The sequence below is a fragment of the Argiope bruennichi genome, chromosome 5 (genome assembly GCF_947563725.1).
Source record: "Argiope bruennichi chromosome 5, qqArgBrue1.1, whole genome shotgun sequence".
Taxonomy (NCBI): Eukaryota; Metazoa; Arthropoda; class Arachnida; order Araneae; family Araneidae; genus Argiope; species Argiope bruennichi.
Genome location: NC_079155.1, coordinates 21,240,819 through 21,529,176, shown reverse-complemented (window position 1 = coordinate 21,529,176; position 288,358 = coordinate 21,240,819). Strand labels below are relative to the sequence as shown.

At 30.9% G+C, this 288,358-nt stretch overlaps 6 protein-coding genes across 9 annotated transcripts; 4 read left to right on the top strand and 2 right to left on the bottom strand.

Moving 5' to 3' along the window:
• Positions 1-30,314: 30,314 nt before the first annotated feature.
• On the bottom strand, positions 30,315-57,412 carry LOC129969659 (uncharacterized). The gene is made up of 5 exons (XM_056084313.1): positions 57,300-57,412; positions 45,977-46,112; positions 42,412-42,563; positions 38,511-38,631; positions 30,315-30,598 (listed from the first exon to the last, which is right to left on the bottom strand). The coding sequence occupies exons 1-5, from the start codon at positions 57,346-57,348 to the stop codon at positions 30,376-30,378; spliced, it is 681 nt and encodes a 226-aa protein (XP_055940288.1). The 5' UTR covers positions 57,349-57,412; the 3' UTR covers positions 30,315-30,375.
• A 17,878-nt stretch (positions 57,413-75,290) lies between these two features.
• LOC129968202 (uncharacterized) lies at positions 75,291-76,598 on the top strand. Its single transcript, XM_056082055.1, has one exon. The coding sequence runs from the start codon at positions 75,291-75,293 to the stop codon at positions 76,596-76,598; it is 1,308 nt and encodes a 435-aa protein (XP_055938030.1).
• Positions 76,599-127,993: 51,395 nt separating this feature from the next.
• LOC129968120 (solute carrier family 52, riboflavin transporter, member 3-A-like) lies at positions 127,994-223,375 on the bottom strand. Of its 2 annotated transcripts, none has more exons than XM_056081939.1 (7): positions 223,282-223,375; positions 194,204-194,374; positions 179,910-180,151; positions 167,179-167,464; positions 137,545-137,727; positions 133,533-133,763; positions 127,994-128,774 (listed from the first exon to the last, which is right to left on the bottom strand). In XM_056081939.1, exons 1-7 carry the CDS (start codon positions 223,336-223,338, stop codon positions 128,571-128,573), a joined length of 1,374 nt encoding a protein of 457 aa, XP_055937914.1. In that variant the 5' UTR covers positions 223,339-223,375; the 3' UTR covers positions 127,994-128,570. The 2 variants fall into 2 exon arrangements, with proteins under 2 accessions (XP_055937914.1, XP_055937915.1); XM_056081940.1 differs by lacking the exon at positions 223,282-223,375 and adding an exon at positions 197,326-197,465 and having other exon boundaries at positions 127,996-128,774.
• Positions 203,154-219,958, top strand: LOC129968121 (small nuclear ribonucleoprotein F-like). The gene is made up of 5 exons (XM_056081941.1): positions 203,154-203,297; positions 206,320-206,379; positions 210,666-210,803; positions 215,942-216,126; positions 219,849-219,958. The coding sequence occupies exons 1-4, from the start codon at positions 203,292-203,294 to the stop codon at positions 216,104-216,106; spliced, it is 369 nt and encodes a 122-aa protein (XP_055937916.1). The 5' UTR covers positions 203,154-203,291; the 3' UTR covers positions 216,107-216,126; positions 219,849-219,958.
• A 6,691-nt stretch (positions 223,376-230,066) lies between the features above and the next one.
• Positions 230,067-248,073, top strand: LOC129969438 (uncharacterized). 3 transcript variants are annotated; one of them, XR_008784515.1, is made up of 5 exons: positions 230,067-230,451; positions 235,299-235,416; positions 236,845-236,976; positions 238,863-239,087; positions 247,887-248,073. XR_008784515.1 is itself a non-coding variant. In XM_056084006.1 (4 exons), exons 1-3 carry the CDS (start codon positions 230,437-230,439, stop codon positions 239,031-239,033), a joined length of 318 nt encoding a protein of 105 aa, XP_055939981.1. In that variant the 5' UTR covers positions 230,067-230,436; the 3' UTR covers positions 239,034-239,087; positions 247,887-248,072. The 3 variants fall into 3 exon arrangements, 2 of the variants coding, with proteins under 2 accessions (XP_055939981.1, XP_055939983.1); XM_056084006.1 differs by lacking the exon at positions 235,299-235,416 and having other exon boundaries at positions 247,887-248,072; XM_056084008.1 differs by lacking the exons at positions 235,299-235,416; positions 247,887-248,073 and adding an exon at positions 242,904-243,017.
• A 30,489-nt stretch (positions 248,074-278,562) lies between these two features.
• LOC129968201 (uncharacterized) lies at positions 278,563-284,269 on the top strand. Its single transcript, XM_056082054.1, has 18 exons — positions 278,563-278,699; positions 278,781-278,855; positions 278,951-279,037; positions 279,122-279,205; positions 279,289-279,372; positions 279,454-279,513; positions 279,617-280,324; positions 280,432-280,737; positions 280,838-281,187; positions 281,289-281,660; positions 281,739-281,819; positions 281,900-282,158; positions 282,262-282,588; positions 282,676-282,972; positions 283,052-283,296; positions 283,380-283,467; positions 283,594-283,885; positions 283,980-284,269. The coding sequence occupies exons 1-18, from the start codon at positions 278,679-278,681 to the stop codon at positions 284,267-284,269; spliced, it is 4,026 nt and encodes a 1,341-aa protein (XP_055938029.1). The 5' UTR covers positions 278,563-278,678.
• The last annotated feature ends 4,089 nt before the right edge of the window (positions 284,270-288,358 follow it).

The following is a 288,358-nucleotide window of genomic DNA, read 5'->3' as shown; positions in this document are numbered from 1 at the left end:
TTACGTAGTTTGAATTTCAAATGATCTCATATTTCAAAATATATTGTCCCTAGATCACGTAGTTTGAATTTCGATGTATCCTCGCATTTCAAGCAAATGTTAACTGTAAATACCAAAATTTGAATTTCAATATTGTCTCACATTTCTAACATATGTAGTTCCTACATCACGTGGTGTGAATTTCGGTATTTCCCCACATTTCTAACATATGTCGTCCCTAGATCCTATTATTTGATTCTTTGACTTTCGATATTGTCTCACAATGCTAGAAAATGATAATTACAATACTAAAGTTTAAATTTAAATGTGGCTTCACATTTCTAACATATGTTGTCCCTCAATCACATAGCGTAAATTTCGATATGGCCCTACATTTCAAAAAAAATCACATAGTTCGAATCTTTCTAAATCACATAGTTCGAATTTCCTTATGATAACACATTTCAAACAAATATTGTTCCTAGATCATATAGGACATTTGAATTTCCATATGACCTCACATTGCTAGCATATGTTAACCATGTATACCAAAATTTCAATTTCATTATAGCCTCACATTTCTAATATATGCTGTCTCTAGACCCCATAATGTAAATTTCGTTATGGCCTCACATTTCTAAGAAACTTTTTGATACAGCCTCACATTGCTAGGAAATGTTAATCATACATGCCGAAACTTAAATTTCAATGCGGATTCGCGTGTCTAACATATGTTTTCCCTGTATTACAAGATGCAAATTTCGATATGACACTACATTTCAAACAAATATAATCCACAAATCACATAGTCTTAATTTCGATCTGGCTTCACTTGGCATATGTTAACCATATATACCAAAATTTGAATTTTATTACGGCCTCACATTTCTATTATATGTTTTTCCAAAATCACACCATGTAAATTTTGATATTGATCCACATTTCTAATAAATATTGTCCCTAAATTACATCGCTTTAATTTTGATAAGACTTCGCATTACTAGTAAATATTGTCTCTAAATAATCATGGTTTGAATTTCCTTATAGTCTGATGTTTATGAACTATATATATGCATTCGTTTGTCAATACCGTCCTTTCGCTCTCAAGCCTTAAACTGACCGCCGTCCGCAGCCTAGTCTTTCACAATTTAGAAATATAGAGTAAAACTCGCAAACAATTCCCATCAGAAACTAGCCTGAGTGGTCTTCCCAAAACTTTCTCGATTGCTATCCCAAACAATCCTTGGCGAGTTATTTGGCGATTAATCCTTGGCAAGCGGTTAATTGTATCCGGAAATCGAATTTGTGCTCTAGACGCCGATTGATTTTCCTAACCGATTGAAGCAAAAGTTTGAGACAAAGATACACAAAATCTTACACTAAATTTAATATATTTCACTTATTGCGTTTTTCATTTATCACATTCATATTTTTCTCAAAGTACAGACCGACAGATGGTAAACCCTTCATTAGATTTCGCTCAAAATTTGAAAGGCATCTACATTATAAATGTTAAATATGTGTACCGAATTTTATTTTTGTAGCTCTTTTTGTTTTGAAGTAATCGTGTTAACTTATATTCGAACAAACGGACAGACAGACTTCGTTTGCTTCCCATTTCTTTTTTTTCAAAATTTGAAAGAAATTTACAAATTTGATGCAAGGACCGTATATCGAATTTCAACCATCTTGCTCAAAGCGTGCTTGATTTTTATTTGTCAGAGACATATAGACAGACGGATGGACATTTTCCAAAAATGTATTTTTTAATTCTGGGAGGATTTAAACGTGGAGATTTATCAAATTCGAATCCCCGAGTTCGAATTTTTGATTTATTTCTAACAACTTGTTAAAACAATAGCAAAAAAAATAAAAATAATATGAAATCTACGATCGCAAATTTTAAATTAATTTTCAAGTTACAAAGTTTTTGAGTTCGACCGATTTTGAGATGAAATGATGTCATAGTTCTACGTCAACCTTTTAAAACCTGCTGTCAAAGAAGCATGCGTAATAATAATACAATACTGGTAAAAGCAGGTAAAAAAATATATGCTATTAACAGATGATGATGAAAATAGCCATTTATGCTTTATTTATTGCCTACATTTTTTCGAGCTTCAAAACCCCCTAACCAAAACAATATCATGTTCTCACATGATAATAAACCAAAGGAAGTATTATTCGCTTCATTCGAATATGAATATGGAGTGAATCGCGTTTTTTGTGCAACAACGTAGCAGAGTTATGGGAATCTGATAATTCAAGCGTTTCGGATTTTTTTAAAAGATCCATTAGGTTAAGAACTGGCCCAGTTCCTCAATTTTGATATCAAGATCACATACCATATGTCATTTATCAACTTGTTGTCTTTCTTAATTATCTGATTCACACACGCGCGGATAAGCAGACTGATAGACAGCCAACCGTTTGAAAAGTTTTGCCCAAAATGTGATACATATCTATAATCATCTATAATTCTGCTGATAAAATTAAATAAATCCCGAATTCTCTACTCTTTACGCGTTATATTTTTGAATTATCCTTTTAGAACTGGAGCTGAAAGACAGACAGAGAGATATTTTGCTCAACATTTGATAAGAAATTCAATTTAGATTAAAAAAAACTATATAAAACATTTCACCTTCCTGAGCCCGTTGGATTTCTGAGTATCAATCCATAAGTTTGAAACATACAGATTGAAAAATATGTAGGTATTTGACAAATAAAATTGCAAGCGTTTAATAAATATGTATGCATTTCCAACGCAGAAGTTTCATTTCAAAAATGTCTGAAAATTCCGGAATTCGTAAAAATCCCAATGAAGGTGATGTTGTTTTATATAAATTGAGATCAAAATGAAGGTGTTGGTATTGCTTAGCGTAGTAAATGTTCTGTCCGAATGAAAGTGATGCGTTCTAAACGCAAACCAGCTGAAAATGTCTCCCAAAAATTTTCTAGCGTACTTTCCAATTAAAGTCTTATAACCCCCCCCCAAGTATAAAATTATGGACCCTGTATAAAGCAGCAAAGACCTTACATGACAATGATGAATTATAGCTACGAATCTAACATTCTTACTGAAATTATAGTGCTGATATGTATTTTCAACGCCTTTTTGAAAGCCGAGTGAAATCAAAATTGCATGCAGAACTAAAATTGTAGTTACAAGATAATATAACGAATTTTATGGGTTCGCGTCATTCTGTTTTTGAATTATTGCATTTGCATCCAAGCAAATTACATACTGAAAGATAGTCAACTGAAGATAATTTTAGATCATTTGACAGCCGACTCGATGAATATTTACCAAAAAATGGATTTGCTTCATCTAAATGGTCTTTGATCACCAAAAATAATAAAATTCAAAGCATCTTAACTTGGTCAATTTTAATTTCAAAATATAATAAAATGTTTATGTATGACACTGAAAGAGAAAGAGCCTCACCCTCATTTCCACTCATAGAAAAATAGGTTAACGTAAGCTCTAATGTGCCTAGAGATTTTAGATTCACCCGTGTTGTAAACTTTGTATAATATTTCCTTTTATTTTGCAATTTTATTACTAATTACTGATATACAACACCTTGTAAGGATTCACGTTTGCTTTTTGTAATAATATTTGATTGGTTTTAAATTGGCATGTTTTGTAAATCAGATCTACATCAAAATTTGCCGTGTATTTTTGAAACACCGTGTACCACATATATAAAACCAAAAATTAGATTAACCATTCTTGAGCTTCATTAATTTTATTATAAGCAACCAAAAATATTCGCAGAAAAAAATTAAAATATCTCACATAAGTCAAAATAATTATATGAGAGAGTGTGACCGCAGGTCCTGAGTTCGAGATCCCATACCACTGAATATTCACAATATCAACTGATATGTCATATCTCGAATCTATTGTTGCAAGGTATTCTTCTACTTTCATGGTGAGGCAATTTAGTTACTGATTGCCGCAAAATATTATAAATATTGGGCTCCAATATGTAAAGTTTGATGTAATTCAAACGTGGATGGTAACATTACTGAAATAAACATGAGTAAGATCATTAAATTATAATTTATGTACAAATTCCAACAAGTCTCAAGATGAATTGAGATGTTAATTACAATAAACTAGGCCATAGTTTCCTATTCTATCTGCATTTGAATTTTTTGTTTCTCTAATTAATACTCAAAGACCACCCCCGCTTCTCTCTTAAGACCTCATTTAGGAGGAAATGCGTAATCTTTTGTGATTTATGGTTAAATATGTTTTTGAATGCATCCTAATTCCACAGATACTAATTATCTGTTTCCCATAGTTCGGATTTTGCTTTCATAGATCAGACATTTTGTGACACATTTATATATAATGAAGATGCGAATTTAGTTAAAAATAGAAATAATGGCTGCTAGAATATTATTTTGAATAAAATTCTTCTAAAACATGATTAAATCTTATTCTGAAGGGATCTCGTATATCAAATTGTAGAATTTTTTTTTAAAATCAGCAGTTAAAAATAGCGATTAATTTTAATGTCAAAAAACACTTGAATGCGCTTTACACAATGACAACCACCATATCAGACTTTGTATTTATATGAGTACAAACAACACAAATATATTTGTAACATTCCTTTATTGTAAATCTCTCTCCGTCTTTATATGGAACCGTTTATACAATGCATATTGAAATAGCAAAAAAAAAACATTATAACTTTAAACGAGCAATTCTTGTATATATACATATATATTTATTTATTTCATGTATCTCGGAAACGGCTCTAACGATTTGGATTGAATTTTAAATTTAGATAAGGCTCTGCTTTTTTGAGTTTCTCTATATAGATGTCTTTAAAAAATGGGGTTTTACACAAAACTAAACGTTTTTTATAAATAACTATTAGAATAAGTATATTCAAATTCCGCTTCGAAGTGTGGACAATGCAATATAGTGGTCAGAATAGCATGGATGAGGCGCTTTCTTGCTTTTTTTTACTTATGTATTTATATTTAATTTTTTTTCTTTTTAAGCTTATCCATATACGATACTTTCTTGGAAAAAACGCGATTTCACACACAAAAAGAACATTTTTATAGCTAATAATGGAGGTTTTATCTATCTGCTCTCATGCTAACAATGCCATACAACGCCAACTCGGACCTGATTTCACCATGGTAAAATTAAATGCGAGTTCAAAAATACAAGTAATGATAGATAAACTGTAAATGAATTCTGTAATACAGCGGATTGTTTCGAATAACATGTTAAACTGAGTGCATTCATGATTTTTTTTTTATTTAAATGATCGGTTCATATGAGGATTGGATCATCATTCGTAAGAGTGAAAAATATTTATATGCAATCCGTATATGATTCGTGTCTAAATATTTTCTCTGAAAAGACACGATTTTATAATAAAAAATAATAAGTGCCAAGTGAATCTCAATTTTCCGGAAAGTAAAACTAAATTAGAAATTCAAATTAAATCAAATTTCAAGGGTGGGAGTATTTATTCTGCACTTCCGTGAAATCACGCAGAATAAAATTTAGAACTAATAATCAGTTAAATGTGAGTTGTATCACATTGAATTCACGTTATGAGAATTTTAGAAATAAGAAAGAAAAACGGACATGTTTTGCATATGAAATGATTTTTTTTCAGATGTAAAGTCAGAAGTAAACAATATATATTTCCACATCGTCCATTCCCATGCAAAGTCTGTTTAAAAATCCCAGCCACCTCTGGTAAGCAGATGATTCAACCAGATATTATTTGTTCTATATATCCAATAAATACTCTTATATATTAAATCATAAATTCTTTCAACAAAATTTTCTAAACAGTAAATTATGATATTTATAAAGCCATTATATTAATAACCTTACACCTTTTTTGTTTATTGCGTACATGAACCTTTTATAGCAATTCGAGTTGATTGACATCATAGTGATTTTAAATATCTAAATGTATGGGTATCTATGTATGGGTAAATGGTATCTAAATGTGTATTTCAAACTGTTAGTCTACCGGAAATTTGCTTGTTTATAGATTATGAAAAAAAAAACTTTGAATTGATTTTCAAGAAACAAATATTAAAGCATTGTATCTTCTTAAGAAAGCTTCATGAATTTTATGTTTTTCAATGAAATTAAAGTAAAAAGTCAGGAACAACACTCCAATCATAAACACAAAAGTATTGAAAAAGATTATATGAAATAAATATAATTTATTAAAAAAATAGCAATGAGACGTTAGTAAATGAAAAAATTGCTCTTCAGCCAGTGGGGTTATGTCCCTGAAATTTCTCACATACTCTGCAATAAAGGTCTTATACCCCTTTCTCCGTATAAAATTGGGGACCTTGTTTAAGACCGATAATACTTGGCATGGCATTTGTGAAAAATAGATCTTTGGCGTAAATCTAGCACTTTTAATGAATCAATCGTGAGAATGTATATTTTGGACAGCTATTTACCGATCAATTTACACCAAAATTTGACACAAAACTACGATTATAGCACAATATAACAACGAATTTCATTAATTTAAATCATTGCATTTAAATGCATGTGAAAGTAAAAATACAGATAATCGGACGGTGAGAGGTCTGACACATTTGGCTGAAAAGTTTATAAGTAACGACATTTCAAACGCTAAACCTGTGCATCCAATTTTATTTACCCAGTTCATTTCTACTCGAAAAAGCAGACAGAAAGACTTCCTGTTAAAAGATTTCCTTTCAAATTTTATAGAAATCTAAAAATTTGGTAGTTATTCCATGAACCAAATTTCATCTGACTAGTTATCGAAATCGTTTCTGAGTTCTCTTGGTCACAGATAGCCATAATACCAAAAATTGTTTTTCGAACTCAGTTAGGTAAATATCGAATTCGAATTTTTTATGATTACAATATTTTCTCTACATTTTGTAAACAACATTCAAAATATTCTCCAATATGATTAACTCAATAAGGCAGTCAAACAAGTATATTTAAATACAAAGAAGCTGTAGCTAAAAACGGACCTTCAATCGAATGCATTTTTATCTTTATTTCTTTATTTCATTAGTTAGAAAAATGTAACCAAATTTTATTTAGTTAGTTTCCTACGTTTTGTATTCATAGTATTAATTTTTATTCAAGCAGCCGGACAGACAGACTTTCTCAGAATAGATTTTGCACAAACTTCGATAGATATATTCAGATTTGATTTATAAACTGTATACCAAATTTCATTTGTCTCGCTCAAAGTGTTTATAATTTATCCTTGTCGTAGACAGACAGAAGTTTTCCACAAATACGTTTTTCAAACTCAGGGAGATCTAAAATATGGAGTTCGAGATTTTTGACGATTTCTACTTTATCTTTATTTCCTAAACGAGAAAATAAAACTTGCAATTGAAATTTTCTCTTTTCTTAGCAAAGAAAAATAGAAACATTTTCTGGTAATAAATAATACTATAAGAAAACGAAATTCTAATAAAAATGATAAAAATTGTTTTTATAAGCTTTGAAAAAATTGCAGTGAGCGCTTTCAGAAAATAAATCTGCCATAGTCATATCTAAGCAAAAAAGAGAAGATGCAACACAGTAAAAATTTTTCCTTAAATATAATGGTTTTTGCTTTCTTAAAAAGAGTTTATGGAATCTCTTACTCTTGAAATAAAAACACTTTCATCTTATTGTTTTAATAACTTACATATGTAGACACTTATATTTACTCAGAAATGGATTATAATATAAAAAGCTTTTAGAAAGCTGAAAAAAATAATTTTTTTCTCAAAGCCTTACGTTTTCATTTTTTAAACCAACTTCCTTGACTATGGTGGGAAAACTAAATCAAGAAAGAAAAAACTTTGAAAAACATTTGTATTTTATGTAAAAAAAAGGATATGACATCTTACAAAAGATTTTATAATTAATTAAATAAATATTGATAAGTAAAATAATAAAAAATATTAATTAAAACTTATTCCCTCTTTAAAAAATTAATTCATTTTAATAATATTTATAAGAAAGATACTTTCATGTTTTAAACTTATATATTTATGTCATTGATCTTGTTTAAAAATGTTTCTTCGTATAAAGAAACTAACTTACAATGTTTGTCTATTAAATATTTGCGGCACTTATTAGCTTACATAAATTTCAACAAAAGAATGCTGGAACTGTTTGCATTTCGACCTGACTTAATGAAACGTAAGACTCTTTTATAAGATATTTTATGAAATTGTATAAAGACTTTAAATAATTATAAAAAATTTTATACGAAGAATTCTCGAGTGAGTGAGGGTGGATTAAAAAGGAGGTAAAAACATAAAATTTGTAATTATAAAAAAGAACAAAATAAATAACAGTGTAAAAATAATAAGTTTATTTCATGAAGAAGAAAATTTATAAAAATATAAAATATGAAGCAAGCTACGTTAAAAAGCTTTGAGTTCCATTATTTTTCAAATTAACAACTATTTTGACGGTCGCCTCGAAAAAAATTTGCAAGTTAAAGGTCTCTTTGTTGATTGGCCATAAACTGTGTATTTTACTTTTTTTGCATAAAATTGATGAAGAGAGTCACAAATGCAAATTTTTCTTATTTTCAAGCTTTGCAGCATGCAAATTTTGAGTTTGACGTCGAAGATGAAGCTTTAGCGGTAGTGAATTTGATTTGGCTTTCAACTTAAAGTAAGACAAAGCGGAAAAGAATGATCGACATTCAGTAAGCGTTGTTTCGATGTGTGGGATGTCTCAACGAAGTCATTTAACCAAATCTGAAGCTTGGTGAGTTGTTGGCCGGTTAAATGGGGGGGGGGGCAAACTCAAGTCGAAGTAGAATAAGCCATTGGAGTTTCACAAAATGTGATTTCCTGGATCTTGAACCGTTTTTGGAGACTGGAAATGTAGGCCGAAGATTAGGGCAAGGGCGTAGAAGTGCAACAAGGACCAATGAAGACGGTTATTTAACGCTAACGGCTGGAAGATACCGAAATATGAATGCCACTTCTTCAACAACACCTTTTCTCGGCTACTGGCACCACAGTTTCGACACAAACTGTCCGAAACCGCCTTCACGCTTTAGATCTGTATGCTCGCCGACCAATGGTGTATGTCACGTTAACAGCAAGGCACTGTCATGCCCGCAGGGAGGGGGCGACAGAGCATGTGAACTGGAGGAGAAATGAATGGTGCAATTTTCTTTTCTCTGACGAGTCCCGTTTTTCTGTTCATCCTGATAATTGGCGTATTTACATCTGGAGGGAACCTGGCACTAGAAACAATTCTGCGTTTGTGCACGAAAGGGTAAGATTTGGCTGTGGGGGAACGATGATCTATGCTAGCATCTCCATTGATGGGCGTACCGATTTCCATATCATTCGAAATGGAGCTCTGACAGGTCGCCGATATAGGAATGAGATCCTGAGACCTATTGTAGCCCCTTACGCTGCAGCAAATGGAGAAGACTTCATGTTAATGGACGACAATTGCAGGCCACATCGTCCTAACTTGGTAAGTGATTTTCTTTTGGAGGAAGGAATCATACGAATGGATTGGCCAGCGTGTTCTCCGGACATGAACCCAATCGAGAATGTTTGGGACATTCTAGGCAGACGAATTGCTGGACGCCTACCAACCTCACAAACTAAGAATTGGAAAGATATCTTCTGGAGTAATTGGGATAGAATACCGCTGCCCCTCATTAATGGCCTCATTGACTCGATGTTTCAAAGAAATTCAACGCTGCTGGCTGTCCGGGGAAACCATATCCCCTACTAAAATCAATTTTATTTTAAGGAAACATCTTTTGTATTTGCTTTTGTTATATGTACAATTTTTTTTCCCTTTTGTGCCCAAATGCTCAATAAAACGCATTTTGTTTCTGCTAAACGAATGTCATTTATATCTCATATAGGCTACTAGGTCTATCGATAATGTATCAATCATTCAAACAATTCTCCAGTGCAAGATCAACCCATAACCTCAATATCCTTTAATTGTTTTGAGCAGTATATATGTACATATACACTCAAATTTGCTAATAATTAATGATTTAATATTTTACTTTAATACTTTTAATTAACAGCTAAAGGATGCACACAGCATGTAGGAGAAGCATAACAATTAATGAAAAAATAACGAAGGCTGGCTGCCAAACATCGTAAAGCCTCAACGCCTTCTCCAATTCTCTCCTTTCGGGTTAGCGATCGAGTGGGAAAATATAGGCTTCATGACGTCACTCTATGCATTGCCATGGTGTGGGTGGAACTTAAATCATATATATATATATATAAATTCTAGTGTTTTTTCTTTATTTTCTGCATTACTAATTATATTACATGTAAAGATAAATGTTTAATATCATGTCATTCATTTATATTAATAAAACATAAGATAGAACTTGCAGTTACCCGAAGTACTAAAAAGAGAATAGACAATCAAGCAGGCCATTTAAATTATTGTTATGTTACCAATGAAGTAGGAATATAAACTACAAACATTTAGAGTTCAGTATCTGATGCAGAAAAAGAAGAATATTACTATAAAATGCAGATTTCCTTACAACGAACAATAAAATTACAATGTTCACCTTTTCTATTGGCATTTCACTAAATTTCATATTCTATTGGTATTACTTTCTTTTATGATAACACTCTCTCATACAGGCTTAAGATTAGTGAAATTAATCTTACAGTATGAAATTTTCACCTCATGATTTCGCAGTGCCTAGAGAATTGAAAAAAAAAATATCTATGGATAGACAGTTTTTCCAACCGTAAATTGTTGTCGGAAACTGATTTAGAAATTGTCATAGGAACGCTACTTTCCGCTGGGATTTGCAATTATGGCAAATTCATTCAGCAATTAAAGCAAAATGTTGGTGACTTTTCTTTAAGCAACAAAAACATCTTTACAGCAAATGATCTTTTTTTTTTCTTACTAATTAAAAAAAAAACACGTTTCCATAATTTCTAAATCGTAAACTTAAACACTTAACTGTTTTATTTTCTTTACTATCTAATAAGGTGACACCTTCTATTTTGGGAATGTTTTCTTATTTTGATTCGATTGGAAATCCATTGAATACTTGACTTATTTATCTATGTATTCGAAGTAATGTTAGTATTGAATTATAATCGTTATGAATGGTTTATTTTTTGCTTATAACTATCAAAATTCGATAAATCGATGCACGTATGGTATTCGGGCAAAACAATTAAGTGGTTGAGGAGGCATAAAACTCTTAAACCTCTGAAAAATTGTCGGAAAAATTGACTGTTTTGATGCCTTATATCTTTAAAACAATGCACATTAGAAACACGCATTTTCCCCTTTTACCCTTTAATCTTAATGTAAATATATTTTTAATTTTAACATCAGTATCTGTTTATTTGAAAAAGTAATAAATATGGGTGAAACATTTAAAGAAAAAGCGAATTAGTCACCTTGCAAGCAGGATTAAAAATAAAATATGTGTCCTAACACAATATTTTGGGTATCTGATTAATCTAAATAGTCAGTTTAAGAAACTGAACCATAAATTATTTATATTTAAATTTAATTTCCGTTTTATACAACAGCCTAAATCAAAGTATTAAAATGAATTAAAGTTTCAACTTTTCAAACCTCCAGAAATTTGTTTTCCAAGGAAAACATGAACAAGAAATTGAGATTGTAGAACATAGCATAATATGTTCAGTAAAAATTTCGTGTGAAAATATTTAGTAGTTTTTGAAATACCGTGAGCACAATACGAAAAAAAAACACATTTTGAGGGGGGGAAAGCATTAAAGACGTTTTTTACTGTAAATTAAAATATTTTAAATTCTAACTATTTTAAAGGCTCCCAGTTTAAATATAAGGATATAGTACATTTTTCTTAAAACTTTCTCACACATACAGTCAGAAAAATTTTAGTAATTGAAAGAAAATAAAAGATACATTCAGAGTGCGGAAAAAAAAGGTTACTGTCTTAAAGCATTTTTTCCTAGATTATGCTATTATTAAAATATTTTTTAGCATAAAATATTTAAGATATTAACTAATTAAACAGTTAAATTCCTCCTGGTTCATATGTTGGTCCTTCCTTTTTAGAATTTTATTTCTCAGATAGTAACTTTGCTCTTCTCCTGTTTCTCCTTTTTTGGACCGTATTTTTTTTTTGCTCTTCTCTGTCACTGCTTAATTCACCTTAAGTTCCAATATTTAGATTGGACAGCTGCAACATTTTTCTTCCTAATTTTCATAATTATGGGAATTCTTTTTAACCCTGATTGTTTTAAATTGTATGTCCCCTTAAAATGGAAATTTAGATTAATTTCGGAAGTGAACTGGATTTTTATAAAATCTAACATCATGAATTCGTTTGCTGTGCTTTACAAAAAACAATTTGACCTAATAAAATTTGATAGTTGAACTTCAAATTCTCGATATTCATTCCTTGACTAAGTTTCACTACAAGCAATTTCTTTTCATCAAAATAAATTCTAATTTGAAATTTCCTCATTTGTTTGCGATAAAAAAATTTAAAAATTATTCTGGTGGTAGATAATTTTATATGGGAACTAAACTCCACTAAAAGGGGGGGGAAATTCTCCAGTACTTAAGATTTTGGTAAAAAAATGCAGTATGCACTTTAAGAAAATAAACATCGAGCAGTCACATCTAAGCAAAAAGAATAAAGCTGAAAGAAAATTTTTAAAAAAAACCTCTTTCTTTAAGATAATGCTTTTGCTTCCTTTTTAAAAAGATATTTTGAACTCTTATACTCAAAACATGGCCTTTTTCATAACATTGTTTTTAATATCTAACGTTTGCATGTAGGTGTATTTACTCAGACACGGATTAAGGTGTTAAGTTAATTTTTTATAGACGTTTGGAAGATTAATTTTCCACTTGAAGCTTCAGATTTTCATTTTTAACTCCTTTTCTCTATTTATTATAGAAAAGCTAAATTATTAAAAACACTATTTAAAAAATTTTTATTTTCTAAGTGAAAATTAATGCAGCATTATACTGATGAATTTTTTAAATTTAAAGAATTATATGAAAGATACTACATGTTTCAAACTAATTATATACAAATATCAATTTTGTAGTTTAAACACATATTTTTCTCCTTCTACTGTGATATTTTACAACGTAATAAACTAAATTCCAATGTTTGCCTATTAAATATATGCCGCTCGTATTAATATAGATTAAATTTAACATGAGAAGGCTAGAATGGTTTGCATTTCCCTGTCAATGATTCCTCTGGAACATGAATCAAAAGGTTTAGGAACGTGAAAGAGGATTAAAGAGGTGAAAGCAAAAATTCAAAATTTTAAAATAATAAAATATAAATAGTCGTATGAAAATAATATATCAATTTTAATGAAAAGAATTGCATGTAAAGTAATAAAATAAATTAACAGCCGTGTTATAATGGCATGAATCTTGTTATTTTACGCACTATTAGCCATCTGAGGAAGATCTACAAAGTAAACAATTAGCGCTTCTTCTACAAGATCGTTGATTAAATTAAAATAATTAAATTCAAATTTTTATCTATTTTTTTTGTAGTAGAGAAGAATTTACTTTTAATTTAATTTCTTCTGCTATGACTAATAGAATCTGAGAACTTTGTAACAATTTAGAATTTGCACTTAATTAAGAATACATTTATTGACTCAAACTGGTGGATGTCCCCAAATTAACGCAAGATTTGAATTTCTCACTCTTCTTGCAGTAAAGTGTAGGCAACTCTATTAAAAAAACTATTTGACAGCTAATAGTTTAGGGTTAGTAAAAAGGGGGCGTTATGCAATAGAGCAATATGTTAACGCAAGATTTGAATTAAATAAAAAGTACAGTTATTTTTCTTTAAATTGTTATATTTTATTGAATTGAGTGAAGTATACAAAATATAATTGCGTATGGAATAACACAAACATAGGTCAAATAGCCTCCGCGGTTTTGCTGACATATTCACACTCTTTTGTTGAAATTTTCCATGACCATTTTGCATAAATGTGGATAAATTTCTTTGATCCAGCATTGAATTTCCACTTTTAATGCACGCGTGCTTGTGGGCTTGTTGGCATAGACCTTTGACTTCAAATAACCCCATAAACATAAATCCAATTGTGTTAAATCACATTATCTGGAGAGAGGGGCCGATTCTCAAATTTTCGAACTGTAACCGCCAAACTTTCATTATTCTTGAAATATTGCCTCATTGAAAGGAGACAGTCGGCTCTCCATGGCCGAATGGTCATAGCACTTATCTCATAATCAAGAGATCGTAAGTTCGAATCCCGCTAGAGACAATGCGATTCACACTCTGTGAAAATATTTAATTCCTCAATTTGATGTTTTCCTTTATTTCATGTTCCAGAAGATTCTGGACCTTTCTTTAGTTTACCAGACAAGTGCTCTGGACTTTCTTTATTGTCTCCAGAAAAGTATTCTGGAACATTCCTTGCTATTATAAAAACAGAAGATCTGTCAGTCACTGTGTTCTCAGTTCAGAGTTGAGTTAATAAAATCGTTTAGCTCTATTTCTTGTGGATGTCATTAAGTTCCACGCTAAAGAACCTACGTAACAATAATGTTCAACAATCAAAACACGTTGTTCTATCGTGTAATGCACCATTTTCACTAGTCCTAAGCAACCAGCTGTAAAATGAATTTTTTTAAATAGGGTTGCCAATACTTTATTGCATAAATGTTTATAAATTCAAAACTAGCGTTAATTTTGGAACGCCCTTTACTTGAAGAACATCAGCGGCAAAAAGAAATCAAACTTAATTGAAGTCTTCTACCATAGTAAACAATTTCTTTTGAAATTGTCAGACTCATGCATTAAATTACAGGATTTTTAAAATGTAAATCACCATTTAAGTTAAAGTAGAGGTTAATTTAAATGACGAAAAAATCCCTTGGACACGCTTTATAGATTGACAGCTACGCTTTTAATTAATCTATGAATGCAAAATAATATTTAATTCAATCAGCACTGAAAGCCTCAATGAAAATTGCGATGGATTCTTGAAATGCCTGGGTATCATTGCTGAATTGTATCACCTTTTAGTTGAATACAATTAATTGAATATCCGTGACTCACGCTTTGTTCGTTAGAGACGTTCACCCAAATGTATTTGGAGCTCAAGAAAGTTTTCCATCGAAGGATATACATTCATTTATTTGCTCAGTAACTCGAGACTCTCTTTTATATACCAATCACTTATGATCACAGGTTGTCATTACGGTTTTTAAAGGGATTTTGGAATTTTCTAAAGTTCTGATGAGGTGCCTGAACTCGAATGATCTTAGAAAAGAGAGGACACATGTTTCGGGATCGCAGCCTCCTTTTTTGTTTTTATTTGGAAAAAAATAGCATGCCCATAATAAAAAGTGATCTCTAATTCGGAGTTTAGAAAAAATTACTGTTCAAATGGTTTATTTGCTCTATCACTTCTAATCTAAAAAGCGTAGTTTTCTACGTCACAGAAAAAAAATTGTACATTCCCAATTTTGTAAGTCACTGACTCTCCGACCCGCTCGAAGTTACACGGACAAAGAAAACAGAATGACCGGACTGCAGGAGCAGTAACACTGGCGGGAACTATGGTTGAGTCCTAAGAGCCATCACTGGCCTCGGTACAACCTTTCCCGAAGGAAGTACATTCCGTCATCGATGGGAGGAGCCAGATCCCCCACGTTTTTGTGTACCCTCCGAGGTTGCGAGATCCAGCCACCATACCGGAAGCATCTCATTCTCATTTCGAGGTGCCGCCCGCGGGTCTTCCCAATTTTGTAAACATTATAAATTTCCTTTTGAACTTCTTCTTTTTCAGTTTTGTAAAAACAGTTGTCGTTTATATAGTTGCTTTATACTGAACTCACAATATCCTCTAACTGTTTTGAGCAATGCATAATAACTCACCGCATTTGGTGACCAGCTAGTCATCAGTAATTTTTAATTTCATAAGTATTTTTTGCGCTTAATTTCGCTGTTTCTCTCAGCAAAGCATGTTTACTTACAATAAATATGAAGGTGTGCTATTATAATTGATTTACACCTATTTTATATATCGAGTAAAAGATTGATATATTATATTATTGAATTATAGTAGCATGATTTGTAGCACCTTTAAAAATATAACAGTTCAGGCAATTTTTCTGCTAACTACATGTTGTCTTTCATGATATTGTAATTTAACTTTGTTATGACTCGAATAAACACTGAAAATAATAAACAAAATAAGTCTTTTGTCATTATCAGCAATGGAGAGATCACGCTTTCAAATGTTTGATGAAACAATAAAAATAATTTAAAATTCTTTACAACAATAAAATTTGATTATGAAAAATATGCGGGAAATATATTTTTAAAAACTGTAAAAATTTACAATTATTGTTTTTGATAACATTGGTATTATTTAAAACGCAATTTTTTTATCTGTGAATGATAAAGAAATATTTCCTCGAAAAAAATCAAAGAATAATGCAAAATTCTAATCAAATGTTTTATTAAATAATTTTTCATTATAATTTCAAAAAAAATGGATTCATGTTGTTCATTTATATCCTACAAAATGAATTTCTAGCAAATTCTATAGCTATAGATTAAATGACCTCCCCTGTACAATAAAATAAAATAGACACACACATGCAACTTATCTCTTTTTACTACTATTATTATTAAAGTAGAATAATTTAAAAGCTTATATGAGTGGAATAAAAAAAACATTTCACAACTTTTTTTTTAATTTTTAAAGAACAATTTTTAAATGTTTCATAAAAATTTAGACTAGTTTAGTTTAGTTATATTAACGTCCCGTTTTAAAGCAACACTAGGACTATTTTGGGACGGACCTCGTAATTTTGAGCCGCTGTCAGAAGATGAGGACGACATCTGAGCTGGCACCCTCCTCACCAAATTTAAACACCACACCAGAGGGAGGACGTTTTGCCCCGACGGATAAAAAATTTAGGCATCGAAAGAAAGAATTCGGAAGAAAATATTCTGTTTAAATTAGAATTTTATTTCTTATAAAGTAATTAAGAATTTTAAAGTTTACTTAAGATTCTTTTTCCATATGATATCCATTGAAGATTTATTTGTTTATCATGTCACCACACTTAATAAAATTATGAAATATCAAGAAACTATATAAAAGAAGCAAATTTGATACTAAAATGTTTAAAATAAGTTATTTATAATAAAGATGTTAAACAACGAAAGTAAAACAGAGGAGAATGAAATATTGCTGGAGAACTGTCGCAATATTTTATACAGTACACTTCCGAGAATCCGGCGTAATGCGGCGAAAAAACATGCTGGACAACAAGAAAGCTGGATAGCTTGGTGTTCTAGGAACTCATTTCTTGGCCCACTAATACCAGAAGACAAAGTTTATAAGAAGTATTTCTCTGTTATAATACGTATTTTCCCACTTCTTATTGAGTACCAAGCCCTCCATTTATCTCAAGTCACGTAGAATGTGAAAGCGGCCCGGTGAATCATACAAGCAGTTGCCGGTAACGTGACGTGTTAAAATAGAAAGCGCTGTACTGGTAGTTCATATATGTGTATATACTGCACTGCACATTTCAAAAATTTATTAGAGAAAAAATAAGTTAAAGGATATAAACTGTTCACATTTTAACATAAATTCTGTAATCTTCATTGTACTACACTTAAAAAAATACTAAGCATACCCCAATAACAATTTGCCAATGCTGTATTGTACAGTTATAATCAAGAGCAGTGGCAACGATTGAAGACCGTTACACACTGACGAAACAATGAACAACGAGCAGACCGCAGCTCTTCTCCTGTCACAACTTGTATTTTGCAGATGACAAGAAAGAGGATCGTAGCAGACGACCGCTTCTAATGCCTTGGCAATGTTGCCAATGCAACGCCTAGCCTTCTTCATTTAATTACGATAAAGGAAACCTAGGCCGGATAATACAGAAGGCGGATTGTCACAAACAGTATACTCGGGAGTGTACTGTATTTACGGAACTGTTATACGAAAACAGTTGCTTGATTCTCCCAACGCCGATTTATCCTTATTTAATTAGGATTACGCCAATATTTTAATTATGAAAAAAGGTAGAATTACGTTGTTTTAAGTCTTACATGTATTGCTAAACATTAGAAAATCTAAATTTGCAGACAATTTTCCGGGCCTATTAGTATTATTAAAATATTGTTGACTGAATAATTAATATTTTGAATGAAAAAGTCCTTGTCTTTTGCAACAAAAGATAACCGAAATCCGTAACATCGAATTTTACTATTTTAGGTGAATAAACGACTATCTTTATGAAACAAAAGCAACTTTTCCACAATTCATCCTTGCGAAAGCTCTTAAAATGTTCGAAATGGTCAAAAATGTTAAAACTCAAAACTTTATGCTTCACTTCATTTTATTTAATATTTTGTAATTCTATAATTTCTAGTCTGAATAATATTTTTGTAGTTATATTACGTCATGTCAATATCAGCTTAATCCACTTTGTCCCATCTAATGTTGTCAGAGGCGTTCCAATTTTAGATCCAGAGAATGCACTGAAGTGAAATAAAAAGTTTAATATTTTCATTTTAATCTGCCTTGATACGCAAAAAAATTAATAGAGAAACAATATAAATTATTTTAAATGCAAAAAAAAAAAAAATTGTTAACTAAACTAAAAAATGACGCTAATATATAATACGTTTGAAACATGAAAATACTCTTCTTATAATCTTTTTAATTATAAATTTTGTCTGTAACTCGCGGCACTTTCTTCTTGATGTTGAAACCAAATGCTTTACAAAATAATATAGTTTTTAATGATTTAGTGTTTCTTCAATAGTAAAAAAAAGAGAGACTTAAAAATGCAAAAAAAAAAAAAAAAAAATGCTTCGAAAGAAAAAAAAAAAAAAAAATTATTCTGTCAAATTCCTGTAAAAACTTTGCGTTTATATAATAATCCATCTCTCAATAAATACAGCAGCGTGCATATGTTAACTAAATAAAAAAAATGATATAAAATTGCTTTTTTTTTTTTCGAAAACAAGAGTTAAAAAAAAACTCTTTAACCCTTTAAATGGCCATTTTTTTTTCTTGTCATATTATGTTAAAATATTTTTAGGCTTGAAATTAGAATAAGAAAAGGGATTCATTTAGCTTATTAGACAAATTTAATTTGATAAATTAATTAATTTGGTTAATTAATAATTAAGTAACAAATCAAGACACACCATTTTGTCCGAGATAAAGAACTGAAGCATCTAAGTTTCTGACTTACTAAAAAAAATTGTCAGAACTTATGCCAACCTACATAATTTCATACAAAGATTGATAAATTTGGTGGGAAGCATACTTCCCATGGCCCTATAAAGGGTTAAGAAAGAAAATATAAGCATTATTTTTAGGAAATATTTTTATTATGTTTGAATATCTACTTTTTGTTCAAATATGACAGTTGAAGATTTATTTTCTGAAAGGATTTGCCGCAGACTTCGAGGCTTAAAAAAACTAAAAAAAAATTCTTTGTAGAATTTGTGTTACATATATAATAATTTTTCAACAGAAAAAAAAAATTATTTTTCACCACAAAGCAATGCCGAAATTTTAATTTCATTGTTATATTTTTTAAAAAAATATTCCTTGTATTGCAACTTTGTAAAGAAAAAAATGTATAGCAAAATTGTAATTCAATTATCAAATTAAAAGAGATAAAATTATTTTTTGACTTGCGCTGCAAAATAATTCGATAAGGCAAACTTTATAAAAACCAATTTATTAAGCAGTTAGAAGTTAATTTATGGTTCAGAAATTAAAAAATAAAATTATTCAATAGATGACAAGAAAATTGTTATGATATAGCAAATATTATTATTTATTTTTTATTTATTTATTCATTTTGCTTCAAAAGGAGGTCGTTTAATTTTATACTTTAACTTTTGAGATATTTAACCAAACGTATCCCAGCGTTTCTCTGTAGATCCTTTCTATAAGTTAATATCCAGCCAGAAGAGTTAAAATTAAATCCCTGATTCTACCATCATGGAATTAAAACTGCTTTCAATTAAATCGAATTTTTTAAAAATCTGAAACATAAAAAACCAAGGCGTATGCAAGCAATTTGTATATCTAATTTGCACCATTTGTTTCATTAAAATAAAAAATACTTTATATCAATATGTAATTTGCTTATTATCCCTATACATAAAAAAGATTGAATTTCCTAAAATTCAAAAATATTATTTTTCACATTTTATATGAATTAACAGAGGTGCGTAAAAATTTTAAAGATTCAAATTCCATGAACATTTTTTTATAAAAATAGTTTCTTTAAAAAGAAAATTTCCAAGAAATCCGATTAAAATCTGCAAATATTTATAAAAGAGGTTTTTCTAAAGAAGTTTTTCCGGATTTTATTTGAAATCACAAAATTGAAAAGATAATCTTCTAAGGAAGTAAGTCTCTTGGAATTTACTTCAGAATTAAAAGAGACTTAAAGATTTTTTTAAAGTAAATTTCACTTAATTCCAGCTAAAACAGCATAAATTTACAATAAAAGAAATATTAAATCTTTTCTAAGTTTTCTGCTAAATTAGCCATTTTGATCAAAAATGAAAATAGATTATACATGACGGAACATTTTAAGACGCGTAGACATATTTTTGTCTGTATAGTTCAAGTTTCGCTCGTAAGTTAAATATAAAAGGCATATGCATTTTTAATGAATATTAATGCAGGGTATATTAAAATATTTTCTCATTTTTTAATAAATACTTCATTATTATATGCTTTCAAGAAAAATTAAATTTCAAGAAAAATCAAATTTCAAATGGTAATATAATGATTTATTTTCAAAAAAAGTGTTGAAAATTATGTTTGAAAATAAGTTGACATTTTATCTCAAACATTAAAGTCAAAATGTCAAAGCTGAATATATTTACCTATTACCTTTAAGAAAAAAAACATATTCTCTTTTCAACTTTGCACTTTTTTGAAATTTACTCCTGCTTTAATCAAACGAATATTGCACTATATATTAAATTCACTTACTGAGTCCTTTTATTCGTATTAAAACAACCTTCCCGCAGCCTCTAATCCAATGATGTATCTGGCTGCAAATTTAGAGGATTTCTTTGAATATCTTCTGAATATCCTTGTATAAAATGATAAGCCTGATTCACGTATCGAATTATTGAATTCGTAATTATAAATCTGCAATTAAGTGAAAGTATTAAATAATTTAAAATGCAAAAATTACTTAAGAACACTTATACAACTCAAACGCCCTTATATTATTACAGGAATTAAAATAACTATAAATGTCCCAAATAAGATTGGTCATCTAATTAGGAAGTTCGATAAATTCATAAGTCAATGAGTTAAACTAATAAAATTGCTATTATACTGTTACAAACCTGTGATGCTGCTTCCCAGCATAGTTGGTTCCGTATGAGGTCCCAGAGCTTGGAGACAAACTTGGCGACCCTTTGGCGACTTGGCGACGAATTTGGCGACTTTGGCGCCAAAATAGATTATACCCGAAACATCGAGAATTTTCCCGAGGAACCGAGTTACGCCTCGAACGCTCCTGATTGGTTGAGAGGTCTCTAGCCCCGCCTCCTGAGACCTATAAAAGGAGCTGCAGCTGCCGGGGAATGGTGAATTGGGTAGTCGTGGACCAGTGGAGTCGTCGTAGTCGGAACCGACGGTGAAGAACTGGCCTTCCAGAGATAAGCGGAGCAGCGACGGAGTGAAGCTAGTGCTGAATTAAGCTGTGTGCTACTGTCTGCAGTAGAGTTTGTTGTATGCTGCACGTCTCGGCTGAAGATAATCGTCTTCTGTGCTGTATATAGTTGTCGTCTTTGTGCTGTCCTGTGTGTCTTAGTGTAAATAAACGTCGTTGTTTTATTTTCTACTGCCTCCTGGTGATTGAGCGTTCTTCACACCATATAACCCCCACTATCCAAAAGAAACCCGGAAATTTCGTAACAATACAAATCTTTTTCTATTTTTCATAATATTTCGAATTGGTCTACATACAGATACAGATCAGCTTTAAGCAAAAAATAGCTATGGAAAAGTTTCAATATATAAAATAAAAAGATAAATATACTATACAGAAAATGACATTTCGTGAAATTACACATCCGGGCTAAAAAATTAATGTCGAGCAATTAATTATTTTGATGAACTAAATTTCACCGATTGTAAACATAACAACAAATATGGCTTATAAAAAAATATGTAGTCATCTGACGTAATTAGAAGAATATTATTTACTGAGCAAAGATACAAATTATTTATTTTGTTACCTTGCAAATTAAGAATGATAACGATATTTTAAGCTCAGAATGTGGAACAGGAAATGAAGAATATTGCTTCAAAATTCAAGTCTCATTATAACAGGAAATGATCCGACAATGGCAGAAAAATATTTTACCTGCATTACTCTTTTCTTAGATAATGCTCTTCACGATGATAAAACATTCCCTTGATACTATGAAAAGCTATTTTAAAACATTCCCTTGTCCTCCGAATCTTTGAAATCTACTCAGCAACTTCGCAATGCTTAGTTAACTAAAACCAGTGGGTGTAGTCACCCCAAAGCTTTCTCGCATATTTTCTAATAAATTTTTCATGCCAGAGAACGCCTTGCAGGGCATTAACCTCCAATAGTTAGGAAGTATTTAACTTTTGGCGTGAATTTAACAGTTTTACTAAATCTATCATGCCATCTTTGGCAAGCAATTTGGCGATTAATCCCTGGTATATGGTTAATAGCATCCAAAAATCGAATTTGTGTTTTAGACACATTTTTCTCAACCAATTGAAATAAAAATTTTACACAAAACTTCTCTTGTTATCACAAAACTTCACGCCAAATTTGATAAATTTGGCGTGATTTTGAATTATCGCGTTTATTTATTTTTGAAAATACAGACCGATAGACAGTCAACCCTTAGTTACATTTAGCTCAATGTTGGCAGGAGTCTGCGCCATAGATGTTAAATCAGTGTACCAAACCTTAATCTATCTAGCTCTCTTCGTTTTGTATTTTTCGTGATAAGTAATATTCAAACAGCCAGACCGACGGACTTCCTCTGAACAGATTTTACTCAAAATTTGATAGGAATATGTAAATTTGCTTTCAAGACTGTATACCAAATTTCAGCAGTCTAGCTTAAAGCGTTTATGAGTTACCTTTGTCAGAGGAAACAGTCATACGGACATTCATCAAAAATGAGTTTTTCGACCTGAGGAAGGTCAAAATTTCGAGTACGAATTTTTTGACGATTACTAGATTTTCTCTATGCTATGTATACAAGAAAATAGAAACAAACACTCTTCTAACTGGATATTGGCCTAATGAAGTAATTCGGAAATATCTTTAGAGAAACACTAGTGTAAGTTTGATTAAATATCTCAAAAGTTAAGGTAAAAAACAAACGACTTCTTTTTATAGCAAAGAAAATCATTACTGTACCAGAACAACTTTATTGTCATTTATTGAACCTATTTTTATTTATTTTTTGTCATTTATTTATCCTATTTTTTTATAATTTCTAAATCATAAATTAATTTATATTGTATGAGAAATAGGTTTTATAAAGTTTGCCATGATAAATTATTTTACTGCGCCAGTCAAAAAAATTTATCCATTTTAATTTGATCGGTAAACTGCAATTTTATTATGCATTTATTTTCTTTTATAGGGCAGCTGAAAGTCAAGCCTAATGAAGGAAATTTTATTCCATTACTAGAAGCATTACAAGATATAAAAACAATTCAGAATAAATTGTGGCAATCTATGTGGGGAAAACTATCAATAATATTTCAAACACAGCCATCTATCAAAAGCGTCAAAGTATAGTCGCACCATACAGTCAAACTCGGACACCATAGGAAAAAAATTTGTTCGACCAAAATATTTTAATGAAAATGAATTGGAAAAGCGCTAAAAGTGTTTTCTTGCAATGAATTTGTTGTATAGCTAAAAACAGAACCAAATAGCGACAATTCATAAATTATTATTAACAATTTAGATATAAAAGTAAAATTTGTGAAAAAGAACACGTAAGCCAAACTCGGACATCTCACAATTCATTGACCAATAATTGCAATTCTGAGTGAAAATTACTGCCAATTTTATGGTTAACATTCTAGTTATTCAACGAGATTTCCCAATAGTGTTATTTTCCTTTATTGTGAAAATAAACATTGATTTAATCAAAATGTCAAGGCAAAGAGGCCAAACGAGTCTTGAACTCAGATAATTGGTTATTAAGCATGCTGAAGATGGAAAGTCTGTACCAAAAGTATCTGAGTTTGTCGACAGAAGTCATACAACGATTCGTGACACCACAAAATGCTCTAAAGAACCAATAATCATATGGAAAATAAGCCTCAAACAGCCCAAAATAAGACGTTCCCTGAAGCAGATCTGCAATATTTAATATGAAAAAGGAAAGCAAATCCATTCCTTAATACATCAAAGCTAGCTATTATTGTTAAAAAGGAATTAGGAAAAAAAAGTCAGCCTATCACCAATAACAAATGTATTTCATAAGGCAGATCTCGGTGGAGGAAAATCCAGACTAAAGTCTTTCATAAAAAGGCGAAATCAGATCTCAGACTTAAATTCGCAAGGAGCGAGAAAACATGAACTTTCCTTATAGGAAAAGTATGTTATTTACTTATGAGAGCAAATTCGACATTTTTTGGATCCAATGGCAAGCCTGATGTCTCTAGAAAATCGAATAAGGAACTGTGCACAAAAATTTGAAAGCGACTATAAAATATGACGACTGATCAGTAATGGTTTGGAGGGGGGAGGGGTTTTTTTCAACAATTGGCCCAAGAAATTTGCATTTTATTGATAGGAGAAAGGATAAGAGACTTCGACATTTTCAAGAAAACATTTGCCACCATGTGTGCTGAAACCTTCTCTTCGCAACTATTCCCGATTTTATTAGGATAACGATCCGAAACTAAAGCTTATTGGGTGCGTTCCTGGCTCTTTTATAATTTTTTTCACAGCATGGACATTCCACCTCAAAGCCCCGATATAAATCCCATCTAAAAATCATGGGAATACCTGAAGAAGTCCGATAACAGCCTATTCCAGTAAAGATAAATTGAAAAGACCATTGTTGCAGGAATGGGAAATTATTACTTCTATTTATTGTGAAAAATACATGCAATGGTTACAAAACACAAGGACTTCTATACAAAATATTTATTCATTGGAAATATTAACTAGTTTTCAAAATCTTCTTATCCCTCCGAAATGGGGCTGTGTATTATTTTCTGTTTTTTTTGACATAATTTCTAGTTACAAGGAATTAATTTATAATTTTTATTATTTGTTTTCATAATTGTAATAAATATGCTATTGAAAATTCATTTAACTATGTTTCTTATCATTTCTGATTTAAAAATTCTGATTGTATTAGTATATTTTCTTTGGTGTCCAAGTTTCACTTAGAGTGACTGTGTAACTCTAACTGGAAAGAAAAATGTCATTATCACGAGAACTCTGAATAGGCCACACCTATTTGCCCCCAAAACATCTTTTTCTTGCTGATCATGCACCATTTTGTTTTAACAGTTAAACTTATTTTGTGCGAGTGCCAAGATATTAGTACACAACAACAAGTTCATTACGGTGCAATTGTTTTTAACTTAAATGGCAGTTTAAATGATAATCTTTATTCAAATATTTTTGTCTTTTTAAAGGATACACACATATTACATGAAATTTAATTGCATTTCATTTTTATAATACCTTAATTTTAATGTATAAACCATGTCTAACAAATGTTTGGCGCAGAATGGCCAAATTTGATCCATGTGTCATAAAACCAAACCAAATTATACATTCATTTTTCTTTATATGATTAAAACACGAAATTTCTTTTCGAAAAAATATAACAATTAATATTTCTGCATTGATTTGTGATGAAAAAGGAATTTTCTTCTATTAACAAACAATATATGTAACACAAATTTTAAACAGAAATTATTTTTTAAAATTTCTTTTAAGTCTCAAAGTCTGTGGTAACCACTTTCAGAAAATAAATCTTCAACTATCATATTTAAACAAAAAGTAGATGTTGAAACATAATAAAAAACACCTCCTAAAAATAATGCATGTACTTTCTTAAAAAGGTTTTAAAAAACCGCTTTAGTTTTCGAAAGAAAAACAATCTCATCTCATTATTTTTATTCAGCTAACATATGCATGCCGCTGTGTTTACCGAGAGATGGATTATGATATAAAAGCCAAGTTTCCACAGGAATTTGAAAGAATTATTTTTCTTTGAAGCATTTTTTTTTAATTTTTAAGTTCTTTTTTCTTCACTACTGAAGAAACTCTAAATCATTAAAAACGATATTTTATAAAACATTTATTTTCAACATCAAGAAAGAAGTATCTCGAGCTACAGAAAATTTTATAATTAAAATGATTGTAAGAAGAATATGGTGATTGTTTCGAACTTATTACATATTAATCTTACCTTTTTTAGTGTAGATAACATTTTATCTTTTCACATTTAAAATAATTTATATTGTTTGTCAAGTAATTTTTTTCTTGCGTTTCAGCGCATTTTAATAGAAGAATGTTAGAACTTTTTATTTCCACTTCATTTCAATCTCTGGATCTAGAATCGGAACTCTTATAATAAAACTGAGTGGTACAAAGTAGATTAAGCTGATATTGATGTGAAATTATATAATTACAAAATATTAATTCAACTAGAAATTACAAAATTACAAAAATATTAAATAAAATGAACTGAAACATAAAGTTTTGAATTCTAATAATTTAAACTATTCCTAACATTTCAATGGCTTTCCCAAGGAAGAACTGTGGAAAAGTTAACTTTGTGTCATGAAGAAAGTCATTGATTCACCTAAAATAATGAAATTCAGTGTTTTCGAATTCGGTTATCTTTTGTTGCAAATGTCTGCAACTTCTTTAATTTAAAATATTATAGTGTCAATATTTTTTTACTATAAATAATAATAGAACCGGAATATTTTCTGAAAATTAATATTTTCCGATGTTTAGCATTACATATACAAACTCAAGCAACATAAAAGTAATTCTATACTTCATATAACGAATATTTTCAAATGGAAGTATATGATTTCTTATAAGAATTTAGAATTTAGATAGTCTACAACTCTTAGCTTAGACATCTTCTCTTGCTCTCTTTCATTCTCTCTCTCTCTCACTCTCACTCTCTCTTTCTCTGTCTCTCTCTCTCTGTGTGATGTGCGTGCGTTGCTTCTCTGCAGGATAAACCGTTAGATCATGGACAACGAAATTTTGCGCAAGTATAAATTGTATTATAAGTAAGTATATGCACCTCAGAACAATTTCCCACGTATTTCAATAAAGTGTTTATATTGCTTAGTAATTAAATCTAAACTTTTGCGTTAACAGATGATAATCTATGGTGTTCTCATACGAAAATAACTTCGATATCATCTTAAAATTCAATATATATATATATATATATATATATATATATATATATATATATATATATATATATATATATATATATATATATATATATATATATATATATATATATATATATATATATGTCACTTTCTTTCACCGGCATCCTGGCATAGGGGTAGCGCACATTCCCCGTGATATGGACATCCCGGGTTCGAGTCCAGGTTCGGGCTTGGTTGTTCTTCTTTTGGGTTCTGTCTGTGAAATGCGTGAATGTGATCCCTTGTAAAAAGGGATTGTAACTAAGTTGTACTGTTGGCGCTAATGAAAAAAAAGAAACTCTCTCCAGGCTTAAATCGCTGACAGATAACTGTCAGCAGGCTTGTTAAGTGCCATAAATCACAACAGCATAACTTTTTTGGAAGCACTGTCAATAAATTCTTTTGAGATATCATTAGTAAATAGACCCGGTACTCTCAAAGATTATGTTCAGTGAAATTTATTTATTTATTTCGGTCTGTTTTAATTTAGCTAGCTGTCTAACTACATAAATTGTGCTGCACCACTTTAATATTGCTACGTCTTCATTAGGGTGAACCCGAAAAGTGAGTCTACATTGAAACGTCCTACAAGCTCAATTACGGATAATGATACTTTATTCTGCACGAAAATGCACAAACACAACACAAGCCTTAACATACACAAAAAAAAAATTTTAATTTAAAAAACAACACACGCAGTAAACAACAGCACTGAAATCACAGTTTAATAGTAGTCAAAATAATAAATAGCCACAACAGTACCAAGCGCTCAGACAGAATTCGATGGAGATCAACATTCCAAATAGGGACATCGCCCAATTATTCACTTTAGGTCTGTCTTTTGGGATGTTCGTAACAGGTAAAAGACGTTTCAAAAGGACTATCTTCCTTAGCTCCTAATTGGGATGCTGTCACAATTGCAGTAATTTTAAGAGTTATGGATTCTTTTCCAGAGACCGTAAAGGGTCACCAAGTTTATAGTCAATGTTAGTGGCTTATTAACTTGGTAATCTATTTGTAAACTTTAAAGCGTACATAAAACTCTTTTCCTTACAATAAAATTAATTGTGCACGGACGCAATATTTTGGATTCTTAACAATATATATATATATATATATATATATATAAACAAAATCAGTATTGTTGTTGTTTCTAATGGCACTTGTCCAAGACAAGCCCCCTGACTTTTAAGAAGTCATTTGTGGATTAAGCCAAGGGAACGCCTCTTGTTTTTCAGTAGCGCCATCTAGGGCCAAGAGAACGACTTAGCTACACACACGTCACAACTCTTTATACGGGGCGGACTTCACTTATGCATTTCATTCACTCAACCACAGATCGTCATTTAGACCTGAATCAGAGAACGATCACCCCTGATCCAATACCCCCAGTGGTATTACTCCCGACATGGAGGACTTGTGAACACGACAGATTTATACGCGCGTCAATCACCGCATACACGGAGAGTCTTCGGCTGGCGGGGTTCGAACTCGCAACCCAAGGGACTCGTACCCAACAAGCAGGTAGCAAAAAGCATTGGTGCCAGGTTATAGTAAAGACGATTGAGTATGTATACGTTATTGTTGTTTTACGAAATAAGATATTAGGCTTAGAACTACCAAATGAGGCATAATTTTGGAGTGTGGAAATATGCATTGCAATTTTTGTATAAAATCTTATTTAATTTAAAACTAAGCATGATGACTGCATTTATTCCTAGATACCATTCGAAAATATGACGGCTGAAAATAAATTTTTAAATTATTTTGAAATTAATAAAAATACCTTTTCAATATTAGCAATTTAATTGTTGTGCTAAGTTATCCTGGATTTCGATAATTTTCTAAAAATATTTCGTGCATTATTTTTTACAGTCGATGTCACCGTTGAATTGAAATTCAGACTTTTTTCATTGTTTCTCTAAATAATATTTGAATTTATTCCACTGTTGAAATCTAAGAAGAATTCTGTATAATATCTCTGTGAAATACATAATAAAAAATTTAGTTATGAATTTATAAGAAAGGTAGATTATTCGGACAGTTATATTTTAATAAAACTCTGATGTCATGGGATTTGACTCCATTATGATGGTTCATATACGCAATGAATGGAACATTTGTAAGACATAAGAACAACACAACTCTAAAGGCTTCCATAGCTGAATTTTTTTTAAAAAAATTCTCCGTAGACTCTTGAGCATCAAGTTATACATAAGAAATAAAATTAAACCTACGCACATTCAGTATTCAAGGAGAACCAGCTGGTCACCAAAGGTGGCTAGTATATAATAATACATCCTCAAAGACATTGCAAACAATCGAAAGAAATCATTTGAATTCAATTTTTTATCACATTTACATTTTAATGTCACTCTGATGTAAAGAGATTCGTCTCCATTACAATATATAATATATACTACTTAAATATATATATATATTTATATGAGTTGAGTATGCTTCAATATAAGATGGCTTTTAATAAAAATTTTCAAATTTTTGTTGTTCTTACGATTAAAATGAATCCAATATCAAATAATGGAGAAAATTTAATGCACTAATTTTTAATCAATGCCGTTCTTTCCTGTATACATATTAATGCTTAAACATATAGACATAAAATTAGAGAAACGAATAACACAATGAACAAAGGTGTGAAAAGGTGTGAGATTTCTAAAATAGTATGTATGAATTTTCTGTCCATCAAAATTAAAAGCTGTCGAAAACATAGTCACCCAAAATATCTTATTGAAAATTTTAATAACCATTAATCCATATGGACTAATTAATCGCCATAGGCAACTATTGGCAAATAAAAAATAGATCAGTTATATGAATTTCTTATAAGCGTTTTATTAAATGTTCAAATTTGCAAATAAGTGACCATATTCATAGCAACCACAACAAGCAGAAGGCTATCAACGTCGTAGACGCTGCCAGAGACGCTGACGTCGCTGCCATCGAATGGCCTCTGTAAGTCATCGGTCCACAGTCAGAAGCTGAAAAGAAGGCTTCAATCATCTTTAAGATTTCGGCGTCGATGTCAAATTGTTCCCGGCAAGAACCGGTAGTCGCCAATTTTGAGCACAGGTTTATTTCCCTATGGAGTTTCCTAAAGGGGAAAAAATGAATATGTTAAACAGATATATAAACCAAACTTTGATTGAAGTAATGGGTGAAATAATTGAAAAAGGAAAAAAAGTTACAGATTGAGAAAAAAAAGTTTTTTTTTTTTTAATAATCATCAAATTACTCCAAAATTTATTCCAATTTTTAAATTACTCAAAAAATTATTCCAATTTTTAAATTACTCCAAAAATTATTCCAATTTTTAAATTACTCCAAAATTAATTCCAATTTTTAAATTACTCCAAAAATTATTCCAATTTTTAAATTACTCCAAAATTTATTCCAATTTTTAAATTACTCCAAAAATTATTCCAATTTTTAAATTACTTCAAAAATTATTCCAATTTTTAAATTACTCCAAAATTTATTCCAATTTTTAAATTACTCCAAAAATTATTCCAATTTTTAAATTACTCCAAAAATTATTTCAATTTTTAAATTACTCCAAAAATTATTTCAATTTTTAAATTACTCCAAAATTTATTTCAATTTTTAAATTACTCCAAAAATTATTCCAATTTTTAAATTACTCCAAAATTTATTTCAATTTTTAAATTACTCCAAAATTTATTCCAATTTTTAAATTACTCCAAAATTTATTCCAATTTTTAAATTACTCCAAAAATTATTCCAATTTTTAAATTACTCCAAAAATTATTCCAGTTTTTGAACTACTCCAAAATTTATTCCAATTTTTAAATTACTCCAAAAATTATTCCAATTTTTAAATTACTCCAAAATTTATTCCAATTTTTAAATTACTCCAAGATCACTCAAGCACTTGTCCCATTGGCTTATCGAATTTCGAAAAGTGGTGGATATCTTGCTCATACAAGCTATTTTTCTAAGAATGAATATTTTTAATAATGTTTATGACTTTCCTGTCCTAGTGGCCAAAAGGAGAGGTCTCCACAAAACTATCTCGTATACTATCTAATAAAAAATTGATCCCGAATTACCCTCAAAACTTTTCAGAACAATGCAGAAAGTTTTCGCAAAACATTTTGGTGTAGGAGTGAGGCGGAGAATGCTTTTTATGGCATTGGTGTACACTAATTACGAAATATTAATCTTTGGCGGGAAAAAAAGCCTTTTTAATGAATCTATAATGTCATTCTTGGCGAATTTTGTTGTAATTAATATCTCGCATGGGATTAATGGCATCCTAAAATCGAATTTGCGTTCTACATGTATTTTGCCCAACCGATGAAAACCAAAGTGTTACGAACATCATTTAAAGCCACAAAATCACAAACCAAATTTTATTTATTTAAACCATTGCACATTTTTACTGATCGCATTTACATGCTTATGAAAGTACATACCGACAGACTTTCTACCCATTGTTGGTTTTGTTTCAAAATTTGCTAGATATCTACAATATACATGTTAAATATATGCACCAAATTTTATCCCTCCAGCTCTTTTCGATTTGTAGCTATCGTGTTTACTAGTATTCGAAAAGCTGAATATAGAGACTTTCTCTGAATATATATTGCTCAAAATTTAAAAGAAATGTACAAATTTGGTATGAATGTCATATACCAAATTTCATCTCTCTAATTCAAAGCGCTTTAAATTTATTATTTTCATGGACAAACATATTTTCAAAATGTGCTTTGCGAACTTGGGAAGATCTATAATTTGGAGATTCGGCCTGGTGATCGGTCAATGATACCGTCCAGCAGATGGACACAGATATCGGCGGTGATTGCATGTGAATAGGACTCCATTTCATAACAGGAGTTGTCTTTCTTATCTCCTCTTTCTCTACATACCGTTTGGTCACAATAACACAAAAAAATTGGTCAATTTATACCTCTCGTGTCGTTTTATTTAGCCTATACCAAAAATGGCTATTTTTTATTTCCTTTCTCTTTGCAATTAGTAAATTTTAAATGAACTAATTTAAAGATCAATCTTGATATCAATTTTCCTCAACATGCTGGAATCATGCATTTAAAATAAAATGTAATTTAATTTAAAGGCCAATGGTAATTAAGTGCTTAGGATATTAAACTATCAAGTATTATCCTGCATGATCTTATTTTGAGTAGTATTATTCTGCATGATTTCTATTCCTATTTGAAAGAACTTTCAACAACTTAAAAGCAATCTATTTTTGTTATCGGAATCTACTTAGAGCTCTCTCATTCTACATAATCTTATTTGGGTTTAAATTATTCAGCGGAAATTTATTTGGGACAATGTAATTCTGCACAATCTTATTTGAAGAATTATTACTATGACTTCAAGGAAACAAATTGCTCTCGGCAAGGTGAAAGGCAAAAATAGATTCTTTTACACCTTACTATATGGCAATATAAATTGTTGATGTTAGAAACAGCCAAAATGAAGGCTTGAAATCACTTTTCAACTTCTAATTTTTAACAATTACAGTTATCGAAAAACTTAAAATACGAAAGATGTTCGTCTTTATAAGGCTCTGATATGGCAAATCTTCTATCTTCGATATTAAGAAAGTTACAGCGAAATACAATACAATACATATAACTCTCTTTCGTGCCTCAACTATTTCTATCCCTTTTGAGTTAGATGGGCCATTTACGAACTCGACCGAGACTTTTATATTTCTACTAACATATTCCAAGCCAGTTAAAATCCAAACAAAATTACTTAATAATTAATAATTTAATACTTTTAATCATAATAATAATAAAATCAATTTATATAATTATATAATATATATATATATATATATATATGAACTTTTGAACGATGGGTTGTTCTAAACATCATGATCAGTTAAGAACTGAAGAAGTGTTGTCATGAGAACCATTGCAATAAGTTGTCTGTCTATAGGTATCTACCTAAAAGAATGTATACAAATGTCGTCAATATACAATGAATTATTCAAAATAAAATTGTCCTCACTATTATCCCACACTGCGCTACTGGCTATAAGTTAGTAATCTTTGATCATGATCGGTTAAGACAGCGATTCTCAACCTGTGGGGCGCGCTCCCCTAGGGGGGAGCGAGAATATCCAAGGGATAATATTATTTTAAAAAATTGATTAACTGACTGAAAGTAAAGCACACATACGCATAGAAAACAAAATACACTTCAACATATTTAATAACTTATTAAAGTTAAACAACTTATTAAATCAAAACTTACTTAATCAAAGCATACTAAATTAAAAACAAATTTAATAATTATTATTAACTTCCTTGGTGTCAGTTTTGCAGAGCAAAGTGTTTTGAAGGAAGGATTAATATTAGAAAAAGCCACTCTCAGTTCTGTTTCTATATTTTGTCTTCAAAGAAGCCACAGAAGAAAATCCAGTTTCACAAAAGTAGGGTGTTTAATGGTAATAGAATGCGAAATGCACTTGTTTTTAGTGCAGAAAAATCATCCTTACTCCTGCCCAAAATTCAAATAGTGATTTATTACTAAATTGTCTTTTAGTTTCGCCACTTGTCTTGAAGTCTATGAATTTTTCTTCCTCATCAATTGAGAGTCCTTCGGGAGTCTTATGAAATGGATCCCTAACCCACTCGTAACTTGCAACCAGTTTATCGTCAACATGAAAATACTTTTTAAAATTCTTTGCCATCATGGAAAAATGATTTTAAATGGATACAAAAACAAATTTTACATGTTCTTCTTCAGCCTTGTAAGTTTGAGTACAATCATCCACATTTGCAAACATTGTTACGTTTTTTGCTTTAAATTTCTGCTCCACAATTCCAATTTTCTCAACCGTAGTTAACATAATATTCAGACCAGGACTCATTTCTTTCGAAGCCAAAGCTTCTATTTGGATCATGCAATGTGTACACTGATGCGATTTTTGTTTTACAAGTTCTTGTATACCTCGGAATCTTCCGGACATTGAAAGAGCACTATCCGTGCATATTCCGACGCAATTTTTCCATTCTATGTTTGCCTCTTTCAGAAAATCATTTAAAATAGCAAATAATGCGAGCGCTGTTGTTTTGAGTTCTATTATTTTGCAGAAAAGTAGTTCTTCTACTACTAACATATTATCACAAATTCGAACATAGGAAATTAAATGAGCATCTTTATTACTATCTGTTGCTTCGTCAAGCTGTATTGAAAACAATTTGTCACACAACTTCGAGAAAAGCTGACACTGTACATCTTCAGCTATATCGCCAATTCGACGAGCAACAGTATCCTTTGAAAGAGGTATGTACTGCAATTGTTTTGAAAAATTATCTTCAAACATAGTTTCTACAATCTCAAATGCTGCTGGCAAAATAATTCACCAATGGTGTGAGGTTTTTTACATCTGGCCTTTTTATATGAACTTTGAAAGATGCAATTAAAGCTTTTTTATTCACAGACAAAGTTTCTTTAAAAAATGATTTTTGCTTTTCATATGATTTTAATTTTAATTCGAAGAATTCTCTGGGTTTGTTTACGTACTCACAATGAAGCGTTTCCAAATGTCGTTTAAGTTTATTAGGTTTCATGCTGTCTACGACCAACATTTTTCAGCAAATGATACACAGGGGCCTTTCTTCTTCATATTTTTCAGTAAACTCAAAATTTAAGTATTCTTGAGAATGTTTTCTCGATTTTATTTTCAGAACCACGCTCGTTTGTGTACTTGTTGCTGTTTGACTATCGTCTAATGCTTGCTTACTTCCGCTTAAAAATTTATCCATGAGTCTGCATAAATCTGTTGCCATGAATATTTAATATGGCGAATTGCAATTAACACGAAAACATATATAACATACACATTCACGATATATTCAATAAAAGAATCGACTCGAATGAGACTGGCTGGAATTGAAACTTGCGTTATCGAACATTTTCCTTCCTATGAGAAAACATTTAATCCGATCATGCTCGAGAAGGCATCGGTCGTGTGGATTCCTTTCCACAAACATTGCTTAATTTTTTCGTTTTTGTTTAGTCATGCTTCTGTTTTATTTCTTTTATTATTTTATTCGAAAAAGTGTATTCCCAGTTTCTAAATTTAGCTCACTCCGTCTAGGTTAACTTTCTTTAAGAATTTTTCTACTTTCATATTCTTTTAACGTTATCTCCCTGTTTGGCTTTCATTTCAAATATAATATTTAAATTTTCCCCTTTTTCATTCGCTTTATCTGTTTACCGTCCTTTTGTTCAAAATGCAAGATGTGGTTTCTCGCCAACGTTGGCTCGCTTTTATTCTTGTTTTGGCAGTTAGTTAAAAATAATTTAAAAAAAGGATCCACAATACTCAATATACATTATTGTTGTATACATTTTATTGTAAGGGGGGGGGGAGGCGCGTTGAAAATTATGATTGAAAACTGGGCCGTGAATACTGAAAGGTTGAGAAACGCTGGGTTAAGAACTGAAGAAATTTTCCCGAGGTCTTGTCATGAGAGCCATAGCAATAAGTTGTCTGTCTATTGGTATCTACCTAAAACAATGTATACAAATGTCGTCATTATACAATGAAAAATTCAAAATAAAATTGTCCTCATTATTATCCCACACTGTACTACTGGCTATAAGTTAGTAATCTTTGATCATGATCGGTTAAGAACTGAAGAAATTTTCCCGAGGTCTTATCATGAGAACCATTGCAGTAAGTTGTCTGTCTATAGGTATCTGCCTAAAAGAATGTATACAAATGTCGTCATTACACAATGAATAATTCAAAATAAAATTGTCCTCATTATTATCCCACACTGCGCTACTGGCTATAAGTAGTAATCTTTGATCATGATCGGTTAAGAACTGAAGAAATTTTCCCGAGGTCTTATCATGAGAACCATTGCAATAAGTTGTCTGTCTATAGGTATCTGCCTAAAAGAATGTATACAAATGTCGTCATTACACAATGAATAATTCAAAATAAAATTGTCCTCATTATTATCCCACACTGCGCTACTGGCTATAAGTTAGTAATCTTTGATCATGATCGGTTAAGAACTGAAGAAATTTTCCCGAGGTCTTATCATGAGAACCATTGCAATAAGTTGTCTGTCTATAGGTATCTGCCTAAAAGAATGTATACAAATGTCGTCATTACACAATGAATAATTCAAAATAAAATTGTCCTCATTATTATCCCACACTGCGCTACTGGCTATAAGTTAGTAATCTTTGATCATGATCGGTTAAGAACTGAAGAAATTTTCCCGAGGTCTTATCATGAGAACCATTGCAATAAGTTGTCTGTCTATAGGTATCTGCCTAAAAGAATGTATACAAATGTCGTCATTACACAATGAATAATTCAAAATAAAATTGTCCTCATTATTATCCCACACTGCGCTACTGGCTATAAGTTAGTAATCTTTGATCATGATCGGTTAAGAACTGAAGAAATTTTCCCGAGGTCTTATCATGAGAACCATTGCAATAAGTTGTCTGTCTATAGGTATCTGCCTAAAAGAATGTATACAAATGTCGTCATTACACAATGAATAATTCAAAATAAAATTGTCCTCATTATTATCCCACACTGCGCTACTGGCTATAAGTTAGTAATCTTTGATCATGATCGGTTAAGAACTGAAGAAATTTTCCCGAGGTCTTATCATGAGAACCATTGCAATAAGTTGTCTGTCTATAGGTATCTGCCTAAAAGAATGTATACAAATGTCGTCATTACACAATGAATAATTCAAAATAAAATTGTCCTCATTATTATCCCACACTGCGCTACTGGCTATAAGTTAGTAATCTTTGATCATGATCGGTTAAGAACTGAAGAAATTTTCCCGAGGTCTTATCATGAGAACCATTGCAATAAGTTGTCTGTCTATAGGTATCTGCCTAAAAGAATGTATACAAATGTCGTCATTACACAATGAATAATTCAAAATAAAATTGTCCTCATTATTATCCAACGCTGCGCTACTGGCTATATGTTAGTAATCTTTGATCATGATCGGTTAAGAACTGAAGAAATTTTCCCGAGGTCTTATCATGAGAACCATTGCAATTTGTCTGTCTATAGGTATCTGCCTAAAAGAATGTATACAAATGTCGTCATTACACAATGAATAATTCAAAATAAAATTGTCCTCATTATTATCCCACACTGCGCTACTGGCTATAAGTTAGTAATCTTTGATCATGATCGGTTAAGAACTGAAGAAATTTTCCCGAGGTCTTATCATGAGAACCATTGCAATAAGTTGTCTGTCTATAGGTATCTGCCTAAAAGAATGTATACAAATGTCGTCATTACACAATGAATAATTCAAAATAAAATTGTCCTCATTATTATCCCACACTGCGCTACTGGCTATAAGTTAGTAATCTTTGATCATGATCGGTTAAGAACTGAAGAAATTTTCCCGAGGTCTTATCATGAGAACCATTGCAATAAGTTGTCTGTCTATAGGTATCTGCCTAAAAGAATGTATACAAATGTCGTCATTACACAATGAATAATTCAAAATAAAATTGTCCTCATTATTATCCCACACTGCGCTACTGGCTATAAGTAGTAATCTTTGATCATGATCGGTTAAGAACTGAAGAAATTTTCCCGAGGTCTTATCATGAGAACCATTGCAATAAGTTGTCTGTCTATAGGTATCTGCCTAAAAGAATGTATACAAATGTCGTCATTACACAATGAATAATTCAAAATAAAATTGTCCTCATTATTATCCCACACTGCGCTACTGGCTATAAGTTAGTAATCTTTGATCATGATCGGTTAAGAACTGAAGAAATTTTCCCGAGGTCTTATCATGAGAACCATTGCAATAAGTTGTCTGTCTATAGGTATCTGCCTAAAAGAATGTATACAAATGTCGTCATTACACAATGAATAATTCAAAATAAAATTGTCCTCATTATTATCCCACACTATACGCTACTGACCATAAGTTAATAATCTTTCTCAGAAGGTCATTCAACAAGAATGGGGAAAAGGGTCTACTAACTCGCATTCAACCGCATTGATCTCTGTGTGAAGAAGATCTCGAACATGCTTAAGATCCATATGATCCTCGATGCAAAGCACGAAATCTTCCAGGCTCCAACAAGAAGTGGACTGCAAAAGCACTGAAATATAAAAGAGTCCACATGAGAGATCATAAAATGTATTCATATATATTTGCATTCTACAGGATAGAAGTGTCATGGATTTTTTTTTAGTGGTGCATTGGACCTTTCAGAAAAAATAGTTTATAATAAAACTGAAAATAACTTATCGGATGCATAGAAAATATAACCTCGATAAAACAAGGTAAATAAAAGCAGCATCTGCGTAAAAGATGTGTAAAACAAGAAGCATAAAAAAGTATTTCTTTGTAATTTTTTTACGAATAAAACTTCGCTTGTATATTTTACTTCACCCGCCGTGCTCTAAATTTCATTTTCTTCGTGCGAATCTGCTTTTACAAATCTTTCGCCCAACTGATTTCAATTTTATATGCTTACTTGACTTAAATATTGGTTTGAAAGCCAATGGCAATGCAGATTTCCTCAACCGGAAGCGTAGAAAGGATCTAGCTAAAACTCGGAAATTTTACCAAAGAGCATTTTTAATTTCGGTACAGAAGTTCTTGGAATAAAGTTTAAGAATAAAATGTTAAATATTTTGGTTAATTTTTAAAAATGTTTCAAACAAAGGATTTTAGCTGAGATTTTCTAAAATTAAGATGGTTTGAGGAAATTATTTTGTTTAACTATTGCTGTCTTTCGCTACCAACCGACTATCTGGATATATATATGTAGTGTAAAATTTCAGTTGTATTTTTTTATGCTTAATTTCATTTTCGTAATTTTCTCAATAATTTTTTTAAGAATCAGATAGTGGCAGATATTAAAGCGTTTTATTTTAATAACTTCATACTTACCCTGTTTATTGTATAAATGAACTTTCCTTGTGAAATAGAATCCTATGACGTCATATTATCATGAAGTTTAAATATCTGAGTAAACTATTTCAAATTGCACTTTGTCTTTAGCAGTAGTGAAATTTCGCTTTCTCCTTGCTCGCGTAAATTGTGCAGATAATGAGCATAATTTTTTTCTTAGTTTTCAACATGAGAAAAATTATGCGAAAAAATATTTGGTGAAATAATGAAAACGATATGAATTTCATCGCAATTTTAATTTGATTTTAAAGAACAATGAATATATTTATCAAAATTCAATAAAATTAAAATTACATTTAATTTTAACTAAAATTAGAATTAGATTAAAATCAAAATTAGATTCGCTTTCTGTAACTAATGAGAAGGCCAGAAATTCCAGAAAACGAATTCCATAAAAGAAATTCCAGAAAACATTTCTGCCTTTGAATGGTATGCAAATAAATTGTTCTGGCAGCCAATAAGATTCAAGAGTAGAATAACATAGATTACACCACACCATAATAAAATCTATGTTTGTAAACTACAAAAAAAAAATATTATTAAAAACTGCCAACATTCAGAAAAAATTTTCACGACAGAAATTAATATTAAAAATACTTATTTTAAATTTTAGAATAATGTAAAAGTCAATACTCTATTTAATATTTTACAATGATATTTTTAAATGTTGTCGTGAAAATAACCAAAGTCTTGATTAATTTTAATAAAAAAAAATAATTCCGTTGTGCAAAATATCACCCTTCAAAGTCTCATATGTGGTAGGTTTAAATAAAAACGGTTTCTTATATAATGGCTTCTTCTGCAAAGTACTAATACAGACACATTGACTAGCAGAAACTAAAATACTTTAGATAGTTATAGGCAGATTTATTTTCTTGCATAAATTATTCCATTATATATTGCTAAGTGTCAGTATTTATGATCAAGTGTTTTGACATGTCAAGAGCCTTACCATGACATTAGTTATAGCTGTCGTATATTCGAATTTCGAAAGGTCGAACCTTGCTTTTCGTTTACTATTTTTAATCAAATAGACTATTTATAATATATAGTATTTAATTTTTAACTATACGCCTTTAGTGATGAGTTGTTTGCAGAATATAGAATACGTAATATTCCATAAATTAAAATTCATAAAAACAAAAAATTTAAACTTATTTAAAAAATTTGTAAGCAACTTACTTTTAATTCCACAGCAAAATATTTTAAATCTTGAATTTTAAAAATCATGCAACCATGTTGTTTTGGAAATACTTTGCACAGACATGTTCATTAATGCTTAAATTTTTATTCAATTCCTCTAAAATGAGAAATTTGGTTTTGGAAGGGCAATGATTAAACTTCAACTATCCAAATCGAAGCACGTTTGTAAAAGAATATAAAGGAAGAAAGAAAAAGAATCATTCAGCTTTGAAAATTTTGGTACATTATAAAATATAATACATAATTTATGCAATATATCAGTCGATTATTCAACAAAACTTCAGTAAAGAAATCGACATGCCTTAATAAAAAGCAAAACGACAACATTTGAGTGTAATAGTATGAAAATGTTTAAAAATGTGTGAGTTTTTTTAAATTTTTCCATTGTTTACATCTGGAGTTAAACTTTAATCGCAATCGTCACAATATTCAAAAAGGAGTTCAAAGGTATATTTTAAACATAAAAGTAAAAGAACAGAAAGGCAAAATCCTATTTTAAACTCGTTTAATATAATAGATAATAGTGCCGCATTGAAAAGAAGCAGTCAACTCTCCATGGCCGAATGGTCCTAGCACTGGTCTCATAATCAAGAGATCGTAAGTTCGAATCCCGCTAGAGACAAGGCGATTCACGATCTGTATAAATGCTTAATTCCTTCATTTTACGTTTTCCTTCATTTCATTCTCCAGCAGATTCTGGACATTTCTTTAATTTACCAGACAAATGTTCTGGACTTTTCTTACTGTCTCCAAAAAAGTATTCTGGAACTTTCCCTGCTATTATAAAAGCAGAAGATCTGTCAGTTACTGTGTTCTCAGTTCTGAGTTGAGTTAATAAATTGATTCAGCTCTACTTCTTGTGTGTGTCAATGAGTTCCACACTAGAGTACCTACGTGACAAGAGAAAGCTACAAGAACAGAAAGACAAAGACATATTTTAAATGGAAACCTACAATAAGAACAGAACCCAAAGACAAGGGTACATTTTAAACACATACCTATATTCCATAGGGAGAAATAAGCCGAATCTTCATAACTTGATCGCAATAAAGGGGGGAAAGTGGATAAACAATGAAAACGATTTCGATTTCATTCACAATAATAATAATATTGATGCAAACTATTCTTAAAAATATCTGTAAATATTAATTATATCAAGAGTAGAAAACTTTGACAATCATTATTTTAATATTATTAAAAAGACAATTTTTTGAATTTCAAAATGATTAAAAAATCAATTTTCTGTAGAAGAACATTTTTGGAACTTATTACAATAAAAAATTCATTTTTGACTTAATCTTTAATTAATTAAGATTCAATACAATTTCAAATTTAAATCACTCTAAATTATACATTGCCACTCCCCAATGTATAATTCGCCAAGTTTGATAGTGCTAGGTGAAACGGTTTGACACGTTAATCGTAAATATACACCTACATTATTCCTTATTATTAGAATAGATTATGGAAAGAAAATTAATTAATTCATAAAAGGACTCCAATAAAAATAAAATGAGTATTTCAACGCTGTGTTTTATTCATATTATTTTAAAATTCTGCTTATTTTCAAGAAGATTTATCTTTATTGATTGTTGCTAGAGAAAATTAATTTCGCATATTCTGCTTATATTGCTTTACTAATTGGAATAAAACAGGAGTTGCGATTTTGTCTCTACATCCCTTAGTGTTGAACAGAATTTGAAATGATATTGTAAAAGCATATATTATATAATTTATTTAATAATAATACTTGACTCACTTTTGATAGAATCATGGTCCTTTCCACGACAAACATATCTGTAGGCACCACGTAAAGCTTTTAGCCATGAATCAAACCTGTATCTACCATCAGACCTCGAGCAATCCCCGTCTATGATGTCCTCTGTACAATTCAAAGAGTCTTCAATAGCCCTTGAGAGAGAGAAAGAATTACGAACAAAATGAATTTGAAATAATTTATTTTCTTTAGGCAAATTAAGTTTCTTTATAACACTACATACACACATCATTGAGAGAACTGGGAATATTTGTATATTAAAATAACTGATTTTTTTAATTTTTATCTAATAAAAAAGGAACTTTTTCCATGATTATAGAATTAGATAATTTGCATAGGTTTGAAAAGCCGTTTAAAAATATGTTTTTTGTCTTTCTCGTAACATGAGGTTTTTTTTTTTTTTTTCAAATTTCAGTAAGCTAAGAAAGCATTCAATTAATTATAATCAGATGAAATTTTATACAAGAATATTACCAAACATTATACATCCTTTAAATATACTTTTTTTCTGTGCAATATTATTAATAAATAGAAAATCACTAGAAAAGAAAGTGCAAAAGAATACTCGCAAAAAATAACAAAAAAAAAATAACAAAAACTGAATAAAAAGATTTTTATATTAAAGTTTAAAATTCTGGCTTCGAGATGCATTGAGTTACCATTATGATTCCTGTATGCCATATTTTCTAGCTATAAATATGATATATTTGCCAGGACACCTCAGATAAACACACATACACTTTCTTTTATAAGTACCTATATATATGTCGTGCTTATAAAGATAGAACTTAGTAAGAAATTTTTCATTTATTTCTGGATTAGCTAGGCTTTCGAAAATCTTGAAGTTCTTTCCATGAAAATACAATATTTTTATTCAATAAAAATTAATAAACAAAATTGTGATCTCAAACGAGTGGCGACATCTGTTGTTGAATTTGATATAAAATTGGTTTATTCCTTTAATTTCTAATAACAAATTGTAATTCAAAGTTTCTAAATAGATAATGGTTCAAATAAAATATTTCGACTTTTAATCACACATATAAAATTGTATTGCTAAAATCTGTTTTATCTTAATTTATTTCTTGTTTAGATTCCATCTCCAAAAGAATTTCAGCACTCCAAAAAAAAATAATCTCTTAATGCTCTATGCTTTAATGCTAATTTTGGGCTATATAAACATCGAAAGATAATGCACAAGAACAGAAATTAAATTTTCAAAGCAATATCAAGCCTTGAAGATCAAGAAAAAGTGCTTCTAATTCCCATTCTTATGGCACTTGACGCTTTCCGCTGACCAAGCATTGTGCCGGATGTCGACCGCCATCGCATCCGGGATAAAAGATTTGTTGTAAATGAAAAGGGAATTCTTTCAGAAAGTTTCATTATTGCAAGAAAGGCTGATAATTACAAACAACGTTCTTTGATTGTTTTTTTTCCTCCGATCGAAATTTTACTTCACTTGCATATTTTAAAACTAATCCTTACACAAAGAAGGACTTTCAAATTTGTTTCTAAATGACAGATTTGTTTCTAAATTTTATATTTTATATTATATAGATATTTTATAGATGCTAAATTCATGTTCCAAATATTATACATCTAGCTCTCTTCGTTTGTAGATATTGAGCTTAATCGTACTTGACATGATAATTACAAATTAAGATAAATACATCTGATAGATAGGTGTTTTATGTATGGATTTCGTTCAACATTTTAAAGGAACCTTAGAATTTGTTGCAAAGACTATAAACCACATTTCATTTGCTAGCTCAAAACGTTTTCGAGTTATAGTATTAACAGACAAATGAATTTACATAATTCCAAAAATGTGTTTCTTGGATTCTATTATTTCTGAAACGAGGGGCTGCATCAAAATCTGAGCTTCGAATTTTATAACAATTTTGCAATGACTTATCTCTGCCTACTTAGTATAAGAGAAACTAAAAAGAAAAATGTATAACTGATAGTTAGTTTACTGTACTTATTTTGCACATTTTATAAATAATAAAAGCGCATTTACGTAATTACATAATTTATTCTCTAAGGTGTGTTTTAAATAGCAAGCAATAAAAGGGTCTTTAGCCTTTAACTGGTAGCATCAAATCCTAAAAATTAAACTTCTAATAAATACGCCTGACCGAAAAAAATATCACTGCGAATATAAATGTAAACGAAGAAAGGAAAATTCGCAAACTGTTTACATTCAAATTTTAATAAAATACATGAAGACGCATAGAATATAAGATAGATACATCATTTATTAGTAGCACAATATGCGATATGGAAGAGAAGAGACCGATTTTTCTATTATATTGATTAGGCCTACGAATGAAATAAATAGGTTTAAACAAAATGCTTAATCGAGAGCAAATATAAGCTTAACCGTCACCAGATGGGTAATTAAGATTAAATAAGAAAATTGATATTAATAGATTAAATAAATAATAAAAAGATTAAATGAGAAAACTGATCTTCATATCTTCCAAAATAGCTATCTTAACCCTTTCTAGGGCCATGGGAAGTATACTTCCCACCAAATTTATCAATCTTTGTACGAAATTATGTAGGTTGGCATAAGTTCTGACAAATATTTTTAGAAAGACAGAAACTTAGAGGCTTCAGTTCTTTATCTCGCACAAAATGATGTGTCTTTATTTGTTACTTAATTATTAATTACCCAAATTAATTAATGAATCAAATTAAATTTATCTAATAAGCTAAACGAATCCCTTTGCTTATTCTCATTTCAAGTCAAAAAATATTTTAGCATAATATGACTAGAAAAAAAATGGCCCTTTAAAGGTTAACAAAAGTATTCTTTATATTATTTTAAGGCTCAAAAATTATCTTTTTAATAATATGAATTTTATTTTCGCACAATTTTCCACATAATTTTAATAATATTTTTATTTCAGTTTGACACAATATTTTTTTAAATATTATTTTGGAATTAAGATTCATCGATAGCGTGATTCAGTTATGAGTTTCTGCCAATTATTTATTCCATAATAGGATTTGAAGTTCCACTTTTATTGCGTAATATATGTAGAAGCGGTTGTGACAGTCTCCACGAGATGGCGCAGGCGACGTCAAAGTGAGAATGCTAACTCTTGTGAATATTGAATGAGACTAGAGAGCGGGTGCTGGATTGTTCGGGTTGAATGGTTGTAAATTGTGGTAACAGGATGAAGTGTCCACACTGTAATATGTACCAAAACTGTAAATATGTACAATAGAACCTATATTTAACCCTATTCACCATTTGGTAGTGAGTTCTTTCAGAGGATGAACACATTCGCTCCCACATATATATATATTTTAATATGTAGGAATCTCATTCAATTGAATTCAAATTTTTCAGTCGTATATAAATACTTTAACAGTCTAAAAAAGTTAATAATCTGAGGGAACAAGCTGGTCGTCAAAGGCGACTATTTTATTAAAAAAAATAGTCGAACTATATCAAGTTCAAATCTTTTAAAATCTATATAGTCTCTCTGTTAATTCAGGTAATAATTATCACTGGAACGAATTTACTACTCACAAACAAAGTTCGTGCACTGCTTCCTTTGATACATTTTTCGTAACCATTTCTTTGAGGTTCAGCATGTACTGGAGATCGTAAGATACAGCTACGAAACAGGAATCTGCGAATCCCGCTTGGCAGTCATTGCAAAAGCCTAAAAAAAGAGTAAAAGGGTCCATTTTTCAATTATATTAGATAATATTTCGTAAGTTTATATTTTTAGACATCGTGAGTTTATACATTTTATTACTTTTATCCGGTACCGTGGTAACTTATGAGGAAAAATATTATCATATACTTGCATATATTTTTTTCAACTAGAAAAACAATAGTTTCTACAGCCAAAAAAAAAAAATTCTTCCCAAAACATTCTCACATACTTTATAATAAATGTGTTATCCTCCAACCCCCCTAAAAAACATTGTTGACCTTGGGTAAGGCAGAGAACGCTTTGCATGATACTGAAGTTAAATAGTTACATAATATTAATATTTGGCATCAATTTAACGTTTTTACTGAATCTATCGAAATGAACTCTGACGAGTGTTTGGGCAATCAATCCCTGGCATTAGGTTAATAGTAACTGAAAATCGAATTTCTGTTTTCAACGCGTTTTTGCAAAAGGATTGAAACCAAGATTTGATACGAAATTACGATTGCAGTCACAAAATTGTATACCAAATTTGATATATTTAGATCATTCAATCGACAAATATTTTATAAAAACCGTAGATCAAATTTCGAACACATTGATAGAAGAGTTATGGAATTATAGAGTTTACAGAAGATAGACAGACAGACATGATGCGAAAAATAAGTTTTTCCAGCTCAAAGAGATCTAAAGCGTGGAGATGCGTCAAAATTATGGGTTCAAATATTTTGACAATCACAATAACTTCGCTTACTAGAAAGTAAAAATGCAAATAGACTATATATATAAATGTAAGCACATAATTTTTCTGAAAGAAGAAGGCAAGCTTCGAAGACAGTGAAGCAGACTTTTCATTTTTAAATTCATTTTAATCCATCCCGGGAAGGCATAATATATTTACAAGAAGGCGCGGACAAGGCACGTCCGCTCTTTGTGCGGCACAAAAGCAGAAGAGGGGAAGAAACGAGAAATAAATTATCCCTCGTCTTATATAACATGAGATATTGATAGGGAAAATATTTTATTACAGTGCTAATATATTATTAAGATTCTTATAGGGATTTCTGACGCATGCCAATCACAAGTAAGGGAAATACATCAGGGATCTTTTAAAAAGAATGTGTTTACTGGACATTTTTCTATTCCGTCAAGCGGAGCGTATGAAACTGCAAATGTAAGCATTTTTACAAAACTTCTCTTGAATTAATTAAGTAAAGAAAGTGGAAATGGATCAGGAAATAAGAGAATGAAATTACTATAAAGCTTTCGAAATTAATGTGGATTAAATTAAGAGTTTAAAATATCATTATACATACATATATATATATATATATATATATATATATATATATATATATATATATATATATATATATATATATATATATATATATATATATATATATATATATATATATATATATATATATATATATATATATATATATATATATATATATATATATATATATATATATATATATATATATATATATTGAACAAATGTATCATCGTTTTTTTTATTTTATCCAGTATGAGTATCCTTATATTTGTTATTCAAAATTCAAAGTTAGCATTTTCTACAAAAATGCAATGACAATGAATAAAGAAATGAGTAATAAAGCCTTTTTTATAATGATATTGAGAAAACTGTATTATCAGTTTATAGATAAGACAATGATATGTTATCTATTTTTGCTGAAACTCATGACAAAAAAAAAATTACAAAGTGCAAACAGGATGCTGGTTTGGGATATAGTCAGAATATCTATGAAATTTTATCGACAGCAAATGAAGAAACGAATGAAAAAAAATATGTTGTCTATGATTTAGGAAAAACACATCAGTTTGCACTTTCAGCCAAGCAAAACCTCAACCCAGCTTCTAAACGAAGAAAGGTTTAATTAGGTCGGTGTTGTCTTGGATTGGAGGTCAGTATTGTCACAAAATTAGTTTTGTATCGAAATATGATCTGAAATATTTTCAAACAAAATGGTCAATTGAGATTCTACCAAATGAATCTTTGAGGAAAGTAGAGACTTGTTTTTTTATAATTTTTTTGAATGATCTAATTCTATACTTAACTTTTCAATAATACTAAATTAATAGCAGAAACTTATAAATTCCTTTAAACAAATTATTTATCCAACATTTGCCTTTCGTATATCAAGTTAATTTTATCTGATCTTTTAATGTACAAATGTTTTATTAATCATAAAAGGTTGTGATATTTACAGTTTTAAACAAATGCTTATTGATTCTTTGATTGCTTAAAAAAAGTTTATAAATTCTAAAATAATTTTGCAATCAATTGTGTTCGTTTACATACAAATTTTCTTTTTATTTCAAAATCAAATTAAACAGAATGCCCTAAAAATAATGATTATATTTTGAGGAAATCGGTATCTTTAAGTCTTATAATAATAAGTTTATTAAAATGATTCTAAAAATGAAAGAAATTTTAATTTTATATGTAGATTCAAGAACTGTAACTGGGAATGAAAGATAATAAGAAACAGTGATTACACCATGCATCACTGAAGGTACATTGAGCTGGGAACCATGTGTTTCAAGGCACACTACAGGAGGTAAGAAACACATTTTTCCGATATCGTTTTCTAACGTTTGTTTCATTTAGTTGTAGCATTGTTCAAAAACTTGTATACGCTAACAGTAAAACTTGTACAAAATAATACTTTCCTACGGGTTATTATTTATTATCTACAATGGCACCTGTTGTTTGCGAAGTAATTCCAAACGTATTGTTACGAATCTGTAATGCTGCTTCCCAGCATAGTTGGTTCCACCATCGGAAAGAATGTTTTACAGTCATCTATACTGGACGGAGTCCGTGTGTCGCGTCGGAGGTCCCGAAGCGAAGGAGGTACCCGACAAATTTGGCAACCATTTGGTGACTTGGCGACGAATTTGGCGACTTTGGCGCCAAAATAGATTATACTTGAAACATCGAGAAATTTCCCGATCCGTCCAGTAGGAACCGAGATACGTCTTGAACGTTCCTGATTGGTTGGGAGGCTTCTAGCCCCTCCTCCTGGGACCTATAAAAGGAGCTGCAGCTGCCGGGGAGTGACGGTGAATTGAGTCGTGAACCGGTGGTGAATTAAAGAGTAGTCGAAAGCGACTGTGAAGAAGTGGTCTTTCATGGATAAGCGGAGCTGCGACGGAGTCAAGCTAGTGCTGAACTCAGATGTGCTACTGTCTGCAGTAGAGAGTCTTGTTATATGCTTCTGTGTATGCTATTGTTGCTGCACGTCTCGGCTGAAGATAATCGTCTTCTGTGCTGTATATAGTTGTCGTCTTGGTGCTGTCCTGTGTGTCTTCGTGTAAATAAACGTCGTTGTTTTATTTTCTACTGCCGCCTGGTGATGGAGCGTTCTTCACACCATATAACTTTCACTATCCAAACGAACCACGGGAAATTTCGTAACAGTATATACTTCTTGGAATTATAACCTATAATGGTTACGAGTACGATTAAAGTTTCATTTTTGGACTTTCTCTTGAGAAACAAAATAGTATTCTCAATTACCCTTGTTAATTTCCATCGTGGTGCAATAGGCATTAACAGTAATAAAAAAACTTATTTTTCATGCATTTGGAATAACTCACTATATAATAGGAAGTGATATTAAACTTAGAAAAACTGTTGAGTGCCTTCCTGTTAATAATATTCGTTATTTTATGTCAGATTATCAAAAATATTTTTTAAATTTTTACTTTGAACGAATTAATAACTTGATCTGCTTATTCATTAGTTTTCATGATTTAAATTTGCTCCTTAATAATAATTTGATGCTGTTTGATGTCAAGTATGGAAATAAACAAGAAAACATGCATCAAGTAAAAAAGAAAAATGTGATTTTGAAGAAGAAATATGAAAATAATGATTTTGATTTTTTTCAATAAGGTGTAGAGGCTGTGGAGATAAAGAAAACAATTTTTTAGAATCATCAAATTTTGATTTTAAAAAAATCTGGATATTTCATTGAAATTACAAATGAGGTCACAATTACATTGAAAGTATCAAAATGAGGACACGTTATTCGTAAATCTGGTGCACCATGGAGTTGATAGGAACTACTGAAATGGATGCATTTGGAGAGCACCGATTTGACTTAACCAGAATTTCATTTGATGGTTAATGATAGTTAGCGATTCCCGAGAATCAAATAAAAACTATGCAACTAGAATTATTGGTAAAGTAGATTTTTTCAATCAGTGTAAATGTCAGAGAAAAATGAGAATAGAACGAGAAGCTTGAAATGAGAGCTGCACTTTTTACTTCTAAATTACACTTCACAGTCTTTGTTCTTTTTAAAGTGCATTTCTTAGTATTCTGGTACCTCACTGTTTTTGTTTTTATAACGATTAATTTTTCGACTTTTCCCAACATAACTGATTATAGAATGATTAGAAATTAATCTATATTGAAGGTATTAAATAGTTATATTAAAATTAATTTGCGATATTCTATGAAATAGAATATAGTTTTATTGAAAATTAATATTTTGACATTATTTGAAACGAAAGGTTAAGTCAGCCATCCGACTCTCCGACCCGCCATGAAGGCACACGGATTTAAACCATAAAAACTGAATGACCGGACCGCCGCAACAGAAACATTGGTGGGAACTGTGGTTGAGTTCTTAGGGCCATCACCGGCCACGATACAATCTTTCCATAAGGAAATACGTCCCGTCATCGATGGGAGGAGTTAGATCCCCCACCTATTAGTGAACCCTCCAGGGTGGCGAGATCCAACCACCATGCCGGAAGCATCTCATCCTCGTACCGAGATGCCCCCTCGGGGGGGGGAGAAATGAAAGGTTAAATAAATCTGATTGAAGCCGTAGTTTATTATCATTTCAAATATACAGGGTGGTTATAATTAAACCCCCTATAAACAGCATCCTACAAAGCAAACGGGTGGACGGATTGCAACGAAATTTGGTATATAGGCTATGCACGAGATGTGCTCACGGAATTAAAAAAAATTAGTTCCAAAATGTCCACCAGAGGGCGCCTTTTCAGGAAAAACATTCATTTTAACACACTAAACAACCAAAACAGATTACAGAAACAATATTAACATTTATTAAATTTATTAATTAGTTTCTGATCACCTTGTCATCGAGCCCTATTATGTAAAAGTAAGGAAAAAAATAACAATTTGAGAAAAACAGTTCAGTTTGCAGAAACAAGAACAGATTGGGACGAAATTGCACAAGAGGAGCAATTGTTAATAATGTCCAAGGTGATGTAAGGAAAGGTGCTCCATGTGACCACCGTCATTCAACTGCAAAATTTCAAATCGATGGACAGTGTGTTCAAGAGCAGATCATAACTGATCAGTTGTGATGCTTCGCACATGAAGCGTTAGGGAATTCTTTAAGTTATTCAATGTCGCAACAAGATACCGTCGTCATTACAGCCGCAAACATCGACATAAAACATGACAACGATTGCAAACGTTTCTTATTTTAACGTGTCTTACATAACTCTTCCTCTTCTTCGCAAGCATGCAAATCTCAACATTTTTTTCCTTGAATTGACAGCTTTTCCCAGTTTTACATTTTATTACACATAATTCTTGTTCTGGATTACTATTATTGTTTCTGTATTCCGCTTTGGTCGTTTATTGTGTTAAAAATAATATTTTTCCGGAAAAGACTCCCTCTGGTGGAAATTTTGGAACTAATTTTTTTTTTTTCCGTCGGTGCATCTCGTACCTATATACCGAATTTCGCATCAATCCGTTTATCCGTTTGAGTTGTAGGATGGTGTTCATAGGAGAGGTTTAATTATAACCACACTGTATTTTCAAATCAATTCATGACTGTTCAATCAAACAGCTGTTCCCAATAGCATACTATCTGGGAGTAATAGGAAATATATCTGGGTAATTATGAACAGTGCTGTAACTAAAATTGATTAACTAATATATTAATTTGAAAAACGGTATAGCTTAATTAACCTATAAAAGTGATTATGTAATATCCTATTTTCAATCTCTCATTCAATCTTTTTAAATAGAACAAATTCACAAGAAATAAATTTCGTTCCCAATGACTTTAACTGGTTTTGATAGATGTTTCCAGAATCAAAAATTTTCTCGAAATACAAAAAATGCAAAAAGGACATAGCTAATTTAGTAAAATTCGATTTGGTTGTCTGATCAAGAGATAGCATCTGAAATGATTCAGAATATGCTAAAGATAGATTTGAAATCCACAGAAATGAGGAAGTAACGTATGTTGAAAGGCTTCCGAAAAAAATTTCGAAATAAGATTTAAAAATATCTTTTTTTCTCTCTCTTTCTTGTATTTTATAAATCTATTTCTTATCGAAATTGAATTGAGGAAAAATAATTATTTTTTTTATCTACCAAAATAGCTAGTTCGTTTTGAAAAAATAAATAAGTTTATTAGTTATTTTTACTAATTTAACCTGAAAAAATAAATAAGTTTATTATTTACTTTTACTAGTTTATTCTGAAAAAATGGAATAAAGAATAAATAAATGGAAATAAAGAATAATAAATGGAAAAAATAAATGAGATTTGTAAATAAAAAGCATATTTTAGTTCATTTTTAATATATCTTGAAATTCGTAAACATAAAGAGAATTGATTTGGTTTTTAAAAAATTTCACTTTCAGAAAAATAATTCTTGTTTTTGGAACACTCTTAAAAGTAAATTTATCAACTTATAAAAATTCATTGACTTTGCTCTCATAATATAGGACGGCAAATATGGCTTCTTAGTGATGCCAATATTGTCAAAGAAAAAGTCTCACAGAGAGTAATTCAGATAGATGGTTGGATGCCATCTTCGAATCGAAGAAATGATTAGGTAAGCACCATATGAGAAGCATATCCAATGGGTAGATATGAGTGCTTCCCCTGGATGTATCGTTTAGATACATAATATACGTAATATGATAGGGATATGCACCATGTAGTAACCAAATTCGTAAAGCAAAAGCATTTTCAAAAAAAAAGTACATCGCTACAAATCACCATAACATTCATTCATTTTATTTAGAAATGAAATCGAACTGGGTAGATTCATTTCTATTTTCTAGAATATATCACATTAATTTAAATACGCATTTAAAAGAATATATGATCAAGTGGCAATTTATTTTTAAAAAACATTATTGATATGAAAAACGAAATCAATGAGAAGGGTTTGTTAGTATTTTCTTTGAGGTCTGACCCACTTAGTATATTCTCTCGTTTTTATATAGGACTACACTAACATAATCAGAAATTTTTTTAAAAAAAAGTATATAAAGATAAATATTAAAAATAAACATATAAGTACAGAAAAAGAGGTCATAAAGAGGTAAATTTTGTAATATAGCAATGAGTCAGAAACTCAAAAATTATCACTAGAGAGGTTTCTTCAGAAACAAATTTTTAAGCTACGGTGGCCTGGTGGTAAGGTCTCGGAGTGAGCCGTATTGCTTGAGGTTCAAGACCCGATTCCACCGTCGTGTAAGGGTGTCTGTTGCAGGTTAAATCCGTCAGGGCGAACTGTTCTTCTTCTGTCTTCTATCTGTGAGGTGTGTGAATGTGAGCCCTGTAAAAAGGGGTTGTGCAAGCGAATGTGACGCATGAAGTAGCTAAGTCGTACTCTTGGCCCTAGTTGGCGCAACTAAAAAAACAAGTGACGCTCAGTCGGCTTAAATCGCTGACAGATAACTGTCAGCGGGCTTGTAAAGTACCATAAGTCACAACACAACAACAATTATATTCGAACAGACAGGCAGACAGACCTCCTCAGAGAGGAATTTGCACAAAATTAGAATAAAATTTACAAATTTGTTACAAAGACCATTTACCAAATTTAATCCGTCTAGCTCAAATCGGTTTGAGTTATCTTTTTCACAGACATACAGACAAATGGACCTTTTTCAAAAGTGTCTTTTTCTAATTCAGAGAGGTCTAAAGCGCAGAGATTCGCCAAAATTCTCGAGTTATAATACGATTGCAATACTTGCTCTGTAGTGCGTGTAAGAGAAAGTAAAAGAAGAAAGAAGATATCAACAACATAAGCATTTGAGGGTATAGCGTACAAAACTATTCTAAATACAAATGATTCAAAATACCTCAAATCACTGTTGTTTTATATTAATTAATTAATTTTTGCAACACTTACACAATGAAAGCACTAATTTAATTAAATAAATGAAATATAAATTGTCATATTGGCTTTGAATTTAGCTATACATGAGTTTCTCTTTAGCAATATTATTTTAAACGAAAAGCAAAGGAAGGATATTTTTTAAAATCAATGAGGAAATACTTTCATCGGCTTGTTGTGGAAAATGTAGATTATTATAATCCGTGCAGTGGAAGCAACAGGATGTATGTTTTCGGGAACATTTCTTTTGATAATCACACTCTAAACAAACACAAACACAAAGACAAAGACAAGACATCCACGCGCGCAGCTTAACAGAACAGCGTCATCTCATTCTAATTACAATCGCAATGCACTATGGGATTGCCTAATCAGGTATCGCCATCTAGTATCCGAAAGAGAAGATAAGAGTAATGCAACTGCTACAGACTTTATTGTATGTCGTCTTTACAATGTTTATATTTAATGTCCAATAAAAAAAGTTAATTTTTCTTCATTTTATTCTCCAGTATTTGATATTTGATATAGATATTTAGTTTTTGATTCAACATGACTTATGAAATTTCATTTATGTCGTTTATTGGATTTATACAAAGAGAAAATATTGTAATAGTTAAAAAATCCAACTCGAGATTTTAATTTGATTTTGATCTTCAAATTTCAGGCTTCCCTGCGACTGACTGAAAAACATATTTTTTGGATTATATTTTCCTGCCTAAATGTGCACACGATAATTCAAAAACTGTTTGATCTAGATAGATGAAATTTGATTTATGGTTTTTACACGAAATTTGTATATTTTTATCAAACTTCAATGAAATAAATTCAGAAGAAGTCAGTCTAAGCGGCTTTTCGCTTGTAAGTTAACACGATAACCATGGCAATGAACAGAGCTATTAGTATGAATTTTAGTCCAGAGGTGTGATTAGATTAAGATGTAGATCTCTAACAAAGTTTGAACACAATCAATAGTCTGTGTGTTTTCTGTAGGCGGTTCAAGGTCACATTTTCTACCTCGTTACTATTTGCCTGCCTGGCAAAACTGAAGCAGTTAACTGTATCACTCATTTTTTTATACAGCTGTTAAGGTTTTCCGTAGGTAAGGTATTCCAGAAATGTACCGGTGTGGAAAAAAAAACAAGCTTTGTCGAAACCACGGCAAAGGAGAAGGAGAAAGAGTGAAGAGTAGGAAAACGAATGTTCTTGAAAAACCTACAGAAATTACACAGACTATATCAATGTGTTGAACGTCTGTCTGTCTCTACTTTCGCTTGTACGTAAACAATATAATTATTTAAATAACTGAAATCTGAAACGTGAGTTAGCAGTGAATTCTTATGAATTCAGTCACAAGAATTTTTGTGAATTCAGTCACAAGAATTACTGCAATTGTAATTTTTGTGACTACAATGTAATTACTATATGTCGAAGTTTGGTGTCGTTCGGTTGGAAAAAAGGTGTATACATTCGATTTTCTGCTAATAGGCTTTTGAGCAATTCGTGTGTACCATTGGGCAACCAACTTGTTCTTCCAAATTATTTACTTTTTATACTGTTAAATGATTAATATGGAGCCCTTTTTTTTTACAAAAATTTCAGCTTGATGTGTATATGACAGAAATTATGAATTTAATTTAATCAGTTTATTACCGTTACTATTATCAGTTATTATTAAATCATTGTATGAGCAAATTAAAAATGTATATACCACAAAATAAAAGCGGAAATGAATATCCAATTTCGAAATCAATGCCAAAGAAAGCGATTCTTTTATCTTCATTTTAACATTAGCAAATGTTTTATGGATGAATTTATATTTCATTATAGAAGTCAAAACTTTATTAGATTGAGCCTTAATTTTGAATTAAATTTAAAATTATTAAAAGTAAAGGAACAAATTGTACAGAAATTAAACTGTTCGATAAAAATGGTGACTTTTAGAGTTTTAAGATAATGCAAACATCATTTATACGAAATAATACTTTTGCAAGAAGATATCATCAATTTTCATGGATAAGCCATTACGATTCCTTATCTGGCGACAGTTAAGCCTATTTTCGTGCTAGATTAAGCTTTCTGTTCGAAACTTATTTCTTAATTTCTTTTACATCTTTCTTCCTTTTACTAAATGTTCGAACCTTCTCCAAAGTTTTTTGAATAAAAATCTGAAGTTCTAATTTTCTGAAAGAATGAATTAAATACAATTGTAAAAATATTCAGTGAAGTTATTTAAATCTTTTGTATAACGATTTGTTTATATTTGTCTGTTGCCATTCGACAATAAGTAATAAAAGCGATTTCTGTGACACAAACGTTAACTTTTTATATAGAGAGAGCTTCTTCGCTCATAGCAAGCAGCGAGTAATACAAAAATACATTTAATAGTGAGTATGCGAGTTTGTTAGAAACTTCTAACACGTGTGGATTTAAAGGCTTACAAGCTATCGCCGAAAAAGCATATTTAATTTGAAATTTAATACAAATATACAATTATAGGGGTGTAACTATATTCCATATGATGACGATGAAATATGTTTTTAATTCATCGTCTTCCTATACAAACGATATGAAGGAAAGTGATTTCTTCTTGAAGGATTTCTTCAAAAAATTGTTATAGATTTACAAATTCAGTGTAAAAACCCCATGAAAATTTCACTCAGCTCATTTTGTGTTTGAAATTTTATATTCGCAGACATATAGATATAGATAATTCCAAAAACGCAAAATCAGGAAGTTTTCAAAAACGGAAATCCATGGATACGGGGAAAACATCTGGAGTTCTAATTGTTGACAATACTATCCTTTTGTTTATAACGTACAAAAAGACGAAAATGCAACGAGAACATTAAAATATTTGTTAAAGATTGATGTTTTTGAATAAAATCCTAAATAAGGAAGATGGGTCAAGATTTTTAAGATTACAAACAACATGATATCCGCTTTCAAAAATACCTTAAGGTAAGTAACAAACATATATCACTTCTTAATGAATACAAATTTGTTGTTGTTTTTGTCGTCTTACCGGTTTGTAGAAGAGGCAACAGAAGTAGGAGGATTCCGAGCGGGAACATGGCAGCTCCAGGATGTGACCGTCAAATGCGGAGCCAATAAGCCCATGGCTGCAGGAAGAACTTTCCACCGGAAGAACCGTGCTGTTATCGCGTAGAACGACTTCCTCCCTGGCAAAAACTTACTTTCGAACTTCTTGGAAAGTGGAAATTGCGTTGAAGATTTTAGAATCAACATGTCAACTGATTCTATGATCTTGTTTATTTTGAAATAGCATTCTGATGGGAATCAAAATCAGACAATGGCAAGCAAACAAGTAGTCGTGTTTTAAAAATGCATATATGTTTTTGATAAGGAGAGAAATTGTTTTTTAAAAAATAATCAGTTAATTGAAAAAATTTAGATAATGAGATAGTGAAATAAAATAGTTGACTTCGTATATATATGTGTATATATTACATATAATTCGTATTTCATTTTATAACTTTTTACTTTCTCTTTCTTTTTTTCATTTTAGTTTCTCATACGCAGTATAGATAAAGTATAGTAATAGTTAAAAAAAAATCAAAAATCAAACTCGGCATTTTGACCAATTTTTACGTTTTAGAACTCCCTGAGTTTAAAAAAACTCATTTCTGGAAAATGTCCGTCTGTGACATTTTGATGAAGGATGCATTTTATGGCAATGACAAAGATAACTCAAAAAAGTTTTGAGCTTGAGATTTTAAATTTATTATGCAGTCTTTACACCAAATTTAAGGATTTCTATCAAATTTTTAGTAAATTCTGTTCAAAGGAAGTCTGTCTATCTGGCTGTTCAAATATAAGCTAACAAGATAATCACAAAACGAAGAGATCTAGATAAATATAAATCGGTAACAGATTTAACATCTACAGTGTAGGCACTTGTCAAATTTTGGGCCAAAAACTACGGGTAACTGTCTGTCGGTCTGTAAATACAGGAGCATGTAAATGCGATAACGCAATGACTTAAATGTGTCAAATTTTGTGTGGATTTTTCGTGATTACAGGTGCAGTTTTGTGCCTGATTTTTGTTTCAATTGATTGATAAAAACGTGCCTAAAATACAAATTCGAATCTTGGATACTATTAAGGAGGAATTTATCGCAATATCTCGCAAAGGATGGAACGAAAATTTCAGTAAAAATGCTTCATTCGCACCAAATAATATTTCGTAATTATTGTACGAAAATGCCATGTAAGGCGCTCTCTGGCATGATAAGTTTATTAGAGAGTATGCGAGAAAGATTTAGGGAGGCCATTTCTCTCTGGTTTTTATTTCAATTTAAAATGCAATATAATATACACACTATACATAAATCTAACTACTGTCCGAATTTTTATTGTTAAATATATAAGTAAACATGCTGATAATATAAAATAAATTTACCTCTCTCACTGATATTCTATTTTTCCTTTTGTCTACAGAAATGTCTAATCGTAAATCATCTTTGGTCATTCATTTATAAGTAGGTTATCAATTAAATCAAGTAAATTGTAAATAATATATTCTCTGTTTTCAACTATAAAATGAAATTTTTTTTACAAATTTTAACATTTTAAAAAATTTTTGAATGTTTTGAATTTTGTAAATAATTTTTTTATTACGAAATGAAATTATTATTAAATTATTACGAAAGAAATTATTTTTATGAAATAAATTTTTAACATTTTAAGAAATTATTTTTATGAAATAAATTTTTAACATTTTAAGAAATTATTTTTATGAAATAAATTTTTAACATTTTAAAAATTTATTTAATGAAATTTGTAAATTTTTAACATTTAAAAAAATGGAAAACGTCCATTTATCTTTTCTGCATCATTGATATACATCTGCTCTCATTACGAAAACACAGAAATTATGATAAAAGCTAACAAGCTGCATTTCCCTGAAATTTCAACCATTTTGAGCCATCTCTTCATCACTTAAGGAACACAAAACATTAATAAGCTCCTGAATTTCTACTTTAGAAATAATAGTTCTCAAATTATTCAATTATAAATTTGGTCAAATAGTAAGTACTCACCGTTGTGTTTCAAATAATAAACTAATTTTTACCTGATTCTTAAAATAACTGCACTAAAAAAAATAGAATATTTGCTATGCGATGGAATATTATTATGCCCTTAAATCAAAGATAACTACCAGTAGAAGTCTCCCTAAAATTTTTTCGCATATTCTCTAATGAAAGCGCTCTGCCACTGATAAACTCCGTATAAAATTATTAACGTTATGCAAAGCCATTAATACCATTATTTTTCTTTTAAAGGCCTCGCACTTGAGTGCTTCGTATTACAGTAAAAACCCCGCTATTTCGTAATACAGTAAAAAAAAAACACCGGTAGTTGTAAATTTAAATAAAATCTACAAATTAGGTGTTGTCTCAAAGTGTATTTATATTATTGCTTTCACGCATAGGAAGACATAATTCCAAAAAATGTGCTTTTCGGACTCAGAAAGGTCTGAAACTTGGAAATACATCAAATTCTCGAGTTCAAATTTTTTCGATGATTACAATTCTTATTCTTTATAAACGTCTTATACAAGAAAGCAAAAAAGTAGTTTGTCTTTTTATGTATAGAAAATCCCCATAAAATATAAAGGCATAAATAATATTATACTATTATTTATGTATATTATATTTTACATTAAATAATTATTATACAAATAATATGTCATATGAAATACATTAAAATTCCATGATATGTATTATTATTATTTATATCATGATACCAATTATGTATTATTATTACTTATTTTATGACACAACTCACTTTAAATACGTATTCAGATGTATGCTGATACAAAATAGTACCTCCTCGTGCTTACGAATTTTTATGTGATAATAAATAAAGTACACAGTAATTTTTCTTCTTTATTAACTATAATTTTTCACATTGGAAAGATACATTTACATAAATAATGGATCAATAATATTCATAATTAAAGAATTTAATCAATAATTAATCTTTAATTGGTTATAATTTTACATATTAAAACGTTATGATTACATAAATAATGGTTCAATAATCTTCGAAATTAAAGCCATTCAAAAACTAATTATTTTTACTAGCGAGGAAAAACAAAATGTAAACTAATTGGATATTGACTTCATAGAAAAGCCGTTCAATGTGTAAATTTTCTGTGTGTTGTGACTTATGACACTTTACAAGTCCGCTGACATTTATCTGTGAGCGATTTAAGCCGAGTGAGCGTCTCTTGTTTTTTCAATAGCTCCAACTAGGGCCAAGAGAACAACTTAGCTACTACATGCTTCATATTCGGTTGCACAACCCCTTTTTTACAGCGGGGCATATTCACACACCTCACAGATAGACCACAGAAGAAGACAACCACCCCCGAACCGGGACGCTCAGATCACGGGGAAGACATGCTACCCCTATGCCAGCACGCCAGCTGCGTGTAAATGTTCCAACATGTTGATAAAATAATTTTTGTTGATATAATAGTTTAATAATGTCGTTAATTACACGTAGCAAATTATTTTTTTCCAGATCGAAAGCTGATTAAGTTCTTTTATACAGAATTAACATAAATAATTGGCCGGTTGTTAAAGAATCATATTTTTAACAATATTACACATAATATAACGGATAAAGGATTATTTTGCATAAAAATAAAGACAGACATTCCATTATATATATATTCAATTAACAAAGGTTCAACGTGTAAGCGTTTCGTAACAAGATAAACATGTAATCTATAGTCAATTTCTTTCTACATATTTTAAAGTTTTACACTACTGAGAGTGCTTTATGCAGCATTGATGCATTATTTAAATGCAGAGGTCAGTTCTGACAAAGAGACTTTATAAACAAAGTCTTTAGCACAACCTCATATAAGGAAATCATGATAAGATGCCGGGATCTTGGCGGCTATGCGACGAACGTTAGTGTTACCTGCACGTCGAGTCCATCATTGTAAAAGCTACTCTATGAAGTAGACTATGAACATCAAAATTCCAATGGAATGCGGCCCCATCTTATTGAAATATAAAATTCGCATTATTATCCCAAAGTTGTGGAAAAAGCATATTTCCAAAATATCCAGATAACCGCCATCTTTAGAGTTATGCTAAAAACAAAATACGGCATTTTTTCTTTGTTTTCAAATATCGCTATTTAAATTATTTGCAATAGCTTTGTAAATATAAGTTTTTAAAATCTGGTCATTTATTTGCGCAAACCTTATATGAACCGTGTCTAAAGTAATGTTCTTGAAAGAAATTATCTAGGCACATGCTGCAAATTATATTTTAAATTTATATTTGTATCTCTTCTTCATAAAATTATCATAGCATATTCATACATTTTTTCATCTTTATATAACTTTAAAGTTTTCAGTTTTCATCTTCTTTTTAATTCAGTTTTGTCCATTGAATCTTAAAAGGTGCCTCGCTTCTTTTTCCAGGGATTTACTTTCCTCGTCATAATTACATATAATTCAGAATCACACTGAAATCGAACTATTTTACCTGTACAAATATCATACACATTTTCAGAATAATGCGCAAATTACAGGACGTCACCAGATGACGCCGATAGTACGTCACAATGACGAGAATATAAGATAGAGTATATAAGGAATGTTGGCCAAGGGGTAAGATGGATCACAAGCGTTCTGTAAACTGCTCAGTGCCACAACCGAATAGTTATAGTACAGAGAATGCCTGAGGACGATTTTTATGTGGTAGAATTATCAAATATCTAGAATGTGGGCGTACTCAAATGAAAGTATCCGAGGAACTTGGAATCACCCAAAGTGTGATTTCTAAGCTTTGGCAACTGCTTCAAGATGATAGAAATGTCAGTTGTCGTTACAGTACAGGTCTTTCCCAAGTTACAACGCCGAATGACAACCAGTATTTGGCAATAAGTGCCAAAAAAAGCGAATGGAGCACATCAGACCTGTCTCTTCAACTATCTTCAGCCACGTCCATGACAACTTCAAGGTAAACCTTCTACAGACTTTTTTGGATTTATTGCTCTAAATGCTCGCAAACCTGTTATATGTGTCCACTCGGCTTCCACCAACTGTTAACCTGGAGCAGAGAGCATTCAATGTCAAATTCATCATCACAGCAAGATTGTGTGATATTTTCCGACGAATCCAGGTATAGCCTGCAGTCTGATTCACGTCAAACTTTCATATGGGGAACATCAGGTACCGTTACCACCAAGAAAACATCATTGAACGGCAACACTACAGTGATTCAAAAGTACTCTTTTGGGGTTGAATTATACTGCGTTTCAGATCTCCATGTTCAAACCGGAACCATGATAGGCCACAGTTATCTAGACATCATTCTGGAACAACATGTACGTTTGTTTCGGGGCGCCATGGGCGCAAAATTCGTGTTTATCGATGACAATGCCTGTCCTCACCGTGCAAACATCATAAACGAATGCCTTCAATCTGAGGATATCACCCGTATGGACTGGCCAGCATTCTTACCAGACTTGAATCCAGTAGAGCATGTGTGGGACATGCTTAGCCGACGAGTTGCAGCCGATCAACCACCTCTTACATGTCTACCGGAACTTCGGAAAGCATTGTCTTCTGAGTGGAGTAATCTTCCCATGATGAGCTCGGTAATTTGATACTCAGCATGCCTAGATCATAGGCGTTACGGACTGTATTTCATAGCCTGAGAGACATACAATGTATTAACCATCATGCCAATCATGTAAAGTTAAGTTTTTGTAAGGGAGATATTTTTTGAAATTGTACCAGGGAGCAAAAAATCGTAGTTTTTTGGAATGGTATCACACATACACCATATTTTTTGTTCTTTATCTTTTATTTAATAAATGATCTTTATGAATATGTCACGTTTGTTTTGTTTCTGAGCCTTTATTTAGCAGAGCTGGCATCGACCTTAATTTATGTGCGTGAGTATAATATGATTGAAATAAAAATCATTCTAATATTTTTACTAATCTAAATTTCTAACAACATGCCATGTAGAAACTAACTGCCATTCTTTTTACAAAAAGTTTAAAAACTTTGATCACTTTGTAACGTTTACCCTTGTATTTCAACTGCACGAGAGTAACCTCTAGTGCATTTTTTTTCAGAGCATATAATCATCCACAGCAATACGTTATGCTCATCAAAGTTTTTAAATAAATATTTATTATCATGAATTACTATGAATTGAAAGTATTTAAAATAATAATAAAAATAAAAAATTTCATGCATCACTATTTATATTATGCATAATAATTTTGCAAATATAAATTTTAAAATCTTGTTATTCATTTATACTAACCCTATATGAATGGAGTCTAAAGTAATCTTTTTGAATATAAGTATACCAACGAGTGTTGCAATTCTACAATTTAGATCAGTGGTTCTCAACCACTGTGCCGCGGCACTTTTGTCTGCCGCCAAATTCTTAAAGTGTGCCACCAAATTTCAGAAATGTATATAGTAAAAATTATAATTATTTTTTTATTACGAGTAAAGTTTGTTTAAATTAAAGAAAAGTACACTGTAAAAGAAAACTGTTGTTATCTACGATAACTGTGATTTTTCATAAAGTGAAATATTTGCCCCACGTGAAGAAATTTCAAGTGTTTCCAGTATCCTCAGCTCCACTCCTCATTTTGGATTAACATTAAATACGATTATCCCATGATAGGCAAAAAAGATTTAAAAATATTATTACAGTTTTCTTCATTTTATTTGTGTGAATTCGGAATTTTAGTATTAACCAACATAAAAACGAAAAAAAAAAAGATTGAGACTGTTAAATGTAGAAGACGATATGAGAGTAGCATTGCCATTTTTACGACCAAATATAAATGAAATTATCAAAAAACATCAAGCTTAAATTTCTCATTAAAAGTATCCTTATTATTACCTTGTAATTAATCCCAAAATAAATGTACGTTGTTTTTGTAGTACATATTATATAATTTTATTTTATTTACTATTTTACACATAGTATAATATTTTTATAACTATTTTACACAGTGTATTATAGATAAATAAACAAATTCCAAACTTATCTTTTTCTTTGTGTGCCTACAAATTTTGAAATCGTTAAAAGTGCGCCACGACAAAATGAAAGTTGAGAATCACTAACTTAGATTATATCCTAATATTTGCATTTCTTCACAATAAAATTATTATAGTAGATTCACATACCTTCTTGCATTTTTCTATTTTTATAATTATAATGTTTTGAATTTTCATCTCCTTTTTAATCCAGTCTCTTCCACTAAATCATATAAAAGATTTTTCGGTTCTTTTTCCAGGAATTTAATGAGAATGAAATGCAAACGATTTTAGCATTTAACTATTGAAATTAGTCTTCATTAATACTCTTGGAAAATATTTAATAGAAAAGCACTGCAAATTATTTTTATTGTAATAGCAAAAATACGTATTAAATTGCAACAATGATGTTAATATACACAAAGTTTCAATTATAAAAATACCTTTATTATCACCATTTTTATTATAAAATCTGTTTGAAAGTCCCGGTATTTCATTTTTGCGCAAAAAAAAAAAAAAAAAAATGATGTAATTTTTTTTTTTTTCATGATTTACTTTCTCTGCGATCGTCGTGGGAGGTGGGTGTAGCAATAAAAACAAAATAATTCGAGGAAAAATTATTTTTTCGAGTTCCTACAATAAATTAACTTTATGTACCATAATTCATTTCTGAGTAAATACAAGTGCATGCATATGTTAGCTATTAAAAACTGAAAGGTGAAAGTGTTTTTCTCTCAAGATTCAGAGTTTTCAAAAAGCTTTTTTATGAAACCAAATGTTTATTTTCGTGTAAGAGTTTTTATTGTTTCATCTCCCTTTTTGGTTAGATATGACTGCTGCAGATTTATTTTCAAAAAGCGCTCGCCGCAATTTTTTGAGGATTAAAAAACTAAAACAATTTTTATCCATTTTTTTAAAGAAACTGCTTTTCTTATAGAATTGTTTATCATCAGAAAAAATGCTGTTTCCCATCGCAAAGCAAAATAGAAATTGCAATTATACCTTATTTTTTAAAAAAAGAAATTGCCTGTATGGCAACTGTGTCAAGAAAAAGAAGGTAGAAAAATGTAATTCAACTATCACGTTCTAATGGGTAAAGTTATTTTTTGACTTGGGCAACAAAAAAATTTCATATTGAATGAGTCTATGTACCTCATTTTTTTACTCAATTTTACCTGACTTTTCACTTTATTCTTATGTTTTAAAAAATTTTGGAACCATTAGGGAGATTCAATAAATAAAGGTGAAGCTCATCCTGATACAGTTAAAAGTTTTTGTTGCTCAAAAAAAGAAGTCGGCTAGATTTTATTATTTTTTTTACAATAATTTTTGCAATATTTAACCAAGTAAACAATATTTAATCAAGTAAACTCAGCGTTCTACTTAGATTTCTCTCAAAATTATTTCCAAACCAAGCCGATATGTTAATGTCAGCCTGTTTCAATGCCTTTTCAAAGTTTTTTTTTCTGCATACTATGCACTACAAAATCACAAGATGAAAGATCCGGACTGGAAGGAAGTGACTAAGGATTGCCCTCTTCATAATCTTAAGGTGGACTTACATTCAGCCTGATATAAGATTCCAATAAGTCACATATGCGCGGAAGGAAGATAACGCATGGGCTGAGAGATCAGACAATAGCAAACAATTGTCTTGACGGAACAATTACTTGCTACTGTATAGTTTCTGCGTATACTTGGTCTTATTGGATAGATTGTAACTGATTGAATGTAAACCCTATTTTATATAAAGGAACATTATCACGGGGGAGAATATTGCTAACATAAAGTTGCTGGGCCATTGAAGCTTCATAACTTGTTGCTTTGTACGTCCTGAAAGACCCCTCAGATATGGTGATGAAAAACTTTAGGCATGGTGATTGGTTCTCGCTTCCCTGATGTGTATAAAAGTATGTAAGGTTGGCTATTCCATAGCAGTGACAGGCATGCTTCCTATGGGAGAGGTTGTGCCGTGACCACTGATGGCCCTTAGGATTCAACCTTAGATCCCGCTTATGCTGTTGCGGTATTCCGTCCCCGATGTATATGAGAGATGCTTATTAAATAAGAAATCATGTTCATCATACCTCCTGTTGGTATGATGAGGAAGTTTGGTGTTCCCTTCATCTGAAGGCGTCTTGCAATGTCCCGACTAGATTGATCAAATAACGAAGCAGAATTTCCAGACAATTCTTTATTTTACAGCCCTATATATACAAAGAACAACTTGTTCTAATATTGGTTAAATAAATAGTTATTTACACCTGTAGTAGGAGCTACAACAGTCAAAGTCTAAGGTTTTTCTTGAACCTCAGTTCTTCATCACGTCAACACGACCGCTCCAGGGGTAGTTTTTCAGACTCCGAACTTGTGGGCGTAGTCCAACAGTTCCTGCAATTCGTTTCTTCTCTCCTCTTCAAAAAAATCTCCGCATTTTATCTCTGCCTCTTAATTTACATTGGTCATTTGAGCTCTCTTTCGGCCAATCGGGGTTCAGCAATATGCTCACTCAGGGGCGCCAGTCGGTCGTGGGAAGGTCCTTTCACAAAGAGAAACATCTAGCATCCAGATGTTTGGACACCCCTTACTCTTTGAAGGTACTATCGATACCTCTTGGACGAGGAATTCCACATGTGGTCTTTCATTGTAATCGCTAATGAACATATGCGAGACCACCCAGGTGAAAAGATCCACTATCTGGCTGTGTCATCGGTGTTACTTACTTAACCCCTCGAGACCACCCAGGTGTAACTGTCTTATCAGTGCTGGAAAACGGGGAAATGTTATAGTCTCAAACTTAGGAGATATGTATTAAAATAGACCTTGTGATGTTGAAAAATAGGACATTAATGATGCTATACTAAACTTGTAATATTTAAATATCAGAAAGCAAGAAAGATTACTAACAAATTATGAAAAATATGTAGTATTAAAGACGCTTACCATACGAAAAAAGAAGAATGGAGAATTAAAAATAGAAAATATTAAACGCAACTGAGCAGCATTGTTCAATAATGTTGTGAAATCGATTTTGAAAACTGATAATCAATTCCAAATGAGGAATATAGATAATATGATAGATGCATAAATGAATCTCATTAAAAACATTTTTACTTTCTCGTACAAGTAGTATAAAATATTATAATCGTCAAAAAAATTCGAATTTGAGATTTGACTTCTACATTTTAGACCTCACTGAGTTGGAAAAACACATTTTTGGAAAAGTTTTGATCTAGATGTATGAAATTTGGTTTACATTCTTTATGATAAATTTGTAGATTTCCATCAAATTTTTAGTACAATATGTTCATAGGAATTCCGTCTGTCCAGTGTTCGAATATAAGTTAACACGATAGCTACTAAATGAAGAGAGCTAGATAGTTAAAATTCTGTACACAGATTTAAAATCTATGCTTGCCAAATTTTTAGCCAAATCCAATAAAGGGTTGATTTTTTTGTCTGTCTGTATTTTCAGAAACATGTAAGTGTGATCATTCAAAAGCTCAAATCAAATTTGGTTTGTTATTTTATGATTACAAATGTAGTTTTGTTTCAAATTTTTTTTAAATCAACTGAGAAAAAGTTCGATTTTTGGATACTATTAACGTATGCCAGGGATTAATTGTCAAAAAACTCGTCAATTATCTCACGATAGATTCAGTAAAAATGATAAATTCGCACCCAAAAAGTTAACATTTGTTATCTATTGAACATCATTGACATGCCAGACGTTGTCTGCCATGACAAGTTCACTAGAGAACATATGAGAAAATTTTAGGGAGACCATTTCGGTGGTTTATGAATATGCTTTTAAGTATATTGATAAACAAAGTATTTCTTTTTTTTTCTCTCTATTTTATAATCTCTGAGATCTGTTGCTTCTTAAATCTATTAGTAGCACCATTAGTATGAAATCAAAATTTCATTTAAATTATAATTATTTGACAATCACATTCTAAGCATATTAAAATGATATATTAATTGCTTGAATATACAAGAATACAAAATTTTAAACTTCTAGCATATTAGGATTAGAGTCGAAAATCAATTTCAAAATTCATTATTGACAAGCATGAAACGAATCAACTTCAGTAAAAATGATAATAAATAAAAATGATATTCAATGCATTTCTAGCAACCAGAACTTGGGAACTATTTTATACTACTAACATCAGAATTTAATCTCTTAGAGGAGCTATAATGAACTCAAACAATCCCAATTTGTTCGTTCAATTCAGAAAGTCAATATCTCTACTCATGATTAAGATATGCGCAGACGCATAAATTTTCCAAACGATTCATTTATATAAAGTCTTCAAAATTTAATTTCGACCACATATTAAATGAAAATCCCATCTGTCTATATCGATTTTACCAACAATTACAATCTCTATAAGTAGACCCCCTTGAGTAAATATGTCTCAAGTTGCTTTGATGAAACATTAAAGATTCAGAAGTTTATAGAAAACGTGATTAATATTGAAGTAGAAAATTTATTATAAATTGGGAAAGAATATAGTCACAAAAAAGGAATAATACATATGTAATCAAAAATTGATTCACGGTATTTATTTTTTAAATGATATTGATTTTTCGAAATGTAATAAAATGAGTATCGTAGCAAAATTAATAGCAATTTGTAAATAAAATATTTGTAGCAAAATTAAATATTAATTTTAAAAATTTGAGATTCAAAGTCTGATTCTTATTAAATAAATTTATTTTTTTAATAAAACGAACACTGTAATAAACATTCTATTTAAAATATTAAAAACAAATATGCAAGTACTAAAATGATCAAAAAATGTATTTTGAGTTAAAAACTTTAAACACTAAATATTCAATATCTAAAAAATTCATTAGAAATTCAAAAGTTGTATACATTTATAACTAAGACATTAAAAATCATACTGAGAGTTTAAAATTATAAACACATAATCTTATAAAATTTTAAAAGCATACTAAAAGTATAATAGTCTTCATTAAATTTGTTAAGAATGTACTGAAGCTTATTAAATGAGAAATTCTCCTATAATTGGTCTTTATAAATACATTTTCAAATAAGCGGTTGACTCTAAAAGTTCAGACTGGTGTTGCTAAAATATCGACTGGTGTCGAATAAAATATGCTAAAGCAAGCAGTCATTATGACTGATGATTTTGGATATTGGTGTGCATGTATGGCCTAATGACGTATATTAACTAATGACCGAAATTATAATTTCTATCTAATTTTGAATTAAATCCATTTACAAGAAGTCTGGTTAGATTACTATTCGATTCCAAGTCGTCCAAATAACTCCAAAATACAAAGAGCTAGGTAAGTCATATATCTGACCTCCGACCCGCCACCTAGGCACACGGAAAAACTACTGGATGACTGGGCCGCCGCAACAGCAACACTGGTGGAAATTGTGGTTGACACCTAAGGGCCATCACCGGCCATGGTACAACCTTTCCCGAAGAAAGTACGTCCCATCACCGATGGCAGGAGCCAGATCTCCCCACCTATTTGTGTACCCTCCAGGGTGGCGAGATCGAACTACCATGCCGGAAGCATCTCATCCTCATTTCGAGGTGCCCCCCGGGGGTCCAAAGAACTAGGTAAATAAAATTTCGTACATAAGTTTAGTTTCTGAAATACTGATACTTATGAAATTTCGAAACTAATCTGCGAAGGGTTGTTAGCCTGTACAACTGCATGAAAATGCAATAATTCAGAAACTTAATGACTTAAATGAATAAAATTCGGTACATGATAAAGATTTTGGAGATGTGTCTGCAAAATTACTTCCGTATCAAATTTTGGTTTTATTCGGTCAATAAAAAGGAATTCAAAACATTAGCACATAGATTCAGTAAAAATGTTGAATCCATATCAAAGATATATATTGCAAATCTATTATTTATACATAGATCTATGATCCATTTGTGGTCTTACCGAAAGTCCATAGTTTTATACGTTGGGAGGGATAAAACCATAAATGTAGAGTATGAGAGAAAGCATCAGGAAGACCACTCCTACTGGTTGCTTTTAGGTATACGAAGTACACAAAAAAAAATATTATCGCCAAAAAAAATTAAGATTTTGACGAATTTACAGACGTCCCAGAATCCGAGGGTTTTAGTTTTGGCGTTATGACTCTCTGTTGGGCCGTGAACTCTATAATCTAATAGTACTTTGAGTAACGCGTTCGAAATTTGATAAATGGTCCACATACATACACACACATTTGGAAATTTCTGTCTATCTGTAATTTAAATGAAATACATTTAGAGGAAGTCTTCTGTCTGGCACTCCGTATATATGTTAACCCTTTCCATGGCCGTGGGAAGTATGCTTCAAACCAAATTTATCAATCTTTGTATGAAATTATGTAGGTTGGCATAAGTCCTGACAAATTTTTTTAGTAAATCAGAAACTTAGATGCTTCAGCTCTTTATCTCACACAAAATGACGTGTCTTGATTTGTTACTTAATTATTAATGAACCAAATTAATTAATGAATCAGATTAAACTTATCTAATAAGCTAAATGAATCCTTTTTCTTATTCTGCTTTCAAGCCTAAAAATATTTTAACATTATATGACTAGAAAAAAAAGTCCCTTTAAAGGGTTAATACGATAATATAAAATGAAGACTGTTAGATGAAAAGAATTCGATACACCGATTTCTCAATAGATTAGCATCATGTTTGAAATCAAATATGTCAAAATATTAACCGTCTGTCGGTCCGTGCTTTCACAAGAATGTAACTCAAAAATGCAATGTAAAAATGTTAATATTAGAAATTTGGTAAATGCTAATGTTTGAAATTTGGTATGGAATTTTGTGACCAAAATTGTAATTTTGTTTCAGACTTTGATTTGGTTTTTTCAGAAAAAAAGATGTCCAAAATTAACATTCGGTTTTCGGGCAGTTGTGCACTAACCGCATCCCAGCTATTGATCGTTAAAGAGCGTACATTAGTTGACTTTTTCGTAGTTATTGTTCGCCGATGGTATGCGGTTAATAACATATAAACACATGTATTAAAGAGTATATGAGACATTTTCTGGATCCTACTCTTTCTAGTTTCACATAAACTCACCGCTTTAAAATCATTCGATTTTACGAAATACAAATACTTCGTCTATCTGCATATTTTACAATTATTAATAAAATTTTGGCGCGATGGTTTGATGAGTCCGTCATTGCCACTTTTCATAGAAATGAACTTTAATTGGTTGTTTTTTTTTGTCCTGATTCTCTTTGTTTACATAGTGAAAAGATAAAAAATATAAATATCAGTTTTAAAAACAAAAAATGCAAACCATAAAAAATCAAATAGTACAGTTTTAGGATTGCTTTGAAACCTTTTGAAATTTGCGTATGATAAAATTAATCTGCTATTTTCTATTCCTTCATTCAGTTGTTTTGATAAAAAAAAACCCCACAAATTTTCAGTTTATTAAAAATAATAAATTGTACCATGAGTTGTTTGTAATTCATTTGGGGGTTATTATTAATTTATAAAAAATAGACTATATAAAAATCTGCTTTGAACTCTTTGGAATCGTCTGCAAATAAACGTAAATTCTTTTATTCAGTTTCTTTTATAAAAAAATTTAAATTTTCAATTTATTAAGAGATTAAATTCCGTCATGGATTGTATGTAATTCATTTTAGGGTTATGACTAATTTATAAACTCCAAAATTTCGTAAATTAGCAAAACACTTAATCTATCCTGATTCAAAAATTCCATCCTACATTATAAAATAGGATAATAAATTAAAAACTTTATTATCTATTACCAATTGCAGAAACATTTCCAGTATCAACAATAAATATTTCCCGAGAATTATTTCATCTTATCAATGGATTCTAATTTTCCTTGTTCTCATTTCTTGAGCTAATTTCACTTGTTGGTAGTTAATTGTTCCAAAACTTTAAACAAGTTATAAAAGTTGGGCAGTTAGTTTCTGCCCCTAACTTGCTTGAAATAAAGGAGCTGCCCTTTCTTCAGAGTGCAATGAATAATAGAGTTGATAAAAGCTGGATCTTTGTTTAGCTATCGGAATTCGATGGAGAAACGCAGAATGCAAGTTAATCAAAATGAGGTCTAAAGTTTGAATAAGAAGTTCAAAGTTAGGGTAAATATTTAAGAACGTATAATAATGAACAAGGTTTAAATTTTGCATAAACCACAGAATGAATTATTGAGAATTTTCTGAAATTGAATTGAAAAAAATAAGTGTCTATAACTAAAATAATTCATCTTGAGTGTGTATTACTATTTGCATGTTTAAAGATGTGATATGAATATGTATCAAAATGGCTGCTTTGAATTATTAAATTATATTAAATTTAAATTTACAATATTTTTATTAAGGATTCATTGGAGGATAAGGGATAGTAATAGGGAGCAAGGCAGAATAATAAGTAGGATATAAGGTACTATATCATACTTATAAAGATAATAAAAAGGAGTTATTTATTTGATAATTTATTGTTTATATTAAGTTAAAATCACTCATTTTCGCCTATTGTACGCGTACACACACATATATTTAGATCTTACAGTTGGCATTTTATTGTTTCACTTGTACCGGATGTTTCAAAAATGACCGGTATATTTCAAAAATCAATAAAAACTAAATGGGCAGCAATAAAAATACACCGTTTGTTGCAATATGCTTGGGAGAACAGTAAATTTTCAGGCAGACAAACTTGCGAAATTAGTTACAATTTTCAACAACAGATGGCGCTGCAGTCTGGAAAAAATCTAAACTACAATATTTTCCAAATATCCACCATGCGCAGCAATAACATGACGTAGTCTCAGAATAAAATGAGCAGAAACCCGTGTAAACGTCTCAGACGGGATGGCTTCACATGCAGAACAGACGTATTGCTTCAGTTGTTCAAATGTTTCCGGATTGTGACGGATCACCTTTTCTTTCAAGTGTCCCCACAGAAAGAAGTCCCAGGGGTTCATGTCTAGCGATTTCTAAATTTTTTTAACAGATCCTTTATTGTATCGCTTTTCGGCTCTTTGGTTACATTAAACTTTTGTTGAAAACTTCGTCTTGTTCCAACAACACTGTGTTCTACGCGGTGGAATTCCAACACCAGAAAAATCCTTTGTTCTAAGGAATAAACCATTTTTTCACAACAAACTTGCAATCTGTGAACAGCACACGCTTAAAGTAGAAAGACAACTTACAGAATGGCGAACTCAGGCTGCGTTTTCTTCTATATCTTTCAAATCACTTGCAGTGCCATCTGTTGTTGTAAATTGTAACTAATTTCGCAAGTTTGTCTGCCTGCAAATTTATTGTTGTCCCAAGCATATTGTAACAAACGGTATATGTCTATCGCTGCCCGTTGTCACGTTGATGCTCTACTTGATTATTATCTTTGTTTTTTAATATTTTGTAAGTTCCGAATGGCAACTGTAATAAAAATGGAATAATGTTATGGTATTTTGAGAATGGCTTTTGAGTAGAGTTTCTTACTTTGATGAAATTAATAAGCATGATTTACGCCATAAATATATATTTCTGAGTGAAAATTTGGGAAGTTAAACAAAGAGAGTATATATTTGAACTATAAAAAACGTTTGTGTTAATGTGGAAGAAGAGAAGTTTCATCCATTTTAAGAGTACACAAAACATCGAGTTTTAATATACTTCTGGTTCGTTAAGTACAAAGTACGAAAACGGAACATCTGGCGTCCGCGGCAGGACTCATCTGCTCATTACTGAGTGAGTTTTATTTCGTTTATTTGTTTATATTATTTTGAGCTGAGCATTTATGGTCTTTGCATTTGAATATTTATGAGCTGAAATGGAAACCGCAAAGAAAAATAGAACTCAGCAGAGGAGATTGTTTACTAAAGCATGTAATGAGTTCGATGCTGAAGAAACAAATTTAGAAACTTCTGATAAAATAATCAAATTAAAAATTATCTACGAGAAAGTGATGTTAATGATAAATTCTGAAGACAATGTTAAAGCGTTTCTTTTTTCTGAAAACTTTGAAGATGATGTTATAAATAAAGAGATAGATGAATCTGAAAGCTATATAGACCGTTGGCGGTTGTTACAGTTGAAACTGCAACAACTTTCAATTGCAGGAATGGAAGAAGTTTCGTCCAATTGTGGTGTTTCTCAGCAGAATACATTATTACGTTACCCTAAAATTCAGTTACCTACGTTTAATGGAGATATAAGAAGCTGGGTAAGTTTTTGGGGTCAATTTGAGGAAGTCGATAAAGACCAAAATTTAGATTTACATGATAAATTTGCATACATATCCCAATGTATGGAAAAAGGAAGTGTCGCTGAAGAATTAATTAAAAGTTTTCCACCAGGAGGAAACAGTTATAAGAAAGCTATAGAACAATTGAAATTACGCTTCGGCCGAGAAGAATTACTTATACAAGTGTATGTCAGAGATCTTTTATCATTGGTTCTTCAAAAGCAGAATATGCCGAAAAAATCTCTGAGAAATCTTTATGATTTATTGGAAACAAAGCTCCGTGCGCTTGAGATATTAGGAGTAACAAGGGATAAATATGCGGCGATGCTTTTCCCACTTGTTGAGTCTGCTTTACCTGAAGAAACACTTCTAGCCTGGGAAAGGTATAGATCTACAAATCGTAAATCACATGATGAGGAAAATCAAAATAGTAAAACTACTACAAAAACTGATCTAGATTCAATTCTTGAGTTTCTTCAAGATGAAGTACAAGCAGAGGAACGTATAATTTTAGCCTCACAAAACTGGATTTGATACCAAGCCTAATTTTATATCATTCAAGGAGAAAAAGGCTGCAAATAATAAACACAAATATGGGGACACTCGTCAAATAGCTAGTGCGGCTGATCTTTTAACTTCGTCGAAAGAACAAAGACAGTGTATATTTTGCCACAATTTACATAATTCCACTGACTGTTTGAAGGTACGGAAAATGCCGATGAAGGACAGAGAGAATCTTGTTGAGAAATCAGGTTATTATTTCCTGTGCTTAAAACCGGGTCACCAAGTTCGTAAATGTTATTCAAAAGTAACTTGTTTAGGCTGTGGAAAAAGACATCACATTATACTCTGTCACAACGTAAACCAACGAACATCTTTCTCTACTAGAAAAGAAACTGCAGAAGTAGATAGTCTTCCGAATGGTGATCAAGCGCTTGCAAATGTATCCAGAAGTCCTAGTTTTATGCTACTAACCTTAACAGTTTTCGACACTGCTTCGCAGCCCTCTTACGTTTTAAAAAATACTGTTAGAGAGATGAAATATAAAAGGGAAAGCTGGGAATATCTTCAACATTCTCTGTTTGGTGGAGGAAATACAGGAGTGTGCAAGCACGATGTGTTTACATTGTATTTGACAAGTTGTGATGAATCTTATAACTGTCATTTCAAAGTACTGAGTCAACCTGTTATCTGTGAAAGTGTCCCACCGACAATTCCTGCGATTCATTTAAAGGAACTTAATGACTATGGTATTCATGTGAACGATGATTATGACGGTCCTATCGAAATATTAATAGGAGCTGATGTAGCTGAAAAACTCATTACCGGTGGTTGCAAATCTTTATCTTGTGGCTTAACAGCAATGGAAACACGTTTAGGATGGACCATTATGGGACGAATACCCCAGATTTCTTCAAAAGAAAATGGAATCTCAGTTGCTAATTCTATGCTTTCTACTACTAGAACAATAACAGAATTGTGGACTCTTGACTCCCTTGGAATTACTGACCCATCGGATAGGAAAACTAAAGAAGACTTGCATGAATCCGCCAGAGAGCATTTTCTTAAAACAGTTCAGGTTGACAAAGACAATCGTTTTGTGGTACATTTACCATGGGTGGAAGATCATCCTCCACTGCCTGACAATTTTAATTTGGCTTTAAAGAGACTGGGCAATACTGTACGAAAGTTAAAAGAAGAAAATCTGTATGACGATTATAATCAAATATTTGAAGAATGGGCAAGAGAGGGTATAATTGAGGAAATTCCTAAGCACGAGATTCATTTGCTGGCTCATTATTTACCCCATAGACATGTCGTGAAAGAAAATAGCGCGACGAGAATCAGACCTGTGTTCGATGCTTCAGCGAAAGTGAAAGCCTTCCCCAGCTTAAATGATTGTCTGGAGAAAGGAATAAATCTTGTAGAATTGATTCCTACTCTATTAACGCGATTTCGGATGAACAAGTTTGGAGTCACAGCAGACATCCGTAAAGCTTTTTTTACAAATTCGCCTTAAAGAAAATGATAAAAGATTTTTTAAGATTTCTTTGGTATAACGAAAAAAATGAGCTGAAATACTTTAGACACTGCCGTGTCGTCTTCGGAATTTGTAGTAGTCCGTTCTTGCTTAATTCCGTAATCCAGTACTATCTAGAAATGATTTTGGAGGAAGCACAAATGGGTAACTCAAAATATCCTGCTGGTGTTGTAGAGAAGCTGAAAAATAGTTTCTATGTGGACAATTGTCTAACTAGTTTACAAACTTAGACTGAGTTACATGAGTTCATTCAAGTGGCTAAAGATGTTATGCTAGAAAGGAAGTTCGACCTAAGAGGGTGGGAGCATAATTATTCCCACTCCTCAACAGAAGAGGTTTCCTGTGTGACAAATAAAATTGTCCCAGTATTAGGCCTGCAATCGTCTTTAAACTCGGATACATTTTCTGTAAATTTAAAAGAAGATCGTGAAGATAATGGACCTGTTACTAAAAGGAAAATACTATCAGAAGTTCATAAAATTTTTGACCCTATTGGGTATACTTGTCCAGTTACCTTATACCCGAAATTGTTGTTACAAAAACTGTGGCAAATGAAAACAAATTGGGATTCTGAATTGCCAACAGAAATCTCTAAGAAGTTCAAAAGGTGGAGAAATCAGTTGAGTCTACTTGGGAAAATTGCTATCCCTAGATGTTTAATAAAAGATCCTGATAATGCTGGCAGTTTAAGTATACACGTGTTTTGTGACGCAAGCAAAGCAGCTTATGCTACCTGCATATATTTAAGAAGTGAAAGTAAGAACTTGACTTCAGAGTGAATTGGATTTTAGCCTTGAAGTACGCTGTGTATTCACTTGTGTGCATAAAAGCAGGCTGTGATTTTCACTTGATTTTGTTTGAAGTCATTCTCGTGTTAGCTTCCGTCATGAACGGTAGCGTTTGCGAAGAAGGTGGAAAGCTCAGATGCGCGGAGACGAATGAAGAAATGATCATTGATGGCGATCATAGTGATCTGCCTCAAACTAAAGAGAAATACACTTGCATCCATTGCAAGGAAAGATTGATGATCCGCGATTCGGTAAAAGTCTTAAGACTTGAAATTGAAGGTATCAACCAAGCCACAAGGCATGCCAAGAGGGAGCAGATTGATTATGCTCACCCGCATCTTGCAGCCATGGACTCTAGAAGAAAGCAAGCGATTCAGGAGATGGAGACCCTTCTGGGTAAGATGAACCTTGTTAGTTCTTGTCAGGACTCGAAATGTGAACACTCTAAGGAACCCTCCCTGAACCTGAGTAATGATAATTTCGTCTCTCCAACAAAGAGGAAACTTGCCAGAAATAAACCGGAACCCCCTAAAAATGTAATTAACATAAGCAATAAATTTCAAGTCCTCAATAATATTCCAGTTGAAAATGAAACTCCCAACACTGCAGAATATAAAATACCACCAATAATGTTGAAATATGCAGATAACTTTAATGAAATTTTATCCCAAATTGCCAAAACCTGCGGCAAAACTGTCAACAAACTGAATAAAGGGTTCATAAAAATATTCCCAGAATCGGCTGATCAACACAAAGCCATTCAAAATTTCTGCAGGCAGCAGGGTTATGATTATTATATCATAACCCCCCAAAACAAAAGACCATTAAAAGCAGTCATCAAAGGCCTCCCCCATGAATACGACACAAAAATAATAGCTCAAAACCTAGTTGATAGTCGTTTCCCAGTGACTAGGGTTGTTCAACTTACCCAGCTAAGAACTAAGAGACCTCTTCCATTTTATATGGTTGAACTTAATAAAACTGAAAAAGCCGAAGAAATCTTTAAAATAGAACATCTGGATTACCTTAGTATCACAGTAGAGCCCTACATAGGTCGCAACCTAGTCTCGCAATGTTATCGTTGCAACTTTTTTCACCACGAAGCGAATAACTTCAACATAAAACCCAGATGTCTGAAGTGTGGCGAAAGCCACGAAACTAATGCTTGCGCGATAAAGGAAAAAATTGAAACGCCAACTTGCATCAATTGCGGCAAACAAGGGCACATAGCATCTTACCGCGGCTGCGAGGCCTTTCCAAAAATTCAGTCTGCGAGAAAAAATAGGGACAACTATTTTCACAAAAACCAAGCTCTGATCAGGCCAAATGTCAGTTTTGCAGGTCTTTTTAAAAACACAAGCCATCATGAGATAGCGCCTAAATTACACTCTTACCACACAAGCCCACCAGAGCTGGCGCCACAAACCTATGGTCACAAACAAGCCAACAACACCGTTTTAGAAGGAAAGGATTTCGCTGACATTATAGAAGCAATGAAAGAACTGAAAAAGCTAACGACCGAGTACCCTTTACTCTTTTCACAGCTTAAAAAACTAAAAACCGCAAACACTGTTATGGAAAAACTGGATATACTCATGAAGGCATTCGATAACCCAAGTCAACCTGTCATTAACTAGTTTTCTCCTGCAATAGCCTTCGCATAGTCTATTGGAACGCAAATGGCATTAACAATAAAATAATTGACCTTCGTAATTTTGTAAATAAGTATAACCCCGATGTAATCCTACTGCAAGAAACCCACCTTAGACCACAAAGAAAAATTTTCCTGGCAAACTATTTCTCATATTACAGTTACAGAGCTAACCAGGCTGGCGGCGGTACTGTTTTAATTAAAAATGGTTTACCTCACAGTGAGGTCTCCTCCCCTTTACTACAACATGTAGAAGCTAGCGTGGTAAAATTAAATTTTAAAAATCAAGATCCAATAACCTTAATCTCTATTTATATCCCCCCTAGTGCAGATAATTCCAATTTTATTTTCGACATCGAAAACCTGATGCAAACAGGACCTAATCAAATAATTTGCGGAGACTTTAACACTCACCACGTTAGCTGGGATTGTAAGCGTAACTGCCCAAAAGGTAATTCCCTAAAATCATTCGCCCTTCAGGCCGGATTAGACATTATAGCACCGTCCACCCCCCACTAGATTTGGGCCTCAGTCAGCCAATACAATAGACCTCACCTTAATTAAAGACTTCCTGTACCCATATGAAATTCACTCCTTACCTGAACTTAGCTCTGACCATAATCCCATCTTATTAAATTTTTTCTTTAAATATTCCCTGCCCAATAATCTTAATAAATTTAAAACAAACTGGAATAATTTTAAATTAACCCTCAGTCAATCAGAAACCCCAAACATTGATGAATTTACAAACCCAGATAAACTTGACCATTTTGTAAACATCTTCGAATCGCAAATTATTAATGCAAAAAATCTAGCCTCCACCCCCATTATAAATAGTCAAAATTTTATTGACCCTAAAATTAGAGACCTAATCAGGAACAAGAACTTTGCCAGGAAAAATTTTCAAAAAACCAGAGACCCAGTCTTCAAGAGACTAATGAACCAAATTAATAAGGAAATTGAAAAACTTAACAATAAAATCCAAAGCAATGAATTTATACACAAATTAATTAGTGTTAACACAGAAGACGGGTCAATCTGGAAACTTGTCAAAACTTTTAAAAGTAAAAAACAAAAAATTCCGGCCCTTAAAGGCCCTGCTAGTATTGCAATAACTGATAAAGAAAAAGCAAACTGCCTGACGGCTAGCCTTGAGAAACAATTTCAACATAATGAATTGAGCAATTTCACCACAGAACATAATGTAAATAATACAGTCAAAGGCTTTCTCGACTCATTGCCACAAAAATTTATTGATATTCCCCCTCCCTCAACTGATGAATTAAAGGATCATATTAAAAAACTTAATATCAAAAAAGCCACTGGCCTTGACAGTATTAACAACAAAATGTTAAAAACACTTCCGGACAATTACCTAAAATTTTTAATTAATATAATTCATAGCATTCTCAAATTAGGATATTTTCCCATGTCATGGAAAACAGCTGCAGTTATCCCCATATTAAAACCAGGAAAAGACCCAACTGATCCCTGCAGTTATAGACCCATATCCCTACTCTCCTCTGTCAGCAAAATTGCTGAACAGATAATTCTCAATAGATTAAATAATTACCTAGAAGAACATAATATACTAACACCTAAACAATTTGGATTTCGCCGTAACCTATCTACAACCCACCAATTAATTAGAGCAGTAGAATTCATTGAGGAAGGTTTTGAAAATAAACAAAAAACTGCAGCGGTTTTCCTTGACATTCAGAAAGCTTTTGACAGAGTTTGGCAAGATGGTCTTATATACAAGCTAATTAATTACAACATACCCCCACACCTTATCAAAATTATAATTTCTTACCTCAGTTACAGATCCTTTAAAATCAAGATAAACAATGAATTTTCGGAAGTAAAACCTATTCTTGCAGGTGTACCTCAAGGATCTAAACTAGGGCCAATTTTATTTTCCTTGTTTATTAATGATATCCCCAAGCCATTTAACACTATGTTGTGCATGTACGCTGATGACACTGCAATACTAGCTAGAAACAAAAATCAAAATTTCATTACCATAGCTTTAAACCGACATATTAAATCTCTTGAGGACTGGTTCGTCGAATGGAAAATTGAAATAAATGCTAGTAAAACTGAAGCTATAATTTTTAATAAAAATAACTGTAAAGAGAATTTCTCCCCAGTTAAAATTAAAAATCAAACTATCCTGTGGTCTAAGGAATGCAAATATTTAGGCGTTATTCTAGATAGTAAATTAACTTGGAAACCCCACTTTATTTACACAGCTAAAAAGTTTCGAGACCTAACTCGTAAATTTTATCCCTTAATTTCTCGAAACTCCAAAATGAGTAGACAAAATAAAATGCTTATTTACTCTGCCTACTTGCGTCCAGTATTAACTTATGCCTGCCCTGTGTGGGGATATGCTGCCAAGACTAATCTTAGACTTATTGAACGCCAGCAAAATAACTTAATTAGAAATTTCTGCAATATGAAATACTACATGCCCAATACAAATATGTACTTATGCCTTGACTATCCCCCTCTTAAAAAATTCATTAAAAAACTAGCCACTAACTTCTTTAAAAACATGGATAAGAATGAAAAGGAAGCAATAGCTAAAATCCTTAAATATAAACCATCTACAAACTCTAGAAGACCCCGTAATATACTACTTTAATTTATCTCAGCCCCTTAGTTTTTCTTCCTAACTTTTATTTTTTCAAACTCAAATTAAACAGTATCTCAATAGCCAATTCTAGCTCACAAGCAGTAAAAACTTACTAAGCCCAACGGCAGCGTACCCCCCCCCCACCCTCACCCTAATATCAGACAATCACAATGAGTCCTGACACTCGACATCTCCAAATTTCGTCGAAGACGGCCACGGCAAAGTATAGACAGCAAAGCACTGTGAAGTCTCTCCTTACCGGGGATAAGCCCCTGCCGGGGCTAGGCGCCCCGTCAACCCAACTATCAAGAACTTGACTTCATGTCAGTTGGTTCAAGCATGGAGTAAGGTAGCTCCGCTGAAGGCTATTACAATTCCTAGGCTAGAGCTGTTAGCTTGCTCTGTTGGTACCAGACTGGTGCAAAGAGTTATTGAAGATTTAACCCATCGAGCGCCGGCTGTCTAGCTTAAGAATTTTCTTAAAACGGCGGCAGTCAAAATAATGGATGAACACAATTTACTAGAAAAGAAATTGGCAAAACGTTCGTAAACCGGCCTGGTATGTTTTTACTTTCCCCCGACCATTAACAGCAGGGTGTAAACTTTCCCACGTCTCGACTATCACGTCCCCCTAAACACCGGGGATTTTGAATAGTACTGACCGATTAATCAAGTAATAAATCTGTCAACGCAGGGCAATTGCCATGCGGTTTTTCAACTGAGAATTTGGTTTTCGCTCTGAAGACTAAGACCTTCTCTTTTAATCTGCAATATTTGCAAAAAATAGAATTTGTTCAAAAATAAATTCCGCATAAATTCAAAAATAAATAAAAAATTCCGCAATATGATTTTATAATTTTTTTTAAGTAATAGAAAAATTTGTTTAATAAATGATTTAGAGTTATTATCATTTATCAAATTACATTACGAATATAATATATTCTTTTTACTGACATTCAGAGAATTTTACTTAAGTTTCATCTAATTTTTAGTTTTAAGCATTTTACTCGTATATTTGATATACGAAAAGAAAATAGCATTGCATATTATATATATATAATATTGTTTTCTGATTAAAACAGATTGTAAAAAATTTATTTTTAATGATTTAATAATACGTAATAGTAAAAATACTACGTTCATTTCGGAAAATATAATCTGTTATTAAAAATTTTTAAATAAAAATTTGCATGATTTTTTTTTTTTTTGTTTTAGATTTTTGTTTCCTATTCCATTTTTTTAAGTTCTGAAAATAATAAAACAATCTTTGGTCAATATATAGTAGGTGAATATTTTATTGATAATATGTTTATGAAAATATTATTAACTTGAATATTTTTGACATATTATCTTATTTTGAAATAATTAAAGCAATAAGGTGAGATAATAAGTTTTTAAAGATAATTTTAATGCTGAAATATGAAAACTTATTAATGCATCCATTTACTCACAAGGTTTATATCTGATAAAAATTATCATTTCATTCATATTTTTAGTAGGTGAATATTTTAAATGGCAATTTCTTATATCATTCCTAATCTTGTCACAAATCTTGATAAAAAGGACTCAAAGTCAGCGCAAAAATAATTTCCTAAATCCATGCATTTCTCTGCCGACAAATATTGGAAAGAAACCTTTCCTTCATTTAACTCCATCAATGAACTCAAAATTTAAATTGTACCCATTTTATTAAGTTACAACATTATGATTTTTTGTGAAAATTCGTAAATTATGAAATCTCGCAGATAAAAATGAGACTTAGCTGCATATATCGAATAATTAAGAATTACCCCTTTCAGACCGGTACTTCCATGCTCTTCATGTCTGAACAATTCAAACGAATTTCATTGGCAACATTTATAATATATTTCACTTCATGTGAATTTCAAAAAACGGATGCACAATAAAATAAAAGAAAAACAATCTAGAGTAGGTAATCATAACTTCAGCGAAGTTTAAAAACCCGTGAGTGAAAAATAAGGTTTTTATTTCATTTCAACAATAAAAGTACTTGCTATAAATTTTGGCACATTAATTAAAATAAAACAAATTATAGATATTAATGAATCTGTAATAGTTTTGCTAGTTTGTGGAGGAAGGACAGAGTTCTTCATTTAAAGGATCTTATCCTCCGGTCACAAAAATTGGATGGAAGAAAAGTGGCTTAACAATGACATTACATATTAAGAAAATTGCGCTGAACTAGTATATATAAGTTATTTTATATATATAAGAAAAATAGAGAGAAGCGTGAATTTTAACGTCATAGAATTAATTAGCAAAGACTGGGTCGGAGAATCATGTTGGTGTGGTAAAGCAACAAGTTATTGGTGGTCTAGTCACAGATGACTCATTGGGGTCACATGATGTTAAAATCTTCTTATCATCTGTAACTATTTTTTATCAAAGCAAAAGGTAAGATTCACACATAGCTTTTAAAAAATTCAAAAGCTAATATTTTCGTAAATTATTAATTTTTAAAGCATGACAAAAAATTTTAATTAAAATTTTCCCTGGGTAATTCAAAGAAAAAAAAATTAATTATTTTGAAATTTGTATATCAATTTATCGAATTTATGTATATTTTACATCAGTATATTTCATTATGAAAGGAAAGAAATTATGGAAGTGAAATTAAATTGTCTTTATTGTTGCTTCTATTGTTGATATCAAGATATGATTCAACTTATTCTTTAATGTTGAATATGTTTCAGTGGTATGCTTTTGTTAAAAAAATTGTTATACTTTAGATAAAGTTCAAGTGCAAAATCAAGCATTGGTGAAAAAATTTTAGCTCATTTTTAAAAATTGCTATTAGGACCGGCCTTAGGAGGTGCATTAGAAATAAATTTCCTAAAGGAAGCAATTTTTCTATTGGAAACAATCTTTACTAGTGTCTGATCAATAGCCGAATTTCAACCAAAATATAAACCAATTTAGTAATAAAATCCATTTGCATTATATTAGTGAACAGAGAAATCGATTTTTTTTATTTTACTTGTTAGTTATTAATTATTATTAAATATATTAAGAAGTACGTCTTTAAATGTTCTATGAAAAAAACTTTAATAAATATGAAAATCAAATATGATAGAGCACACAATTTTTTGAACCAAAATTTGAACTTGAATAAAGAGAAAAACTTTAAAACTTTTTTCATAGATTATTGCCATAATACCGACGTTAATTTTATAAAAAGAACAGTGCTTTCAAGAGTGATGAATAAATCTTTTGAATCCAAGACTCATAAATTTCAAGAATGGTAAAGATTAAAAGAAATACTCGTAACATCCTTCAAGAATTCTTTCGTGTCTTGCTGAATGCCTAGCAAGGGAAAATATCCTCCCTTTCAATGCAAAATTAGTACTTCTATTGTACAATTTGCCTGGCGCATGTTTTATATAACCCATTTTGAGACACAAATGTTTCTTCAATAGGCTATTGTCGCCAGATATAACGCTTCTCTTTGTAACGTAACTCGGGCAACTGTTAGCACTAAACCTACCGACATTTTACTGCTTGATTTGATTGTAAAACTATTAACAATACGGACAAGCCGAAAAACTACTTTCACATAGAGAAACGCACTTTCTTACGGAATACTAACAATTGAACAGAACCGAAATCCATAGAAATAATAATAATAAAAAAAATATTCTTGAGATAATCTGTGAGAAGTTTCTCTTAAAACACATTGCACAGTAAAACGATAAATGAACCATGGTGGTAATAAAACAGAATATTATGCATTTACACCTCATCGGTCCAACTCTTCGACATTGTTCCAAGCAAATAGGAATGGTTCCATTATGTCTTCATTGAGAGTAGACAGTAGATAGTAAAAATGTTGCTGACTGTTATCAATTGACAGGTTGCATATTCTCTACAAAATGTCATCCAAGAAATCTGAAAAATCGAAGCAGCATTAAAAAAAATCCTTTTAGATGAGGGGAAGGGGCTCTCTAAATAAATCCTTTATCACTTTTTATTGCCTCTGCTTTCTTACTGGCCACATGTTCAAATTCTAATTTCTCATTGGTATTTTCTTCATAACAGCTTGACTTATATAGGCATTCACCAGGATTCTTATTCTTAGATTTTAAATCCAAAGGCTCTTAAGTTTTGCTGGCTATAGTTTTCTGTTTGAAAGGTCTAGCAACTCGAGGGAAGTGCACTGCGCAGGGAACTTGAGTAGACCTTATTAATATTTATTTAATTAAATAAATGTTGATTGCTTTAATGAAAGATTTTATCATCCAGTTTCTTTAATATGTTATTGAAATTTGCAATTGAATTCCTGCAGTCAAAGTAATTAATATTATATTTATGAGAAAATTGATGAGCTTAATATGGATTCAAATTCTGACTATTCTGACTGTGATGACTTAATGTTATCGTCTGAAGATGAATACTCTGAAAGTGAATCTGACGATGATACTTTAAATGCGGCTCGCTGTTGGTGTCCTATTGACTTACAAGCACTTTCACCTGCTCCCCCAAATTTTCAATTTACTTCGACTCCTGGTATCAGTTCAGCGGCAAAAAATTTCCTTGGAGACTCAGATGATCCGATGATGTTTTTCAGCATATTTTTTGATAATGCAGTGATGAGTTTCATTATGGAAGAAACAAATAGATACGCCGAAGACTTTTTCAACAAAACCGATTTGACGCCATCATCGAGAGCATTAAATTGGAAAAATACGGATATAAAAGAGTTACATCTATTTTTTGGTTTACTTTTACTTCAAGGAATAATGCCAAAATCTGTGGAAGCAACGTAGTGGAGCATAAGACCCATTTTAAGCACTCATTTCTTTGGACAAATCATGAGTGAGAAAAGATTCAGTTTGCTAATGAAATTTCTTCATTTTGAGAATTCAGATGAATTCAATAAAAATACGCATCCAAATGCAAAGTTAAGAAAAATTTTTGATATCCATAACATGCTGGTTGAGAGATTTAAATCTGCTTATACACCCAATCAATCTGTAACAATAGACGAGTCTTTGCTTGCTTTCAAGGGTTTACTTGCATGGAAGCAATACATTCCAACTAAAAGAGCTAGATTCGGAATTAAATTTTTCCAACTCTGTGAATCAGAAAGCGGTTACATTTGGAATTCTATTATCTATACCGGTAAAGGAACCCTTTTCATGGAAGAATACGAACAATTTGGATTATCTACAAAATGTGTACTGACTTTAATCCATGAACTTAAAAATAAAGGATATCAGCTAACAACAGACAATTTTTATATTTCTCCGGAAGTGGCCGAAATTCTTCTTCAATATAAAACTGATTTAATAGGAACTGTTAGAGGAAACAGAAAAGGGTTACCGGTGGAATTTAAGAACACAAAATTGAAAAAGCATGAATTGAGAGCATTTCAAAAGGGAAAAATTATGGTACTACAGTGGAAAGACAAGAAGGTTCTAACAATGCTAAGTACCATTCATAATGCTGCATTAGTTAGTGTTGAATCAAAAAAATCCACTGCAACCAAACAAAAGCCTAAGGTGATAGTCGATTATAATAGATCTATGGGAGGAGTTGATAAGTCGGATCAGTGCTTAGCATACTATTCTTCACCCAGAAGCCGACAAAGGAAATATTACAAAAAAATATTTCGACATCTACTTGACCAGGCTGTGTGGAATGCTTTTCTGCTTTATAAAAAAAATGGAGGAAGTGTAAATCATCTGGAATTTAGAATGCGATTGATAGAGAGATTATGTGAGGAAGGAAGAGGATTACCATCGTCTAAAGTCCCAAAGAGTATTGAAAATGTGGGAAGATTGACGGGCAGACATTTTCCGTCTTTAGTTGCTCCAACAGAAAACAAAAAATACTCCGCTAGGAGATGTGTCGTGTGTTGCTCAAAAACAAATGCAAATGGTAAAAGAGTGAGAAGAGAAACACGTTTTGAATGTGTAATCTGCAAGGTGGGTTTATGCGCTGCTCCATGTTTTGAGATATATCACACTCAATCTGTTTTTTAAATTTCCTTACATGTAATTGCAGTGGATGAAATATTGTAAAACTCATGATCACATTTATCTTTCAAATATTGAATTACGCCTTTTTATAAATTTCATCTAAAAATTTTGCTGTATTTTAAGTTCGTATTTTTTTTCAGTATTTATAGCTTCATGTTAATATTCTCACTTTTAAGAATTCGGTAATGATACGTGGAATTTGGCAGTTATTTTCTAATTTTGTCACTTTTCAAAGAAAGTATACAAACTATTTCTGATGAAAAACTTTTAATAATCGCTTAATTATTTTTTTAAAAATATTTCTAGTAAAAAATAAACAGATTTTATGCAGTACTGTTTGTGTTATATTTATTAATCTTAGAAATTTTATTATATTTAAAATTTCTTCTAGAAGACATTTTAAAATATTTATATTCTACAGATTATCAGCAGCTTTGTTGCAGATATATATAAAAAAATGTGTCATCTGTTAGGTAGTAACTTTTATTTATAATTGCATTTATTTACTTTCATTTTTAAGTTTGCATGTAAATCAGTATTCATTATTAAGTTCTGAATCCACAGCCTTGGGATACGTTCAAACAGCTAGAAATCGTATCAGCCTTTAAATGCATTTGTTTAATTTCATTAAATAGCTAATACTGTTTTAATGCAAAGCAATAATTATAATCACACAGATACAATTTATTCTTTCCATTTTTCAAAGCAATATCTATTAAATTCACTAATCATCGAATTTTGTTGAATATAAATAAATATTTCTATAATAGTTCCCCATTTATTAAATATATTTTCTTTCTTTCATATAATAAACTTTTTTTAATAGTCCTTATTATTTCTATGTTATTTTTTTTTTCATTTATACTTTTCGCAGCCCGTCACAAGACACAAAACTTCTTCCCATTTCAATGTGGTTTTTTTATAGAGATTTTAAATATATATTCATAATATAATTATATATTTTAAAAATATAATTTCTAATTGTTTTTTTTAAAAATATTTATAAAAGAAACGTTTTTTCCCTTCCCGAGCCCCTCTCCTGAAAAAAAGACAAATATGATTTGCAAAAAGCAGTAAACAGCGCTTGTATTAAAATAGTGAAATAAAAAATAATATTAAGCAGTAAAAAGAATAATAGTAACAACATTTATTAAGATACTTTAAATAAAAACGTTTATAAAAATAATTAAAAACACTTTTACTATAGTTCACTCTAAACTATAAAAAATAAATATATAATTAGATCCAAAAGTTTTCAAATGTGCCTTTCATTACGTATTAAATACTTCGCCAAAATCTATATACAAAGCCTAAGCAATAATTAAAATTACATTTATAAATATTTGTCTCGATTAATAAGTGGAATGAAAATAAATTTTAAAAAAATTATATAAGGATTTTTTTTATATTTTAATGCGTTTTAAAAAATGTATTATTAAAAGTTCAAACGTATTTTTTTAATATTTCATCAACCACTGAAAATTCAAATCTGTTTTTGCGAGCTAATCACAGTCATTAACTGTTATACATGATTATGACATGTAAATATGAGGGATTCCCTATTTTTAATAAGTATGATAGTTTTCACCTGTATATTAAATTTGCTGTGAAATAATGAAATATTCATATCAGAAATGAAGTATACAGCTCATATCACCCATGGATCCTGCAATCGCGAATTCTTACGAAAAGCGTTATTTCCCCTTCTCTGGAGTTAGTTCCCCTAATTGGAGGGACCACCCAAATTCTAACTGTCAGCGAAAACCACAAAATGACCTTAACAAGCAGATGACCCACCTCGTTTATTGCCTTTAAGGGGGAAAGCATTGACGACTTTCTACGTTGGAGCCGGGATTCAAACAGTTTGCGGGAAGCAACTTCCTACGTTCCAGCCGGGATTCGATCGACACGTGGGAGCGACTTCCTACGTTCCAGCCGGGATTCGAACGACACGTTGAAGCGACTTTCTACGTTCAGCCGGTTGAAGAGTTAAAATTAGGAAATATTCCAGTTTTCTTTTGGACTGACTCCAGTACCGCCTTATGTTGGATAAAAGGTAGCGAAAACTAGACACCATTTGTATATAACAGGATACGAGAAATTAGATTGGCGAGTAAACCCGAAAATTGGCATTATGTACCTGGATCGATCAATCCGGCGGATCTACCATCCAGAGGTTGTTCCGTTCGACAGCTCTCGGAGACAGAGTGGTGGCATTGTCCTCCTTGGCTCTATTACCCATCTGATAAATGGCCTAGATCTGAATTCTCCGTAAATGAAGAAGAAGTGTTAAAGGAAAAGAGAAAGGAAATAGTATCATCTATGGTGAGCCTTCAAAAACCTGACAATTCCTTTATTTACAAGTTTTCGAACTATCACAAGACTGTAAGAATCGTTGCCTGGATACTTCGATTTATTAATAACAGTCGTATTTCTAGGGATGATCGAAAATATGGAATCCTTGATTCCGAGGAAATTTCTGTAGCTGAATATGCAGTTATCAGAATAATACAGAAGGAAAGCTTCGTTAATGAAGAAGATGAAAAGTTGAAAACTCTGAGAGCTTTCAAAGATGGAAACGACATCATCCGGTTGAAAACAAAGATTTTATATCTTCCAGATAGCGAGGACTTTAAGACGCCTGCAATTTTACCATCAAAAAATGAGCTTGCAAAGCGTATAGTGATATACTATCACGTAAAAAACGCTCATGCCGGTACTCAAATGTTGCTTAACATTTTGAGAAAGCGATTTTGGATTCTACATGGTAGAAAGACAATGAGATCCATCTTATCAAAATGTGTTGTCTGTAAGAGACATTCTGCAAAGAAGCTTGATATTCTTACTGCATCTCTTCCGGAGGACCGAATCCGAGAAGATGCTGCGTTTGAGATCTGTGGCATTGACCTGGCTGGGCCACTATTTCTCAGAGATAATAAGAAGTCTTGGGCCTGTCTCTTCACCTGCTCTGTCTATAGGGCTGTACACATCGAATTAGTGACTTCTTTATCTACGCAATCATTTTTACTGGCTTTGGGCAGATTCATAGCCTGTAGGGGACGATGCAGCATTATCTATTGTGACAATGGCTCTAATTTTGTGGGTGCTTCTAATCTGCTGAGTAATCTGGATTGGAGCCTTATTGTAAGTGACACTGCTCTTCCTCCTATTAAGTGGAAGTTTAACCCACCGACTGCCTCTTGGTGGGGTGGATGGTGGGAGCGACTGATCGGTATTCTTAAAAGATTATTAAGAAGAGTCTTAGGTCGATCTTCTTTAACATATGAACAGATGACGACGGTGTTATGTGATAGCGAAGCCATAATCAATTCACGACCGATGACGTATGTCACGGATAATGATGCAGAGTTGCTTCCATTGACTCCGTCAATGTTCCTGCAGGATATCAAAGGGAGTGGTGTTCCTGATTGTGATAAAGCTGACCACCAGAGTCTTAATCAACGTGTCAAGTATCGGCAAAATTTACAGAAAGCCTTAAGAAACAGATTTCGGTCGGAATATTTGGGAGCTCTGCTTCAAAGACCAGAACGTAAAACAGCTTCTGCCGTAGCAGTGGGTGATGTTGTATTAATTGGAAATGACAATACGAAAAGCATCAGTTGGCCACTTGGCAAAATAATAGAGGTAATGCCAGGGAAAGATGTTATTTATTACAAAACTTGTAAAACTGAAAACTTCAATAGGGAATTGCTTCGACCAGTACAACGCCTATACCCTTTGGAAGTGTCAGCAACAGAGTCAGTTCTAATTCGAGAGAAATTGCCAAGTGTACAATTAAGTGAGCAACCAATAGTTAGTCATTCAGTGGACTGCAATATTGAACCTTCGGAGGAGGAAAGGAAAACGAGAAGTGGTCGTATCATTAAAATGCCTCATAAACTGGACTTGTGAACTCTTTATATAATTTTGTTGTTGTAATTGTTATTATAATTTGTTGTAAGTTAAATTTTAAGATAAAAATTAACTTAGGTGGGAGGATGTCACGTTGATGCTATACTTGATTATTATCTTTGTTTTTTAATATTTTGTAAGTTCCGAATGGCAACTGTAATAAAAATGGAATAAAGTTATGGTATTTTGAGAATGGCTTTTGAGTAGAATCTCTTACTTTGATGAAATTAATAAGCATGATTTACGCCATAAATATATATTTCTGAGTGAAAATTTGGGAAGTTAAACAAAGAGAGTATATATTTGAACTATAAAAAACGTTTGTGTTAATGTGGAAGAAGAGAAGTTTCATCCATTTTAAGAGTACACAAAACATCGAGTTTTAATATACTTCTGGTTCGTAAAGTACAAATTACGAAAACGGAACACCCGTTTATTTTTTATTGATTTTTAAAATATACCGGTCATTTTTTAAACACCCGGTATCTTCTTACTTTTCAATCAATATTAGATTTTTTTTGTTTGTCTATTTATCAACATGATAATGTTTATAAGCTGGTTGCTATCTGGAAATTTCAGCATATTTAATGCAAAAAAATCATTCAGTTTTCTATGGAAAAACTTTGAAACTAGAGCTATCAACTTGAGGGCATCTTTACTCCATGGGTAATATATGTTCATTAAGAACCGGGTTTCAAAATTTTACAGAGATTTTTAGTTATAAAGTAGCCAATATAATATAGCTTAAAAAAACTAATTTTGAACCGCTTTAAAATTCCGTGTATTATTTTCCCAAATTTTTAATAAATTGCAAATATATTTTTAAGCGAATTTTATAGCACCTCTCATTATTTTATTTACAGCATTTATACACATGTGCATCTTTTCAACATTAAAAATTTTTTTGTGTTAGTTCAGCTTTGCAATATCATTAAAAACAGGTTTTAAAAATAAAACCAGGAGAATGATTTCATCGAAACTTTCTCGTATACTTGCTAATAAGTGTACTTGGACGTTATTAACCGACTGCCAGTAGCGAACAATTATTATCAAAGAAACTATTAGGCGAAAACTATTATTAAACTTTGGCGATTCATCACTTTTGCAATTAATACATAAGCAACAGAAAATAGAAAGTGAAACGATTGAAACCAAAATTGGCACATAATTGCAGTTATAGCCATATACACATTAAAATTCATATATTTCTTTAATTATATATGAAGTTCGATTTTGAGTTATAGCATTCACTACTACTGGAATCAAACCCCCCAGGGGGCACCTCGAAAAGAGGATGAGATGCTTCCGGTATGGTAGTTGGATCTCGCCATTCTGGAGGGTACACAAAAAGGTGGGGGATCTGGTTCCTCCCATCGATGACGGGACGTATTTCCTTCGGGAAAGGTTGTATAGTGGCCGGTGATGGTCCTTAGGACTCAACCACAGTTCCCGCCAGTATTGCTGTTGAGGCGGTGCGGTCATTCAGTTTTCTTTATCCGTGTGCCTTCGGGCGAGGCCGTGCGCGAAAAAGATAAACAGAAGTAGCTATGCAGGAGGCCGAAAGGTTGAATTCGTGACGTCACAGTCGAAAGCCTCTGCTTAGCTCTGTTGCTGATGTAGGAAATGCTATTCCTATGCAGAAACTAACTATTTCGTCTTTCTTTTTTTACGGATCCAAACTAACCTCGGAATGAATAGCCGATAAAAACTAAGAATTCATAAAACTTCTTTAATTAAACATTTATTTTCTTGCAGATTAAGAAGACCTTTGAAATGAATAGGGGATTTATATCTTTAAATCCATAAGTTCCCTTTCAAATCAAATCGCATTTACAGAAACACAACATAAGTACAAAGTTTTTGGCAGTTACTTATTACTGAATAAATTTTTAACATCGACGATCAATTAAAATAAATATTTGAAAAAATAGTACAAGTAAAATAAAAAACTTTTAAAAAGGCTTTGACACAAATTTCAATTGCAAGAAATGAATTTTGATAGTAGATTACCCATTGTTTAGAGAAAAAGTACCAGAAACCAAATAACATTTTTCTTTCATATTCATAAAATAGCATATGCAAAAAACTGATATTTCATTAAAAAATCAGTTTTAAAAAGATTAGTTCAAAGCAGGAAATTCTGAGGATGGATAATCCAGTGTTTTGAGAAAAAATATACAAAAACGATAAATTATTTAATTTTATTTACATAAATTTCTAATTAAATTGTTAGAAACAGCTTTCCACATCACCCTGGAGGTACTGTTTCTAGATGCACTACCCCTTTCCAGAAATATTAAGCGAAGGCGGGTTCCCCGGTAGGTCTATTTCCTTCATTTGCTAAAGGATTAATATCCTAAAGTTTATCCTACTACGAAAAAGTTGACAGTTTTCTTTTCAAATTTTTAGCTCTAAGCTGGTCATTCTTAAGTTTAGTGTAGTTGTTTAAAAATATATTAGCTGAGATAGAAATATAATGTTTTACAATTAGAACAAAATTACTGTTACATTTACATGAAATTTCAGGAATGGAACTTAACAATTCCATTTTTTCAAAAATCAAATGTTCCAATAGCTGCTTATGATTACTGACTTTTAAAAATTTCTCTTCAAATTCTTTACGAATTAATTTATTGAAAATTTGGAAACTTTCCACAAAAATTTCTAAAGCATATTCAGTAGGCCATTTTAAGCCTCCTCGATCTAGAAGTGAAACATATTTTAAAGCAGAGGGGATTTCATATTCCAAATCTTTTTTTGTAATGAATTTTGATATGCAAAGTTCACAATTCAATTTCTGACTAACATGTTTGGCAACATACCCTGAAACATAAATGAATGCAGGCATTTCCTCTGGTGAAATTTCTACATCAGTGGTTGTGTCGAAAACTTCATAGAATTCAACATCAATTTCAAAATTTACTGAAGTTTCTGGAGTGGTCTCAAAAATTTCCAAAGATTTTATATGAAATTCCCCTTTTTTTTCTGAATGAAAATTTATCCAATCTACAATTTTTAGTTTCTTTTCTGATTCAAATATTTGAAGACATGAAACATTATAATTTCCCTCAGACATTTGTCTATACTGCCCAAATCTTGCCTCCAGACTATCTGTTTGGAATTTACCTAATAGTATATATTCTGGGGTATGCTCTTTGAAAATATGATTAACAATATCTATCAAAGATTTTGTGGTAAACTGAAGAGCAAATTGTGTCTCCTTAGACAATTTACCACCTTTACCTGGTAGCCCTACTTCTTTTCTTTCTTTTAATGGTAATGCACATTTTTTGTTCCAGGAAACAAGCCAATCATGAAATTTGTTTAGGAATACCATACTCATTTGATCTGTTTTCTTAATTGGGTCACAAAATGGATTTTTCAATCTCTTACCTTTTTCAGAATTTTTAACATTAACTATATTCCACCATTTTAAAAACTGATCAGTGAATTCCTTAGTTCCCATGGTATCTTCATCTATGTGTGCTAATGCAGCACTATTGCTTTCATGAAATATATTTAAGGCCAGTAACACATTTTGTTTTTCAAATGAAGTGGGATACAAGACTTTTTGGGATAGCTTCGGTGCATTCTTAATCAAATTCGATTTTTCTCTTTCATAAATATTTTTCAGATCTTGAAGCTTAGCTAAAGAGATTTTAGATGGATTTTCAGGTGAAGGAAAACATAAAACTTGCCCAAGGGCTTTTCCATTAAACCAATTATTTCTAACAGATTTAATAAGATGAACTGTGTCAAATAAAAAGAACAACTTATTATCAGGCTGTACAGGATTTGATATGCAGTTTACAAGGTTTCCTTGGCACATCTGAGTGAACATATTTCTATTAACTCTATTATTGTCAGAAATTAAACATAAAACATTGTATTTACAGTCATTTAAGAGTTTTAGAACATTTAGGGTTTGGCAATAAAGATCATCAGCTGTTTGATTTTTCATGGGAACTAAGGCAACTATTTCTTTATAATTTGAAAATAAAGAAGTTATCATAAATGCTTGGACAGTGTTAGCTTGTTCATTGGCATTTTCTGCTTTCCCTAGAAGTTTTCCTCCTTTATAATGTAAACCGGCATTTACATAAATTTCATCTAAAAGAAGACAGACAAGTTTTTCATGGGGAGATAGCATGTCATTCTTTTTTTGAAGGTATACTATGTGACTATTGTTAGAAACACTACTTGGGCCCTTCAATGCATTGGATAATTTTTTTAAGTAGACAGGATGAGGTAAAATTAAAATTTTTGAACTACGTATGAAACTATAAGCTGCAGGATAGCAAAAATAAAATTTTGCTACAAGAAGAAGAAACTGTGTGGAATAAATGGGCTTAGATGATAATGTTAATTTCAATTGCTCTATTATTACACTGAAAAATAAAATCTTATCACTATCCTCTTGCTGAGAACATGCATCTTTTATTAAATGCATAGCATTTTCTATTTTCTCATTTAGTTTGACATCGTTTAGTTTAAATGCAGCTAACCAACTCAACAAGCTATCAAATTTTGTCCATCGATCACATTTATTATGTTCTCCCAAAATAAAAAGGGAAGATTTTTTTCTTCAATAACACAGAATCATGCTAAATTTCTACAGTTAAATCCGTATATATTTTCAAGGAAATAACAATACGAGGACACTGGTTAGTGTCTAATCTGTAACACAAGACGAAATTATCTGTTTTTATGTTTAGCCAGCCATCACTAAGTTTTTTAGCATACATTTCCTGAAAATTTTCAAAAGAATTAATAGTGTCATTTGCACACCATTCAGCAAACTTTTGTTCATCTCTTAATTTCAAGGCATTTATACGTTCAGATGGAGATTTTCTACTAGTAGACGGCTCGTGAGAAAGGTAAGAATGTTGGTTAGGAAATATTGATGGATATGCATCATGGGATAATTTTGGAATCTGTCTTTGTACAACCAGTTCACTACCATCATCTCTAATTACACGATCTTCTTTAATAATGAATTTTGAGCTAAAATGCTTTATGCAAACTACAGCAGTTGAACTAGGAATAAAATCTGCCCTATTAATGCTTTTAACCCACTGACTTTTCCTCACCTCATTCTTAGGAAAAGTAAATGATGAGACATAATTGTCTGTATTGTTGTAATTAGAATTACAGCCCGGGACGCAACATTTTCTACCTTTACCCATAATTAAACCAGAGTTTCTTAATAATGGGGCACAGGTCCTACAAAAAATGTACAAAAATTTTGTTTAGTTCACAATTGAATTTTAAAAAAATTATGTATATTTTACATAAAGAGAAAAAGTCCGTTAATTTTCAGCCGAACAATTTCGTTTTGCTCGGCCCGCACAAGCGAGTTGATTTTTTCCGTACTTTAGGCTTAGCCGATCTCCGAGAATAACACTAATTTCTAACCATTATGAAATGCTTACATTTAAAAGAAGCTATTGAAATTTTTAAGCTTTAGAAGAAGCTAAGGAATGCTTAAATTACACAATGAAATAAACGATAATGTAGAGATAATATAATGAACAATTAAAGCATCAAATTAGACTTGTCACCACGTTAGTAAATACAAAAACAACTTTATATCTAAAAATATTGCAATCAAAGTTAACTCTAAAATATAACTATATTATATTTTTGTATGGAACTAACATAAATTTAAAAAACTTACTTTAGAATGAGTTAATCCAAGAATACACCGGAATTTCGATATGTATTTTCTTAAATCACGCGCGCATTCCAATCGCAAGCACTCAAATGAAGGCTTTACGCTGTGACGTCACAGCAGCTAAATTTCTCATGTTTATGGCCTTCTCTAGGTAGCGCTCTTGTCTTTCGCGCACGGCCTCGCTTCGGGCGGGTTGGAGAGTCAGTGATATGACTACTGGAAGAGCAGTTGGACATCTCTTGACGATTACCTTTTAACGAATTTTGATCCAAATTTCATAAAGAATTCACGATTTAGATATTAATTCTATATACCAAACTTTATCTGTTGAGCCGTCTTCGTCTTGTAGTTATTAAATAAACATTTTGACAACGAACAGATCTCTTCTGAATAGTTCCACATTAAAAATTTGGGATAATTCTACAAATTGAATGCATAGACCATAGACAGAATTCCATCTCTCTGGCTCAAAGTTTTTTTTTTTTTAGTTTCTTTATTCAGAGATAGATATTATTCCAAAAAAAAAAAGATTTTTTTTTAACTCAAAGAGGTTTGAAACATCTATGAAATAAATTTTATTAATATGGCTCTGTTCATTAAATTATCGTGTTAACTTATATTCGTTCAGCTGGACAGCCAGAAATCCACTAAATGGATTTTGTTGAATATTTATAAAAATCTGAAAATATATCGTCAGGGCTGTATACCAAATTTCATCCGTCTAGATTAAACCGTTGTTGAATTATGGTGTCCACAGATTTGCAGATAAACGCCACTCCAAAAAGACGTTTTTTCGGACTCAAGAAATGTGAAACATGAAAAATCGTAAAAATTCCAAATTTGAATTTCCGGGAGATTATTCTCCAGAAAATTGATTATTGTTTAACTTTCTCTTTGTGCACTTCGAATAAAAGAAAGTAATAAAAAATAGATAAATCATTGAATCCTGAGACATTTTCATGTCGCGATGTTTTGAGCTAGACATTCAAATCTGCTTTAAATTGTTTATATCTGAAAATTTTCCCTAATTTGATGATGTTTAATCTATTTCAGCCATTTAATGATCGCTTTTTATTTATTTGTTTGCTTATAAAGCAGGAATTTCATTTATTTACTTAGTCTCATTCTAACTGTTTCAGGTTCACGCCCATAGATGGCGTTTCTATCGCGTGAGAAATTTTTGTTCATTCGTTTTGTATCTTAACGTTCAGCTGAAGAACGGTATTCTGCGTTCGAGACGTGGCACCCGATGCTAGTATTGAGAGAGGCACCCTAATCTGTGATAGTTAACTTGAAGTGACTCAAAATATGCACGAAAATAAAATGGTGTTAACAAGGCAACAGTTTTTATTTGAAGAGATTTGCACTATCTATGTAGACGTTCTTAGAATCTAAATCATTTTTCTAGAAAATAATGGAACTTATCCGTATAAGTTTCAGTACCCGGAAATTGTGTTTGAAATCATATTTTATAAGTTAACACTTTCTTTCATACTCTAAGGACACGTAATATACAAGCGAATAAATGAAAACTATTTAATTTCAATAACAACAATAGCACAAAAATAAATAGTTATAAAATTTTAAAACACATTTCAAGTGTAGTCTGAATTTTTTGTTTTGTTTTTCGATTTGTTTCGTGTAATAATTTATCGCAGAATTGCTTAAAATTGTGCTCAAATATATGATAATAATTGTGATATACAATAAAATTGTGCTCAAAAATATGATCGAAAGCACTTTTAAACCAAAAAAAGATGTAAAAATTCGCCTCCAAAGAATTCTTAAAAGGAACATGAAATGAGAGAATATTAAATACCATGTCTTTCATCATGCCATTTCTATCATGTAATATCTTTCTAGAGAAATCTTCAAATATCTTTCTTTGTGAATAAATGAAATAAATTCTTATTACGTCATCTGAGTCACGTGAAAAGATAAATGCGCATGCCCTCTAACAATGAATTGTCCATTATCTTAGCATTTATCTTTTCACATGTGACTGTTCCGTAGGTACAAATCGAATCCATTATCATCAGCAGAATGATTATAATGCATTCATAGGTCAAAGTCATATAACTCTTCATTAATTGTTTTATGCTATCTATGATATTTTTAAATTTCTCTTTAAATAATATATTCGCTATAGAACCAAACTCTTTTCAAATGAAATACTTTTCTATTTATATGCAATTCTAGAAAAGTATGGCATACATTAATAGTATAGTAACAAGTGGTAAGCACACTAGCCTTCGAAACTAATAAGATAAAGTGGATAATAAATGAAATTCTACCCTTAGTAACTATAGCCGCATGGGAACGACCTCCATATGCAGAAGTATCCTGATGAAGAAAATGAAATTGTCACAATAATATTGAGACAGTCACTATGATTGAGTTTTAATGATTCTATTAGAATGACCATTACCGGTCACAGTACAACCCTTCTAATAGAATCTACGTCCCGTTATCGGAATGGCTGTAACTTGAACCCACGCGATTACTTTATCCTCCAGGGAGGCGATAATCAACCACTAAACCGTAAGTTTCTCATCTTTATATCTTGGGCGCCCTGCTTATGGGATTTCTGGATCCTAATAGACCAACACTTCCGTGTTGATAAACGTGGAAATTAGATTAATACGATTTTCAGCGCTAATATGTGCGATTTATAGCAAATGCATCTTTAAACAAATGGAAATGTTTCTTTAATGGGTCTGAACACAAAAACACATTTCATTGTTTAAAAAATAAAGCTATCCTGAAAGCTTTTTTTTGCTATTAGAAAAATCACCTTCATCATTTTCCTCACAAATGTGATTGCTTTATCAGGTATTTTCAAAGCACACATTTATTAACTAAAAATGGAATCAAAATTGCCTGATTCTCAGCATCAACCTCATTTTCTGGAATAAAAAAAAATAGAAAAGATGGAAGGCGAAGGAAAGCTTTTCTACCTGCCTCCATCAAGAAAAAGAAATTTTTCTTCGCCTATTTCGCAATCTCTCGGAGTGTTTAGATGCGAAAGACGTGCATTCTTAGTGAGTTTATTGATTATAGCGAAGAATCCGCCGCGGATAAACACATTTGCATGTGAATGCAAATCAATGGCAGAGCGGGAAACTTCTGACGTGGGCGCTGCGCGGAATACAAGGAAAATGACAACGGTTGGAATAAGCTTTCAAATGCACAAAAGAAACGTACAATAAATTTTTAAATTAGAAGAGATTCCTCCGTTCTCTATATTTATTATTCATAGAGTAGCAAATTTATTCTTTCTGTCATTGTATGATAATTTTTAAATGCAGGGGAGTATTTTAAATGAATTGCCGGTTTGACATATAAGGCATTGCATAATATTACAGCATGGAATGGTATATCCGTGTCTATTATTTAGTAAAATAGACACGATTATAGAAAATAGTTTATTTATCTTTCTTATGCAGATTTCTATGTCAATTTTCACGTGGATATCATGCATTAATGCCAAATTTGAAATCTAGAAATTGATGGTTATTTGTTTATATAATTACTGATTTATACGGTCGGAAACCATCATTTCATGGTGTTCAGGTTCACTAAATATTACCTAAAGTAGCTGTGAAAAACAGCTTTATCATCAATATAATCATTATAACAGTCTATTTATAATATACGAATTAATTTCAGAAAATGCTGAATTCTAGCTAAGTGTAACGAATTCTTTTTTTAAAAAAATGGTAAATACACTTTATTTAAAATCCAATGCACAACTAGATGAGAAGAATACCGCAGCTTACATAGTTAACCACTTAAGTGCATTCGACGGGTATACACATGAATCCAAATCTTCATCTTGCCTCTGTCGATGAATGATTTTTTTATCTACTAAAAAGGAATTTTTACTCGCTTTATAATGACTTTTTGCAAAATTTACTATGAAAACATCTGCATTGCGTTCGACGTGTATATGCGTCATTGTTTGGGAATGCGTCAAAGGGGAACTTGAAGGATATTGAAAAATAAATCCCTCATTGGTTAAGACTGGTTAACAAGTTAAGACTTAAACAAGGATGATACAAAAATGGTTAAATTCACACAAGGTATTCGTGCATGGAAAATGTGGGCCATACAGCATTCTCATGTTGAAGGTATTCGTGCATGGAAAATGTGGGCCATACAGCATTCTCATGTTGCAGGAATCATAGACACGTTATATATGAATAATTTTAAAATGGAATCTTTTTATAATATTCCGCATAGGTGTCAAAAATTATTCAAAAATTTTAAGCCAAAAATTGAGACAACTGCTATAATCATCACAATACTATTTATAATGTAATAATTTAACTTCAGAGAAATTCAAAATGTTACTTATATGCTGTTTAAGAATAGGTTGTTGTTTGTTTGATTTTTTCGTAATTTGCTATGTAGATGAGTCAAAAATTATCTGCACTAATCAGAAATACAGCAAACTGAAATAATTATCATAACAGACAAATCACAATGCAATAATTTTGAAAAAATACAGAATTTTACTAGTACTGGATATAAAAATATAATATTATCGATAATTCTCTGCAGCTATGTCTGTAAGTTAAAATATTCACGGAGCCGTACCCATATTTGCTTGGATTGCTGTTGAAGATTTAATCGCTTATTATCAAGAAACATCGCTCCAAAATATGCGCCAAATGTATCGAAATAGCAAATACCAAGAAGCTGTAGGCGATATTCCGTCAATTTTTTCCCTTATCTCATGGCTTAAAAATAGAAAAGAAGATGTGATAACAGCATATCTAATTATCCTAATGGTGATCACCCCAGCTCTACTGAATAAATTTAGGCTTTAAAACAATCCTGATTGACTCTTCTGTAATCGAGAAATGTCATTGAACGTATTCTGGTGCACTGCTTGAAGTATTCAATTCAAAGAACAGACCTTTGGAACAAGCTCACTTTCAGTCACAAAGAATTTTCGTGTCATAAAATTCTGCTCCCCGAAATCTGAGCTATCTACAAATTTTTATTCGTTCATTCAAGAAACATATTTTGATATTTATTAACTCTGACTCTCTGGCATTAAGGTATGACAGCCTTTGTTGCTAAAAATCCAAAATTTTAATTTCATTAATAATGAGTCAAAACTTATCCATAATTTTACCAGGAATATAGGTTTTATGAGAAATGTGTTGAATTTGTAATATTTTGGTCATTTCACCATATTCTTCTAAAGAGTAAAAACACCCATATCACTAGCAGTATGGATAGCAGCTTCAAGAAAGAACAGTGAACTGTCATCCAATGGTTGGGAAGTTATACGAGATTAAATAGAGTGTTGCTACAGAATAAGGGAATGATGTTCTATCAAAAAGATTCTACCACTTAATCACGTATCATGTAGCAGCCGATTTTTTTATAGAATAACGTGAAGAATGTGCATCGTGTCGAGAAGCTGTCGCCATTTTTTTAACCTTTAATTTTCTGTACTAATGTACAAATGTTAATAATTTTCTACTCATCCCATTATATTACGGGGAACTTGTCTTAGAAAAAGTTCATCATTGTACAAATAAGGCAAATATATATATATATATATATATATATATATATATATATATATATATATATATATATATATATATATATATATATATATATATATATATATATATATATATATATATATATATATATATGTATATATATATGTATATATATATATATATATATATATATATATATATATATATATATATATATATATATATATATATATATATATATATATATATATTTGCTCAATTCAGCACATATTAACTTCATTCTAAAATATTCTCTTATTTCCTGATCACATTCCACTTTTTCTATTTTATTAATGCAACATAAAGCTCTGTGATAATACTTTCGTCAGCGGTTCCCACGCTATAAAGGGATAAAAATTGCTGATCTAAACAAATTCTTCTAAAAGATCCCTATGATTCCTTTGCCTGTGGTCAACACATGTAGGAAATCTGTATTAAAATCTCACATACACAGGGTGTGTCAGTGCAGCGGTTTCAATTTTTCAGATGGATAGTGTAACAAACTTTCAGACGATGGAAAATCCCATAGGAATGCATTTTCAAAAACACTTTCCTACAGCAGTAGTGAAGACACAAAACCCAAGAAAAGAATTGGACAACCAGATGAGAAAACATGTTTATTATTCTTAGTACCAAACAAAAATTCTGGGAAGTTTTTGACGCTTGTACTCCATCTGAATGCAGCGCATGGCCTTTAGTGGATTGGCAGGGTGGTCCAGTGCATTGGTCCGCTCGGTCGCCAAATCTCACTTGCCTTGATTACTTCTTCTAAAGGTATAACAAAGCCCTGGTGTACGAAACTTTCTTTATCAATGCTGAGAACCTAATTGCACAGATCATGGCAGGCTGCTGGGGAAGTTCGAGACATGCCAGGTATTTTCGCTAATGTCCGATCTTCAATGCGCCCAAGATGTGAGGCTTGAAGCACGGTCTAGGTTCGTAATTTCGAACACCTTTGATGAAGATCGTTGTCTCTTTATGTTCTTTCTGAGTTTTTTTTTATGCTAAGAATAATAAACGTGTTTTCTTATCCTGTTCTTGTCCTCCCTTTCTTATGTTTTGTGTCTCACTACTACACCAGAAAAGCGCTTCCGACCATGTATCGCTATGTGATTTCCCAACGTTTAGGTGTACTCTATCTCTCATGAACGTTTGTACCCTTATGATCCTTATGTATATATATATATATATATATTATATTCACTTTTTTAAATTATGTTTTGTTTAATTTGACTTATTTTCTGTTTGCAAAGATAGAATTTTGTAACAGATATTTCACAGTTTTTCTTATGCGCTAGAAATTTAAAATTGTACATGCTGATATATTCTCAGTGTCATTGCATAATTTGAATATTTTCAACATTTAAGTATTAGTTAGTCATTAATTATATAAATTTTTGATTCAATCTCAGTAGTGTCACCTGAGAGTAGAACTCAAGAATGAAATACTTAAGTTAAAACATTCCGGTATTTAGCAAACTAATAACTAATACAAATTTAATTGATTTTTCTTTTTATTGTTTTTATTAGCTTAAGTTCAAAAAATTTCTTCTATTTCGTGAAAATTCGATTTTTTTTTAATTCCAGGAATCAACTAAGTAATTTTTAAATTATTTTCGTTTTTTTTAAGTTTTTAATAACTGAAAGAAGCGAACTATTGTTTCCACTTTCTTTGAAGTTCTTTTAAAATTTAGATCACTTTTATTCGAGTTTAATCAAAAATTCAATTTAATTTTATCCTTTTTAAAAACACGCTATTGAAATACTTGCAACTGCGCTTTTTTGTCCTTAAGTAAGGCAAATCAGCAAAATTTTCAAAAGCAGAACATTCTTCATTAAAGAATAACTTTAAAATGTCACTAGTGCTTCTTTTATGTTCATTGTCCCAAATTAAAATAACAATATTTTTTTTACTGATCTCTACAAAATAGATCATCGTTTTTAAAACCTTTCTTCTTCAGTCAATGATTTAAATTTTGAACGTTTTAGTTCTCAGAATAACAGCTTAAGAGAAAAACAAGTACAATAATTTAAACGAAAACAAACTGATTTCGCACACAGGTTGCTGTGATGAAAATTGCATTTAATTAAAAGATTGAATGCATGTAGTTAATTACGCAGTTCTATTCTTATTTTTAAAATAAAAGAACTTTACTCGATTTTTTTTAAATCATTATTGAAAAGACATAATCAAAACATTTCTTAACTGAAAACATCAAATTAGTTTCTGCTGCTAGAAAAGAAAAAGGAAAAGAATCGTTTTCAGATTAAATTGCAAATGATTTGGAACCGGTATGCTTTAATTTCCAGTGACTTTGTATATTTCTTATTTTACACAAAACTCATCCTTTTGAAAAATTACTAAATGACAGGGACGATGCCTTAGGGAAAATACCAATCTTGTATTTCTATACCATATTAACATAAATATGTTTAAAATAAGTCCCAATTTTAATGAAACACGCCAAAATCCAGAGTAGAACCTTGGTGGAACCTAGTCTTTAATCTGAGATCTTACCACAAGCCACTGTTGCGTTACTTCCCAGTCGGAATTAGAAAGCAAAGATGGTATCAAAAATGAGAATTCTAAATGAAAGCTTCTTCAATCCCCTTTCTAAAATTTATAATTCTTCTATTTTTCAATCAGAATTAAGCCTTATTTAAATGAAAAATAGTTTTATTTCAATTTCATATTTTAACCAACCAATGTTGTTACTTCAGTGTATGTATGGTAAAAAAATCCAGAATACCAGATTATGGAATATGAAGTTTTAATTAGAGATATTCTGATAAGCATGGAACACAAGTCATGTAAACATTACTGATATTTACACGAAGAACAGCAGTGTTTTTAGTACACATTTTAATCTCACATTTATAATGTGCTAAATAACTATCACTTTTATTAAATTTGTTTAGAACCATTACTACTCTAAAATATCTCAAAATTCCTTTGTTTATGCCTGCTTTCCTTATTTTATTTTTATAGATTCTTAAAAGCATAGAAGAGGAAAGGAATTTTCTGGTATTCTGAGCAAATAAAATTCATTCCTTTAAAAAAATAATTGAGAAAAAGTTGCACAAAGAATTTCTGATCATTACAGTTAAGAAAGTTTCTGCTACATTTATTTTGTATATCTATCATTCTTGAAGCATGAAAGTAAAATGAAGAAAAAAAATTCTTGAAATTCTCAAACATGCTCAAATCAAGCGTATAAGTTTTGTTTATTGTTACAAAATTTCAAATATGTGCATATACATGATATCTCAAAAATAAAATGGTTAATTTTTTTTTTCCATTTTTTTGCTACGTTTTAGTGTTTTTTTTAGAAAACATTTTCAAAAGCAGCAGTAAATGCTGTATTGCGAATTTTATCAATATTTCACCAGTCAATTATTATTCTTAATTTTTTATTAGCCTTGTATGGCAACAAATTTCTCGATGACAATAGTGACTGAATCCCATTTCAATTTAACCTCCTATGTATTGTTACGAATCTGTGATGTTGCTTCCCAGCATAGTTGGTTCCATCATCAGAACGACTGTTTTACAGTCATCTGCATTGGACGGAGTCCGGGTGTCGCATCGGAAGTCCCAGAGCTTGGCGACCATTTGGCTACTTGGCGACGAATTTGACGACATTGGCGCCAAAATAGATTATACACGAAACATCGAGAATTTTCTCGATCCGTCCATTGGGAACCGAGATATGCCTCGAAAGTTCCTGATTGATTGAGAGGCTTCTAGCCCCGCCTCCTGGGACCTATAAAAAGAGGCAGTCTGCAGCTGCCGTAGTAGTCGGAATCGATGGTGAAGAACGAGTCTTCCAGAAATTAGCAGAGCAGTGACGGAGTCAAGCTAGTGCTGAACTTAGCTGTGCGTTATTGTCTGCAGTAGAGTCTTGTTGTGTGCACGTCTCGGCTGTAGCTAATTGTCTTCTCTGTGCTGTATATAGTTGTCGTTTTTGTGCTGTCCTGTCCTGTCTTCGTGTAAATAAACGTCGTTGTTTTTTTTCTACTACCGCCTGCTGATTGAGCGTTCTCCACCCCATATCACTTCCACTATCCAAACGAACCGGAAATTTCGTAACAGTATAATAAAATGTCCATGGATTGCTTAATATTAGGCTTTAAAATTCAAATTAAGATATTTAAGACATATTAAGATATTAATCTTGGACTTTGTATACATAAAAACACTACTGGTATTATTGAAAAGCGATTCAAAATAATGTGTTGTAGTAAAGATATTTCATGACAAATAGTAGATTCTAAAGTTATCTTGATAAGATATGAAAAAAATGGCTCAATTTTTAATTAACTAACTTTCTAATTTTAAACTAACGAAATAGCCTCAAGGCACAAATTCACATCATTCAGAGTACACGTGTGGCAATGTTTGGTCCATTGATTTACACTATTCAGCGCCAATATACATAAGCATACATCATCCACTTTTTTTACTTGTAGAGTCAGGAATAACCTTTAAGATCTTGAAATGTTTCACAATCGACTACACCAACACGCTCTGAGAAACACATATAAATCTAAATGATCGGTCACTGCAACAGCATAAGTGGGAACTATGCTCCAGTCCTAAAAAAACATTACCATCCACGGTACAACTCACCTCATAGGAGTAGTAGCCATTCCATATCATTTTTGCTCTCATCAAGACAGCGAGAGCCAGTCTCCTCATCCTCATAATTGAATTGGTCTCCTTGGAGATAACTTAAAATATAATACTTAAAATTCGAGTAGTATATTTTTATAAACCACTGATGTCGTTTCATGTTGACGTGAGAAACGTCAACTGCAACCCTCCGATTTCATTTAGGAATCATCTTGCTGAGAAAGAAAGAACATGACGTCACTGCTAGCCGCGTGACAACGAATTATGAGGTGCAAGATGTTGCGTGCGGTTACTTCTATCATGCATTTATTCTGTTCACAGATTTCAATTCAACTTAGACAAAACCTATGTATTTTTCCTAGCATTATCTAGCAACATATTCAATAAATTCTGTAGATACAGTTCTGTTCAAATACAGTTAATGCACGTAATACAATTAATGCTGTAGATAATAATACGAGAAAAACAAATTTAGCAGGTAAAAAAAATTCCAATCCAGACAAAACCTATGATTTCGTATCTAGCGTTTTCTTCCAACATATTCAATAAATTCTGTAGATAGTTAAAAGACAGTCAAAGGACTCATGCAGATAATTAAACGAGAAAAAGAAATTTATCAAGTTGTTAAAAAAATTCAATTCAAATTAAATCCATTTTAGACAAACCTATATTCTCATGTCTAGCACTTTCTTCCAACACATTCAATAAATTCTGTAGATTGTTAAAAAACAGTCAATGGATGCTGCAGATAATCAAATGATAAAGAAAAATTTAGCAAGTCAAAAAAATCCCAATCTAGACAAAATCTATGTTTTCATGTCTTGCATTTTCTTCCAATACATTTAATAGATTATTAAGATAGTTAATATACAATTAATGAACACCTTTAGATAATTAAACGTGAAACAGAAATTTAGCATATAAACAAATCCAATCCAAATTGAATCCTATCTAGTCTATAATGAATACCTTTAGATAATAGATACCTTTAGATAATTAAACGTGAAAAAGAAATTTAGCATCTAAAAAAATCTAATCCAAATTGAATCCTATCCAGATAAAACTTATGTTTTCATGTACAGCATTTTATTCCCACACAATCAATAAATTATGTAGATAGTGAAAAGACAATCAATGCAAGCATGTAGATAATTAAACGAGGAAAAGAAATTTAGCGTCAAAAAATCCAATCCAGACAAAACCTATGTTTTCATATCCAGCATTATCTTTCAACATATTCAGTAAATTCTATTGATAGTTAAAAGACAACAATGGCCGGCTGTAGATAATTAAACGAGAAAAAAAAATTAAGCAAGTCAAAAAAAATTCAATCCATACGAAATCTATATTTTTTATATCTAGCATTTTCTTCCAGCATATTCAAAAGATTCTTAAGATAGTTAATATACAATGAATAGATACCTTTAGATAATTAAACGTGAAAAAGAAATTTAGCATCTAAAAAAATCCAATCCAAATTGAATCCTATCCAGATAAAACTTATGTTTTCATGTACAGCATTTTATTCCCACACAATCAATAAATTATGTAGATAGTGAAAAGACAATCAATGCAAGCATGTAGATAATTAAACGAGGAAAAGAGATTTAGCGTCAAAAACTCCAATCCAGAAAAAACCTATGTTTTCATGTCTAACATTATCTTTCAACATATTCAATAAATTCTATTGATAGTTAAAAGACAACAATGGCCGCCTGTAGATAATTAAACGAGAAAAAGAAATTTAGCAAGTCAAAAAAATACAATCCATATGAAATATATATTTTCATGTCTAGCATTTTCTTCCAACACATTCAATAAATTCTGTAGATAATTAAAAGACGATTAATGTGTGCCCGTAGATAACTAAACTAGGAAAAAAAATTTAGCAAGTCAAAAAAATCCAATCCAAATTGAATCCTATCCAGACGAAACCTATGTTTTCGTGTTTAGCGTTTTCTTCCAAAACATTCAAAAAAATTCTGTTGATAGTTAAAAGATAACCAATGGACGCCTGTAGATAAAAAAATAAGAAAAAGAAATTTAGCCTGACAAAAAAAATCACATCTAGACAAAATCTATGTTTTCATTTCTAGCGTTTTCTTCCAACACATTCAATAAATTCCGTAGATAGTAAAAACACAGTCAATGGACGCCTGTAGATAATCAAACGAGAAAAAGAAATTTAGCAACACAAAAAAATTCACATCTAGACAAAATCTATGTTTTCATTTCTAGCGTTTTCTTCCAACACATTCAATAAATTCCGTAGATAGTAAAAACACAGTCAATGGACGCATGTAGATAATCAAACGAGGGAAAAAAATTTAGCAAGTCAATGAAAAATCCAATCCAGACGTAACCTTTGTTCTCATGTCTAGCATTTTCTTCCAACACATTCAATAAATTCTGAAGGTAGTTAAAATGCAATTAATGGACGCCTGTAGATAATTAAACAGAAAAAGAATTTAGCAAGTCAAAAAAAAGTGTTTTTGAACCCAGCAAACAACTTGCCTTCCATCTGATCGTAAACGCGGCAATTTCGTATTAGTGTGCTATAAAATTGGAGTGTTTGTGTTTTAGCACCCTTGAATTGATCGATGTATCCACAAAAATATGCTGTTCTTGCTGAAACATAGAGACAATAAATGGAGTTTTATGAGCGATTTTCATATCTATTGTTCGTTCTCAGTTCTCAAATCACTCTTTCAGTCATTTCGATGGTGCAATAAAAATTCCCCTGACATTTGTTTATTTGTGTCATTGAACTATAAAGACAATAAAAATCTTTTGTTTTCTTATTATTTTTGAAAAATTAGAAATATTTACTGGCATTTCAGAAGTTTAAATTCGTGATACAAGCGAAATTTCTAACCAATTTCACACAGTAAAGGATTCATTTAAATAAGGCAGAATGCAAAACCATTTTACGAGTTAAAATGGAGTTGTTATGCAACATAACTAAATTCATAGCTGTCAGAATCAGAGGACTTATATCTAACGTGGCAGTGGTCTCCCCGGAACTTTCTCGCACACTCTCTATTAAAGATGTTATACTTCCTTTTTCTCCATATAAAATTGTGAAACTTCGACAAAGTAGTAAATGCCAGGAGTATTGAGAATTTTATTTTCACATTACCGCACACCAAAGTTCTATACTTTGTATTAAAATAAATAAAAAGTTATATATATATATATATATATATATATATATATAATTGAAATCTGCGATCGCAAATTTCAAGTTATCATGTGAGAAATTATTATCTTTAAGCAATTGTTTGTCTTATTAATTAAAGTCATTAACCAATTTAAATCGGCTTTTGAAACAATCACGTGAACTATCAGATTGCGCATGCGTCAATATTGAGAAAAACGATGAGTCTTTTTTCATCTTAAAATCAATCGAGCTCCAAAACTTTTTCTCAAGGACAGGTTTTTTTTTTTTTTTTTTTTTTTTTTTTTTTTTTTGCGAAAATCCAGTTTAAATTGTTTTAGAATGATCACATGATTACTATATTGCGCAATCATGAATTTTTAGAAAAGCTATGTTTTTTTCCTTTTTTTTAAATCTCAAAATCTTTCGAGCTCCAAAACAATTTTTTTTGCCAGTTAGAAAATTTAAAATAAAAGCTTTTAAAAATTATATATATATATATATATATATATATATACCTTTTTCGATTTCTTCCCTCACTATTTCGATGATTCCCATTTTCTTTGGGCTTCTTCGAGCTATAATTTCTTATGACCCTGCCTTTTATTGGCCAGACAGGAGAATCGAGTACATAGCGGACTTTTGCACCAAATTGTATCTTTTTGTTGGCGAATGTGACAATCTTTTTTACCATTTTCTAATAACTTTCAAAGCGAAAAATTGCTACTTGGTAAACGATAAATCTCCAGTTTTCTGGCCTTGCATTTTGAGGCTTCAAAACCTCAAACTAAAACAACATCATGTGCTCATATGATAACGAATTTGCATTTTGGAAGCCTACTTTTTTTCGATCAATTAAAACCATAATCTGGCACAGAAATACAATATTAGCTTTTATTATATTAGATCACATGACAAATTTTATTTACTCAAAGCTTTGCATTTTTGAATTAATGCATTTACAACTTCTGAAAGCACAGACCAACACATGGACACCCTTTGAGAGATTTGACACAAAATTAATTACAGTTCTACACTTTAGATGATAAATATCATTAGCGTACATCGTTGATGTTTTTTATTTCTCTTATTTGCATGCATGTAGATAATAGACTAACAGACGGTAAACCCACAGACAGATTTGATTTAAAACTCGGATTTACACTTTAAATCATCTATCATCTATCTCTTCTCTGTCTACTTTCATCTCTATCTACTCTACTATCTACTTCTCTGTCTACTTTCATCTCTATCTACTCTACTATCTACCTTCATCTCTATCTACTCTACTATCTACTTCTCTGTCTACTTTCATCTCTATCTACTCTACTATCTACTTCTCTGTCTACTTTCATCTCTATCTACTCTACTATCTACCTTCATCTCTATCTACTCTACTATCTACTTCTCTGTCTACTTTCATCTCTATCTACTCTACTATCTACTTCTCTGTCTACTTTCATCTCTATCTACTCTACTATCTACCTTCATCTCTATCTACTCTACTATCTACTTCTCTGTCTACTTTCATCTCTATCTACTCTACTATCTACTTCTCTGTCTACTTTCATCTCTATCTACTCTACTATCTACCTTCATCTCTATCTACTCTACTATCTACTTCTCTGTCTACTTTCATCTCTATCTACTCTACTATCTACCTTCATCTCTATCTACTCTACTATCTACTTCTCTGTCTACTTTCATCTCTATCTACTCTACTATCTACTTCTCTGTCTACTTTCATCTCTGTCTACTTTCATCTCTATCTACTTCTCTATCTACTTTATCTATCTCTTTCTGTTTTTTAGATAGCGTGTTCACCTACGCTATAACAACCAAACAGACAGATTTCCTTCCTATCTATGATCTACTTCTCTGTCTACTTTAATCTCTATCTACTCTACTATCTACTTTCATCTCTATCTACTTTATCTATCTCTTTCTGTTTTTTAGATAGCGTGTTCACCTACGCTATAACAACCAAACAGACAGATTTCCTTCCTATCTATGATCTACTTCTCTGTCTGCTTTCATCTCTATCTACTCTACTATCTACTTTCATCTCTATCTACTTTATCTATCTCTTTCTGTTTTTTAGATAGCGTGTTCACCTACGCTATAACAACCAAACAGACAGATTTCCTTCCTATCTATGATCTACTTCTCTGTCTACTTTCATCTCTATCTACTCTACTATCTACTTTCATCTCTATCTACTTTATCTATCTCTTTCTGTTTTTTAGATAGCGTGTTCACCTACGCTATAACAACCAAACAGACAGATTTCCTTCCTATCTATGATCTACTTCTCTGTCTGCTTTCATCTCTATCTACTCTACTACCTACTTTCATCTCTATCTACTTTATCTATCTCTTTCTGTTTTTTAGATAGCGTGTTCACCTACGCTATAACAACCAAACAGACAGATTTCCTTCCTATCTATGATCTAGTTCTCTGTCTACTTTCATCTCTATCTACTCTACTATCTACTTTCATCTCTATCTACTTTATCTATCTCTTTCTGTTTTTTAGATAGCGTGTTCACCTACGCTATAACAACCAAACAGACAGATTTCCTTCCTATCTATGATCTACTTCTCTGTCTGCTTTCATCTCTATCTACTCTACTATCTACTTTCATCTCTATCTACTTTATCTATCTCTTTCTGTTTTTTAGATAGCCTGTTCACCTACGCTATAACAACCAAACAGACAGATTTCCTTCCTATCTATGATCTACTTCTCTGTCTACTTTCATCTCTATCTACTCTACTATCTACTTTCATCTCTATCTACTTTATCTATCTCTTTCTGTTTTTTAGATAGCGTGTTCACCTACGCTATAACAACCAAACAGACAGATTTCCTTCCTATCTATGATCTACTTCTCTGTCTGCTTTCATCTCTATCTACTCTACTATCTACTTTCATCTCTATCTACTTTATCTATCTCTTTCTGTTTTTTAGATAGCGTGTTCACCTACGCTATAACAACCAAACAGACAGATTTCCTTCCTATCTATGATCTACTTCTCTGTCTACTTTCATCTCTATCTACTCTACTATCTACTTTCATCTCTATCTACTTTATCTATCTCTTTCTGTTTTTTAGATAGCGTGTTCACCTACGCTATAACAACCAAACAGACAGATTTCCTTCCTATCTATGATCTACTTCTCTGTCTGCTTTCATCTCTATCTACTCTACTATCTACTTTCATCTCTATCTACTTTATCTATCTCTTTCTGTTTTTTAGATAGCGTGTTCACCTACGCTATAACAACCAAACAGACAGATTTCCTTCCTATCTATGATCTACTTCTCTGTCTACTTTCATCTCTATCTACTCTACTATCTACTTTCATCTCTATCTACTTTATCTATCTCTTTCTGTTTTTTAGATAGCGTGTTCACCTACGCTATAACAACCAAACAGACAGATTTCCTTCCTATCTATGATCTACTTCTCTGTCTACTTTCATCTCTATCTACTCTACTATCTACTTTCATCTCTATCTACTTTATCTATCTCTTTCTGTTTTTTAGATAGCGTGTTCACCTACGCTATAACAACCAAACAGACAGATTTCCTTCCTATCTATGATCTACTTCTCTGTCTGCTTTCATCTCTATCTACTCTACTATTTACTTTCATCTCAATCTACTTTATCTATCTCTTTCTGTTTTTTAGATAGCGTGTTCACCTACGCTATAACAACCAAACAGACAGATTTCCTTCCTATCTATGATCTACTTCTCTGTCTACTTTCATCTCTATCTACTCTACTATCTACTTTCATCTCTATCTACTTTATCTATCTCTTTCTGTTTTTTAGATAGCGTGTTCACCTACGCTATAACAACCAAACAGACAGATTTCCTTCCTATCTATGATCTACTTCTCTGTCTGCTTTCATCTCTATCTACTCTACTATCTACTTTCATCTCTATCTACTTTATCTATCTCTTTCTGTTTTTTAGATAGCGTGTTCACCTACGCTATAACAACCAAACAGACAGATTTCCTTCCTATCTATGATCTACTTCTCTGTCTGCTTTCATCTCTATCTACTCTACTATCTACTTTCATCTCTATCTACTTTATCTATCTCTTTCTGTTTTTTAGATAGCGTGTTCACCTACGCTATAACAACCAAACAGACAGATTTCCTTCCTATCTATGATCTACTTCTCTGTCTGCTTTCATCTCTATCTACTCTACTATTTACTTTCATCTCAATCTACTTTATCTATCTCTTTCTGTTTTTTAGATAGCGTGTTCACCTACGCTATAACAACCAAACAGACAGATTTCCTTCCTATCTATGATCTACTTCTCTGTCTGCTTTCATCTCTATCTACTCTACTATCTACTTTCATCTCTATCTACTTTATCTATCTCTTTCTCTTTTTTAGATAGCGTGTTCACCTACGCTATAACAACCAAACAGACAGATTTCCTTCCTATCTATGATCTACTTCTCTGTCTGCTTTCATCTCTATCTACTCTACTATTTACTTTCATCTCAATCTACTTTATCTATCTCTTTCTGTTTTTTAGATAGCGTGTTCACCTACGCTATAACAACCAAACAGACAGATTTCCTTCCTATCTATGATCTACTTCTCTGTCTACTTTCATCTCTATCTACTCTACTATCTACTTTCATCTCAATCTACTTTATCTATCTCTTTCTGTTTTTTAGATAGCGTGTTCACCTACGCTATAACAACCAAACAGACAGATTTCCTTCCTATCTATGATCTACTTCTCTGTCTGCTTTCATCTCTATCTACTCTACTATTTACTTTCATCTCAATCTACTTTATCTATCTCTTTCTGTTTTTTAGATAGCGTGTTCACCTACGCTATAACAACCAAACAGACAGATTTCCTTCCTATCTATGATCTACTTCTCTGTCTGCTTTCATCTCTATCTACTCTACTATCTACTTTCATCTCTATCTACTTTATCTATCTCTTTCTGTTTTTTAGATAGCCTGTTCACCTACGCTATAACAACCAAACAGACAGATTTCCTTCCTATCTATGATCTACTTCTCTGTCTACTTTCATCTCTATCTACTCTACTATCTACTTTCATCTCTATCTACTTTATCTATCTCTTTCTGTTTTTTAGATAGCGTGTTCACCTACGCTATAACAACCAAACAGACAGATTTCCTTCCTATCTATGATCTACTTCTCTGTCTGCTTTCATCTCTATCTACTCTACTATCTACTTTCATCTCTATCTACTTTATCTATCTCTTTCTGTTTTTTAAATAGCGTGTTCACCTACGCTATAACAACCAAACAGACAGATTTCCTTCCTATCTATGATCTACTTCTCTGTCTGCTTTCATCTCTATCTACTCTACTATTTACTTTCATCTCAATCTACTTTATCTATCTCTTTCTGTTTTTTAGATAGCGTGTTCACCTACGCTATAACAACCAAACAGACAGATTTCCTTCCTATCTATGATCTACTTCTCTGTCTGCTTTCATCTCTATCTACTCTACTATCTACTTTCATCTCTATCTACTTTATCTATCTCTTTCTCTTTTTTAGATAGCGTGTTCACCTACGCTATAACAACCAAACAGACAGATTTCCTTCCTATCTATGATCTACTTCTCTGTCTGCTTTCATCTCTATCTACTCTACTATTTACTTTCATCTCAATCTACTTTATCTATCTCTTTCTGTTTTTTAGATAGCGTGTTCACCTACGCTATAACAACCAAACAGACAGATTTCCTTCCTATCTATGATCTACTTCTCTGTCTACTTTCATCTCTATCTACTCTACTATTTACTTTCATCTCAATCTACTTTATCTATCTCTTTCTGTTTTTTAGATAGCGTGTTCACCTACGCTATAACAACCAAACAGACAGATTTCCTTCCTATCTATGATCTACTTCTCTGTCTGCTTTCATCTCTATCTACTCTACTATCTACTTTCATCTCTATCTACTTTATCTATCTCTTTCTGTTTTTTAGATAGCCTGTTCACCTACGCTATAACAACCAAACAGACAGATTTCCTTCCTATCTATGATCTACTTCTCTGTCTACTTTCATCTCTATCTACTCTACTATCTACTTTCATCTCTATCTACTTTATCTATCTCTTTCTGTTTTTTAGATAGCGTGTTCACCTACGCTATAACAACCAAACAGACAGATTTCCTTCCTATCTATGATCTACTTCTCTGTCTGCTTTCATCTCTATCTACTCTACTATCTACTTTCATCTCTATCTACTTTATCTATCTCTTTCTGTTTTTAGATAGCGTGTTCACCTACGCTATAACAACCAAACAGACAGATTTCCTTCCTATCTATGATCTACTTCTCTGTCTACTTTCATCTCTATCTACTCTACTATCTACTTTCATCTCTATCTACTTTATCTATCTCTTTCTGTTTTTTAGATAGCGTGTTCACCTACGCTATAACAACCAAACAGACAGATTTCCTTCCTATCTATGATCTACTTCTCTGTCTGCTTTCATCTCTATCTACTCTACTATCTACTTTCATCTCTATCTACTTTATCTATCTCTTTCTGTTTTTTAGATAGCGTGTTCACCTACGCTATAACAACCAAACAGACAGATTTCCTTCCTATCTATGATCTACTTCTCTGTCTACTTTCATCTCTATCTACTCTACTATCTACTTTCATCTCTATCTACTTTATCTATCTCTTTCTGTTTTTTAGATAGCGTGTTCACCTACGCTATAACAACCAAACAGACAGATTTCCTTCCTATCTATGATCTACTTCTCTGTCTACTTTCATCTCTATCTACTCTACTATCTACTTTCATCTCTATCTACTTTATCTATCTCTTTCTGTTTTTTAGATAGCGTGTTCACCTACGCTATAACAACCAAACAGACAGATTTCCTTCCTATCTATGATCTACTTCTCTGTCTGCTTTCATCTCTATCTACTCTACTATTTACTTTCATCTCAATCTACTTTATCTATCTCTTTCTGTTTTTTAGATAGCGTGTTCACCTACGCTATAACAACCAAACAGACAGATTTCCTTCCTATCTATGATCTACTTCTCTGTCTACTTTCATCTCTATCTACTCTACTATCTACTTTCATCTCTATCTACTTTATCTATCTCTTTCTGTTTTTTAGATAGCGTGTTCACCTACGCTATAACAACCAAACAGACAGATTTCCTTCCTATCTATGATCTACTTCTCTGTCTGCTTTCATCTCTATCTACTCTACTATCTACTTTCATCTCTATCTACTTTATCTATCTCTTTCTGTTTTTTAGATAGCGTGTTCACCTACGCTATAACAACCAAACAGACAGATTTCCTTCCTATCTATGATCTACTTCTCTGTCTGCTTTCATCTCTATCTACGCTACTATTTACTTTCATCTCAATCTACTTTATCTATCTCTTTCTGTTTTTTAGATAGCGTGTTCACCTACGCTATAACAACCAAACAGACAGATTTCCTTCCTATCTATGATCTACTTCTCTGTCTACTTTCATCTCTATCTACTCTACTATCTACTTTCATCTCTATCTACTTTATCTATCTCTTTCTGTTTTTTAGATAGCGTGTTCACCTACGCTATAACAACCAAACAGACAGATTTCCTTCCTATCTATGATCTACTTCTCTGTCTGCTTTCATCTCTATCTACTCTACTATTTACTTTCATCTCAATCTACTTTATCTATCTCTTTCTGTTTTTTAGATAGCGTGTTCACCTACGCTATAACAACCAAACAGACAGATTTCCTTCCTATCTATGATCTACTTCTCTGTCTGCTTTCATCTCTATCTACTCTACTATTTACTTTCATCTCAATCTACTTTATCTATCTCTTTCTGTTTTTTAGATAGCGTATTCACCTACGCTATAACAACCAAACAGACAGATTTCCTTCCTATCTATGATCTACTTCTCTGTCTACTTTCATCTCTATCTACTCTACTATCTACTTTCATCTCTATCTACTTTATCTATCTCTTTCTGTTTTTTAGATAGCGTGTTCACCTACGCTATAACAACCAAACAGACAGATTTCCTTCCTATCTATGATCTACTTCTCTGTCTGCTTTCATCTCTATCTACTCTACTATCTACTTTCATCTCTATCTACTTTATCTATCTCTTTCTGTTTTTTAGATAGCGTGTTCACCTACGCTATAACAACCAAACAGACAGATTTCCTTCCTATCTATGATCTACTTCTCTGTCTGCTTTCATCTCTATCTACTCTACTATTTACTTTCATCTCAATCTACTTTATCTATCTCTTTCTGTTTTTTAGATAGCGTGTTCACCTACGCTATAACAACCAAACAGACAGATTTCCTTCCTATCTATGATCTACTTCTCTGTCTGCTTTCATCTCTATCTACTCTACTGTCTACTTTCATCTCTATCTACTTTATCTATCTCTTTCTCTTTTTTAGATAGCGTGTTCACCTACGCTATAACAACCAAACAGACAGATTTCCTTCCTATCTATGATCTACTTCTCTGTCTGCTTTCATCTCTATCTACTCTACTATTTACTTTCATCTCAATCTACTTTATCTATCTCTTTCTGTTTTTTAGATAGCGTGTTCACCTACGCTATAACAACCAAACAGACAGATTTCCTTCCTATCTATGATCTACTTCTCTGTCTACTTTCATCTCTATCTACTCTACTATCTACTTTCATCTCAATCTACTTTATCTATCTCTTTCTGTTTTTTAGATAGCGTGTTCACCTACGCTATAACAACCAAACAGACAGATTTCCTTCCTATCTATGATCTACTTCTCTGTCTGCTTTCATCTCTATCTACTCTACTATCTACTTTCATCTCTATCTACTTTATCTATCTCTTTCTGTTTTTAGATAGCGTGTTCACCTACGCTATAACAACCAAACAGACAGATTTCCTTCCTATCTATGATCTACTTCTCTGTCTACTTTCATCTCTATCTACTCTACTATCTACTTTCATCTCTATCTACTTTATCTATCTCTTTCTGTTTTTTAGATAGCGTGTTCACCTACGCTATAACAACCAAACAGACAGATTTCCTTCCTATCTATGATCTACTTCTCTGTCTGCTTTCATCTCTATCTACTCTACTATCTACTTTCATCTCTATCTACTTTATCTATCTCTTTCTGTTTTTTAGATAGCGTGTTCACCTACGCTATAACAACCAAACAGACAGATTTCCTTCCTATCTATGATCTACTTCTCTGTCTACTTTCATCTCTATCTACTCTACTATCTACTTTCATCTCTATCTACTTTATCTATCTCTTTCTGTTTTTTAGATAGCGTGTTCACCTACGCTATAACAACCAAACAGACAGATTTCCTTCCTATCTATGATCTACTTCTCTGTCTACTTTCATCTCTATCTACTCTACTATCTACTTTCATCTCTATCTACTTTATCTATCTCTTTCTGTTTTTTAGATAGCGTGTTCACCTACGCTATAACAACCAAACAGACAGATTTCCTTCCTATCTATGATCTACTTCTCTGTCTGCTTTCATCTCTATCTACTCTACTATTTACTTTCATCTCAATCTACTTTATCTATCTCTTTCTGTTTTTTAGATAGCGTGTTCACCTACGCTATAACAACCAAACAGACAGATTTCCTTCCTATCTATGATCTACTTCTCTGTCTACTTTCATCTCTATCTACTCTACTATCTACTTTCATCTCTATCTACTTTATCTATCTCTTTCTGTTTTTTAGATAGCGTGTTCACCTACGCTATAACAACCAAACAGACAGATTTCCTTCCTATCTATGATCTACTTCTCTGTCTGCTTTCATCTCTATCTACTCTACTATCTACTTTCATCTCTATCTACTTTATCTATCTCTTTCTGTTTTTTAGATAGCGTGTTCACCTACGCTATAACAACCAAACAGACAGATTTCCTTCCTATCTATGATCTACTTCTCTGTCTGCTTTCATCTCTATCTACTCTACTATTTACTTTCATCTCAATCTACTTTATCTATCTCTTTCTGTTTTTTAGATAGCGTGTTCACCTACGCTATAACAACCAAACAGACAGATTTCCTTCCTATCTATGATCTACTTCTCTGTCTACTTTCATCTCTATCTACTCTACTATCTACTTTCATCTCTATCTACTTTATCTATCTCTTTCTGTTTTTTAGATAGCGTGTTCACCTACGCTATAACAACCAAACAGACAGATTTCCTTCCTATCTATGATCTACTTCTCTGTCTGCTTTCATCTCTATCTACTCTACTATTTACTTTCATCTCAATCTACTTTATCTATCTCTTTCTGTTTTTTAGATAGCGTGTTCACCTACGCTATAACAACCAAACAGACAGATTTCCTTCCTATCTATGATCTACTTCTCTGTCTGCTTTCATCTCTATCTACTCTACTATTTACTTTCATCTCAATCTACTTTATCTATCTCTTTCTGTTTTTTAGATAGCGTGTTCACCTACGCTATAACAACCAAACAGACAGATTTCCTTCCTATCTATGATCTACTTCTCTGTCTACTTTCATCTCTATCTACTCTACTATCTACTTTCATCTCTATCTACTTTATCTATCTCTTTCTGTTTTTTAGATAGCGTGTTCACCTACGCTATAACAACCAAACAGACAGATTTCCTTCCTATCTATGATCTACTTCTCTGTCTGCTTTCATCTCTATCTACTCTACTATCTACTTTCATCTCTATCTACTTTATCTATCTCTTTCTGTTTTTTAGATAGCGTGTTCACCTACGCTATAACAACCAAACAGACAGATTTCCTTCCTATCTATGATCTACTTCTCTGTCTGCTTTCATCTCTATCTACTCTACTATTTACTTTCATCTCAATCTACTTTATCTATCTCTTTCTGTTTTTTAGATAGCGTGTTCACCTACGCTATAACAACCAAACAGACAGATTTCCTTCCTATCTATGATCTACTTCTCTGTCTGCTTTCATCTCTATCTACTCTACTATCTACTTTCATCTCTATCTACTTTATCTATCTCTTTCTCTTTTTTAGATAGCGTGTTCACCTACGCTATAACAACCAAACAGACAGATTTCCTTCCTATCTATGATCTACTTCTCTGTCTGCTTTCATCTCTATCTACTCTACTATTTACTTTCATCTCAATCTACTTTATCTATCTCTTTCTGTTTTTTAGATAGCGTGTTCACCTACGCTATAACAACCAAACAGACAGATTTCCTTCCTATCTATGATCTACTTCTCTGTCTACTTTCATCTCTATCTACTCTACTATCTACTTTCATCTCAATCTACTTTATCTATCTCTTTCTGTTTTTTAGATAGCGTGTTCACCTACGCTATAACAACCAAACAGACAGATTTCCTTCCTATCTATGATCTACTTCTCTGTCTGCTTTCATCTCTATCTACTCTACTATTTACTTTCATCTCAATCTACTTTATCTATCTCTTTCTGTTTTTTAGATAGCGTGTTCACCTACGCTATAACAACCAAACAGACAGATTTCCTTCCTATCTATGATCTACTTCTCTGTCTGCTTTCATCTCTATCTACTCTACTATCTACTTTCATCTCTATCTACTTTATCTATCTCTTTCTGTTTTTTAGATAGCGTGTTCACCTACGCTATAACAACCAAACAGACAGATTTCCTTCCTATCTATGATCTACTTCTCTGTCTGCTTTCATCTCTATCTACTCTACTATTTACTTTCATCTCAATCTACTTTATCTATCTCTTTCTGTTTTTTAGATAGCGTGTTCACCTACGCTATAACAACCAAACAGACAGATTTCCTTCCTATCTATGATCTACTTCTCTGTCTACTTTCATCTCTATCTACTCTACTATCTACTTTCATCTCTATCTACTTTATCTATCTCTTTCTGTTTTTTAGATAGCGTGTTCACCTACGCTATAACAACCAAACAGACAGATTTCCTTCCTATCTATGATCTACTTCTCTGTCTACTTTCATCTCTATCTACTCTACTATCTACTTTCATCTCTATCTACTTTATCTATCTCTTTCTGTTTTTTAGATAGCGTGTTCACCTACGCTATAACAACCAAACAGACAGATATCCTTCCTATCTATGATCTACTTCTCTGTCTACTTTCATCTCTATCTACTCTACTATCTACTTTCATCTCTATCTACTTTATCTATCTCTTTCTGTTTTTTAGATAGCGTGTTCACCTACGCTATAACAACCAAACAGACAGATTTCCTTCCTATCTATGATCTACTTCTCTGTCTACTTTCATCTCTATCTACTCTACTATCTACTTTCATCTCTATCTACTTTATCTATCTCTTTCTGTTTTTTAGATAGCGTGTTCACCTACGCTATAACAACCAAACAGACAGATTTCCTTCCTATCTATGATCTACTTCTCTGTCTGCTTTCATCTCTATCTACTCTACTTTTTACTTTCATCTCAATCTACTTTATCTATCTCTTTCTGTTTTTTAGATAGCGTGTTCACCTACGCTATAACAACCAAACAGACAGATTTCCTTCCTATCTATGATCTACTTCTCTGTCTCCTTTCATCTCTATCTACTCTACTATCTACTTTCATCTCTATCTACTTTATCTATCTCTTTCTGTTTTTTAGATAGCGTGTTCACCTACGCTATAACAACCAAACAGACAGATTTCCTTCCTATCTATGATCTACTTCTCTGTCTACTTTCATCTCTATCTACTCTACTATCTACTTTCATCTCTATCTACTTTATCTATCTCTTTCTGTTTTTTAGATAGCGTGTTCACCTACGCTATAACAACCAAACAGACAGATTTCCTTCCTATCTATGATCTACTTCTCTGTCTACTTTCATCTCTATCTACTCTACTATCTACTTTCATCTCTATCTACTTTATCTATCTCTTTCTGTTTTTTAGATAGCGTGTTCACCTACGCTATAACAACCAAACAGACAGATTTCCTTCCTATCTATGATCTACTTCTCTGTCTACTTTCATCTCTATCTACTCTACTATCTACTTTCATCTCAATCTACTTTATCTATCTCTTTCTGTTTTTTAGATAGCGTGTTCACCTACGCTATAACAACCAAACAGACAGATTTCCTTCCTATCTATGATCTACTTCTCTGTCTACTTTCATCTCTATCTACTCTACTATCTACTTTCATCTCTATCTACTTTATCTATCTCTTTCTGTTTTTTAGATAGCGTGTTCACCTACGCTATAACAACCAAACAGACAGATTTCCTTCCTATCTATGATCTACTTCTCTGTCTGCTTTCATCTCTATCTACTCTACTATTTACTTTCATCTCAATCTACTTTATCTATCTCTTTCTGTTTTTTAGATAGCGTGTTCACCTACGCTATAACAACCAAACAGACAGGTTTCCTTCCTATCTATGATCTAGTTCAAATTTTCTAGAAATAAACAAATTTCTTATGAAAGTGATATATCAATTTTCATTAATCCAGCTTAAAGCCTTTTTCAATTATCTAGCTCACACACAGACATAATTTCAGAAACCGTATTTTTTGGTCTCAGAAGGGAGTCGAAAAGAGAAAATTCCTCAAAATCTAAAAGTGTGTTTTTTTAAACTTTTATTTCACTTTCTCGTTGTGTTCCTTCGCACGCGAGAAAATAAACGAAAATATCATTCATTGGATTCTGAACTGACTTCTAAGGAATAATAATCTTAAGTATCCTTTTTATAGTGAATTTTAAAGAAGTTAAAATTCAAAATCAAATCTTATGTCTCTTCTGCATAAAGAAAAAAAAATTACTTCCGAAAATTCCTTCGAGTTTCAGAATGAGCATTTCTCAAGAATAATAAAAAAATAAATAAAAAATCAGAACTCATACAAGAACTTTCCTTAATGAAGCTTTGACCTTATACATCGTAAAAATACCATTCCATCAATTCCTGCTTCTTTTATCTGAAATATACAAAGATAAAGAATGTTAATCATTGAAAAAGTCGACTTCGAGATTTGAAAGAATTTTCGAGTTTGAAACCTTTAAAATAACAAAATCATTTATGGAATCATGTCTGTCTATTTGTGAAAAAGAAAAATTCAAAACCACGTTGAGTTAGAGAGATCAAATTTAGTAATATATAATTCTATCGCATAGTAGTATATAATTCTATCACATATTTGTGTACTTCTATCAAAAATGGGTCGAAATCCTTCAACCTCAAGGTCTATCTGTCGGTATTGGAGTGAATGCGACAGTTCAAAATCTACAAATTCTATATGGATAAAATTTGATAAATAGGTTTATTACCAAAATTAAATTTTGATAATAATAATAGCAAAATTTAATACTGAGAAATTAGTGAAACTGAAGGAAAAATTCAATGTAATAAAACTGTTATCATTAAAAATATGTATTATATCTATCTAATATATATAACTGATGCAAATACAGGGTGGTTATAATTAAACTTCCGCTATAAACTACATCCTATAACGCAAACGGGTGAACGGATTGCAACAAAATTTAGTATACAGACTATACACGAGATGCGCTCAAGGAATTCAGAAGAAAAAAAAATTCGTTCCAAAATGTGCACTAGAGGCGCTTTTTCCGGTAAAACATTAAATTTAACACCATAAAAAACCAAAATGGAATACAGAAACAATATCAACGTTTCTTGAGTAGTTTCTGATCACCTAGTCATCGAACCACTTTAAGTAAAAGTAAGGAAAAAAATAACAGTACGCTGTTTGAGAGAAAAAAAAAACAGTTCAGTTTACAAAAACAAAAAAAACATTAGGACGAAATTGCACAAGAGGAGCAGTTGTTAATCGTGTCCAGGACGATAAAGAGAAAGGTGCTCCATATAACCACCCTCATTCACCCGCAAGATTTGAAATGGATGGACAGTGTGTTCAACAGCAGATAGTAACTGATGAGTTGTGATGCATCTCACATGAAGCGTTATGGGATTTCCATCTTTTTCCGGTTTTTCGTTATATTAATCACAATTCTTGCTCTGGATTGTTAATATTGTTTCTGTATTCTGTTTTAGACGTTTATTGTACTAAATTTAATGTTTTTCCGAAAAAAACGCCCTCTGAAGGACATTATTGAACTAATTTTTTTTCGAAATTCCGTGAGCGCATCTCATATATAGTCTATATACCAAATTTCGTTGCAATCTGTTCAATCATTTGCATTTTCGAAAAATCTGTTCAATCATTTCGATTTTCGAAAAAAACTTTTAGTTCCAAAATGTCCACTGATTTCCGTGAGCGCATCTCATATATAATCTATATACCAAATTTCGTTGCAATCTGTTCAATCATCTGCATTTTCGAAAAATCTGTTCAATCATTTCGATTTTCGAAAAAAACTTTTAGTTCCAAAATGTCCACTGATTTCCGTGAGAGCATCTCATATATAATCTATATACCAAATTTCGTTGCAATCTGTTCAATCATTTGCATTTTCGAAAAATCTGTTCAATCATTTCGATTTTCGAAAAAAACTTTTAGTTCCAAAATGTCCACTGATTTCCGTGAGCGCATCTCATATATAGTCTATATACCAAATTTCGTTGCAATCTGTTCAATCATTTGCATTTTCGAAAAATCTGTTCAATCATTTCGATTTTCGAAAAAAACTTTTAGTTCCAAAATGTCCACTGATTTCCGTGAGAGCATCTCATATATAATCTATATACCAAATTTCGTTGCAATCTGTTCAATCATTTGCATTTTCGAAAAATCTGTTCCATCATTTCGATTTTCGAAAAAAACTTTTAGTTCCAAAATGTCCACTGATTTCCGTGAGCGCATCTCATATATAATCTATATACCAAATTTCGTTGCAATCTGTTCAATCATTTGCATTTTCGAAAAATCTGTTCAATCATTTCGATTTTCGAAAAAAACTTTTAGTTCCAAAATGTCCACTGATTTCCGTGAGCGCATCTCATATATAGTCTATATACCAAATTTCGTTGCAATCTGTTCAATCATTTGCATTGTAGGATGTTGTTTATAGGAGAAGTTTAATTATAACCACCCTATAGATTTTAACTTATGCGTTTTTTAAATATGTTTATACCTGGGTGTCAAAGAATTGAGCAAAATAATTACCACATCATTAAGTAATTAAAACCACTCAAGACGGAAATCAAACAGTTATAAAAAGAAGATAAATATAATTCATTAAACATTTATTCGTATGTATAATTTAATATTACTCGAATCATTTCAAATATGATTATTTATCAGTATAAAAGCTTCCTTTGTCTATCAATCTAATTAAATGTTTAAATAAATATATTAAGAGATATCAAATAGAAATATTATCACCTCTAAAAATTAATGAATACATCATTTTACTCAGAAGCGGAAAAAAGCTTGACAGTTGTTTAACGCGACTTAGTTATGTTTGGATGAAAATTTTATATTCAAATAAAAGAATCAGTTCGGATTTATGTTGAAATTAAATTGAATTAACATGTGAATGATAATATTCCTAGAACTCTAAACCACGTGGGGATACCATGAAACATGCCTAGAATATGTAAGTTGTTTGAAAAGAGTCAAAAATTGATTTTTTTTTCTAACCAGATTTCAAAGACCTTTGAAAAGCTTTACCGAACAACTCCTCTCCCTTCCTACTTTTATCAAACCGATAAAAACAAAAGAAATATCAGGAGCTGTCTCTCCGAAAATTTCTCGCTTGCTCCTTCTAAGCGAAATATCACCCCGCATAGAATTTGTGAATTTCAAGAAAAGCCACCAATGCCACTAATGTTTAAATTTTGATTTCCAATGTTCCGCACAAGAAGACTTGGTGCTTCATAGCGTACTAAAGAAGACAAAGTACACATTTTGCACTTTTTTTACCAATGGAAACTAAACTTTAGCACACCTTACAATTTTTATCCCTTCGCTCGAAGTATGGGAAGTCCATACGCAGTTATTTTTTGAGCGAGTGTTAGAAGAAATTAAATAAAAAATTAGGATTTGAATCAAGAAATAAAAAATGGGATAAAGGTGTTGGACTAATTTTAAAATGAAAATTAGGAAATATCTAGAAGAAAAGTAGGCACTCTTAAAGTATATTGATCTTGATCTTTAAGTTCAAATTAGTAGTAAGTTAATCATTAAATATGATGTTATATATATATTTTTAATATTTTATTAAACATTACGGTATTCAGCTATTTTTCGTTAAATACCGTATATCTCTACCATTTAATTATTTGACTTAAAAATCAAAATCCCACAGAATAATTTATTTCTCATAAAATATTATAGTTTATACTAAAGTTATTGACCAGGAAATTTATTTCAGGCACCAAATTATAATCACTTCTTAAAAATATAAACATCATTTATTCGTCTCAGAGCTAACATGATTATAAAAAAGAGCCATTTAAAATCCGGTTAATTTAGTCCATATTTTCATCCACACTTGAAACGTACTCAATTCACTCCATCATATTCTTTGCATGCAGGACACCAAACTCTTTTTTGGAATATGTTCGGTATCTTATGAGCATAAAAACAGGATTATGTCATGCCACAGTGGAAGACGGCACGCAGTTAAAAGAAATATAGGTGATTTCACAATATAACCTTCTCTTCCTGTAAATACTCCTCTATTACAAAATGCTGAGCAAGCAATTCCTATAAGCTCACGATGTTCAATATTACGATATCTTCATGATACTGAGCAACATTCAGAATATCGATCAAGAAAGTCTATATATAGCACAATATCTTGTGCTGACAGGGATAGCATCATTATTTTCAAGATGCCTCAATTTCTGGGCATTTAAAAGTCTTGTGTTATATTCAGTACCATTTCCAACAAATTCAGGTGAGCAATCCCTCGACTAAATCCAATAGACTAGACGAGGCACATTCCTTCATCTTGAAAGACTTCGAACACGTTCACTAGTAGAAACATAAGCAGTACTCCTGCTACAGCGCCAGCTTGTGTCACGGCCCCACACCAGAAGAGGGCTCGATGGCCCCAGTAGTCTCCCAAGAGCACCGTCACCATCGTCTTGATGTAGGAGAAAGCGAACATGAAACTCACCCAACATACGACCTGAAATGAAACCATTTTAAAGAAATCAGAACTGGTTCGCAAGAAGATAAAATTTCACTAAAGAGTTTTTGAATAATTTTTCACAGGGTGGAATAAGTAAATTAGATGTCTATTACCTTCCTGCATGTGAAATGTATAAAGAGAAAGTATTATTATGTTCAAAAAATTCGAACTCCAGATTCTGACAACTCTCCACATTTCAGACATCCGCGGAGGCACAAAAACACGATTTTATAAATATGATTGTCCATCTGCTCGCAGAATAATTCAAAAATGCTTTGAACTAGCCTGATGAAATTTGGTAAATAGATTTAAAAATGTATGATAACATATGTTTCTGTCAAATTTTGAATGAAATCCATTCAAACGAAATCTGTCTGTCCAGCTGTCTAAATACAAAACGAAAAGAATTCGATGGATAAAATTTGGTACCTAGATTTAGCATGTAAAGTGTAATTCAGTATCAAATTTGGAACCAAATTCGTGAAGAGAACCATTGCTGTCAGTTGTACATTCTCACTAGTATATAAGCAATCCTTTAAAGACTCAGTAGCTTTTATAAATGAAATGTGGCATGTGATCAATAACTGTGATTATAATAGTAGTTATGCGCCAAATTTTGATTTCAGTTAGTCTGGAAAAAGGCATCGGAAACAAGCATGCCTTTTTCTGATATTTCTGCATTTACCGTATCCCAATGATTAATCACCAAAAAAAATTTTCAAAGAAGAAAATAGGTCTCTTTCAGAGCTCTTCTATCTAAATAGTATGCAGATAAATAATACACAAGTACCAGTTTTCTTTACTATATTACGAAGCACACAACTCTCATATGTAGTACTCTGAAAATAAAAATCTGAACATTCGTAATGTTCTCAGCCTTGCCCAAGGTCTAAAATGTTCTTCTGGTGGGGGGAGGGGATAATGCTTTTATTAGAAAGTGTAGAAAAAATTCTGAAAAGACCACTCACACTGGTTGCATCAGAAAATATAGACAAATATACAAGAGAGGACATTCTGTTTCGTTTCATAGCATGCCATCTTAAATGGCATCATGCCTTTAAAGGCGATAGAGCGGGGTATTTTACATTATGACTCTGATGTGAGGAGAGGTGATTTGATTATCGCGATTCACTGTTTTTAGCATGAATTTCAATACAAATGGATAATTTTGTTCCCTTACTCACAGCAGTGGATAAGTGAAACCTTATAAAGTGTAGCCCTATGCAGTGCACATTATAAAGCTTTGTATTTAATAAACTGGTAAATTTAGCTTCACATTATAAAATATAATTTTAATGAATTCGGCACATTAATGATTTATCTTGTGTTACTTTTTTATTTTGTAAAAATATGCATGTTTTTATTTACAATTTTAAAACTATTTCACAAAAAAAAACATGCAGCTTTCATACTTGTATGCAATTATCTTTAAGAAGATACTCGATATTCATAAATATTTTAATGATTCGATGAACTGAAAGTAACATACATAAATTTAATCATTTACACATGAAAAATGTTTCCATATTCACAAAAAAATGCAGCTTTCATACTTGTATGCAATTATCTTTAAGAAGATACTCGATATTCATAAATATTTTAATGATTCGATGAACTAAAAGTAACATACATAAATTTAATCATTTACACATGAAAAATGTTTCCATATTCACAAAAAAACATGCAGCTTTCATACTTGTATGCAATTATCTTTAAGAAGATACTCGATATTCATAAATATTTTAATGATTCGATGAACTGAAAGTAACATACATAAATTTAATCATTTACACATGAAAAATGTTTCCATATTATTTTAATATTTTATAGTATTTGTATTTTGTGCACTTTTTTTTGTTTATCCTGAAATAAGTAAAAACATTTTTAAAAAAAAATTTCAAGCCATTTTTGTGACAGTTCCAAGTTTATTGGTCTTAAGCAACTGTCTATTCGGAAATCCGCCAATGCGCCAACTGCTTGCTGTCTTAAAAAGGATTAATTTTAGTTCTGACATTTTCATAAATGAAAACAAAACTGCTGGGTAATGTTCTTAAGTTACGTACTAGAGTAAATGTGGAAAGGATTAAAGTAGAGATATTACGAAATTCACGCCGCTTCATTTCAAAGATATAATGCGTCACCAAGAATGAACACCATTTATTAGATGTTATTTCTCATTGACAAATATCATCATTGTTACGTAGACACTTATATTTATCTGTAAATAAATATTTTTCTTAGCAAAAAAATCTTGTGATTAGCGCAAAACATTCCATTCATTTGCCCTATCCTATAATATCATGTTTTACTTGGTTTAAAAAACGACTATATTTATGAAAATGCATAACTAAGCTATTTGATGAATACGTATAAAGCATTGTAAAATTCCAAACTAAAATAAAGTTTTTATTACAGAAGTTATTTATATTTGTTTTTAATTTGTTTAAAAGGATAGATGCATATAAGATTACAGTCACCATATGTTCCATCTAATACATGTACGACCACAGTACCATGTGTTTCATTTAATATACGCAAGACTACAGTCACCATCTGTTTCATCTAAAGATGACAGTAGACTGCAGCAAGTTTTAGTATACTTATATTAATGTCCCGTTTGACAATAGAATTAGGAGCATTTTAGGTCCGACCTCGTAATTTTGATGGTCAGGTGGCGTGGAAGGCATCTGAGCTAGTATTTTCGCCCCGATTTTCTGCAATGCAGCACGACTTCACTAAATTCGGTTTAGTTTAGTTTAGTTTAGTTATATAAATGCCCCATTAGAAGCAACACTATGGCTATTTTGGGACGAACTTCGTAATTTTGAACCGCGGTCAGATGACGGGGACGACACCTGAGCTGGCACCCCCTCTCCACACCACACCACACCAGCGGGAGGACGTTTGGTCAGGACGGATTTAACGTGTAATAGACCCCCTTACACGACGGTTCTTCGGTGGAATCGGGTCTCGAACCTGAAACCCTCCGTTTCCGAAAGCCGAGACCTTAACACCAGGCCACTGCGGCCTTTCACTAAATTCGGATCTTTATCTAAGTGAATTGATTGGCTAAATATATAAAATATAAGTATTTAGTTTTATAAACTTTTCCTGCAAAATCTGCTAATCTAGATGGAGTCTCTATCTGTTAACAATATCTCAGATCTGTTTGTTGCAGATTAAGTAACGAAAGTTGTATTGGAGATTCTCATCCACATTGGAAGAGCGCTGAGATAAAAAATTATCATGTAAACTTTAGACGTAAAGATATTATAACATTAGAAGTTTATTTTCCTTGTTATAGGATCTTCTCTATCCTTAATGTTCACAAAACACTTCAATAAAAAAAAATCACTAAAATCGAATTGGAACGAAAAATGATAATTGATAGAAAAAAATGCAATACTAAATACAAAATAAAATAACGCTAAAAGAAAATATAACAACCAGCTGAAATGAGAATTTTATGAATAAATATAGAATAATAAAAGTTTCAGACCTCAGACCATTGACTTTTGTTATAATCAACATTAAATATTTTTAATAGAAAGTAAATTTTGCGATCTCGAATCTAATTTTCATTTATGCTTATCTTTATTCAAATATCGATAAATCAGACATTTTAAACATAATAAAAAAACACTCTGGGTTGTTTGACACCAAATCAGAAGTTGGCAATAGTTAGCGAATCCTATAATGACACAGAAAAAAAGCAGGGATATTTGTAAACCCAGTCTTATAAACAAAATTATATATATATATATATATATATATATATATATATATATATATATATATATATATATATATATATATATATATATATATATATATATATATATATATATATATATATATATATATATATATATATATATATATATAAAGTAAAAAAGATATAATGAATCCGGCCTCAAGTCTTTCTCAAGGGTCACCCTCAGGCAAGGATTCAAACCAGGAATTTTTTCTGCGAGGGGTCTGACTTTCGTTCAACAAATTGACCCCTCGTGACCCGAAGATCCCAGGAAACGAGGAGTCAGTTTGTTGGACGGAAGTAAAAAAATCATTTGTGTCTTAGTTGTAGCAGCATCAGCTATTGTGTCTTAGTTGTAGCAGCAGCTCTAAATACAATGTATATTTTATTATATAGATTCAGAATATATTATATAACTGAATTTTCATATTGATTATTTTGGATTGATAGTTTCAGGATATATATATATATATATATATATATATATATATATATATATATATATATATATATATATTGCTTTTTTTAGGTTTCTTTTGATAATTATAAATATTATGGAATCTTCAAATCAATTTTTCTTCAAACTTGTATCCAGATACCATTTATGGCTTCACTTGCATGGAACCCAATTTAATTAAATTGTTAGTTCGACTCATAATTCGATTCTCAAGATATTAAAATAATGTATTATCAAGTAAAATGTATGAGTGAAAAATTTCATACTGCTAACACATTAAGAATTCAGGGAAAATGTTGAAAATAAAATTCTTTTTTTTTCTCAAACATGAAATAAATCAAAAGCGTATAAAGAATCTCAAACAACATTATAATTAGATGAGAATTGGTGTTAGCAAATTATCATTACTACGACAAAACTAATTTTTGTTAATGTATTTTAGCGGCAAGAACATGTGTTTTTAAATATTTTAACACCAATAACATGTGTTTTTATGTATTTTAGCACTAAAAGGCATACCAAAAGCAGTATTAATAGCACTTACTATCAAAACTGGTCCAGCTGAAGAATCAAGAAAAGGAGGATGAGGTGACATAATGGCAGTAAGCAAGGCGTAACAGGACACGACAGTCGATGCCAAGGACAGCCAGGAGATCCAAGACACGCTCCTCATCTCCAAAAACATTGCTAGCAAACAAGCAGCAGGATAGGCGACCCCACATAAAGTGACAGTCAAGTGGAAAGGACCATCTCCATAAGGCAAACAACTATACGGCTATAATAAAAGAAATTAATTTTATATAAAGTGTTTAGTGAAATGTTAATATGTATCAATAGGGGCGAAAACAATTCATCATAAATCATGTTTAATCGGCAAAAAAACATAGAAGTACGTTAACTGTAATGCCTATTAACAATGGAAATTGTATTGTAGAAATAGCTCCAAGAGGGTAATGAAGGGATTTCTTGGAAGAATGCCAAGAAAACTTCTAAAATACAAGCAGCAGCAGAAAGCATTTACCAAAGTAGACACAAATGCATACGATCGTTGCCACAGTGGATAGATGCGAAGTAGTCTCGGCTTCAGAGCCGGCGAGATCCAGGTTCGATCCCTGATTCCATCGAAGAATATAAGTACAGGTTGGCCTGGAGCTAGTTGAATCCGTCAATGTCAAATGCCTTCCCATTGGCACAACATGAAAGTTTAGATAACAGCCAAATCATGTGCCGTCCTCGTCATCTGACCACTGCTCAAAATTATATTATTCGTCTAAATATAAAAAACATATACTAATCGTTACGTCAATATTAGAAGATGTAAATATAACTAACACTAAAAACTGTGCACAGTTTCTGAATATTTCTATTTAAAAGCAGCATTACCATAATCTTTTTTCCTTCAATTCATGTTTCTCGGCCATGCCGTACTTTAACTCATTAGAAAACAGATGGGATGCAACAACAAATTGAGCTTTACAATAAAGATTAAAATAGAAAATGATTTTTAATTATGAAAACAAATCACGTTTAAATTTAGTATCTATAAATTTCAGCTGCAGAATTCTGTTATTCATTTTCTTTCAATTCATTGAGACCTTATGAGAAAAATGGAGTATTTCGATTAGACTCTTCTGAAAGGCGAAAAAAAATTAAAAATAAATCAATGAAAAAATAGTCGATGTGAAAGAAATCTTAATCTATAATGAAAGGACTTTTTTTTTTTTGTATTTATGCTGCCTTTATAAATAGCTTAAAAAATAGTTTTCTTAGCTAATTTTCGCCTAAGAAATCTGAAGCGATTACTTTTCACATTACATAAATGGCCTTGGATTGTATCAAATAAAACCGAAATTACATGCTATCAATATGTCGCAATTTTTTTCTTTATTTCCACCCCTTTGCCTGAAAATAAAAGAAAACCCTCTTCTATGATTACGCCATGTAACCGTCGCAATTCAAGGACACTAACTGACGCACGTGATCATAGAAGGAAAAAAAAAGATTAACTCATCAGCTCCTATTAATTGCGTTCAAAGAAGCGTGAATAGTGACTGAGAAAAGAATGCTGCACTCTGATTGGATTAGCATTGCAAGGCAGGAATGTTTCCACCAATAGGAAAGGGCGGATTATTCTGTCTATAGCCAAACAGGATCCCAACTGAACCTCAGAGTAACTGATTACAGTTTCTTAATCCTTATTCTGAAGCCAGTTAGTCAGAATAGTTATCTCAATAAATCAGATAGTTCAGAAACATTAAAGTCGATTGGGCATAGAACTATTAAATTTGTTACATAGTAAATATTTCAGTAATAGGCTCTCAATATTTCTTTAGTCTTTCAAAATTTGAATTATTTAATTAATTAAAAATTTTTCGATATTTTAACGTTTTTCTTGAGTAAAATCAAATCATATTATAGCACAAAAATCCTTCTCATGGCACTTTAAAATTCAATATTTGTTTTTCAGTGAAAATAATTTATTTTCATATAATTTTTCCTGAAGCTAAAAATAAATTTTTAACAAAATGTAACTATAAAACTATTTTGATCATGTTTTATAGCAATGCTTTTTAATGTTTTGTTTCTGTGTTTATATCCACACATATTGCGATGAAATGAAATACATGTTTCATGGCCATCTTATTGCTGCCAAAATTACGAATAAAGTTTTGAAAATATGAAGGCAAATGAAAAAATTATTTTTACACCACTTTGAAATTCGAAATATTTATTTTTCAGTAATTTTAATTTATTTCCGTATAATTTTTCCTGTAATTGTAATAATTTTTTTAATGTAACTATAAAATTATTTTGAGCATGTTTTACAACAATACTTTTTAATATTTTGTTTCTGTGTTTATTGCATTCTGTGTTTACACGCATTGCGACGAAGTGAAATACATTTTTCATGGCCATGCTGTTGTTGCCAAAATAAAGAATAAAGTTTTAAAAATAGAAAGGCAAACGAATCAAACGATATTTCAGATTAAAAGATTGTCTCTCCTTTAATAGTTATATTTTTTTACATATGTGTTACTGGAAATGTACGAAGCGGCATTTTCCTTATAGAAACTTTAAGAATCTTTTTTCAAAAATGAAATATGTTAACTATTTGAATCCCTAAGTATTGTAATTATACCTAGTTATTTCATAGAATGACAAATAGTATTTGAGTTAAAGGTGAAAAAAATTATATGACTTTTATTTGAAAGACGTGATTTCTACGAAAATACAATTTTGTACACAATATAAAGCCCCTATGTTGCTTCAAAACGTGTACTAATACAATTAAATTTAAGTTGATGCCCATGCAACTTTGCAACCTTTACCGGCAGTAGAACTGCAGCTAAATCGCATTCTATCACAAAATTAAGAAAGAGTTTTGAGTGAGGTTTTAAACATAAAAGTTTATCAAATTCTTTAAATACAATTCGTTGTTATTTTAGATAATTCTAACACAAAAAAAGGCTTCCCTTAATCAAATTAATTCGGCTTCTAAAATCAGCCTGACAATCATGGAGAAAATATAAAAATGCATTCATTAATTTATGTCCATTATTATGATGCATTCATCATATGCATGATTGCTCCATTACCATTGTTACCATCATAAGCTTATGCATGATTCAGCTTCATTACCATTGTTACCACCATAAGCTTATGCATGATTCAGCTCCATTACCATTGTTACCACCATAAGCTTGTGCATGATTCAGCTCCATTGCCATTGTTACCAGCATAAGCTTGTGTATGATTCAGCTCTATTGCCATTGTTACCCTCATAAGCTTATGCATGATTCAGCTCTATTGCCATTGTTACCAGCATAAGCTTGTGCATGATTCAGCTCTATTGCCATTGTTACCATCATAAGCTTATGCATGATTCAGCTCCATTACCATTGTTACCAGCATAAGCTTGTGCATGATTCAGCTCTATTGCCATTGTTACCATCATAAGCTTATGCATGATTCAGCTCTATTGCCATTGTTACCAGCATAAGCTTGTGCATGATTCAGCTCTATTGCCATTGTTACCATCATAAGCTTATGCATGATTCAGCTCCATTACCATTGTTACCAGCATAAGCTTGTGCATGATTCAGCTCTATTGCCATTGTTACCATCATAAGCTTATGCATGATTCAGCTCCGTTACCATTGTTACCACCATAAGCTTGTGCATGATTCAGCTCTATTGCCATTGTTACCATCATAAGCTTGTGCATGATTCAGCTCCGTTACCATTGTTACCATCATAAGCTTATGCATGATTCAGCTCCGTTACCATTGTTGAGATATTACATGCCAAAAGGCAGAGATCTTGATAAAATACATGCAAAAAGAAGAGAGTAAAATCCTCTTTCTTTTTCTGTCAGGGACTTATATACTTCCTAAAAAAATAATCCACTTATTTTTATTATTCAGCAGGTTTAAAGTGGCTCGGAAAAGAAACGATTTGAGCGGCTCATATTTGAATTATAAATGCTTCAGTTTAAGTGCAAGTTTTTAAATATTTTTAATAATGCTGTTTCACAATACACAATGCTAATTACTTACTTGAATTGCTGGGAAAATTCCAAAAGTGGCGATAGAAGCCCATAATTGCAAGAATAGAAGATAAAAATACAGAATTCGAGAATGTTGAGTCGTTTCAACTAAGTCATCATTTTGGCCAGAGGGCGCTACTTGCATCTCATAGCACTGATCATTCATTGATTCCTTCTTTGTGGAAAACTCAACCTGAAAATTAAAATCAAAAAGTAGTCAATACAATTAAGAGAAGCTTAATTATTTTGGAATTTCTGTCGTAGTTAGGAACAGTAAGCATGATGCTTCTAAACTCAGGGGAAAAATTATTAAAGATATGTTGAGTACACTAGCTGGAACGGTCGTCTCCCCATCACTTTCTCGCATTGTCTCTAATAACGGTTAATTTGTCTTTTAGAAGAATTTTTCCCAACCGATTAAAATAAAAATGTGTCGCAGAACTACAATTAAAACCACAAACTAACGTATGAAATATGATTTAAATCATCGTGTTTACATGCTTCTGATAGTATAGATCGATAGACTTGTGGCGGTTTGTTATGCGCGAGGATAGAACTTGGGACCTTGTGGTTCGCAGTCCAGTAACATGACCACAATACAAAAGCAATTGCTCGTGAAGCGTCGCTGTTAACTGGCTTATAAGCTTTCACTGCAGACTCTTCCTCCAGTGAGTCGGAGGTGAGACGAACGATATGGCTGTTGAGTGGTGATGTATTAGCTGTTGAGTTTTAATGCGCCTTACCCTTTTTGATGTGGCGAGCGTGTGTGAGTGGTTGCTGTTGCGTCAAGTGAGTCTGACGACTTTGGGTTGTTGTGGGTAAATGACACCGCAACAGCTGTACGAAGGTTGAAGGTGCATCGTCCGAGGTCAGAATGTGGCTATTGGTATGAATGGGGATAGAACCTGGGACCTTCTGTTTCGCAGTCCAGTAACATGACCACAATACAAAAGCAATTGCAGGTGCAGCGTAGCTGTTAAATGGCTTATAAGCTTTCACTACAGACGTTCGATCCCTTGTTGGATTTAATTCGAAATTTGATATGCATTAACAATATAGATGTTTAATCTGTGTGCTGATTTTTGTTCATTTACCTTTTCCTTTTGAACTTATCCTGTTGACTTATATTCGAACAATTTGTACACACAGACTTCATCTCAATAGATTTTACAAAAATTTGTCAAAATGGAGAAAAGACCATGGATCAAATTGGTAATGACTTGTTGTAAAGACCATGTGTTCAAATTTTATCTGTGTAATTAAAATCGTTTTTCAGCTATTTTTTTCAAAGGCAGACAGATAGGCATTTTTCTGAAATATGTTTTTTGAACACAGGGAGGTCTAAAATGTGGAGATTCGTCAAAATCTGGATTTCGATTTTTCTGACAGTTACAATACTGTTACGGATTTCACCGGGTTCGCTTTGTAGTGGGTGTATGGTGTGAAAACACAATCAGCAGGCTTCAGTAGAAAATAACCACGACGTTTATTTAACACGAAGACATTAATACAAAGACGACAAATATTTACAGCCGAGATGAACACAGGACAGCACACAGCAGCACTCTACAGCATACAGTAGCCCACAAGTAATAATCGACCACAGCACACAAAGCGGCTGGCCAGACAGAATCCAGCAGGAGAGGGGATCCTCGGAGCTTCACTCTACGGTCTCTCCAATGGCCGCTTTAGCTGCCGACTCACTACTTCTCACAACTGGTTACTACACACGCGACACGACGCCGCTTCCACAGTAGACAACAGGACTCGGCACACAGCAATTCAGCACTCCCTCCACACAACGCTGGCACTCCGCCGTTGCTTCGCTATCCACTAGAAGACTCTACGACTTATTTGTTTACGACTCCGCTTCCAATCACGATTCCATTCACTCCTCCTTGCAGTTTGAGACTGCCAGATTTTTATAGTTCTCAGAAGGCTGAGCGAGAACCTTCTGGGCCAATCAGGAGTATCTGGGCTTTATCTCAGTTAATATAGGACGTATCGTAAAAATTCTCGAAGTTTCCAGCATTATCCAGTTTGTCGCCAAATTCGTTGCCAAATCGCCAAGTTTGTCGCCCAGCTCTGAGGTTATTGACGAGCCACCCGATCGTACGACGGTCTTACTTACGATTATACTATTCGTGATGGGAAGCAAAAATACAGGTTTGTAATGTTACTTTCTCTATATTTTGTATACGAGAAAGTGAAAAGCTATGTTAACGATATGTTAAAAAAATATTTATAATTCAGATCTCGTTAACTATTCATAATGCGATAACTTGTCAGACAATTTCGTCGAATCACTGAATAATTGATATTTAAATCTAAATATTTAAAGTAACAATTAATTAAAAGACCGAAATTACTTGGATATGCTAAAAAATCCCTGGTATTCTTTCCACTGTTATTTAGATGTAAAAAACAATAAACGTTAAAAATAGAAGGTGGTATTGAACTAAGAGTTTAAATAAAATTTCAGTTAATATTTTTTTCATAGCAGATAGTTCTCTATTCGTAAAAACACCAGAAGAAAAAAAACACAAATTTTAACATTTCTTAAAAAATTATTCATGTGGGAAATCTGTAATTCCCTCACCACACATTGTGCAAACTGAACTTCCTGCAAGAGATGATAAGGCAACCGAAGAACACTCATATTTAGAATTTTATATCTTATACAAAGCGTCAGTTTAAGAGTTTTTATACAAAATTATATATCCCTTTTTTTAACCTAAGGATTATTGTTAAAGCTTCAGTATTTATCTTGAAAATTACTTCAATGCTTAAAATAAAAAAATTGATACGAAGCCTTTTGTTCCAAGATTATTAATGCATCATGGTTTTGAGATAATATGACAAGCAAAGCTTTATCTTTAACCCTAAAAAAATCTGCTATTCACAAGTGCATAGGCAGAATTGCGAATTAAAGGGATTTCATATGCTAATTGAACAAAAAAAATAGCGAAAAAAATTCGAGAGTTAATGATCCGCATTAATCTCACTCTATTTAAACAGAAAAAAAGTTACGGTTACAGTGGATGCGTATTTTTTTTTTCCATCTTGTGTTTTTTTTTATCAAGCTGGAGAAAAAACGATAAATAATCTAAATAAATAAACAATGAAAGCAGCGAATTTAGCAAACGAAGAGAAACTGCATCACCTGCTCTTTTCTAGAATTTTTGCATACGTTAAGACTTGTAAATGAAGCTGCAAGTTTATCGAGTTTTGAATCATAATCGAATATCGTTATTTATTTTCCCCTGAGCTTCTCTCGTTGCCAACTTTTATTTTCTAATTAATTTATGCGAATATTCTACAGTTTACAGACGAAAACAGGTTTGTTCAATATTTACCAACACAAAAGGTTAATTCGATTAGAGCTCGTTTTCTCTGATTTTTTATGCGCATTATTATGATGAATTAAACCTGCATGTGTTTATTTGGCTCACAGCAAAACGAATGAGTTAAATATATTTTTTTTTTTTCCCCTCTCTCTCTCTTTTCAATAGATAGCAGGGAATAATGATGGCCCATTTCAACAAACTATCGTAAGAAAAAAAAACATTTAATGCATTGAATAATTGAATTTGAAGCGAGATAAAAGATTTGTTCACAAATCTTTATTCTTTTATGCAGTTTTCTTCTTCGATTTTTTTGAGCATATGTAATGTTCCCTGGGTGAATGTAGTTATTGTACATCCAGTTTAAATGTATTAAATAGTAGCAAAACCCAAACAAGATGAGAAAAAATTTAAAATTTTCCTTCGAAACTAAAGCAATAACGAATTAATAATAACAATTAACCACAATTAACAAATAATAACAATTTACATAATAACAATTTTAAAGGATATTGGAAGTTTTTTTAACTATGTGCTCTAATTTTACATTTTTCCATTTATATTCAGACATATACTTTTATTTTATAAAAATAAATCGTTTGATATTTATGCGAATAATCTCCTTGCCTCTAAACATTAACATTAAATTATAATTTAAGTATTAAAAGAATAAATATTTATCTTTACATAAAAATAGGTAGCATATTAATTAAAACCATCTGTAAATAGTTAATTACATTTAATTAATTTTATTCTGTTTAAAAAATACATCAGTATTTATAATTTTTTTCTTTTAAAATTTTAATTTTATTAGTATGTATTTCGATAATAAATATTTATTTTGAATTAAAAAATTAAAAACATATTAATTAAGAGTATTTGTAAATTTTAATTGAATAAAAGTTATTAAAAAAGAAAAAAAATACCTAGCCAGGTTCGAACCCTGACCTTCCGCATACGAGACGGTTACCTAGACAACCATGCCATCGGGATCATCGGGACGGGAGTCAGGTTATCAGTATATAAGCTTTACCAAAAGTGTGAAGACCATTTTCTCGAAATTGACTGGTCATTGCGTTTTAATATTTTCATGAAGGAATATTCTAAATATATACTATCATTATACTAAATCTCATCCCGGTCTCAGATTTCAACCCCGTGCTCTCCCCTTGTCAGCTCACACTTCTAGTTATGTGATCCCTTTAATAGGGAACGCATAATTAGTTAGAATACGTTTAAAAAATTGAATGCTTGTTTAAATCATCAAAAAAAAAAAAAATCGAGCTTCAGATTTTGAGGAATCTCTATGTTTTTAACCTTCTGGAGCCCCCCCCCCCAAAAAAAAACTCATATTTTATAATTATGTCTGTCAATAAGTTCGAAAATAATAAGCAAAAAAATGCAAGTGGAAGTTGGCATGTAGTTTCGCATTCCAAGCTATGAGTCTATAGTACACTTGGAATCTCTTATTCGACGAGAAGAGATTCTTTGCCAAACTGTACACTCGATCATTCTCACCATGCCAAGAAACAAATCCAAAATGGTATATAGCGCAAATATGCCATAAAGTTTAAGGAAGAATATTCCAAAGGTTAGAAAAACACTTATCTACTTTATATCCAAATAATTTAATCTATAATTAGACTTCTTCAGGATTTAATTGTTCAACCACTATATTTAAATCATTAATAGTGTCAATCAAATCCGATTAACTATATTTGATCAGATTTAACTAAACTATTTTAAATTATATCTGTACAATAAATATGGAGGATCCAAGTAGGCTCGCTTTACACGCAAAATTACGATTACAATTGATGACATCGGTCCAGATGTTGAATATGGAGATTATGTTAAGAATTTATTTTGCAGAGACTCATGAAAATGGAGGTGGGGGGGAGGCAATTAATTCCATATCTAAGGGTTATAAGCTATCATAAGAAATAAAAATAACCGAAATCTGTTCAGTAGTTGGGCTGAAGTAATAAGTCATTTTTTTTTTTTTTTCATAATGCAGATTTTTTTTTTCTTTTTAGATTTTTCTAGGAAATGGAATGAAGGAAAACATATGTCCATTAATGACATATTTTGGAATCGATAGGTCTAGTCGTAAAATGAAAAAAAATATGGAACATTTCTGTATCTTTGTTATTTATTATCGCATCCTTACAAACTTGGCACAAATGGCAATGGCTTAAAAGGATAGGTTTGTTGAGATCGACAAACTGATTAACAGAATTTAATTAGCTAATGAACTACTATCACAAAATATTTGCATTACGGAAATCCAGAGTTTTTTTTTAATACTGCTATTCAGCGAGTCTTTTTTTGCATGCGCATCAAGTTTCGTTCCGAAATTCGTAGTATTTTTGGGATATATTTAATTTTGTTTGTTGGAAACTCCACCCAAAAAGAGCCATCCACCGGGAACGTGATAAGTAAATCTTAGTGTTTTTTTATAAAAAAGTAAGAATTTTTTTCGTATTTTTATTACAAGAATTCCGGGGTAACAAACAACACGACTCCAATTTATCTTTAATAAGGTTATTTTTTCAAAATATAAATAATTTTTTAGTTAAATATCAAAGCATTCCCATTGCTTTTAAAATCAACTCATCATTTAGACTTTTTGAATTGATCCCGGCATAAGAAATCAACAAACATCTAGATTTTAATGATGAATGAAATATGGTCGTTAGCGCATTTTTTTCACGTTAAAAAGTCCCTGAATGATGAGATGCGAATACTGTAAAGACATGTTAAGCCAATAACATTTTCTGTTTTTATTAAAAGGATATACCTTTATTTTCAGGAAGAAAACGATTATTAATCGGATTTATTAAGTTTGCTACTATTAATTATGAATCGGTTAGAAGATTTATTAAGTTTACTACTATTAGTTATGAATCGGATAGAAGATTTATTAAGTTTACTACTATTAATTATGAATCGGTTAGAAGATTTATTAAGTTTACTACTATTAGTTATGAATCGGATAGAAGATTTATTAAGTTTACTACTATTAATTATGAATCGGATAGAAGATTTATTAAGTTTACTACTATTAATTATGAATCGGATAGAAGATTTATTAAGTTTACTACTATTAATTATGAATCGGATAGAAGATTTATTAAGTTTACTACTATTAGTTATGAATCGGATGGAAAATTTATTAAGTTTACTACTATTAATTATGAATCGGATAGAAGATTTATTAAGTTTACTACTATTAATTATGAATCGGATGGAAGATTTATTAAGTTTACTACTATTAATTATGAATCGGATGGAAGATTTATTAAGTTTACTACTATTAATTATGAATCGGATAGAAGATTTATTAAGTTTACTACTATTAATTATGAATCGGATGGAAGATTTATTAAGTTTACTACTATTAATTATGAATCGGATAGAAGATTTATTAAGTTTACTACTATTAATTATGAATCGGATAGAAGATTTATTAAGTTTACTACTATTAATTATGAATCGGATAGAAGATTTATTAAGTTTACTACTATTAATTATGAATCGGATGGAAGATTTATTAAGTTTACTACTATTAATTATGAATCGGATGGAAGATTTATTAAGTTTACTACTATTAATTATGAATCGGATAGAAGATTTATTAAGTTTACTACTATTAATTATGAATCGGATAGAAGATTTATTAAGTTTACTACTATTAGTTATGAATCGGATGGAAGATTTATTAAGTTTACTACTATTAATTATGAATCGGATGGAAGATTTATTAAGTTTACTACTATTAATTATGAATCGGATGGAAGATTTATTAAGTTTACTACTATTAATTATGAATCGGATAGAAGATTTATTAAGTTTACTACTATTAATTATGAATCGGATGGAAGTTTTATTAAGTTTACTACTATTAATTATGAATCGGATAGAAGATTTATTAAGTTTACTACTATTAATTATGAATCGGATAGAAGATTTATTAAGTTTACTACTATTAATTATGAATCGGATAGAAGATTTATTAAGTTTACTACTATTAATTATAAATCGGATAGAAGATTTATTAAGTTTACTACTATTAATTATGAATCGGATAGAAGATTTATTAAGTTTACTACTATTAATTATGAATCGGATAGAAGATTTATTAAGTTTACTACTATTAATTATGAATCGGATAGAAGATTTATTAAGTTTACTACTACTAATTATGAATCGGATAGAAGATTTATTAAGTTTACTACTATTAATTATGAATCGGATAGAAGATTTATTAAGTTTACTACTATTAATTATGAATCGGATAGAAGATTTATTAAGTTTACTACTATTAATTATGAATCGGATAGAAGATTTATTAAGTTTAATACTTTATGCTACTGTAAGAATGATTGAGTGATGGACATTCTTTCTGTTATGCCATGCCATTCCATACTTGTAATCAAGACAAATAAATACAAATGAATTGAGCCAACCACATTACCATGCTATAATATCTTGAACTAGAAGTTCGAAAACAATTTTTTTTTTCATTAACGCAATTGCAAAGAGGAGATTATTTCATAACTCTAAGGGAATCATTTTACTAATATTCTTTTTAATATTCTCAATCTAATTAAAGAGATTTATAAATGAATGCTCAACATTAAGCCAATAAGTATATAAATAATAGGCTTTAATGATTTTTCTTATTTTATCATTCATTTACTAAAAATTAAGAATTTAGTAAATAATGAGAAATTATAAGACTTCCTTGAAACTCTATTTCTTTTATTTGAAACGATAACTGCCTGTAAAGAGTAAAAATTAATTAAAATTTCCAACAATTAATCTGTCCGGCAATCAAATTTTATGTCGTCTGCGTGGGAAAAGAAACATCGATTTTAAAAAAAAGCAAAATTCATGTTGAATTAAAATTGTCTGATTTGAAAATAAATTTGATATTTAACTAATTGAGATATTCTTATTATAGATCGTACTTCATGAAAAATAGGCATATAAATACAAAAACATTTAATATAGAATTCCTCAGAAAGTGGGTGCTACAAATCGACAGAGGTAATTTTACATTTTCCATAATTGCTTCGAAAATTATGTGGGATAAGAGCACAATTTTTTGGATTTCGGCATTTTAATATGTCAGCTTTACTTCCGTGCTAATATTTTAATATGTTGCAATTCATTTTTTCCCACATTCATTTTTAATAATCATAAAAATATTGAATTTGTGTTATTTATGCATTTGTCTCATGACTATATGAAAAATTACAGTTTTTTTTTATGTGATTGAAAAAGAAGAAATATATAACAAGTGAGTAAAAAAAGAAATGTATTTTGAGAAATATATAACAATTTTCGAAATATCCCCGAAATTTCATAAGAATCATTTAACATTCGAAGCCACGATTTTTAAAACCAAATAACTCTTGAAATTACCAACAGAATTCCATAAAATTTCATTGAGAGATTTATTTTAGTGCGACAAATAAATTCAGGAAAAAAATTGATATCCGCAATGGGAAAATTTCGGAATAATAGTTAATTAACTCGGTTAATCAATTAGTCTACCTCAACAAAAGAATATATTAATTCACTCGGTTAATCAATTTGTCTATCTCAACAAACCATCCCCTCAATTGATTTCCATCGACACCAAATTTGGGAAGATGCGATAATAAATAAAAATGTACGGATGTTTTCCATTCTTTCTGTTGACGTCTGTACCCAACTACATGAAATAATCGATGAAATTGAACCATTAGTGTGAGTTGGCGGGGGCTGATTCTGTGACTTTAGGTCAATTATTCTAAATATAAACATGTTAAGTCATATTAATAAGAGAATTTGTCTTGCAACTATTTACAGCTTTAAAAAAATGTAGAATAAATTTGACCCTATTATTGATGCAACTTTTAACTATTATCGAATTTTTATTTATTTATTTGGCAATTCCAACATCTTCTCCTGTCGCTATGAATTATTTTTGTAAATTCTTTATATTATTTCTTGTCATTTGGTATACAACTTCGAACGGACTAGAAGAATTTTATATTTGATATATAGCCAATTACAAAAAAAAATTATCAGAGCCGATATCATTTTTCGCAGTTCATTTTTTTTTCACTGCAGCTTGATACTGTTCCGAATTTCCCCAATAGAGGGCACACCTATAATAAAAATACTATTAAAATAACTAAACACTAAATAAATAAGAAGGTTTTTCAACATCTTAGATATCTTCGATTTCAACATCTGATTTTGGTCGATTGAATTTTCGAATTGACTCCAAAAATTTAAATACTCTTATGGATCACCATAATAGGTCTGAATTTTCAGTTTAGTTAATTTTGCATTTATTTTGATCCGCATCGATTTACTGAGGTTTCACACAAATTATTAGATTCATGTTTTTTTACACGATGCCAATGCAATGATTTTATTTCATTCTTTAATTTTACAGAAGTAAAAGCTATTTCTTCATTATATTCATCAATTTTCTGAATTTCCGATTCAATATCATTAATATCTAAAAGATTTCCGATTTTACTGTCGATAGATTTCATTTGTTCGTCTTTGGTTTGTAGTTGCAGCAAAAGACCCTCGAGCTCATCCATTTCAACTCCCAGTTCGTCTGAACGAGTTTTTATTTTTGAAATTAATTTTGTAACTTGCCCTCTGTGTGAGAAACGTTGTTTTTTCAACTTATATAACCTATCCTTATTATTCTTTTCAACCATAACTAATTCTTTTTCTTTAACAGACATTAATTAACACAATCAGATGACTTCCTTTCCAAACTCAAACAATTTTAAAACATGTGTGGTTCAGAAATACAAACACAACACAGGTACTAAATTCTCGATTTCGGAATCAAAGGATGCCATACTCGAAACCCGAATCCATTTAAGAATTATCATGAAAGAGAATCTGATGAGCAATAAATCTGGTAGGGTCAAATGTTTTCTTGCTAGTGTAGTGTGCATCATCAATATTATCAATATTATGATCAATCATCAATATTATTAATAATATGATCAATCATCAATACTATCAATAATATGATCAATTTTATGATCAATCGTCAATATTATCAATAATATGATCAATTTTATGATCAATCATCAATTTTATGATCAATCGTCAATATTATCAATAATATGATCAATTTTATGATCAATCATCAATATTATGATCAATCGTCAATATTATCAATAATATGATCAATTTTATGATCAATCGTCAATATTATCAATAATATGATCAATTTTATGATCAATCGTCAATATTATCAATAATATGATCAATTTTATGATCAATCATCAATATTATGATCAATCGTCAACATTATCAATAATATGATCAATTTTATGATCAATCATCAATATTATGATCAATCGTCCATATTTTCAATATTATGATCAATCATCAGTATTATCAATATTATGATCAATATTGATGATCAATCATCACTATTATGATGCCGATCTTAAAAACGTTCCTCGCATTGCATGTTCTTCAAAACAACACATAAATATGATTTAATTAGCTGAAACAATTTTCAGAATCATTTTTTACTTGCTTTTTTAAAACAAGAAAGAATTCAGTTTTTCTTTTTGAGAGGATGGATTTAAATGTTGAATTTATAATCTGCAAAGACATAAAATGGTCATATGAACGCCTATTAAAATCTATTCAGAAGAATATTTATGGCATATTCGCCTTTTTTAATTTTTCTGTGAGAAATATTCCGTCCGTTCTTAAATCGCATTTCTTCTTCAAACAATTACGTTAAAATATGCTTTCATCACTCATGTCTTTCTAACTGCATTCAAAGTTTTATTCACATTCAGAATCGTGTTTTCATGACCCAATTCAGACGATTTTTTATTAGATACTGTTTTTATCGATTTAAAACTTTCGCACAATTTATTTGCTGCAGACGATTTATGATTGTAATATACATTAACGGAATGTTTAATATAAATATTGATATTATTTATATAAAACACGTATTATGTATATTGTTAATCTTGTTCTAACAAGCTGTTTTTTGTTGTTGTTGTTGTTGTTGTAGTTTAACTGAATCCACAAATCAAAGATAAGCACAAAACAAATTCTAAAATATAAATCCATAAATGCTAGATAAATGAAAGGCCAAATAAGGGTTGAAATATAGAAAAAAAAAGTTATTGCACAACGGTCTTTTATTTGCAATAAGATATCGAAACATTTCTCACAAAAACATTTTGAGAAATTTTATTGCTTTTTAAATCCTTACAAGAAAATACCGGAGGAAATTGCGTCATTTCAAATAAAAAAGGGGTAGAAAACATAAAAGTTGTTCAACAATGTTCAATTCCAGCAAAGCTTTGATTTCATTCTTTGAAAAGTATTTTTCGAACTGCCGCTATTTTCCTTTAAAACACATTTTTAGGATCAGCCCTGTTTGCTTCCAGAAGCCATTTCAATCCCCAAATCTGTAATTCTGAATTAAATGTCCAGCAAAACACGTTTGGTTTCATTTGATTGCTGGACAATAAATATATTTGGAAGACAAATCATTAAATTTTAAAAACACAAACAGAAAATAAGTCACTCAGCGATATTATAAGTGAATATAGAAACTGAAAGTGCGACATTATAATTTGTATCTATACAATGTACTAAGCAAGATTATTATCATCTATGTTCCGCCTTAATTTGAAAATTATAATAATAATTTATATAATAATAAGCGCAAATTTAATTAGAAAAATAAAAATCATGAATAAAAAGATACATATAAAACATAAACTATATTTGCAATTTTATTTACATCAAACCATTAAATAGCAATTAAATCAAATCCTCTGAGAAATTCTTATTCAATTTATCGAAATAATAAATTGCTGTAATCTAATCAATTGCCATACTTTATTCACATAAAAATTCAAGTCAATAATAGAGGAATATTATATAGAACAATTTCAATTTACTCGCTTTCTAAAAATAATTATTTTCTAATGACTCCATCTCAGATTTCATTGTATTTTCTGAATTGCAGAGATTCTTATTTTTCCTCTATGATTTCATGTGCTGGAATTCAAAAATTTGAACTTTGCTCAAAGCTATATAAACTCTAAAAAGTTTTTTTTGGGCTCGCTTTTTTCCTACTTTTTAACTCCCTTTTCAATTCATGGCGCTATTTGGTCATGTCTCTAACAATCTAATGGATAAAAATGAATGGCTTTGATAACACCATAAAGAATTAAGAACTAAATAATTATTGTTAAAGAACTCTGCGTCTACTTCCCCTTAAATCAAAGAATGTTTTTGTGTGCATGTGGAATTAGAAAATTAAGTAGTATTTAAATTAAATTAAAAGATATTATAAATAGAGAGATAAAAGAAAGTAGGAATTCCAAAATTATACTGATCTTGGTTTTTAAAAGGTGAATCAGTGATGAGTTATATCGTCTAATATAATGTTATCTTTTTTAAACTTTTATTCAGCATTTAGGGAGCTAAGCCATTTTGGTTAAAGATTGCATACATCTACAATTGAGATTGTTCCGCTTAAATTTCAAAATCGAATAGAATATTTTATCTATATCTATAATAATAAAGATAAATGAGTGTATGTGTGTGTGTGAGAGAGAGAGAGAATATATATTTACAGAGAGAGAAAGAAAGCAATCCAACTTTCCAGCCCGCTTCTATGTAATAATTCCGAGTTTGGCATCTTATTTCAAATTTCAGTCTCTGATTTTCAAAGAAGAATGTGTCTCTGGAAATTTTCCGAACAATCTTCGAATGATCTGTTAGTTCCAGAAAACTCTGGAATATTTTTTTCATTTATCCAAATTAATATGCGAAATTCAAAATAATTCACAAATATCCAAATAGCTCCTTGAATTTTAAGCTGAATCAATTCAAGGTGTTGCAGAGAGAATAAAAGTATCAAAGGAATCAAAGTAAAAAAAAACGAAATATTTAAACATTTGCAAATTTAATCCGAGATTAAACAAAATTGATGGTTACATTATATTGCGAAATATTAATTTAATCTAGACAGTACATAAAGATATCAAAGCGGAATCAATCGTTATTCTCTCATCTGAAATAAAATATGATTTTTCTTTATTTTTATACTCTCTTCTTATGACTTTTAAGCAGTTATGGGTGGAAAATATAAAATCAAAATAGTCTATATTCTTCTCATTTCTGATTCATAGATTTAGATTTAATTCTTCTCAACTGTGGAGCGTTTCATCGATTTAGATGGCAGGAATTCAGTAACTGAATATGTTGCTCATCAATCATTCGCAGGCCGGCTGTCTCCTCTGGTCTATCAAAGTCATGTCAGCTGTCAGTCAGAAATGTCAGAATAGTTCTGACAGCAATAAATTCCTGTAACATTTTGAAAGTTAACTGCTTTTTCCGGGAATGTAGGAATATAAAATAGAAAAAGAAATGCGTATTTTTTTTTTTTCCAAATTGTTCTTTAGAACTAAATTTTATTATCCCAAAATTAATCAAGGGGAACAAATTGTTTCGGGAAAATTTAATGAAAGTGTTACTGCCATTGGTGGCGCGATTTATTACAATAAAATTAAATAATACAGTTTAAGAAGTGCAGGGCCCAACAAAGCTGAATTTATTTCTCAGAAACAGTGATTCTCAAAGCGAACAGTTCATTTTTTGAAAACGAATCTCACTTTCTGTCCCATTTCTTTTTCCGGCAAACATTTAATTGTTTTTTAAGTAAATATGGGCACTTTATGCATCCGATTATTTTAATGATAACATCAAAAATAATAAATTAGGTCAATAAAGCTAAATCGGATTATAACATTACGAAAAACAATTGTAAACCATAAAATGTGTTAACAGTTCAGCTTTTGCAATACAATCTTTTACAAGTAAACTAATAAAACAGTTAGTATTCGTTTGTATTCTATAGTTTTGTATGAACTGTTTGTATTTTATAGTTTTTTATGAGTGGTTTGTATTCTATAGTTTTATATGAACAGTTTGTAATCTATAGTTTTGTATGAACAGTTTGTATTCTATAGATTTGGAACAGTTTGTATCTTGAATACTCACTATATAAATAGAGAGTATTCAAGTAAAACACAAGAAACATGTTAATGTGATTTAGGCTAATTTAAGTAAGTGAAAACACGTCTTTAAATTATATCTATACATAAGTTACCTCTTTGTTTGTGAACTAATCACAATTATTTCTTCACATCCTACGAATTCATTTATACTTATAATAAAGCTCAATGTGTGTGTGTGTGTGTTGGCGCTCTACAGGAAAGGTCATTTGACATACAGCTATCAAATTTGGTACATGTATACCTTAGAGGTCGGGAATGTGCACCTGGGGTCGATTTTTTTGAAATTTTAATTAGAATTTTAATTATTAATTAAAAACTAACTTTCCCGCCAAAAAAATCTTTTATTTCCCCCACCGCCAACCTTTCCGCCAAAAAAAATCTTCCATTTCCCCCACCGCCAAATGAGTAAGGCTTCCGTTTCTTTTTTCTCCCAACAGTAATGAGGCTAGGGTTAATATTTTTCGGCGGATTGTTTTAAACGATTCTATTTATTTTCTTAATGTTTTATGCATTTAAAATTAAACATTGTTAATTAATCCATGTTTCAGATTCATTCTGAAATACTTTTGAATTAAAATAACACAGAATAAAGGAAATTAAAAATGTATAATCTGCCTAGCGTTACCCCAACTGGCGTAGAAAAATTCACGCATTTGCGTTACCTAACTGGCGAAGAAAATTCACGAATGCGCATTGTTCTGATTGTAGTCATGACAACCACTTTCAACGGACAATTTAAATTATTTTTAGGTTAGTTGCATGCTTTTGTAAGTAAATTGTATTTATGTTAGTTATATATTTTTTGTATATGCTTATAGTTTTAAGTACATCGTTTTTTAAGTAGTTTTTTTAAACCTGTTTTAGACCGATTATTTTAAACGATTCATTTTATTTTCTTAGTGTTTAATGCATTTAAAATGAAACATTGTTCATTAATCGATCTGTTCATGATGAATCTGAGAAAATTTTGTTGACAAATTCTTGAGATATTACATAAATTAAGAAAGATATTCTTTAGTGTCCATAAAGTTTAAACGCTCAGTGACTCTATTATCAGTAATCATATTATTAAAAAAAATGCTTTGTTTCAGTAAAAAATATTATTATATTAATTGCAGATTAATCATTTACACTTTAATTTAAAGCATAAATTCTACGAGGGGTAACAGAAAATTAGAGAGATACATATCACGTTATGACTGAAGGCCTTTATAATATTATGAGTGAATTATATGACTATCAAAATTTGAAGTTTTAAAATATTTTGCTGAAGAATCTATTAAAGTTGGAATTGCATAAAATATTTAATTATTAAAATTTTAACGAACATTAAGATTGGCGAACCGGCTGGCGGCTAGTATTTAATAAAAACGTGTTCTAAGACAATTCCACTTATAAAAAGTTAAAATAAATCGTCATAATATTTTATTGAGAAAAAATTATAAAATCGAAAAAATCCGTGTATAAAATCTAAATTCGACACATCTGGTTACTCGGACTTTAAATTATGTGTGTCATAATACATAGTGTCATATATTATGTGTGCCTGAATATAGTCTTCTAAGGACAAAATAACACATTTCCCAATGACCGGAACACTGAAGTACGAGAATAGTAGCATCGACCATAATTCGCTGGATTAAGTCACTGACAGCTGGCTAAGTTCCTTTTTAAAAAAAATGTGTGTATCAGCTGCGATTCCTTCAGAAAAGATAAAAATAATTATGGTGAAATGTAAAACCTTCTTAATTTTGTTTTCTGAGTGATCTCATCTGAGTGAGTCTTAACTCGAAAAATGAAACTTAAAGTAAAATTACATCATAAATCGAAACATAAAATTACATGATAATATCTACATAACTCATTTATATTTCAGATATAATGTGTGTGTGTGTGTGTGTGTGTGTGTGTGTGTGTGTGTGTGTGTGTTTGTGTGTGTAACATTATTTTGGTTGAAGCAGAATGCAGGTTTGACAAGCAGTGAAGAGACTTTGTATTTTTAATTTCGTTTTATTCTCTTCAGGGAGACAGGTATGATTTATTTGCCAGACGGCGCAGCGCGTCACAAAAGCAGAAGTAAGAAAGAAGGGCGAAACAAATGATCACTAGTCTTATATAACAAGGGATTTCCGGCCACTCGCCAATTCAGTACAAGTGTGTGTTGACCTTTGAGAAGAGCAACGGAAGTATCACTTTCACTCGATACGTAGAATTGATTGGGCAGTAATTTTTACACGGCTTCATACGTGGAATGAGATCAGGAAATAAGAGAATATTTTATTATGAGCTAAATTAAGATAAAGTTTTGGAAATTAATTTGGTTAAATTAAGAGTTTAAAATATCATTATATATATATATATATATATATATATATATATATATATATATATATATATATATCGGAATTATTTCTCTCTGAATGTACAACAATATTTGAAATAAATTTCATCGATTCAGACAGCGGACGGCGTTCTATATGTCGGAATTCTACGAATATCGGAAACAAATATTTTGGATAAAACATTAGTCATTTTTACCCATGGAAAAATAATGTAAAGATTCGAAAAGTATTTTTTAAAAAATAAAGGAATAAAAAGATGCTAATTTACAAAAATACTGCTCTTTTAAAAAGTCTCATTGCTAGAAATCACATGGAGTGAGATCATGTTTGCGAGGAGAGCTAATGTTGCGATAAAAGAGCCTTTCCCAGTAATGAATGAAAAAATTTCATAACGAACGTTAAACAGAGAGGATGCCATGCAATACAGTTGCAGTAGCAATGCATTATCAATATTTCGTCTTCTAAGCGTTCTTGAAGTTCTGGAATGGCAACACTCGTCGGCATATTATAACTTGTTATAAAATAAAGGAAACAGATTTGAATCCCTTTTCCTGTAGAAGCCACTTCTACATAAAAATGAAGTTCCTGATTATTCTTGTTTAAAGTCTGTAAAAATTTTCTTGGGTTTTTTTAAAAAACATTTGCATAGATATTTTGCGCTATAGAATTAAAAACATTTTATTGGCCAATTTCACCTTGCACTGCACATCTATGTAACATGTATAGCTTTTTTTATTATTATTTAATATATGGTGAATGTCTCATTTGAAGTTACTCATCGTCATATATTGTATTATATGAATTGATAGAAATAAACCACAACTTTATAAGTAGATAGACTTTAATTTGTACAACCTTTTGTGTAAACATACAGAACATATAGAAGATATGTAAACATAAATTAATATAGAATGTTTCCAAGCTTGTTTCTTCCTTGTGGCTTAACATTTGAGCTGAGACTTAAGGGGGAAGTTTGGTATAGTTCTTTTATTAATGTTGGGGAATGTCTTCATAATACAAAGTGCTGGGAACTCTATAACGACTTTTTCTTTTAAATGTTTCGGTATATATATTTATATATATAAACAAAATAATCACTAAATGGTTTTGATTTAAAAAATTTCACATATGCTTGCTGAATGGCTACTTTATTTATTTATCTAGTAACAATTTATGTAATCATTTTCCATTTTTGGATTCGATACAAAAAAGGTTTCAAACAATTCATTTTATATAGTAAAAAAAAAAATTATTTAAATATATCTCAAAATGATACTGAACGAAAAAAAACTTTGAAAGAACCTCTATCTAAACCAAGAATATTTGAATCGTTGATTCAATCCAAGTGGGGAGTACTTAAAAAATGCTGGGACTTATATATTTATCTAGTAATAATTTATGTAATCATTTTCCATTTTTGGATTCGATACAAAAAACAATGATCTTTTTCAGGAACAATGATCTTTTTCAAGAATCTAAGAATTTCGAACTGTGACCGATAGGAGTTTTCTTGACTTTACTTTCGCTTATACAAACGTGATATTATTATTGTATTTGTATCAGTGTATTATTGTAATAGTGTAATTAGGGTTTCAAAATAGGGTAATCACAAACGCCTGCTCTGACCCCTACCCCAAAGGCACACGGTAATTTAGAATGATCGGAACGCCACGGCAGTATAGGCGAAAACTATGCTAGAGTCCCAAGAGCTATCACCGGCCACGGCACAACGCCCCGTCACCGGTCAGAGGTGGAAAACCGCACACAACTTCTGTAGGTAGTGGAACAAATGCGTACAACCATTTGCGTACAGATCATAAAAGGCCAATAAATCACGCGTAGCTCTTTGAAAAAAAAGGGGTAGGGAGTGATCAGTCTAGGTTTGCTAAAACATATGTTTTCTGTTGGCAAAAGTATTTGGCGAGAAAATGTATTGATATTTTAACTAAATTTTGATACTTAAACACAAGAAAAAAACTTTTGTCTCTATGTGTATATACTGGCTCTGTACATACCAGGTTGTCTGCCTATCAAATTTGCAAATATATACTTTGGATGGTAGGAAAGTGATTTTTTGAATTTTTAATTAGAATTTTAATTAATCAAAAATTAAGAGAAATATTGACTTTTTTCCGTGATAACTTTCTAAAAATTTACAGTAAAAAATAGTTTTTACTTGCAAATCATATCAATTCTCTGCATTATTCATTCACAGTCAAAGTATGCTAAATATAGTTCTCAAATGAAAATCAATAACGTTTAAAAGAAAATCTGAAACAGAAACACCTGAACTTAACTATTACGATCACAAGAGATTCCAATTGTTTTAAGATAAGTGGATTATTTAAATGTGCATTTCAGCTCATTAATAACACACAAGTCAATAAGAGAATTTAACAGTTGATAAATTTGCTACTATTTGAAACTAAATCTGTTCAAAGCTTTTGATAAATCTGGTAATCAAATAAATAATTCATATACACATGAAATAAATAACTTAAGAAGCCTGATATAGTTATAAAAAATACATTTTATCTTATATTTAGAAATCTAGTATTCTCGTTTATATGAAAACTTTATCTTTTCATACATAAATATAAACGGAAGATCTTGACTATAAAACATGCATGCTATCTAAGATCTGTATACTTTTTACAGAATAAAAATACGCAAGGACTGATAAACCAATAAAATGAATGTTGTTTTAAAAATTTTAAGATAATTTACATTAGATATAACATTATTTTTTTGTATTAATATTTTTGAATGCCTGAATTGCATATTTCTTTCTCCCAAATATACGTGTGTTAAATTTAGTATCTCTACATCCAATGGTTGATATTTTAAATAGATTGATAGACGCATATATATATACATTCACTTTTATTCTTGGAAGAAAATCTTATTTTGTTAATTAAAACTTCTAGATTAAAGTTTGAATATTCCACACTTTAATTTTTGAATAAATTTAAACGAAAAATTTGGAAATATCTGTGAAATTTAAAGTATATGCTTCCGTGTTTAAAGTCAATTTTTTCCATTCCCTTCCCCCCCCCCCTCCTTTGTGTGTGTGTGCTCGCGCACGCGCGTATGTTATCAGGTATTTTGTTATTTAAGTTCCTAAATCAGTTCATATTTTATTTCATGAATTAAAAATAAAATTCGGGATATTTTAAATAGTGACTGAAAATGGAATAATAATACGTATGAAAGCATTTTTTAAACTTTTCCCGAATTTACTATTTATTTGATTTTTATAATATCGCAATGCATTGAATATTATTTTAAAATATTCTTAGGATGATTTCTTTTATCTTTTGTGACATTGTTACAGATTTAGATAATTTTGAAACGTATTCTCTTATTTTTCCATTGATGATGTAAATTTTGAAAGTAGAATGCATAAGAAGCTTATAAAGAATACTTATGATAAATATTAATCGCAAAATGCATATGCAGGTAAGTTAACATAATATTCTAATTGGATGAAGAAGTATTTAAATATGACAAACCTGATTAAATAACAAATCTTAACAAAGAGTGATTAGTTAAAAAAAGCAACAAAGAAAACTACCCTCAGCTCTTGATAATTTTTAGTAGTTGTAGAAAGGTATTTAGTTTTATACTTTCATTTATGACAGACAGCCCTGCAGTCAATTTATTCAAGTCATAATCAAGTATTTATTAAATTAATTTTGGAATTTTATTCTAGTAATATTCCTAATTACCATTTACAAGTTATTCGTTATGCTGTTTTATAATTCTAAAAAATATGGAGCTTTACAGTTTAAAAATATATATTTCCTGCTTTTACAATATTGTTTAGAGTGTTATAGAAAGTTGTCTTTTGTGTTCGATATTTTGCTTAAAATTAATTTTACGTTTTGACTGTGCACTTTTTTTATTTGTACAATATTGAAATGGACTTTTTAGAAAGGGACATAATATTCCGACTTCAGTTTTCAAAATTTACTACTTAAAATTGCTGAATAAAAATTATATTAAAATCAATTAAAAAATTTGGAGAGAAAAAGGGCTTTGAGATTTGCATTATCTCAGGGCCCCTGGAAGGTTTAAAACGGCCATGAATTCTTCTGAAATAAGAAATAATTACATTGATTAAAATATGGAAAAAACCCATAGTTAATCAGTAAACATTTCAATTAAGGTGTAGATGTATATTGTTGAAGAGTGTATTACCAGAACTTCATTCAACACTATTTTTAATGATTTATTGTAAATATAAGAACGATCTTCAATAAAATTAAAGTTACTGAAGAACATATACTACATATATTAATGTAAAAATCGCTTTTCTTAATTCTATTTTATTTTTTAACAGTAGATTTGGATTATGGTTTAATAAATAGTGCAACTAGAAGAAAATTAAATTTGAATTCAGCTAATATCTCCTACAAATTTTCGCAGATACAAATGATCAGTTAGCAAAATATTAATATACTTCTGATTTAGTAAGTTGCTTATTTTATGCACCGTATACTTACAATATTTCATATACAAAATGCAAAGTCATACAATGAACAAATAATTTATCTTTATCAGAGTACAGATTTTTTTTTAAAAAATGTAACAATATTTAAATTATATCTACGATGACAAACAGAAAATTTTAAATTTGTAATGGCTTTCTACTCTGGAAACTGATTTTTTTTAAAATTGATATAGCATGGAAACTTAACATCCGTAATTGGAAGCTTTTCTTACTACTTAAGGAATTTCAAGAATTGCTTTTGCAAGTTTTCCCTCCTTACAAATCATTCCAATACCACTAACCTCATTTAATTGTACTTTAAATTTAAGAAACAACTTTTTTAAGTGCCTATATTTAAATAACATATTTTAATGTTCAAAATTATTGAATTAAATAAACGAATGAAGAAGAAATAAATCAAAAATTAATGAAACGCGAACTCTTTCGCTTAATGCAAAACGTTATATTTATGTAAAGTAATGCATTTATATCTGAAATCTAGAAAAAATGATTATTATTTCGAAGTGGGCACACTATTTATATGTGTACCCATACATACATTAAATGTAAGATAAATACATTTGTATACATACATACAAATGTAAGATAAATACATTCCTCAATGTTTTTATCTTACATTTTTAAATAAATACATTGAAAAGCAATCCATCTTTCATAAAAGGCAAAGTGGAAATTACTCCTGTAGTATTAAAACGCATGAAATTATATTAATGAACGTATCGTTAAGTATTCGAAATTGTGTCAAACATCAGGCTAACTCTCGCCAAATATGACACTTTTAGATAACGTTTAAGATGTTGTAACCTCTTCTAGAACTGACCCTTATCAGTAACACAACCGCATTGTAAACGAGACAACTGATTGACAGTTTTATGATTCGTACGCAAATGGTATTGTACGCAAAAGTCATACAACCACTTCTGTACCCACCAGAGTGACAAGAAATAATCATTATTCAAAGAATTATAAATAGACCCCAATACACATTTAAAATGTCTTTTCCTTTCTTCTGATTGGAATCCAAATCTTCTTGCTGATTTGATCGATAATTCTGGGGCAACTTCCTACAGCGAATTTTATTTGTATAAATATCGACATTTTTCTGTTTTACTTTTCACAAACCAACTAAAAGAAAGACCAACACATCGAAAGCTTGTCTATGTGTTATTAGGGATGATCCTAAAATTTGATACACAACTATTGTATAAATATTAAATTTATATATATATATTAAAACAATATGTTAAATTTAATCATTTTGCGTTATAAAGTTATCTAAATATCGAATAAGAGGCAATGATATTAGCTTCCCTTTAAAGCATTTAGTCCAAAATTTAACAGAAACGAAAGATGTCACATTTTGATTTTAACCAAAATTCTATGTTCGTAGTCTTTTTAGTTTTCAGGTATTAATAAGCAGACAAATAGGCATCAGAATATATAATCGTCCACCGCCCTCTGTAACGCTGTACTGAATTTAAAGTAACCTCGTTAACGATAGTGGTACAAATACGTTTTTATCTAGGCCATTATTGCGGTGTAAATTGAAAAAAGAATTGCGGATGCGCAATTTCTTTTTTTGGCGTCAGACAATAGCGAATTTTGTTTTCGTGTTTGAAGTGGCTGATATTTATCTAAGCATGATTAACAATATTTATGCTGATTTATTAAATTCTTCCTTCATGGATCAAATTGTAAGTTATTTTTAATATATTCTGTAAGCATATTTTTAATTTTGTATTTGGCAAGGCATTTTTTTTTCGTTAATAAAACATTGTTTCAATTCAATTTTAATGATCCGTTTTTATTTCAGCAGCCATCAACATCATTACGAGGTGACAAAGATTTTAATATTACTATATTTTTACATCTAAAATGTACGGGAAATAATATTTTTTTTTATTTCTTAAACTCTCAGCCAATGCGTTAGATTTTCTACAACAGCTGCCATCATTTCATAATGGCCGAGATACTGCTAAGAGGATGACAGCCCAACGAAGTGTTAGACGTAAACATCGTCTCGTCATTCTAAGAATGTTTATTTCAGTCTCAAGGAGGTCTGAAATGCTGAAATTCCTCAAATCGAATTCATTGAGTATTAATACATAGTTTAGAAATGAAAATCGCTTTATGGATTTTGGGTAGTTCTCTTTCAACCGATTGGATTCGAAATTTGAAGTATATCCTGGAATTAGATTAGAATAGTTCATGACAACCTTATTTGTCTAAGTCCTTGTAATATCGAGATATAGCATTCATGGATACATGCACATATATATATATATATATATAATCCTGATCTCCAATTCTAATGATAAAACTTCATACTAAATTTAATTCACCTTGCAATTTGTGTTTTTTGTTAAAGCTTTTTCGTCGTCGTAGACGAACAAACAAACAGTCTTTCCGCTGGAGAATTTCATTCAAAAATTTTCAATGTCTAAAGCTCAAATATCTAATTTCATATTTTTAATGTACTGCGTTTTTACTACAGGAGGGAACATTCACACATCTCACAGATAGAACAACGGAAGAACAACCACGCCCAAACCTGGACTCGAACCCGGGACGCCCAGATCACGGAAAAGACGCGCTAACCCTATGCCAGGACGCCGGCGGGTTTTAATTTCTAGTACATGTTGTAAAGGGAAAGTATAAAAATCGTCAAAAAATTATAACTCGATATTTTGACCAATTTCCACGTTTTAGACCTCCCTGAGTTCTTAAAACACATTTTAGAATATGTCCGTCTGTCTGTGACAAAGATAACTCAAAAACGCCTTGAGCTAGATGGTTGAAATTTGATACACCATCTTTATACCAAATTTGTAGATTTCTATCAAATTTTAATATCTGTCCAGAGGAAGTCCGGCTGTTCGAATATAAGTTAAAACGATAATTACAAAATGAAAAAAGCTAAATGGATACAATTTTGTATACAGTTTTAACATCTGTAGGGTAGGCATCTATCAAACTTTGAACCGAATCTAACGAAAGGTTGATTGTCTGCCAGTCAGTACTTTCAGAAACATGTAAATATGATAATTCAAAAACGTAATAACAAACATATCAAATTGGGTATAAGATTTTCTGACTATAAGTGCAGTTTTGTGTCAAATTTTTGTTTCACTAGGTTGAAGGAAATTGTCTCTAAAACACAAATTCGATTTTCTTATACTATTTACCGCATCCTAGGGATTAATCGCCAAAAAAAAACTCGCGTGGGATGAAAAAATAGTTTTAGTAAAAACGTTAAATTCATACTAAAGTTAATATTTCGTAACTATTGTACGCCAGTGCCATGCAAGGTGCTGTTTGGCTTGATTAGTTTATTCGAGTTGGGGGCCAACCAAAAAAGTTTTGGCAAGAACATTTCCGCTGGTTAAATTTATCCTTTTTGCAGAACGACCTATTCGGGGACAAGCGAGAATTGCAATGCTTTCTTAATATATGCTTCATATATGAGAAAAAATTTATTAATAGCTTTCTTTAAACATGAAACTCAAGTTTGCACTCTCCAGAAACGAATCTCACTAGCCTACTCTCTCTATCCAACCTTTGTTAGGTCAATGAATAAAGAAACAAGACATATTCTATTTGGAAAGGAATCAATGAGGACTAAATGATTCAATCGACTTTAGAAAGCCTTTACCTCAAGTATAATAACGACATCTCTCGTGGTGGTAAGAATCCTTCGCAGGACCTTTATTTTTTTTTTATCCCTTTCCATTTTATTAACAAAAAAATTATAATTTTAAAAATAATCTTGGGTAAAATAATTTTATTTTCTAAACGTCATTTTATTATCATGTGAAAACATGGTTTGGTTTTGGTTGGAGGTTTTAAAGCCTCAAAATGCATGGGCAGAAAATTGGCGATTTATTGCTTTTGAGGCACCAATTTTTCGCTTTTAGGGTTATTAGTAAATGATAAAGAAGGTTGACACATTTGGAGACTTATCGCCAACAAAAAGTTACAACTTGGAGAGAATATCCGCCATGTATTCGATTCTCCTGTCCAGCCAATAAAGGGCAGCGTTGTAAGAAGTTATCTCCCAAATAAGCACAGGGAAGAAAGTGGAAAAAGAAAGTGGAAATGAACCCAAGGAGATGTATAGAATATATATATTAATGTTCAATTTTTCGCTTCCATCCATCGCTTTTCTAAACGATGACGACTGCCCAATGCAATAGTCACGTGATCATTCCAAACTAGTTTAAACCGGATTTTTGCAAAAATTAAATTTTTGGCTTCGAGATAAAGTTTTGATACTCGAACGATTTTGAGCTGTGAAAAAAAAACATTGTTTTCTAAATATCGATGCATGCGTACTCTGATAGTCACGTGATTGTTTAAAACCGGTTTTAACTGGTTTTTCAGGGAAAAAATGTGGCTGGGAAAAATAAATTATAACTCGATTGATTTTGCGATGGTTAAAAACCATCGCTTTTCTAAATGTTGGTGATTGAGAAATATGAGTCATGTCAGAACATGATGTTTTTTGCTGGACTGATACCACATGACTTAAAAAAAAGGTTCTCACATGATAGCGTGAAATTTGAAGATATCATTTTTTTTATTTTAATATTACAGTCTATAACAATGAAGGCTTCAGTATCTTAGCTATTTAGACATCGCTAAAAAGTTTACTGAAAGGAAATTGGGTCGCAATTTTTTTTTCTCCTTGGAAAGGCTGTCAGAAGTGGAAAAAAATCTTATAAAGCTATAAATAAGCAAGTAAATTTTATTTTTATGTAAGAACATATTTCTAAATACACTGCACTGAAACCATTTTAGATACTTAAAGCTGCAACTAAACAAAATCATTCAAAAAACTTTTTTTAATTAAATTATGAGTCCAGAGCCTGATGCAATTAAATAATCTCAAAGATGTGATTAAAATATAAAAGCTCTCGTCAATACGTCACCTGTCATTAATAAAACAGCCCCTTTAAAACTAATAATGATAAGATTAAAGCGTTGTTTATGTCATAATAAATTATGTTATATTTAAAGCATAAGCATGAATATTATGCTTGAAGATTACTGAAAAATGAACAAAAAAATTTTAGACGAAATGAAAACAAGGGATAATTATTGAACCGAAATATGTGAGAAGAAATCCTAAAGTATTGCCTTTATAACAGCGAGTTCTCAAATTGTACAGACTAAGTCTATGGCAAAGGATACCGACGTGCTCTGATTGGTTTAAGCCTTGGCATCTTTTTGCCAATGTTTTGAACTCATAATAGTCCAGTTTTCGCTTATTTGACTCAAACTTTGTACCATTCATTAGTTTTATGGATGATACGAGTGAATATCAACACGATATAATTTTTATTAATATAATTGTTTTCTCTAAATATTAGTAGTAATACTACTAATACTAATTAATAATAATAATAATAAATATTATTAATAATACTAGTAATACAAGTAACTAATGTTGTTTATGCACAGAAGTATAAAAACTATATGAAAGTAATTCCTAAACATATGATGCAGCAATTAAATAATTCTTATTTTTCTATGGTTTTCGTGCTTTTATTAGATAATTTATGCAGTCATTGAAACTTGTTGCTGAACATTTATTACTTTCCCATCAACTACATATGGGGAGATGATTACTTAATGCCCAAAACGTACAAATATGTAAGCTTGAACGGAATATGTGATTTCGTAGCTAATTTTTTTAGTTATATCAAAATAATATTAAGAAGAAACACATACAAAAAATTTTAATAAATTGTAATTTTTATATTTCCTTAATTTAGGTTTCAGGATTTGATCGTTTCCGCTGTTTATGTGTTCCAGATTAATATTATATGTAAACCGTAAAAAATAGGGAGGGAGGAGATAAATCCACATATTTTATTTATTTTTATAAAAATATATTTCGGTATGGCATCTTTTTGGCAAAACATTGCCAAAAAGATGCCAAGGCTTAAACCAATCAGAGCACGTCGGTATCCTTTGCCATAGACTTAGTCTGTACAATTTGCGAACTCGCTTTATAACATACAGTATATTTTTTATAAGATCTAACATAAAACACTCGCATATGGTGTAAAGAAATCGCGCTTATTACTTAGTGCCGAATGGCAACAATCAAATGTAAACACATAACTATACGAACAATTCAAACTGCTTCATTGAAGGTTTATATACAGCTGCACTTAACTTAATGCTCCACTAATTAATGAAGCTGAAAAATGTTATTCGAAATACTTTGAATAAGGCTGTCCAAAAATGCTATTTATTCAGGAAAGAAGATGTAAAAGAAATAAAAAAATGAGCATCAAAACTTAATCTAGCATGAAAATAATAATAAAAATTTAATAAATAGATAATACTTTTTAATTTGTTTTAGCTATTGCCAAATAAGCAGTCGAAATGAATAACCATATCTTATTCCTTAATAATAAATGGAAATGGATGTATATATCTTCCAAAACTATTATCTCGTAAAAGCCTTTTTGTATTGTCTTAAAACTGAAAACCATCTATAATGATCTTGTGGTGAAAGCTTATAAGCCAGTTAACAACTACAAGACCCGAACAATTGCTTTTGTATCGTGGTCATGTTACTGGGCTGTGAACCACAAGGTCCCAGGTTCTATCCTCGCTCATAACAATCCGCCACAATCTCCCCAAAACTTTCTCGCATACTCTCTAATACACTTGCCGTGCCAGTGAACCCCTTGCATGGCAGTGGCGTACAATAGTTATGAAATATCAAATTTTAGCGTGAATTCAGCATTTTTAATGAATCTATTATATCATCCTTGGCAAGATTTTTAATTAATTCCTAGCATGAGGATAATGGCATCTGAAAATCGAATGTGTGTTTTAGATGTATTTTTACAACCAATTGAAATCAAAATTTGACACAAAACTGCATTTGTAGTCACAAAATTTCATATTAAGTTTGATACATTTAAGTTTCTGAAATATTTTATGTGTTCCTGAATGTACAGACCATCAGACAGTCAATTCGTAGTTGGATTTAGTTCAAATGTTCACAGGTTTCTACACTACAAATGTTAAATCTATGCACCGAATTTTATCTATATAGTTCTCTTCGTTTTGTAGATAACTTCTATTCGAACAGTCGAACAGACAGTCTTCCTCTGAACATATTTTAATCAAAATTGGATAGAAATCTGCAAATTTGGTATAGAGACCGCATACCAAATTTCAAATGTCTCACTTTAAGCCTTTTTGAGCCATTTTTGTAGCACTTTGTCTCAAATTTGTTTTCCGAATTGATGGAGGCTCCAAACGAGGAGATTAGCCAAAATCTCAAGTTCAAATTTTTTGACGATTACAATATTTTCTCTATACTACATATACGATAAAGTGAAAATTTTCTTTTGAACGATATCACGTTCATTTCTAAACAATGTTTTCTTAATTTTTAATAATCTTTTAAGTATAAATTTCATTTGCAACATTTAATTTTTTTGGTATGAAATTCGAACTTGTGGCTGACTGGTATGCGCGAGGATAGAACCTGGGACCTTGTGGTTCGCAGTCAAGTAACATGACAATGATACAAAAGCAATTGATCGGGTAGAGTAGCAGTTAACTGGTTTATATGCTATTCACTACAGACTCTCCTTCCAGTGAGTCGGAGGTGAGACGAATGATATGACTGTTGAGTGATGATGTATTAGCTATTGATTCTAATGCGCCTGTACCCATTTGAGTAGCGCCAAGCGTTATGGCGAGCGTGTGTGGGTGAGTAATTGCTGCGTCAAGTCAATCTGACTACTTTGGTTTTGCTGTGGGTAGATGGCGCCACAACAGCTGCATGAAGGTTGAAGGTTCATCGTCCGAGTTCACCAATGTGGCGGACTGGTATGCGCGAGGATAGAGCCTGGAACTTGTGGTTCGCTGGCCAGTAACATGACCATGATACAAAAGCAATTGCTCGGGTAGCGTAGTTGTTAACTGGCTTATATGCTATTCACTATAAACTCATCCATCAAAACATTAAAACAAGTGCTTTCGTCAATGTTAAAATTAAGATTTTTTTCCTAAAAAATGTTTTCTTTGGACATTAATTCCGAAGGAGGCTTTTCAGTTCCACTTCTATTTCATAGTATACACATTTTTTTAAAAACATTTGAACGTGTTTTAATTTGTTTTGACTTATTCAATTAACTTCATGTTTTCAGTCTAATCAAATAACAAAGTAATTTTTTAAAAATGCATTACACATTGATATTAAATAGATTTTAAAAAATCAATAAATCGGAAGAATAAGCTGGTCGCCAAAGACGGCTACTAGTAAAAGTTTCTATTGTTTCATTCAAACTAAAGTACAGAAATTATCAAAAAAATCACCTTCTCTTTCTGACAGAAGGGCAGTTTGTCCAGCAGAATAAAGGCTAGCCAGCTGAAGAGCACCATGGCGAGCAAGATGACGAAGAACCACTCCGGTGAGAATCGTGGTTCTTTTATGCGGGGCATCAGGACCTCGGTGGTGATGTTACCTCCTAATTCTGGTGAGAAGGTTGTCTCTGTCACGTTCACGCATTCTGGATTCTCGATGCCCTGCGCGATGGCCACTAAACTGGGCACCAGACCACTCAAGCCCTCGCCCACAAGGTAGGGAGTCAGGTAACAAGGCCTGGAGAAAAAAAATGTTGAAAAGGTAATGCAATCGTAAATAATGCAGAATGTTTTAATTTAAAAAGCAAAAGGTCGTATATCAAAAAATCTATTAAGCTAAATTCCATTTGTTGGTAACTCTTCACTACGCCAAAATCGGATTTCAAGTCGATCATATCAAAAAGCAGAATGGCAGCGAATATAAACAATGTTCTTCATTGCATTCTCCACCTTGGTGGACATCAACCAATTGGACGTTTGGTATCAGATCTTTTACACCTTGAGTGACCATATGTGCAGAACTAAATGTTCCAAGAGGTAAGCTATTTCTAAGAAATGGGTTCTGATAAGAAATCAAATGAGGTCATATGTTACCTTAAAGGATTATATATTGACTGTACTTCTAATGCCCACATACATATATTTACTTAAAGTAGTATCAAAGTGTAGTAATCGTCAAAAAAATCGAACTCTTGATTTTGAAAAATCTCCATGTTTAGAATCTCCCGAAGTTCGAAAAACATATTTTTGGAAAATATCCGTTTCTCTGTCTGTGACAAAGATAGCTCAAAACCCTTTGAGTTAGATGGATGAAATTTAGTACACGGCCTTTATACCGAATCTGTCGATTTCTATCAAATTTTGAACAAACTCCGTTCAGAGAAAATCTGTCTAACCAGTTCTTCGAATATAAAGTACCATGATAACTACCGAATGAAGAAAGCTAGATCGATGAAATTCTGTGTACAGATTTAACATATATGCTGTAGACATCTGTCAAAATTTGAGCTAAATCCAAGAAGGGGTTGATCATCTATCGCTCTGTACTTTTAAAAATATGTAAAACTTAAAAACGGGATTAATTAAATACATCAAATTGGTTTGGGATTTTGTGTATAAAAATATATTTTTCATTTATAACGAATAATATTCATTTATAAAGAGTGAATATTTTATCTTGGGAATTTTTCAGGAGTAATACATCGATATACCTCATGACAATGCATCCTTACTTTCAATAAGCATTCAAAGTTATTAGTTTTACCTGCTTTTATCGCTATTGTCAGATGATTTTTAAAAAATACCTTCTGGTGCCCATTGGAGATACTGCAAGCATCACAGACAAATGTTTAAACAAAAAGAACACAATTTTGTTTTGTTTGTTTTGAAATAGGATGTCATTAAAGTTATGCCAGAATCATCTCAAGTAGATGCCGAATAGAGTATTTTAACTTTAAAAATAGAATCCCACAACTTGATTAGCAAGGACTTGGAAACACATTAACTTCCGAAAGTACTGAAAATAAAATTTCTATTATATAAAACTCCAATATCAGGCCGAAAATATGAGAAAAGAAAATAATCAAGTGTCCTAATTTAATCTCTGTGAGATGTGTCTATAGCAGAAAAGCACACAAAGGTGAAAAGAAGATCAAACAAAGATTTGAATCATTTTCCAAAAAGATAACCATTTACAAATGTCAGACAGTCGCTGAAAATGTTTCGAATGGAAGACTGAATAGAAAAAGCATAACTTGTATTAATATACACTTGAGAAACATTAACTTTCTTCATGTATTTAACTAGCCCAGATTTGATATTTCTATCAATAATAAAGTCAAATGGTAATTAATTTCAAAGATAAAAATCAATTAAATATCTTATCTTATATATCTGTTATTTTCGATCTCATATGGATTTAAATACAACAATTGTTTTCTGTTGTATTCTTATAGGATCTATTATGTAATTAAATTTTGAAAAATCATATGTCAGTGGATTTTGTTAGCTTTTTCCTAAGTTCCAAAACACTACAAATGATAAGTAGGATAAGTAACCGAAGATGAATAATATAATAATAATATTTAAAAGATATATTGTTTTTTAAATAAACATCAGAAAAGAATATAAATTGGTAATGAGTATAATTAGAAATTTTTCGAAATTAATTAGCTTCTCTTTAAAAGTTTATCACTTCAACTTCATACTAAATAAAGAAATTTTTCTATCTAAAATGAGCGAAAATTATCAAATATCTTTTTCAAACATTTGCTAATGATGTCATTGAAATAAAAATAGCCAGCGTTATTTTTAGTTTTCAGATTGGATCTTTTCAATAATTCCTTCTACTAATGATAAGTTACTTTGAGTTAGTCAAAAGCTCCAATAACAACGTTTAATAGCTCCCAATTAAATATTTTCGTCTCATTAAGTGTAATTATTCAGATATTTAGTTTCTTCCATTTTTAATCTTAAAGGAAACTGAGCGTCACATTTTTATAAAGCTGCAGCTAAGGTTATTAAAATAAAAGATATTTTAAGTAGTTGCTCTAATCATAAATGACTATAGCTTTCTTGTAAAGAATAACAGAAAGAAAAACGTGGACATAATATAGAAAGAAGCTAAATATTTTGTTTATAAATGTAACAAAATTTCTGTTTATGACAATTCGAAGTCGTACAGACATTATCCCAATGGATGTTCATTTCACTCCCTTTTAAAGCACTTTCAATGGTACTTTAAAACCTACCATCAGTTAATTCACTAAGAATAAAGAATCTATTCAGGCAAATTCAAAACTTCAAAAGAATAAGATTATAAACAAATTTTCAGAAGAATTAGATTGTAAGTCAAGTGTTCAGCTAAGTTATATAATAGACCAAGTGCTCAGAAAAAGTAGTGAATCAAGTGTTCAGCAAAATTAGATAATACAACAAGTGTCCAGAAAAATTAGATAGTAAATCGTGTTCAGAAGAATTAAATAGTAAATAAAGTTTTTAGAAGGATAAGATAATAAATCAAGTATTCAGAAGAAATAAATAGTAAATCAAGTGTTTAGAAGGATTAGATAGTAAATCAAGTGTTCAGAAGAATTAGTTAGCAGATCAAATGTTCAGCAAAATTAGATAATAGAACAAGTGTTCAGAAGAATTAGATAGTAGATAGAATGTTCAACAAAATTAGATTGTAGTATTCAGCAGAATTAGGTAATACAACAAGTTTCAGAAAAATTAGATAGTAAATCAAGTGTTCATAAAAATTAGATAGTAAATCAAGTATTCAGAAGAATTAGATAGTAGATCAAGTGTCCAGAAGAATTAGGTAGTAGATTACGTGTATATCTAAAGCACGTCAGTGACAGCAAACATGCTTCACAATATCTGGTATGAAATGAATCACGATAAGCTTATAATACGTCAAAATACCCTAAGCTTCCTTTTCCACAGTGTTTAAATATCTTTCTTGCTGTCGACTTTTAGGAAGAAGTTCTAATATTTTTTTAATCTGATAATTTATTTTGAATGCCTTGTTTACAAGTTATTTCCAAAATCATTATTTCAGGGATTTCAAATGAAAAAACGGCATCTTTCTAATAAAGCAGTTTTGTTTAATGGAAAGCCTAACAATGAGGTTTAGGTTTGTTATGATAAGTTTCTTTATAAAATATGCTTCACAGTATAGGGATAATTTCGCAATTCTGAATGATGGCAGTATATATACACATTCAAGCTGCAAGGTCACTTTATGTGAAGACAATTAACTCGTAAAATCAGATATAACAGTGAACATTCACATATTCACTACTCTCGAAATACTTAAGTAAGAAACATTTCTTTTGTGTGCAGTTTGAGAATGAATGAACACCGAAACAAGACATTTGGGAGAAATGAGCTCTAAATTATTTAACGAATGAAATAACAAATTTTCTTAATCTAAAAACAAATATGATTTTCAATAAAATTTGCACTTCTGGCAGAACTCCCTTCTTGGAGAAAACCGTACCTCACAGTTTTACAGTTTCGATTTTCCCAACTGAAAATTAAGTTGAAAATCGAAATGGGAAGCAAAGATCAAACGTGGAGTAATCCTTGTTCCAGCTCATCTAACGACTTTGGAGAGGGGCATAAAGCTACAACCTGTCTTCCAAGGTAGTTCAAAAATGTTTTACCGAATTCAGGTCTGATAATAGAGCTGTCCATTCTATTCGCTCCATAACGTGACCCTCAAACTATACTTTAATAAGCCGGCCATAAGAAGAAAAACACTACTGCCTCAGTTCATGAAAGATCATTTTGGGGCAACAGGAACAAGTATATCCGTTACTATAATGCGAAGGCAGTGCCTTTACAATACAGGTCTGTATGCAAGACGACCACCTGTATATCTTCCCTTGAAGCCATGACCCAAAACTGCCCATTTACATTGGGCAAGGGAACAGATTTCTTGGAGTCAGTCAGCAATGAGCTTCTGTGCTCTTCAAAGAGAAGTCCAGGTTCACATGGAAGAGTGGTTGAGGTCATCAAAGGATTTGGAGGGAACCAGATGCAAATAATCCATAATTATTCAAACCAATTACAAAGATGCTGGGAGAATGGTTTGGGTAGGGATCTCTCTCGGTGATGACACTAACCTCATTTATTTCATGGAGGGACTTTGAAAGATGTGAAATATGGAGACACGATCCTTGATTCATATGTCCACCCACATGTCGTTGCTAATTGGTAATGATTTTTTCCTGATGGACTATAATACACGACTGGGCCGAGCTTCGCTTATTAGGAATAAGTCGAGGGCATGCAGCGAATGGAATCACAGCTCGATCCTCAGACCTGAATTCGACAGAGCATCTTTCGGATTACCTTGGAAGACAAGTTGCTGCTTTATGACCTTCTTCAAAGTCGTTGGGTAAGTTGGAACAATGATTATTCTGTATTTGGCCTTCGCTTTCTAATTCGGTGTCCGGCAGTCAATTCTCAGCTGGAAAGTCGATGCCGCCAATGAATTGCACCTAGTGGTGGACGCATTCCTTCTTAGAACCTATTTTTGTAATGTTTCACCGACATTTCTCTCGTAAAACTAAATGCACTGTTTTCTCCAAGAATTAAGCTCTCGGCCAATAGTGCTTTTTTTGTTATAAATCATTTTGTGTTGAATTTAAGAAAATTTCTATATTATATTCCTTAAACAACTCTTTAATGCACATTTCCTCCTGTCTTGTTTCTATGCTCATTCATTCTAAAATAAAGTACAAAAGACAATTTATTTTTGGAGGCCAGTTTATAATGTATCGTCATTGGAAACAGATCCCAAAGTCGTGCTATTTTCATGTCGCAATAAAGCCTATATCACATCGTGATATATCCAAATATATTGTTTAGATGCACTTTCCTGAAAAATTTTGTTTTTGATCATTTTGTCAACTCATTTTTTCTGAATTAATTTTATGAGAAATTCTATTTCTTTTTGTGTTATATGGAATTTAATCCTTCGCACTCGGAAAAGTAATTGAATGTAAAATTATTCTCCAAATACAGTAACTTGTTTATTACTCTGAAAAACAAATAAATATAATTGTTTTTAAATTAAATTTCTCCGAAAAAACAATCCACACCTTTTTACCATTCACTATCACAATTAAAAAATAAACGAATGAAATGTCAAAATGAGACATCGTCTTGAATAACGCCAGAAAGGAGACATTAGAATACAAAAGGTTAAGTGTAGTTCATTTTTGTTAGCCAGTCTACATGCATTACCAGTCTACATGCCAGTCATTCTAAAAAAATACGTAAATTTAATTCGTTTTTGGCCACTTTTATTTATGATGCTTTGTTGAAATTTATACAAACAGTAAATAAATTCGAAGGCTAAATTCAACATAATATTTATTGGTTAAATATTTTCTATCAACTGTATTACGTATAAATTGTTCAAATTTCTGTACAAAGGGATAGTTGAATTTAGAACTAGGAGAATCTTCATATCTGGTGTAGTAGATTCTAATTAACATTTTTTTTTTATTCTATAGACTTTTAAATCAAAAATTAATCTAAGTGTTAACATTTTTTTTCTCGATAGTTTCATAGCATATTATTGAAGCAAAGTTACTTTCATTCAATTTTAAAAATTCAAAAAAAAAATTTAATTAAAAAAAAGTAATGTCACGAAAATTTTATTATACATCTCCTTTTCTAATTTATTATATGTAAAAAATATTCTTATTTATATATTATAACAATAATACATATTGTTTTATTATTGCTTTTGTTGTTGTTTCATAGACTAGCCCACAGACTTCAGAAGTCGGTGATTTTAAGCCAAAGGCGCGTCTCTTGTTTTTCAGCAGCGCCATCTAGGGTACGACTTAGCTACACACACATCACAGCTCTCTTTACGGGGCGGACTTCACTCGTGAATTTCATTCACTCATCCACAGATCGTAATTTAGACCTGAATCAGAGAACGATCACCCTCGTTCCAGTGCCCCCCATGGTATCACTCTCGACATGGAGGACTTTGTGACCACGACAGATTTATACGCGCGCCAGCCACCACACACGCGTGGAGTCTTCAGCCGGCGGGGTTAGAACTCGCAAACTAAGGGACACAAATGCGACGCCCTACCAACCAGGCTATCCAGGCCCATTGCTTTCGTACCACATGGGTAAAAATAATAGTGATGAGTAGTAATAATATAAGCACCCATGAGTAGTAATAATATAAAAATCTCTTTTATGTATATGATAATTCTGCTTTAATTAAAAGTGAATTTTAAAACAATGGTGTAAGGAAGATGAATAAAGCATGAAATATTATTATGCAACAATGTTTAGCATTGGAGGATCCAATCTCCTTTAATTTTAGAAAGATTTCTCTCTCATCTGATTAATTAGATTGTAGATTAATTTAAATGAATAAATTTACAGCAAATATTCTATGTCGAATAATATCAGGGCAGAATGTCGAATATTATCAGGCTGTTGTTGCAATTTGAAATTATCCTGCTTACATACACAAGAACCAGACTCTCATTAATATAATTATTCTCATAAATATAAAATTATAATTATATTATAATGTATATAATATATATAATCTAGACAAACAGATATCCAAGTTTCAAAGATATACATATATATATATATATAATAACATTACTAAAATTGAATTAATTAATTAAATTGAAATTAGAATTAAAATAACATTATATGTATATATATGAATTAATTTGAAGTTAGAATCATATATATATATATATATATATATATATATATATATATATATATATATATAATGTTATTTTAATTCTAACTTCAAATTAATTCATATATATACATATAATGTTATTTTAATTCTAATTTCAATTTAATTAATTTCCAAGATTTCATCTTAATTTAGCCCATAGTAACTTCATTCTAAAAATATTCTCTTATTTCGTGATCCAATTCCACTTTCGGTTTAATTAACTCCTCTGTAAAAATAATGAAAAAATATGCAACATTATTTTATGTTGAAGCATAATGCAGGTTTGACAAGCAGTGAAGATACTTTGTATTTTTAATTTCGTTTTATTCTCTCCTGGGATATAGGCCTGATTAATTTATAAGAAGGTACAGTGTGGCACAAGCAAAAGTAAAGAAGGAAAAAAAGGTTAAAAGGACCGAAACAAATGATCACTAGCCTTATATAACATGGGATTTCCGGCCACGCGCCATTTCAATACACGTTGTGACCTTTGATACCTTGGCAAGAGCACTGAAGGGATCATTTTCATTTGATACGTAGTACTGATGGTGCATTATTTTTACAGAGGAATTAATTAAACTGAAAGTGGAATTGGGTCAGGAAATAAGAGAATATTTTTAGAATGAAGTTACTATGGGCTAAATTAAGATAAAATCTTGGAAATTAATTAAATTGAAATTAGAATTAAAATAGCATTACATATATATATATATATATATATATAACTCCGAAAAGATCTTTTTGAGGAGAAGAGCCAAAGGAATTCGGCAAAATCTTGAAGCGGAATTTTCTGATGATTTCAATACTTTCTCAATCTATACTTTGTATCCAAGAAAAAGGTTGCATCTGTGACACTCATTTGGGAAAAGAAATCGATCTGAAACAATCTGTAAGTGAAAATCTTGTCTTTTTTCTCAAACGCATTGAACAATTCCAAGAGGATTATTCTTTTTTTAAAAAAACACTACAAACATATTTAAAATAAAAAACGAGAGTGGAACCGAAAATAAATGCGAAATTAACAGGAATCCCAGACTCTTGCAAAAAAGCTCCAGTAAGAAATGTTCCATGTAACGCTTCGAACTGTCAAATAAAACGGGATTTATGGAACGATCAGCGCGGCAAATGGCTACTCTTAACACCTGGTGTCGATAAAGTTGAAAAATTAAGAAAAGGATGCGTTCCATTCCATTCTGGAGAAAAGATCTTCAACTCGCATTTTATTCGTCTGTAGAGAAATACATTTCATTTCATTGGTTCTCGGCCTCGTTTCATTTTATCTCTTTCTTTTGCCCCCTGAAGACACCGCGGCAGTAGGGGGGTGTTTTTTTTCTGGGATGATAAGGGGATGAGGGTCATTTTATTCTCAGCGAGTGAATCTAAGATGTCTCTGGGGCGAGATGTTTTATTCGAGACTTCGGTACTTTCTAGTACGGAATCGTTAACTTCGGTGAGAGAGTTTTCTGCCAGTGGGAAAAATTTCTTCTAATTTCGGAATATATTCAGAGTGGTTGAAATGTTTAAGCCTAGAACATTCTAAAGTACATTCCAGAACTTAAAATACAATGAGGCAATGTTTTTAAATTGGAATTTGTAGGTTTTCCAATCCACATAAGCAGAATTTATATGGTGACCGCTCCTCAGGGAATGGGCCCTGTGACTTGCCTGGAGCATTAATAGACCAAAGAAAGGTTTTTAAAAAAATATATACATGGTATCAGTTTTTTGGAAAATGCATAAGTGAAAGGATAAATAACTGATCTGGCTTTATTTTTACTGGCATGATAGTGAATATACCCGAAATTTATTCCATTTCTTTTGGGTATTGCTGTTGTATGAACGTTTAGGCTTAGCTAAAATAGTTTAGATTTAGTTAAAAGTTTGACTTAGTTCACTGTGGCAGAATCTTTGAGATAGGCTTCATATTTCTGAATCATGGTCAAATGATAACAAATTAATATCTTTTCTCTTCTAATTTCCAAATCTCATCAGCAGTTTGACCTTCGACGGTTATAATGTGAACCACGCTACACAATGAGTCCTTGTTGTCCAATGAGAAATCAAGTTTCGAACCTAGAATCCTTTGATCGCGACTCTATAGTGTGGAAACTGCGGTCCCTTATATACTATAAAGTGCAAATATTATATATTGTGTCAAATTATGGACTTTATTTTCTGATACTAAGTCACAATGAATCTGCGATTTACATCTGGAAATGCATAAAACGCGTTTTCTTAAGTCGATTATAGTTATTATTATCTATTCTATCTATCTACAGATTATATTGTTATCTATTCAGTGAGAGAATGAGTTTAGTAAGATAGTATAGCAAAGCGTAGAAAAATAAGAGTTCCATAACAATTTTCCACGACAGTGAATATACATTTTTCTTCAACCGGTGCGCAAAACTGGCACTCGCGAAAATCTTAGACGTATAGATAACCAGAATTTTAACTCTGGCGATAGAAGGCAAATATTAGGAGTGAAATGAAAATAATTGACCAGTTTTGAAGTCACAGTGAAAGATATTTCCTCAGATTGTCTCACATATGGGTCCTTTAAGAGGAGGGGGAAAATATGGGCAGGTTCTCCTTTATTGTAGTCGGTAAATATTTGACAGGTTTTGATTTAGTTGAAAATGCTCCTAAACAGTTCCTCCATGTTGTTGTTGTTTTTAATGGAACTTAACATAGACAAGCCTACTGACTTTAGAAGTCAGTGATTTTAAGCCAAGGGTGCGTCTCTTGTTTTTACAGTAGCGCCATCTAGTGTCAAGAGTACAACTTTAGCTACACACAAGTCACAAACCTTCTTCTGGGTTGACTTTCATTTATGCATTTCAATCATATATCATAATCTTGACCTGAATCAGAGAACGATCACCCCTTATCCAGTACCCCAGTGGTATTACTCTCGACATGGAGGACTTTTTGACCACGACAGATTTATACGCGCGCCAGCCACCATACACGCGGGGAGTCTTCGGCCGGCGGGGTTCGAACTCTCAACCCAAGAGACGCGAATCCAACGCCCTACCAACCATACTACCCCGACCGGAGTTCCTCTATGTAATCTCCAATTTTAATTTTAATTTCGACATTTATGATAACATTTCTCATGCAGTATGTAGCATTCGCCGGGATTTTATTTTATAAAATTTGAACTTTTTATCCGTGCAGTTTGTTTCCAGTATGTATAATTGTGAAGAATAATTAAATGGACTTGATTTCAACAAGGACTTTATAATAAACACTATAATCCCAAAACACAAAATATTAGACACAGATAGCCGATAATGATGACGAAATTATTCTAATAATTGTGTAGAATTTTTAAAAATCTTTTAACCGTATAACACATAATGCCTATAAGAACCTTTGTATATTTATTCCAAAGATTGTTAGTAACTGATGTTAAGTGATAGCATGAATTTTAAAAAATTCTTTTCCGTTTACTTTTTACTTCTCTCATATGAAATTTACAAACGAATAGTCTAGTAATTATTCGAAACTTCTACTCAGAGTAAATTTTCAAGGAATTTGGTAAAATTACCGATATTTTAGTAAATTTCCAAGGAATCTGGTGCAGTTAATCTGGAAAATGGTGCAGTTACCATTTTAGCAAATTTCCAAAGAATTTGGTAAAGTTACCATTGTTTTAGTAAATTTCCAAGGAATTTGATGAAGTTGCCAACATTTTAGTTAATTTCCAAGGAATTTGGTAAAATTACCAACATTTTAGTAAATTTCCAAAGAATTTTTTTTTAATCTTTCTGAGGGGGAAAGTATTTTTAAATGAGCTTTTATATACCTATCATTTTATCTATCTATCCTGTTTATGAATACGAAAGCTCAAAACCAAAAGGAAAAAAATGATACAAAATTTGGTATTTGGTCTTTATATTAAAATTGTAGAGGCATGTCAAATTTGGGGAAGTAGTAATGGGGAGGCTGTTTATGCACGCCATAATACAAACTCTAGATACAAAAAAAAATTTGTAAAATGACTTTGTTACATGAATTTCAGATTTCTTTCAAGCTTTAGACTAAATCTTCCAATAAAACATTTGGCTGTTGCCTATATGAGCCAATGTGTTCTTGTATATATAAGTTAAAAAATCTAAAAAATGCAATAGGCTTGATAAGTGAATCTTAGTATGCGATTTTAAAATCCGAATTGCAGATCTATACCACATCTCAGACTCAATCGAGTGAGAGTCTCCAAATATAAACTCGATTTTATTCTATAACGAAGTAAACGCAAAATGAAGTCTATGCGAAATCCTGTAAGACACTGTCTACGACGACCACGGGAAAATCATGCAAAACACTGTTCTTTACAAAGACTGTTCCCTTCAACATTACTATCCCATACTTTCAACTTACGATCTGACGACCAAAGATAACCAACTGATAACCATTTTGAAAGCACGAAAAAGCAATCTGTGTCCATTTTGTGAAACATATTTATTAAAAACACGACATTGGTAATATCATGCACCACTTAAACATACACACAGATACAGTTTCTGATAACTTCTATTGAGTTAGAACTAAGTTATTTCGAGGTGTATTCGGTAAGTAAGTACATTTTCAATGCCACGTCGCCTCAAAGCTGCGGTTTCGCCCATGCATACTAGTCTCCTTTGTTCACTGTCGCCATTCAACTATCGCCATTTTGGTTCTCTACATATTTCTACGCATTTCTCTCCACACATTTAAAATGTTTAAGATTTAAAATAATTACTGATCCCGCCGACAGTAAGATTCGTGCTGTATTTCGATTTTTGAACGCAAGAAATGTAAAACCGGGAGAACTCTATCGTCAAGTTAAAGTTGTTTACGGTGACGCAATGAGTGATGGAATGATGAGAAAGTGGGGTAGAATGTTTGATGAAGGTTGAACAAATGCCCACGATGAGGCTCGAAGTGATCGGCCTTCTGTTGTCAACGATGATCTGGTAAGGAAAGTTGATGAAAAAATCCATGAGAATAGACATTTCACAATGAAACGCTTTCAGATGAATTTCCGCAAATTTCATGTAATGTTTTGAGCGAACTTGTTACAGACCGCTTAGGTTATTAAAGGTGTGTTCCCGATGGGTTCCAAAAATGTGGTGGGAAATATCTACGAAGAAGGTATAGAAAAGCTGGTAACCCTCTACGACATTTGAACATTGGCGAAACTATGTAGAAAAATAGTTTAAGGTATGCTCTTTCATGTAAAAATAAAATTGGCTTGAAAAAAAATAATTATGTTTTTTTTTATTATTTAGGTTCAAAACGGTATTTACGAATGCACATCGTATTTATTGAGAACAGAATACAAGCGAGAGAAGCGACAGCTCTAATCATCATTGTTGAATATGCATTAACTGTGATAGCTCGCCAAAGCTTGCATCTAATACATTTATGATGCTTATTTATATAATCTTACCTGAAATTAGCCATAAAAGGCAAGAAAACGACTGAGGACGTACAGTCGACGATGGACAATCCAAATGAAAGGACGAAAAAAGGAACACTAATGCCGTTGATAGTCGTGGACCAGGTGAAAATAAGCAGGAAAGTGGACAATGCTCCTAATGCCAGCTGAAAGTGTGTGGCCGAGCGTTCCGTCACCCACTTCGGCCACCAGTGATGGAACAAACCGTACAAGATGGGTCCGATGTTGGCAACCTGCAATAAATGAAATATATATATATATATATTAAATGGGAAGATGTGCATATTTAAATAAAATTGGAAGATTTCTTTCGAAATGTGATGTAGATCTATAATTGTGTGTACAGATGACATACTTAATATCATTTGCCAACTTGATGCATTTTTGAATTATGGAATTCACAAATACACAAGCATAATTCCAAAAGTAGATTCTTATACAGGGATATAGATACTCACAAACTCCCAGTCTATTCTAATATTAAAATACTTTCCCATTGTATACTTCACATATAAGAAAAAGAAATTATATACTATTATGAAGTTTCCGGGTTCGTTTGGATAGTGGGAGTTATATGGTGTGGAGAACGCTCAATCAGCAGGCGGCAGTAGAAAATAAAACAACGACGTTTATTTACACGAAGACACACAGGACAGCACAAAGACGACAACTATATACAGCACAGAAGACGATTATCTTCAGCCGAGACGTGCAGCATACAACCAGACTCTACTGCAGACAGTAGCGCACAGCTTAGTTCAGCACTAGCTTCACTCCGTCGCTGCTCCGCTTATCTCTGGAAGGCCAGTTCTTTACCGTCGATTCCGACTACTCTCTTCTCTGTCGCTTCCGAGTATTCTCGCATTCCACTGGTTCACGACTGCCCGGCAGCTGCGGCTGCTTCCTTTTATAGGTCTCAGGAGGCGGGACTAGAAGCCTCTCAACCAATCAGGAACGTTCGAGGCGTAACTCGGTTCCTACTGGACGGCTCGGGAAAATTCTCAATGTTTCAGGTATAATCTATTTTGGCGCCAAAGTCGCCAAATTCGTCGCCAAGTCGCCAAATGATCGCCAAGTTTGTTGCCAAGCTCTGGGACCTCCTATGGAACCAACTATGCTGGAAAGCAGCATCACAGGTTCGTAACAATACGTAAAATAACTAAAAAACCAAAGAACAAATCCTTTGTCGTAACAGTTAATCCCCAACAATGTCCCCAATTTTTCTACACTGTTATGGAAAACTGTGTTATGTGGGTGTACACTGAAAAGTCTGACAGGCTCAATAACGAACAAAACATGAATGCAAAGCAATAAAACACAGCTGAAGGGTGTACAATACTCACAGTAAAAGGTAACAGCCAAGCATCTAATTGCTATTAAACAGTCACAACAACACAAAGCACTCACAGAACTCGACTCCAATTTTTATAGATTCCGTGAGAGAGCAACAAATTTTTTAGAACAAATCTTTGGAACTCGAGTCCTAATGTAGCTATTACCATCAATATTCTGGGTCCTTCAGTTTAGATGCCAAATTTATCACCAAACTCGGAGATCGATAGCACGGCATTCGTTCAGTAGCCCTTACTATCTATGTAAAACTACCTTCCTTACTAAAAGGCACAATATCAAAGAAACAATATTACAAATTTATATGAAAGCTCATGACTTCTAGATATGTTAATGGTCGCTGTCCTACATCCATTTTTTAAAAAAGCACAATTCCAAAAAATCTCAAAAACACTACTTCCTTGTGATTCTGCCTTGTAAAGCCTTGACAAAATTCTATAGCCGCAACCTAATGCATCAATTTCGAAAATTTTAAAGAAAAATTTCAAAAACATTACATAGCTTCATTTTTTTTATTGAGTCCTCTTCGTATGCCACAATCATTTTAAATATTTCGCCAGTTTTTATGTCATATTAAATCTTGAGATCCCTAGGTACATCATTAAACTACCTACCCTGTATTACCCTCCCATTTTTAGGGCTATCTCAAAATAATACGTCGGTAGAGCTCCCGGAGTCAACAACTGCAGCAATTTCGCCAGTTAAATTCACCAAAATATAAATAACAAATTAGAATGTTCTATATTTATTGCACAAAGTATTAGGATACTTCTTATTGTTCGTAATGTATGAAAACTCAATTTGAGGAAAATATATCATTCAGCTTTGAAATATGTCATATTTAAAAATATGCAAACTGCATTCAAATAAAAAGCCATCGATATATTCATATTTGTATAATTTTCCCATTGCAAACCCACAGGTTTTCGTCTTTTAAAGAAATTTAAATAATAAAAAAATCCCCAATTACAAAATTTTAGACAAGTTGGTTTAAAACAAAAGGAGATATACGAGAAAAGAGTTTTTCAATTTATGCAAAAGTAGCAAATAGGTTACTCTATTAATTTCCTAGATTCAAATTTTAATTTCAGTCGTTAATGCGATATCTTTGATAGAAAAAAATTTAATTTACTGTCAGTAGCAATAAAAGATGATTACAAAAGAATTCGAAAAGCATGCTTTTATTTGCATGTTTCTATACAAATTAATAATAGTTAATTAATATTCTCAAAACATCTCACTTAAAAATAATCAAAAATCCTGAATAAGTTTTGCTGTTAATATTAATAAAAACAAACTTACATTAAAATGTTTTTCAGCAGCTGTAAAATAAAAGACAGGTGTTTACTTAAAATTCCTTTATGATTTAACTAACATATCACATGTTCAAATTTCTATTAAACGATATTAATTCTTCATTAAGCCGGCATCCTGGTATAGGGGTAGCGCGTCTTACCCGTGATCTGGGCGTCCTGTGTTCGAGTTTCGGTTCGGGGATGGTTGTTCTTCATCTGTTCTATCTTTAAGATGTGTGAATGTTCCCCCCGGTAAAAAGGGGCTGTGCAAGCGAATGTGATGCGTGAGTAGCTAAGACGTACTCTTGGCCCTAGTTGGCGCTACTAAAAATATGAGACGCTCCTTTGGCTTAAAATCGCTGGCTTCGTCAGCGAGCTTGTCCATGGCAAGTGTTATTAGAAACAAGAACAATAAATCTTTATTAAACATTGCTTAAGAATTTTTCGCTGTTTAATCTCTTTTTTTATCAGAAAGAATATTAAAAAAGGGCAATTAATTTACCGATATATTTTTATACTTTTGTTTCATTTAAAAAATTATTTTGTTTAATGAAACTGTATTATCTGTAATTACAGAGAAGTTTTCGTATTTTATTCAATAACGTTTTATACATTCATACATATTATAACACTATATCAATTCGTACTTCAGAATTTTGTGTCTGTTTTTTTTATTAATTAAAATAGTTAAAAATTATATCCGCTATTATAATCGTCACCTATTTGTTTTAAACGATGCATTATTTGAAATATAAATGGAGTGAAATATGTTGCAAAACTTCGAATTTTCCTCAAACTTTCATATTTATAGTAAAAATATAATAAAACCTATCTTAATTGAAAGCAATGTTGAAATACTTGCTTTGCTTCCCTTCCCATTTTTTATTCGTATTAAAGAACCCTATTCTAAAGTTGAGATGCGGACAGATTGATAAAATTGAGATTAAGTAGAAAGGCGCTTTGGAAAGCTTTCGAATTTTTTTTTTTCTACATATCTTAAAAAATCCTTTGCCGAATGATAAAAATTTGGAGCGTGGATTTTTTTTAAGTCTTACTCCTTCGTTGGCATCAAAATTTTTGTGAGTTTCTAGTAATTTTTTTAAAATTTTGATTTTAAAAATATGTACAAAAAAAGATGCCTCTAAATTTTTAAAAGTTTATAACTTTTGTTTTTTCTTAAGTATTTTGATGCAAAATCAAAATGATTGTGAACGATTCTTTATATTTTAAAATATACTAGAAAATTTAAGAATTCACTCGTAATATAAGAAATTGAAAATTTTAATTGCTATAACTCGTCAACTATTTACTAAAAATTACAAAATATTATATACAATTGTGTTATTTTAATCTGGAAAATTCGGATATGTATTCAAAATTGGATGTTGTTATTTGAAAAATTTGAAAAATCTGAATATGAAGATATCCTCTTGCATGAAAAAATATTCCATATACTTATGGAGAACATAATATATCGGAAACAAGATTTACGGGGGGTTGGGAGGGGCGATAATCACTTTTAGAATAACGAGTAGTAACCGGATAGTTTTTTTTTTTTTGATGAACTCTACTAATATAAGTTAAAATAAATTTTCTTTTATTGTAATAACATATATCTCTTCAAGCTCGGTCAAAGTTGATACAATTAATATGGTGGGAGAACACGGATATCACCGGATAGAATAGTTTAATATTTTATTTCCAACATATTCTTATTTTAAAGTATTTATTGCTCTAAAATGATTTATTTTTGGAATTATGCCTATAATTTTTTAGCAAGTATAAATCATAATTCAGAACTCATATTCCAGATAAGGTTTAGCACAGTTAGGCAAAATGACATTCCATTTTGTAAGTATCCGAAAGTATTTGGGGAAGAGCCTTATTATTTCTCAATCTTGCTCAGATAAGGATAAAGACTCCAGAATAATACGTACACCCCATTTTCAAATTTCCACCCACACTAACGCGATGACGTCTAGAGAGCCAGAAAAAATTTGGTCTTCATCAAATCAGCGCATCAGATTGATATTCGTTGGAACATGAAACAAACGAAGAACTCTTATATGGAAGTTGAAGTTCCACAATGGCCCTTTTCTAAACACAGAATAAATTTTACGAATTAAGTATTTCTGTTTATATATCATTTTATTCACATTTATTTTATTTGGTTTTTAAACGTTGAAAAATGTTATCAATATATAGACAGAATTTTGTAAACAATTTTATAATCATACCCTTGAAAAATCTTATCAATATATAGACAGAATTTTGTAAACAATTTTATAATCATACCCTTGAAAAATCTTATCAATATATAGACAGAATTTTGTAAACAATTTTATAATCATACCCTTGAAAATTCTTATCAATATATAGACAGAATTTTGTAAACAATTTTATAATCATACCCTTGAAAAATCTTATCAATATATAGACAGAATTTTGTAAACAATTTTATAATCATACCCTTGAAAAATCTTATCAATATATAGACAGAATTTTGTAAACAATTTTATAATCATACCCTTGAAAAATCTTATCAATATATAGACAGAATTTTGTAAACAATTTTATAATCATACCCTTGAAAAATCTTATCAATATATAGACAGAATTTTGTAAACAATTTTATAATCATACCCTTGAAAATTCTTATCAATATATAGACAGAATTTTGTAAACAATTTTATAATCATACCCTTGAAAAATCTTATCAATATATAGACAGAATTTTGTAAACAATTTTATAATCATACCCTTGAAAAATCTTATCAATATATAGACAGAATTTTGTAAACAATTTTATAATCATACCCTTGTTTTATTAACTGCTGGATATTTCAGATGACAATATAATATTTTACAAATTAAAAACTTTACTATCATTTAATCAGTTAATCTCTATTAGATTCGGATTCCATATGAAATGTGTCATCTTTTCTCCAAAGTCTGGCGGTGGATTTGAGAAAAATTTATTTGAAAATTCCATTATATTTATAAAAAAAATTAATTACAGCGTCAGAAGTTAAAAATAAAACTGTAAGGAAATTAAACCTCTAATAATATAATTATAAAGAAAATTCCTATGTATTAAAAATTATGAAACAATTCTACAAATTCTTCATGCTTTTATAATTTTTAATCGCCATATTTTATTATTTAAAAAAATTATATTCTGTGCTCTATTATACTGATAAAAGATTTTTAAAGGCTTATTTTTATTTTACTTTCTAAATGACTGCTATAAGAGGACACACATACTGATAAGAATTTAAAGGAAGATTTTAAGTATTTTCATCGGATATAAGCCTCGTTCGTGCCTATTTTACCAATTTACCTCTTATTCTACTAATAATCATCTTTTGCTAAGACACAATAATCCATAATTCGTGCCGTTACTCCGTTAACTGTTACTTAATATATTGCGTATACTTCTGTTAGCTAATAAGATTAAGAAATAGTTTGCGGATAAGCATACGTTTGTCCTCGTATATATTAGAAATGTAAACTCGATATGGTTTCATAAAAATATATTCTTATGTAATTCAATGTTTGTATTATCTTCTCATAGCCATAATTCGCTATGTAAATAGGGTTGTAATAGCGATCCTTATTGAATGCTTGATCAAAAATACTAGTATCACCTTCTTTCTTTTATTGAATTTACAATTAATGGAAATTTTACTAATGTAACAATACCGTACTTTTTCAGAGAAAATAATTAATTTATTTTATTATCATTTTGAATTAACGCAAGTTCTTTACATTTTTCAGAAACATTAAAAAACATACCCCTCCACATATTTATCAATATTGTAATATTGTTTCACAAAAAAGAAAGTCTAAATATTTAACTTAAAAATGTAATGTAACTCTATATTGGATCTCTATAAATCACAAAATACTCACACTCATAAATGCGATCACTCAATTCAGTAAAAATATTTTTTTTTTAAAAATACGTTTCAAAGCAGTTTTTTTTATTTCATTATACTTTTTTCGTTTTTGTTTTTTAGTTCGCAAATTGCAATTCATTATTATAAATATAATGGAATAATGAAGTCATTTTTTCTAAAAATATCTACCAGGTGGCAGCTCATATATGAAATCATTATTATAAACATAACGCAGTATTAAATAATTAATTTTAAGAAAATACCAATATTTATTTTAATAGTCATTTATTTGTATTGCCACCAGTTTATAAATTTAGAAATAACAGATATAAATAATTATAAACGCCTTTCTAGATTACTAGAAAATTAACTTCAAAGAGATAGTTGGGTTATTTCCAATGCCTCACATTATCATTTTTGCTTTGAATTTAAGATTTTTAATTTTTTAAAAATTGTTTTCAGTTTTTATATTCACTAATAAAAAAAATTTCTATATTTTTTTTAAAAACCTTAGTTTATTAGTTATCATTTTTTATGATTATTATCGAATCTTTTAATAATTCGTTTGTTCAAATCCGCAAAAGGATAATACTAAAAAAATATATTTAAAAAATGTGCTGTCATCGAGAACACGCAATCGTAGAAAGGGCGGAGTTCTAGCATGTTAACCCTTAACTGGGGACGTGCGATCTGTGAGACCACTAGCGATAGATTTTTGGCCACCCCTATTCTATTTTTAGCTCAATTGAATGGATTGACTCTGTAACTTCCTGTTTTGTGACCTACAATACACGTGCATTTTTTCAACTGATTTCAGCGGATGTTTTTTAAAATAATTCAGTTATTTCTTTGAGCGCTGTCTCTAAGACCGCACCTCCCTGTTAGTGTCCCAGTTATAAACAAGGCATAGGAGATGGTGCTAAAACTTGGACCCCGAAGTATCACCCAATTTACTGATCCTAATATGAAATGCAGTGCTCCAGACACTTTTAAATGAAGCAGAAAGTGATTTTAGTGATAAGGATAATTGCATAGAAGAGTTTTTCGATGAAAGTTCGCATTCAACTAATTCTGATATGTATGTTCAAACATAATTAATTTTTCTAGCGATAATGTATTTTGAAAAATTTATAAAATATATTAATATACCAAGATATGTATATACAGAATTTATAAGCTCATTTTTATGCCAGTTCTTAACCTGTATGTTTAAAATGCGCTAGGAAACCGTGCTATGAAAGTCACATAAGCCGACAAAAAAAGGGCCATTGTCAATTTTTTTTATTTTTCATATAATTTTTGAATTTTACAATATATTGTCTTCTATATACCTTCATATACTGTAAAAATAAATATGATTTAAAAAGTAAAAAGTAATATGCTTTTTCAAGAATATTATTAATTGTAACATGTAATTTGAGAAGAAAATGTATGTTCCAATGCATTTACTTTTTTCAATGACAATATAGCTTGAAAAATTTCTAAAACATATCTATATATCAAGAAAAATATCTGCAAAATATATTGGCAGTTTTTCATACTAATGCATTCATTAGAAAATTTAATTTGAGTTGAAATGAAATGCTGTCTCGTAGACCGCACCTCCCCAGCGAAGTCCTAAAATTTCACCTCCCCAGTTAAGGGTTAAAAGTAAAAAAAAAATCAATTAGTACTATGAATAGTTGTAAAAGTGTAAAAATAAGTGATACTATTAATGGCACATAGTAAAGAAATGGATTTAAGACATTTATTGGAAAATAAACAATATTACTGATGACTAATAAAAAGAAATAATAACATTTATTGGAAAAATTAAATGAAATTACTCTAAATAAAGCAATTTTCTTAAAGGGTTCCTGAAACAGTTTATGGAATTTTATAGAAATATGTAACTCGCATGTTTTTTTGTCTTTCCCAAATAACCATTTGGAGACATAACCACATTTTACTCACCGATGATTAAAATGGTCTTTTCTTAATTAACATGATTAACAATTAGTACGCACCTAAAAAAATAAACATATTTCTCCAGAGGAAAAAAAACGATAATTTGACACATTTATTAAAAAACTGAATAAAATTAATCAAAATTAGCTAATTTTTAAATAAACTAACTTAGTAACTTTAAATACGCTTGAAACTAAACACTGTTAATGAAATAGTTAATTAATAGCCAACCATTTTTTTTATATAATTCAATTGTTAATCAACTTTTTAAAAACATTGTTTATCTTTATATTTAGGTACGGGACTTTTCAGTTAACGTCACAGTTACATTAATCCTGTTATACTGTGTTATTAGCGTATATCTAAAGGAAAATCAAATCTGTTGTCATTACACTCACAACAAAGAAAACTCTCATCTTTTATGTATTTAACTGCGATTGTATCTCTGAGTTAGAATAACAGTTCCCATTCATTCCGCGTTCTGTTTGAAGCGATCGCAGTGCATCAACCTGTCGTGGCCAATTAAGGTGAAACTGATACAAAACAGTTGCGTTCAAGGTTAAATCCCTACAGAAGGCTAGAATATATTTATAACAACAATTCAGAAGTGTGGTCACTTGTATAAAATGTAAGTCCATTAAATGATTAAAGGTCAAGAATTGAAAGGGTAGAAAAAATATAGAGGGATGATGTAACGCTGATGTAATAACATATACTTGTTGCATAAAATGTAAGTCCATTAAATGATTAAAGGTCAAGAATTGAAAGGGTAGAAAAAATATAGAGGGATGATGTAATAACATATACTTGTTCTATAAAATGTAAGTCCATTAAATGATTAAAGGTCAAGAATTGAAAGGGTAGAAAAAATATAGAGGGATGATGTAACGTTGATGTAATAACATATACTTGTTGCATAAAATGTAAGTCCATTAAATGATTAAAGGTCAAGAATTGAAAGGGTAGAAAAAATATAGAGGGATGATGTAACGTTGATGTAATAACATATACTTGTTGTATAAAATGTAAGTCCATTAAATGATTAAAGGTCAAGAATTGAAAGGGTAGAAAAAATATAGAGGGATGATGTAACGTTGATGTAATAACATATACTTGTTGCATAAAATGTAAGTCCATTAAATGATTAAAGGTCAAGAATTGAAAGGGTAGAAAAAATATAGAGGGATGATGTAACGTTGATGTAATAACATATATTTGTTGTATAAAATGTAAGTCCATTAAATGATTAAAGGTCGAGAATTGAAAGGGTAGAAAAAATATAGAGGGATGATGTAACGTTGATGTAATAACATATACTTGTTGTATAAAATGTAAGTCCATTAAATGATTAAAGGTCAAGAATTGAAAGGGTAGAAAAAATATAGAGGGATGATGTAACGTTGATGTAACTATGATGTAACGTTGAAAAAATTAACTTCCTATAAAAACAATCAACAATTAATTTGACTAATTAAATATTGATTCCCTAATAAGAACTAAAAATATATTAGCAATAAAAATATTATAGTATATAAAATATATTAGCAATTTCTATGTCTATAATACAATTCTTCTATACGCGTGTGTGTGTGTGTGTGTGTGTGTGTGTGTGTGTGTGTGTGTGTGTGTGTGTGTGTGCGTGCGTGCGAGCGAGCGCGTGAATCTTGCTTTTGATTTAAGAAGAAAGAATTTAAGGAAATATATAAGAGCGCCTTTATGTTATCTTTTATTAGTAGCGATTTTTTTTATCTGTTTGACAAATTTGCTGTTAATATTTCTCTAGAAAGAAGAAAAAGTATTAAGTAGGAAAAAAAATACAATTTCTTAAAAAAGTAGTTTCTTATAAGTTGTATTTGATAAACGCCATTAAAAGTAATCCATACTTTCTCTTTTACTTGTAGCAGCACTTAAATTTTAAAACTTTTCTACAAATGTCCTACTTTTAATTACATGTTGAAAAATTATGTATATTTCTTTGTTAAGTGATTATTAGGTTCTGATATTTAGTTATTGTAATTAATATTATTAATATCGAAGAAATATTACTAAAAAAATGGTGTAAGAATCCGATATCTAAAATTAAAAAAAAAAACTTATTATATATTTTTAAACTATTACTCTGTTTCTTTTCACTTCCTCGTCTACAAAGTATACAAAGAAAAATAATTGTAATCGTCAAAAACAAAATTGACCACACGATTTTTCCATATCTTCAGACCTCCCTGGATTTCGAAAAACAAAATTTTGGAATTTTGACTGTCTGTCTGTGAACCCAATAACTCAAATATGCTGTGAGCTAGCAGGATGAAATTTGTTATATGATCTTTACACCAAATTTGCAATTTCCTGTGAGAATTAAAGGAGCAATCCTGTGAGAATTAAAGGAGCATTTAATATCTAAAATTTAGATATGAGCCTAATATGGAATTAAATCCGTATAGGGGTTGTAGGTCTATCTGTCTATAATTTCACAAGCATGTAAACGTGATAACTCCAAAGCTCAATGACTTAATTATATGAAATTTGGTATAGTCATATAACTGACTCTTCGACCCACCCGAATGCACACGGATAACGAAAACTGAATGACCGGACCGCCGCAACAGCAACACTGGTGGGAACTGTGGTTGAGTCCTAAGGGCCATCACCGACCACGGCACATCCCTTCCCGAAGGAAGTTAGTCCCGTCATCAATGGGAGGAGCCAGATCCCCAATCTTTTTGTGTACCCACCAGGGTGGCGAGATCAAACCACCATACAGGAAGCATCTCATTCTCATTTCGAGGTGCCCTCCGGGGGTTTGTAATTTGGTATATAATTCTGTGATTATAGTTGCAATTCTGCATCAGATTTTTATTTCAATCCGCTAGAAAAAAGCTTCCAAATTACATTTAATACCAGTCTTTCGCAATATTGCTCAACAAGTTCATGTGCTTCATAATCCACAAATACATTTTCTATAAATTATGCAAGAAAGTTTCGGGGAGATGACTTAAAACTGATTTACATAATGTAGAAGTTCAAAATTATGAAGTTTTAATTTCACTTCTTGATGAAGTTTTTAAAAATAGGTTCGTCTTCAATAAGTGAACATTAAAGTTTGGAATAAATTCTGTCATACACCCTTGGTATTCTGCAAATGTTTTCCTCATATTAGAAACACAAACAATATAAATATCTATTATTCATAATTATAAGAGATAATAGTATATGACTTGGTCTGCCCCACGACGAACCGCCTACCTAAAAAGGTATAAGACCTTGAATGTCACCGGAATAGTATAAGGTTTATGAATGCTTCTTGCATCATCTTAGTTAACATTTAAATTCTGGAAACTATATTAGTTACTTTTGAGAAGCCTCATAAAAATGATAGTTTGAAGGAAGATATATTACATTGAATATTCGTATTTGGCATTCATAGCACTTGTATTAGAACCGTAGTATCTAATGGAGCCAGTACATTGAACCATTGCTCACAGAATAGCATGACCTTCCTTTTGGTAGATATTTTGTAGTTGTTATTCGACAAAGGATGGGGTTAATAATACACAAATACATTATCTAGAGAGTATATAAGAATGTTTCAGGGTGATCACTCGTGCTGATTTACAGAATGTAAATCAGATAATGAATGAATGAATAATGATTCAGAATATCAGAACGTTCAAGATAATGAATTTTTAGCTCATTTTCTTGATGAATACTTTAAAAAAAATAGGTTCTTCTTTAAGAAGTGAATATTTAAGGTTTGGAGTAAATTCTGGCATACACCCTTTGTACTCTGCAATCATTTTCCTTAAATTGAAAAACATATAATATAGAAGTATGATTATAAGGAATATTAATGTAAGGCTTATGAATTCTTGCTGCTTCAAGAATCAATAAATTTCGTCGAAAACAATGGAACGATAGTATTTAGTCTGTTAGTTAATATTCAAATGCTGGAAAATATGTTTTTAGTAAGTCTCATAATAACGTGAGCTTGAAGGAAGATATATCACATTGAATATTCGTATTTGGTATTCGTAGCACTTGTATTAGAACCGTAGTATCTAATGGAACCAGTACATTGAACCATTGCTCACAGAATAGCATGACCTTCCTTTTCGTAGATATTTTGTACTTGTTATTCGACAAAGGATGTGGTTAATAATACACAAATACATTATCTAGAGAGTATGTAAGAATGTTTCAGAGAGTGATCACTCATGCTGATTTACAGAATGTAAATCAGATAATGAATGAATGAATAATGATTCAGAATATCAGAACGTTCAAGATAATGAGTTTTTAGCTCATTTTCTTGATGAATACTTTAAAAAAAAATAGGTTCTTCTTTAGGAAGTGAACATTTAAGGTTTGGAGTAAATTCTGGCATACGCCCTTTGTACTCTGCAATCATTTTCCACATAATTGAAAAACATATAATATAGAAGTATGATTATAAGGAATATTAATGTAAGGCTTATGAATTCTTGCTGCTTCAAGAATCAATAAATTTCGTCGAAAACAATGGAACGATAGTATTTAGTCTGTTAGTTAATATTGAAATGCTGGAAAATATGTTTTTAGTAAGTCTCATAATAACATGAGCTTGAAGGAAGATATATCACATTGAATATTCGCATTTGGCATTCACAGCACTTGTATTACAACCATAGTATAGCCACAGGCTCCAGTATATTTAACCATTGCTCACAGAACAGCATGGTCTTCATTTTGATAGTTACCCAAGTATTTGCTGTTGTTGTTGTAAAGTACCAAATTAAATAAATTTTACATTAAACTTTCTGTTAATATTGAATATAATATTTTCAAGGTGCTGCGGTTTTCCCAGTGGCGTATATGTGATGAACTCAAAAAAAAGGCTACAATATTTATTAGAACTTAATAATAAATATGGAATATGTACTTACCTACAGAACTAAAAATATCATAATAAGAGCAAAATACAAACATAATAATAACAACTGCAAATGATACATTTAATATCAAAAAATTCAAAATACGTTAGAAAATAAATCATTTTCGTCTAAAGTTAGTTTCCGTAGTTATAGTTAGAAGAAGATTTAGTCTGCATACTATCCGCCGATCTAGAATATCTTTGGTATGTAATTATTAACTGCTAATCTTGCACTGGATTCTGGTTGTCTATGAGTGGAATGATATGTTGTCTTAATTATATTCATCGTTGAAAATGCAGATTCACACAGGTAGGCCGATCCAAAGTGCGATGTTAACTAATATGAATTTTTTTTTAATTAGGATACTTTACTTCGTCCATTAGATTCCAAAAGTTATTCTTAGGTTCTGAATTATGTGCTTTTAACATTATACCATTTTGAATGAAAGAAATTTAGTTTTCCTCAAAAGATAGAGAGAATATATAATTTATATTTTCAATTATTTCTTCCACATCAACATTGTCAAATGCTTAACACATAATTTTAACAATTGGTTTTAGTCTAATAAATTTTTGAAATCATCCCTCAAATTAGGAGTGAAGTTTTATTATTTCGTCATAATATTTCTCGTCGTTTAATGTACCTCCTTTTTTAAATAAGTCGTCAGAATATTTTTGAAACTTTTCGTCTGTGTTCCATAAATATGTTTCTTTTGGTACGTGCGTATCAGACTTAGTAAAGGTGGTTACCGGTTGACGGTCCACCGGTAAATCGTGATCGACTTAATCTCCACCCCAAGGGTTATAAGATTGCAACAAATCAAATGTTTATTATTTAAATAGGAGATATACTTTTTCGTTACTAAATTGTTAAAAGATAAAACATACCTGTAAGAAAAGGGCCAATTGTGATGCGAGTGTCCATCCTTCGGGCAGTCTTTGAACTAGCACAGGTAGTTCTACCCATAAGCCTGTCATGGCAATCCACGAGCCCAGGCCATAACCAGCACTCAAAAGATCCACCCGGACATCTCGCGAACGTTCAGACTGCTGAACCATCTGTAATACAAAAATTGGGAAATTCATTCATTGCTCATTAACTTCGGATTCTTTTCCTGTAATCTATGAGTAAGTGCGAGATGGCTCCAGACCGGATTCCACTGAAGAACCGTTGTGTAAGCGAATTGATGCGCGTTAAATCTGATGGGGACAAATGTCCTTCCGCTGGTGTGATGTGGTAGTTTGGAAAGGGGGTGCTAGGTCAGGTGTCTCCTCGTCATCTGTCTGAGGTTCAAAATTACGAGGTCCGTCCCACAACAGCTCTAATGATATTTCAGCTATGAATTTTTTTTAAGTGAAAGCACATTTTTAAAAGTATTTTTTTATGTAGTAACATGCGGATTTGATGATATAGGAGGTCGTAAATTACTGAAAACGAAAAAGTAGTTTAGAACCCATATTTGCAAAAATATCAAAACTAGAAGAAAAATAAAAGTTTGTAAATGTTAGGAATTTTATATTGTATAATTTGATATTAGCATGCAGTGTGAAAACTGGGGAATTTTAAAGATATTCAAGAAAAACTAAAAGGTGAACCAGGAAACATCTCTGCAACATCAGTACCGATACTCGTAGAGAGAGCTGTCAAATTCGAAAGATAAATTCAGAGCAAGGATAATAGGCATTAAGTAGAGGAAAAATTACCAGAAAACGTAGGGTCACAGGTAACGTTTATTCATTGAAAATCACAAAACAGATATCGAAAAGGCAATGAGCCAGGCGAAGAGAATGGTCCTATGAATGCGAGTATTAGGAACAAGGTAATCTTGAGGAAGCCTTCTCTCAAGTTTTCATTCGTGGGCATTGCAGGATGGATGGTCGTTAAACTTCATTAGCAAACAACAAGTCAGATTTCACGAATGCAACTAAAATGTGCTAGTGCACCATCATGCATTAACCAAACGTTTTGGCGTACAATTGTCGGTGTTCCCTGCAGTAAACCCGGAGGAGCGTGCTGAAAGAAAACGAGGTGCTTTGTGCCGTGAGGCGTTCGGTCAGAAGATACGATTCTAATAAATGACCCTGCCCATATGTTAATATCAAAATTGTGTAGTACGTTCAACTAGACAGTGAAGTGGGAATTTTCAAATAATCAAATATTCGTATTATGCGCATTTAAGACAGGTAAAACAGACTATCATAAAGCAGGCTTCATCGGAGTATAAAACTAAAGCAGAAAAGTATGCATCTTCCTGTGTGGCATCAAACATCCACCGTGCGAACTCCTCGTGATTTGCGATTTTCTCTGCAAAACGTTACCTGCTACCCTATGTTTTATGGTAATTTTTCATCTACTTAATGCCTATTATCCTTGCTTTGAATTTATTTTTCGAATTTGATAACGCTCTCTACGAACATCGGTACTGATGTTACAGCGGTGTTTTCTAGTGCCCATTTTAATTTTTCTTGAATAAAAACTCTCCAGTTTTCACACTGCGCGCTTATATCAAATTATAGAATATAAAATTCCTAACATTTACAAACTTTTATTTTTCTTCTAATCTTAATATTTTTGCAAATATGGGTTCTAAACTACTTTTTCGTGTTTAGTAATTTACGACCCCCTAGATTGTCAAATCCGCATGTTACCTACATTAAAAAAAAAACTTTTAAAAATGTGCTTTCACTTAAAAAGATTCATAGTTAAAACATCATTTGTTATTTTTTTATTAATTTTTTACAGTTTCCACACAGTTCTCGGATTCCCTATATTGGGCGGCATTCAGAACATCAAACAACTTCGTGGCAATATTGTACAGTATTTTGTGCTAATAGGGCGATGTTCATTAATGGCATGGTATTCATAAACAAGTACTGTTTTTGCTTACTATACGACGAAACACTCAACTCTCATTCTTGATTCTGAAAACAAAAATCTGAACATCCGTGCATTCTCGATATTGCTTTAAATCCTCAATTTTATACGAGATGAAGGGGATCGTATATTTTTAAAAAACGATTGTGAGAAAGTTTGGGAAAACCATTTTGACTGGTTTAAAAAATAATTCGCTGAAGATTTCCCTAACTTAAAAAGAAGAAAATTACTGCCTCAAAAATTAAATTATAATAAAATTAGAACAAAAAAACTAGAAGAAAAAAAATTAATGGCAACTGTAAACAGAATATTTTTAAGCTGTATTTTCAGTTTTGTAAAAAATGTTCTGTCGCATATAAAAATATTTATTCTAAAAAAAAATTCATTGTTTACTTAAAAATGTTTTACTGGAATAAATAAAATTGTGACTAATTTTAAGTAAAATATATAGTGCTCAAAAATATAAATATCAAAGTATTTGGGCTGTTAAATACTCAATTTTTGTATTTAATTCAAACATAAGTTCATTTCTTCTTCGTTAAAATGTTGCTTAATGCGAAGCATGCTTTCCTATTTAAAAGCATAAATTTCAATAAAACTATGCCATTTCAATCTTGAAATAATTCAATATAAGATAAAATACAATTTGATTTATTCCAATAAAACATTTTCAACAGATGCCTTCAATTTTTTTAGATTAAATCGTTTTATATTTGATATGTGTATTATAATTTATGTCTTCGATCTCGAAATTATTTTATTTTCTGCGAATTATTTGAATTTATTTAAGTGTTTACATTTTTAAAAAACTAAAATTAATTCATTTTTATAATATCAAATTAAATTTTTAGGTGTTTTAGAATTAAAATAGCACAAACGAAATTCAACCATATGTGGCAAAATAAATTGAAATAAAGATCATTTTATTATTACTTTTATAATCACCGTAATTATTTATCTTCTTTAAAAAAAAAACAGTTTTATTTCTTAGCTAAATTAAATTTAAAGCAAAAGAGCGTCTCTTTTATTCTCACAGCTTCAATTTCTCCAAGAGCTTTTTTCTGTTTAAATTATTATTTTATGAAAAATAACTGATTTCTAAAAATGAAAAATTTAAATTCAAATATACACTTACCTTTAGTTTTGTTTTGATTTATTCCAAATGCATTGTATGCACAAAAAATGCGAGATCGTTTTCTCAACAAAACCTGCAGAATATATTAGTAACATCACATTTAGCGTGCTTTTAGCTCGAAAGTATAATATAAATATCAGCGTTGAAATCTATGTACGCTTTTCGAGCAATAAACAGATCAAATGTGATAAAATGATATCGGTGTGAAAAAAGCGCATAACACGAGTACTCCCTACTGTCTTTCAGATGATGCAAAGTTTATAAACCTATTTTAAAGCATATTAATAGATAAATTCTAAAATTTCACTTGTATATACTTATACCCATAATTTTTAATAATATTACAAGACATAAAGTTTTAAACTCCTATTTATAGTTTGCATTTATTGAAAACAAATTTTATGTATGTGAAATAATAAAAAACAGAAAACTCAAAAAGAAAAAAAAAAGAAAAGAAAACTTTTAACAACTGCTTAATAAATTATATGCTAAGTTTACTAATTGCAGTAATGAAATAATATGTCGGAAGATTTATGTATATATATGGCCTTTATTTCATTTTTTTTCTTTCAGTTGAATTAATTTATAATAATTTCTTATTTATTCGATAAGAAAAATATTGATTGATTATATTTCATTAATTATAAATTTGACTCTTTATTTTTCAAGAAACAATTCTAATCATAAATATTTTTACTTCTTAAAATTTACTTTAAATATGCATTTCATTTTTTTTTTTTTTTTTTTTTTTTTTTTTAATGAACATTGTGAGATTATAACTCTATTTCTTTTCGAAAATGAGAAATTGTTAATCCTTCTTTCGAGAGATGGCGCCACAGCCTTATGTAAGTTGAATTTTCAATTTAATCCTTAATCTTAACTTGATCTTCCCAGTTCTATTGAATTAATTTGATCTTTAAATCCTGACTGTCTCTCTTGTAACCGAGAAAATAACTTTGAACATATTTTCGTGCACTGTTTGAAGTATTCAACTCATAGAACAAACCTTTGGAGCAAGTTCACTTATAATCGCGAAGAAATTTCATCTCTAAAAGTTTTGTGCGGGGGGAAAAAAGGAAAAAGAAAAATGTTCTTTATATTTTTATAAGCGTTATCTACAAATTTTTATTTGTTCACTGAAGTTATATATACATATTAACTGTGATTCTCTGGCATTAGGGGATGACAGTTTTTGCTGCTAAAAATCCTAATTTATAGCCCAATCCCAATTATCCAATGTTATTCAGCAATAATAAAAATGCTTAATTAACTCTTAACAATCCACCCTATTTGACTAATGCATCAAATCATTTTGCAAAATAGTCATTAATCAATTAAAATTAGGCAGAAATCATTGCTCAATTTAGCAAAGTAATAACTAATCTAAAAGATAAAAGTTATTTCAACACTCCTACGTTATTTTAGGCATCATGAACATTTTTCTATGGATTGAAATAAGATTAAATATCCCAAATATGGCAAGTATAACTGGAAGGTTTAAACAAATTCATAAATCAAGTGATTAAACCTTAATTGTGATTATTGTCTATCTGTAAAAATCGAAGTGTTAATATGATATTGCTTAATTTATAGATATGAGTCAGCACACTCTCTATGTAAAGGAACATTCAATGAGACAGCATACAAATGTAGAAAAGTATTAATTTGTTGTAGAATAAGTTCAAAAAAATGTTTCTAACTAAAAATAAGTGGAACATATTTTAAAATTAATAGTTCATTCATTAAAATTCAGAAATATGAACAGAAATAGCAAATATTTTTTTTTTATAAAAAGATTTTTTAATGCTTTTATCAGCGCTCTATAAAGAAAAATTTGATAGCAAAAATCTCGTGGTCAAAACAAAAATCGTAACAATGTGAGATGCATATAGAAAAGCTTAAGTTAAAAAGTTAATCGCTTTTATAAAGTAATTTATTTCATTATTTTAAAGTAGTCGATGTATCCAGAAAAACTTTAAATCAGTTAAAAACGTAATTGCTTTTATAACATAATTTTATTTTATTACAATGAATGTTCAGGATATTTTTTCTTCAAATATTCAGTGTCGCTTTATAGCTTTCTATTGTCTTTTTTTTATGTGTATGTCTCACGCATTTGCAGTTTTTCAGGGAATGTCGAAATTTTAGATAAACATTTATTTTTTCCTTTTTAGTTCACTAGAATTACTTTAAAAAAAAGTTTTTCATATTGATTATTTCCAACATTTTAGTCTTTATTTCACTTTGTACTTATTGTGGCATTTGAAAAGGATGTAAAATACCTAAGCCTTATCTGAGAATCGAATATAATCATCCTAGTGTTGCAACGCCACAAAGAAACCATTTTATCATATTTATTAAAAATCGTTCAACTTGTAACTGTATTCTAAATCAGTCACATGAAATTTCATCACGGAGAATATTACTTTTTGTTAACTTTTTAGATTTCTAAGAATAAATAATCCTCTCTGTGCAATCTATGTATTTAATATTTTATTTGAGCAGTCAATATTTTTCTTCAAATTAGCAATATTTGTATGCTAAGGATATCGTTTTTTAATTTTTATCTCTTTATAATAGTTTAAATTTCTTATAACGTTTTTATCAAAATACATAAAAAACAAAACTAAACTAAAGAAAGCGTGAAATTTTGATAGGAACACTTTATGTAAATTGGCGGAGCATTTAAAATTCATCTTCATTTTCTATAAATATCAAAGAATTTTTTTCCAGTGATTACATTATCTTAATTTCATTTAATTTCCTGGTTTCCCTTTAAGAATATATCTTATTTCTTACTATTTATAGCAATAATAAAAAAAAATTTATTATTGTTATAAATTCTTCTTTTTATTATTTGTTTATGTATTTCATAATTTATAGTTACACAATCTAAAAATTAATATCAATAGTTTGAAATAATTGTTTTCCTCAATTGATATATCAACTGATAATTTTCAGCTCTAAAATAATTAAAATTCATTAAATTCATTAGAAACTAATAAATAAAAAAAAATTTATAAACTTATATTAGGAAAAAGACCTTCACAAACTTGAAGCAAGCAAAGTTAAGTAAAAGCATGTTTTTAAAAAAGCACCCTAGCTCTTTTTTCAAATTTAAACTCGATCATCCAAGGAAATATATAAATTTAAACTACAATTTTCTGCCGAATATCAAGTATTGAACGATACACATAAAGTAGGTCTGATTACAAGCATAAGAGGTGAGAAAAAATATACCACAATATTTTAATATACCACATTACACAATCACCAAAGGTGTGGTGATTTGAGGCTGGGAGGAGAGTGGTGACATATAATAGCAGGAACAGACTTTAACTCGTTTAAAAAAACTTTCTCAGATATCGAATCAAAACCTTGTGATTCATCCTAAACCACCATAAAATCTTATGGTTTTTCTAGGATTTTTCTTCATATTCAATAAATATTCACATGTGCACATTGTGTGTGTGTGTGTGTGTGTGTGTGTGTGTGTGTGTGTGTGTGTGTGTGTGTGTGTGTGTGTGTGTGTGTGTGTGTGTGTGTGTGTGTGTGTGTGTGTAAAGTAAGAGACAGAAATTTTTTCCTTTAGTGATTTTACTAAGAGATTCTACTAAAGATTTCTTTGACACGTGTCGATTTAGGAAAAGGGATTCTTAGGGAATGTTGAAAAGATTGCGTAGGTATCAGGATTTTTAGCCCTTCGCTCTTGATATGCTAAACAAAAAAACCAGCAATTTTTTAGAGAGCGTGTTAAAAATAATTAAATAAAATGGGAGATTTGGATCAGAAAGTAAGAGAAAATGCTAGAATAAAGTAATTTGGACTAATTTAAGATGAAAATTAGATAATTAAATAGAATTTCAGTTCAAATTAAGAGACACCATTACATATCCATATACAAGACGAGTTTTAGCTAATCTGCCAAATAATGGATGTTAATTGGAGAACCTAAGTAGATGATAAAACACTACAACAACCCTGTCCTATATATTGCCGTTTGAAAGTTATGGCGGATAAGATGAATATGCTCCCTACTGGGGGAAAAAATCCTGACTTAAAATAGTTTAAAACAGACCTACACTTAAACACGTTTTTAGAAAGAGCAGTTTTAGTTTGTTAGTTAGTTATATTAATTCCCGTTTTTTTAAAGCAGCACTAGGGCTATTTTCGAACGGACCTTTTTAATTTTGAACCACATTCAGATGACGAGGACGACAACTGAGCTTACAACTCCCCCTCCAAACTTCCACACCTCAACAGTGGAAAGACATTTGGCCCCGACAGATTTAACATGCACCAGACACGCTCAATTTCACTGAAGACACATGGTTCTTCAGTGAAATTGGGTCTCGAACTAGGAGCTCTCAGGTCCCGAAAGGTTGTGAAACAGTAAGGAAAACCTTATACTATGATGATGCCATTTTCATGAGGATACCTCGATTTGAAACCAAAATACAAGCGTCGAAACCTTAGCTATAACCTAATATCAAATTGTCGCAAAATTTTTTAATTTCAATAGCTTTCGAATGATCTAACAAAAATCATTAAGCGATTATATGAAGTCACGTGATCCTTCCACCCACTCACCTACCAATCACCGATATCACTTATTGCATTTGCTGAGTAAATTAACTTTTCATTTTGAAACAACACGAGAATTATTTTGGGATTGACTCGGTAATTTTTAATTGAAATTATAGATGGGAACAAAACTTGAATAAACATTTCCTTTCCAAACTTTCACACCACACTTGCGTGAGGAAGTTTCACTCTCGACAACAAGATTACCATAGATCAAGTTCATACATATAACAGATCTTTAAGAAAAAGGGATTTCGAATCCTAAACTCAATATTTTGAAATCGGAAATTCATCATTAAGACACCATGGCACCTTCACAAATTTGAAGTATGGATTTTACAAACTAAAAATATTACTAAAATGCATGCTGTAAATGGACATCCATCATGAGTGTATTATGATCCTATGATTGTTCTACAATGTACACCAAGTGCACCGTACACTAGATTCATACATGCAACAGAGTTTCCGAAAATACTGAGCTTAAGGTTCGAAATTCCATAGGATCACGATTGTTCTACATTGTACACCAAGTGCACAAAAGTATTGTTCTGTAATTACCGTACACTAGATTCATACATGCGACAGAGTTTTGAGGAAAAGGAGTTTCGAACCTTAAACTCAGTATTTTCGAAATCGAGACTTTACCATTAGGACACAATGGCACCCTCACAAATTAGTACTTATTTTAAACTAAAATTGTCGCTAAAATGCATGCTGTAAATGGACATCCATCATGAGGGTATCATGTCCTATGATTGTTCTACAATGTACACCAAATACACATAAGTATTGTTCTGCAATTACAGTACACTAGGTTCGTACATACGACAGATCTTTGAGGAAAAAGAATTTCGAATCCGAAACTCCCTATATCTAAAATAGAATCATTAGGACACCATGGTACCCTAACAAAATGGAAATATAAATTTTAAACTAAAATTATCACTAAAATGTATACTGTAAAGGGACATCCATCATGAGCATATTATGATCCTATAATTTTTCTGCGATGTATTGAAATTCGTTCTGCCCTTACTTCAAATAAATCATATCTTAAACTTTGTAGAGATAAATAGATTAATTAATTATCAGAAGGATTTCAATCAGTAGTATATGATATTAGTTTTCGAATACTAACTCTGGTGAGGCATTAAATCAATAGTAAACAACAGAAACTAAACTAATGAAATAGAACCATAAATTCCAACCAGTTTGGTAATATTTCCTTAGAATTGGCAACACATATCACTGTAATAACGGGCGGATTTTTCGAAACTGAAGATTAATTAATGTGTTTTGTTGAATTTTAAGTCGGGTAGTTACGAAATCGGGATTTTTTCCCTGCGTTTCTGTCACAATAAATCATATTTTTATTTGCAATGTCGGTAAGTTTATGAACTAATTATTTTCTTATTTAAATGTAAGAAAAGGAACTTTTTGAAATAGATTATTTTATCTGAATGTTGAATTGCTTTCATTTCTTGAAACTACGAGTAACAGCAAAAGGTAACTAACTACCTGTAAAAACTGCCCAGCTCTCCTATTTGTCATAATTTCCTTTTGCAATTTTAATAGAATTTAGATGCATTAATAACATGTGAATTTCTAATATCTAATGTAAATCAATAATTGTTTAAATACATAAAATGCAAATAAAATGAGCAAAATTTCTTCAGAGAAGTAAAAGTATTGTCGTTAAGAAACTGATTTATGTAAAAAAAAATCGATGTAATTCAGGTATAAAATAAATTCCAATCTATTTCTTCAAAAAAGTCTTGCTTAATTTACTTATAATCAGTATTTTGCGAAAATTATTTTAAAGTATTTAATAAATTAAACAGTTTCAAGTGCTTTTAATCCATTTCATTTTTCAACTCTACTCTTATAAGTTTTATAAAATTAAATCATAATAAGGTATTAGTAAAAGTCGTTGTAGACTTTGTAGATATGGCTATAATATTTAAAGTTAAAAGAACTTCTTAGTTATAAACATACACTATATGCAACATATTCAAATCTGATGTACAGTATTTTAGCGCAAAAATACTGTACGTATTTTAGTTGCTTCATAATTCTATATTTTTTTCGTTTAAGTATTTAATAGTACATTGTTAAGTGAAAATTACCCTTAAAAGCAATGGATTAAAAAAACAAAATTAATATTTTCTATTTATAAAATTATTAATAATTTCTATTTTTCAAAACGCAAGATTTATTTTTAAGTCTGTGACATGAAATAAAATTATAGGATTTGATACAAAATTTTGAAATATTACTCAATTTTTATCCATGAAAATATCATAAGTCATTGTAGTTGTTCGCTGATTCCTTTTAAAATAATCGGATTGGTCTTGGATAATTTAATTTTCCTTTCCGAATTTTTCATCGTGACTCCTTAATTGGTGTAAATTGTTCTATGTTTGCTTGAAGAAATGTAATTTTCATTCTGGAATAAAATATCCAAGAGAAATTCAATGTTCTGTTTTAAATTACTATTTAGTTTTCTTTTATAGTTTTGTTAAAATAAGGAAAGTGTTACTAAATACATAGAAATATAGGATGGCATTCATATTTATTCTGTGAAATGTTAGTATTCACAGAATAAATATGAAAATATTTGTAATCGATGTTTTATGTAAAAAATAGTTTTGCAATTTAAACATATAATTATTAGCTTTGCTTTTAAAACATTTTGGCTTACTTTAAGGCTACTAGTATTAAGGTGTAAGTACACACTTAGATTTTTTTTTAATTTTAATTTTAAAAATCCAGCTTTTTCACAGTAGGTCATTAATATATGTTTAAACTCATTTCAGTGAGAAAAAAAACCATATTACACTCATTATTAATTAATTAAATATTTAATGAGCTAATTAGCCTATTTTTGAAACATGATATCTTAAATTCTAATTTGTACAGACACACAATTCTAGTTGGAAATTATGTCTAATATTAGCCTTCATGTTGTCTGCCTCAAACAAATTATAAAAATGTATAGTTTTTTTTAAACAATTTTTTCATCAACGATGAATAGAAAAAACGAGATTTTTTCTCTAATTTTAACTTTTAAACAGCTATTAAAAATTTATTTCTATAAATATAACTTTGATTGAGGCCCAAAACATTTGCTATTTCATACAGATTATTTTGATATATAAATAATTGTATTTGGTTCATTTCTTGTTGAGTTATGATTGTTTGAATGAAGCAACATAGTGGGAAAATATCATTCTTCATAAAATGAGTTTTAAAAACACCTTAACTAGAGTTTTTAATGAAAGCACCTCAAGAAAAATAATTATAACTCGAGAAATATTTCGAATATTGACAACATCTTGGTATCGCTTGAAAGCTAAACGATCAGAGAACATTATTAAGCAATAAAAAAAAAATATTCGATATTTTGAACGATTTTCGAAGTTTCAAGTGTGTCATACACCTTAACGAAGAATGATTTTAACGTCATTCATAAATATTTAAAATTTAGCAGTATATCATTGATACTAAGCAAGAAAAATGAACTTGGTCTAATTTCACTGGTCTAATATTTCTAGGTAAGTCCATGAAACCAAACCGTCCAAAAATAGACCAAACTTTTGGTCTATTTTCGGACGGTTGGCACAATTAAATTGTGGCTGGCGAAAACCCGAATGCTAATTTTAATGCGTTTCTATTTTAAATTTAAATAAAATTTAGTGCGTTTTCTATTAAGTTTCATTATGTAGTAAAGAAAATTTATTGTGCATTTAAACCTTGCCTTTTTGATCTATTAATCCCATGTTTTGGTGCGAATCAATTTATATGTGCAAAATCATATTACAAATTCAATTTATCAAAGTCGTTCCCTCTTTGCGTTCTCGGATTCATATATCCATGAACTTCCTGATTGACACTCAATTCAATAATAAATTCGGTATAAAAATTGGTACACGTCTGCGATTTCGATGATAAAACTTCATGTTAAATTCCCCCATCTGCCCTTTAATAAGTTTAGTATAAAATTTAAAGCAATCCTCATTTCTGGTGGGAAAACTATCAAATTTTTATTAATCTAACGTAATGCTTTTAATTTTGTTTACTTAAATGAGGGTAGATAAACTTCCTGTAGACGTATTTCATACAAAATTTAACAGGTGTTATACTAGTATAGACTTTATTGGACTAGTTTTGCGTTAAGGTCTTGCACCAACCAATTTGTAATCCAATGAGTTTTTGAATCGTCGTTCTCACGGTCTGATTAGCATAGCTTACTCTTAACTCTTATTTCAACCAGAGAAAACTGCAGAAAGAATTGAGTGTTATATTGTAATAATCATCTGATCTACTTTCTTGTATTGAATGTAATGAAATTTCTGAATTGGCATATTAATAACTTGTATATATAATCTAAATGCTTATTCTTTGTAGGATAAAGACTCCGATAGGTCATCTAAATCATCGGTTAAATTGCTTGAATTGCCGAAAAAGGTACTGGACTTTATTTTCTATTCTTTTCTTATCTTTTCAAATGCAATCAAATTTAAAATGTTTTCGTCTAAGATTTGCATAATAAAATTTTTTGGATAATTGAAAATTTTGAAGAGCTTCGCTCTCCTATTAAATGAGACCTTAAGTTTATCCAAATAAATGTAACCGTATTAACAGAAAATGGGCAACACTGTTACGATATCTTTTCGCTATTGTCCGGCATTTAGAACATAGAATATCATGAAGATATCGTACAGTATTTTATCCGAATTAAGTGAAATGGGAAATATTTGTATTCTAATTGGAATATTGGTCATTTCAATAATGAAATCGATCAAATTTCGTCAGATGATTTTTAAAAAAAACTTCCAGCTCCAATAACACGCCCTATTTCCCTCAAATATGTTGAAATCAAATTTCGTATCGTGGTCTGGATTATCTTATTCAATTCAAAGAAATGGTAGAGTCCCTCTCACAATGATAATAATTGCGATTTTCTGGAAGAACGATCACCATGATTGGCATTTATTGCAACTGAATATTTAGGTTGGTTGGTTGATGAAGTTTATTGGCGCAAGAACCTTTTTTGATTAAACTGCGCCAAACATACGGTAAGATTAATCCTATTTTTAAGGTTTAAAAATTTCTTTCTGAATTGCATCATTTTCCTGAACTTGTCAACCTGTAAAATCTACAAAGCGTAAGAGCATGGTAAAACAGAATCTAAAAGTTATTTAAGAATCAAATCGAAAAGTAAAAGCCAATCATTTTTAAAAAGGTGGGGATGGGGTACTTTATGAAGAATATCTTTTAATTTAATTTGAGGAGAGTGAAAGTAGCGAATTCGTTCATTGTTAAATTGTGGACATTCTATTAAAATGTGAAGAACCGTCATAGGACACTGACATGCTGTACATCGGGGTGCGGGTTCCCCCAACAGCAAATGTTTATGTGTGAGCAGTGTATGGCCAATTCTTAATCTGGTAAGAATGGTATCAAATTTTCTACTAGGCAAACAAGGCCAACAATCGATTAGATGTTTTATTGTTTTAAGTTTATTTGCCTCTGTAAGATCCCACTGGATTTGCCATTTGAAATGCAAACTGGATTTAACGTGGAATATTTAGGAAAAGTTCGGTTACGAGTTTAAACTTTTACTTCAGAAAATGTGATACAATTATTGTAGAAAAATGAATAAATATAGCAAGAGGGGGAAATGTAAAGATTTGAACTTTGAATCTGAAACATCGTAGGGTAATGATCGAGGATTAGTTTATTCATCTTTCATTGATTACTTTCTAGTATACGTAGTATCGAGAAAATATTGTAATCGCCAAAAAATTAGAACACGAGATTTCAACGAATCTCCGTTTCATATCTACCCAAGTTCAAAAACTATATTTTTTAAAAAATATGCCCTTCTGCGACAGAACTCAAAAACGCCGAATGAAATTTGGATTACGGTCATTTCACCAAACATGTTATTTCTGTCGAATTTTGAGCAAAATTCGTTCAGTGTCATTATGTCTGTCCAACTATTCGAACAGATAATAACAAAATGAAGAGGGCTAGACAGAAAAAATTCGAGAATTAACATCTATAGAGTAAACATTTATCAAATTTTGAGCCAAATTCAACCAGGGGTTGACCGTCTATTGGTCTGAACTTTCAAAAACATACAAATGCAACAAATCAAAAATGACACGACTTAAATATATCAAATTTGATTTGGAATTTTGAAGCTACAATTGTAGTTTTGAGTCAAATTTGTTTCAATGAGTTCAGACGCGTCTAAAAGCATCACATGATAGATTCAGTAAGTCAGCCATCTAACTCTCCGACCCGCCACGAAGGCACCCGGATTTAAACCATAAAAACTTAATGACCGGTCCACCGCAACACCAACATTGGTGGGAACTGTGGTTGAGTCCTAAGGGCCGTCACCGGCCACGGTACAACCCTCCCCGAAGGAAGTACGTCCCGTCATCGATGGTAGGAGTCGGATCCCCCACCTATTAGTGTACCCTCCAGGGTGGCGAGATCCAACCACCATGCCGGAAGCATCTCATCCTCGTTCCGAGGTGCCCCCCAGGGGGTTCGATAGATTCGGTAAAAATGCTCAATTCCAAAGATTCATATTTCATAACCATTTGCACTCCAAAGGTTCATACTTCGCTACTATTGTAAGCCAATGCCATGCAAGGTGTTCTCAGGGTTTAACACATTTCGTTCATTCAGTGTTTTGTTTCAAATGGTGGAATTCATCAAATTCTCTAACATATTTATTAGAGAATGAAAGTTTTGGGAAGATCATTTCCCTTGGTTTTTAAAGTGTACTCTTAATTATACTGCAATGATAATGCTTACACAGAAATGTATTTAATACTGTTGCAACATACGTGAATATAAATAAGTACCGAGAGATCTAAACACTCAGGAAATGTCTTCCAATAGTCAGTTTTTAAGGATAATAAGATGCGATTTGAACTGAGATCGAAGTTTCCCGCCATTCTGAACTGAAAGCAAAATAGAATTTCTGAACAATTTTGATTTCATCAACATCCACGTCAAATGTTATAATAATGGTACCTATATAAATGCTGTATCCAATGAACAACGCCTTTTTAAATTTCATCATTCTTTATGAAAATGAAATTCATTCTTTATAAGATGTAAAAAATCCCAGTGCATCATTGGGAATAAATCTCTTCATGCAGGATATGCGAGTGGATAAAGGATTAATGCCATATTCTGTATTGGCCAAAATTACTCAAATGTGAAGCTACTTGCGCTTTGATTTCGTGTGCCAAGAGGTAGTCAGTCCTTAGTTTTAATTAGTGGTCAATCAGATAACAGATGGTACACGAGCAATGAAGCCCTCAGGAAGTTTCGAGGCACACAAGCTAGTCTCATCGAAATATATAGACAACTCTGCAAATTATATGGATCTCAATTTGCTTTTTCTATTTCAATCAAAACTTTTTATTCGTGAGTTTCTGCTTTTTGCAAGTTAATCGTTTTTTGTGATTAGCTAGATTATAACTTTAACCTTTTGAAGTGGATAACTCTAGTTATCCTTTGTGAACAAGATAACTAGAGTAATTAGAGTAATTTTGATGGATTTTAACCGACTTGGACTATGTTATAAAAGTAAAATCTTGGATGAGTTCGTAAATGGCCCATCTAAAACAAAGGGGGTGGAAATGGTGGGTGTTGAAATTTTTCATTTCATAACTTTGTCGGTATTGAAAATGGAAAAATAATTCCAAATAGCCAAATGAGCGCCTCATTAAGACGAACAATTTTTGTATTTAAAGTTTTTCGATAACTGCAATATCTCAGGAGCCGGGTCTTATCTCAGGAGTCAAAAGCTGAAGTGATTTTTCACGCCCTAATTTTGACTGTTTCTAACATCTACCATTTATGCTGTCAGATAGTAACTCAGATGTAACTTTTGCCGTCCAGCTTGCCTAAAGGATTTTTTTTTCTCTTTAATAAGATTTCAGAGATTGTGATAAGTGGTGCTATTTTTTAAGCATGAATGTGTAAATAGGCAATGTTCATTGATCAAAAATTTTTAATACTTCAAAGAAAGATATGTTTGGAAATAATGTTATCAATACAGTCAAGCTTCCTATAACGCGGTGAGTGCGTACCGCGTTGTATGGAAACCGCGCTATAAGAAACTCAGAATTAGTACAAATCGCATCATTCGTACCGCGTTATATGAGAGACCAATAAATACAAAAGACAAGCGATATACTTTTTTTTAATCCTTCCCTTGTTTCTTTTGTGTTTGGCATGATGCAAATCTAGGGTTAATAATTACTTTATTATTATTATAACAATTGAAGAATATTACTTACAGTATTGTGTAATGTCCAATTATAAACCACAAATTAAGCAGCAAAAAGCTAAACGAATGGACGGTGCAGACAAAATTTTAGAAAGAATGGGTCACCAACGAGACGTACTGTGAAAGAGCTCTGAGACGACTCAAACCGATGCCGTAAACGGCTAAGAGATAAGCTTGAATGTTTATATAAACATATCCAATTAAAACCATTCATTGGGTGCACGGAAAGAACTGATGGGACGTGGTTGAACGGAAACCGCGCTGTAAGAGTACCGCGTTTTAGGAGGGCTGTCGCAATTTCAGCTCCGCATTATATGGAAACCGCGTTCTGAGAATACCGCGTTATAGGAGGGTTGACTGTAATTCATTCTTAGAAGGTTGTATTTATTTCTATAAAGTCATTGTAAGAAATGTTCTTTCCTTTTCTTAGGAAGTTACCTCTAGTAAACCATTTAATCCCAAGCCTTTTTTGGCCACGTTAGTTGGCCAAGAGATTAACGTTAAATTGAAATGGGGTATGGAGTACAGAGGTAAACTGGTATGCGCCGATACCTACATGAATGTGCAGGTAAATATTCCTTCGCTTTTTTTATTTTAACGTTTTTTTTTTTTTTATTTATTCTCTGCTGGAGATATTTTAAAGAAAATAAATTGTATATAACGTCTTTCTCTGTTTTAACTGAAAAATATATGGAGGGTCAGACTTCAACGTACAAACTGTTATTTGGAGGTAGGAAGTATCTATTCATTCTTGGATTCGAAGAGTCTCCTCTCTTTTAGGCATGCGTCAAGAAGCATCTATTTAATCAAAACAGGGGTAAGAAGAAAGATGAGAGATGTTTACATTTAACAATAAAGAGAATTCGGATTATACGCAGACTTAAGAAGCGTAAAAATTGAAAATAACTCATGATATTGTCGATGAAAGTCACTAGTTCACAATGAAAAATATTTAAGAACAATTATTATTTACTGTAAAGAGCCTTAACTATTTATGACAAATTTTAAGGCCTTACTCTAAAGAACCTTAAATGATGGCGAATAAATGGAAGGCTTTTGTTCTTAAAATTTGGCTATTCACTCTTTACAAAACAATTTTATGTTAAAACACTTTAACTTGTTATTGAATTTTTTTCCATCACATTTGCGATTAACAACGGTAGATAATCTCAGTCACATTTAAATATTTTATAAAATATTCTTCGTGCCACTCTTGAAAGTTAGTTGCGACTTGAATTAGCCATGTAAGCAATCGGTACGCAATTTTGAATTAAAGTAATTTAGATAGTCAGAAATGACACAACACTCATATAATTTGGAGGGGGGGGGGACAATTATAGAAAAAAATATTTAATGGGGTGGGCAATCAAGGTTGAATTTTAGAAATGCAGTCATCCTTCCGCATTTCACCCCTTAAAGAGGTAGAATCGTCGAAAAGCGGTAGCCTCGGATGCTTTTGGTTCTGAAATGAACAGTACTAAAGGGAAAAAAGGCAAACTATGCTTAAAAGTGCCATCGGATGGAGGTAGAAGACGCATTTCACCATCAGTGTTATTGGAATCCAGTATTTGCATTTATCATTGAGATCATTCAGTCCGATCATTGGGTTGCCTTTGTTGAAGAGAACGAAGCTCGAAAAGATTTCAGGGTCGACTTTTAATTTTCTGCGATATAAAAGTACTGTCTATATGCATTCGTGGTCTTTTCAGATATTTGCATACAAATATATATATATACTAGCCGCCTTTGGCGACCAGCCGGTTCGCCAATCTTAATGTTCGTTAAAATTTTAATAATTAAATATTTTATGCAATTCCAACTTTAATAGATTCTTCAGCAAAATATTTTAAAACTTCAAATTTTGATAGCCATATAATTCACTCATAATATTATAAAGGCCTTCAGTCATAACATGATATGTATCTCTAATTTTCTGTTACCCCTCGTAGAATTTATGCTTTTAATTAAAGTGGAAAGGATTAATCTGCAATTAATATAATATTTTTACTGAAACAAAGCATTTTTTTTAATAATATGATTACTGATAATAGAGTCACTGAGCGTTTAAACTTTATGGGCACTAAAGAATATCTTTCTTAATTTATGTAATATCTCAGGAATTTGTGAACAAAATTTTCTCAGATTCATCATGAACAGATCGATTCATTAACAATGTTTCATTTTAAATGCATCAAACACTAAGAAAATAAAATCAATCGTTTAAAATAATCGGTCTAAAACAGGTTTAAAAATACTACTTAAAAAACGATGTACTTAAAACTATAAGCATATACAAAAAATATATATAACTAACATAAATACAATTTACTTACAAAAGCATGCAACTAACCTAAAAATAATTTAAATCATCCGTTGATAGTGGTTGTCATGACAACAATCAGAACAATGGGCATGGGTGAATTTTCTTCGCCAGTTTGGTAACGCAAATGCGTGAATTTTTCTACGCCAGTTGGGGTAACGCTATGCAGATTATACATTTTTAATTTCCTTTATTCTGTGTTATTTTAATTCAAAAGTACTTCAGAATGAATCTGAAACATGGATTAATTAACAATGTTTAATTTTAAATGCATAAAACATTAAGAACATAAAAAGAATCGTTTGAAATAATCCACCGAAAAACGTTAACCCTAGCCTCATTACTGTTGGGAGAAAAAATAAACTGAAGCCTTACTGCTTTGGCGGTGGGGAAAATGGAAGATTTTTTTGGCGAAAAAGTTGACGGTGGGGAAAATGGAAGATTTTTTGGCGGGAAAGTTAGTTTTTAATTAATAATTAAAATTCCAATTAAAATTTCAAAAAAAGGGACCCCAGGTGCACATTCCCGACCTCTAAGGTATACATGTACCAAATTTGATAGCTGTATGCCAAATGACCTGGCCTGTAGAGCGCCAACACACACACACACACACACACATATTGAGCTTTATTATATATATATATATATATATATATATATATATATATATATATATATATATATATATATATATATATAATAATATTGTCACGTAGATACTTTAAGTGTGAGACTCAATGAGACACACCAGAAGTAGAGCTAAACCAATTTATAAACTCAACTCTACAGTGACTAACAAATCTTCTGCTTTTATACTAGCAGGGAAAGTTCCAGAATACTTTTCTGGTGACAGTAAGAAAAGTCCAGAATACTTGTCTGGTAAACTAAAGAAATGTCCAGTATCTTCTAGAACATGAAATAAATGGAAACATAAAATCAAGGGATTAAATATTTACATGTTCTATGAATCGCATGGTCTCTTTCGGGATTCGAACTTAAGGTATCTTAATTATGAGACCAGTGCTATGACCCTTCGGCCATGGAGATTCGACTGCCTTTCTTCAATGCGACAATATGACTACATAATTTTTTTAACACACTGACTGCGCAAATTCGCCTGATAATGATAGATACGCCAGATAATATGCAATTGTACCAAACCATCTGTTATTAGATGACACCTTCTCTACTACAGTTAAGATAGCAAAGGAGTCATCTAATTAGATAGATGGCCCGCATATCAGGAAGGAGTCGTGGCAGTAAAAATGTTAATATAGATGCTGTAGAACGCGGAAAGATTGAGGAAGGGAACTAGAACTTACTGTGAATTTTGTACTGTGCAAATCCAGGCTGTGAAATATACCATACAAAAGCAAATTTTACTGAATGTTTATTTGTAAATAAAACCTGTTTTCAGATATTTGTAAAGTATTTGGGTGCGTTTTTATTCAAGTGTCTGTAAAATTCATCTTAAAAATGGTCCTTATACGGAACTTTATTTAAAGAAAGTTTTTTTTTAATTTCTCATTAAATATACTTAGTACATTCAAATAATACTTTAAAAATAAGAATAGTTTGAAGTTTATAGTAAAAAAATTAGTAAAATTTCTCTCTGGTGTACTTTTTTAATCATGAAAAGTATCAAAAAATTCTCAGCCCAGAGGGAAATAGGAGTTATTTCGACTGCACATCTCAAAGCGTTAATATTCCAAGTGTGCATGTATAGAAATTAAATTCATTGGGTACATATTTATTTGGAAAAAAATTCTTGCATTTGGAATGTACTTAATTTGATGTGCTGAACAATATATAAAATTTTCTAATTAAAAATTTCATTATCACTTTCATAAAATTACTGATTTCTGACAATTTAGTGAAGTCTGTCACAAACAACGTTCACTGAATCACTGGAAGAAGTGATTCAGTGAACGTTGTTTATGACAGGTGTCCTCTTGCAAGTGACACCAATCACTCTTGCCATGAATAAGAATATACTTGGTTAATTTTGTCTTCGTTTGAATGACGAATGAGACATGTCATCCGTAATTTACGTAAAACAAGTGCATGGCGAGTCTGTCGTTGAATGTATCCAAGGGTTTAAAAATGCAGGCTTTGTTGCATGCATGTTTATCGCATCTGTCGGAGTCATCTTGGGTATTTTCCAAAACAATGTTAATTCCAGTAATATTGCTGCTGCAAGTTTATAAATAGTTACGATATTTGTGAAATTGCAAGAATTTTATTTGGCGATATTTTGGAGGAATTTTTATTTGGCGTTTTGTAGTTATCGTGCGAATTTCACTTGTTCTTGGCATGACATTGATTATTCGTGTATTATTTAACTCATTTGGTTGGCATTTCTGAGTTTATATTTCTAAGCAATTCTGGTACGTCTTTGTGCTTTCTATATCTCCTAACAGTTTTTAACCTTATGCAGTCGGAAAGATAATTCGATGCATAATTATTCACTTAATACATGGACCTGTTTATTGCATCAAAAAATAAATACATGCAGCTGCTTTAAGTTGAGTTTCCCTGAAAAATGAATATAATCATTTTAACATTTTGTAGGTATTTTTAACAATTAAAATTTAAAATAAATGTCAAAATTATGCACCGTCTTGAATGGTGGCTGAGAGAAGACATTCGACTGCAAAGGGTTAAGTTATATTTTGAATTATTTTGTTATTATTTGTGGGAGGACATTGTAGGTCATCTTGTAACAGTAATGAATAAAATATATACTTTGAGAAAATATTCTCGCATTATCTGATATACTTTATTCATTTCATTCTAGAAAATGATCGGTTAACTACCATCGAATATACCATTAACATTGTCACCACGTGTCTCACCTGTGATTCACGCCTGCAATCTAATTGTACCGAAGCATCGAGTTAGAATACCTCTTTTCTATTATGAGAGATACCAAGGAAGAAGTCGTCTAATTAAAGAGATGATCAGAATATGAGCCTTGAACGGTAGTAGTGAGGGCGTTATTACGTTATATTTCTTTAGGCATATTAGGTTAAAGTTATAAATGTATATGGTTACTTCAATCTTTTACTGCAAAATTTCTGATTATCCATTCGAGTTTATGCACAGGTGTAAAGGAAGTGCAAGTGTAAATAATTCAAGAAACATGTTTCTAGAATTCTTGAAATAAATTGCAATTGCTTAATATATGATTTTATTTATTTCTCAACAAAAATACCATGAATATTTACAGTAAATTGAATGATTAAAAATCTTGAAACTAATGATTATGCACTTTTCAACTACTTTAAAATAAGGAATACCTTTTACACCCCTTTTAATTTAAAGTCAGGATTAAAAGTTGCTGCATCCTCCATAATCCCAAAAGTTAAAATTAGACTTTTTCCTAGCTTGAAAATGCCGAGGAATATATCGAGGGTAAAACTCTCGCAAAGATCAGGAAGGTATTGATACGCTGCAACAACATCCTGTACGTCCACAAGTTTGACCGAGCGAGATTTGAAAAAGAGCAGCGAGAAAGAGAAGCGAGAGAACAAAGGTATGAGGAAGAATAAATGAGGCTCCAGAAACAAAGGTAAGTGTCTATATGAATTACTCTACCTAACAGAAAGAAACGGAATTTATTTTATGAATGTATTAAAAATTTTTTAATTTACTATGGCACTTGACAAAATTGATTTAATAGCTCTTTTTTTACTTTCTCGTATACATTGTATAGAGAAAGTATAGTAATCGTCAAAAAATTCAACTCGAGATTTTGACGGATCTCCACACTTTAGGGCCGCGGTGGCCTAGTGGTAAGGTCTCGGCTCGTGAGGGCTTCAGGTTTGATTCCCGATTCCACCGAAGAACCGTCGTGTAAAGGGGTCTGTTGCACGTTAAATCCGTCATTGCCAAACGTTCTCCCGCTGGTGTGGTGTGGTGTGTAGAGAGGGGTGCCAGCTCAGGTGTCGTCCTCGTCATCTGACCGCGGTTCAAAATTGCGACATCCGTCCCAAAATAGCCCTAGTGTTGCTTTACAGCGGAACGCTAATATAACTAAACTAAACTCCACGTTTCAGACTCCCACACGCCCTTCCTGAATTTGAAAAACACATTTTTGGGAAAACCTCTGAGACAAAAATAACTCAAACGATTTGAGATGTATATGAAATTTGATATACGGTCTTTGTACCAAATTTGTAGACTTCTTTCAAATTTTGAGCACAATCCGCTAAGAGGAAATCCCTCTGTCCGACTGTTCGAATACATAATTCTGCGATCACTAGAAAACGGAGGTTAGATAGATAAAATTCTATACACAGATTTAATATCTATAGGGTAGACAACTGTAAATTCTGAGCCAAATATAACTGAGTTGACTGCCTGTCTTTCTATACTTTCAGAAACATGTAAACATAACTCAAAGACGCAAGGATTTAATTATATTAAATTTGTTAGGGATTGTGGGACTGCAATTGTAGTTTTTGTGTCAAATTTTTGTTTCAATTGATTGTGAAAAACGTTTCTGAAACACAAATTCGATTGTTGGATATTGTTAACCGCATGCAGAAATTAATCGCCAAATAACTCGCCAAGGATGACACAATAGATTTATTAAAAATCGTCTATTCACGTTAAAGGTTAATATTTCCTGACTATTGTACGAAAAGTGTTCTCAGGGATAACACTTTTATTAGAGAGTAGGCGAGAAAGTTTTGGGGAGACCATTCCTGCCGATTACTTTCTCGTATTTGAAACATACAAATAGAAAAATGTTATGATCATGAAAAAAAATTCAATCGAAAAATATTGAAAATTCACCACATTTTAGAACTCCCAGAATCTGAAAAAATATTTTTAGAATTCTTTCTGTAAACATAGTAATTGAAATACTTTCAACTAGATGGCGTTAATTTAATAAATCTTTACACAAAATGTATAGATTTCTATCGAATTTTGAATGAAATCCTGTCGCAGGGAAGTCTGTCTTGCTAACATTATACAGTGTACATAACCATATACAGTGTTATAACCATATACATAACTATAAACGTAAAAAGCTAGAAGAATAAAATGTTATTTAATTTACCTTCATTAGAGTAGATCAGCACCGAAATTTAAATCTATCAAGACCGTTTCTCGGTTTGTACTTTAAAATGAACGCAAACGCGATAACTCAAATGCAACATCTTAAATAAATGAAATATGGTATTTGATTTTGTTGCTGAAATTTTGGCTACATCCAATTCTAGTTTTAGTAGGTCCAATGTCGTCGAGGGACGTGGTGGTAAGGTTTCGGCTTATCAGCCGTAGGGTTTCAGGTTCGAGACCAATTCCACCGAAGAACCATCGTGTAAGGAGTCTGTTGCGTGTTAAATCCATCAGGGCCAAACGTCCTCCCGCTGGTGTGGTGTGGTCTGGAGAGGGGGTGCCAGCTCAGGTGTCGTCCTCGTCATCTGACCGCGGTTCAAAATGACGAGGTCCATCCCAAAATAACCTTAGTGTTGCTTTAAAAAGGAACGTTTATATAAGTAAATTAAACTTAACCAATGTCTTCCAAAATGAATATTCTGTTTTCTTTACTATATTACAAAGCACAGAGCGCTCAAGTGAAAACTTTAAAAATAAAAATGAGCTCTCACGACCTTCACACACGGGTACAGGGTTCATAACTTTATATGAAGCAGCGGGGGTGACGCCATCTAAAAAAATCTAAGAGAAAGAGAGCCACCCCCACCAGTTTGAAGCATGGAAACTAACGACGAAACAGCTGTTTGAAACATTACTCATTCTTCAAGCGAAACACAATCTCCAAGAATAAATCCGATTATTTTAATAGTTTGTTCAAATGTAAAACCAAATAATATTGAAAATGCAGTTTGTGGATTTGACATTCCATTTTAATGTTCGGAAAAAAAATTATAGATCAAAATATACTATCGAGTATTTTCTCCAATTAATAAACATTTTATTAGAAAAGTAAATATTTTAAGTTATATTTTAAATGATTACGCCAATCGTATAGCCGATTTTTCAAAATCGTCACTTTTTATCACTTCAATGAAGGGAATATTTACAATATGACAATTTTTTTAAATCATTCTTAATTCCAGGGCCGGATTATGATTTCTAGGAGTCCTTGGTGATGCAAATCTGGGGGACCATCTTCGCCTCCAAACTTCCAAAACCAATTTTTTAATATTCTTAATTATATGTGAGTAGTTTTAAGTGGCAGACTTTAAAAAACTGAAATAGCAAAAGGCATAATTGCATATCATTTTCTGAAGTGCCCATACATCGCGTATAAAAAAAGGCAGAGCTAAAAGTTCAAATTAAACTAAATGGTTAAAAAAAAAAGAAACCGGAAACTTTTATCACTAAATATTTTATACGATCTGGCATTTTTAAAGTTATATAGTTAAAAAGAATTGATTTATAAATTTTACAAATGTATTTAGGAATATTACCAGAATGTTTCAAAATTAATTTTAACAATACTTGATTTTTATTTGAATAAGTTCGACTGCACATTCTTTATATTATAAAATAACTTTCAAAATACCTTTCAAATAAACAAATTTGAATGGATCGGTTTCCTTCTGAAGTTGTGCGGTCCCCTGGCAATTGCATACTTTGCTTATTTAATAATCCGTCCTTTGTAAGATCACAATTTTCACATATCTCTTCTATGCACAAGTTGTATATGAAAACTAGGAGCATATTTGATCTGGTTTCGTAAAAAAAAATGTCCTCTTATTGATGTAGCAAGAAAGTTTTTGAAGAAGGAATCTCGTATATACTATCATCTAGCCAATTTAAACTTTGGAAGTTCATTCTGAAACGTTTTAGGGCTTCAGAATGGATATTAATGGACTAAAAAGCTTGAAATTCTTTTATTTGCATTGATGTCATTTTTAAGAGAAAAATGACTTTAATGATGGCAAATTCTTAACACTTTGACTATTACGTGACTCACATACGACTCGCATCATACCAAACCATGTAATTAAATGACCTTTCCTCTAATGATAAAGCAATGAAGAATCGTCTAATTGTATGGTTCGAATACCAAGCGTCAACATTGCAAGTGAAAGTACAAAAATTTAAATGTTGGTTGTCTGCTATTAACAGTCTTGGTATAAAACTTAGAACCTAAAAGAAACAAATTTACAGTTTGTAACTTGAAAATGAATAAAACATACTTTACTAATCTGAAAAGTTGTTTACAAACGGTGATAACGTAGTTGATCAACATATTTATTCCTTTTGTGAATGATAAATGAGCATACTAAAATGACCTTTTTTCTTTTTCAGATTTATGTACATTTTTCATATGACATTCGGAGTACCATGTTACAGAACATCTTGTATAGTCAATAAATCTTTTCTTTGTGAAATCTTATATTCTTTTGATTTGAAGTTAGATTTTTACTTGCATGCTAAACATTATAAAGCAATCAATAATAACACAATAAAAAAATTGTACACATCCAAATTGTACCAAACCAAATATATTATGATATAGTCAATCTTATTAAATTCTCATAGCCAAATCTAAACGTGAGTTTAATCAAACTACGACAAAGAAATCTTAGTGTGTATTCTAGGCTTAAAAAGGTATGATGCGATACAGTGGCTTTTAGGCTAGAACCTCTTAAAACATTCTATTTGTGTTTGGATTCCATCCTATATTGTATCTAATTGATATCCGAATAAAATTTAAGAATTAAAATTGTTTTGACCCTTCCGAAACATACATATAATCAAGAGATGCATACGTAGGGATGTAACATGTATTCGAATTTTTCCCTGAGGAAGCTAAATATGTGTACGAAATTTTATTCATTGTTTATAGAATTTTAGCTCTACATGTCTTGAAGTTATGTTCACTTCTATTCAGACTTCCCAAGAATGGATTTTATTTAAAATTTGATAGAAATCTGGCAATTTGGAACAAAGGCCATTTGTCGAATTTCATCTAGTTCAAACCGTTTTTCAGTTATTGTATTCGCAAATAAGCAGAAAATTTACAAACCACTTTTCCATTTCTAGAAATTCTGAGTTACAGAAATTCGCCAATTTTTGTGATTATAGTAATGAAACGTTTATAATGTTTTACATTCTTGAATAGTTTTGCTTGATACTTAAATGTATTTTCTTGAAAATAACACGTACATTTGGGAAAATACAAATGTCAAGTTCCTAAATTTCTTTGTGTAATGCTAATAATATGCTGAGGTTTCAATTAAATGACGCCCAGCTTACAGAATTCTTGTCAATATATTAGGGAAGAATTGTATTAAAATATAAATACTTTGAAGAAAAGAATATTTGTCGTAAATAATTTTTCGATGTGCATATAAGAAATGATAGATATTTTTTCTTTCATAATTTCGAAAACATAAAGGCAATTTTAAAGAAAAATGTAGGCCTGCGGTGGCCTGGTGGTAAGGTCTCGGCTACGGAACTGAAGGGTTTCAGGTTCGAGATCCGATTCGACTGAAGAACCGTCGTGTAAGCGGGTCTGGTGCACGATAAATCCGTCGGGACCAAAGATCCACCAGCTGGTGTAGTGTGGGAGGATATAGGTAGTATAGGAGAGGGGAGTGCCAGCTCACGTGTCGCCCACGTCATCTGACCAATTCAAAATTACGAGTCCCGTCTCAAAACAGCACTACTGTTGCTCGGAAAAAAATTTCGATTTTGCAGTGAAATCAAGTTATTAAGAGAAGGTCATCGATAAGAGCATTGTCAGAAATGAATATTTTATAAAATTGAGTCGATGAATAATTATATTAAATTGTATAAAAGTACTGGTATTTACTTATAAATCAAATAGAAAATTGCAATGAGGAACCATCTATATATTAAAAATAAGGAAGATCATCGAGACAATCGCCCAGGTTCAACTAATCTGATTTCAATAATTTTTGTTTCATATGAAAACTTATGACCTCTAAATGTGTCAAGTATTGCCTGTATTCTGCAACACTCTATTTTTAGAAAAAGTTAAAGTTTCATTGTAAATTCTGTGTAGTGAAAACCCTTGAGAATTTCTAGGTGTAATCAGTCCACCAATTTCGAAAATTTTTGTCTCCTATAAATACCCAGAACCCCTCCATATGTCATCAATAATTATTTACAACCACCCACTCCATTTTGAAATACATTGCCAAATAAAACTTTGGCATAGTTGTCAGTCTCAACAATTAGAAAGACCTCGCCAATTTTATTCGCCAACTTGAATATTTCGCCACTTTTAAGGATAGCTAATTAATCAAAATAGTTTATAAATACTGTTGAATTTTTACTCATAAAAAATATAACTATAGTTAAAAACATTAATTAGTCCAATTTTATTAATCTTAAGTCTTTGGTGACCATACTAATATTACTATAATTAGGCTGCACGAATTTTAATGAAATACATTTTAACAAAAAAAATTAACTGAAATAAAAGTTGACGAAATCGGTCAAGTTATTGAAACTGTCCCTCTAAGTTTTATCTTTCAATATATCTTGGAAATAAAGTTGAAGAAAGTAGACGATTCATTATAGAGTATCTAAGAATCAAAACTTTCATACAAAATAAAATTTAGCAAATTTTTTCAATTTTATAAAAAAATATCAATGTACAATTGGTATATTAAATATTTGATTTAGGGGTTTCAATTGGCAATATTAGTACAGACTCCCTCCACCCTCACCCACCCCATCCCCAGAGAATATACAGTGAAGTCGTGATTTTCAAATTTCTTTTGGGAAATAAAACGGTACTTGCGAAAAGGGTATCATTGATTTGGTATGAAATTCATTTGATAATCAATTGATTAGAGGCATATTTTCAATGCAGCAGTCAAGGCAGCGGCATATCGCAGCTAAGTTAAGAAGGGGCTGCAACTAGGTAGATTGGACAACTTTAATTTCTTAATTTTCAAAAAAGTTTGCAAAACAAACACAAAATAGATTGATAAAATGTTAAAATATTATTGACATTTTATCAAGTTAAATTGCTCAGACGTCAATACGTTTCATTGCATTTAATGAGCTATTAAAGTATTGATGAAACCAAACATTTGCTTCAATAATATCTACAAATACAGATGCCAGGCAGTCTGGAGTTATAATAAGTAAATAAAATCAAATAATATTCACAAAGTTAATAAAAAATAACATGTTAAAATTGGTTTTAAATGTGAAACTAAATTGACAATCTTATTAAAAGAACGCCTTATAAGGCCCGTAATGTGCCTGCCTAAGCTCACCTCTACGTATGACACTGGTAGCACTTATTTCATTTAAAATAAAAACTGGCGAAGTCGGTGCAATATTTGTAACTGTGATATTGATTCTTTGCTTCTATCAAATAAAATAACAGATGGTCGAAAAACAGGTCGCCGAAAGCGGCTAGTAAATATTGATTTTATAATAATTATATTTTCATAATTATTCGAATTGTAACAATATGTTACTAGATATATACTGTATAATTAAAAGCCTCAGACCGCTTTCATGTATAGCTTATATCGCAGATTGGAAAAACTGATTAACTTAAAAGTTACAAAAAAATTTTACTGCTTTTGTATCGAAAAAAAAAAATAGCTTTAATAACTTTGCAAATTGTGATAAGAAGTAATTTTTAAAAAACAATTATCTTTAAAAGTTTAATACTTTTTTTTCACATATTACTACTGTGAATATCTTAAAAAGATCACATACTTTTGTAAACACATAAATTTTGCTTTACCTTTTCATATTCATACATTGGAGTCCCCGAATCGTTCTCTCGCGTTTCAATTTTCATTCGAAAGGCTCGATTTCACGGCACGACCGGCCGAAGGGTGTCGTTCGAAATTTGTACTAATTGCCTGGGAAAATTCTTAACTGGCCGTTGTCGGTTTTCGTCTCTTGATACCATTTATTCACATCCTTATTACCACACATACACGTGCCATTGTGAAAGTGTTAAAACAAACTGAGAGAATCGAAAGCAATAACATACTTAACCTTGCACACAAGTGATTTAAAATAACATCATTACTATTTTTGTCTTTATAAATTTCTTCCAATGGATTTCAACATTTTATAGCATTCATCTCCTTTAATAATAATTGTGTGTGTTTGTTTGTGTGTGTGTGTGTGTGTGTGTGTGTGTGTGTGTGTGTGTGTGTGTGTGTCGGCCTACAGGGCCAAAAAATTTGAACTGCATCTACCAAACTGAGCACACATATATATACATATACCTTGGAAACTGGAAATGTGCACTTCGGGGCGACTGTTTTTTTTTTTTTTAATTTGAATCAATTAAAAATTATGTTGAATTTTGGTGTGTGTGTTTTCCGCCTTTTCTGAAAATATTTTTGTACAAAATTAAATTTTACTCCGTTTCAAAATTTAAAAAAAAAATGTTTTGTAATTTAATAGTCGTGTAAAATGTTTTCTTAATTTTATTAAAAAAAAATTAAGGGTTTTTTTTTTTTTTTGTAATTTCAAACAGATTACATTGTTGCTTTGAAAGAATCATTGGCCATTGTTATCAAATTGTAATTATCACATCACGATTAAGAACCACTGACCTATATTTATCAAATATCAAATTTTAGAAAGCGGAAGGGGACCTCAGAATTGTTTTTTAATTTTAATTAAAATTAATTAAATTAAATAAATGCTTGGGCTTTTGCCATTCATCAAGTCATTAAAAAGTCATTGTGAATTATTGCCATTCATCTGTATACCACTGAAGAAATCAAATTTCTTTTTCAAAATTATTCATTAATTTAGGTTTTGTACAATTTTTTTTTCTGGATATTAAAAATTTTTAAACAAGACTTCTGTGCAGCATTTGCAATAATACTTTTCATCCTGCAATAAAATTTAATTCGTTTTTGTTTTTCTCATATAAATTAAATCGCCTGTTTTTCTACCTTTGCTGAAGGTTAAGAAATGAAAATGGTTTTCTCTCTCATTTCTTTGTATCAGTGTTATGAATTTTAATTTCTTATTTTATTCCACAAAATTCTTCTGCGAAGTTTATAAACAAAACCCTGCGAAATATAAAATAATGTATTCCATCGACTGAAACATACAGACTGTACCTAAATTTTCTTTTCGCTCATATAAGTAAAATATTGGAATCAACAATGTTTTACAAGAAAAATAAAAAGTCAATTTATTGCAATGGACGAACCATGATAACATGTTTCAATTATATATATTTTTCATGCAACAGTGACATCATATGACTTTCTTCTATCAGAGTAATGCTTATGTACGTTATAACCAGAACAAGCGCAAGGTGTCTGAAGTAACTTGGCTGTTCTTCATTGCTGAAATGAAACTGAAATGGTTTGCATTGTTTCATCAAATATGAGGACTTATCGTTAACTAAATTTCGAAATATAATAATTCATGCATCCGATAGATGGCGCTAATCTATATATTCGGTATCACGTCTGCACTGATTAAGAATACAGAAAAAGTTCGTAATGAGGAAAAACTCAAACATGTAATTCTTGTTCTACAAATGTTTCAGACAATAGAAAATCATGCTAAATGTGTAATTCGTTTTTTGAATGCAAGGAACAAACGACCATATTAATTCTATAAATTTATGATTTGAGATCAATAGAGTAATTATAAATGAGGAATGATTGAATGATGGATTCGATTGTTTAATTCAAGAGAACAAAAATACATGATGAATCGAGAAATGATTGGCCATCAGCTGTCAATGATAGACTAATTCGTCTCATTCACGTACAAAGTCGTGTGAATAGCCATTTCGTGATGTCACTGGGGCTCCCTGAATTTTCGCGTACCATTTTGCATGAAATTGCTAGTGAACGCTTGTGTTACCGAAAAGTGTGTGCACAATTCATGCCGAAAATAGTTACAAAGAATCATAAAGGTAAAGGATACTGATTTATATTTTCTAAGCTAATATGAGGTGGAAGGAAAATGTCGAACCACAATTTCATTATCTTATTGCTTATTCAATTGCTTAGTGACGATATTATCTTATTTCACAACAATACCAGATAACATTCCATTCCTGTGATTCAAAAATTCTTCTTGGCTTTCGATTGGAAATAAATTAATCGTCCGCTGTATAATCCCGTCTTGGCACCAAGTGACTTTATCTCATTTTTTGGAAGCTATTCTACAGTGGCCAGCATTTTGATGGAGATGAAATGATTAAAGATACTATAACATCTTTGTTAATTTCATATGTGCATCTTCACCCTTTCTTGATGATAACATACAAAACCTTGTTCTCACTGTGATAAATGCCTTAACGTGTTGGATGACTACGTCAAAAATTAGCGTAATGTTTGTAACTCGTTATTATATATGCACTCAGGTCCATATTTATCTTTCCTTTTACTCAGTAACAGAACTTTCGTAATACATATTTCTTCCATTTTTGAAAGTTAAAGAAGAAAAATTCTGCTTATTATCTGCATGATTTGTATAAAGGCATAAAAAAAGTGATATTGCACTTCGAAGGACAATGTGCAAACTAAAATAGATGACACAAACTGTTGCGTTTGTAATGGCACTGTTTGTAATTGACTCCATCAAAGATGCACAGGGCACATGTAAGGCTATGGGGTCAATTCACGGTCACGAGTCAAGTACCAAACAAACCGTTTCTGTTCAATTTTCAACCGTTCTGCGCATGTTGGGATGTCTGCCGATAACGTTGATGAAACCGTTGTTTAGTAAATGTTACGATAGCCGTTCAATTATTAAAAGCTTCTGATTTTTTTTAAAGATATTATTTTGAATTATTTTCTCCAAATTTTCGTAGTTATATAATTTTATTTCTTACATTAAAATTTTAATTAGTATTTTCAATGGAATTATTGTTTTTGCGTAATTAATTAACGTCGCTTTTTAATTCGTTTGGTGCTGCTTTATTCTTTCCTTTCCCATATCCTTTTTTTTATCCAAAGCATACATTTTGACAAATGACTATGGCAGTTTTTTGAAAAATTACATATGTTCGTTTTTTACATATTATTTAAATATTATTGAATGCTGAATCTTATAAATATAGTTCTTTTTAAAAATAAATTATTACTCTCAGATAAGTTAATATTTTAAAGCTTACTAATAAAATTATTACATTTTTTTTCTTATGTAATGATTTTTATTAATATTCACACTTTGATGTTTTCATTTGCTCAGAGGAAAGAACATGAAAATCAAATTAGTATATATTGAATAAATTATGTTTACAATTTCAAATTATGAAATATAAAAGGTATAGATACGTTTTTTAAATCTATGCACCTTATGAATCAGTTATTTCATTTTAATTTGTAGAGATCAATAAAGGAAAACAAACAAAATTACAGTTTCATATTTTTTATTTACACATTACAATATATATATATATATTTAGATAAAATATATATGATAATTATTTGAAAAAATGTGATCAAATGGATGTTTCAATGTACTCACTAATTCAAAAAATTATTTATCAACATTTATTTTTTTAGACACTGAGAAAAAATATGAACACAGTATGACAAGAATGTCAATGTAAATGATGAAATCAATTTTATTCAACAGAAACATTCTAAGTACTAAACAACAGTTTTTTTTTTTTATTACGAATAAAAACATTATGTTGAACAATATACTTTTAAAGCAGAACATTTATGAAATTTTTTTTTAAATGTTAAAGTTACATTGAATGAATATCTTAAAATAAAACATACAATACAGTAAATTTAATAAACAAGAATAAGGTCATGATATATATATATATATATATATATATATATATATATATATATATATATATATATATATATATATATATATATATATATATATATATAGAGAGAGAGAGAGAGAGAGAGAGAGAGAGAGAGAGGGGGGGGGTATAAAGATGAGTCAGAAGAAACACTTTTATGTTTTTACAAAATTTTATAATTCAAAATTAATATGTTAAAAAAATAGAAAGAAAAAAAAAGTGAAACATGCATGTAGCAATGAAGTTGGGAATAAAAATTATATAATAAATGCTGATATGGAAATTGATTTTTCAATGAAAAGACCTGTATTTATTAAAACAGAAATCACTGAGGTGCACAATGGTATAACATGATATTATGATAACAGTCAATTTCAGTTTAAATACAATAAACTATTGACATTTCATTTTTAACAATCGAAAAGTTGTTTGATATAAATTCACTTTGAATCCATCACAAATCTGCAAATATAATTAGAAAACTAGTAATAATGCTTTCTGGAGCCATCCATTTTGCTGTTTTGTTATTAGACATGATTACCCAGTAATAACTGAATAACATGAATTACTAAAAGATAAAGAAAACTTTAAGGTTCATAATAAAAAAGTAAAACCTCATAATGCATTTTATATAAATGCCGAAAACTAAAAATCAAATGCAAAAATTATTCGATGTTAATTAATGGTTTTTATATATAACTAATTTATATACTTAATTAAATGACATGTGTTTTCAAAACTTAAATATATATATATATATATATTTCTTATATATAGCATTCAATTTATCAAATTAAGAGCACTTTTAATAAAATACATCAATTATATATATATTATAACAGTCAATAAGAAAATTCAATTTTCAGTAGTTAGTAAAGATTTCACTTATTAAATAAATCTTAAAAAAATTTATTCGCTTCCACCTAAGTTTAGCATTATAGCAGTTGTTATTTTTGCAGCAGGAGTTTGTTTACTGACATTAATTAAATTTAGATAAGATTTTTTTAGAAAATGCAATGTAATATTCATGTAAACATTTTAAAACCTTCTAAGTATATTCAAAATTATCAGAAATTTCATCAAATGTGAATAAAGTGAATTAGAAATGCTCTCACGATTTTGTTTGATTGTTTTTGTTGGCAAATCGCTTACCAAATTCTTTTTTTTTTTTTTTGAAGAATTTTTCTAAAAAATTACTGAAACATTTGCGATTACTGGAATTCCATTTACGATTTAATAAATGAACACACATTGAATGAATTCTTCAAAATGATCGAAGCATATCACCGACTTCGAAGGCTTGAAAAAATCTATACCAAAGGTACCAACCCTAGGCAGGATTGTTGAAAAGAAAATAAGAAAACATTTTATCATGACAGTCACTCTTTTGTTTCGCATTAAAGCATCCATCAGCACACCAGTATTTCCTCTTTTAACATATAATAAGAGGAAAGAAAATGACTCAAAAATTATAACTTCAAATTTAAACAAAAAAAATCCACTTCATACTCGGCGGAGAACGTTAATGGCAGACTAATCGACGAAAGCGGTGCGGATGAAACTTAAATGCCATGCGCAGGATAGCTCATGACATGTGACTTTTACGTCACATGAATTGACCCCATTGAAATAAATAGATCTATTTTATATCATAATTTGACATATATAAATATTTTTTTATGAAAAACTAGTGGGAGCAGTCTTCCCAAAACTTTCTCGTATACTCTATAATAAATTTGTCATACCTGAGAGAGCTTTACATGACATTGGCGTGCTATAGTTACGAAATATTAACTTTTGGCTGAATCTATCGTCTGACTCTTACCGAGTTATTTGGCGATTAATTCCTAGCACGCGTTAGTAGTATCCAAAAATCGGATACGTGTTTTAGGTTAGTTTTTCTCGACCAATTAAAACAAAAATTTGACACAAAACTACACTTGTAATAACAAAATTCCACACCAAATTTTATATATTTAAGTCATTGCGTTTTTGTGTTATCGCGTTTACATGTTTCTGAAAGTAGAGACAGACCATTAACCCGTTTTAGGGTTTATCTCTAAGCCTGATATATGTCTACACTATAGATGTTAAATTTGTATACGGAATTTTATGTATCTAGCTCTCTTCATTTTGTAGTTATCGTGTTAACTTATATACAAACAGCCAGATAGACGGAATTCCCTAAACAGATATTACTCAAGCTTTAATAGAAATCTGCAAATTTGGTGTAAAGATTATATACCAATTTTCATCCCTCTAGCTCAAAGTGTTTTTGAGATATCTTTGTTCTAAACAGACAGGCAGACTAACATTTTCTAAAATAGTGTTTTCCGAACTCAGAGAGGTTGTAGCGGATTGGGATGAGCGAGGATAGAACCTGGGACCTTGTGGTTCGCAGTCCAGTAACATGACCATGATACAAAAGCAATTGCTCGTGCAAGGTTGGCGTTAACTGGCTTATAAGCTATTCACTACAAGGTATAAAAATTAAAGATTCGTCCAAATCTCGGATTCACCTTTGTGACGATTGCTAGATTTTCTCTACATGACGTATACGAGAAAGTAAAAATCTTTAGTATCAAATTATGGGTAAAATGTCGAAATGAAACAACACCAATATTTTGAATGAATCATAATCACTTGGTAGTTAATACAATAAATGGTCAGACAACATTAACTAAACTATAATTAACTAAACTACAACTATAACTAACTAAACTACAACATTAACCGCAATGGAATTGACCTGCCCCCCACCTCCCCCTATTTCCTCAACTATTGACTGTGAAAAAATCTTCATACAATGCCGGCGTAACTGCCAGTCCTTCTCTCGCCGAGTGCTGTTGCAAATCCTCCAACCCTCTCTCCTTTCTTACCCTTATTGTGGACAAACCAGTTCTACACAGTCATTTACCAGTGGGAATAGTCGTGACTAGCAGAATCCACACATGCGTTCGCTAACGACATATTCCGAAAATAGTGAACTGGTTCAGTTATAATCCATTCTCTTCGACACTTGCATATTATACAAACTATTCATCTCTTCCGGCTTTCATTGTTTTCATTTTGGAATCTTTTTAGTATTTTCATTTGTCATTGCATTTAAGTAATTATACTGAACAGCTGTACATCATGTCGGCATCGGTGGTAAGAATATAAATTTTTTGAAAATTTTCTGAAAAATAAAATTAAGCTAGTGGCTAATATAATCTTTAAATCGGGTGAATAATTTCATACCACTATTCAGACAAAGGCTCCATATTTTATCCTTAGTCTCCATAATGTAATGATCATATTGTTCAGGTCATTTTATAAAATTTAGCTGCAAATTCATATTCACGCCTAAATTTAATAACTTATTCAGAAAAAGGGAATTTATTTTTTACTGGATTATTAATTTTCATATAAAGTACTAATGCAAAAATTTCTTGACTGAGTTATCTTCATCCCCCTCTTTTTTTCTATAAATTCTGGAAATTAAAAGTTGTTTTTTATTATCTAGAATTATACATTATGTTGGTAATAATAAACAATTTTTAATTATTTTAATAAATTACATGCAAGAAAGATATTTTGTGTCCGTGTTATTTTGAATAACTTATGCTTTACATTTCTGTAACAAAAATGCTATACCAACTTTTAATGACATGACATTTTACTTTTTATTTCTATTATAGTCTGATTGATTTAATATTTCGAAATGGGCATAGCTTCGATATAGAAATCCATTATTAATTATATATTTACATTTAATTTTGTATTGTGTACTAGGTTGTACAATTTTTTTATTATGCATTTTGGATGCATATATTTTAAATCTATTATACATGAGTTTAACCATGTCTTCTGTGTTGATTGCTGTTGGAAAAAAAAAAAAAAAAAAAAACACTCTTGGTTTCCAAAGTTTATACCAAAATTGTTCACTCAAATTATTATCATTAAAGAAACTAAAGAATTTATTACATGTTTGGAAACTACTTTTTAAAAATTAATATTGTATCTATTATTTATACAATATACTTATATATATATATATATATATATATATATATATATATATATATATATATATATATATATATATATATATATATATATATATATATATATTTGAACTATGACTGGCACTTAGTATGTGGGTTATGAAGTGCTTTGTTTTATGTAAAAATTTCTTAGTTTAAAGTAATTTATGGATGTGTGTTGAAATTCATTTTGCATTAAAGTCATTATAGTTAGCTTTATTGAACCAAAGGAAGCTTTTTTCTAATAATAAGTTTTTATTTATAAATGTTATTAACGTAATAACTATAGCATTATGTGAAGTTGCCATTTTGTTTATTCAAAAACAAGAATACAAATTCTTTTATATTTAAAGATTAAGGTAATCATAAGGTATATGTATATAACAAAAATTAAAAACAAATTTTAAGAGTTAGAATCCTTTTGCTTTTATATTCTTTATTATTTGATTTTAAAAAAATCTTTATTTTGAAGTTGATTTAATATAGTGTACTCTCAATTCTTTTTATACATTTTGATTTCTTTTTTACTTAAAATTAAAAAAAAACACTTGGAATTTCCAGTCCATGATGGATAATAAATTTATAAGACTGCATAGATATAACTGTAATTGAAAAGAATGGTAAAATGTCATGCCTATTGACATGCCAAATCTGAATGGCAAAACTCTTTAGTATTTATGAAATAATAAAGTAAAAATTAAATTATTTAAGATTATTGAAGAGTAAAAATCAGTTAATATATACTTTTATTTTATTTAATATTTCTGTGAAATACACCAAGCTTAAATTTTTTTTTTTTCTTGTGCATTCATTTTTAAGGAAGATGTTTATTAAAACAGTTGCTGTTTTAATGACTGCTAGTTTAAGGATCGTTAAAATTTTCAGTTAGATATTTTAAGTAATGGGCTTTAACAGCATCTTCAGCAGAATTTTGTTAAGCTTCAAATTTTAATAGATTTGTAATTTATACCATTTTAGAAATTGTATTACATTCTATTTTTTTTAATAAGCAATTCAATTTTTGTTTGAAAATAAATTTTTAAAATACATAACAAATGTATATACTCTGCTATTTCTAGCCCTTTAATGATGTAACCTAATTTCTAATTTAAAACAATGTAAAATCTGCCATTATTTTCATGTAAATAATATTTTAAATATAAATTTAAACCTTTTACTGATTTTTTTTTTTTTTTTACAAAACTAAATAGAAGATAAATACTATAGAATTAAGTAAATATATCCCTTGCTTCCTGAAATCTGCTGTGTCAGTAATAATTAGTGTTAAACAAAAACAAAAGTTTAATTTCATGGCTTTAAACATATCGATGCTTTTGTATTAATGTCTATAGTAATTTGGATTATAAAAAAAATAAAAAACTTTGCTGACTATGATATTCTTTCAGAATTATTTTATTTTTTTGTTAAATTTCATGACACATTTAATATTTGTTCAGAATTCTAATGTAATTTTGAATTCCTATTTGAAAATACGCTTAAAGTATTTTTAATTGATTTAACGGAAAAAAATTGGTATTATTGGAAAGATTTTTTTTTTAATTTCACAATATGAAAATCATTTTTATACTGCAGTATTTTTGGAAATTGTTAGAGGGAAAAAAATATCAAAATGTTGTTAATTTTAAATTAAAATTTTTATAAAAATTGCTTTGAAGTGCACATCCCCACTCTCCAAGTTCTAGGTCATACAGTCTAGTCTGTAGAACATCAAATGCACATCTTTATTTTAAGTAAAAATTACAACTTAAATTTATAATATCACATTAAAAAAAAAGGACCTCTCTTGCTTTTAAGATAAATTTATAGGTTTGTAAACTAGAAATTTTTCTTTCTAGAAGTTTTATAAACATTGATAATATCAGTTTAATGGCATGAAAAAAGGAGGATTACCTCTTCATTAAAGTATCCAAGATGTACTAAGTATAAAGATACTTAAAATTCAGAATTAAATATAAATTTTGCATATTGTCATGAACATAACCAGTTAATTGAAGAATTTATTTTTTAAAGTCAAGCGATGAAGCATATATGTGTTCAATGCAATACAAATGATTGCATGGGAAATTTTGCAAAAAATTGTAACAAAAGTAATAAGATTTCATCTTTATTAGATAAAAAATTATACATTTGCTGTTCCAAAATGGAAGTTTGAATTGATGTGAATACATATCCAACACACTTAACTCCTTAAGGAAAATGCTGCATTATCTAATAAAATATTGATTTAAAATTTAGTCATGCATTTTTAATTTACAGAAGTTAATATTCAATTTATTATAATCGATAGTTCATTTAACAAAAATTGACAAAAATTTCATCTTTATTCAGTCTTAATTTCAGTACAAGAATTTGCTTTGTATTGGATTGCATCTATCTTGCATATAAAATTGTTTTATAAAATTTAGAAAACAAGTTATACATCTTTATTCATCATTTAAAATTTAATTAAATAGTATGTTGTAAATCTTACAATCCATTGAATAATTAAAAATATCAAAATGTATAAAAAAAATACGTAACAACAATTTTACTGATTTAAGATGTTGGATTAATCATCTAAAACAAGTCACTATGCTTTCTTCTTGTTATCAAATCAGATAAGGTGATCAAAGAGTAAGAAAGGTGTAAAATTTGTTTTCTGCTCCTAAATAAAATGCATATTATAGCAGTCCCTAAATATTGTAAGATGAAATATATTATCATGATGATTGTTTACATTGTGTAATAGAGTGTGGCCTAAGATTGCAAATGTAACAGTAATAAAATTTATTTAAATTTTATTTAGAATATTTGATTTTTTAATGATGAAATTTGGAATATTTGTATAATAAACTTGAGGATCTTTGCCCCTTGCTCACTTCCACTCACCAACTCCAAGGTTGCCTGATAATGTATGTGATGTTTGTTCCAGTTAACAATTTTTAAATTCCACTGGCCACATGTTCAATTCTGGAAGCTTAATCTTTTGATTATGAGAACATACATTTTTTCGACTGGCCTACTCCCCTCACAATAAGAATATTATTTGCTTATATCTCCAATATCTAAATATTGAATAAATTTATCACATTTTGCCACCAGCTTAGCAGCTTCAGCTTTTCTTTTCAAATTGCCCGACTCCCACTTGAACTTTCTTTGCATTTTTTTCTTCATCTGATATAGCTGGACTCCCCATTACTATTTAAAAAACAATGCAGTGTTAACATATGTATTGCTTACATATTCAGACAATTGGTAGTCAAAAGGCAAAAAAGCCCTGTTACTCCAAAAAGAAAAACTAGAAAACTACTGATTAGTGTTGCCACAAACAGTATGTCTAAAAGTAGAATCGACAAGTAATGTTTTAAACTCATTTGGTGTTAATTAAAATCTTACCTACTTTACTTTTAAGTAAGCCTTTACTTTAAAGCTTGTTACTTTACTTTTTTGTTACCATTTCACCATCAAATGCAATATAAATACTTACTACAATATAATAATAGCTTTCATTAAATATTTCAAACAGTACTTTCAAAATAAACTTCACATGTCATGAGTCAGATGCCTCACTATCTACCAGTTACAAAGTAAATAAAATGCAGTGCTTACATAAAAAAATTATATAAAAGATAAGTTACTGAATTTTTGTTATCTTCTTTTTTATATATTTCTAGATTGAGATTTTTAAGAATCTATTTAAACAAGAAGATAAAAAATTTTCTGTAAAGAATTTTATATAAATTTTTTCACATTATAAAAAAAATTACTAGCTTTGATAAAATGAAAATTTTAACAATGCAGACAGAAATGTTATTCAACCATCAAAAAGAAAAATATGGTATATCAAAAGTATTCCTGTAATTTTATACCTTTTTACAAACAACATGGGAGGAACTACATAGAAATTTGATGGAGAAAATATTAAAAAGAAGAAAAAGTTGAAAGATGAAATTTTTCTTTTCTCAAAAATAGAATTCTATCATTTGTCAAAGAAGTGGAAAGTCCCAGCTTTGGAATGCTATTTTGATGAAAACTGATGTAAAAAGCCGGATTAAGCTTTCTAGCAGCTTTTGAGCAATGGAAGTCTTAGGTGTGTCTTCTTTTTACCTTTGCCTACTTCTAAAACTAGATTTTTATTCATTTTAATTTGCTTTCCCTATATAAAGCTTTAAGTAGCAAATTTTGATATATCAAAAACATATATTATAAGGCACTTTCTAGATAGTTGATTTCAGTATCTTGAGTATAAAATAATTTGAAATGTAATTTAATACAGAATTGTAATAAATGGCATTTTTCATTCAATCCAAATTATATTTAATTATGAAGCAACATTTTAAATACAAGAAAATAACATAATGTAAAAATTAATTAGGATTATTATTGAATTAGCATTCCAAACTTTAAATATTTTATTTTAAGTTGGATAAATTTGAATACACAACCATAATTTAAATGAAAGAAACCAGATAAAATTACATTGAAAATAATACAGCAAAAAAAAAAAAAAGATATTCAGGCCTTTAGGGAGTTACCTATTTAATATTATAGACACATAAAAAATAAATATTAGTATAATATGAAATATGCTGAGAGATTTCTTAGAATTCAAATACATTTAAAAAAAATGCTGCCCTAACAAAAATTTGTTCTACATTGTTTTGTATTTATTAATTTTTTTAAACCCATCAGCACATGCACAGGGTCTTTTTTTTTACCTCATACTTTCTCTTTTATTAGAAATTTATTAAAGTTTAAATCTGTTACTCACTATACTTTCATAGGGGAGTTAGAAGAAAATTAGAGCAATAGAAAATAATAAAACAGTGTATCTCATTTATTACTGGAAAGCTTAGGTTAAATTGATCCTCGCTTGTGTTATTGTTTAAGATTCTTTTAATATTATGGCTGTTAGAGAGTATGAATGTGAATGGTAGAGATTCAGAAATTTCATACAAGTGTTGTTATTGATAATAAAATTGCTCGATTCGTCAGATATTGATGAAATTTTGGAAAGTGATGTTCTTGATATAGAATGACAACAAAATATAAATTCTGAATACTCTAGAAAATGTGATAGAAAGTCTTTTCCTGCAAGCAAAAAGGACATCTTTTTGGAGGAAATGGAAGGAAAATTAAATCAAAGGAAATGCATTCCCTAATAATATGCATTAATTGTTATAAAAATTCATTTTGTTTTAAATGAGAAAAGATAAAAGTTATTATTTATTATTATTTTTTTGATTATGTAAAAAGTGAGAGACAGAAGTTATGAATTTTGTAAGTTTCTTTTTAAAAAAATATTTCTAATTTAAACTTTGCAAAATATAGGTTTTTCTTATTCTTTCAATATTTTTATACGAAAAAAAAACTTACTATAAAAATAGTAAGTTTTTTTTATGAATGGAAAAGGAATGAATGAAAAAAAAAATGTATGGAAAAAAAGGAGTTCTATTTTATTCCAAGCTTTTATCATATCTGCTGTGTGTATTGAAAAATGATTCAATTTTATTTTTAGACAGGTTGTACCGTTATCAACCCCAAACCATTTCTTCAATCCTTAATGCTGAAAAATGTTAGAGTAACTACAAAATGCCATCAGGAATATGTTGGAAGACTGATAAGTAGTGATTCATATATGAATGTTGAGGTAGGTTTTTAATATGTTATTAATATTTTCTATGAAAGCTATTTTGAATTTTCCTGGAATGTGTGTGATGAGAAAGGAGGGGGGGGGTAATAAAATTGCATAAATTTTCATATTGACTAATTAATTTTTTAAGATATTGCTTATAATAATTTGAGGAGTGGAGATATTATGTAATATCCTTTAACTGACTCATTTATATATTGTAAAAACTTGCATATATGTGAAAGTATTCAGTATGTTTTATTTAGCTATATTCATCTAAGTTTTAGATGTGTTAATCCATAATACAGATGTATAAAAATATACATTTTTTGGAGGAATTATTAAGCTTATAATCAATTCAAAGGAATTATTTCAATGAAAAATAAGAGGTAATAAATATTTTTTTCATTAAAATTTTTTCATGTTTTTATTATTATTTCTGGCTTATACTATATTTCAATCTGCAATAACTAATCTATATTTACAGTGCTAATTATCAAGTTTCTGACCACATGTCACTTGCAACATATCCTTTTGGCATAGTTGGCAGTAAATAAAAAGTTATTGCTTTATTAGTTCTTTTGTAGTTAAAGGAACAGTAAAATTGTACTTATAATTTTCTTTAAAATTCAGAATTTTTTTTAAATAACTTCCTATGCTTCCATCTTGTATCCTAAATTTTGTGCGAAAATAAACCTAAACTCATCCTTTATAATAGTAAGTATATAAAATTGTGACAAACATATTCCAAAAATGTTGTTTCTTTTAAAAATTATTGTATTTTCCTCTTATATATTTGAGAGAATTTTCTCTCTCTAATCATTAGGGCTATCATATCTCTAAATATTTCAAATACTACTTATCACTTTTTTTCTCTGTCTTTGCAAATGTTTGTTGAACAATGTATTAATCACATTTATGTAAATCTTAAATTATTTCGTACTTTTCTTTTAATGCATTTACAAACTACGGGCTCGGCTTATGCTTTCGCATAGCCCTAGGGCATTCAACAATCAGTTTCAGTTACTGCAGGCATCAATTTCATAGTTTAACTATTTCATTTGAGTAGGTCAAAAGCAAGCAAAAAAAAAAAAGTTCATCTTGCTTAACGTTATGTATGTGATACTTGCAGTGTCTCAAGTAAATGCTGGACAAAAAAATTTCCATGGTTTCACTAGTTTTCCATGGTAGCAAGAACATAATAGCTTTGCTAGCCCATAAATGCAAATATTCTATATGTAACCTTAGTATTATGAGCAAAAATGCTTTAGTTTGGAACTAAAAATATGTAGTATATGTATAACAGAAAAGTATCTTTAATAAATATATATATATACATATCATCTTGAATTATGTGAATTTTTAATGCATATGCGGTGATGGTTTATGTCTTATACTTTTGCTGTGAAGTTTTATTTATATTTTATACAAACTTTTCACATGTAAAAAAATCTATTATTTTTCCACTCATTTGTAATAAATATGAGAAGTCTATGTGCAAAAGTTAAAATTCTCATTGAAAATCTAATTAAAAGTTTAAAAATAATAAGTTTTTATAAATAATAAGATTTAATTTAATATTTCTCCTGGAATTAATTGTCAAAAGTTGCAAATCAACACCTCCTGTCATAATTGGTCAGATGATGAAAGAATGCAAATGGTCTGTAATCAACAATCTTGTGTTATAAGCATTGATGGAAATGTCTCATAATATGTATTATGTTATTTTAAGTAGAAAGAATTTTTCTGCTTATTTTTATGATTTATTAACTACTTTGTAAAACATGAAGATTAATTAGATTCCTGATTATATATAAATTATAATAATCTTACTACTCTAATAAATGAATTGTTTGTGTGTATTAAATGTCTCAAAATTAATACATGAATTAATTTTTACTTAGCTTCACAATGTAATAGGATATCAACAGGGTAGGAAGTTTTGTGATATGATTGAAGCTGCTGTACGCTGCAATAACATAGTATATATTCATGAGATTGACAGAGAAGTCTATGAGCAGGAAATGAGGCAAAGGGAAGCTGAGCTAATTAAAGCATGTGAAGAAGAGAAATAAGCAGACTGATATGGAGGTTTTGGGGCAATAAAACATTAGATATCATTAATTGATGTAAGTATTAAGATTCTAATGATTCTTATTTAAATATCATTGTCTTAAGCATAATTTTAAAATATTGTAAACTATATTTTCTCCATTACTCAAAAATGATTGCATTTGAAAGCTGACCTGTTTTGTTTTATGCTTTAGAATTTTTAGATGTATCAATCTTTTTCTCACACCCTCTATCTTTTCTGTAATTTTTGTTATGAAAATTATGCAGCATTTATTAAGTCCTCATCCTGACTATATATGCTAAAACCAGCATACAAAAATAAATAAATAAGTCAAGTTGCAAAGTGCTGAAAATAAAGTTATTCATACATAGTGTACTTGCAAGCTCAATGTATTCCAAGAGCCTGCATATTTTTTAAGCTCTAGAAGCATGCTTGGCAGGCAATAGGATGCATATATGCACGTTTTTTAATTTGCATTTGGAATTATATTTACTTTAGGTATTTTTAAATATTACTATATATTTTATATGTCTAATTATTTAAAAAAAATTTACATTTTAAAGAGTTGTTTCCTTGCAAATTAAAACACAACTTTGAAATAACAAAATGTACAATAATAAAACACTTTATAAAAGTACAGTAAATGATCGGCACAGATCTACTGACATACTGGCTATACTAACCAGTCATTTCCATATGCTTGGAATGTCGCCATTTAGTTTTTTGCTAATCATTTCTCATAAAAATATGTAAGGCCTCGTTACCCTTGTAACATAATAAAAATATTTACTTCTGGATGGTTATATTTCGATACAGATGAAGAAACATGAAAATCAGATATCTCATGATCTGGCCACAATGTTTGACCTGCTAAGAATGAGAAATCTCTTGACCAGCATGCAATGTGTTAATATTTGACTTTGAGTCTCTTCAGCTGTATAGCACTCAATCACTACATGTTTTTAATTCATACTTTGTTTACTTGAGCATGTCTGATGTAATTTTACTTTATTAGAGCTGTGATATTATTCATTAATTTTGTAGCATACCAGATTAGGCTATAGGATTACATAAATATTATTCTTAACATAGCCCTCCATTAATGAAAAAAAAAAAACATGTTCACAATCAGGTTTGGAATGATGAGTGATAATTTAAGTGACTGTTCTTGAAGCCATGTGGGACTAGTCTAACATTAATGAAGTTTTCTTCTAAAAGCATTGCAAGGATAAAATAATCTTTAAGTAGATTTCATTTTTAAAACCAAATAGAAAGAGAAAAAAAAATATGAATCAGCCCAAAGGCTTCAATATTATCTTTCTAAACTATTGTTGAGTGCACATCCTACTTAAATTGATCATGTTTGAATGAGAATTGTCTTGAAACAAAATACGCTTGTGAATAATTTTCCAGTTCATTTCGATGTGGTTGTTTTTTCATTATGAGCTCATTTTTTTTCTTTTTCTGCTAGACTCACACATGAGTTTATTGAATGATTTCTTTATTGTATGAGAAATTGTAAGCTTATTTAGAGTATATTAGAAATTTTTTAAAAATATGGCATGCTCAAAATCTGTATCTGACACAAATTGGATTGATAATAATGTCTCTCTTGATTTTGCTGAATGGATTAGAAAAGTTCTGCAAAGTCCTTTTACTGTGTACTGCTTGCTTGTAAGATGGAAGGAATGAAGAGGAAAACATACAAAACTGCATGTCAGTTCAAAAAAAAAATCATCATTGATATTGGACTTTGTATAGAAGGACATGACATATCAAGTCAAAAAAAAAAAAAAAATTATGTATGAAAATAAGCTGATTTTGAGCCTTTTATTTCATGAACAACCATTTAAAGCTGAAATTTTTTGGACAGTAAAGCTTATGTCACATTTGTCTTTAAATGCCTTTAAAGATGTATTGGAAATATTGAAATGTATGTCCGTAGATAGTGAAATACCCCAAAATCAGGTATACTTTATTTGCTACAGATTAACTCAATTTTTTTTCAATAATCTCTTAAGAAATCTTTAAACAATAAAAAACTTGTAATACGCTTTGATAAAGTTTTGAACTACATTGCACAAAAATGCCAAATGAATCTTATTGTAAGATATTGGTGTGAATCAATCAATAGTCTTCACAAGATGATAATAAGTACTGCTTGCATTATTAAGCATATTTTTAAGGCATACCACTGTTCAAGAATTGTTTGAGAATTGTAAAGAACTAGTATCAGGTTTGGTCAGTTACTTATACAAATTAATATGTATGAGCCAAATATAAATTTAAAATTTTTTAAATGTGTCAAAAAACATTTTTGTGCAAAACTAACTAAAATTTTAGGTCCAGGTACTTGTGAACTACAATAATCCATAGAATATTTCAGTATGGACAGAAATCTTTTGGAAGGAAAATAGATGTTACTCTTAGAGCTGTGTTTAAAATATTTTAAAATAGTCGAGCTGAGATGCCAATTTCCTTGAAGTTACAAATTCTTCAGAATTTCCATTAGTTTCTTTCTAGGTAGAAAATGTTAATGTCTAGATAGAAAAGGTCAGTGTCTGGGTAAAAAATGTCTGTGAACACTCTTTAACAATTATTGACAGCTTTTTTTACTAAAATATATAGATTTCAGTAAAAAAAAAAAAAAAAAAAAAAAACTGTGTTTGGATCTGTTGTAAGTGATAATATTATAAATGTTTGTCAGAATAAATGGATTCTGGATAAAATGAGCTTTTTTTCTTACATTGCTAATATTCTTCATCTATTTTTTAAATAAAGGGTGTCCCAAAATTAACGCAAGATTTGAATTTGCCAGCACTTGTGGCATAAAATGTTGACAACCCTATTAAAAACTCATTTGACAGCTGATAGTTTAGGGTTAGTAAAAATAAAGCATTACTTGAGAAAACAATAGGGTTGCCACACCACCAGGGAAACAAAGTAATATAAATTCCTCAGAAAAAAACAGAGAAATTTGAAATTTTTTATGAAAGCCAGGAAAGTACAGGTAATTTTCCATTACTTATTTTTTTCTTATACAAAAAAATGCTGATCTCTAAAGATTGCAAGTCATACCTTCCAAAAAAGGAAATGATACCATTCGTAATTGTGTAATGCAAAACTTGACTTTTTTTTTCTGTATAGATCATTCTAGTTTCGATTTGCAAGACATTTGTTCTTTTTCCATGACATTCCCAAATTGCAGCTTATGGGCTTGCACGAGACTTCTGTAAATGTACGAAAGAATAGTATTCGTTTCTTTGGCGGAATTAGCAACATTCAATCTGTGCAAGCAGCACAATGGTATTTAGACTGCCATACTTGAATTTATTCAATGGTTTGTTTGTTATTTGAGAAACTGTGAGTTTATTCTAAATGCATTAGAGAATATTTTTAAATCAAAGATGTGCTCAAAATCTGCATTTGAAATGAATTGGACGATTTAAAAAAAAAAATCTGATTTTGCCGAATGGGTTTGAGAAGTTCCATAAAAACAATTTTTTACTTACTGCTTGCTTCATAAGAAGTTAATAAACCTAGTCATGCCAAAAGAGAAAAATATACAAAACTGCTTGTAAGTTCAAAAAAGACATCATTGATGTTGGACTTAGTGTCTAAAAGGAATGTTATATTAAATCTGAAGACATCAGATTTAATGTCTGAAAAATAAACTGATTCTGAACTTTTTAGTTGAAGAATAATAATTTAAAGCTGAATTTTTATGGGAATTAAAACTTGTTGTGTCACATTCGTCCTTTAATTCATTCAATGATATGTTGGAAATATTTTCATATATGTTCACTGCAGGTGAAATAACTTAAAAGTGTTCATTAAGCCATAAAGAAATGTCATACCTTATTTGTTACAGATTAGGTCTATTAGCCTCATGAAACTGAAGGCTGGAAAATCAGCAGAAGTTACAGAAATTAATGTCCAAACACTTGAATTGGTAAAAATGAATAAATAAATTTAAAAAATTGCTTTTGTAATGTTTTTTGTTAAGTAATCATTAAATGATTGTATAATGATAACAAAAGTGTTTCTGTGTTTTATTTCAACCGAGTTCTTAATTTTGTGTGACTTACAATGAAAGAGCATGAAAGTTAATATACCCCCCCCCCAATATATAATATTTTTTTCTAGCTAAATTCTAGATAATTAATATGTAAAATTAAAACTTCTTTTAACGTTCTATTATTTAGAATAATATTTAATTGTTGCTTCCTCTCATTGCTTTTTCCACTAATTAAAACCATATTGCATTATAACTTACACATGAGTCTTTCTTGTATCCTAAATATATATACTGGAAAAACACAGAGAAATTTTTTTCCAGATTTTTTTAAGTGGCAATCTTGAACAATGGGTTTTCATTTTTGAAGAATATTTTTAAAATAATGAATGTTTGGCAGCCACAGTTTGAAAATTTGAGAATAGACCCTCTAGTCGTGTGATTTAATATCATTGGATTTTTTTTTATGGTGTTATTTAAAGTCAAAAGTTTATGCCAACTAGTTCACAAGCACATGTGCATTGAAAGAGGAAATTGAACACTGCATCAATGAAATTCAGCCATATTTATGCAAAATGGTCATTGAAATTTCAATAAAAACGTGCATATGTGCTAACAAAGTGTTGGGGGCTACTTGTCCAAAGTGTTATTCCATGTAATTCTATCCTGTGTACTTTATGATTCAATAAAAGTATAACAGCTTAAAGAAAAAAGTTTTTTATTTAATTCAAATTTTGCATTAACACATTGTTTTGTCATGTAACACTCTATTTTTACTAAATGTACACTATCAGCAGTCAAATAGTTGCTAACATTTTACTGCATGAATGGTGGCAAATTCAAACATTGTGTTAATTTTATACACTCTTTAATTTCAGACATCTGAACCAATAATTTCTTTCTTATATGAAAATCTTTTCATTTTTGTTAAACAGTTAATGAAAAATATTGTCAAAAGAAGCAAAAACAATAGACAGCTAATTTTTGATAAAACTTGATGATGCAAAAAATCTGAGACTGGGAAAAAAAAAGTGATATTGGTTAAGTAACTACAAGTTTTACTTGATTACTAGTGGTGTTACAGAAACTGAAAAAAAAGTATGTGTTAGCAGAATGTTTTATATTTGTGAAAAATACTATAAAATATTTGAACACATGTCCAAAAAGTGTGCTGTTTTAAAAGTTGTATCTTATTTTAATCCACATTTATTGAAAAAAAATGCATTATTATGTGAAAAAAGAATGGTTAATTTATCTTGCAATCACATAATTTGAAATTTTCCTGAAAGAATTAAAAATGGCACAGGAAGAACAACTGGATTCATTTAATGAAAAAATTTGTTTAGATATTTTTTTTTTTTCCCCCCAATATTATGAAGTCGAAAGAATTTCCTGATTTTGGGTATCGCATAGCAATGTGGCTGTAGAGAGTGGATTTAATATTAACAACAATATTATGCTTGTTGAAAATTTGAAAGAAAATTCATTAATTAGTCTAAGAACTGTGTATGATGTTATCAACTATGGAGGTGTTTTAAATGTTCTGATTTCAAAACATTTGCTTCAGTTTGCTAAATTAGCACACTGAAAAAAAGTTCAGTTTTGTTTAGTTATATTAATACCCCATTTTTAAAGCAACATTAGGGCTATTGTGGGACAGACCTCATAATTTTGAACCCAGTCAGATGACGAGAATGACAACCCCTCTCCAAATTTTCACACTATACCAATGAGGGAAAAGAAAAGAAGCAAATGAACACAAAGCAAGTGTCATAAATGGTGTGTATCAGGACAGCAAAAATGTTATTTTGTTTTATTTCACCTGAGTCTTTAATTTTGTGCGATTTAAAGTTAAAGGGGTGATCAGTGCCCCCCCCCCCTCCTTGTTATATTAATTTTGTCTTGCTAAATTCCAGGCAATAAATAAAGACAAATTATTTTTAATGTAAATATACACATTCTTTTAATATACTACTATTTAAAGTATATTAACGCAGCGCTTTGCAAGTTCAACATGCTCCTAGGGTCTGTACATCTTTGAATGCTCTAGAAGCATGCTTGCCAAGCAATAGGATGCATATATGCACATTTTTAATTTGCATTTGGTATTATATTTACATACCGTATTCTCAAATATTACTATATATTTTCTACATTTATTATACAAGAATTTTTACATTTTAAAAAGCTGTTTCCTTACAAATTAAAACAGAACTTTGAGATAACAAAATGTAAAATAATGAGGCACGGTAAACGATCGGCACAGATCTATTGACGTACTGGCTATACTTACTATTCCATATGCTTGGAATGTTGACATTCAGTTATTTTTCTAATCATTTATCATAAGTAAGTGTTTGTTACCTTGGTAACATAACAAAAATATTTGCCCATCGTTGGTTATGCATTGACTCAGTCGAAAAAAAAGAAAACAAGATATCTCGTGGCCCAGCCACAACATTTGGCTTGCTAAAAGTGAGAAATCTCGTGACCCATTCACATTGTGTTAAAAGAATCTTACTTCCTCTCCCTGCTTTTCCCACTTATTCAAACTAGAGAGTATTTTTATTCCATTATAACTAGCACATAAAGGCTCTTCACACATTTTGTCTTGTATTGCATACATGTACAGAGAACTTTTTTCTGGATGTTGTAGCCTTGTTGGTAAATGACTGTGCGATCTTTATCAATCGCCTCTTCTGGTCCCGTTACCATGAAGAATATAGTTCAAATATATGCATAATTATTTTCTAACAACAACATAAAAATTTTAAACTATTCTATAAAATACAATAACAATAAAAAAAATTGTCATGTTTTTTTAACTTATTTTATACCAGTGCTAGAAACCATTTTAAGTTTCTGAATCGAATTTAAGTGACTATTCCACATTTTTGGAAGTACTGCAAACCTAATTATAAGTAACTACTGTAACAAATAATGTTTTGAAAAATATGAAATTTCATCACATTTGGAGTAATGTATCTTTTATTTATCAGTTCTATTTAAAAATGTGAATATAAGAGTTTTGCTTAATTATCTTCCACTGTTCTTACTGATAATGAGTTTTGCTATGGCATCAATAATTTTACCATTCAATAACAGGAAGCCATAGTTAGTGAAAACACTTTTGAGGAACAATTCAGTATGTTGTAGAGTGGAAAAGAATTCTTGAAGAGATGGGTAGAGTGCTGAAGATTCCTAAGTCTGGATCTATTTGTTGTTATCTCATTGATAATGATTTCATACATCTTTCATATGCCAATTTCCACCTGACTGTTGTAGACATTGCATGTGAGTTTTGTGACCCCCCAGAACTCAAAACCTTCTATTAATAGATGTAGGTTCCAAAGATCTGAACTGAATGGAAGACACCCAATAGAGAAATCAATGATCTGTACAAAAAAAAAAAAAAAAAAAAAAATCATTGTGAATGTGGAATGTATGAAGATTCACATAGACTGGACAATGAAAGAGTGAAGAATTCCGTGTTGTCTGTTACAAATGGGAAACAGTGGATTTGTCATCCCATAACACTTGTTTAGATTCCAAGTACCAGATTCAAACACTAAAACATGGGGGGGGGGATATCATGGTTTGGAAATGTGTCCCTGTCTTGCCATGGGCCCTGGTGACCTGATGGTAAGGTCTTGGCTTTGGTACCATAGGATTTCATGTTCAAGACCTGATTCCACCGAAGAACTGTTATGCAAGAGGGTCTGGTGGACATTAAATCCATATCAGGGCAAATGTCTTCCTACTAATGTGATGTAGAAGTTTGGAGAGGGTGTATCAGCTAAGGTATTGTCCTTGGCATCTGACCGCGGTTCAAAATTGCGAGATCGTCTCAAAATAACCCTAGTGTTGCTTTAAAGTGGATGTTAATATAATTAAAACTTGCCTTGTCATGAGTCCTCTGAGGCAGAGTCAGGGAATCTTGGATAAGTTCAATATGAAGTCATCCTTGAGATCACCTTGGTTCCGTTTTCATATAATTCATTTGGTCATGGCATCATTTTCTAATAGGACAATGATCTGAAGCACATTCAGAATTGGTTCTCTCATCATTATATGATGTTTGATTGACCAAGCCATTCCCCAAATCTTAATATTATCAAGATGGTATAGGCCAAATTGAAGCTGTAATATCTATGCTTTGAGGTGCCATGTGGTTATTAATGCCAAAGAGTTTGCCACCAAGTATTAATATATATAATTCTTTATATTTTCATTGATCCTGGCAATGCTATATATTTTCAACAAATTTCAACTTGTTACATTTTGCTTCCTTTGAATTAAATTATCAGATTTTGAATTTCATTTAATTTTTTTGCTGTCTGAATTATTTGTTTATGCACCAAATATCTAAAAATACACATTGTGTGACAATTTCAGAGTTTAGTTTAGTTATATTAACATCCCATTTTAAAGCAATACTAAGTCTATTTTGGGATGAATCTTGTAATCTTGAACTGGAATCAGATGATGAGGACAATTTGTGAGCTGGCATCCCCTCTCCAAACTGCCATACCACACCAGTGAGAGAAGACAATTTCAGAGAGAAGGAGAGAGAAAAAAGCTTAACTTTTGGATGAGTTAAAGGAAAAAAAAATTTTAATATGAACTTGACACTTTTTTGACTGGGACTGTATACTTTCATTAGGAATTATTGAAGTTTTAACAAAATGAAATTTAAACTATATGTGTGCATATATTATGATCAGTTTTCAATGAACATTATGCTAATGAAAATATTGTTGCCAGATGTTAGTGCTTCTATTCATTTTCTGTTCTTTCTGTATGATTAAAAAAACACATAATTTATTTTTATTTTTTCAGGTTTCTGCTGTGTGTTTCATCATTTTTTGAATTCATTTGATGGAATGTCAGGAAATATTTTAAACTTTTTATGAGCAATAATTTTTTTTTTCTATCTGATCACTATCATGTATGAAATTTTTATTTCCGATATGCCACTGTACATTTCCCTCCCTCCTTTGTATTGTGAATAAATATTTTTATATCATCTACAAAGTCTTTTTGTTTGAAATTATCTAGTCAAACTATCTTGGTTAATGATTTGTATACATTTTATGGATGGGTTTAATCACTAATATGATAAACATGTATTTTACTCATTTTCTAACTGTTACAACCATGCCTACTTTCTATTGTACCTAAATTTTATCTCCTAAAGCATTGAAATTTCATCCAAAATTGTACATTTTTTCCCCCTTTGTATTGTGAATAAATGTTTTTATCTCATCTTCAAAGTCTTTTGAAGACTCCTTCAATGACCTACGAAAAGATTTTACTGCATGATATTGAACTGAAATTTATTGCAGTGTATAAATATGTGAGTTGATTGCTTAAAAACTAGTGTGATGAAATTTTAATTTGAAATTGAAAAAATTCAAATTATGAAATTAAGTAAATATTTAATAATAGTGAGTTTTTTTAATTATCCATGTTTTTGACAATTATTATTTGTTGGACCTTATTTACATTAGTTTTTATTTATTTCTTTTTAAAATTCTGTTAGGTACAATATTTAAAATTTAAAGGGAGTAAAAAATGTTTTAAGAAATCTTTCTTCTGTTATCAAAAACCTCTAAAGGTTTTTGCTTTTTCTCATTTTGTAACTCGGACAATTTTTTTGGTTTCCCAGTGAAAGCTCTCTTTTTTTCTATATCTCTTAATAATGGTTTGCCTGACTGAAAACACTGAAATTAGGAACGTAAAATTTTTCTGAAAGCTACTTCTAAGGTATTTGAGGATCATTAAGGAGAAATTTTGAAAAATTTTAATTAGAAGTTTAATGAAAAATTTTAACATTTTCACCATATAGTATATTATCTCACAAAAATTATTTTTATACTGCCTTGAAAATTAAAAAAATAAGTTTTTCTATAATTTCAATTTTGTTGAATACTTTTTTTTATATAAATTACTTTTGGACACAATTTCTAACAGTAATTTTTATTGTAATGAAGTCTATAACAACATCTTTGCTTCACTAAATCTTTGAGTCATGTGACTTTACAATGTTAACTTTGTGATTAAAAATAAATAAAGTGATTTCTTTGGACCTTTGTTTCTCAAGAGACTTAAATATTTCCCCTAATCGATTTTTTTAAAAAAAAATTCCAAATTTAAATTTAAAATTAGAATTATAAAAATCTGTCATTATTATATAATATCGATAAGTTTGTGATTAAGTTTTCTGAATTAATATTTAATTGATAACTGTTTAATTATGGTTCCTTTGTGTAATTAATATGGAATGTTTATATTAGGAATAATATAATATGTTTATATAATATATTAATATAATATGTTTATATTAGGAAATGGCAGAAGTCTAATTTTTTTTCACTCATTTTTTAAAAAAAATATATGTTGAGTGTTTAAATCTCCAATATTGTAGCATATGTTGATTCTGTTCAATTTGATCGTAGTTCAAATTTTCAGAATTTTCTTGTATTATTACTTTGATGAGACTCAATTCAATTTTTAGAATCTGTATCATATTAAAATATTTCAATTAAAACATTAAAAAAAACTGTTGTTTTTTAAACCAAAGATTAAAAATATTTTTTAAATATTTCTATAGAAACTATAAAATATCTTTATGCTTAAAAATTTGTGGTTTTATGTGAATGAAGTTGTTTATAGTAAAAATAAATATTCTTTTTTTTTTTTTTTTTTTTTTTTTTTTTTTTTTGCAAAGGTCATGTTTAATTTTTGCATCCATTTCTCATTATCCTCTCTATTATATTTTATTTTGCATATTATAAGTACATATTTCTCCTGTAATTTTTTTTAAAAACAAAAAAGAAAACCTTTTTTTTTTACATGTTTTGATTTATATAAAACCAACTATCCCAGAAATTTTTACTAAATTCATTCAGGCTATTTTTTAAATTTATACTTCAAAAAAAATTTCTGTTAAGGACAAATTTTCCACTTTTCCCTCTATGACACAAGTTGGTTAAGCATTCTAACATTGTGCAAGTGTTTTTTATAAAACTATATTTGGTGTGCTATAAAAATTAATGCAGTTTTTCTGTCATAGAGTAATTTCTCTTATTTTGATACAATATTTTTGGTTTAAAAATGCATGATATTATTTTTATAATTGATTTTTTTTCTCTTAATCTAATTATGATTTTGTTTTGATTTGGGTGTTTGTAAGCAATATAAATAGGGAGCATCCCACTAAAAGGAAACAGATTATTTCATTCTTAATCTTTGTCAATGTATATTTGATTTTATTCTACAACTTTCATGAGTCAACTTTATGACAATCATTACTGAAGATGGTGACTGATAAGCTAAAGTCCTTTCTATATAGACAAACATCACCTAGTGAATACACTAAAGTGTCAGAAAAACTGATACACCAATCTAATACTGTGGAGAGCTCCCAAGAACACATAGAAGTGCCACAGCACGGTGTGGCATGGATTCAACAAATTTGTGAAGATATTCTGTAGACAGTTCACACCATGATTACTGTATGGCAGTCCACAAAACCATGAGAGTGCGAGGTGGTGGAGATCTCCCAAGGATAGCACTCGCAAAACATCCCAGATATGCTTGCTAATGTCCACGCCAGGGGAATTAGGTGGCCAAGAGAGGGAACGAAATTCATAGGAGTGCTCTTCAAGCCACTCAGTAGCTACTGTAGACCTGTGCGGTGGCGCATTATCCTGTTGAAATTGTCCACGTTTGTCGGAATGCGCACAAAACATGAATGGATGCCGGTGGTCAGAAAGGATGTTAACGTATCGCTGACCTGTTATGGTCGAGTCTAGACGTATGAACTGTTCCATTTCATGCCAACTGCACATGCCCCATACCATCACAGAGCCTCCACCAGCTTGAACAGATCCTTGTAGGCATGAGGAATCCATGGATTCATGGGGTTTTCTCCATACCCGTATACGGCCATCCGCCCAATACAATTGGAAACGTGACTCGTCAGACTAGACAACGTTTTTCCACTCATTAAGAGTCCAATGACGGTGTTGCCGAGCCTAGGCAAGGCGCAGGGCTTTGTGTCGCTGAGTCAACAATGGCACACGAGATAGTTTGCGGCTGCGAAAGCCCATATCAATTAGGGTACGTTGCATAGTGCGTACGTTGACACTTGTTGATGGGCCTGCATTCAAATCCGCAGCAATTTCAGGAAGTGTTGAACGTCTATCTCGTATAACGATTATTTTCTGCGTTCGATGGTCCCTTTCTGTCAAGGTCTTTTTCCGGTTGCTCTGCTGTCGGAGATATGAAGTTTTACCGGAAACCTGATATTCACGGTACACCCTTGAAATGGTCGTGCGCGAAAATCCTAATTTCATCGCTACTTCGGAAATGCCGTGCTCAATCTCTCGTGCAACGACGATTAGTCCCCGTTGAAAATCACTTAAATCTTAATAATCTGCCATTGTAACAGCAAGAATCGATGTAATAGCCACCTCAGACACCTGTTATCTTATATACGCACCGTTGACCACATCATGTTACGCTGATTTTGAACACCTCCATTATTTGCATACGACATGCTATACCAGTTTTTCTGGCTCTTTAGTGTATGTTGATTAGAATATTTGCAATAAATGATGTTTAATGAAACAGAAGCTTATATGAAATCAAAGTTTAAAAAAATTTGTTTATTTTAAAGAATTATTCAGTTAATCATTCTAAATTCAAAACGCAGTATTTTCCTTAATTAACAACGAAAAAGGATAAGTAACATGTGAGTACAAAGGGAAAAAAATATAAGGGCATATAATAGGAAGTTTTTGATATAATTTGCTTTAATTGTAAGTATAATGTCAAGAATGGTAAAATTCTAGCACATTACATAAAAGTGTCATAGGTAATTGACTGTACAACATCAAAAGTCCTATAGATTTGCAAATGATGGTGGCACATGAATTGAAAACTCCCAAAGGAGGAAATGGCATGGGGTCATATCAAGTGGCCAGTTGTATAACATCCAAATCATCTGATCCATTGCAATGCAACACTATGTTAAAGAAACGATGAGCCTTTGTAGGCCAGGGAGGTGGTGGCCTTGTTTTCTTAAAGCTGGTAAGATCTTTCTTTACTTGGAAGAAGTCCCACTGGGAGGCCTCTCGTAATTGAAGATAAGTTTTTAACATGGTTCTCGCCACACTTATGGGTATGCGAAAGGGTGGAGGTTGCTACTTCCCATCGATGACGGGACCTACTTCCTTAGGGAAGGATTGTACCGTGGCTGGTGATGGCTCTTCGGACTCAACCACAGTTCCCGCCAGTGTTGCTGTCGCAGCAGTCCGGTCATTCAAGTTCTCCGTGTACTTTTGGCGGTTGATGATTTATCTGGAAGAAAAGCCATAATTCTAATGTAACTAAATTGGTTACTGCCAGTAATTGTTTTTAGCTGTAAAAAATTAGAATAGTCCATAAATCTTTGTTACGGACTTGGCACCTAAAACGCTCATTTTCAGTGAGCCCTTTCTCATTCTGAAGCTTCACTTTCCCACCCAAATGGAGAGTGGCCTCATCATTGAAAACAAATAACTTGCAAATATTATCCACTTTTCCAGCATATAGAGAATAAAATCAATTCATGTTATAGGTCTTGTGATGTCGCTCACCGAACGGCAAGCACTGCAAGTATTTGCACATCCATCATGATTTCCCATGTGCAAATTTATGCAAGCGAAGAAGACTTTCAAAGACTTTTCCCGTTGGTATAAATGACTGGACACAACCTCCACACCACGATCAGAAGGTTGTGTGCTCAGATCACGTCCGGGTCACCACTTTATTTGTAGATAAACTCATATTGTGGTCGTTTCCCACTAAAGTCTCAGTGTTTTCAAACATTGCAATAGATGGCACTGGTAGCACAATTTTTTTGCTTAAAACACGGCCTCATCATTGAAAAAATTGGGTACAAATATACACTTTTGTAATCATCAATATGTAGAGAATAAATTCAATTAATGTTCCAAGTCTAGGTGATTACAGGAATAGCAATTTGTATGGCTTGCAACTAGGGCTGGGCGATGACCGAACTTCATCAACGCGATATATCGTCCAACATATATTGATATTTTTCGATATATCATGCTATCATTAATTTATAGCTATTATAAATTATAAATAATATCTCTTAACATATTGACTGATCAGAACGACTCCAAATAAAAGGAAGCTTCAATTTATATAATAAAAATATTCGCTTTCTTTTGAATAAAAATATTTAGAAAATAATCGTGTTAAAATCCCTTTAATAAAGTGTGTCAGCAAAATAAATAAATCCCTTTAATAAAGTTCGAGCTGCGAATAAAATTGTGTATTTAATCTGAATGAATCCTTTTTGCTTTTATTTCTGAAGTTGAATATTTAGCGATTCAACAAAGGACAGTCAACAACCTTCTGATAACCGCAACTATTTTACCGTAATGGTATCATTCAGTTAGGAAACAGAAAACAGTTCATTTCATGCTTTAAGCAAGTATTTTTATATATTAGAATATAACAGTATTTATAGAAATATTAACAAAAATTCTGTTCGAAGGTCAATAAGAATGAAGAGCAACAAAAATAAACACTAACCGATAAACAAACCGAAGTCGAAAACACAAATTAAGTGTGAATATCGATTTATTGTATCGCGATTCATCGTGAACTATTTATTATATTTATAATCATGATTTTGGTAGATCGATATTTTTAGAAAACTAGCAATGAAAAATCGATTTTTTTTCTCAATAAATTGACACAGCCTTACTTGCAACACAATTTTTTAACGATTAATAAAGTGCGAGCTGCAAATAAAATTGTGTATTTAATCTGAATTAATCCTTTTTGCTTTTATTTCTGAAGATAAATATTTAGCAATTCAACAAAGGACAGTCAACAACCTATTTTACCAACCTATTAACCAACTATTTTACCGTAATGATATTCAGTTAGGAAACAGAAAACAGTTCATTTCAAAATGACATGCTTTAAACAAGTATTATTATATATTAGAATATGACAGTATTTATAGAAATATTAACAAAAATTCTGTTCGAAGGTCAATAAGAATGAAGAGCAACAAAAATAAACACTAACCAATAAACAAACCGAAATCGAAAAAACAAATTAAGTGTGAATATCGATTTATTGTATCGCGATTCATCGTGAACTATTATATTTATAATCATGATTTTGGTAAATCGATATTTTTAGAAAACTAGCAATGAAAAATGAATTTTTTTTCTCAATAAATCGACACAGCCTTATTTGCAACACAATTTTTTAACGATTAATAAAGTGCGAGCTGCGAATAAAATTGTGTATTTAATCTGAATTAATCCTTTTTTGCTTTTATTTCTGAAGATAAATATTTAGCGATTCAACAAAGGACAGTCAACAACCTATTAACCAACTATTTTACCGTAATGATATTCAGTTAGGAAACAGAAAACAGTTCATTTCAAAATGACATGCTTTAAACAAGTATTATTATATATTAGAATATGACAGTATTTATAGAAATATTAACACAAATTCTGTATGAAGGTCAATAAGAATGAAGGGTAACAAAAATAAACACTAACCGTTAAACAAACCGAAGTCGAAAACGCAAATTAAGTGTGAATATCGATTTATTGTATCGCGATTCATCGTGAATTATTATATTTATAATCATGATTTTGGTAGATCGATATTTTTAGAAAACTAGCAATGAAAAATCTATTTTTTTTTTCTCAATAAATCGACACAGCCCTACTTGCAACACAATTTTTTAATGATGGATTGAGGAATGCTCCACTATCGCGCACAGTCGATATCTTTGAGTTTTGTAGGAGCGTATTCTTTCACTCTTTCAGCACTTTCTGCAGATATGGCTGTTTATTTAAAATGACATTCACTGCTCTCAAACTGAAAATGCTGCCTTCGAATATTCTGAGGAGTGGCGATAAAATTCATGCTGACCGACGACTACCGATTCTATTGCAGCAAATGACTGCAAACGTAAAACTGTCTGTTCTTCGTACACTATTATCACTCTTTCCGCTGAAAAGCTCCTAAACAGCTTTCCAGTCATCCATCCCTGTTCAAAACAGTAATGAATTTTATGGGAACCTGACCAATTGTACTTTATGAAATGTTAATATATTCCTTATATTTTAAAATTGATAGAATTAGTATTTTTTACAAATTCATACATTTGGCAACTAGAAAATCGAAGCTTTTAATTCACCTGCATGTGGCCCGTTCTCAGCTTAAAGACTTTAGGCGAACTGCTTATCTCAAATTTCTCTCTTGATCTCAGCAGTAAATAAGAGCAATAACATAACTTACTTCATGTTAAAAAAAAGAGTACAATTTTAATTTAAACACATACCTTGCTTCCTCATGTGCTCTGTGCGAAATTAAAAACAAGAGAATTGCCACAAATTTTAACAAAATCTTACAGTGATGAATTTAATTATTTTTCGATAGTATATGCGATGCTCTTTTTTACTTTCTCATGTACGGAGTATGGGCCGTGGTGGTAAGGTCTCAGCTTGTGAACCGTAGGGTTTCAGGTTCGAGACTCCATTGCACCGAAGAACTGGCGTGTAAGGGGGTCTGTTGCGCGATAAATCCGTCAGGGCCAAACGTCCTCCCGTTGGTGTGGTGTGGAGAGGGGGTGTCAGCTCAGGTATCGCCCTCGTCATCTGACCGAGGTTCAAAATTAGAAGGTCCGTCCCAAAATAGCCCTAGTGTTGCTTTAAACAGGACGTTAATATAGTTAACTAACTAATCATGTACGTAGTATATTGAGAAAGAAGTGTAATTGTTAAAAAATTCAAACTCGAGATTTTGATGAATTTTCACGTTTTAAACCTCCCTAAGTTCGCAAAACACATTTTTTGGGAAATCTCCATAAGTGTACGAGAAAGACAACTGACAAACGCTTTAAATTAGATGGTTGGAACACAGTCTTTACTCAAAATGTATAGAGTTCTATCAAATTTTGAGCTAAATCCCATCGATGGAAGTTTGTCTATTGGGCTGCCCGCATATAACTTAACATAACTACAAAACGAAGTGAGCTAAAAGGACGAAATTAGGTGCACAGAATTAAAATCTGTAGTGTAGAAACTTATCAAATTTTGAACCGAATCCAACAAGGAGTTGTCTGTCCGTAGGTCTGTACTTTCAGAAACATGTAAACTCGATAACTCAAAAACGCAGTGACTTAAATAAAATTTGGTATGGGATTTTGTGAATATAAGTGAAGTTTGGTTTTTTGAATCGGTTGGGAGAAACGCGTCTGAAGCACAAATTCGATTTTCGGATAATATTAATCGCATGCCAGGGATTAACCCCTAAAAACTCGCCAAAGGGAAATAATAAATTCAATAAAAATGTAAAATTCACGCCAAAAAATACAATATTTCGTAACTATAGTACACCAAATCCATGGAAGGCGTTTTCTATGTTCTCTAATAAAGACAACATCTTTATTAGAGAACATGCGAGGAAGTTCTAATTAGACTAATCCTTCTGGTTATAATAAGTAATCAACTTGATTACACATTTTAACAAAACTTAAAATTAATCTGTATGTTAATGATTTATTTTTAATCAATGTATTATTACTTTAGTATTTTCGTGAAAATAAATTTAAGATTGGGGTTAGATCTACACCTACAATGGTGCCACCATCATAACTAGCATGTATGATAAAATTATTCTATCTGTTAGCATACTGTCAAAAGTTCAATACAGTATTTTAATACTTTGACCATATCTTTTTGAGTTACTATACAAACTCAAAATTTTTTTTTAACTTTAATTATTGACATAAAACATAGAGCTGTAACAAGTTCAACGCATAAATTCGTAAAAGTGCCCTGGAAACGTGCCAAGTGATGTGAAAAATTCACGATGAATTTTATTTAAGTAGATCATATGTTTTTGTAAGGAAGCTGTATGGAAGGTAAATATGCAGAAAGTCAATTACGCACAAAACATTATTAAACCCAATGGTGGTATCCCCAACATTTCCTCACCCACTAATATATTGCGACGGAAATTCTGTCTAGATTCTTTTTCAATTTGTTGGTCGATGAAATAAACAGTCCTTTAGGAACAAAGGACGTCGTTTATTGAATACGAAGACACTAATACAAGGATAGCAAATATACAGCCGAGACGAACACAGGCAACACACAGCAGCACACTATAACAAACAGTAACTCACGAGTAGTAATAACAACCACAGCACACAAAGCGGCCAGGCAGAATTCAGCAAAAGGAGAGAATCTATGTAGCTTCACTCTACGGTCCCTCTAAACGTTTGCAATTCACCACTGACTCCTAGCTTTAACTGTATCCAACTGCCGACTCACTACGACACGACTGGCTACTTCACACACGATTCAATGCTGCTTCCACAATAAACACCAGGATTCGACACACAGCTAGATTTAGCAAACGCTTGAGCTCCACACAACGCTTGCGCTTCGCAGACTAATCCAACTATTCGCTGTTGACTCTCTCCACGATTACGAATCGTTTCACGACTGACTGCAGCTTGAGACTGCCGGCCTTTTATAGTTCCCGGGAGGTGGGCAGAGAAGGTTCTGGAACAATCAAGCGTCCCTCGGCTCCTATTGGCTCAATCACTAAAATTCTAGAAGTTTCCAGTACTATCTATTTGGTCGCCAAGCTCTGGGACTACTGACGCGGCATCCAACAGAGCTGATCATAAAAGGGTCTTTCCAGTAATCAAACTACCCATGCTGGGAAGCAACATTACAGATTTGTAACAACATGCACATGTGCATTAATAACGCATACCATTGGTAAACAACAAATACATAAGAGCGTATTATCTTAGGCGATTACTACACAAGCAACAGAAAATTGAATTTTGCATATTTTTTATTGAACGATTGGAATCAAAATTTTATTTTTTTAAACTATAATTAAATCACAAAATAAATTATATCTATAAAAGTATTTGTGTCTTTAAGTTATCACATTTACATGCATACGGTATTACAAGCGGCCAACCCTTAAAAGAATTTAGGTTCAAATTTGATAAGAATCTAAACCTAAGATAATAATATGAAAATTTATCTATCTAGCTTTCCGTTTAGCAGTTATAATGTTAGCTTATATTCAAGCAACCTGCGAATGGGTTTCGTTCAAACTTTGGCAGAAACTTTCCTGTATATACCAAATTTTCCTGTTTTCCTGTATAACTCCTGTATATATGTATTTCCTGTATATATATATATTTCCTGTATATATATATTTCCTGTATATACCAAATTTCGTCCATTTAGTTCAAAGCGTTTTTGAACTATCGCGTTCACAGACAGATATAATTCCCAAAAAGTGTTTATTGGTACTCAGGAAGATCGAAAATGTAGATATTCGTCAAAAATTCGAAATTTTAAGGATTACAAACAATTCTTTTTCTTTGTATACGAAAAAGAATAGCTGTATGATTTGGTAGCAAAAGGTCGCTGTACGTCACCGAGAATAGTGCAAAAGTTTTTAAACATCAACAAAGGCACGAGTTGATTTGTGCATGAAAATGGGCAAAAACTTGACCTAAATAAAATTCGCACATTTTAACCAATAAACAAATATCTTTGAAAAATGTATTCTATAAACTTGTCATTTTAGCCCATCAAAATGCTTAAAACTTCTTGAAATTGATGTTACAAGTAATGAAACGTAGAATTTTCGATTTTGGCTAAACTAAAATATACAGTATAATAGCAATAATTTTTCTTAAAGGCGATAAATGGTCTATAATTGGAAACCTACATGTATTCTTTAATTATTATTTGGCTAGTTTTTTATTGTTTGAAAGCGATTGTTGAAAAAGTTATACTGTGTTCTTTAGTTTGACAGCCATATTATCCTAAAATAAACTGCGTAATGGAAGTAGCACAACTCACTACAAAGCATAGAGGAGAAGAAAAATTCAATCCAAAATAAAAATAATGCTCGCTACATTTTTCGATATTAAAAGCATTATCTTAAACGGGGAAGGCCCTGTGGGGAATGGGTGAGTGAATGCAATGCACGGGGCCCCGCAATTGAGGGCCCCAAGATAATTAAGAACTAAATTAATGTTCTGAAGATTAATAGTGGAATGGAAAGAAGAAAGGAAGAAATTTAGATGGAAAAAATCGACAGATTTGGAAGAATATGAAGTTTATAGATATATTTGTCCAGTGCAAGTGTTCAACATGTAAACATAAGATAAGTAGATTTACGGTCATTTACCTCACCGACTAAGTTAGATTGCATATAGTATTTTGAAAATTCTTAATATAAAATATTAAAAAATTCGAAATATGAAATTGGGCATCATTTAGTATATAGAACAAAAGAACAAATTATTTCTGCATTAGGAAATGAAGTCCTTAACAAAATTATAAAAGCAGTTACGTTCTATAGTATCCAAATGGATTTTATTCTTGATATTTCCCATTAGGAACAAACTTAGCCATTATTAGATATGCAAATTTTGAAAAGAAAAGATTAATTATAAATGTGCAACTTACAGGGTTTATTGCAATAATTGATGTGATTGTAGAAGGGCTAGCAAAATCTCAATTGAAAAGATTAAGTGAGTTTGATTTAGATATTGTTACGAATCTGAGATGCGGCTTCCCAGCATAGTTGGTTCCATAGGAGGTCCCAGAGCTTGGCGACGAATTTGCCGACTTTGACCAAAATAGATTATACCCGAAACATCGAGAATTTTCCCGATCCGTCCAGTAGGAACCGAGATACACCTCAAACGTTCCTGATTGGTTGAGAGGCTTCTAGCTCCACCTTCTGAGACCTATAAAAGGAGCAGCTTCTAGCTGCCGGGTCGTGAATTGAGTAGTCGTGAACCAGGAGTAGTCGGAATCGACAGTGACGAACTGGTCTTCCAGGGATAAGCGGAGTAGCTGCGGAGTCAACCCAGTGCTGAACCATGCTGTGCGCTACTGTCTGCAGTAAAGTCTTGTTGTATGCTGCACGTCTCGGCTGAAGATAATCGTCTTCTGTGCTGTATATAGTTGTCGTCTTTGTGCTGTCCTGTGTGTCTTCGTGTAAATAAACGGCGTTGTTTCATTTCCTACTGCCGCCTGTTGATTGAGTGTTCTCCACACCATATAACTCCCACTATCCAAACGAACCCCGGGAAATTTCGTAACAATATTATGAACTGTAGAGGACATGTATACGACAACGGTATCAACATGAAAGTTAAATATAAAGGTCTACAATCCAGAAGAACTGCTCTAAAACTTTGTGCAATTTATGTGCCTTGCCTATTGCACTCCTTTAATTTATTAATTTGTGATGCCGTTTTCCAGCAATGCATATTATAAAAATTTTCTTGGGTGCTGCAAATTTTATATTGTTTATTTTCTGCATCTACAAAACAATGCGAAATTCTATAAAAGCATTAAAAAATTTCTCTTAAACCATTATGCCAGATGGATTCGATTAAAGCAATGCATACGCAGATTGAACATACTTGTAAAGACCTGGAAGAGTTTATTAATACAAATAATGATTATACAGCAATATTAGAAGCTTAAAGTCTGTTAGATGCAATACAAAAAATGCCATTTATTTTATGTTCAATAGTATGGTTTGCAATATTATCTAAAATTAACACTAGCAATAAAATATTTCAATCAAAAATAATTGATATTGATTGATTTAATTTAATTTAATCAATAAAACTAAAACTGAAATCCAAAATCTAATATATTTTTAGACGAAGCAAAAGCAACAGTATGAATTACAGTATGACAATATAATTGAATACTTCAGAACATCTGAAAACGGATTAGGAAATAAAAAATCATATTCCGAAATAGCAGAAGATGAAATTATAGAAAATCTGATAGAGAAATTTAGATGCTAGTTTTTAACACTGTAATTGATACTGTTATTGTATAGATGGAAGATAATCTTAATAGTGTCTCAAATTAATCATTTATATAAAAACTTTAAAAAAAAACATAAATTAGAAAAATATTTAAAAACTTCGTAAAGTTTTATAACAAAGATGTGGATGAAAACCTAATCCAGGAAATTGATTTGAAGCAAGATTTGATTTCGAATAAAAGGGATGTAAATAACACACAAAATAAATTATAATGAATTATTTCTGAATGTATGTATTAACTGTGTTTAAACTTTTCTTTACGTTGTCAGTTACTACACAGAGTGCTGAGCGCCCTTTCAACAAATTAAAATTTATTAATTTTTATTAAGAATTGTTTTTGTTGTTACTTTTCAATAATCTCAGCATGGTTTTTGAAGACAGCACATTTATTGGACATAGAAAACGAAAAGAACGCAGGTATTGACAATTACGCACACAGCATCTTGTTCGCGGGAGGAATGGTGCCGGAACCAAACGCCAGAAACGCAGTCACACAGATATTCCTACGCGAGAAAAATAGTCCGCTTGCTTCATCCCAACAGTTTTTGGTCAAGCATGTGTGCAGAACGCTTAAATGCACTTGATATGATAAGTATCAAAAAACAAATTGTAAAAAAATGTAATTATTCCGAAATATTTAATAACAAAAGCAAAATAAATCATTAAGCAAATATTAATACATGTTCACGCTTGCAGTTTCTTATTATTTTACAAAAAAATTAGGGCCCCAAATGTTTTCTTGCACCCAGGCCCTTTTACAGAAGGCCGGCTCTGAAAAGTTTTTACCAACTGGATAAATAACATTTGGTAGGCATCATTTGAATGTTTTGAAGTGTTTGACGACCAAAAATCATTGCAAAATATCGGATTCACATTAGTTGGTATTTATTATATAATAATGCATATAATTACAGCTCACACATTGTTCGCAAATTTTTTTGTCATATAATAACATTTGTATACAATGATATCTATTATAATGATGCATATAACCATAACTCACCCATTGTTCGTAGATTATTTTATCATAAAATAACATATATATGTAATGATATTACTTAATCTAATTTAAATCTTAATTATTTTCAAATTTTTATCTTAATTTAGAGCATATAAACCTCATTCTAAAATGTTCGTTTATTTCCTGATCCAATTCTCGCTTTTTTTAATTTAATTAATTCTACACACACTCTCGGAAGTTACGGGTCTCAGCATTTTCTCACGATCCAAGTGAAAGAATAAAAATCCTTAATACTTACACAATTCTTTTAAGGATACCTAATTTTCCCTTTCGTAAGACTACACGTGTCAAAGAAATCCTTTCAAAATCTCATAGTAAAACCACTGAAGGGAAAAAGTTTTGATCTCTTCTGCTCCTGTATCGCGATGTAAACGGACGTCAGTTTCATCGTCGCTTTTTGTACATGATATGGCTCCCGAATGAAATAAATCGAAGTTAAAATTCAAAAAGTTTCAAATACCTATTCGACCAAGCAACTGCTAAAATATGTTTACAAGTAGATTGAATCATCAACCATAATTTCTTGATTCAGTCTTCTGTAATTTCACTTTACTCTCAAAATTTAAAATGAAGTTAAGCTTTAGGTGAATTTAGGTGTTATAATGATACTAGTTCGACAATACCGACATATGTGTGTGGTGGGAATGCAATCCAAAAATTGAAATGAAACAGGCATTCAAGTAATTTTAAAATAAATTTCACAACTATAATTAATTTGATTAGAAAACCTAGACAAATACATTTTTTTTGGTAAGATAGAAGAACTGGGACCAGATTTCCCGCCATGACGGAAAAAAATTTTAGCCGAACGTATCAGAACTCGCCAAATCAACAAATTATAATAATAAATTAATAATAAAGAAGAGATTAGCAAAATAAGTGTCTTATCGTCATAAAGTGACAGTGAAATTAAAATAAGCAAATATGGTCGAAAATATGAAATTTTCTTTTTATTGTTTCATTACCAAAATGTTTATATTCAAGAAAACAGCATTAAAAATGTATTGTTCAATAAAATGAATGTTTGAAAGGTCTAGAAGAAAAATATTTTTATGACTTTTTTTCAAACCGATGTTCGAATTATGTTTATATTTAAGTAAACAGCATTATAAATGTATTGTTCAATAAAATGAATGGCTGAAAGGTCTAGAAGAAAAAGATTTTAATGACTTTTTTTCAAACCGATGTTCGAATTATGTTTATATTTAAGTAAACAGCATTATAAATGTATTGTTCAATAAAATGAATGGCTGAAAGGTCTAGAAGAAAAAGATTTTAATGACTTTTTTCAAACCGATGTTCGAATTATGTTTATATTTAAGTAAACAGCATTATAAATGTATTGTTCAATAAAATGAATGGCTGAAAGGTCTAGAAGAAAAAGATTTTAATGACTTTTTTTCAAACCGATGTTCGAATTATGTTTATATTTAAGTAAACAGCATTATAATTGTATTGTTCAATAAAATGAATGGCTGAAAGGTCTAGAAGAAAAAGATTTTAATGACTTTTTTCAAACCGATGTTCGAATTATGTTTATATTTAAGTAAACAGCATTATAAATGTATTGTTCAATAAAATGAATGGCTGAAAGGTCTAGAAGAAAAAGATTTTAATGACTTTTTTCAAACCGATGTTCGAATTATGTTTATATTTAAGTAAACAGCATTATAAATGTATTGTTCAATAAAATGAATGGCTGAAAGGTCTAGAAGAAAAAGATTTTAATGACTTTTTTCAAACCGATGTTCGAATTATGTTTATATTTAAGTAAACAGCATTATAATTGTATTGTTCAATAAAATGAATGGCTGAAAGGTCTAGAAGAAAAAGATTTTAATGACTTTTTTCAAACCGATGTTCGAATTATGTTTATATTTAAGTAAACAGCATTATAAATGTATTCTTCAATAAAATGAATGGCTGAAAGGTCTAGAAGAAAAAGATTTTAATGACTTTTTTCAAACCGATGTTCGAATTATGTTTATATTTAAGTAAACAGCATTATAAATGTATTGTTCAATAAAATGAATGGCTGAAAGGTCTAGAAGAAAAAGATTTTAATGACTTTTTTTCAAACCGATGTTCGAATTATGTTTATATTTAAGTAAACAGCATTATAATTGTATTGTTCAATAAAATGAATGGCTGAAAGGTCTAGAAGAAAAAGATTTTAATGACTTTTTTCAAACCGATGTTCGAATTATGTTTATATTTAAGTAAACAGCATTATAAATGTATTCTTCAATAAAATGAATGGCTGAAAGGTCTAGAAGAAAAAGATTTTAATGACTTTTTTCAAACCGATGTTCGAATTATGTTTATATTTAAGTAAACAGCATTATAAATGTATTGTTCAATAAAATGAATGGCTGAAAGGTCTAGAAGAAAAATATTTTTATGACTTTTTTTCAAACCGATGTTCGAATTATGTTTATATTTAAGTAAACAGCATTATAAATGTATTCTTCAATAAAATGAATGGCTGAAAGGTCTAGAAGAAAAAGATTTTAATGACTTTTTTCAAACCGATGTTCGAATTATGTTTATATTTAAGTAAACAGCATTATAAATGTATTGTTCAATAAAATGAATGGCTGAAAGGTCTAGAAGAAAAAGATTTTAATGACTTTTTTTCAAACCGATGTTCGAATTATGTTTATATTTAAGTAAACAGCATTATAATTGTATTGTTCAATAAAATGAATGGCTGAAAGGTCTAGAAGAAAAAGATTTTAATGACTTTTTTCAAACCGATGTTCGAATTATGTTTATATTTAAGTAAACAGCATTATAAATGTATTGTTCAATAAAATGAATGGCTGAAAGGTCTAGAAGAAAAAGATTTTAATGACTTTTTTCAAACCGATGTTCGAATTATGTTTATATTTAAGTAAACAGCATTATAAATGTATTGTTCAATAAAATGAATGGCTGAAAGGTCTAGAAGAAAAAGATTTTAATGACTTTTTTTCAAACCGATGTTCGAATTATGTTTATATTTAAGTAAACAGCATTATAATTGTATTGTTCAATAAAATGAATGGCTGAAAGGTCTAGAAGAAAAAGATTTTAATGACTTTTTTTCAAACCGATGTTCGAATTATGTTTATATTTAAGTAAACAGCATTATAATTGTATTGTTCAATAAAATGAATGGCTGAAAGGTCTAGAAGAAAAAGATTTTAATGACTTTTTTTCAAACCGATGTTCGAATTATGTTTATATTTAAGTAAACAGCATTATAAATGTATTGTTCAATAAAATGAATGGCTGAAAGGTCTAGAAGAAAAAGATTTTAATGACTTTTTTTCAAACCGATGTTCGAATTATGTTTATATTTAAGTAAACAGCATTATAAATGTATTGTTCAATAAAATGATTGGCTGAAAGGTCTAGAAGAAAAAGATTTTAATGACTTTTTTTCAAACCGATGTTCGAATTATGTTTATATTTAAGTAAACAGCATTATAATTGTATTGTTCAATAAAATGAATGGCTGAAAGGTCTAGAAGAAAAAGATTTTAATGACTTTTTTTCAAACCGATGTTCGAATTATGTTTATATTTAAGTAAACAGCATTATAATTGTATTGTTCAATAAAATGATTGGCTGAAAGGTCTAGAAGAAAAAGATTTTAATGACTTTTTTTCAAACCGATGTTCGAATTATGTTTATATTTAAGTAAACAGCATTATAATTGTATTGTTCAATAAAATGAATGGCTGAAAGGTCTAGAAGAAAAAGATTTTAATGACTTTTTTTCAAACCGATGTTCGAATTATGTTTATATTTAAGTAAACAGCATTATAATTGTATTGTTCAATAAAATGAATGGCTGAAAGGTCTAGAAGAAAAAGATTTTAATGACTTTTTTTCAAACCGATGTTCGAATTATGTTTATATTTAAGTAAACAGCATTATAATTGTATTGTTCAATAAAATGAATGGCTGAAAGGTCTAGAAGAAAAAGATTTTAATGACTTTTTTTCAAACCGATGTTCGAATTATGTTTATATTTAAGTAAACAGCATTATAATTGTATTGTTCAATAAAATGAATGGCTGAAAGGTCTAGAAGAAAAAGATTTTAATGACTTTTTTCAAACCGATGTTCGAATTATGTTTATATTTAAGTAAACAGCATTATAAATGTATTGTTCAATAAAATGAATGGCTGAAAGGTCTAGAAGAAAAAGATTTTAATGACTTTTTTCAAACCGATGTTCGAATTATGTTTATATTTAAGTAAACAGCATTATAAATGTATTGTTCAATAAAATGAATGGCTGAAAGGTCTAGAAGAAAAAGATTTTAATGACTTTTTTCAAACCGATGTTCGAATTATGTTTATATTTAAGTAAACAGCATTATAATTGTATTGTTCAATAAAATGAATGGCTGAAAGGTCTAGAAGAAAAAGATTTTAATGACTTTTTTCAAACCGATGTTCGAATTATGTTTATATTTAAGTAAACAGCATTATAAATGTATTCTTCAATAAAATGAATGGCTGAAAGGTCTAGAAGAAAAAGATTTTAATGACTTTTTTCAAACCGATGTTCGAATTATGTTTATATTTAAGTAAACAGCATTATAAATGTATTGTTCAATAAAATGAATGGCTGAAAGGTCTAGAAGAAAAAGATTTTAATGACTTTTTTTCAAACCGATGTTCGAATTATGTTTATATTTAAGTAAACAGCATTATAATTGTATTGTTCAATAAAATGAATGGCTGAAAGGTCTAGAAGAAAAAGATTTTAATGACTTTTTTCAAACCGATGTTCGAATTATGTTTATATTTAAGTAAACAGCATTATAAATGTATTCTTCAATAAAATGAATGGCTGAAAGGTCTAGAAGAAAAAGATTTTAATGACTTTTTTCAAACCGATGTTCGAATTATGTTTATATTTAAGTAAACAGCATTATAAATGTATTGTTCAATAAAATGAATGGCTGAAAGGTCTAGAAGAAAAATATTTTTATGACTTTTTTTCAAACCGATGTTCGAATTATGTTTATATTTAAGTAAACAGCATTATAAATGTATTCTTCAATAAAATGAATGGCTGAAAGGTCTAGAAGAAAAAGATTTTAATGACTTTTTTCAAACCGATGTTCGAATTATGTTTATATTTAAGTAAACAGCATTATAAATGTATTGTTCAATAAAATGAATGGCTGAAAGGTCTAGAAGAAAAAGATTTTAATGACTTTTTTTCAAACCGATGTTCGAATTATGTTTATATTTAAGTAAACAGCATTATAATTGTATTGTTCAATAAAATGAATGGCTGAAAGGTCTAGAAGAAAAAGATTTTAATGACTTTTTTCAAACCGATGTTCGAATTATGTTTATATTTAAGTAAACAGCATTATAAATGTATTGTTCAATAAAATGAATGGCTGAAAGGTCTAGAAGAAAAAGATTTTAATGACTTTTTTCAAACCGATGTTCGAATTATGTTTATATTTAAGTAAACAGCATTATAAATGTATTGTTCAATAAAATGAATGGCTGAAAGGTCTAGAAGAAAAAGATTTTAATGACTTTTTTTCAAACCGATGTTCGAATTATGTTTATATTTAAGTAAACAGCATTATAATTGTATTGTTCAATAAAATGAATGGCTGAAAGGTCTAGAAGAAAAAGATTTTAATGACTTTTTTTCAAACCGATGTTCGAATTATGTTTATATTTAAGTAAACAGCATTATAATTGTATTGTTCAATAAAATGAATGGCTGAAAGGTCTAGAAGAAAAAGATTTTAATGACTTTTTTTCAAACCGATGTTCGAATTATGTTTATATTTAAGTAAACAGCATTATAAATGTATTGTTCAATAAAATGAATGGCTGAAAGGTCTAGAAGAAAAAGATTTTAATGACTTTTTTTCAAACCGATGTTCGAATTATGTTTATATTTAAGTAAACAGCATTATAAATGTATTGTTCAATAAAATGATTGGCTGAAAGGTCTAGAAGAAAAAGATTTTAATGACTTTTTTTCAAACCGATGTTCGAATTATGTTTATATTTAAGTAAACAGCATTATAATTGTATTGTTCAATAAAATGAATGGCTGAAAGGTCTAGAAGAAAAAGATTTTAATGACTTTTTTTCAAACCGATGTTCGAATTATGTTTATATTTAAGTAAACAGCATTATAATTGTATTGTTCAATAAAATGATTGGCTGAAAGGTCTAGAAGAAAAAGATTTTAATGACTTTTTTTCAAACCGATGTTCGAATTATGTTTATATTTAAGTAAACAGCATTATAATTGTATTGTTCAATAAAATGAATGGCTGAAAGGTCTAGAAGAAAAAGATTTTAATGACTTTTTTTCAAACCGATGTTCGAATTATGTTTATATTTAAGTAAACAGCATTATAATTGTATTGTTCAATAAAATGAATGGCTGAAAGGTCTAGAAGAAAAAGATTTTAATGACTTTTTTTCAAACCGATGTTCGAATTATGTTTATATTTAAGTAAACAGCATTATAATTGTATTGTTCAATAAAATGAATGGCTGAAAGGTCTAGAAGAAAAAGATTTTAATGACTTTTTTTCAAACCGATGTTCGAATTATGTTTATATTTAAGTAAACAGCATTATAATTGTATTGTTCAATAAAATGAATGGCTGAAAGGTCTAGAAGAAAAAGATTTTAATGACTTTTTTTCAAACCGATGTTCGAATTATGTTTATATTTAAGTAAACAGCATTATAATTGTATTGTTCAATAAAATGAATGGCTGAAAGGTCTAGAAGAAAAAGATTTTAATGACTTTTTTTCAAACCGATGTTCGAATTATGTTTATATTTAAGTAAACAGCATTATAAATGTATTGTTCAATAAAATGATTGGCTGAAAGGTCTAGAAGAAAAAGATTTTAATGACTTTTTTTCAAACCGATGTTCGAATTATGTTTATATTTAAGTAAACAGCATTATAATTGTATTGTTCAATAAAATGAATGGCTGAAAGGTCTAGAAGAAAAAGATTTTAATGACTTTTTTTCAAACCGATGTTCGAATTATGTTTATATTTAAGTAAACAGCATTATAATTGTATTGTTCAATAAAATGAATAGCTGAAAGGTCTAGAAGAAAAAGATTTTAATGACTTTTTTTCAAACCGATGTTCGAATTATGTTTATATTTAAGTAAACAGCATTATAAATGTATTGTTCAATAAAATGATTGGCTGAAAGGTCTAGAAGAAAAAGATTTTAATGACTTTTTTTCAAACCGATGTTCGAATTATGTTTATATTTAAGTGAACAGTATTATAATTGTATTGTTCAATAAAATGAATGCCTGAAAGGTCTAGAAGAAAAATATTTTAATGACTTTTTTTCAAAAAAGATGTCCGAATTCAGGGTGGTCAGCCAACCAGGAAATATCGGGAAATTCCTGGAGGTTGGGAAAAATCAAGGAAATTTACTATAAAACTGGTAATTTTTTTTTTTTTTTTTTTATAAAAACGTAATTTTTATCGAACACAATTATCCGCTGCTGTTTTTTCATAAGTACAATGAAGCATCATGGGCAACTAATGAAAATCAAACTTTTACGGACAGTCTTTAAAACAGACAATGGGAGGGAAAGATTAACTAATTTATTGCATTATGTATAAATATATAATTTTTTCACCGAAAATTTTCGTTTGCTTTTTTCAGAACTACAAGTTATCAACATAATTGGCTTTGCGTACTGTCGGAAAAGGCAGCCTAATTAAAGCCCAGCTCGTGTTACTGTTATATATTTAAGCTTGGTAAAATCCTAGATGGGCCCACCTCTTTTCGACTTATTTGAAATCTCGCCAAGTTGATTAATAATTGAATATTTGTTAATTTTATTATTTTTCAATTAAAAAACTATACTTGAAGGCCAGAAATAATAATAAATAAAATAAATATAATAAATAAAAAAATAATAATAAAATAAAATAATAAATAAATAATAATAAAAATAAAATAAATAAATAAATATAATAAAAATAAAATAAATAAATAAATATAATAAAAATAAAATAAATAAATAAATATAATAAAAAATAAAATTTAAAAAATCCGTCTAAGTTGCCACATTGGCAACGTTATCGGCACTCTTTTGGCGAGAATTCAAAAGGACGCCAAGAGGTGGGCAGTGCTAGGATCCACCCTTTAAGCTTTAATGAGTCTCTCTTATTTAAAAAGATATATAAAGAGCTATTTCTCCCCCCCCCCTTATCTTTTATCGAAGTCAAATCGATCACACTTTGTAATTTTATCAAAAAAAAAATTTTAAAAAGAGAAGGGCAGAATTTTTCTTGTACTGTTTGATGTATATAAAACTGTTTGACACAAAAATTTACAAAATTCATTCATTCTACCTTTTTTTAAATTTATACCTCTAAACATTTTTCTTTTTAAGAAAAAAAATCGATAAAGACACATTTCCCACTTTTTTCTCTATTTTAATCAGTTAAGCATTGAGCCAGTGTGCTTTTATTATAGTTACTTATATTTTATATATTTTTATATAGTTTATATATTTTATATTATAGTTAGCGAGTCAATGAAGTTCTGATTTCATTGAAGAATTTTTCTTAATTAGATACAGTTTTCATTTTCTATTAGTAAGTCAATTTTTTTTCTGTTAGTAAAATTATTGTACAGTTCTAATCGACGTGTTGGTAAACACTATGAATAAGGAACCCCATTGGAAGGAAATTATTTCATTCCTACGCATTCCGCCATCGATGTACATATATTTTTGTAATGCATTTTACATGAGTAAACTTGACAAACAAATCTGAGATACGATTGGTTGGCTAAAAGGCAGATTAGATGGGTATGTATCTCCTAGTGTTGGTTAATATATTTGCAAAAAAAAATAAAGGGGGGGAGGTTTTAAATAATTGAAACTTATCTGAAATTTAATAAGCGAAAATAATATTTTTTTCCCTGAGAATTGAATTTTATTTTACATTAATTTTAATTCAAATAGTAAAACTTTTCTAATAAAGTTAAGAACATATTGTGTAATAATTAAAGAGAATAAAATAAAACGACATTGTTTTGAAGATATTAGAAACACCCGAAAAATGTCAGGAAATTTTTTTTTAAAAATCTAGAAATATCAAGGAAATTCAAACAGCACAACAGCTGGCCATCTTATAATTAGATTTAAAAATCTTTGAAATATTTCCAATGCCTTAATTTTTGTGGAAATTGTGTAAAATTGATAACGAAGTTTTCGGTAAAACATTAGTAAAAAACTAGATATCTATTTCATATTTTGAGTTATAGATAGTCAAAGGTCAATTTTAGTTCATAAAGACATAAAATTCTTATAAAAATTCAGTGTGAGAGCATAAAAATATTTCTAAAAAATTAGCATTTATTTGGAATTACAAAACCATACATAGTTTTGTTCCAAATTAATGACAGGAGATATTTTGAAAGTTAAAAATTTTTATCTTATTAAAGTTTTTTCAAATAATTTATCTCGTTTTAAAGAGTTTTTAAGGACATCTGATGTATTAACTTTTTAATACATATACATAAAAAAATTTCATAACCTTAAATAATTCGCAAAAGTGCCTAACAGAGTCAACCGTCTCCTTGAGAAGTTATAACTTGGTTCCAATCTTCAACATATATCTGATTCTCCTGTCTGTTTATTTCCAATTCTTCCATCAAAAATTCTTTAACGCACTGTGTATATCACGGAATAAATAATTCATTTATTCTTGAAAAACTTATCATAAACATTACTTATTAATTCCTTTACTTACACAAATAGAAGTATTTAATTATTATGATAATCTAAAAGAAAATAAACTTATATATATCATGTATTAAAATATAACATTATAATTAAATGAATTATTTATATTCCAATATATAATAAATAAGAGCTTAATTATAATGTTTTAATATTGATTTTTATGGATTCATGTTTCATAATACTAATATTTTATAATTTGCAAGTTTTGAATAACAATCACATTTATTTGTTTGGAAAAATATATTAATTATAATTGACTACCCGAGACTTCCTCAATCCAGGATCCTTAGACAGCGCCCTCAAGTCGGAACTTCTTAAAAAATTTAAAGACATTTGGTATATATATATATATATATATGTGTGTGTGTGTGTGTGTGTGTGTGTGTGTGTGTGTGTGTGTGTGTGTGTGTGTGTGTGTGTGTGTGTGTGTGTGTGTAACATTATTTGTTGCGAAGCAGGATGCAGTTTCAAGACATTGAAGAGACATTTTACTTTTTTAAATTCTTTTTAATATCCATCGGGAAAGCATCATTATTTACAAGCAGAGACGCGGACAAGACGTCCGCCACAGCGCAGTACAAAAAGGCGAAGTGGGGAAGAAGAGCCGAAATAAATTATCCCTCGCCTTATATAACCTTAGATTTTGATAGGGAAAATATTTCTCCACAGTGCTAATATATTATTAAGATTCTGATAGGGATTTCTGACGCATATCAATCACATGTAAGGGAAACACAGGGATCTTTTAAGAAAGAATGTGCTTACTGGACATTTTTACCCCTTCATGCCGAGCGTGGGAAAGTATCGGCGTTTAGCTGATTCAGCAATTTTATGAAGCTTCTCTGGAATTAATTAAGTAGAGAAAGTGGAATTGGATCACGAAATAAGAGAATGAACTTATTATTATTATTAAGATAAAACTTTGGAAATTAATTAAATTGAAATTAAGTGTTTAAAATATCATTACATATATATATCTGATAAAAGAAAACTCACTATTCTTGAAATAAAAAATGTTAGATAACTTAAATGTTCAAACAATATAAATCTTAAATTATTATATGAATACGTATTAACAAAAGTAATCCAACTGGAAGAAATTGTAATTAATTCATTTATGAACTTCCTTTACTTTAATATTACCGAAACACTAATTTTTTTTCCAAGAATGTAGCAATTGAATATTATTCTTACAATGTTTACAACTAGTTTTCTATAAATTCTTTGAAGAAATTGGATTAGCCGCACGTTATAAACGTATCTTCAGGACAAAGATATAAAAAAAAATCTTTATATATCAAATTTCGGCGTAATCAGACTTAAAAAAAAACAGCTTAGAAATGAGATGATCAAACTATTCCTTAATTAAGATCGTTCTGCGCAACAGTTATTTCATTTGTTGATAAAAGAAAAGAGTAAGAGCAAAAAATTATTAACAGTTTTAAAAGGCAAAAGTTTTTTTTCTTCGATATTTTATTCATGAAGCAGTATAAGAAGTAAACGCACCGCAAATTTATATTGAATTTGTGTCGTGTATTTCATTCACTAGACAAGCCTATAAATTGCATAAAACAATAAGAATTAGATTATGAATAACATTAAATTTTATATAACATTATTTTAAATTAAATATATGATATAATAATCTTGAAAAATTAAATTTATACTACTAAGTTTCCTTCGTATTTCAAACATGCAATTTCAGCGGACAACGCAGCTTTATTTCACATCGTTAATAACTTTGTTGTTGGAAAAAATGCTATAGTCTGACGTAACAATGGAAAAAGAATAGGAGCATAAAAATTATTAACAACAATGCAAAAAGAATAAGAGCATAAAATTATTAACAATAATAAGACGCAAAAGTTTTCTTTCTATATTTTATTATTTATAAAGCAGTATAAGCAAAAGACGCAGAGTATTTTTATATTATGATACAAAAATCAACCACAGACCTGTAATTTATCACTAAATATAATTTATTAATTACATAAAACTAAAAGAATTAGAATGTGAATTATATTAAATTTTATACAACACTATTATTTTAAATTACAGATATGATATGTTACTGAATAAGTGAATCAAATTTATACTACTAAGTTTTCTTCGTATTTAAAACATACAATTTCAACGGATAACTTAGCATTGTTTTACATCAAAAGTTTTTTACATTAATCAGAGAAGAAACGAATTAGAATGTGAATTATATTAAATTTTATACAACACTATTATTTTAAATTACAGATATGATATATTACTGAATAAGTGAATCAAATTTATACTACTCAGTTTTCTTCGTATTTCAAACATACAATTTCAACGGATAACTTAGCATTGTTTTACATCAAAAGTTTTTTACATTAATCGGAGATAATTCTATCCACATTGCATTTTAGTATGAAATCTTGCATACAACATTTTATCTCACCGTCAGTTTAAAAAAAATCAAGTGCAAATTATGAAATCAAAATATTCTTTTTTTTTTAAAACTCAAGTATTCATTCCCAACTTTTCACACAAATAATGCAAAGAGAATAACTTTGTTGTTGGAAAAAATTGCTCTATACGTAGACAAGAAAAAAAAGAGTAAGAGCAAAAAATTACTAACAATTTAGATAAAAGTTTCCTTTCGATAATTTATTTATAAAGCAGTATAAGCAGAACATAACACAGAGCATATTTATATTAGAATACAAAATTCAACTCAAAATCTGTATTTTAATCACTAGACCTACCTTATTAATTGCATAAAGCAATAAGAATCAGAATATTAATTAGATTAATTATTATATAACACTATTACTTTAAAGTTTTGATATAATCTGAATAAGTGAATCAAATTTAAACTACAAAGTCTTCTTCGCACTTCAAACATACAATTGCAGCGGAAAATATTGCTTTATTTTGCAATCATTTTTTCACGTACGGAGATCATTATATCCAAATTGCGTTTCAGTATGAAATGTTGCACACATTTTATTTCATCATTAAGTTTTAAAAAAAACTTGAACCAAATGCAAAAGCACTAAATCAAAATATTTTTCATTTTTAAGAATTCAACTCATTATACACAACTTTTCACACGATAATACAAAGAAAATAACTTAACTGTTGGAAAAAAATTCTGCAGCCTGAAGTAACTAAGGAAAAAGAATAAGAGCAAATATTTAACCAATTTAAAAGTTTTCCTTCGAAATTTTATTATTTAAAAAGTAATATAATCAGAAGTTAGAGTTAAAATAGCGCATATATAAAAATACCAAAATAAAATAGCACATATATAAAAATACCAAAATCAATTCAAGATCTTTATTTTTAATCACTAGACATAGCTTATTAATTACATAAAACTACGAGAATTAGAATATTCATTATATTAAATTTTATACAGCACTATTATTTTTAAATTAAATATGATATATTAAATTTAGTAAATGAATCAAATTTATGCTACTAAATTCTCTTCATATTTTAAACATGCACTTTCAGCGGATAACTTAGCATTATTTTAAATCAAAAGTTTTTCACATTAGTCAGACATTATATCCATATTGGGTTTTAGTATGAAATTTTGCACACAACATTTTACCTCACCATAAATTTAAAAAAAATCTAGAATCAAGTACAAAAGCATGAAATCAAAATATTCATTTAAAAAAAATTCAAGTATTTATACACAACTTCCCACATAAATGATGCAAAGAGAATAACTTTATTGCTGGAAAAAAAATTGCTACAATCTGACGTAGCAAAAGGGGAAAAAAAGTAAGAGCAAAAAAATATTAACAATTTAGGTAAAAGTTTTCTTTTGATATTTTATTATTTATAAAGCAGTAAAAGCATAAGTTACAACAGCACGTTATTAAATTCAAATATAAAAATCAACTCATGATCTGTATTTTAATCACAAGACACAGCTTAATTACATAAAACTAAAAGAATCAGAATAGTAATTACACTAAATTTTAAACAATACTATTGTTTTAAATTAAAGATATGATATATTAAACTGAGTAAAATTGAAATATACAGGTAAATTTCTTTCGTATTTCAAACATACAATTTCAACGTATAACTTAGCATTATTTTACAACAAAAGTTTTTACATTAATCATAGATCATTCCACCCATATTGCATTTTAGTATGAAATATTGCATATAATATTTTACCTCATCATAAGTTTTAAAAATATTCAAGTATTCATTTACAGCTTCCCACATAAATGATGCAGAGAATAAGTTTGGTGTTGGAAAAAAAAATTGCTGTAATCAGATGTAGCAAAGAAATGCTAGTTTTTACAAGGATAGCATGTTAGATACTATATATTCAATTTCATATTTAATTGTGCAAGAGAATGTTCCAAATTTGTTTGCACACTAGAATCTGAAACTCTGCTTTCACACTGAACTTCTTCAATTTCTTCTAATACGATTCCCTTAGAAAAGACAAATTCCCAGTATAGTGATAATATGTCACTGGGAAGATAAGTATCACTCTTCTCCATTAACTTCTGCCTTGATAGAGAGAAAGTGAACTTATGTGAATTGAGAAGTTTGCCAAACCAAAATTCATCTTGGTTGCATTCGATTCGCTTTCCAGAAGCGTCGATAAGAGATAGGTGCAAGACGCAAAATTTAATATTTTGATCACGACGAGTAACCTTAAAATGGATAATTTCATCACAACTTTGTCCTCCACCCAGAGATAAATCCACAGATGCTAATTCTGTATTATTCGCAAATGATTTTATCTGATAAGTACTTACTTTTCCTGCTTCATAAGCGCTGAATTCTTTTAAATTCCATTTGAAAGTTCTCTTTTCAATTCCAATACGGGTGCGAGCAATGCATTTGACATCTTCTGTCATTTCTCCAACGCTCTTCCAAATTCTGCAGCAAGCTGTGAGAATGTTTCCTGGTAGAAATGTTAGTAGTAAACAGGGGTATATGGTAGGCGGCAGAGTTGAGTTGTTTTTCTCCTACTGCCCCCCCTTTCCATCCCCCTCTGAGTTGAGGTGTTTTTCTCCTACTAACCCCCCCCCTTTTCCATCCCCCTCTGAGTTGAGTTGTTTCCTTCCTGCACCCCTCCCCCTCGAGTTGAGTTGAGTTGTTTAGTTCCTGCATCTGTATAACGTCATCCAGGAGTTGAGTTGTTAATGTGCTACTTACCAGTTGAGTTGTAATATGCTGATGTGAACTGAAGTGAACAGAAGGTGAGTGACGTCATCCAAATGTCAAGCCTAGAAAGTTTCAAAGTTCCTTAATTTCAATTAGATCAATTATTAGTAATCTTAATTAATTATAACTAATTACTATTTTTAAATTAATTTGATTAATCTAATGAACTTATTTTAATTGAACTTACTTGTGCGATTTTTCGAGGCGAGAACTTGGCAAAATTTCGTTTATCCACAGTCAGATTCGAACCCGCGTCCATCGACTCCGGAAGCAGGAACGCAGACCACTATACCACGTGGGACTTCATGAGACGAAGTAAAGATAAACTATTTGAATATTACGTCACGTATTTCAAGTGCTGCCATCTAGTGGTGAAAATTGTAACAAGTGTTTAAAAAGACGTAGAGATGAGTTGTTTGTTGCTGAATGAAGCTACGGATTCAGAGGAAGAGAAGGGAAGAGAAGTTTGTGACGTCATGTTTGGGAACTTAGGCATTTCTTAGTGGCAACAGGTATGTGATCATGTTTGAGCAGGAAAGGGCAGGTGGTATGACGTCACTGAGAGTTGAGTTGTTCTTGGTTTTCGAAAATGAGGTTGAGTTGTTTACCTTCTACTTGCTGACTGTTTCTAATATTCTGATTGGCTGATATAGAGAACTGAAAAGAGTTCACTACAGCGCACCTGGTTTATAAGGGGCTAACTCAGCACAGCTCCATTTCCCTTTCACCTTTGACCTGTGCCGGAGCGTGTTGTTATTTTCTTGTTTGCTGTGCTAACTCCTGCTTATTTTTGAAGATGTCTTCTACTAAGAGAACTATTAGCGAGGTAAGTTTTTTTTCTTTTCCAGTGAAATTTTCTTTTTATTTTAAATAGCTGATTCATAACATTTTATGTGTATGTAGTATTTAAAATTACATTTCGGATATAAGATTTAGAAAAATTAAACGAGGGTTAGTCTTACCATAAACAGGCAGCGTGGATATTTCGAAAAAAAAGATGTAGCATGCTGTTTACTTTTAGTTTGCTAAACTGTGAGAGATTTCTTCCTTACTATATTTGCATCAACAACTTGTATTTCGTATTTAAAATAACCCTGCATATTATATAAGGTATTAGAAGAAACGTGTAGTTTAAATAGTATGTATTTTAAACGAGGCTTAGAAGAAACGTGTAGCTTGAATATTGTACATTTTAAACGAGGCTTAGAAGAAACGTGTAGCTTGAATGTTGTACATTTTAAACGAGGCTTAGAAGAAACGTGTAGCTTGAATATTGTACATTTTAAACGAGGCTTAGAAGAAACGTGTAGCTTGAATGTTGTACATTTTAAACGAGGCTTAGAAGAAACGTGTAGCTTGAATGTTGTACATTTTAAACGAGGCTTAGAAGAAACGTGTAGCTTGAATGTTGTACATTTTAAACGAGGCTTAGAAGAAACGTGTAGCTTGAATGTTGTACATTTTAAACGAGGCTTAGAAGAAACGTGTAGTTTAAATAGTATGTATTTTAAACGAGGCTTAGAAGAAACGTGTAGCTTGAATATTGTGCATTTTTAAACGAGGCTTGGAATAAAGGTGTTTTCTAAATAGTCAGGGAAAATACTTTGTTATTTTTGAAATCTATTTACTTCTGTATTTAATACAACTTTTATTATCAGGTGTTGTTTGAAGATGAGGAAATTCCGATGAATGAATGTGATGACGATGTATGTATTCGATTTTTGTAAACTTTTAATATAACACTGTGTTACAAATCTCGTAATTTCTTTCTGATATTTTTTGTTTAGTGCTTGAGTGAAACTTCTCAGATATTTATTGAAAATGATATGGAGGCTATGGAATTCTTCAAAGACTTTGATGATGTACGTATATTATGGAATTTTCTAAAGAAATTTGTAGTAATGTTGTATTTATTAGAAATTCTGCAAAAATTTTTTTTTGGGCTTTTCTTTTTTAGTGTTTGAGCGAGACGAGCGAGACTTCGCAAGTTTTTCGCGAAAATGCGATTGAAGACTTGGAAGCGATTGCAATGGGTGATAGTGATGTATGTATTTCGCTTCATTCTGGAATTTCCTGATATATACGATTATTCTGCATGAAAATTATCATCTTAAATCTTATTTTTTAGGTTTTGAGTGAAACATCACAATTGTTTAACGACAATAAAATCGATGGAATAAACGATTGCTTAAATGACTTTGATGACGATGATGTATGTTTATCATAATTTTTTCTTCCAACTTACCTAAATTATTTTATATTTATTCCAGTTCAAGTATTTTTACTTTTTTTTAGCTTCCTCAGAGTGAGACATCGCAAATGTTTCACGATAATCCTATGCCTCTTCCTCTCTACTATCAAGTAGGATCTGGATTTGAGGTAAATATAGCAAGAGTTTTAGATTTATGACTTCATTTCTATTTTTTTTCTCGTGGATATTCATTTAACATTAATTTTTAGAATCAGCCTGGACCTTCGACACGTGGCCCTGCCTTCCTGGAAAATGTTTCGTCCGAGAACGTAGGTATAATTAAATGTAAAATTCATACACATTTTCTCTCTATAAATACGAGTAGCCTTATGTTATGCTTATCACCCATCTAAAGTATTTTTTTTTTTGCAGCTGGATAATGCGGTAATCGTTGACGAAACAAATAGGAGGGTCAATCAGCGATACAACGCAGAAGAGGTGACATTTAGGGCTAGGATAGAGGAAGAAAAAATACCACCTAGGCTTCAACGCACTCCCTTGGTTGCAGCAGTTGAAGCAGTGAGGGCTCTTTTTAGCCTACTCATTCTGCGTTGTACGCAAAATCTAAGGCCTTCTGATCTTATTCGCTTTTGCTTCATGGCAATAGGATTAGAGAGGCCTGTGTCAACGGTTCTAATGCCGGTATCCGATGTGACAGTGGAAAGAATTGTTGCACCCATAATGCGGGTGCTTCAATCCTACAAGAAGCTGAAACTGAAAGATGGTGTCAATGTTGACATCATCATCATTCACAGGGACATAGGTGCAGGTGGCAACCGCCGAATCATCAATATCGAAACTGATCGTCTTAAAAAACGATCAGTTCTATCGATACCGACTGACAAGGAGGGGTTATGTTGTGCTAAGGCCATTTTATATGCTTTAGCTCACTTGGAAAATGACCGGGCTGCAATAAACTCCATGAAGGATAGAAGAAGGCCGGCTCTTCTTAACAGAGCCAGAATTCTTCACAATGATGCTGGAGTTCCTTTGGGACCTTGTTCTTATTCAGAAATCAGGACGTTCGAAGACTTCCTCGACATCCAAATTGTTGTCATTTCTTCTGAAAGTTTGAACAAGGTAAGATTTGATAGTTTATCTTTAGATATTGTTTGCTTGACAAAATAATATTATCATGGATTTGGAAAAGCGACTCGTATAACTTTTTATTCTCTTTATTTCTAAAGGTTTCTTACAAAGGCAGAGACAGAGAAAGACGCATCAATCTGTGGCTTCATAATGGGCATTACGATGTAATTAAAAGTCTTAAAGGGTTTTATGGCTCCGATAACTATTGCGAGCCATGTGAAAAACCCTTTATGAATCTTGAAGACCACAGATGCCAGTTTGTGTGTCCCATCTGTCTCAGGAAAGATTGCTTACCCGGTCATCCCCAGCGTTGCTCCGACTGTGATAGACTTTGCCGCTCTTCCAGTTGCTTTGAATGGCATAAAGCAACTTCTGGAAAAAGACAGAAATCTTTATGCGATAAGGTAATGACTCCATTTGTATTGTATAAAATACTTTTGACGAAAGATTAATGTTTATGCTTTTCAATTCAAAATTTATATCTTTAAATTGTTATTTTATTAGATGTACCAATGCAGAAACTGTGGCAAAGTCTTATTACGGAGGATCTGCCCTATGAACATGCACAAATGTGGAACGTCCAGATGCCCTTCATGCAAGCAGTTTGTGAATGTGTCGGAACATCGATGCTTCCTGGAGATTGTTTCACCCAAAATGCCTTCTGACAAACTGATCTTTTTCGACTTCGAAACGGATCAGTCGTCAGGCACCCATGAAGTAAACTTTGCTGTAGCACAGTATTCCAATGGGGAGGAAACAATCTTCAGAGGGTATACAGCGTGCCAAGAATTTTGTGCATGGCTGTTCACTCCCATACACAAAGGATACACTGCAATAGCGCATAACATGAAGGGGTGAGTATATTAAATATTTTTAAATATTCATTTAGTTTGTTTTTAACTATTTTCTATAATGTTTCAAGTTGACGAAAATATTTAAAATGCTATTTTTTCAGCTTTGATGGACAATTCGTCATGGCTTGGCTTCTGGAGCAAGGGATAGCACCATCTGTTATACCCAACGGTTCAAAGCTTATGTCCATTGGCCACCCGACATTGAGGATTACTCTCATTGACTCCTTCAATTTTCTGCCAATGAGTTTGTCCAAACTGCCGGGTTGCTTTGGACTAAGTGAACTGAAAAAAGGGTTTTTTCCACATCTTTTCAATAAGAGGGAAAATCAAACGTATATTGGCCCCATTCCTGACATCTCATTTTATAGCCCAGATACAATGTCTGGAGCAATGCGAGATGAGTTTCTAAAATGGCATAGAATGCAGGAAGGGGTAGAATTTGATTTTCAAAAGGAAATGCTCTCTTATTGCAAGTAAGTATTGTTTCAACAAGTATTATTTGCAAGTATTTTTTTTGTTAAGGATATTAAAATATTTTTTAAAAAATTTAGATCAGATGTGGATATACTCAGAAGGTGCTGTCTCGAGTTCAGGAAGCAGTTTCTAGAAATTACAGACGTGGACCCATTTTGGTAATTATTTTTAAATATTCGCCTGTTTTGTTGAATTGACTTGTTTTGAAATATAAAACTTGAAATCATTTTTTTTTCAGTTACGTGACCATTGCCTCGGCTTGTATGGCAACATACAGATACAAGCATATTCGGAAGAATTCAGTAGCCATGGTGCCAGTACATGGATACATCAACAGCACCAATTACAGCCCTGATGCTATACGCTGGCTGGATTTCATTGCAGCCCAGGAAAATATTGAAATTCAGCACGCGTTGAACAAACAGGGCGAAAAACGTATAAACGGAGTGTCTGTTGATGGATTTTGTGCAGAAACAAATACCATCTATCAATTTCATGTAAGGTTCTTTATTCAAATACATTTTTAGTACATAGTCTGAATTATTCATTTCCTCGGCTTATGTTAGAATATATCAATAAAACGAATTCTTCTTATTCTAGGGCTGTTTTTACCATGGCTGCCCTGAATGTTTCGAAGGAGGCACTTTGAATTCCTTATCTGGCGTTAGTATGAGGACTTTGTTTGAAAGAACAAATGAATCAACTGCCAGATTAAGGAATCAAGGCTTTCGAGTCATCGAAGAATGGGAACACGTCTTTAAAAGAAGATCAAATGATGACTTAGAATTACATCAATTTCTTCTAAGTCATCAACTAAAAGATCGGCTTGAACCAAGGGATGCCTTCTACGGTGGTAGGACAAATGCGGTGAAATTGTTCTTTGAAGGGACAGCTAAATATGTTGACTTTACTTCACTGTATCCGTGGGTAAGTAAATTTGAGAAGTTTTTTATGCGTATGTTTGGAATATTATATAAATATATTCTCTTCCTAAAATATAACTTCTCCCGTTAGGTTAATAAGTATTGTCTCTATCCCGTGGGGCATCCTGAAGTCATCACCGAAAATTTCCGGAGTATTGATGATTACTTCGGAATTGTAAAATGCCGTGTCTTGCCTCCCCGAGGACTCCATCTGCCTGTTCTCCCTGTCAGATGTAATGGAAAACTAATGTTTCCGCTCTGCCGTTGCTGTGCTGAAAGCTTAAACCAAAGCTCTTGTCATCACAGCGACGAAGAAAGATCTATCGTAGGAACATGGGTGACGGAAGAAGTGAAACTAGCCGTTGAGAAAGGCTATTTAATCTCAAAAGTAAGTATCATCTTCTCAACTCTTTGCATATTATCTGCATAAATATTTTTGGGGTACTGATATATATCTATTATTTCAGATATATGAGGTGTATCACTTCCAGGAGAAATCCAAACGTCTCTTCCAGTCCTACATAGATCTTTTTCTAAAGATTAAGCAGGAAAGCAGTGGATATCCTTCCGATTGCACAACTGCTGAAGAAAGGGCTTCCTATATTCAGCAGTACTTCGAGAAGGAAGGTGTTCTACTGAATCCTGCTGAAATCAAAAAAAATCCAGGGAGACGGCAAGTTGCCAAACTTGCACTGAATAGCTTTTGGGGGAGGTAAAGTATTCTATTTTTTAATAAACTGTAATTAATAAACTATTTGTCTTTGTGTAATTAGCTAATCATTTTTTTCCTTCTAGGTGGGGAATGAACATCAACAAGTGTCACCTATCTTATGTAGATAACTTACCTGCATTTAATAAGATGTTAGCTGATCCTACAAAAAATGTAAGCCGTTTTATTCCTCTGTAATCAAATTCAACTAGAATATCTAATTTATCATTACAAATGCTCATACTGAATAAAAAAAAATGTAAAGATGAATATTGATCTTGTGATTTTCCTTTTTCGTAGGTAAAGGACGTCTACTTGCCAACACCAGAAGTGGCGGCTATTGTGTGGGACAGCAAAAAAGAATTCATTCCCCAGGACACTGGCACCAATATTTTCTTGGCGGCTTTCACTACAGCTTGGGCTCGGCTGAAGCTCTATTCAGAGATGGATAAGCTCGGAGAAGCTGTTCTGTATCATGATACAGACAGTATTATCTACGCTAGTAGTGGTGACAATGACCCTCCACTCGGAAATTTTCTGGGAGATTTCACAGACGAGTTGGACGGTGATGTAATCACTACATTCATCTCTGGTAAATATGATTTTAATTTTTCCGATTGTTCTGTAATAATGCATAAAATGCTTCTTATAAAAAATTGCTTTCATCTAATACTTTGTTTTTATAGGAGGGCCCAAGAATTATGCATATGAAACTGCGAGTGGAAAGACATGCTGCAAAGTTCGGGGTTTTACCTTGAACTTTAAAAATAGCTTAGCATTAAATTTTCACTCGATCAAGCATATTGTATGCAGCTTGGACCGAAAGGACAGCATACTGTTAGATGATGCCGCCAAGATAAAGAGAGACGCGAAAAGAAGGAAAGTCTTCAACGCGAAGGAAAATAAACTGTATAGGATGGTTTACAACAAGAGGGTTGTAAAAGAAGATCTTTCAACCATACCTTATGGATTTTAAAGCAAGTATAAGTTATATCATAATTAAAAGATTGAGTTCCTCTTACTGTTTTTAAAATTAATTTAATTGCAACTTAATATGAAATTTATGAACTGATATTTTTGTATAATATGCTTTTCCCATAACAGACAATTTTATGATTTTACATGTATTTAAAAACTCTTATAACTTTAACATTTTTTACACATAATCTTATACATTTTTCATATTTTTTTCCAGGCTGAAGACAGTTTAAGACTATCGATCTTTATTCCTTGTACATTTTAAAAATTGTGAAATTTATTGTAATCTACTGTTTTTTATTGTAATCTACTGTTTTTTTATTGTAATCTACTGTTTTTTTATTGTAATCTACTGTTTTTTTATTGTAATCTACTGTTTTTTTATTGTAATCTACTGTTTTTATTGTGAATAAAAAAGGAAGCTTATTGCAATTCATGGTGTTTTTATTGTGCATAAAAAAGGAAGCTTATTGCAATTCATGGTGTTTTTATTGTGCATAAAGATACATCAATATGTAATCCATTTATTTAGTCTTGCATACACATGTTTAGTTGATTTAGGGTTTCCCAAAACATTATCTTTAAAAACTTTTTGGTTGACAATGTAAGTAGGAGGCATGTTCATCTCCTTTATGGCTGCTTGAAATTCCTTGAATCCTTTTGGCGACTTCTTTCTGTTCCGAAGTAAGTCTGTGAATAGATTCACGATGCTTGTTCTTGGTATCCGCTGGCCCTTGTAAACAATTTCTCCTTCAGGAGTCCACGATAATATTGGGTGATTAGCTTTTAAGAAATCTAAAATATTCTTAGCAGTATTCAAATACTTAACAGGGGCAGACTGTAAAATTCGAGTTGTAATGGCATCCTCTTTTATTTCTGAAATAGTTTCTGGTTCTTGATTTTCAAGTTCATTTTCCTGTTGAGGTTGTTGTATTTTCACAAATTTTTGAAGAATTTGTAAATATTGGTTTACCTTCTCGCTTTCTGACAGATCCTTCTTTTTAAGAATATTTTGCATTTTAGTGTCTAAATCAGATAAATGATCCACAAATTCTGCCCGATCTTCGGGTATTAATACCATTTTCTTAGTGTACTCCATTGATGAGAGAACTAATCGCAGATACTGCAGCAGGTAACAAAAATGATAAAAACCCTTCACCACGTTGAATGAGAAGTTGTCTCTTCTTATATAGGGGTATTTTCCTGTCCGAAAGTTTCCTTAAGCTGATTTTAAAAGGAATGAGTTTATTCTTTTGTTTCTTAGTTAGAGGTACATTTCCTTGAAGCACATTCAGTGCGCATTCACACAGAGCTTTAATAATATTATTTGGACATGTTTTAAAAACTGAACTCTTCGATTTAATTTTACAAATAGCTTTCAAATATTCTAGCTGCTGCCTCGTACACATATTGATAACTATTCTGATCAAAAACTGCTCAGCGAAAGGACTTTATATAGTTTCCAAATATTTGGCAAATACCTTAGCTTTGTAGACGGCACAATGATGAAAGCTTTTTCGATGCATGTAGGGGCACAACAAATCGAAAGTTGGTAAATCTCTTATTTTTGGACATTCAAAATCATCAAGATTTAATATTTCGCGCCCGGTCAAAAATTCTAGAAATTTCTTTTTTTCAAGTCCTTTTACGTAAATATAGGAAAATGTTTCGAAAATGACTATCAACACACAGCGAAGGGTATCGTAAGGTAATTCACCATCATTCCATTCGATTAGATGAAGGAACTTAGTAATCCAAGAGTAAGTACTTTGTTTCTTACGATCCAAACTTTCGAAAGAATGAGGCGATTTAAAAAGCCATCGTCCGCAGAAAGTATCGTCATTCACAGCGCACACTGCCATCTCTTTGACGATAAAACGCCCCGGAAATACCTGAAATCCTTCAAAATCTAAGACTGCTGATGTCATGGTGTTTCCGTAACGAAATGACTAACGAGGCTGATATACATAATATTTATCTCCCGGAAAAAGTCCAGTGCGCAGGCGCAATGAATCATCCGTTCGAGGTGTCAGATCAACAAGTAGATAGTTAAATGCTTTTGAGGTAGCATCTTCGTATACTTCTCGAAAAAATTTCACATTATTTGGGTAAAGCTGGCGACCTAAATGCATGATTTGGGAACGATCGCGGGGATTTTTAAATAAAAACATGTAATGTGCATTCAGTGAAATATCACGCATTTCTTTACCTTTGTGAAATATATTTTGAACTATAAAAATGATAGTTAAGTTACGATGATGGCTTCCTTTAGTGAAAAGTTTGCTTAATTTATTGTCACTGGAAAGTTCTGCCATTAGATCATCGATCACAATTACAGCATTCGAAATACTATTGATATTAGAAGGCAGTCCTTCGTGAAATTCCACATTCTTCATTTCTTTGTACAGGCTTTGATAAGCTCCATAGCACCAAATTATTTTAGAGGGGAAAGGATATATCGTCTGAAAATCGATTAATTTCTTCACTAAGTGTGTTTTCCCGCAACCTGTTGCTCCACCTACAAGAACGGTGCACGGGTGACGCAGATGTAAAGCATTCATGATTACTAACTGACAATTTCGTGAGTGGTTGTATTTATACCAGAAAAAGAACTAAATAGCTTTCAATAAATTTATTTACTGTCTAAAAATCATTCTTACACCATATCTTTTTTTCACAAATTGATACATTCGAAAATCATTTTTCTGACAATGAGATAAATTGTTTACAATGGAATACAAAGATTGTCCTTGACATCGTTTTAAAATAAAATAAATACAATAGGCTCCACAAACATTAGACGTAAGACTTTGCATCGGTGTCGAATTCCATACCGCAGAGGAATAACGAGACATGAAATCGTGAAACAGTCGACCATAAAATGCTGGTGGCTTACCATAGGAATCAAAAAATTCAACTTTATCAGCTTCAAAGTAAAAGGCTAACCAGTGTGATCCAGGCTCAGATGACGTGTCGGTATTCACAACAATAGCAGACCTTTCTTTCAAGATCGGAATTGTGTCAGATGCAAATACACCACGGAAAAAGGGGGAAGTATAAGGGTCTCTTGATAAAATGTAATGTATCTGATTTCCATTCATTTTCAATTTCCAAAGTCATATAAAATATTCCTCGATTTATTTATTTCTATTACGTTATCGAACTCGGCGTAAATTAACACACAGATGGTTTGTAAAAGCGCGTTTGAAAACTTAATTTCCAGTCTTAAATTGCTATGCTTAATGAGATTTAAGTGATCACCATTACAAAGGTCCGGTGATAAATTGAACGCAAACAGTGTATTTCCCTTTATATAATCTTCTCTTGACAGAAATAATCCTTGGTCTTGTCCGAATTTATCAGTTCCAGAAAACAAGCTATTATAACCTCTGATGTAATTATTTTTATCAAAATTTAATTCGAAAGGGTTATGTGGGACTGGCTGGCCATCTACATAAATTCCTATAAAATTCATGTCAAAATGCTTGAACTCGAAAGGGGATTTTTGAAATGTTCCATGAAAAGCGTCATTTTCCACGCATCCTATAATGACTCTTTTGGGCATCTGTCCTACGAAAATATTATCTTGCACCATCGACATACTTCCCTGAGGAATAGAATATACTTTGCAAAGTACTCTATTAATAGGATATTTTGCTGTTTCTTTCTCTAAAGCTTTGGCGTGTCCTAAAATAACACCTGGACTGACACGAACTTTTCGAACTAACAAATTGATTTTTTCCAAAACAACTTTGTATCCTTCATCTCCTTGCAAGCAGAACTCAGGTTTACTTCGAATCAATTTAATTTTCACATCCACCAAGTTCAATAATAGTCTTTCTTGATGAAACAGATCACTATGTAATCCTCCTATCATATCCACTGTTGCACTCGATTCAAAAAATTTTGATCGTTTTTCCAATCCTTCGTCATTATCACTGTAAAACATTTCAGATGTAAGCTGAGAAGTCTTACTGTCGTAGCCATGATTCAACAACGTCTCAATATAAGATCGATAAGGATATGTATTGCTAGAATTAGACACAAGGCGATCGTTTAAGGAAACGTCTACTTGACTGAATATTGA

Bases quoted from the DNA above. Each gene is read 5' to 3' on its own strand.
- LOC129968201 (XM_056082054.1), top strand. From the start codon at position 278,679: ATGAATGAATGTGATGACGAT. The intron at 278,700-278,780 runs GTATGTATTCGA...TTTTTTGTTTAG, and splicing joins TGAATGAATGTGATGACGAT to TGCTTGAGTGAAACTTCTCA. The intron at 281,188-281,288 runs GTGAGTATATTA...CTATTTTTTCAG, and splicing joins ATAGCGCATAACATGAAGGG to CTTTGATGGACAATTCGTCA.
- LOC129969438 (XM_056084006.1), top strand. The intron at 236,977-238,862 runs GTAGGTTTTTAA...ATTTTTACTTAG, and splicing joins ATTCATATATGAATGTTGAG to CTTCACAATGTAATAGGATA.
- LOC129969659 (XM_056084313.1), bottom strand. From the start codon at position 57,348: ATGTTCCCGCTCGGAATCCTCCTACTTCTGTTGCCTCTTCTACAAACC. The intron at 46,113-57,299 runs GTAAGACGACAA...CTCTTTTTTTAG, and splicing joins GTTGCCTCTTCTACAAACCG to GCTTTTGCAATGACTGCCAA. The intron at 42,564-45,976 runs GTGAGTAGTAAA...CTCTCTCTCAAG, and splicing joins GCAGTGCACGAACTTTGTTT to GGCTATTGAAGACTCTTTGA.
- LOC129968121 (XM_056081941.1), top strand. The intron at 206,380-210,665 runs GTACTGGACTTT...TCCTTTTCTTAG, and splicing joins TGCTTGAATTGCCGAAAAAG to GAAGTTACCTCTAGTAAACC. The intron at 210,804-215,941 runs GTAAATATTCCT...ACTTTTTCCTAG, and splicing joins ATACCTACATGAATGTGCAG to CTTGAAAATGCCGAGGAATA.
- LOC129968202 (XM_056082055.1), top strand. From the start codon at position 75,291: ATGCCGATGAAGGACAGAGAGAATCTTGTTGAGAAATCAGGTTATTAT.
- LOC129968120 (XM_056081939.1), bottom strand. From the start codon at position 223,338: ATGAAAATTGAAACGCGAGAGAACGATTCGGGGACTCCAATGTATGAA. The intron at 167,465-179,909 runs GTAAGATTATAT...TTTTTTCTCCAG, and splicing joins CCTTTTATGGCTAATTTCAG to GCCTTGTTACCTGACTCCCT. The intron at 133,764-137,544 runs GTAAGTAATTAG...CTTTTATTATAG, and splicing joins GAATTTTCCCAGCAATTCAA to CCGTATAGTTGTTTGCCTTA.